Source organism: Pieris brassicae, chromosome Z (genome assembly GCF_905147105.1).
Source record: "Pieris brassicae chromosome Z, ilPieBrab1.1, whole genome shotgun sequence".
Lineage (NCBI taxonomy): Eukaryota > Metazoa > Arthropoda > Insecta > Lepidoptera > Pieridae > Pieris > Pieris brassicae.
In genome coordinates this window covers 1,874,490-2,118,282 of record NC_059680.1, presented here as the reverse complement: position 1 = coordinate 2,118,282, position 243,793 = coordinate 1,874,490, and the positions used below count along the sequence as shown (strand labels likewise).

General features: G+C 36.4%; 13 protein-coding genes and 9 long non-coding RNA genes across 30 annotated transcripts; 12 read left to right on the top strand and 10 right to left on the bottom strand.

Annotated features, from left to right (window-relative positions):
- Positions 1-278: 278 nt before the first annotated feature.
- Positions 279-5,837, bottom strand: LOC123718956 (probable inactive tRNA-specific adenosine deaminase-like protein 3). Its single transcript, XM_045675972.1, has 2 exons — positions 5,651-5,837; positions 279-1,951 (listed from the first exon to the last, which is right to left on the bottom strand). The coding sequence occupies exon 2, from the start codon at positions 1,948-1,950 to the stop codon at positions 961-963; it is 990 nt and encodes a 329-aa protein (XP_045531928.1). The 5' UTR covers position 1,951; positions 5,651-5,837; the 3' UTR covers positions 279-960.
- Positions 5,838-20,559: 14,722 nt separating this feature from the next.
- LOC123718827 (neuropeptide SIFamide) lies at positions 20,560-23,472 on the bottom strand. Its single transcript, XM_045675735.1, has 3 exons — positions 23,307-23,472; positions 21,079-21,197; positions 20,560-20,787 (listed from the first exon to the last, which is right to left on the bottom strand). Exons 2-3 carry the CDS (start codon positions 21,191-21,193, stop codon positions 20,696-20,698), a joined length of 207 nt encoding a protein of 68 aa, XP_045531691.1. The 5' UTR covers positions 21,194-21,197; positions 23,307-23,472; the 3' UTR covers positions 20,560-20,695.
- Positions 23,473-25,204: 1,732 nt separating this feature from the next.
- On the top strand, positions 25,205-28,269 carry LOC123718947. Its single transcript, XM_045675962.1, has 9 exons — positions 25,205-25,275; positions 25,352-25,458; positions 25,532-25,763; positions 26,024-26,086; positions 26,813-26,875; positions 26,974-27,048; positions 27,606-27,668; positions 27,767-27,841; positions 28,046-28,269. The coding sequence occupies exons 1-9, from the start codon at positions 25,228-25,230 to the stop codon at positions 28,247-28,249; spliced, it is 930 nt and encodes a 309-aa protein (XP_045531918.1). The 5' UTR covers positions 25,205-25,227; the 3' UTR covers positions 28,250-28,269.
- Positions 28,270-28,874: 605 nt separating this feature from the next.
- LOC123718948 lies at positions 28,875-30,833 on the top strand. Its single transcript, XR_006755076.1, has 3 exons — positions 28,875-29,140; positions 30,206-30,332; positions 30,818-30,833. It is a non-coding gene; the product is annotated as an uncharacterized LOC123718948 (long non-coding RNA).
- A 910-nt stretch (positions 30,834-31,743) lies between these two features.
- LOC123718984 (unconventional myosin-Va) lies at positions 31,744-83,714 on the top strand. 4 transcript variants are annotated; one of them, XR_006755083.1, is made up of 42 exons: positions 31,744-31,995; positions 39,543-39,665; positions 40,510-40,628; positions 43,400-43,482; positions 43,980-44,102; positions 44,335-44,465; positions 44,858-45,083; positions 45,418-45,525; positions 45,803-45,927; positions 46,855-47,101; positions 47,712-47,848; positions 48,398-48,518; positions 49,893-49,970; positions 50,330-50,556; positions 51,431-51,609; positions 52,132-52,212; positions 53,534-53,672; positions 54,379-54,536; positions 55,145-55,319; positions 55,863-55,952; positions 56,647-56,831; positions 57,165-57,421; positions 60,866-60,992; positions 61,286-61,361; positions 61,806-61,901; positions 62,014-62,122; positions 62,866-63,009; positions 63,414-63,493; positions 66,238-66,267; positions 67,298-67,404; positions 67,884-67,991; positions 72,168-72,267; positions 72,659-72,776; positions 73,582-73,716; positions 74,507-74,711; positions 75,016-75,161; positions 75,867-76,081; positions 76,628-76,777; positions 77,487-77,618; positions 78,052-78,162; positions 78,360-78,542; positions 83,454-83,714. XR_006755083.1 is itself a non-coding variant. In XM_045676016.1 (41 exons), the coding sequence occupies exons 1-41, from the start codon at positions 31,969-31,971 to the stop codon at positions 78,486-78,488; spliced, it is 5,457 nt and encodes a 1,818-aa protein (XP_045531972.1). In that variant the 5' UTR covers positions 31,745-31,968; the 3' UTR covers positions 78,489-81,227. The 4 variants fall into 4 exon arrangements, 3 of the variants coding, with proteins under 3 accessions (XP_045531972.1, XP_045531974.1, XP_045531973.1); XM_045676016.1 differs by lacking the exon at positions 83,454-83,714 and having other exon boundaries at positions 31,745-31,995; positions 78,360-81,227; XM_045676018.1 differs by lacking the exons at positions 66,238-66,267; positions 83,454-83,714 and having other exon boundaries at positions 31,745-31,995; positions 67,313-67,404; positions 78,360-81,227.
- Positions 83,715-84,493: 779 nt separating this feature from the next.
- On the bottom strand, positions 84,494-93,535 carry LOC123718699 (putative ATP-dependent RNA helicase TDRD12). 3 transcript variants are annotated; one of them, XM_045675424.1, is made up of 5 exons: positions 93,439-93,508; positions 91,869-92,152; positions 90,364-90,794; positions 86,139-89,375; positions 84,494-86,027 (listed from the first exon to the last, which is right to left on the bottom strand). In XM_045675424.1, the coding sequence occupies exons 2-5, from the start codon at positions 92,135-92,137 to the stop codon at positions 85,552-85,554; spliced, it is 4,413 nt and encodes a 1,470-aa protein (XP_045531380.1). In that variant the 5' UTR covers positions 92,138-92,152; positions 93,439-93,508; the 3' UTR covers positions 84,494-85,551. The 3 variants fall into 3 exon arrangements, with proteins under 3 accessions (XP_045531380.1, XP_045531379.1, XP_045531378.1); XM_045675423.1 differs by having other exon boundaries at positions 84,494-89,375; positions 91,869-92,143; positions 93,439-93,535; XM_045675422.1 differs by having other exon boundaries at positions 84,494-89,375.
- A 3,806-nt stretch (positions 93,536-97,341) lies between these two features.
- On the top strand, positions 97,342-232,510 carry LOC123719014 (WD repeat-containing protein 7-like). 4 transcript variants are annotated; one of them, XM_045676106.1, is made up of 36 exons: positions 97,342-97,491; positions 97,655-97,893; positions 98,990-99,103; positions 99,562-99,705; positions 100,050-100,115; positions 100,615-100,777; positions 101,387-101,519; positions 103,184-103,210; positions 104,493-104,583; positions 105,576-105,723; positions 106,264-106,365; positions 108,123-108,263; positions 108,887-108,965; positions 109,245-109,386; positions 109,709-109,766; positions 110,336-110,497; positions 111,825-111,945; positions 112,314-112,477; positions 112,776-112,870; positions 113,929-114,013; positions 114,886-114,954; positions 115,314-115,406; positions 221,525-221,694; positions 222,197-222,360; positions 223,638-223,784; positions 224,103-224,245; positions 224,512-224,623; positions 224,702-224,828; positions 225,932-226,073; positions 227,429-227,485; positions 228,733-228,918; positions 229,166-229,292; positions 229,708-229,885; positions 230,117-230,243; positions 230,658-230,828; positions 231,707-232,510. In XM_045676106.1, the coding sequence occupies exons 2-36, from the start codon at positions 97,660-97,662 to the stop codon at positions 231,877-231,879; spliced, it is 4,455 nt and encodes a 1,484-aa protein (XP_045532062.1). In that variant the 5' UTR covers positions 97,342-97,491; positions 97,655-97,659; the 3' UTR covers positions 231,880-232,510. The 4 variants fall into 4 exon arrangements, with proteins under 4 accessions (XP_045532062.1, XP_045532063.1, XP_045532064.1 ...); XM_045676107.1 differs by lacking the exon at positions 103,184-103,210; XM_045676108.1 differs by lacking the exon at positions 114,886-114,954.
- Positions 118,967-121,629, bottom strand: LOC123719030. Its single transcript, XR_006755093.1, has 3 exons — positions 121,288-121,629; positions 120,759-120,942; positions 118,967-120,277 (listed from the first exon to the last, which is right to left on the bottom strand). It is a non-coding gene; the product is annotated as an uncharacterized LOC123719030 (long non-coding RNA).
- Positions 121,401-122,207, top strand: LOC123719023. Its single transcript, XR_006755086.1, has 2 exons — positions 121,401-121,721; positions 121,987-122,207. It is a non-coding gene; the product is annotated as an uncharacterized LOC123719023 (long non-coding RNA).
- LOC123719025 lies at positions 126,119-127,530 on the top strand. The gene is made up of 2 exons (XR_006755088.1): positions 126,119-126,376; positions 127,221-127,530. It is a non-coding gene; the product is annotated as an uncharacterized LOC123719025 (long non-coding RNA).
- On the top strand, positions 129,515-130,878 carry LOC123719019. The gene is made up of 2 exons (XM_045676115.1): positions 129,515-129,637; positions 130,254-130,878. The coding sequence occupies exons 1-2, from the start codon at positions 129,613-129,615 to the stop codon at positions 130,856-130,858; spliced, it is 630 nt and encodes a 209-aa protein (XP_045532071.1). The 5' UTR covers positions 129,515-129,612; the 3' UTR covers positions 130,859-130,878.
- Positions 135,140-136,845, top strand: LOC123719015. The gene is made up of 2 exons (XM_045676111.1): positions 135,140-135,281; positions 136,085-136,845. The coding sequence occupies exons 1-2, from the start codon at positions 135,164-135,166 to the stop codon at positions 136,825-136,827; spliced, it is 861 nt and encodes a 286-aa protein (XP_045532067.1). The 5' UTR covers positions 135,140-135,163; the 3' UTR covers positions 136,828-136,845.
- On the top strand, positions 140,914-142,180 carry LOC123719027. Its single transcript, XR_006755090.1, has 2 exons — positions 140,914-141,034; positions 141,940-142,180. It is a non-coding gene; the product is annotated as an uncharacterized LOC123719027 (long non-coding RNA).
- Positions 144,496-146,047, top strand: LOC123719028. Its single transcript, XR_006755091.1, has 2 exons — positions 144,496-144,760; positions 145,455-146,047. It is a non-coding gene; the product is annotated as an uncharacterized LOC123719028 (long non-coding RNA).
- LOC123719026 lies at positions 148,136-149,319 on the bottom strand. Its single transcript, XR_006755089.1, has 2 exons — positions 148,971-149,319; positions 148,136-148,560 (listed from the first exon to the last, which is right to left on the bottom strand). It is a non-coding gene; the product is annotated as an uncharacterized LOC123719026 (long non-coding RNA).
- LOC123719024 lies at positions 151,500-152,414 on the bottom strand. Its single transcript, XR_006755087.1, has 2 exons — positions 152,319-152,414; positions 151,500-152,093 (listed from the first exon to the last, which is right to left on the bottom strand). It is a non-coding gene; the product is annotated as an uncharacterized LOC123719024 (long non-coding RNA).
- LOC123719017 lies at positions 156,872-158,806 on the top strand. Its single transcript, XM_045676113.1, has 3 exons — positions 156,872-156,975; positions 157,614-158,081; positions 158,647-158,806. The coding sequence occupies exons 1-3, from the start codon at positions 156,954-156,956 to the stop codon at positions 158,787-158,789; spliced, it is 633 nt and encodes a 210-aa protein (XP_045532069.1). The 5' UTR covers positions 156,872-156,953; the 3' UTR covers positions 158,790-158,806.
- On the top strand, positions 159,547-160,466 carry LOC123719029. Its single transcript, XR_006755092.1, has 2 exons — positions 159,547-159,926; positions 160,004-160,466. It is a non-coding gene; the product is annotated as an uncharacterized LOC123719029 (long non-coding RNA).
- On the bottom strand, positions 162,873-164,820 carry LOC123719020 (cuticle protein 1-like). The gene is made up of 2 exons (XM_045676116.1): positions 164,761-164,820; positions 162,873-163,580 (listed from the first exon to the last, which is right to left on the bottom strand). Exons 1-2 carry the CDS (start codon positions 164,770-164,772, stop codon positions 163,143-163,145), a joined length of 450 nt encoding a protein of 149 aa, XP_045532072.1. The 5' UTR covers positions 164,773-164,820; the 3' UTR covers positions 162,873-163,142.
- Positions 172,044-174,429, bottom strand: LOC123719022 (cuticle protein 1-like). Its single transcript, XM_045676117.1, has 2 exons — positions 174,370-174,429; positions 172,044-172,717 (listed from the first exon to the last, which is right to left on the bottom strand). Exons 1-2 carry the CDS (start codon positions 174,379-174,381, stop codon positions 172,280-172,282), a joined length of 450 nt encoding a protein of 149 aa, XP_045532073.1. The 5' UTR covers positions 174,382-174,429; the 3' UTR covers positions 172,044-172,279.
- Positions 187,500-191,226, bottom strand: LOC123719016 (pupal cuticle protein PCP52-like). Its single transcript, XM_045676112.1, has 3 exons — positions 191,184-191,226; positions 188,322-188,459; positions 187,500-188,090 (listed from the first exon to the last, which is right to left on the bottom strand). The coding sequence occupies exons 1-3, from the start codon at positions 191,193-191,195 to the stop codon at positions 187,518-187,520; spliced, it is 723 nt and encodes a 240-aa protein (XP_045532068.1). The 5' UTR covers positions 191,196-191,226; the 3' UTR covers positions 187,500-187,517.
- LOC123719018 (pupal cuticle protein PCP52-like) lies at positions 202,690-203,758 on the bottom strand. The gene is made up of 2 exons (XM_045676114.1): positions 203,667-203,758; positions 202,690-203,407 (listed from the first exon to the last, which is right to left on the bottom strand). Exons 1-2 carry the CDS (start codon positions 203,676-203,678, stop codon positions 202,787-202,789), a joined length of 633 nt encoding a protein of 210 aa, XP_045532070.1. The 5' UTR covers positions 203,679-203,758; the 3' UTR covers positions 202,690-202,786.
- Positions 232,511-243,793: the final 11,283 nt, after the last annotated feature.

Genomic DNA, 243,793 nt, shown 5'->3' with positions numbered 1-243,793 from the left:
AGTAATGGTCACCTTGCCCGGCAGGAGGCGCCTAGGCTTTAAAGCAAATAAAGTACCTTTTAAGGAAAGTTGAGTTTTGACACTCCCCGGCTGACTAACTTCTCGGCCAGATCTGTCTGATCACGTGCCTAATAGGCTACTATGTAGTCCTACATATAAAAGTAAAAACCTATCTACAGCTAACTACAGATGGCGCTGCTTAAGAAAAAAATAAGGATATTTTTGCAATTAACTTTATTGAAGCGCCTAAAATTGTCAATTAAAAGTAGATATTATTTAAAATATTCTTTATTTCTATAAAATGAAAACGAAAAATGACATCTACACTTAAAATGATTTAAAGTTACTTTTATTACAAAGATATTTAGCAAAACACATAACCACTTATAAAAAAATGTTAGGGCAAAAGACAAAACGACTTCTAAGCCTCAACTAAACTAATCTCAAAATAATGATTAGCACAATTACGGGTCACTTCTTCCTTTATAAAGATCTCTTTGTCCTTGTCCGACAGACAGTCCCTGATGCCTCTGTTTCAGCGCAGTCGAATCAGTCACCCACGTAGTTCTGGAATGCGTGGCTGTGGCTTCTCAATGAGCAGGAATCCTCGGAACAGTGAATTCGCTCTGACGCCTGCAAAGTGCGCTTCTGAGCTTTTATTTAGGATATTAAGAGATAGGCTGGATTAATTAGCCGTCCTGGCTACGCAATGAGCGTCGGAGTGTAGAATCTGAATACACTACACAAGTGCAAATGTAATGTAAAATACATATTAACACAATGAAAGAACTATTGCATTGAAAATATTTTCATAGAATCCAGTCCATCTTAGAGCTGGGGCTGTGAGCTTCAGCGTGTGACTCTCATCCCTAACTCCAAACCCAGCTGTGAATAGGTTGTGCACATTTAACTCGCTCGTACGCTGAACCGGCTGTGTGTCAGGCAAAGCCGATCTACTTTTTATAAAAATCCAGTAAAAACTTCAAAACGATGATTCAAAGACTTCACAGTCTGCAACTTGACTCTGGATTTCAATGCTCCATCCTCTTCATTGTCTATAGCAAAGAATATCCGCCTCGCTCTAGCATGAACGAACGCCATAGCGCACATCACACACGGCTCCTTCATCATATACACATCATAGCCTGTACACAAATATGGCCCTGTATCCTCCTCCTGTTTACTCTTGAATCGTCTATGTCCAAATTTGACATTCAAATCTTTTAGAAAGGCCACTAATTTCACGTCGATAAAAGTGTCATCGTCCATTTGGGACTGCCAAGCGCCGCCATTTTGTGTTCTAGCAACATTATCTATAGCCAACATGGCGGCGTGTTGCATTGGATGGCATTTTCGGTTATCTTCTCCTATTGCTACCACACTACTTATCGCTGGATCAACCACCACAGCTACATTTTGAACATCAAACCATTTCGCTGCTAAAAACGCTGCTTCCATATATCTTCTATGTGAATCTAACTCCTGTTCTGTGAAAAACTGCCCACTAAACAGCTTTTCCAAATATTTATCTGGATGAAAATTACACGGCCAAAAAAGTTTTGTATCTTCATACTGTTTCTTGAGCTTCGGTGGTAACTTGGGCACATTTTTCACTTCAAACGCCACAAATATATCTTTAAACCCCTCATCACACTTACATAGATAATCCTCTATTGACATATCATTAACATACTCTATGGGACATATGATTACTTCGTGTTTCCTAACTCTTTTTAAATGTTGAAGTTCCTTTACTGGCACCTTTTGGTTTAACAGCAAGACTGTTTTTGATAAGTCCCTTGGATTTTTTATGTGTCCAACATAAACTGGGGTTAATGGTTGAGATGTCATATCATTCATGACAACATTGAGTGATTTTTTGGAGGTTCTTAAGCTGTTCAAGTGGCAGTCAATAACGTTTGGTTTCCTCTTCAATTGCGGTTCCTCCATACTGAAAATGAAATTGCACTTCACTGCGACAAATAATATTATTACGTAAACCTTCAGTGCTTAATTAATACATTCATTCAGTGTATTAGAACTTGTACCGATATGATATTTATAGAGATTACATTTGTTCTCATTTTGTTTTTTTTTATAGAAAAACGATCAAAAGTGATACCGCCCATGGACACTCGCAATGCCAGAGTGCTCGCAAGTGCCGGGCTTTTAAGAGTTTGTACGCTCATTCTTAAAGGACTCTAAGTAAAGTTATTTAGCGCAGATTTTCCAGAATAAGAAGGGTAGCCTACGCGTCCACCGAATGCTAAATGTTCCGAGGGTGGACGCCCAGAGGGGTTTCTCCACAACGGAAACGTGTGTTAATCTTCGTTGGAACTGCACCTTCACTTTTAGTTACGTTATAGACATTGTATTCAATTTATCGAGTATTTTTCAAGGGATCGGAAAAAAATCAAATTATAGAGAGACGACTGTATTAAATTCCAAGATATATATATAACCCATACTATGACAATAGCGATTCCAATAATAAACTTGGGTCAAGTAAATTCCAGTGTAGTATTTCCGAACTAATTCGATTTATGGTCCTTCTAGAGCGTACCTATTCTTAATTTGCGACTCCATGGGCGACGGTATCACTTAATTTAAGCTGAGCCTTCTGCACATTCGCCCCCTGTTACATTTAAAAAAAATGGTGCATATTGGTTGTGCGCGGCAAAAACTGCCTTAAAAAACGCTCAGTTGTTGAACGACGGACGACGAGGTGATTCTCTCCATCTTCCCCTTACAATACACATTCTGAATACTCTTAAGGTCATTAAAAAATGCAGCGTAAAAATGTCAAAAGAAGACAACAGCAACCTACACAAAAGGCGCTACAACGCCCATCTTGGCTACGTATCTGTATGTTTACTTTATTGTTTGTAAGGTAATACGGAAATCAGCCTTCTGTGCCCGACACAAATTGATTTTTTGGGTGTGACATTTTCAGATCATTCGCATTCAATAACATTAATCGCGCCTAACTGATAGGTTAAGACTTAGGACAAAGGACAAGGATAGAGGATATTACAAAGAGTATTCCAAAGGACACGAGGAGATGGAAAGATGAAACAAAACTGGTAGTAGCGAGGTCTAGGAAGAGTGGGAAGAGAAAGGGCAGAAGTGAAGGATCTGGCGGACTTAAGATTAATTTTATAAAAATATTATAAGGTAATGGAACTTGTTTGAGATAATCGAACAATCCATTGATGAAACAGCTGCTATTTAAATGCACAACCTCAAGTTGGAGAGCTAGCCTATAGGCCAACTGGTCACTAAAGAATCCGTAAACTTATTTTACCTATGACTTTTAACTATGACTAAGAAAATCTGAGGATTATATAATATCCTCTATATTATTGTATAAACAACCAAATTTGGTTTATCTGCGAAGCCTTAGTACAGGATCTGATTCTGCTGTATGTTTCTTTTCAAGAAATTAATGTTGCAGTAAACAGAAAATATAAAACTGATGACTGTAAATAATAAAAATAATCTAGCTGGCACGATTTTCATTAATGTTTTTATATATATTTCATTTAAAATTATATAAAATAATACGAAAAATCATAGTTGCAATTTATAACAGCAAATTAATTACAAGTACATTACATTTATAGGCATCCTCTCACCAATCCATTGCATACTCCTACAAAAATCTATTTCAAAAACATATAGCTGCAACAAGCAATGTGAACCTAGGCCATTAGTACTGTTCTTTTTCTTTTTGAGAGACCTTTAAAAGCAAGGTAAGTAAGTAAGTACATATGCCATTTTCCATACTCATGTCTTATATAATTATTATAATTAAATATGTAAATATATACTCAGATGGTCATTGTATAGATAAATCATTATTATATTCACGATAATTGTTGCTTGCATTTGTTTATATTATATTCGATCAGAATTGATAAGAAATATTCATGTTGTTCCGGTAAATTATATTCTATAAACAAATAAAAATTACATTTTAAATCAAGAATGATTGCACTAATCTACAATTTGTCTTGTTGTAATATGTTCTTGAATACAAATTAAAAAACAAATTTCCATATATTTTAATACTTCTAGCCTATACATTAGGCTTGTATTACAATAGTATATATATACAGTCAACAGAATTGTCTAACTATTTCTTACCCATTAATCATTATGTTTAATTAACATTATTATGCAATGTGTACGGAAAACTGTTGGACTTCTAAAGCCAGCTGTTGGAGTTGGACTACTAGGAAAAGTAGAAGAAAGGAAAATGGAAGACCAGGAAACTGATGGTCTGACTACATCATAAGCCTGGGTTGAAAAAGATGCAGAAAGGAAAGAATAGATTCTCCTAAATTGGATCCAAATTAATGGTACAGGACCTTTACCCAAAAGGGCTCCATACTGCAGAACATGAAGTAATGGAAATAACAATAACTAACATAGAATAAGTGTACATTAAGAAAACTTACACCAATTTGATTTGTAATTTCAATGGTATGGAAGTGGCTTTATTTTTATTATTATATAAATTCAAGATGCTTTGAAAGTCGTGGTAACCTTAATATATTTCTATTGATTTTCATTAGATAAATGCTTATTAAATCCAAACTAGGTGTGTATTTCTTGCAATAAACAATTATTTAAACTTTAATTTTCCATATGGGCTTTTTATTGTAATTTATAGGCAGGTGGGTAATCACTTATTAGTGCCTCAATTTGTTCCTTCAGTAAATGAGATAGCTAAATGCAATACAGAAATACAATTCCAGAGAATTTAATGCATAGTAATCATGGTCACTAAGGTTCCACCATAGTCAGTCAATCATCACATTTATTATACGCTATCTAAGAGTCTCTCGCACATAGCCTGTACATATGCATTTTGTCTTTATTGTTAGTGATTGTTTAAATGAATACCTAATGCGACATATACAATTGTGCAAATGCATACATTAATTATAGTATTTCATCAATCATATTTGTCTATAAGTTTTCGCACAATATTTTTTTCATCATCCAGTTATTAATTCTCTGGAATAGTTTCCAAAATGCATTGTGCATTGCCTACTAGGGGCTACAAAGTCAATAATTATGAAGTGGGAATTAAGAGCTTGCTGATACTGAACTACACAAGTAATACACAGCAAAGAGGTTAGAAAGATTATCTAATATTAATTATTAGAGTTAAAATGCACAAATCATTATAGCATTACTAGGTTTACTTTAATAAAAAGTATTTTTAATAAATTAATGAGCGATTATTTAAATTTTATTAGAATCATGTTTTGCTAAAGGTTATAAATAATTTTACAATATGCTATGAACCATCTTAAATAAAACAGGTATAGATATAATAATATTGACAACAAAAAGTATTGAACACATAATAGTTCAAATTTGAATTTTTATGATATTAAAATTGCACCATCACAATTTAATACAATCTAAAGTATGTGTAGATAGATCGCGGTCTTTCTCATTTAAATAACAAATTTTTATGATCATGCTAATTCTAATTGGTTATGAGTTGGTCATAAGCTTATGATATTATTTAAACTACGTAGCAGAAACACAACACTTATAATATATATCTTAAAGCACGTAATCACATATTTTCAATTCGTCTCATTGATAATATAAATATGTAATGATAATTTACCTTAGAAATGTCCACTGCCTTTATGCTGTTTTCCTTCCACAAGCGCCGTATTGTCACTTGGAACTGGTAAAGCAGCAATAACCATATCAATAATTTGTTTATTATTGAATATCAGAGTCGAATGGTAGTATTAACGCGTAAAAACCAAGAGAACAACATAGGGCAGGCGGCAGCCATTGATATGAAACAGAAATTAGGTGTCAAAGTCTGATAACGTACATCGTTTACAGCAATGTCGAATATGTCACATTCGACAGTTGACATTGATATTGGTAACATTTCGTTACATGCTATATTAAATACTATAGTCAATTTTATTATTAACGGTATTAAATAATATTTCTTATTAGTAATTAATTATTTATGTTCACAATTACGAATTATTATTATTAATAAGATTTATATCGGATATGTTTTGAATAAAAACATAGTTGTTGTAAGTCAACCGTGCTATTCAATAATACTTAAAACGCAAATTCGGCCTGACAGTGGAGTACTGTTGTCACCTATTGGCGGGAGCTCCCCAGTACCAGCTCCTTCCGCTTGACCGTATTCAACGAAGAGCGATTCAAATCGTCAACGACCAATCCCTCTCGGAGAGGCTTGATCCCTTGGCGTTGCGCAGAGATGTGGGGTCTCCCTGCATCTTCTACCGAATTTACCATTGAAAATATTAAGAGTAGTTATTCGGACTAATACCTGCAGTTGAGTTTCATTATCGGACGTCAAGGAAGCATATATACACATCACATCGACGTCCGTCGTTTTACAACTGAGCGTTTGTTGAGGCAGTTGTTACCGCGCACCTTAAATATTTCCGAACCAAATCGACTTAGGGTCCTTCAGGAAAAGAGCGTACCAATTCTTAAAAGGCCGGCAACGCACTTGCAACTCTACTGGCAATATGAGTGTCCCTGGACGGCGAGTAATACTTTACATCATGGAGCCTCCTGCCCGTTTGCCTCCTATTACATGAAAAACAAACTTAGGGTAAAATTCAGAAACGAGACTTAACGCAAACTATGATACGGACTAGTAATTTAATTAAGGACCGTAATTTAACTGAGATTTATCGAGATATAGATATATATATGAATAGATATATAAAGTCCCAAGTTAACACGGTTTTGAAGTTTGTCTTAAACTATAAAGCTCCAAGCAATTACTTAGATAAACATTTTGCCGACTGTACATAAAGCTTTACAAGATCAACACAAAATTCCATTTTCCAGCAATCCTATTACCATATTAAAATTGTTAGACGCTATCTGTTCACAAAATGTCAAAAAGATTTGATATTTGCATTGGATTTTCTCCGCGCTCGTAAATTAGTCAGCTTATTTTTTTTTGCGAGAATTAAAAACTTATAACCAACACGTATATAAAATCTTTGATGTATAATCATATAAATATTTGTAAGGTTTTTTCAAATTCAAAATCATTTTTTCATTTAGGTAACACAATGTACACCTTTGAACGCCAATAAAGAAATACATATTAACTACTTCCATACATACATACATATACATTTCCTGCCTCATATACCGCTCCAGGTTCACAGGTGTCAATCGGCGTCCTCCAAGGCTCGAAGCTCGGGCCTATCTTATTTCTGATTTACATAAACGACCATCGATTCTTTGTCAACGAAGTTCATGAGATGAGATTGTTTGCTAACGACACTACGTTTCTATTTCAAGTGAATAGGAAAAACGTTTTATTGGACGATGCAAACAACTCTCTCGTATAGTTAACTGATTTACTGCAAATAACTTACTACTTAATGACAATTAAACAAAATGATTTACAACTACTAGCATACAGCGAGATAATATAAAGCTGAAAATGAAGGTCAGTTAACTAAACTTTGTTGACAAAACTATATTTTTAGGCATAACAATAGACAATAAACTCCAGTGGGGCCCACATATAGAGACTCTTTCGAATAGGCAGAGCTCTGCAGCATATGCAGTAAAGTAAAAGTTGGTTACCCTTGATGAAACTTTGTAAATTTAAAGAAGAGCGAAGCTTCCCTGTCACAGGTCTCTGACTTCCTAGGGAGGCCTCAATCTGAATTATATTCTACATATAGCTAAACAAATAAAGGCTTGTACTTTAATCGTTGTTGTAATAAATAATAATATGTAAATGTTACAACAGAGGGTCTCATAGTCAGTAGGGACTGAATAAATCAACCACCGACAAGGTATTAAAGTCCTAGGTACTTAAAGTCCTTAAAACAAATAAATAACTAAATACATAATGATTTGTATTTTATTTTACATTTATTTAATTTTAAAAATTACACAAATGTTGTAAATATATTAATTTTGAATTTCGAATCTTGCCGAGTGATTAGATGTAGAGCTTTCAATTTCGAATGTCTATTTGTGCTATATTTTTCGAATTTTGAATTATATTAAAAAGCACTTTGGTATGGCGATTTGAATTTCGAATTAGTTCCATTTGTGCTTTGGTTATACGTATATTATAAGTTTTACTAAGTTAATACTTAATAGATATTATTTATTTATTTCAGGACATTACAAATAACAACGTTTCCGAAGCCAATGATATGCCCAAAGATAATAAAGCCAACCAGGTAATCGTTTCGTTCAACTGTCATGAATGATGCCAATACATTTGCCCGAGAGCATAATGAAGATAGAATTGCGCCACCATTGTAAGTACCGACCTGCTTCGGTCTCTTCTATCAGCACGGCTTCTTACATTTCACGGCACGGAAGTCTTTAACATCCTTGGTAAACTTCCAAGGGAGCAGCCCTTATTACCAATGTGCTCCCTTATAAGAACCTTTTGCTGGGTCGTTTGTCGTTTTGTAGACGTAAGTTAACCCTCCACTGACGCGTAATTGAAACTGTTTTGAAAATGAATTGCGGTATATATATTAATTAATTATTGTTTAGTAAGTACATTTAATTCTCATTGTAGTGCGTTGTGCAGTTGGCTAGAGTTATTAGTGTATGTGCTGCTTTATAACTGACTATTACTATAAAGTTAGAATTTATTTTGTTATTAAAGAACCCACTGGCATCCATCTATGCGATACAGCTATTGTTTCATGATCATTTGTCAATCTAATAGGCCAGTAATCGGCCTCCCGTGCCTGACATACGCAGTCGACTTTTTGGGTCTAAAGCAAGCCGGTTTCCTCAGTACTTCCTTCGTACGATCGAATGTTAAATGCGCACATACACAGAAAGATTATAGGTGCAAAGTCGGGGGTCGAACCTACAACCTTTGAGATAGGAGTCATACGCTGAAGCCACTAGGCCAACACAGCTCACGAAACAAAAAACATTGAACCGATTGCACAACGCACTACAATGAGAATTAATAACGTAAACAGTATTTACGTAAAACATGAAATAAGAAATATATCGAACGTTGATTTGGTTCCCTTTGTAGCAGACTCTTGAGACTTGGTGCAAGTGCACAGCTCATTAAAGATTTAAATTGGCGCCCTGGTGACCTGGTGACCTCACAGCTGGTCTTTTCTCAACGAATAAATATCGCAATACAGCGAGGGAATGCTGCCACCGTTAAAGGTTTAATATAGATACCAAACGTGTTGCATTTGTTTCAATTTTCTACTTCTTCCATTTTTAATCATTATTATAATTACTATGTAGGTTAATAATATTGTAATTACTGTATATTTTTGAGTTGGAAATAAGATTAACTACATTAATTAAGAACTAGATGGCTTATGAACGACCAGCTCCAGTATTGTGGGTCTCCTAATTGTAGCCTGGGAGAGCTATTACGAAATTGTATACAATAAATTCATTAAATCATCCACTTATGCCATTAAAAGTATTTAATAGCTATATCTTTTATTGTTATTGGTTAATTGTTTAACGATTATAATTATTATTTTCCAGAAAATTGTATAAATTTTCTTTTTTCTCAAAAGGAACACGTTTTGTATTATGACAATGTGTTGTGTACATTTGGTACTCGTTCGTTCTTCCCGCACGCAATAATTATTAGTTACGGATTATGTTAAATTTCTCTCCCTCTCGAGACTGCAACGTGCGGTCCGTCTATGGCCAGCGTATGTGACATCAAAATGTACGACAGCTAAACTTATTTCCATTGCATAAAATTTCAAGCCTTGTATGTATGTATGTATGTATGTGTGGACTCTGTTTCCGCACTTAGACGCTCAATAGGTCCATTGTGCGTAAAGTCCTGGCTAACTAAGCCAGCCTAACTCCTTCCAGAAGCACAGAAGTCTCCTGGGCACCTCGCAGGCTTCACGGAGCGACCTCACTGTTCCGAGGATTTCTACACGTTGCTTAGTCACAGCCTCGCATTCCAGGACTACGTGGGTGTCTGATTCCTCTGCGCTGAAACAGCGTCTGCACAGGGGGCTGTCTGTCGCGCCTAGGACATAAAGATGTTTATTAAGGAGGCAATGACCCGTAATTGTCATCTAGCTATCATTGTTTTCAGATTTATTCTATTCAAGTTTAGAAGTTGTTTGGTAAGCTGTCGGTTGACTGCTGGCAGAGCCATTTTGGACTGTCTGCAGCCCGCACCTTGTGACCAACGTTGATGTTGGAGCTCTGTGGATCTCTGGCATACCCAGGCTCGCACCTGCGAGAAGGATAAGGGAAGGAGCGGATACGGACCTGCAGGCCTCATCTCCGAACCTCTTCTCGCAAGCTCATCGGCAGCATCGTTGCCAAGTGATCCACTATGTCCCTTGATCCACTGCAGGGTAACTCTGTTTGTCAGGGTTATTGCCTCCAGTGCATCGTGACACTCCAGTATCAGTCTACTGTTGGCCTTTTTGCTTACCAACGCCATCAGCATAGACGCACTGTCGGATACGAACTTAATACAAAAGTTATTAATTCCTAACCGCTGCACGGCTCTGGCTGCTTCAGTTATAGCGACACATTCGCACTGAAAGATCGAGCTGTATGTGCCCAAGGGTAGGTGCATGTTGATATTGAGATCAAGAGAGAATATGCCAGCTCCAGAGCCACAGCCTGTTTTTGAGCCATCGGTGTATATGCGCAGCTCATTCAAGGGTGATCTATCACATTCCTCTTCTCTCATTTGCAGATGGTATCTTCTGTTAAGTATGTTCTGATTTGCGATCCTATCACATGGAGCGGCTAATAGAGGTTGGTACTCTATCACCCTGTTAAGAATCGCTGTGTGTGTGCTGTAGTGATTTTTGCCCCATAGATCCAGCACCTTCAGCCTGATGGCAGCCAGTGCCGCCTCCTGCTGTATGTGTAGGTCCAGAGGCAAAACTTGTAGGGCTATCTCCAAAGCTGCAGTAGGCGTTGTTTTCATGCAGCCGCTTGCAGCGGACAACGCAAGCCTTTGGAAGCGTCCAAGTTTGATTACTGCCGTTTGGAGCTCTGTTTTCGGCCACCAAACCAGGGCCCCGTAAGCTAGCATTGGCCTGATTACGGCAGTGTATAGCCATAAAGTAATCTTAGGCGATAGACCCCATTTCAAGCATCTTTTTGCATTGGTAAAGCGCAATCGTTGCCTTGCTTACCTTGTATTCCAGGTGTTTATTCCAGAGCAGTTTACTGTCTAGAATTACACCTAAGTACTTCGTGTTTTCTTTTAGTTTTAATTCTGTGTCGAAGAGTTTTGGTAGTCTATGCGGTCCAAGGACTCTTCGGTTAGTAAAAAGGATCAGTTCTGTTTTTGATGGGTTGACAGATAGCTCATGTTGACTGCACCATCTCTCAATCAATCTGAAAGCCTTCCTCATGAGGTCACATAAGGTACTTTCAAAGTTCCCCGATACAAGGATTGCTATGTCATCCGCATACCCCACAGTGTAGAGATTGATAGCGTTTAGTTTTATGATGAGCTCATTTACCACTAGATTCCACAGGAGCGGCGAGAGGACACCACCCTGTGGGCATCCTCTACTGACAATACCGCGTGTGGTGGTATTCACGGTAAATTGTATAGCTCGTTGTCTTAACATGTTTTTGATCCATTCTGTAAGGGTCGATGGTACTCCACATGTCTCGAGTGCTCTGGTAATGCTTGTGAAATTCGTTTTGTCAAAAGCACCCTCTATGTCAATAAATGCGCCTAGGGTTGACTGCTTTAGTTTCAGGGAGTTACGGGAGCCAATACGAGATACAACGCTGTGTAGTGATGATTCAGTTGATTTGCCGGAACTATAGGCATGTTGATTTGGATGAAGGAATGCTGATAAGGTTACCCGACTGCGTATCTCCAGGTCCCCCAACCTCTCTAGCGTTTTAAGAAGGAATGAGGTGAGACTAATGGGTCTGAAGGATTTTGCCTGGGTATAGTCATCTCTTCCTGGTTTCGGGATAAATATTATTTTTACTTCCCTCCATTTCAGAGGCGATATAGCGATGTGCTATGCAGGCTCGGAAGACTGAGACAAGATAGTCTACTATTAAGTTCCCACTCCATCTCAGTAGACCAGGGAAAATGCCGTCCAAGCCGGCCGCTTTAAATAGTAGGAACGAGTTGATTGCCCATGCTACCTTTTCATACGTGATCATTTTGTCTGCTACTTGCCAGTCCGAGCTGACCGTGGCTCTTTCCGAGTAAGGTTGCCATGACTGCTCATTAGCAATTATACAGCCTGGAAAGTGGGTTGCCAGAAGTAGTTCACAAGTTTCTTCATCTGTTTTTGTAAATGTATTGTCAGGTTTTTTGATGCAGCCGATCGAGTGGTTTGTCACTTTAGACAGACATGATTTCACTCTGTTAGCCTGGTTGTTATTTTCGATACTAGTGCAGAAGTGTCTCCAGCACTCCGGCTTCCTAATACGTAGTAGTTTTTTGAATCGCCTTCTCGCGATTGTATATTTTTCCCAGTCGGTTGGCAGCCGTGTGTTCCCTGCTCTGTTGAACAGCCTTCTGACTTTCCGACGGTGTCTCTCCAATTCGGGGCACCACCAGTTCTGTTTGCCACCCTGTCTTGGTATGGTAAGCGGACACGACTGCTCATAGCTTGTCACGAGTAGGGACGTAAGTTTGTTAACATGTGTGTCTATGTCCTGTACATCTATGGTTGTTGGTATTGTTAGTTTGGCTACTTCTGAGCTGAAGTCTGGAAAATTTTACTGAGTCAGTTCTCCGAGGTATTCTTCTTGGTTGTGGTTTTGGTAGATCCCCTTTGATTGCAAAGCGGATCCACCTATGATCTGAGCAGGATAACTCGTTGGACACGTACCAGTCATGTATGTGATCTGACATACCTGCTGATACCATTGTTAGATCTATTATGGTTTGTGCGCGCGCGTTAACAAATGATGGTTCTGAACCGCTGTTGGCTAGGATAAGGTTATTGCTGAGTATAAAATTAAGCATTTCCTCACCTCGTGCGTTGGTTTTGGCATTACCCCATAGCAAGTGATGTGCATTGGTGTCTGCCGCGATGATGAGCTCCAGTTTTTCCCTCTCACAGTATTCGGCCAGGAGGCTTAGTTCTGGAGGGGGCACGTCCTCGTCGCCCGGTAAGTAGGCCGACGCCAGGACGATGTCTGGATACTCGTTCCTGGGTAACCTAACAGCTGTAAGGTCCCTTGAACATAGTTCGCTTATTAGTGTTGCTGGTACATGTTTGGGTATTATAATGCAGGATCTTGGGTTACTTACGGAGGTGTCCAGTAAGGTTTTACCGCCGGTGTTACCCAGTCCCCATATCTTGCCATTCCTGATCCACGGCTCTTGGATCGCAGCAATGGTCTTGGGGTTGGTCTCCAGCAGTCTGCGAAGGGAAGCCGACGCTGTTTGGCTGTGCTGGAGGTTTGCTTGGACAAAGTCAGTCCGGCGTAGGGGAGGAGCGCAGACAGCTGTCGCTGAGTTCACTCCCCCCTGTCTCCTGAAATAACTCATCATCCGAGGTTAGTTGTGCCGTCTCCATGGGGGTCTCGACTACTCGGTTGTCCGCGGTCTTCCCCGTCTCAGACGTGGGAGGCACCGGCCCCGATGTCGCCGTCCCCAATGTACAGGCTGTTGTTTGAGGTTGGGCGGGAGTTACCACTGAGGACTCATCTTTATCTAGAAGTCGGATATATATGTTCCCCAGTAGATAGTATATGCGCCTTTCCTGGGCTTTTATCGCTATTATCTCAGACTCCGGCACACGAAAGAAGAGGGACACGCCAGTTGGGTCCTGTGTTCTGCGTGCATGTGTCAGGGTCCATGATCTTACGTGTGTGGCGGTTCTGCCTCGTGATCAGTCTCATCAGATTCTCCGTAGTGCCAGTGTACTCTGGTACATGTAAGAGACAGGGAACCTTTTTCGGGATTGCCGATTGAGGCCGAACCACCAGCTTGGTGTCTGGTATGGGGTTAGTTATGACATCACAGACTCCGGTCAGCCAGCTCAGTGAGAAAGCGTCCTCGCACCAAATTTTGAGGACACCATCTGAGTGGTGCGCTTTACCCCGGAACCTGATGTCGTTGGGTTCTTTTGTTAGGGAAGCTTCAAAGTCCGCCATGAGCTCATCGTGAAGCTTACCCTGTATTTGTAGGCGGATATTTTCCGCCTGTTCGTGCGTCATGTCTAGGAAGGGCTCAGCCATCACAGCAACACAGAATTCATTATTCCTGTACGATGCTGCGGCCTCCGCATAACTGGCCGAGGTCCCTCCCACCGTTCGGGGTCTATTAGGTTTAATCCTTTTTCGTTGCCCCGTTGGTGTCACGGAATCCTCTGGCCGTTCGCGTTTTTGGCCCTTCGTTTCCTGGTTGACTCTAGTTTTCTTGGGATTGTTGTTGCTGTTAGGGTTTTTGTCGTGCTTAGAGCCGTCTGGCTTTAGCGCGGCATTAGACCCTAGTGGCCTCGGTGCCCCTTTCCTTCCCCCAGATTCCTTTAAGGCTCCAGGGGTGGATTTTGGGGCCTCAAGTAGCCTCTGAGCATCGGTTGCCAGCTTCTGCTGATCCGCCGCTCTTCTGGCTTTCTTGAGCCGTCGCCTCTTTGATGCACTCATAACTGTGGTCATGGTTGGCTCCTGAATTGCGGATTTCAGGGCCGTCATGTCCATAGATGAGGATGGTGCACTGAACGAATCCTCCGTTGAAGCCTGGGTCCTCCGCATCGGTCTTACCGCAGATGCCTCACCTTCGGACGCAGACAGTTCTGTTGCATCGTACGGACTGGCCTTCTTTGGTTCAGCCGGCGCAGTTGACCCGGCCGCAATGGTGGTCGCGTCCCTGTGCGGTGGTGTTATTGATCCAGTCGGAGACGGTACGGTCCTGGGCGCAGCCCGGCTTGGCGTAACCCTAGTCGCTTCCCTCTCCTTTGGAAGCTTAGACGCTGCCCGAATAAGTGCATCTGTGCGAGTTGCAGGGGCATCACAGTGTCGTGCCACTGGTGACTTGCACCGTGGCTCGTCCTGAGACGCAACCCTTAGGTTTTTGTTAGTTGGCGCATTTTTAGGTGCAGCCTTGTGTTCGTTATTTTGTTGAGCCCTTTATCCATGAGGTAAAAGGAGATATTTCACCGCCAGAGCTCTCCACCCGCCACGGAGTCCTCAGTCGGGGACGTCACCTACTCAGCAGGTAGACGCCAGAGCTACTCCTCCGGTATAGAGCCAGGGCGTGGGCAGACAGACGCGTCCGCACGCTGCAAGGAAGTACGGAGCTGTTCGCATCCCGAGACGATGGAGCAAACTCACCCCGAGTCCCGTGCTGCGCCGACGGCCCCCCCCCCCCCACACCCCGACTCTCGCTTGGTAGCCCTCTTACGGGATACCGCAGCCGGTTGACCAAGGGTAGCTAACCCATGGCCTCCCGTGTGAAGAGAAATCCGGACCAAAGAGGTGTGTTGTGTGCAGCGCACAACTATTAACCGGCGCACTGCTACACTCAACCACCAGGACTCCTTCATCCCCCCGTACGGGTCCCCGCGCACGGCACAAACACGCGGGAGGTTATTTACTGTCCACCGTCCTGTTGTTTTGGACGATGAACTTGCAGGGACATGACCTCTCCATCTCTGCCTGTTCGCCTGGTGGTTTTAGTTGCGTCTATTACATAGGGTAATAGACCAAGAACGGGGTCGGCAACCTCGGGAAGGTTAGTCCACCAGACTTGCCTTGGGGATCTCAGCGACTTGCGCTACACCCAAGACCACGCATCTCTACCCATCAGAAGGATGTGGTAGGGTGGGCCTACACCCGTGCTACCATGCAATGCAAGCAAGTCGTACTGGGAACCGTAAAAGCATGAGCCCAAGCCCCCCCAATTTCAAGCCTTACAAAATGCTCCAAAACCATCCACAGCTAAACAGGTTAGGCAGTTTATTGGATTAGCTACATATTTTAGACAATTCATTCCAAATTTTTCAAAATTACTTAAAACCCTGTATCCACTAACTTCAGGCAAAGGCCGTATTGTATGGACCTCTGAACATGAGAAAATTCATGATGAAATAGTTAGACACTTGACAACAGAACCAGTACTCAAAATCTTTGATCCTTCTTTGCCCATCGAGTTACATACCGATGCCAGCAGTGATAGATACGGGGCTGTCTTAATTCAAAAAAACTTGACAAGGGATGGTTATCTGTAAAGCAACAACGAGACTCTGAAATTTCAAATTTGATTTCTAAAATACAAGCGAATCAATTACCCTCTGAAATCGCACACACTTACGATATTAGGCAAGGCATACTGTACCGTAAAATAGAGCGCGCCAAAACTACTAAGTGGTTACCCATTCTCCCAAACTCTTTAATATGGTCGCTTATTAGCCACGTACATAATGACATAAAACATCTGGGTTATGAAAAGATACTAGACAAGTTGTACGATCTCTATTGGTTTAGTAACATGTCCAAATATGTAAAGAAGTTTGTAGATTCCTGTGTGGTTCGCAAGTCTTCAAAGGGTCCATCTGGTGCCCAACAAGTACGCCTGCATCCAATACCCCCAGGGTACGCTCCCATGGCACACTCTCCACTTAGATCTTACAGGAAAACTCAGTGGTAAGAGCGACCGCAAGGAGAACTGTTCCGTCGCTATTGATGCATTTACAAAATATGTCTTACTGAAGCACACATTGACACTGAATTCCGTTGACGCCATTAAAGCAGTGAAAGACTCTGTAAATTTGTTCGGAGCGCCAAGGAGAATAATAGCCGATCGTGGACGCTCTTACGACAATGCAGATTTCAGGAACTTTTGCAAAGATAACAATTTGAGTTACACCTTATCGCTACGGGAGCCTGCAGAGCTAATGGTCAAGTGGAGCGCATCATGCGAACTCTTAAGAGCCTACTTACAATAGCTGAAGGTAATTCCGACAGGTCGTGGCAGGAACAGTTAGGTGAGATCCAACTAGCACTGAATAGTACTCGATGCAGAGTTACTGGCTTCACCCCAATCGAGTTGATGTTTGGAATGCAAGGTAACTCGTTAGGTATTTCCAGAATAGCTGCGAATATTGATAATCCTAGTAGGTTAGATTTGGAAGCGGCACGGTCTAGTGCGTCAGATAATATAAAGAGTCTGGCTCAGTCTGATGTAATGACATGAAAGCGAATGCGCTTTAACCGGGGTAAAGCCAAAATAAGGCCTTTTGCCATTGGAGATTTCGTTTTCGCGAAAAGTGAAGAAAGACATCAAACTAAGTTGGACCCAAAGTATAAAGGCCCCTATAAAATCATTGCTGTCCTAGAAAACGATAGGTATGAATTGAAGCTTGTTAACGGGTCCAATCGAACGTACAAAGTTGCCCATGAAAACCTACGCGAAGTACCCCGTGGTACATTAGGTTTTTTAGAAGTATCCGAAACTTATAATGATCATGCCGTGACAGCGGATGCTAGCCAAAGTAATTTTGTTCATGAAACTGATCGCTATAGTCATAACTTAGCTATAATTCGTGACGCTGAGGATGAATTTTCTGATAGCGACACTATATCTGTTAATAGTAGCACTTTGTCGGCTAGTTCACGTACCTTGAGCGCTAATAGCAATAGTTTAGAGAGTTTATCATCAGAATCACCAGATTCTATCAGCATTGTGACTAATGCCATTGTACATCACGATAACATCTAGTAGTGAAAAAAAATGGGAACTATATTAAAATGATAAAAAAAACGAAAAAAAAAGAGAGAAAAGAAAAAGAAGTACTATATCAAAAAATGTAGGAAAGAGTCATTGCAGGGAGTCCGGTCCAATGACTCGGCTATAGGGGTTGCATTCTGGTCTAGCCTTTTGGCTATAGGGATTGCAATCCGGTCTAGCATTCGCTACAGGGATATCTGGTCTAGCTAACACAGCTATAGAGATTTCCGGTCTAGCGCAATTTAGTCTCCGGTTTTAGAAACTGATGAGAGGGACTTAAGAGTTATTAGAAAAATGTGTCATGATGAACGAATAGTTTTCTTTTTGTCTGTTCCCAGATCCCCAAAAGGCGCTCGAGGACGAGCGTATGTCAGTATGGCCGTGACGGCGCCACTATCAATGTTTTGTAAAACTGATGGCGCCACTATCAATGTTTTGTAAAACAACGTGCAACGGGCGATTAGTCGAACAATCGTACGATGATTCACTCGATCCCCACTACGGAACCAATATAAAGCAGCGCGCGCGCACAACTCAGGGAGTTCCCGATGAGCAGTTTGGCTTCAGGCCGGCCCACTCGTGCATTCACCAAGTCCATCGAATCACGGAGCACATCCTCTCCGGGATGAATAGCTCCCTGAAACCGAGAGCCACGGGTGCGCTCTTCTTCGACATAGCGAAAGCTTTCGACAAGGTCTGGCACAACGGTTTGGTTTACAAGCTCTACCACCTTAATGTGCCACTAAGACTCGTGCGTATCGTACACGACTTCTTGTCCGACCGCTCAATGCGCTATCGCGTAGAAGGAACGTTATCGTCTCCTCGCCCCATCATGGCCGGAGTCCCTCAGGGCTTGGTCCTCTCGACCCTTCTATTCACGCTGTATAACGGCTCCCAATGTGGAGTTAGCCCTCTATGCCGATGACACCGCTCTCTATACCACTCACAAGGATGGAGGTGTCATTGTAGACAGACTCCAGACCGCTACCATGTCGTTAGGCGAATGGTTTCGGAAATAGGGCTTCCAAATAAATCCCGAGAAAAGCGTAGCAGTTCTCTTTGCCAGGGGCAACCCCGGTGCTAACGCTAGGGAAAAATTTCACCTCAAGACAGCAGTAACCCTATACGGGCAAGCCATCCCATGGCAAAAGTCCGTCAAATATCTAGGAGTCACGCTCGATAGCGGCATGTCTTTCCGTAAGCACATAGCCACCGTTCGCAAGAAGGCCTATTTTGTCCTCTCTCGCCTCCATTTCCTCCAAAATAAAAGGAGTCACATGTCTCTCAGACACACGGTGACCTTGTACAAGGCCTGCATCCGACCGTGCATGACATGCGTAGTGTTTGCGCATTGTGCCCCCTCCAATATTCACCGGCTACAGGTGCTTCAATCGCGATTCATGATAATCGCGACCGGTGCGCCCTTCTATGTGAGAAACGTCGATCTCCACCACGACCTGGAGCTCCCTACCATAGCCCAATAGATGAAGTTGGCGTCCACTCGCCACTTTGACAAGGCTAAACACCATCCCAATCCGCTGGTGCGTAATAGCATCAACTATTACCCCTTCCCGACAAAAAAGGCTCGTAGGAGGCCCCGACCCATACTAACGGATCCGGATGATCCAACTACCGTAGCAAACGATAAATTAAAAGCCGCCCGTGCGGCCAAAAATAATAAAAAAAGCCAATCACAGATTAGGGTAAAAAACCGCCTTCACCGGGGAAAGCGGTTTACCTTTACTTCGCACTTCGCTCACTCCAGTGAGCTTCCGTCCTGCCCTTCAGGCGATTGACCACCCCGCGACGGCCCAAGCCGAGGTTCGAGTCTCACAGGAGACGCCCTTGCGCTAGCCGCGGGATAAAACGCCATTCTGGCCGAGCTACGCTCGCCAAAACAGCCCGAGCTGAGCTGTAAAGGCCCTTAAGGCCAACAGCGAGATTCTATTCAAACAAAAAACTCAGGGAGTCGTTCGTCGACCATTGCCCGGTGCACACGTTACGTAAATACCGAGTAGCCTTTGAAATCTTTACCTATTGGATTTGTTTATTAAAATCGTATTGAATTAAAAGACTGAAATTAGAATTGGAATAAATCAAGTGATTGGGAGAAAACTTTGTGTTTGTTATCTTAACAATGTCGGGGCCTGACGCTACAGATACATAAAGGCTTATTATTATTTATTTCGTTACAACGTATTGTATTTTTGAGTTCACACATTTGATTCTGGGAGATATTCGGGCTGTCAATTAATCACGTGATTTTTTTTTAATAATCCCTCCCCCATGGTGAAACGTGGTGAATTTTAAACTACCCCTCCAACCCCCACCAAAAATCACGTGTATTAGTAGTACCTAGTAGTGTGTTCCCTGTAACCTGCAAGAACTGCTGGTAACAGGGATGGTGTCCATTTATAACTAATTAAAAGGTTAGCAATTACAGCTCCACTGTATGGTTTATCAGTTTATAAACTACAAATAGAATTATTACATAAGCACAACAATCAGAAATTAAACAAATATGTTACTATGAGTTTATTGTCATCGAGCAGTATTATTACGTAACACACAATCGTATTTTGCCGTTAGCAATAAGATACATTATGAAGAAAAGTTATTATGATTTAAAGTTTCCAAAAGAAACGTCTTTATCTTTAGTAATATAACTTATATATAAAGTGAATTAAAGAAAAAAAATTATCACTTTATACATAATAATTTGTATTTTTTTTTTTCATTTTTTTATATAATGGCAATTACATTTATTTCCTCCCAAGAATTAAATACTCAAGTTATATCTATATAGCGCGTTTTGAATTGCGAACTCTGGGGTGGCAATTTGAATTTCGAATCATGTCCATATGTGCTTTCGTGTATTTTCGAATATCGAATTATATTGAAAAGTATTATGGTGTGGGGATTTGAATATCGAATCATGTCCATTTGTGCTTAGGTGTTTTTTCGAAATTCGAATGAATACTACTTGTTGTCTAATATCTGGTTGATCCACGCCTCGCACGTCTCAGTTGTGATTTCGCATAATGCAATTAATGCGCGATTCGTATCAATATCTGTAACAAGAATTATGTTATATATATGTCATAGTTAATCAATGTATGGCTCTCATATGTTAAAAACTTATTGGTTGGTAAGTCAGAAGCAGTTTTTAATTATTTTAACACGTTTAAATAAGATTTTACACATTTATTTACGCAGCCTTAATAACTCTAAATTAAAAAAAAGTGCGGGTTTGATTTAGTATTTTTGAATATTGTATTGATTCTTTGGGGGATTCGTTGAGCGTGTTGTGTGGCCACGTGACAAAGCGTGACAATTTCAATAAATAACTCAACTTTACTCACCTGGATTTGTTGTTCTTTTACCAAACATGGAGCCATTAAACGGTATCTTCTTAAAGTTTGCTTCCGTCATGGTTATAATGGCAACAGCGAAGACAAATAGAAGAATATAACGCATCTTACTGAAAGATTACAGTTTTTATAACATACAAACATACAGAGGAGGCTTTCGTTCATTAAAGGGGTTAAGGGGGACATGGCTTTGTGAATTTTTAAAGCTATAACATATTTCAAAATTAAAATCATTGACATTTAATGTATACACATTCCCGGGACAACCATAAACAATTGTAAAAATATTTGAACAGTGTTGACCTAATGGCTTCAGCGTGCGCCTCTCATCCCTGAGGACGTAGGCTGTGCACCAATGGCTTTCTATGTGCGCATTTAACACTCGCTCATATAAAGGAAAACATCGTAATACCGGATTTGACTTACGACACAGATGGCTCAGCACCCACCTCTCTGATAGCAAAAACAAATGATCACGAAACAGGTACAGACATCTGAGACTCAGATATTAAAAGGTTGTAGCGCCACTGGATATTTTAATGTTTGAAATTCGTGAAATACATATTTAGGTACCAGCAAAGGAGGCATTCTTTACGATCTTTATTTATTTAAACTTACGTCTCGAAGTGCTCGTCACAAAAGCAAGAAATGATCTGATGAAAAATCCATTTTTCTTTCAGTATTTATACTGAAAATATCCTTGAAATGAGAGCTTTATTTAATTATTTGGAAAATTGCATCGCATACTATAACTTGACTACGTCAAATCAGGTTATACTACGAAGTAATTGATTTTTATTGGCGTAAAATTTTTCCTAAACAATTTCCTTAAAAGACATCGACTTGCTAGAAAAATTAATTAATAATTTCTTATATTATGTTGATTGGTATTTGAAGAGAATTAAAGGTATTAGGAAAAAGGAAAAAAAAACTTTTTGGATATGTGCCTCAGATATTTGTATTTGTTTCATGATCTATGAATCTAATAGGCAAGTAGGTGATCAGCCTTCTGTGCCACACGCTATCGTCTTGGGTCTAAGGCAAGCCGGTGGTGCACAGCTGGGGTTTGGACCTCAGCGATGAGAGTGAGCGTTGATGCCACTGGGCCAGCACTGCCCTATAGTACTAAGATAGGCTAAGAATATTGTAATACAGTTTTATGTCTGTTTTCGTATCGATGCTATAAATATTTTCAATAAAATTTATTTTATTTTAAGTAAACATAACATAACACAAATGTATAGGCGCTAGTTAATGATATAAGTTGGCGTCTGTTACCGGTGACATCAGAGCTGGTGCTTTCCTCGACGAATAAGTATATCTAATGTGTTTTAATTTTCTATTTATAATGTTTTAATTATTATATTTCAAACATTGTATATTTAATTGAGTATATGGTTGTCGTCTGCTATACACAATAACTTTCTTTTTCAAAAGAGCAGCATGTCAAGCTGAACAGCAGGTTATCTGATGCTGACTTTGATCAGTTTAAGTAAAAATAAACTTGATTCATACTCATATATTTTTTGCTAGAAGGGTTCTGTTCAGATTTCATTTGAACATTAACCACATTTACAGCTTAAGAGTCATTTTCATGATATTTTATACAATATTCATCAACAACAACAAATACAAGCTACTAAAATACTATAAATATGGTATTTATTAATTACTCAGTAGGTAATCAATAATATGTTTTCGATTTGTTTTTTTATATGGTCTACGATAAAGCCAACCAATCAGGGACAGCCTTCGGACAGTTGACAATTTTAAGATTGTAATTTGACAGTTTCACTTCGATAGATTACAATGTGCCGAATAATAATACGTTAAATTGTAAACAGTACCTTGACGTTCACAATCTTTCGATAATCTCGCGAGTTAGATTACAACCTAACGGGATTTACAATTTTACGGTGACACATACACATACAGACATTCAATAAAGAAATTCATACAACTCCTGACATTCAATAGCCAGCTATCGAGCTGTACAGGTTTTAATTAATTCACTTTGACAAAGACAAAACTCCTTACATTTGTTTTAATTTTCTTTTAATTAACATTATTATTAACTGATTCACCATGTGATGAAGATGATGTTGGGGGTGCTTTCAAGCCTTTAAAAAGGCGATTTTAAAGAGTGATGGAGTGGCCCATTTGGTAAGGTAATTGAAACTGGTGTGGGGACTAGGCTAGGATCTAATGGCGCTGTTTACCTTCGTACGAGCGAGTGGTTTAATTGCACATGGACAGTTAGAACCTACGACCTCACTAGGCCATCACAGCTAGGCATCCCATATTTTCTCTTTCCGAAGAAATTTTCACGTTTTGGCCAATACACGCAGATCAGATGTCTGGATAGTTGCTCGCCTTTTTGTTCTTTTTTATCTTCCTGTAAAATACGTTTGCTAATAAGAGCTTGTCATCTTGAATATTATATTTTGTTTTTCTTGTACCAATGTATCAGTGTGCCGAGCGTTGGCAAGTTTTATAAATGAATAAATTATATATAAAACTTACCAACCAATAAAACCGTCAACCAGAGACACCTGGCAGGGCTTAATCGCGAGCCGCGAGCCTACCCACTACCACCGGACTTGACAAGTCGCATCACACCTGACACTACCTCTCTCCTCACGCGCTGCAGTTCGCGTGAAAATTCAGAAACGAGACTTAACGCGAGCTATGGTATGAACTAGTATTTTAATTAAGGACCTTAACTTAACTGAGATTTATCGAGATATAGATATATATATATATGAATAGATATATAAAGTCCTAAGTTAACACGGTTTTGAAGTTTGTCTTAAACTATAAAGCTCCAAGCAATTACTTAGATAAACATTTTGTCGACTGTACATAAAGCTTTACAAGATCAACACAAAATTCCATTTTCCAGCAGTCCTATTACCATCTTAAAATTGTTAGACGCTATCTGTTCACAAAATGTCAAAAAGATTTGATATTTGCATTGGATTTTCTCCGCGCTCGTAAATTAGTCAGCTTATTTTTTTTTGCGAGAATTAAAAACTTATAACCAACACGTATATAAAATCTTTGATGTATAATCATATAAATATTTGTAAGGTTTTTTCAAATTCAAAATCATTTTTTCATTTAGGTAACACAATGTACACCTTTGAACGCCAATAAAGAAATACATATTAACTACTTCCATACATACATACATATACATTTCCTGCCTCATATACCGCTCCAGGTTCACAGGTGTCAATCGGCGTCCTCCAAGGCTCGAAGCTCGGGCCTATCTTATTTCTGATTTACATAAACGACCATCGATTCTTTGTCAACGAAGTTCATGAGATGAGATTGTTTGCTAACGACACTACGTTTCTATTTCAAGTGAATAGGAAAAACGTTTTATTGGACGATGCAAACAACTCTCTCGTATAGTTAACTGATTTACTGCAACTACTGCTGCTTACTACTTAATGACAATTAAACAAAATGATTTACAACTACTAGCATACAGCGAGATAATATAAAGCTGAAAATGAAGGTCAGTTAACTAAACTTTGTTGACAAAACTGTATTTCTAGGCAAAACAATAGACAATGCACTCCAGTGGGGCCCACATATAGAGACTCTTTCGAATAGGCAGAGCTCTGCAGCATATGCAGTAAAGTAAAAGTTGGTTACCCTTGATGAAACTTTGTAAATTTAAAGAAGAGCGAAGCTTCCCTGTCACAGGTCTCTGACTTCCTAGGGAGGCCTCAATCTGAATTATATTCTACATATAGCTAAACAAATAAAGGCTTTTACTTTACTCGTTGTTGTAATAAATAATAATATGTAAATGTTACAACAGAGGGTCTCATAGTCAGTAGGGACTGAATAAATCAACCACCGACAAGGTATTAAAGTCCTAGGTACTTAAAGTCCTTAAAACAAATAAAATAACTAAATACATAATGATTTGTATTTTATTTTACATTTATTTAATTTTAAAAATTACACAAATGTTGTAAATATATTGTTTTTGAATTTCGAATCTTGCCGAGTGATTAGATGTAGAGCTTTCAATTTCGAATGTCTATTTGTGCTATATTTTTCGAATTTTGAATTATATTAAAACTTTGGTGTGGTTATTTGAATTTCTAATCAGGTCCAGGTAAAATGGGAGGTAAAAGGAAACGCTTTATTAGTTGGGCTAAAGAAGAAAAGGTATGTAGAATTGTGAATGTTGAGTAAAACTGAAACATGAGCTATTCATTGCTTTTGCGTATTGTGTTTGTTACAGCAACTTCTTAAAAATATACTACAACCATATTTACCAATAATTGAGAACAAGGATTTAAGCTCGAAGCATAAGGATAAAATTAACGCCTGGAACGATATAACAAAAAAGTAAACATTTTAATAAATACCTGCATCTCAAAAAAATGACCACATTGTTTAATCAAAACATGTAATTTTTCAGATTTAATCAAGCAAATCTCAGGTCAAGAAACAAAACACAATTGGCAAACCACTGGAAGCTCAATAAATTTGATATGAAAAAAGAAAAGTCGTCTTATCGGCGTGAAGAATCAAAAACTGAAGGTGGACCAAAGCCACCATCACCTCCAGATACAATGAATGTGGCAGAATGTGTGATCTTATCACAAGATGAAGAATGCAGTTTTGTTGGATTTTTTTCTGATAGTGACGAGGTAGGAATGTAAATTATAAATATAATGGATGTTCAAGGTTCAACCTCTCAAGCATAAGCATACGCTCAATACTATATTCCCCTACAAGGTAGTCCCCTAGAGATATTCTAATACCTTAGAACATCGTACCGAAACTCTGTCCAGCCAAAAGTGAGCCCATTCCCACTTATAATGGACAGTGGGTATAATACACAATAACACCTGAGTGCAAACTACTCAATATGATACTCAAATTAATAGATATTATTTATTTATTTCAGGACATTACAAATAACATTGTTTCCGAAGCCAATGATATCCCCAAAGATAATGAAGCAAACCAGGTAATCAATCAGTTTGGACATAACCTAAATACTAGAAAAGCCAAACAAAAGTGTGCACAACAGAGACAATATAAGTTAACAATTTCATTATTTTCTAGGATAATCCTATAACACCAGTTAAAAGTCCTTTAACAACTCCAAAGAAGAAAACTCCAACTAGGAGGAAAACACTAATATTATATTAAATTATCTCTATCTTTAAGTTTAATAAAATAAAGTTGCTATCTAGGTCTGTTGCATGCCCAATTAGTTTTAGGTCTGATTTGCACTTATAAATTGACAGTTCTTCCAGGAAGGTCTTATAATATGAATCATCATATGAATTTTTTTAAGTTGTGCATGAACAGAGCTTTAATTAATATTCTCTTATTAGATACAGAAAGCCAGTAGTAGTTTTAGTGGAGAAGCCTCATGTGCAGATATGCATAGGTTTAGGGCTACACAAAATGAGCGCTCCCAAAAAGAACACGAACTTAAACTTAAGAATATGGCCGAAAAGCATGGCCAACTAATGATAAATTTAAAGTTACAATCCCTAATGTTCATAAAGACATTAGAAAAACTTAAAAATACATAGGTTAATGGAGTAAAAATGTTTTGAAAATAGTGTTTTATTTGTTTAAATAACTTAATTGTTAAAACAAACTAAATTAAGAACTTCAAAGTTGAGAGTGCAAACTATTCAACATGATACTCAAATTAATAGATATTATTTATTTATTTCAGGACATTACAAATAACATTGTTTCCGAAGCCAATGATATCCCCAAAGATAATGAAGCCAACCAGGTAATCAATCAGTTTGGACATAACTTAAATACTAGAAAAGCCAAACAAAAGTGTGCACAACAGAGACAATATAAGTTAACAATTTCATTATTTTCTAGAATAATCCTATAACACCAGTTAAAAGTCCTTTAAGAACTCCAAAAAAGAAAACTCCAACTACGAGGAAAACACTGGTATTATATTTAAATTATCTCTATCTTTAAGTTTAATAAAATAAAGTTGCTATCCAGGTCTGTTGCATGCGCAATTAGTTTTAGGTCTGATTTGCACTTATAAATTGACTGTTCTTCCAGGAAGGTCTTCTTATAATATGAATCATCATATGAATTTTTTTAAGTTGTGCATGAACAGAGCTTTAATTAATATTCTCTTATTAGTTACAGAAAGCCAGTAGTAGTTTTAGTGGAGAAGCCTCATGTGCAGATATGTATAGGTTTTGGGCTACACAAAATGAGCGCTCCCAAAAAGAACACGAACTTAAACTTAAGAATATGGCCGAAAAGCATAGCCAACTAATGATAAATTTAAAGTTACAATCCCTAATGTTCATAAAGACATTAGAAAAACTTAAAAATACATAGGTTAATGGAGTAAAAATGTTTTGAAAATAGTGTTTTATTTGTTTAAATAACTTAATTGTTAAAACAAACTAAATTAAGAACTTCAAAGTTGAGAGTGCAAACTATTCAACATGATACTCAAATTAATAGATATTATTTATTTATTTCAGGACATTACAAATAACATTGTTTCCGAAGCCAATGATATCCCCAAAGATAATGAAGCCAACCAGGTAATCAATCAGTTTGGACATAACTTAAATACTAGAAAAGCCAAACAAAAGTGTGCACAACAGAGACAATATAAGTTAACAATTTCATTATTTTCTAGGATAATCCTATAACACCAGTTAAAAGTCCTTTAAGAACTCCAAAAAAGAAAACTCCAACTACGAGGAAAACACTGGTATTATATTTAAATTATCTCTATCTTTAAGTTTAATAAAATAAAGTTGCTATCCAGGTCTGTTGCATGCGCAATTAGTTTTAGGTCTGATTTGCACTTATAAATTGACTGTTCTTCCAGGAAGGTCTTCTTATAATATGAATCATCATATGAATTTTTTTAAGTTGTGCATGAACAGAGCTTTAATTAATATTCTCTTATTAGTTACAGAAAGCCAGTAGTAATTTTAGTGGAGAAGCCTCATGTGCAGATATGTATAGGTTTTGGGCTACACAAAATGAGCGCTCCCAAAAAGAACACGAACTTAAACTTAAGAATATGGCCGAAAAGCATAGCCAACTAATGATAAACTTAAAGTTACAATCCCTAATGTTCATGAAGACATTAGAAAAACTTAAAAATAAATAGGTTAATGGAATAAAAATGTTTTGAAAATAGTGTTTTATTTGTTTAAATAACTTAATTGTTAAAACAAACTAAATTAAGAACTTCAGTTTCAACAATAAAAATGGCTCTTACTGCTGCTCCATGCAGTGTTTTGGGATGAGGGTACTGTTGGTGGTGAAGGCAGGGTCTCATCATCATCAGAGATAGGTTCCTCTTTTAAATCAATGGCTATAATGTGCAATACTGCCTAAGCAGTATATTGTAACAGCTTAGTGTTTGGTAGAGATGATTTGGTAGTGTTTGGAAACACCAAAACATCTCTCTACACTATTGTGAGTTCTGATGTGAGCATAATTGTATGATTCCTCTTTATGATTGGTCGGAATTAATATTGGTATAAATAAATAAGGTGTGCAAGCATAGCCAGAGTCTCTCCAATTTCAAAGTAGTCTGCCATGAACTTGTTCCCCGTTAAAATTTGTTTTAATCGGCTTTCATTAAAAATCCGTGAGTCTTGGGTCTTAGCTAGTTTCAGGGGAACAACCCTCAAATTGAGGTCCCTCAAAGGTGAGAAGGAATATCAAATGTCTCAGGAGATTTGAGAGACCTAAGAATGTGACACTCCATATGTCAAAACCTATTCTGACCCACCTTTTACATTAAATATCGTTGAAAGGTTTCAAATCTTATATAACAAATAGTGAAGCGCCTAACCAATATATTTGTTCCCTAATAGAGTTTTAATCCCCGGGGATAAACTTGATCATAGAGAATATGCGGTGAAAATCCAATAATCCTTTAATTGAGTGGACAGCCGCCATATTGTATTTTGATGCTATAAATTGGCGGGAAGACGTCCCTTTGACATCAGTCGTATTTCAGTGTTACAATCAACAATATACCACAGTTAAGGTAATAGAAATTTATTTTCAATAATTTCAACTATATATAACAATAATTACAATTTTCTTAATTTACATAGTAATAATAATAAGTATTAAAAATTAATAAATAAAAAATAGGTAATAGTTTACTTAGTTTTTGGTGGAACTTTTTTATATTTTGCTTTAATGTAATTATTAATTCCTAATATTTTGTTGTTTTATTATTACCAGCATTAAATTCAAAGTAATTGAATGAAGGGAGACACTGTGTAATAAAATATTAAAATTTTCCACATTTTTGTATACATTAGGAATCTACAAGATTTTTAGCTATATCTATAAAATCATTTCTAAATTCTGTTCGATTAATATTTAGGAAATGTAGGAAATCATTAAATCATGTTATATACAATGTTTTTGTATATAAAATTTCCTTAACCTACAAAGAAATAATAAATAAAAGAAAATTAGAACAAACATTAAAAGTTTGTTCCCTGTGGCAGTGTAAGGTAACGCTGGCAGCATTTCTTCGCTGTATTGCGATACTTATTCCTTGACTCAGGAAAGCTTCCTTGATCTGGGGACTCGGTACTATCTACTAGGCGCCAACTTAAATCTTTAATAAGCGCCTGTGCACTTGAACCCCACGGGCCAAAGGGAACAAAATCGAAATTGGAGGAAAGACTCTTATATTTGTGCCGTTTATAATTTTTCGCCTGCTGTCCAGGCTCGCCATCTTTTTAGCTTGTCTAATTGGCGGTGGTACGGGGCTAACTTGTCCACACAAGAGGCATCCCATATCAAAGCCCGTCCCAATCCCTAAGGGCTCCAAGACATCCGGCTTCTTGCCATAGTCTCTAACGATTCCTGTTGGCACCAAAATGGCTTGAACATTGAGGCAAGAGAGCGGCGTCGTTGTGCATGGCGTGGTAAGAAAAGTGACCCGTCTTCTCTTGGCAATGCAGACCATGGTGTCTAAGGCTACTTACTACTTACTTACTTCAAAGCCACAAGAACACTTAATACTTACTTTTATATTATTTATGTTTTAATCTGAATAAACTTATTTAAACCTAAACTTCTCTATTTTCAGATGTCAGCAATGAAGTATGCATGTGTCGCTGTCATTTTGGCAGTTATCTGCTTAGTTCAAGTTAGCGAAGCAAATTACAAGAACGCTCCAATGAATGGAATTATGTTTGGCAAGAGAGGTCCTTCTGGTGTGTATTTAAAAAAAAACATTTGACATATAAAATCACAAATGACAGGAATATACCATATATAATATATTTTATATACATATATTCGATTTTAAACGGCCTAATTTACGGTTTACAGTTTTAACTGATTTCTCTATAAGAACCTTACAACATACGTGCTTATACGTATACAATTTTACATTACGCTGATTAATTAATTTTATATTACAATAGACGTACAACAGCATGCAAGAAACAGAACACCGATTGGATAAAAATACGGCAACTAATAATAATAATTAAGCCTCATTTATACCTTGAAACATTAAACATCTTAGAACTTAAAAATATACAATCGACGGCGTGTGTCAGGCACAAGAGGCTGATCATCCATTTAATTGACAAATCATGAAACAGACATATAAAACTGACCAGACCTAAAAAGGTTGTAGCGCAACTGATTTTTTGGTTTAACCAATAATATATATTTACAATTTTATTCACAGATTATGAGAACAGAGCCAAGGCATTTACTGCCCTCTGTGAAATCGCTACAGAAGCCTGCCAAACCTGGTTCCCTTCCCCGGAAAATAAGTAGACGACTTGATAATCAGGCCTAATGTTACCAATATATCAAATCGTATTTATGTAAAAGCAAAATAAAATATTAAGGACTGACAACATTTGTTTATTTATTGAAACTTGAAAGCGGACTGTACGAACTTCAGACTATTGTTTATTCTTATTGATTAGTTTCACAGTGATAATAGTTAATTTTTTATTATGTTTTTTCTTGTTCAAATTAAGATATATTTTACATAAGATGTTTAAGAACAAATTTGATTATCATAAAAAACACAGAACACTAAATAATATGGTATAAAAAACAAAATCATATTGAGCCAAATGTTATCCAGATAGTTATCTGTTTGTTTCCAGTGCTTGTTATCTCTTTAAACACGTTATGAAGTAAAACACTTGTAATTGAGCAAAAATACATAATAAAAATATTGATTTTCATATTTGCGGGTTCAGTCGGTAGAGTCGGTTCAAAATGAATATAATATGTTATAAGTAATTTAAAATTTTTAAGATTACTCGTCATTTTTGAATTCACATTTTCAGTGTACTATAGACTTCGTCATAAAATCGTTATATTCGTTTATAATGTTTTAAATAGATGGCAGCCTAATAAAATTAGTTGAACTTTAAAAACTCCTTCCACGTTTGACCCAAATCTTCATTAACTATCTTACATCACTCGTGAGAATGATGAAGAAAGTAAAACTTATCTTTGAACCAACATAATTATGTTATGAGACTCGTTCTTATGAGCATTTGATTGTTGTGGTTGTTAACATTTCCTACTGAGTAAATCCCACGTATTTATTATGTTTTCTTAATTTTCTGTTCACGTAGCTAGCTTCTCATTGGCTCTCTAGTCGCATGTTCTTGAAGTATTGATAAAATTTCAATGACATATGTCAAAGCAGACACTCAACAACGCAGTGACGTTTCGCAATTTACATCGAAAAATTAGCAATTTTTTTTAAATCTACCTTGTATTTTAAAATGAATTTCAAAAGTTTATGCCTCGTGGTGAAATGATGTGATATTTAGCGAATTTATTAAAATAACTAAGTGAAAACACATCACCATGACTACGAAAGAACTTTACACTAAGGTAAGATTTTGATATTTTGTTCTAAAATTAAAAAAATATTACCAAAAAAATATATTTGGTCTATTTCTGGCCAATATAAACTTCATATAAAACCTATTTATACTACTGCATCATCATAAATCATTTTTATGGTCACTGAATAATTATCACTCTCACTATCTATGTCAAAAAGTATGAAATCATTATGTTAGCATAATATTACGAATATGAATAATGCATAAGATTTTATCTTACCGTTCGAGCATAAGTGGCTGTTTACGGAAATTATTACACAATAATACCAGTTTTTTTGTAAATGTATCAGGAATTTTCAAATAAAAAGATTATGAAATAATTACTAAAATTAGGTAATCATTAAATTAATAAATTTTAAAAATAGTGGATGTGTTTTTAACCAAAGTATATATAGTGGAATCTCGATAACTGGAACCTCGTTAAGTCGAAAAAAATTGCCATTATTTTCTGCTGAACCCCTAAATATGCGGTATCTCAAATTATTTAGACTTTGTAACTAAAACAAAATGTTATTTCCCTATGAACTATTGATAATACATGTTTGTACTCTATAACTCAAATTTCAAAAAAGAGACTAAGTCTTAGTAAAATATTAAGATATCATTCTTGGAATTCCCCAAAAGAATAGGAATGAAATCCAAAATGAATGTTCGGGTTCAGAGCTTCTCATTTATTAATTCTGTCTTGTACATGTGCGTTGAATAAATACATTCTTAAGACAAAACTTGAATTGTTATACAAATTCGACTCTACAAATCTTACACTTAGAAATTGTGCCTCCATAATTTCAGCTGTTAAGCCATATATATCTAGGAGTTCTTGTTAAGTTTAAAACTTTACAACTCCAATTTTTTTACCGTTGCATTGTGTTTTGGGTAATCGAGATTCTACTGTATTCGGTCGGTCACATTCCAATATTATCCTTATTCTAATTAGAGAACATTCTTATTAGGATGATATTAGAACCCCCTTCTATGATATAGAATAGGATTTATAAAACAAGAAACTGTTGTTTTGCCTTGCCAACTGTTTAATATATATTTTATAGAATATTTATCACATTATTGATTTTTTAACATTACTGAAACTTAAAGAAATACTCATGTCATTACCCTAACCTAGAGGATTTAGTATATTTACAATATTTTTTTTAGATAGGTTTAATAAGACAAATATTTTTGATATCTTAATATAAAATTAACTATTCTATGTTAAGACTAAATTTGCTTTATTGAATTTAATATAAGAGAAGAGTTATTTAAAAAAAATGTAAAATGTCAAGCTATACACTAAAAATTATTACTATTTATTTACATATCAGAACTTATGAATATCTGTCTAGTGAGTTGATATGTGAAGCTATATAACACATTATGTTTGTATATAACAGTTATATTTACATAAATGTTTCTTCCATACCTTAAAGTCTCAAAACTAAAACATTCCATGAAATTATATTTATGTCAATTCCAATAAGATTAAATTTAAAAATGTTGTCCAATTTCCTTGAGAATTAATTTAAATATTAATTAAAATAATTTCAATGTAAGAGAGCTAGGTGTTGTATCAATTACTTAACCACAATTAGACCTCTGTATCAAAGGTTACAGAACAAATAAATCCAACATTTTGGGTTCTATTTCTGGTGAAACATTAGGTTGTATAGGTACTGGTAAAACCTTTTTTGTCAACATATTAGACATAAATTATGCCTATTATTAACTCAACTGTGATGTCATCGTCACTTTAGTAGTATTATACAAAACATGTGTAATGTTCATAATTTTGAAAAGTTGAAGAAATTATAGATTAGAGAATATTATTACTGAATTTTGTTGAAATTGTGTTTATGTCTGAGATTATAAGTAAAAAACATCAATGCTATTATTTTAGATCTTGGGCTTAGCTTTCTGTATCTGTTTCTGAGTAATTTTCATCTTGATTTTTACTAAGAATAGCCATCTGTGGCTGACACTATTTAAAATCTAGGTTTAGGTTTATGGCTTGCCAGTTTCTCCACTGTTGTCATGGTACAAGCAAGCGTTAGTGGATGTAATTTAAAATATCCTCCACTAACAACTAAACTAAAACATCCTCAAGGGTTGAAAATTGCACTCCGAAGCCAATAATTGCATGCTAAAGCCCCTAGGCCAACAATGCACTCTGCTCTTAATTTTAAGTTGAGGTGAGGAGATTTGGAGAATATAATTATAATATAATGAATTTATTTTTTATACTAACCAAAACAATGCATGGGTAGGTATTTCTGTCAAGTTACTTGTTTTTCATTGATTTTACAGTTTTTTGTTCTTTATTGACTATTAAATAATTCTGCATTCAACTTATATGCATAGATACTAGAATACTAGTCTGGTAATCAAGCGATACCACCTATATTTATATTTTAGTTGACACTAACAAAGAAACACTATGTAGAGGGAAATTACATATATTTTCAGTCTAAAATACATTCCAAAAGAGTATTTGGGAGTGGTTTCTAAAGTATTTTTCTAATTATAAACCAATCATATCATATGCAACTCTATGACCTTATTATGTTGCATATGATATTCATGTCTTGAAGTTAGGAATTTCCGCTGTAATATAATAAATTCGAGAAGTTTGAATGAATACTATTAAACATTGAATATCCCTGACTAAAGAACTAAATAACTATGTCTGTTGGTAATCATATTACCTAATTATCATGTAATTTCTTTAAACCGAGTATTATAATAAATCCAATTAGAAAACTCGAGTTGATGAGTGTGTTGGTTTAATCTAGTTTCATGCCTAGCTCTGTGTGTGTGGGAGTTTCACTTAAGACGTTTTAGATGCGCAGAATTTAACTGTAAGTCAAGGAAAAATTTGTATATTAGTGTCAATGGCCATATGAAAATTCTTTACTCTGCTTTTTTTGTTATAACCTGTGGTAAACAGTGACTGTCGATATTGGTGTTGATTCTTATTGATTTAAAGAATTGCAATGCATTGTTTTATTCATAAACAAACTATACACCTTGATGAGATGAAGAATGTTTTGTTTTTATTGTTTATTTGTCATGACAACACAATATAAGAACATATTAATTTTCTACAGCAAAATGCCAAACAGATTGATGCATACTCAAAGATATTTTCTTCCTGAGTTAGAGTTAGTACTGTAGCCAACATACTTTTAGATATTCTTGTGTACATCACTGATGACATTTTTTCTTTAGTTTCAAGTGCTGTCATAACAATATTTCTGTATGACGTTTAACATATTACACAGCACTCAATATGAGATTGTGTCTTGAGATGCGTATAATAGGGACCTTGGTCATAGTGTCGCCAATTAAAATTTTCCTCAGTTTTGGCTGTACTGTAATAATCTATAATTCACATAATTTTTAATCTATTAAGATACTGAACTGATTTAGTAATTAAAAGATTTCCTCTTGATTGTACTTAATTTGTCAACTCAACTAATCTGTAATAGTGGACGGTATTTTAGCCGATTAGGATAATCTGTGGTGTTGGCGCCAAAAAGTAAATGATTACACTCAACACAGAATGTGGATTAGGATGTTTTTAATGTGTGAAATAATTAATTGTGTTTAATTAAATAAGGAATTGGCTGTGAATAACAATAACTTACATTTGCATTAAATTTATGGTCTACACATTTTTTTTAATATTACTGTTCACTGTTTATATTAGTTTTGATTGCTTTGTTTTGTTCCATTAGTTTTGTCTTTTAACTATACGTCTCATGTTTTGCATTTCTTGCCTACCATATCTATTTTTTTCTCGCAGTGGTTGCCTGGAAGACATCGCTCGAAAGCGATAAGCACCCTCCTTTTTATTTAATTATATTTCTGTAAATGCAACGAAGTGTTAATAAGTAAATAAATAAAATATACTCTATAAAAAAAGGACAAAGGAGGGTTTTTAATTAAACATTTATATTACCAAATAAAATCTTATCAAATACTTAATTGCGTTTCTGTATTTTGACTTAATTAATTGATAAGTAACGGTGATGACATTAATGCATTTTTATCTTAGTTCAAAAATCTATTAATTATTATTTTTGTAATATTACTTTTTAAGTGATTTTAAAACATCCCAAAACAAAACATACTTAATGAAATATTAATTTTCCACGCATATTTATCTTTTTTTTTTTTTTTTTATAAAATAGGGGGCAAACGGGCAGGAGGCTCACCTGATGTTAAGTGATACCGCCGCCCATGGACACTCTCAATGCCAGAGGGCTCGCGAGTGCGTTGCCGGCCTTTTAAGAATTTGTACGCTCTTTTCTTGAAGGACCCTAAGTCGAATTGGTTCGGAAATACTTCAGTGGGCAGCTGGTTCCACATAGCGGTGGTGCGCGGCAAAAATTGCCTTGAGAAACGCTCAGTCGTGGAACGTCGGACGTCGAGGTGATACGGGTGGAATTTTGTATTTTGCCTCGACGTCCGATGCTGAAACTCAGCTGCAGGTATTAATCCGAACAACTCCTCTGAACACTCTCCATGGTAAATGCGGTAGAAGATGCAGAGTGACCCCACATCTCTACGCAACGCCAAAGGATCGAGCCGCTCGGAAAGGGATTGGTCATCGACGATTCGAACCGCTCTTCGTTGGATACGGTCAAGTGGAAGGAGCTGGTACTGGGGAGCCCCCGCCCAGAGGTGACAACAGTATTCCATGTGGGGCCGTATTTGCGCTTTATAGAGTTGCAAGCGGTGGCCCGGAGTGAAGTACCGTCTCGCCTTGCTGAGCACACCAAGCTTTTTGGAGGCTAATTTAGCCTTTCCCTCCAAATGACCGCGAAACTGAACGTCGTTCGATATGTCAACGCCAAGTATTCCGATGCTGGCTGTGGCTTCAAGAAGAGTGTTTTCGAAAAGAGGAGTAGCGACAAAGGGTATTTTTTTCGCGGAAAACGCGCAAACTTGTGTCTTCTTGGGGTTAAATTGGACTAGGTTTAGTCTACCCCAGTCCGAGACTCCGCGTAAAAGAGTTTCGACTTCAGACACAAGTTTGTTCCGGTACTCATCGACAACTGCCCGAGAAATACCTGCCCGGCCAGTGTAAAGAGTATCCCCAGTGCTGTCGTCCGCATAGCAATGAATTTTGCTAAGTTGCAACATATCATTGATATGCTGAAGAAACAGGGTCGGGGACAGAACACAGCCTTGTGGGACCCCAGCATTCACGGGTTTAAGGTCGGAACATGCTCCGTCGACGACGACCTTGATGCTCCGATCGGCTAGAAAGCTGGAGATCCAGTCGCATAATTTCTCAGGAAGCCCGTAGGCTGGAAGCTTCGAGAGCAGTGCTTTGTGCCACACCCGATCGAAGGCTTTCGCTATGTCCAAACTAACCGCTAGTGCCTCCCCCTTGGACTCAATTGCCTCTGCCCATCTATGAGTAAGGTATACTAGAAGGTCACCAGCTGAACGACCACGACGAAAGCCGTACTGATAATCGCTAATCAGCTGGTGGCCCTCTAGATAACTCAAGAGCTGGCCATTAATAATGGATTCCATTATTTTGGAGAACAAGGAGGTTATTGCGATTGGGCGATAGTTGGATGGATCAGAGCGATCGCCTTTTTTAGGGATCGGATGTATCGAAGCGGTCTTCCAGCACTTCGGGACAGTGCCGAGCGAGTACAGGTACCGGAAAAGGCGCGTCAGGACCGGAGCCAACTCAGGAGCACATGTACGCAGCACAATTGGAGGGATACCATCCGGCCCGCTCTACTTATGAATGTCCAAGGAAGATAGTGCTCTGCGAACAGCACGTTGCTGGAATGTGATTTCCGGCATTGTCTCAATTTATTTTTCTTTACGATTTCGTTAATCGAAAAATATTTCCGACTAAAGAAATCACATGAAACATGAAGCAGTGTTGGCTTAGTGGCGTCAGCGTGCGACTCTCATACATTTCTTTCTGCGTGCGCATTTAGCTTCTACGAAGGAAAACGGCTAGCTTTAGAGCTAAAAAGTCGACGGCGTGTGTCAGGCACAGAAGTCTGAAGCCTTTAACACAAATCTGCGGCCCAGACCTTAAAATACTGTCGCGCCACTAATTTATTTAAAAATATATCACATCATGAGAAATAAAGTATAGAGTACAGGTACCTATAATAACGAACAATACTTTATTAGTACGGGTGGCACCCCTAGTGTCAACTGTCAAACGAATTTGCCTCCGAAAATTGGCTTAAAGAAACCCGCTATATTTAGACGAAATCTTATTAGATCGTCAGCCATAGAAAGCCAGCCACACAAAAATAATGAAATATTTCTTTACCACGAACTATGTAACCTGACATAAGTTAAGTTACATACATTAATAATTATAAGCGCAATTAACAATCGTCTTACCAGCCAATGCTGTGTAATACGTCAGTTTAGTGTTAACGAGCCCTTTAGTTTCTTATCGGTACTTCTTCGTATCCGGTACGCTCTTGACAGAGCGGTCATGATCGGTATGTAGTAGTACTATGGATGGGGCAAATGTGATGCGCTTCACGACATTTCGCCATCGTTGCCTATTTTGGTTTGCCTATTGAGGTCAACCTGCTACACTCATTGAGTGCATCTTCTACAGCAGACTTGATCTGGTCCAACGAGTATGTGACCTTCGGCGCGGTCTAGTTTTTTATACACTCATATGTGTAACATTTGCATGTTCGTGACACAATAGGTCGACATCACTTATATCCGTGATTGGTAGTTATTTAGTTTTAAGAATCCATAAGTTGCAGTTTTTTGTTAGTCCAGCATCCTAGTGGGGTTCAAAGTCAAAGTCAAAAATCATTTATTCATTTAACACAATGTACACTTTTGAACGTCATTAAAAATGAAATATACATTAAATGCTTCTAATTTCTTTTTTAAACGATTAAAGACAGTTGACACTTACCTTCAGACAGTGTTTCATTTATTTGAACATCCGTCCAACAACCGTCACCGATCTTAACTCACGCAAAACTGTTAATACTTTAGCGGAAGGGAAGAATTTCCGATCGATCTCGCTGTGTGGCACTACTACTTCCAGAGTGTCATGATCGACGGTCGACATAGAACGTTTCTCGAAATAGAGCTGGAAGCAGATTTCCAATGAAGGTCCAACGGGATATGAGCTCCAAAATAAAAAAAAAGCATACTATTTGAATGAATGTTGAGTTATATGTAGCAGTTAGACTTCTTAAAAAACATTTTTTAAACATACATGTACCATGGAATATTTGTTACCCAGAACACAGAAGGTCCCTAGTTGGGGTTAGGTCCTTACGGTTCCCCTTCACAAATTTATATCCAACAAGGGCAAACAGGCGGGAGGCTCATCATATGTTACGCGATACCGCCGCCTATAGACCCTTACATTGCCAAAGGGCTCGCAAGTGTCTTTCCGGTCTTTTAAGAACTGGTACGCTGTTTTCTTGAAGAAATCCTTCTCCGGGACCACCCCTCTTATGAAAGGTTTAATTGAAAATGGAGGATGACATTAATATGGTTTTTGACTTGCAGGGTGCCCGTGTCTGGGTGGAGCACCCTGTGAAGGTGTGGGAAGGCGCAACCGTCACCAGCGACTACCGTTCAGGGGTGGTCATTGTTCAAATTGATGACTCCAACGAAATACGTCAGATTAAGGTAAGACCGTTTGTTAAGTAGAAGTAGTTTTTTATTGTAACAGAGAGCGAACGGGCAGGAGGCTCACCTGATGTTAAGCGATAACGCCGCCCATGGACACTTACATTGCCAGAAGGCTCGCAATTGCGTTCACGATATCTTTAAGTTGCATTTCAAATGTTTTGTAACTTATTAGCTATGTTATTAGTAATATGTTCGTCACATATGGACCCTTCTTGGCTTTTTTGATGAGATGAAAATCCCCCCCCCCCCCCCGCGTCGAGCTTGACGCGGCAACTTTGGAACTGGTTCTACACTCAAAGCTCCCTGTTATTCAGAGGGTAGCGAACTTCTGCCCACTAAACACACCTCGTATCTCAGGCTCTTACAATGGGTCCTTGGGGTTTCAACATAAGAGACCAGGGAGGTAAAGTCCTTCTCCAACCCTTTCCAGATGTCTCTATTTTTGCCAATGCTATTTTTATCGACTTCTTATTGGCCTGCTCACTCGTCTTTTCCCGGGTAGTCCCTTCTATTTTGTCTTTAATGTCCATTTATCTTACATTATCCCGTATGAACATAGACTACAGAGTATTTTACAATGTTATGGGTGGGAAAACTGTAAATAATGTAACATAAGGTATACCATATGCCGTCCACATATGATGAAGACAATACTACAGTTTTATAGAAGACATCAATATCTACATGTGTACCAAGTTGAGGTAGAACATGACCACCAATATCATCTTCTTCGTGTCCAATATGGTATTTTAAACATCACACCCTTCACATCAATGCAGCATTCTTCTGCTCCACTGGTATCTCAATAAATAAACTAAATGTTTATTATAATGGTCCCCAGATTACAGATGAGTCTCGTATGCCGCCACTTCGCAATCCATCGCTTCTGATTGGTCAGAATGATCTCACTTCCCTGTCGTACTTGCACGAGCCAGCTGTGCTGCATAATTTGAAAGTCCGGTAAGTTTACAGTTAAGGGCGTGTCCAGGGCATAAGGTAAGTGAGTTATTTTATAGAACAGGGGGCTGATGATAAGTGATACCAATCATGGACAATGCCAGGAGGCTAGCAAGTATCTTTTAAAAATTTATACGGATGGACCCAAGGTTCGGAAGAATAACAATTGGTTCGGAAATACCTACCGCCTGTGGAAACTCAATGCAAAAGGGCTCGCGACGGCGTTTCCGGCCTTTCAATAATTTACCATGGAGTGTTCAGAGGAGTTAATCCGATTAAATCCTGCAGTGTGACCAAGCCTTGAGTTCCATCAACAGATGTCGAGGCAGAATACGAAATTCCACCCGCAACGCTTCGACGTTCGTCATTTCTCAACTGAGCGTTATTTACACTTGACTAACCACTATGTGAAACCAACTGCCCACTTAAGTATTTCCGAACCTATTCGGCTAAGGCTTCATCAAGAAAAGAGCGTCTCTGGCATTGAGAGTGGCCATGGGTATCACTTAACATATATAGAGTCCGTTTGTCCCTTTTTCTATAATATAACAAATTAAATAGGATATTAAGATAAAACAATTCAACAGATTCTTTAAGGGTAAGCGGAATGGAGACAATTGGCGCCCTGGGTCTTTGCGAAATGTGAACATAACAGTAATGCAGACTAATTATACAATCAAGATTATTGTCGATCTATAATAATGTTGTAGAAAAAAAAGGAGTGGCTGTGTCATGGACACGATGATGATGATGAACTTTAACATAGGTTTTACAGTGTATAGGGGTTTAATTTTAACCTTACCCGAAACCCGAAACACAACCGTAGTTGTTTTAAATCAATAGATCTGCCAGACCCATGGTGATAAAAATAAATGTCATAATGTTTTGCAAATGTACAAAAAGCAAAACTGCGAACTCAACTTATCAGTGAGAGAACCTGTTACTGTATTGTATAGTGTGCCATTTCTCGTATCACAGAACTGGCTCTCATCTCAAAGCAAAATATCGCTTGCACGACTGCTGGTATCTCAAAAGTCAAAACACTCTAATATTAGGCCACTAGTATCAGTGTAAATCACCTGCTTCCCTGCTTCCCCTTCCACCTCGTCCTTCTGGCTTGCAATTAATTCTTTGATTCTTCAGCTATCCAGTGGTATAATTTTGGATGTAGCGGTTCTTTTTCTATAAACCATATTAATATTTTTAATTAGTCATAGCGAATATATTTTAAAAGATAAATTTGAAACCGGAAATATTGATAAGAGCAATTGCGTAATATGAACTTGTTCCTTTTTTTGAAAAAGTGATAATGTCTGAGTATTTATTTCCAACATAAATATACAGTATTTAAAATATACATAACCTATATAATATAAGTAGTAATAGTTATACGTTTGTGATAATTGAATTTGCGATACCTTAGATATTATATATGTCAGCATTAAAGCTCTTTGTGGGACTAAACATTTTGACTAAAACAAATCTTAGCAATCTGTTTTAATTAATAACTGTGATGGCTGTAAAACGGCGATTTCTATGTCTCAGTTGCTCGTACGAAGGAAAACATCGTAACACCAATTAACAAAGATCAATCTTCGACTTGCCTAATACAACAGATACATAAGAGGCCCAGAACTAAAAGGTTGTGGCAAAAATATTAGCCCCAATCAGGCAAAGGCTGATCACCTATTTGCCTCATGAAACTTGGAACTTGTTATTAAATGTAGGAAAAATTCTAATGAATAATCAAAATTGTCTTTCAATGTTTTGTTTGATCGGGAATAATGGCGACATTCTTTGCGACAATTGTTCAAACAATGTATAATCCGAAAATATTAATATTTGTATCAATATATAACATATTTATTTTCAACACACGAATATACAGTATTTACAATATTCTTAACCTACATAATAAAAATGGTACTTAAAAATGCTCCCTGTCTGCCAAAAGGGCCTGCCCCTTTAATGGTCTCATTTCACCTGTGTATTGCGATTATTCGTTGAGGAAGGCACCAGCTCTATAATATTATAAATTTTAACCTTGATTTATGTTATATAATAATAATATATATCATTACGGTTGCCAAAAAAAAAATATTGTCCCTGAGTTTCAGAGATTTAACGACTTACATATGTCACAAACCTATTTGACAGTAGTCATACTAAGCTTGCCCTGAGTCATAATTGTTTCCATATTAGATATTTGTGTCTGTAAGAAACTCAAAAATTCGTTCACAATTAAATGCTTCAAATTTTATCATTTTTTTTTAAATTGAATCTTAAAACGAAAGCATGTTGCCATGTCTAACGCTTGCTAGACTTGAAAATATATATACATGTAAAAAAGAAAAATCCGAACTTGTCAAAGGGGGTTAAAACAGAGCTAGCTAAAAATTTACAAAATATGACGCATGATAAGAAGCATTACTAAAGATACTGATGCCCTGCACTGACATGGGCAGGTTATGTAGCAAGGGAAGAAGGGACTCTTGGGTCGAATTGGGAAACGATACGTAGAAAGGTTCGCTCACCAGAAGGGCGAATAACATCATCAAAACAGCTGGCTTGAGATGCAGTTTTCCCATGACAAAGACACCTGTAGATCCTTAAAGGAGGCCGCTACCTAAGGAGGGGTTCTTGCAAACTAATTAACTAATATATATATATATATTTTATATATATTAATTTAACAGGAATTAAGTATTACCCAAGAGTGTCCTTGGGCGGTGGTACAAGTGTTAACCACAATTTACTTTAATATTATATTTCAGATTCTGTGACCGCAATGCAATATATACATACTGTGGCATCGTACTTGTTGCCATCAATCCATACTATGACCTACCAATATATGGTAAGTAATACATTTTCCGACACTCGCGAGCCTCCTGCTTGTTTGACTCCTGAAAAAATTACCAAAAATACACATATTGTGTATTATTTTCCCAGAAAAAAAGGAAAAATTGTTACTTCCCGAACGGTGTTCTAAATTTTGTCCTTGAATACATGTTTAAGACATCATCATAATCTTTCTTTCAAAATATTTAATCATAAAGATTTTGGATCCTTTTTTAAAGGCCAAATTTTTACAAATTTCTATAAATCAGTAAATCTCTTGCAGAATATAGATTGTAATAAGTTTTAAATTATAATTAACATCAATTCTTGACTAGTGAGTAACGACGTGGATATTCTCTGAGAGGTAAGATCTCCAATTATTTAAAATAATATACTCCTCCCTCAACGGCCGGCAACGCACCCACTAAAAATGTGTGTCCATTGGCTGCGGTGACTGCCCTTATTGGGCCTAAACCTATTTTAAATATATATTTAGACATTCGAATATTCTAGGCGATGAAACTATCATGGCGTACCGCGGCCAATCCATGGGCGATTTGGACCCACATATATTCGCAGTTTCCGAAGAGGCCTATACTAAGCTGGAGAGGGAGCGGCGAGATCAAAGTATCATTGGTATGTTGGTGCCACAACTGCCTTCGCAATCTGCACTTTTCACTATTAAAAATACAACATTAAGATTTAAGTTTCAGTTTATATTTTTTTTAACTAAAATATAACAAGTGCAACAGTTATAGGAATCTTGGAAATGTATCGAAATTTCTAAAGGCCGAAGAAAAAAATACTATATGAAATACAATCTAGCCTATATATATTAGAATAGATTCCAAAAATAATATATTTTTAGTGAGCGGCGAATCTGGTGCTGGTAAAACAGTATCAGCTAAATACGCGATGCGTTACTTCGCTGCTGTGGGCGGCAACGCCAGCGAAACACAAGTTGAAAGGAAAGTGCTGGCTTCCAGTCCTATAATGGAGGTAAGAATCGTACAGATAGGATTACACAGGTATAAACAAGATATGATACGAAAGGTTGTCACAAAATGGCCAGGAAGTAGATAGGTGAAAATATAATGGGATGTGAAAACCAATCAAATGGACCAAGTGAAAGCCTCATCGTCCTCGAAGCTAAACACTCTCATAAGAGAGGCGCTGGACAGAAACCGGTGGAAACAGATAGTCTCCTCTAAATGCTTCCTTGCTGACCACGACTATGACATGAGCTGCCGATTGAAGAGATAAAACCTATATAAATTTTAATTTTTCATTCTGGAAAATAACATTTCAAAACGCTAGACAAGATGGCGGCGCCTGTGACGCAACATGCTTGTAAATAAACATCAAGTTTTTACGTCATATGTTAATTTCAGGCAATAGGAAATGCGAAAACCACTAGGAATGATAATTCTTCACGTTTCGGAAAATTCATTGAGATCCACTTCGATAGCCAATATAGGATAACTGGGGCAAGTATGAGGACTTATCTGCTGGAGAAGAGTCGTGTCGTGTACCAGAGTGCTGGGGAGAGAAACTACCACATTTTTTACCAACTTTGTGCGGCGGCTGCGCTGGACAAAATGCCGGAGTTACAATTGGGTATGATAATTTAAATATTTTTTATTAGGTATGTCTTATACGTATAAGTGACTTTTTCCTAATTTTTCTTAGGTTCGACTTTAAAAGAATTTTTTAATTAACATTTATTACATGTCATAAAAAAAAAATTTATGACATTAATTCAGTATTCATTCATATTCGAGTTATATTTACAAAGAGAACGATGACGTCATACCTTAAAACTTGCTATGAAAGTATTTCCCCTCGGGCATCTATATATATTCCCGTCTATTGTTAGACTGGTCGAAGATCCACCTCATTGGAGGAGCAGCAGCGCTATTCCCCCACGTCTTTACCGATATGTTTGTTTCAGACCATCAAGACACTTTTCATTACTTGAACCAAGGTGGGAGTCCTGAAATCAATGGAGTTGATGATTATAAAACATTTAGGGAGACGAAAAATGCGCTGACGACTTTAGGTATGTTTATTTTAACTATACAAAAATATTGCCGTACCAAGAGCGTACCAATTTTTAAAAGGCCATCTGATATTTAGAGTGTCCATTGAGGGAATCACTTACCAGCAGGTGAGCTTCCTGCCCGGTTACCCCCTGTAACATTAAAAAAAACCATAAACATATATTGTAGATAGTTTTGTGATCCTTCGATCCGGAACACTTTAAAAGGTTGTCTACGAAATTAAAATAAAGCTGTAATAATATTATACAATAATATTCAGAAATCAATTACTTCTAGGTGTGACAGAGTCGGAACAAAAGAACATGTTCACAGTGTTGGCGGCCATTTTGCATTTGGGTAATGTGGGTTTGACCTCTAACCCTGAAACAACACAGGACAATCAAGATGGAGCGTATATACATGTATGTCTTTTCTTTTAAAAAACTACCGCAAAGATTTTTATACAGTTTATACCAATAAATTGAGTAATTCCTAAGGAAGGTTTGAGGATATTATTAATTATGGTTTTATCTAAATTTACTAATATATGAAGAGAAAAGTCTATACAAATAATTACTTTTGATTATTTAAAATTTCAACAACTGTTATCGCTTCTATAGACAAGATGGCGTCGCGTATGACGTAGAATCCTTGTAAACATGTGCGTGTCATTATTAAAGCTTTATTAATCCAATTATTTTGTTTACATAAGTTTTACTATTGGTATTTGTACGGCTCCTTTAGGGAAAAAGCCTCCTCCATATTTTTGCATTTCCCTTTGTCTTGAGCAACCTTCATCCAATTTTCGCTAGCTACTTTTATTACGTCATGTTCTTTTTGTCGTCCTACACATCTCTTTCCAGTAGCTCCCGTCTATTTTGCGTGTTGTTTCATGTGACAAATCTTTGTTCTTTTAATTTATTTTATTATTATTAATAAAATATCATGTGGAACATGGCGTAATGGTTGCAGTTCCTTACAAACTTTGTGTAAAACGAAACTTGACGATTAAAAAGAGTGGCGGAGAGTTCTTCTCTTACGTTCTATCCTTGATTTGAGAACTGGCAGTAAATGTAAATTTAGAAGTATTTCATATACAATTCTTTTTTTGACGGTCATAAGTGTACATTGTGTTACCTTTATGGATAAATCATTTTGATTGATTGATTTTGTTGTTTTAAATGTCCTTTTAATCTGCGCTATGTATGAGTATTTCAGCCTTCGAGCGCGTTTCCTGTGTTCATTGGGTATTAATTTTTAAATAAAATCCACAAACTGTTTAGGTTCTACAATCAATGAAAATTGTTTACTGGTTTAGACGAACATACTAAAATTTATCAAATTTCCAGCCAAACGATAAACACCTGTCAATAGTGTGTACCTTACTCGGGGTGTCGAAGCCCACACTTTCCCGTTGGCTCACCCACCGTCGCATTGCGTCCGCGCACGAGGTGATCGAGTCGCAAATGGACGTGCAAAGGGCCGTGTTCGCGAAGGATGCGCTCGCGAAGCGAATGTACGGTGAATTGTTCTCTTGGCTGGTCCAGGCCGTCAATAGAGCGCTGGATACTGGAAACGCCAAAAAACACTTTATTGGTAAGTTTTAAAGTTAAAAATTTAATAAAATAAAAAAAATCAATGGCGCTACAGCCTTTTTAGGTCTTGGCCTCAGATTTCTATATCTGTTCCATGATCATTCGTTAATAGTATTGTCTTTTGTTACAATAGATTTTACACATTAAGAAAAACACTGTTTAAACGGATTAAAGCTATTTATTATTTTTAAAACTTATAGTTATTTACATAATTCTAAATTTTAAATTTTTTCCGACATTTCGCGTACCTTTCAGCGTGCGTGGTCACGGTGACTGAAGACGAAAGGTGTTAAATGTCAAAAGTATCACAGCTGCAGAGAAAGTTGTTTTATCTGTATTTATTGCTCCGAAGTTGGTATCTTTTAGTCGATCATTTGTTAAACTAATGGGCAAATACGCACGCCGTCGAATTTCCTCACGATGTTTTCCTTCACCGTTCGAGCTAATGTTAAATGCGCAAATAGAAAGAAAATCCATTGGTGCACAGCCGAGGATGGAACCTACGACCTCAGGGATGAGAGTCGCACGCTGAAGCCAACACTGCTCATCTCTTATATTATGAAACCCAAATCTTAAAAAGTTGGAGTGTAATTTTTTTTAATTAATTACAGGTGTTCTGGATATTTATGGCTTTGAAACCTTCGAGATTAATTCCTTCGAACAGTTTTGTATTAATTACGCGAATGAAAAGTTGCAACAGCAGTTCAATTCCCATGTTTTCAAGTTGGAGCAGGACGAATATATTAAGGTAAGCTATTTGTAATAGTGAGCCAAGGTATGCTTAGGTTTTGATGCCTGCCTGATGAGGAGCGGCATACAAGGCAATTAGATGGTGAGGTCGGGTGGTTTTCATACCTGGATCATATTCCACTAGGAGGTGCTGGGAAAGGCCAAAGTACCCACGAGTATGGTCAATGTAAGGGACATAGTTGAGATCTGTGCTCTCTATACCTATATATCTCTATAAGTGAGATATATATTAATTTTAGATTAAATTCGTTGTAATATAATACATTTATCTAATAACAATTATGTAATTTAATACATTTTTTTTTCTTTACTCACAGTGTTTGCCTGGAAGAGATCGCTCGAAAGCGATAAGGCCGCCAGTTACCCTCCTTTTGATTTAATTATGTTAATTTTTTTATATTGTAATGTAACGAAGTGTTAATAAATAAATAAAAAATAAAATTTTACACACAGTGTCAGAACAGTGACGCTACTGTATTATGAATGACATGACATTTCCACCAAACCCTCACCTGGAGTATTTTAAACACCAAATTTTATATTACAGGAAGAAATTTCATGGAAAATGATAGATTTCTACGACAATCAGCCCTGTATCGACCTGATCGAGGACCGTTTGGGCGTTCTAGCGCTTTTGGATGAAGAGTGTCGAGTGCCTCAAGGTTCAGGTAAATGGTGTTCAAATTCAAAATCTAATATATTTAACTGGCTAAAACACGCAAGAACGCTCATGTGTTGCCGGCCTTTTAGTAAAGCTTACTTATTCACTAAAATACATATCCTTTTGGTACTATGCCAATACGATAATGTCGAAGCATATAATATTAAATACATAAGATACACAATATCGCTACTGAGAACCTTCCGAACATATGAAGATATAGTGTCGGAGATAGCATTTTGAAGCAACGTCTTTGTTGACGGGGATCTGTGCAACAGATTCTGGCCGTTGGCATCACAACCTTCGCCTACGTCGTCGCACGCATCATAAAACGTGGGTTGCTCGCCACCTTAACACTTAAGTATATACTCAGAGGCCAACTGTTGTCTCGTTTCTAATTTATTATATCCTAAGACATTAAGGAATACTAGGAATAGATCTTATTCAGTCTCTAATTAAGGAATCATGTAATCTTTTGTATGCGCTTTAACATAAGAAATTTCATTCAAATTTCATCAGCGGAGATTCATGCGGAGCCCAAACAAACGACTTTGACTTCATGTCCTATACCCCTAGATGGGGCGCTGTCGGTCTTGAGCCTCTAATATCACCTCGTTCGAAGTCATTCCGGCTCTCTTGGGCTCATCTGCAACTGTACGAGAGGTTTGCTTGGGACTTTCCGCTTTCCTTGCGGGTTCTAATCAAGCACCTGCTTTGGAATATCTTCAAACAGACCAGTATCTCGTCAACATTCTAACCAAAGCGTTGTACAAGGTTACGTCTTAATGTTAGTAAATTGCCCTTCGAAACACAAATCCCATTCTTTCGTGTCCATTAATTATGTGATCCCGAAAACTAAGTTGGACTTTTACTCGTACTCCAGGGTACTAGTCTTCCCGGGGAAACCTACTATTGTTTTAAATAGACTCCTCCCTTAATGTCTGCCAGCGTACCCACTAAAATGGATGTCCTTAACTACCCATTTGGGCGCTAGTATTATCATTACCTTGGATTGCATTATAAAAGTTTTCCTATCCATGACATTTTGCAAATTCATCTGGGATTATGTAGGAATTACCATAGTGTAAAGGTGTGAAGATCAATTCCTATATGCTGCGGTAACTATTGAGAATAGAGCAATGTTCTAGTTTTATAAAAGATATCAATATTAATAAAAAAGTCTTGCATTTAAAAGTCCATGTAAAGAAAACTTTAGGCTTTAGATCATCGTGCTGCCGAATGAGGGTGGAACTGCAGAGCACAATCTTTTATTGTATAGATATTATATAAAAATATGAAGCAAGCACATTTAAATTATTGTAAAAATTCTATCTAAAAAGAACTTTCAAGCAATTATCAGTTTTTTTTTTCGATTTTCCAGATATGGGCTTCGTCAGTAAATTACACGACAAATGTTCGAAGTACCCGCATTTTATGAAACCGAGATTTGGTGCCGCTGGTATGTATCTTGTTTATAAAAATATATATTTATACATACTAATAGATAGGTAAAATAATATGTATTTTTGATGGTAATTCACCAAAAAAATTAGTATATTTTATTCCCCTCGATTTTTCTAGGATGCCATCATTCGATCCTTATCTGGTGGTACGATCCTTGGAATTTCTCCTTTATAACAAAAACGCGTATTTTTTAATCTATATTTGAAGTTTCCATTGTATTATATCACGCCGGAAATAAGTTTTACGTAAAAAACTGGAGAATTTTAAGGATTTCCTCTCAATGTTGTCATGCAAGGTTCAATTCTGCATCCGAATTCATTACTCTTAACTTAACTCCTCTATTATATATTCCAGCGTTTATAATAAAACACTTCGCTGATAACGTAGAGTACCAATGCGGTGGGTTTCTAGAGAAGAATAGGGACACAGTATTAGAGGAACAGTTGGAATGTATAAAATCAGCGACAAATTGTCGTCTTATCAGTACCATATTCGCTGAGAACCAAACTGACCATTCTGCGACATTGCCTCCGCCTTCTAGAAGACGCACTACGCCTTCTTTGCCTATGGGTAGTCTAACTGTGAGTATATTTTGAGGATAGTTTTAATTTTTACAGTTTACTTTGAGTGGGTAGTCTTAAATTTTTGAAGTTCACTAAGGTGTTAGTTTGAATTTTTAAAGTTTACTGAAATGTTAAAATGAAACAGCGTTAGAATTAATATTGAATTATACAAAACTGGATAGGTATCTGGTCCCTCCATACCGCCCATAGACAGTACCAAAAGGCAAATTCAGGCCTTTTAAGAATCGGTACGATCTATGAAGGACTAAACGGTTTGGTTAAAACAGTTGCTACTTTTAAAACAGGTCACGTAACCAAGCAAATGTCATTCCCATGGACAATTGGTAATGTAAACAGATCAAGAAAAGAATACCGAACATTGTTCGTTCTCTTTCTCGTCGCTTGATATCTGTTTAAAATCCTTACGGGTAGGAATGCAGATGTATTGGAGAGGTTCTGCGAACTAGTTCACAGCAGGCATGGATAACTGCTGGCTGTTCAGCGAGCACTAACTTGCCCAGAGATGCGCCACTTAAAGGTGCAATTATCTTCTATAGAATCAGTGTTAAGTTCCTGCAACGGTAGATGTTAAATTATATATTATATAAATAAAATAAAGATTATTGTTGACGGACTGGTACGGGAGTATATCACATCCGCCGAACTTTTTAGCGCAAGATATCTGGCAATTTAAGTTGTTAACAACATTTAGCAATAAAATAGTACCAGAAGAAGAAAAAGAAAACTATTGTAACAAGGATCTAGGTTTCTAACGACAGATCTAGTCATAGTGCCAAAAGTTACATGTCCGCTTGAGGAGTTCTGAAAAATCACTTGAAACGTCGAGTCTTGAAATAATATAATAAGGTTTTTAATATTTGAATTCTTTCAGCAACCACCCCGCCGTGCCTCCAGTCAAAAGCAAACTGTAGGTGCCCAGTTTAGGCTGTCCTTGTCGGCGTTGATGGCAACATTATCGGCCACAACCCCCCATTACGTTCGTTGTATCAAACCGAATGACACAAAACAGGCGTTCCAATTCGACGCCGCGAGAGCTGTCAATCAGTTACGGTCAGTTCTTGTTGATTCTGTTTATCATAAATAAAGGTTCGATTCACGGCACCAATCAACTTTCGATGTGACAACACTCGTTCGTACGCTGCATGAAGACATTGTGTCAGTAGAGTTTTAAGACCAACGAGTCAGGCACAGAAGGCCTTATTATATTGATGTTTTCTATAAAACTGTATTATTATATATTATTTCATATTATCTTTCTTGTGATTTTTTTTTAAAAGAAAACACGAAAGGCAAACTCCATTGCGTAAAATGGATTCACAATAGAAAAGTTATTCCCGCCTAAATTGACAGAAGTGTCAAACGTGAACCATTTAATAGACTTTAATTTAAGTTATATTTGCCTATTTTTGTGTCGGATATGTTGATCGCACTTATCTTTATTATGTTTAATTGATCCAAAGCATCAAATACCGTATTCGAATCTAATTAAAAAATGATATTTAGTGAAAAAAAAAAGGTTACATATTATTTGTTGTATTTTTTTTAATTTTGTATTTTGTGTGTGCTTTACAGAGCTTGTGGTGTTTTGGAAACTATTCGTATATCAGCAGCTGGTTTCCCATCAAGGTGGCTGTATCAAGATTTCTTCTACAGGTAATGTATTATTTACGATTAAACTCTTATTGAGACGGTTTCCACGTAGTAGCGATGATGTCTATAGATTCTGTCTCATTCACTTATATCTGAGAATTAAAAAAGAAATCCCGTCTCACATACCTAAACATTCCTCTTGAATCATTCTAGATATTGATGAAACGTAAAAATTTCAGTCCAGTAGTTTTAAGGTTTTTTTCGTGCTTAAAAGATTATTCATGGCTGCATCATGATCACAGCCCACACTCCCTGACTTAACACCTTTTTGTATATTATGCTTTCCATTTTTGGCTATAAGTATAATTTTGTTACGAAATTAATAAATAAATATATGTCGCTGACTTGTTGGCATAATCAAGCTCTACATTTTCTCCTTCATATATCTCTCGTTGAAGCAGTATTTGAAAGTCTGTTTATATGTCGAGTTTAAAATCGGTTCAGTAGATACAAAGATTACCTATAATCTCACAATTTTTACTTCTATTTAATATTAGTAGACTTATAGGATTCCTACGAAATCTTTTTTTCGACTATTCTAGCAAACTTAAAAAAAATTGATTATATCATAACATAATGAAGGACATCTGTACGGCATATTTCAAATAGTTTTTTTTATCAACATATAAATAAAAACAATATTACACCATATTTTGAATTGACTCACGTGCCCTAAACGTTGTCATACATATAGCGGGCAAGCAATGTATAGACGAGGCTACCTACAGGGGGTTTCAACGCTAATTTTCAGACAGAACTTATGGCTTAAATATCTGTTTTATTAGCTACACTAATATTATAACGAGGAAATATTCATCACATTGAATATTCTCCAAAGCTGGTCTGATGAAGTCTTTCATCAGAAGAATCTTAAATCAAAATAGAGCAATGTTCTACAAAGACCAGGACTAGACGGACATGAGCTTTGGAATATTATCATAAAGTTATGAGCAGGGAAGCCATGTAACCCAAGGTGTGGAGACCGGTAAAGATTCCTACATGCTGCGGAAAGTATTGGCAATAGAGCAATGTTCTACAGTTTTATAGAAGACATCAATATCTACAAAGTCCCAGATTATGTCTATAATAAAATCCAGCCGTACAAAGCCTGTTATCGTCATCATCATCAATAGCCCTTTGTGGGTCTTAATCTCCTCAAGTATATTTCCCCATCGCAATCTATTTAGTTCTTCTTGCGTCCAATATCGAACCCATATGGTTCCGAGTACTTTGACAACTCCATCCCACGAATGCCTCGGTCTACCGGGTTTTCTTTTGCCACCAGCCGAAGCTAGAGCTGGTTACATATGTATATTTTTTCCAGATATCGCCTTCTTTGCCGCTCGAAAGAGATAGATAGATCGGATATTAAAAAAACCTGTTCCCGTATCTTACAGAGATATGTTAAAGAGCTGGACAAATACCAGTTCGGTGCTACCAAGATATTCTTCAGGGCTGGTCAGGTAATTTATTTTCTGATAGAATTTTTTAAATAAGAAATTTCTACCATACCAAAATGCATTAAAAATAATGTTTTTTTTTTATATAAAACAATAAATTAAATATATCAATATACCTTAGAAGAAAAGAACGTACGTTCTCAAAAGGCCATTCATGGGTGGTATCACTAAACATCAGGTGAGCCTCCTGCCCGATTGCCTCCAGTTATATTAAATAAAACAGTTTGAATTACATCAAATTCAGTTCATTAGGTGAGGTATTCCACGCCTTTCTGCAATTGGTAAATGTTGACAGTTTATTTAGTCAGCCAAGAGCAGTGTTGGCCTAGTCCTAGCGCATTTAACGCTGACTGGGTGCCAAGGAAAACATCGTGAGGAAACCGTCTTGCTTTAGACCCAACGTGACGGTGTGTCACAGGAGGCTGATCACTGATTTCCAAAATGGAAGACGCTCCCTTATTCGGGATTTTATGATAAAAATAATGATATAACATTCAACATATTGTGTAAATAGAGAAAAAAATATACAGAATGTGTCATAAGTGGTTGTGAAAACCAGGAAATTTAAAATAAATTCTGCAATTAAAAAGTAAATATATTTATGATCTTAATTACATCAATCCGTAATTTTTTTATTTATTAAGTTGGGATTTCATCTCCCAATCATCCAGCCAGCTTGACGTAATCTAAATAACCATACCATTTCTAGGTGGCATATCTAGAAAAAGTACGTGCGGACCTCCAACGGGCGTACTGTGTTCGCGTACAATCTTGCGTACGCGGTTTCTTGGCTCGTAGGAGATATATGCGGGTCATGAAGGCCATAAGGGGCATACAGGCATATGCTAGGGGGCATATCGCTAGAACGTAAGTTTTTATATTTATTTCAAATATCAAGGATGCGCGTGCGACTCTCGTCCCTTCGGCTTTTGCTATTAACACTCGCTCGTACGAAGGATATTTTCCTTTGTGAGGAATTAGAGCCAATCAGGCAAAGGCTGATCACCTACTTGCCTCATGAAACAGATACATGTCCAGTTTATATTTCCACCGGTGTAAACTTATATTTTTCTGATCAATTCAATATCGGACGTCGAGGCATACGAAACTCTACCCGTATCAACTCGACGTCCGTCGTTCCACAACTGAACCTTAAAGGCATTTTCTACAGCCCACCACTACCACCAAGTATTTCCGAATCAAGTTGACTTAGGGTCCTTCAATTAAAGAGCGTACCAATTCTCAAAAGATGCTATCCGAGTCCTCTAGCATTTAATATCCATTGGCGGGTAGGTATTTCCGAACTAATTCGACTTTGAGCCCTTCAAAGAGCGTATCAATTCTTAAAAGATGCTATCCTGGCATTGTCGATGTATCACTTATCATCAGGTAAGCCTCCTGCCCGTGTGCCCCTGTTCTATAAAAAAAAATAACCTGGAGTTCTACTTCTCTGAATTGCCTTGTATACACTTCAGTAAAGCCCAAGAGATCCGCCGTAGACGAGCTGCCATCACAATCCAGAAACATATTCGCGGTTGGCTCTTAAGGAAACGCTATATTAAATTACGAAAACTTGCGATTGGACTCCAAGCCCGCATTAGAGGATATCTAGCGAGAAGGAATTACAAGGAGAAGAGGTTCCTACAAGCGGTGAGTATGATAGGATTGTAAAGGGTGTTTTAAATATTTACACCTGTATTATTCTCAGACTAGAGGAGTATTTCCCTGTTTTGTGATATGCCTCACCTTAGTTAATTGATTAAGAAACTCAATTGATAGGTTTTGCGAAGGTATTTCAAAACATATAATGAAAAAATGCAATTCAAATACCAATTTTAATAAAATTTCGAATAGCCTTTACAATGACCAATGGGGCGTGGGCAATACTTTGGGAGACACTGGGTTAGAGCCTAGCCAGATACAGGCATATTTCAACATTTACAGCTGCATTCGTACAATATATATATAATTTATGATGAAATGCATAAAATGTAGAATCATGAAAGGAAAAATTGTTACCATATTGGGGTGTGCTGTGCGATGATGTGAAAGTGAGTGTATGTGGATACTCCACACACACACACACACACATAGAGTAAAAATTACTCAAATTCGTACATTTCGATCAAAAACAAAAGGAGATAATTATTTTCATATCGTGATGAGGGTAGATGAATATTTTTCATATTTCAGACTATCACAATACAACGCTACGCGCGTGGGTACCTGGCTCGTAAGAGAGTCCGTCATATGAGGAGACAGATTGTCGTCGCTCAGGCTGCTGTAAGTATATTTTAACTCGAATTTGTCATTAGTTTTTCCCTTTCTTTCAAAAAACCTCACTCGAGTTCTAGTTATAGCATTGACCGATTTTTTGAGTTTTTCGTTCATGATTCATGTAAATAGATACAAGTTCTTTAGGAAATTAGTTGAAAATTTGTTTAAAAAAATATAATAATAAGAGTAGTGTTGACCTAGTGGCTTCAGTGCCTCTCGGGGGTCGTAGAACCCCGCACACCAATGGACTGTCTAACACATTTAATACTTGAATGTGTCAATCAAAAATGAGGAAACCGGCTTGACTTAGGTCTACCAACACGACGGCGTGTCACAGGCACATACTTAGATTGTCACATCATGAAACAGATACAGAAATCTGAGGCCCAGACCTAAACAGGTTGTAGCGCCACTGATTTATTATGTATAAATTACTGACGATGACGTCCTGTATTCGTAAATACAATAACCACTCGACACAAAATTTCATTAAAATCGGCTTAGTATTAAAAGTCTGTTCTTTTTATAATTTTACACAAAATCTACATCAAAAAGAGAAGAACAGGGGCAAATGGGCAGGAGGCTCACCTGATAAGTGATACCGCCCACGGACACACACTGCCAGAGTGCTCGCGAGTGCGTTACCGGGCTTTTAAGAACCTTTACACTCTATAAAGAACCCTATTGTTTGTTCTTTTAGATCCGTCGATTCCTAGCCCGTAGACAATATAAGCGTCTTCGCATCGAAGCAAGGTCTATAGATCATGTCAAGACGTTGAACAAAGGTTTGGAGAATAAGATTATTTCGCTGCAGCAGAAGTTGGAACATTATCAGAATAAATCTAAAGTGATTGAGCCGTTGCAGGCTACGATTGTGGAGTTAAGGTATGTTATTTTCTAGTGGAGGTGTTCGTGGCTGCTGATTGGTGCTTTGACCAAACCCTTGCGTGCCCAAAGACCTGCGGCCGAAGGACTTGATTAGTCGAAGGACCATTTTTGCTTTGCCTATTTTAAACAATATAGACAATTCAGAGTAATTTTTTTCTTAAGCAAATATGATTTTAAAAACTATTAAAGAATTAAAAAAAAATATTGTTATCTTAGTAAACTGTTTTAAATAATATTAAAATAAAACTTTTTAGATTTTAAATAATATTTTTCCTTATTCCTAATAAAATATTTTATTGTTATTACCATTAAACACATTTATCCATTTAGGACCAAATTGGATCATTTAAAAACAATAGAAATCGAGACAAAAACTCTAAAAGTGGATATTCAAGATAAGGACAACTTCCTAACATTCCTGAGAGAGGAGCTGGCGAAAGAGAAGGAGAGCAACAAGAAACTAGCAGAGGAGAAGAGGCAGATCGAGTTGCGGTATAAGAGGGAGAAGGAAGAGATGGAGATGGAGAGCGAGAAGTTGGCTAATGAGTTACGAAGCTCCAAGGAACATTTTGAAATGCTTATTGAGGGTGAGTACTTACTTTGAATAGCTGGTGTGCAACCCATGTTCACCAAGAACTGAGTTTCTTTGTGCCTAGGGTTTTTACATTTATAGGACGATATCAGGCAGATCGATGGCCGAGTCTAGGCGACTGGGTAGTGTCAAATCACCATGTCATATTTGCTCAAAAGGCTTGGTCTCTCCCGTCGGGCCTGGGTCATAAGAACTCTGGAAATATCCTAATATGTGCGAGCTTGTCGCCGGGACCTCTTGTGCTTTTATCTTTGACATATTTGACAATTTGATGGCAGAGTTATAACACCTACTCAAGGTTTGCGACAGTGAAGGCCAAGATTGTGATGCCAACGGCCAGAATCTGTTGCACAGAGCCCCGTCAACAAAGACGTTGCTTCAAAATGCTATCTCCGACACTATATCTTCATATGTTCGGAAGGTTCTCAGTAGCGATATTGTGTATCTTATGTATTTAATATTATAAGCTTCGACGTCATCGTATTGGCTTAGTTTAGAAAATATCGCCATTCCACATGGACATCGTCATAGCGGGCTCTGGCTGTGTCTGGGTCAAGTCCAAGCATAATAGACACGACATATACTTTATATATATCCCTTTCGTAAATGAACCTATCTACCGTCTTTGGCTATATCTTTAGTATAGTTTTTAATATATTTTTCGTTAGCTACGAAATATTAAATAAAATAAAGTGCATACAACATTGCATTACGCTCTGAGATTTAAGATTCTTGTTAGTTTGTGTGCGTTTAATTTGTGACTGCCTTGTGTATTTATTTATCAAGGCCACACAACAGTATACGCATACACTGTCGTCCATCTTTTCAAAAGATACACACTTAAAATTTTATATAGAAATAATTTCATGGACCTTTTATAGGCTTAATCTAACTGGCTGCATCTCTATCTTGAGCATTTTGCTCTCAATCCCACCAACTTCTTTAAACTCGTGAGCCCTCTGTGCATGTACACATCTCTTTCTTTTTCCCTTTCACCCTGTTGGTCCATATGACTTTGTTCATCGACTCTCATCCCTGAGGTCGCACAATCCCGGCTGAGCACCATTGCACTTTTGGAGCTGATTTAACAATCGCTGGTACAAAGGAAAACACCGTGAGGAAACCGGCTTGCCTTAGACTCAACATGACGGCGTGTATCACAGGCAGGTTCCTATATTGAAGAATCCAGAACTTTGAGGCCCAGACCTAAAAAGGTATTCTGCATGATAATACTAATCTTTAATAACTTTATATCACACATTGACAACATTCAAAAGCTAGTAAGCGTAATTGAAAAAAAATTTCATTATTATTATTTTTAATATTAACAACATTTTTGTAGGCGTGTTGGTCGTCATTATATCGACGGATCTTCACGCGTTAATCAATATATTGATAACGGAAAATTCTAAATAAATTAAAATCTTATCATTTGATATCAAATTATCAGTAATAAACAATTGCGTGTACACGTTTGTGAACATTTTATTTGTGATTCGACAAGTTTTATTCAATGTGACATAAATATTTATCGGTAATTATTGCACAGAAACTGTGTTATTTGGTGGAAATTTCCATTTAATTAACCAGGAAACCTTACACACAGGAGGCTCACGTGGTGTTAAGTGATACCGCCAATTGATGCTCTCAGTGGCAGAAGCACGCTCGTTACCAGCCTTTTAAGAATCGGTACGCTCTTTGGAGGCAGCCATATTTTCATTTTTGAAATACCTGTCGCCCATGAACACTGTCAATGCCTGAGGGCTCGCGCCGGCTAAGAATTGGAACGCTCTTTTTTTAGAAAAATCAGCAGAATCACCTTGACGTCACTTCCACAACTGAGCTTTAAATAGGGTCATTGAAAGAGCGAACCCATCCTTAAAAGACCGGCTCGAGCCCTCGCATTGAGAGTATCCATGGTTGCCAGGTATATCCGAAGCAATTCGACTTAGGGTCCTTCAAAGTGCGTACCAATTCTTAAAAGGTTCTTGCAAGCCTTCTGGCATTGGCCATGGGTATCACTTAACATCAGGTGAGCCCGTTTCCCCGCTAACCGACGAACATGGTGATTGTGGATGGAGTGAGGTACGTCAGGACCATAGAACGAGATCCGTGATCTCTGCCTGCCCCTGCGAAGGCGTGAATGTGAAAATGAATAAAATATGTTTATTTCTGATCATATATTATTTTTCTCTTTTCTCGTTGTCCGGTAAATATCTATAGCTATTTTCAGATCACTCTCTATCCATCTTTCTCTATTCTCTTCTTGTTCATGTATCTATCCTATCTACCCTTCAAAAATGGAGGTGTCATTCAATAGTATATATTATGTGTGTTAGCGGATGACTTTTTTTTAAAGAATCTATTACGATAATTCTTTGTTGTAAATGAGATATCCCAGGATCTGACGATGGTATTCCAGGAAAATCGAGAGGAAACGTCGAATATCTGTGAAGTGATTCGTTCGAACGTCGTTTTTGTTTTTGTTAGAACTTATCTAGCATGCTCTCTTCTCTCTGGTTCTTTCCTGATGTTATTGATATTTGCCGCCATATACTATAGGCTCCTCCTAGCATCATGGGTCATGGGTCCACGTTGTATTACTATTTGACTTTGTTCCCTGGGGCAAGAGATATATATACTGTATATTTTCATGTGTATTTTTTAATATCTGTGAAGCGTTCAACACTTCTCTTTTTTATATATTATGCTATATGTAAATCCAAGGTATGATTATAAATGATGGTGTCCAATGAGGTAATAGACAATCAAGATGCGGGTGTGTACAAATATGATGTGTGGTCTATGGAATTCGAGCAACGGTCACGCTTTTGGAAAGGTTATTAAACACTTTTTTTATTTTGGCAAGTTGGCAACCGATATATATCAGCCAATTAACATAAAACCATAATTAGTTTTATATTAAAACACTCCACGGGAATTACACTGTCTATTGTGGAAACTGTTTTTCGAATTAATCTCATTCAAACAATTTTATTTTATATTCTCAAGAATAATGTATATATTTCAGCCAATTCACATAAAACTATAGTGAGTATAGTAAGTAAATTATAGTAAGTAATAATATAAATATTAAAATTTTCGTGAGGACTTGTATTACCGTTGTACCGTTTAGTAGCTTTTGAGTTGTTTACGTTTTGATATACGAGGCCATCCATTTTATGTGTAAGGTCTATAAATTTAATACCAATGCATGTCTAGTGGCTTCTGCAACTCTCATCCCTGAGGTCGTAGAACCCCGACTATGTGCCAATGGACGTTCACATTTAACACTCGCTCGTACGAAGGAAAACGTAATACTTGTCTCGTGATATGTAGGACCCAGACCTGAAAGGTCTTTTAGTCTGATTCTTGAGAAAGGTTATTGTTAAGTCTCAACAATCTTGCTAAACGTCTGAAGCGTCGAATCTCCTTATAGAACGAGACAAGAGGCATGAAGCGGAGAAGAAGGCGCTTTGTCTGGAGTTGGAGAATGAGAGGCAGAGTCGGCAGAAGTTGCTCTCCTCCCAATATGATCTACAGGAGAAGATAGACTCTATGCAGCGGTAAGTGCCTTTTGATTTGAATTATGAACCAAGCCTTTTATAAGATAAATGTTAATTTTAAAAATTCATCTTATATCTTAAATTTATATGTGTATTCTTGTAATTCTAAATAATAAGAAATATTGGTCTAGTCGCTTAAACGTATGTCTCTCATCCCTGTGCCTCGCGTAAAAAAAATACTAAAGTCGTATTTAAGGCTAAGTATAGTCTTAGTACAGCCAAGATTTCAAAACATAAACGATCATTGAAATTTACATGAAAATTCTGAAATTTGTCAAAAATATTTTTTTCAGAGTACCCTCAAAGGAACATAGGCGATCATTATCCGATGCTAGTATTAATTCACAACAGGAGACGGCCGTTGAAGATGTATGTATTAAATTTGCATACTACCGTCTTTTTTTTATTTCGTTGACGTTAAGCAACGATCGGGGGCGGTACTTTGTTGGATGACGCCTGGGACGTTGTTGTCTCTTAGATTTGCCAAGTTTGTTTATAGACTGAAACTGAGTCGACAATCAGTAAAGGTAAATTAAAAAATAATAGGTACTCCGAACCAATTCAACAAGGCATTGACTGTCCATAGGCGACGAGTATTTCCGATCCAATTTGACTGAGGGAGCTTTAAGAAGAGAGCGTACCAGCTCTTAAAAGACCGCCTACCCACTCGCGAGCCTTCTGGCAATGTGTGCGTGCATGGGCGGCGGTATCACTTAACATCAAATGATCCTCCTACCTGGTTTCCCCTGTTGTATAAAAAATGTATTCTAAATAAATTATTGTAACAGTTATATATATGTATGTATTTGTCAGGACTTCGGTTATGGATCAGTTCGTTCAGTGGAAACCACCAGACCTGCCTTGGAAGCTGTCAATTGGTCAGCTGGGTCGCATAACGGACCGTCACCGGTAAGTTTGATTGTTCATAAAACATTTAACAGACGCAAAAATACGTTTATAAATAGATAAATACTTTTAAAAATAAAGAAACACTTTTCTAAATGGAAAAATACTTGGATAGATTGCAGATGCAGGGCTTGTACTACGAATGCAAAACCGAATCTCTATCTTGCAAAGTGAATTATCAAGGACTGCTAAGCGAGCTGGTGATTTGGAAGACAGACTGATGAGTGAGTACTTAGGTTTTTTTTTTCATTTCAATAAGATTTAAATTGTAATTAAAGAGAATAAATTAATTATAGGGAATTTTAGAAATAATTATTGCTGTGAGTTACGTTCGGTGGCGGTTGTTGGAGAGATGTGCGTATAACTCTTTGTTTGAAGCTAAGTGTCAACTGTCTTCGTTTAAAACTTGAGCTTATAACTAACATAACATTTGTCGTTAAAGTAAAATCAGGGATGCGAAGCTGGATTAATAAAAAACTGTAACTTATTTAAGGGTTATATTACAATTTGTGTGCGCAGGAAAAAGTACAGCGCTCATTTTGGCTTCAACTGTGCAATGATTGCTAAGTTTTGGTTTTTTTAACTAAAATATATATAAATTATGAAGGAAAAAGTAGGATACAGATAGATAGAGCAGTGTTGGCCTAGTGGCTTCAGCGTGCGACTCTAATCCCTGAGGTCGTAGAACCCTGGGACTGTCCCCTAATGGACTTTTAAAGCGCATTTAACACTCGCTCGTAATGGAAAACTTCGTGAGGAAACCGGCCCAATACCCAAGGCGACGGCGTTTGTCAGGTCAGGCTGATCTCCTACTTGGCTATTATTATTGAATTATTATTGAAACTAATATCTGAGCCTCAGACCTTAAAGTGCCACTTGTGTTTCTTTTATTAAAGTATGATGAACTTGAACTTAAAGCTGCCTTCAACCCAATACAGGACATAATCAAGTCATTTAATTTTTTTAGACCGACTCATGCTTCCACCCTCGAATCCAAATAGCGATAGATTCAAAGTGGAAGAGCTGGAAATTGAGAACAAGAAACTTCGAGAACAAATAGACAGACTCCGAGCTGCTGGAGACAGTATTCTGCTGTCCAAGGAAGTTATAGGTGATTATTTATGAGAGTGTTCCGCACAACGCACAACTTTTGTGACTGTAAATCTTCCATGATCAGCTTTACTTGGCATTTTATTTTGCGAACTGTGGAATTGGTGGAGATGACAGGAAGATACGACCTCCAATTAATAATAATAAATCATTTATTTAGTAATTATTATATATCACTTATTAATAAAAAAATATAATTTATAATTCAAACAAAATAATATGAAGGCGAAACGCAGTTCGCGAGGGCAAATATATATAGAAAAAATAAACAAAAATTGTTTAAGTTTGTTCGGAGAGCTGGGAACGCTGACATAGGTATTTTTTTTAGTTAAAAGTGTTCCCAAATCTTGCAATATGCATTAATAATTAATAAACACATTTTTTATTTCATTATTTCGTACACAGGACAAATAGACGCAATGCAACAGGAACTCGATAGACGTCGCGACGAATGTGTTCAACTGAAGAGCGTGTTAACGCATCAGGTGAGTTTCCATTTAAAACCATTAAATTCCATTAAATAGCGTCAAGTTGCGTTAACTGTTACTGACGGATATCAACGAACATTACTTAATAAAACTTTATTTATTAAATAAAAGCTTTTTTTAATAATGGAAGAAAGGACACTGTGATAATAATCAAAACGCGCAAGTGTGTGCCAAAATAATATCTATACTTTTTCAGGAAAGATTTCGTTGTTTATAAATAGGCTCCAAAACTGGTCGGATTTGATAACCATTAAAACCCTAAATCCCTGATAATCATAGACTATACATTAAGATACTCTTACGGTGTGAAGATCAATAAATATTCCTATCTACATATCTATATATGTCTAACAAAATCTTTTTGTTTTTAATAGTCTATTTACCGAAAGCTTTAGGCCGAACATCGTGCTTCCAAAGTAATGCGTGTCTAACAGTTAGTATACAATATAATTATATTTACTGTTATAAAACGTAAGCATAATAGTCCGTTGATCGTTGAACTTTGCTGCATATGACATAATGATTAAACTGCCTCTACCAACATCATATCTCTTCAATCGGCAGTCCACGTCTGAGCGTCGTGGTCAGCAAGGAGGCACCTGGAGTGGACAATCTGTTTCCACCGGTTTCTGTCCAGTGCCTCTTATGACAGTGTATGATGGAAGATGAGTCTTTCACTTGATCGGTCCATCTGATTTCTGAAAGGCCAATAACGGCCGTAATCGTTTCTTTTTGTGTTACCACTATCAGTTTCTCCAACTTCTCATCGCCTCCGTGCATTGGATGGCCGAAATAAGAACCGAATGAGCAACGAGCACCACGCATGGTCGGTTGAGACATATTGTATTAGGGAAAATGTCTAGATATAAAACTCCGGGGTCACCTGGGATGGCAGATACAAATTGTATGCAATCGGATTATAAAGATTGCTTATTTAACAGCACGATTATTTGGGCTGATCCCTCCTGCCTTCATCACCGTACGAACCTTATTCATTCAAAATTTCACCAGCATCACTTTGATGGCTGCAAGTCTTCCTCGGTCCGCTTTTAGACACTTTCCTCTGCGAACTAGCGAACTGTGGATTCAACTCCCGGTGGAGTTTTCCCTGGGAGATACGACCTCCAATTGTTTTAAAAGAGCATACTACTCAAAGGCCTTTGAGGGAGGACCCACTAAAAATGGGTGTCCATGAGCTGCAATGACTTCGGCGTCCCGTAGGCTTGTTCACCGCCCTATACTATGTAAAAAATTTGATTGTATTTGAACTACAAATTATATCTGATGCTGTGATAAGATATCTCAACAAGATTTGTCTGAATTTATCAGTTATTCACAATTTTTTATACAATCCATATCTGCTATAGTTTTATTAAATTTATAACGAGCGTGTTAAATGTGAATAACTTTCATATAAGACCAGTGATTGTTAATTGTTTCGAAGGTTCAACGCATTTTAAGGTAATATTATCTACGGCTTGACACACTCGACTCGGTCGTAACAATGTCGGTCGTTAAGTAATGATTCTAAGTTCGGAAACAATTAAATAATAACAAAGAAATATCAATTATTAACCAAAGAAGAGATAAAAATAATCGGTCAATTAACTCGATGAGAACATTTCCTATTAATTGTAGCATTCCCTGACATAAACAGTAAATTAAATAAAAAAATAACTTAAAAATTATTTTTCTTTAGAGAGGTGAAGTCTAAATTATAAATGATTTTTGAAATATGGCTCACTGTGTCCTTTCTAACATTGATCTGATGTGGAAACCCAAGACTTCCATTGATAAAGGTAATATTGATAACCAATTCGACTTAGGATTCTTCCTGAAAAGTGCTCAATCTTAAACGGCCGTCAACGCACTTGCGAGCTTTCTGTGTGAGTATCCACTGTCGGCGGTATCACTTAACAACAGGTGAGCCTCCTGCCCGTTCGCCTCCACATAAAACAAAGGCTGAGATTCAGAAACGAGACGGTGAAGCGAAGGTGTCTTCAATCAATTTCGCTTATATGTATTTAGAAACAATCCAAGCTAAAAAGCGATGGTAGTGACAAAATATTTCCCCTAGAACTTCACTTTAGAGATAATTTTAAATATGAATTTAAAACACATTCAAGTAGTGTAAAACAGCAGTTTTTTTTTATTTCTAACATACAAATATACAGTATTTACAATATTCTTAACTTACATAATAATAATGGCACTTAAAAATGTAATGTAACAGACTCTTAAATGCTGGCATTTTCTCGCACTGGTCACTGGCAACACCGAGCGCCAACTTAAATTTTTAAACAATGATTATATTTCTTAAGTTTTCTTTATCTAAATTTAGTTTTTCTTATTGTAAAAAGTACCCCATAAAATTCCCCTAAATAAATCTAATGACACCTGGACATGGCCCCTAAATTTGGAAGGAAAATGTCCAAGTTGGCATCACTGATGGACAAATTTCATCTGACAGCTCCATAACAGAATAAACTAAAATATTTCTCGATAAATAAATAAATGTTTAAAATGTTGATGAATTGAAGTTTCTTATATGATTATATTTATATGTAAAAATATAGAACCAGACAAGATTCTGGCTTAGCCCAGACAATATCGTCACTGAATCTCTGCCTCAGTTGTTTCAAATGATTTTTTTATAAGTCTCGGCTTCATATTAAAGTTATATACCTATATTATGTACGGGGTCATATATATTTGTGTTTAAAATATATTTAATTGTGCAGAAACCATGGTTCCAAGCGTTGAAAACTGTTGTAAGTTTTTAAATGTGTCGAGAGCTTTTTTATTTTGCTTAACAGCTTCTTTGACATAAGCGCCACATGGACGTCCATCAAATATTTTATTTATAGAAAGCTGCATTATCAGAGAAAAGCTCGGCAAACTTTTGCCCACTACTTTAAATAAATGAGATCATCACCAAGATGTCATGTTACTGTTAAGGTCTGGGCCTCTTTGAAACTGCTTCAAGTAGGTCAACTTTTCGCGGTACTTAAACTCGTTATTGTGATTGCTGTCGGTATCGCTATTGGAGCAAAAGATTGCTCTGTTTTATAGAGATAGCGATCTTAGCGTTTCTGTATGCAAATTCGATGTTGTTCTTAACATTCATAGCGCGCCGCAAATTGGGGATCGCAGAATAAAATCTCGTTATTAGTGTCGCTGTCGAAATCACTATAACATATCTATATATAAGATATTATAACAATAATTAGTGTAATTGGTTTCTGTTCCGCTGTAGCCTGAGGTACTGAGGCATAATGTGGCTTTCTACTGGTGCAAACACGATTTTCACCTTTTATTAATTTATTTATCTTTTTTTACGCTTTCTTTCGCTGAATTTGCATGGTTTGTATTTATTTTGTAGTTAGTATATTGTTTTACTATAGGCCTACAGCCTAAACCCTAAAACTGTACTCAAAACCCTCAAAGAGAAGGTAGACTTAGCGCAAATGATTTCCGTATTATATAGGCCATAAATACTCCAAATTTATTAATGCCTGTTAGCAATCTTTTTGTGTATAATGGAAAGATTCTGACAACAGCTCATGATTAAAACGTACACGAACAGCTTTATCGAGTCGAAAGTTATAATTGCAAATCTCACAGCAGAATAAACCCAAAATGGATTTTACCACCACCGCTGTGTCACTGTTCTCGTCTGTAATGAATTCTTTGATCCTTTAGTTACACAGCGGTTCGAAGCAACACCAGACTAATAATAATATCCCTTATAAGGTTTTTTGGACTGCCTCCGGATGTATTTTAATGAGCATTTTTTTGCAGACTGTCAATCTGAAGTCACTAGCATCGAACTATGGGTCGGATGTCGACATCATCAATGAAGATGGAGAATTGGCCTCTGCATATGAAGCTCAAAAGGGAATTAATAGGTATTCAAAATTGTTAAAGCCTTAACTGTGGTAAGCCTTCATGCCTCTCACTTGCTCCAGCTGGATTATTTATTACACTGGACTTAGTAAGGAAATGTTTACCAAAAATACCAGGATATCTCAGAAACTCCTGAATGGATTTTAGGTTGTCCCCAAACTTGTTCTCTACTATGAAAATGGAAAAATGTGCAACGTTGACCTTGGCTTCAGCGTGAGGTCGTAATAGAGTCTGCGATCCAATGGATTTTCTAACCCTTCTCGCTTGAAAGGGAAACCTCGTGAGGAATCCGGTATGCCTTAGGCGTGTGCCAGGCTGACCTTCTATTTGCCTATCCAGAGCTCAAACTCAGACTTAGAAATCATATAAAACTTAGCCTTCTACCTCGACGACACCCCCCCCCCCCCATTTATCGAAAGAAGTAACGTTTGCCCCATCCGTTTATTAAATAAGCCTTGTAAAAATAATTGTTCATATATAGGCAATTACAAGAAGAGCTGACAGCCGAGAAGCAGTTCTACGCTGAACACATCTCCCGTGCAAAGATGGAGATAGAGAAACTGCGAGAAGAGAATGAGAAGTATCAGAAGTGAGTACTACACTACCTGTTGACGATTGACAATATTTAACTTCCGCAAACACTTTCCTGGTAAATTGTGGCACTTTATTATCGTCTAACTTATAAAAATTATACGTTAGACGATGGGGTATTGGACAAATTAAAAACCAATTCGTATTTATTAGTGACCTATACAAATTGTTATTTTTAAGAAACTTCCAAAACAAATATCAAGATTTTCACGTCTTTAGCATTATTAAATCACGAAAATATATCAAAAACAGTCTTCGACGATAAAAACTCGTACATTTATTCATTTCCCATATTTCCAGTAACTTAATACTAATACAAAAAACTAATTATTTACTAAAATATATAAATGTAAATTAACTAATGTTAGGTTACATAGCTCGTGGAGCGCCGTTTCGTTATTATTGTCCTGTATTACATATGCAATGGTGGGTGGTATTCGCCACAGGGACCGGCCGGATTGGGGAGCATTTTGTTAACGTGATAATTGTTATTGTTGTATTTTCCTTGTTTTTCGGTATGCTGTGATTTGTTTTCATTTTTAGAAGCTAGATTCTCCAGGTCCTGACGTTGAATTTCCTTACGATCGAAATATATTATAAGTTTGGTTTATTTTCCTCCATTATCAAATAGCTATCATTAAACCTTATGCAATAGAACTAAAATTATATCTCAGACAAAAAAGTAGTGGCCACAGAGTTATTGTAACCTAATATTACTAACCTAACCTATTTTGTCTGATGAGGTCTTGTTTTAGTAGTTATGTCACCACTGCTTCAGTCACGTGACCATTATGTACACCTGCTTTTGATTAGTTCACTCGCCTCACATATTTAAAAGCAGGTCTTATCAAATCTTGGCTAAGACTGAAAACATCGTGAGGAAACCATTTATTAAATGTCCACTGTCAAGGAGAGTACACTGATTATCTAACAATGCACAGCTGCACACTGAAGTATTTCCAAATCAATTCTACATAGGGTCCTTCAAGAAAAGAACGTACCAATTCTGTAAGAGTCCATGGGCAGCGGTTTTACTTAACATCAGGTGAGCCTCTTGCCCGTTTTCTCATATTAAAAAAAACCTAAAACTTTTTATAGGGTATTGTATTGGCAAGCGTCAAGGCTTCATGGTAGAATTTGATCTGTGTGCGCATGAGTGAATCATTATTTACAGTGAAAAGGAGACGGTAGCATCGAAATTGCGACGTTATTGGGAAAATATTAATAGGTCGAGCTGTACAATGAAAACCATTTTCCACAGGGCATATATTATACAGTTCACTTATACAGTTTTAATAAAATGCATTTTCTAGTCTGATTCTTTATCGAAGGTTTGATAATTTATACAATATGCAGCCATTTCCTCACTGTTTTGCTTACCTCATATCTGATTCTAAACTTAATTTTATGTGTGTTTTTCATTTTTAAATTAAAATAATTGTTAAACTGTCATCTTAGTTGCTTTTGCTGGCTATAATTGCTGAAAAGCTCTTTAAATTTGCATATACGTCCGTTTAAAGTTAATACTTGCGTAGACTTCAAAGGTTAAGAATCAAATCTGGGGTCATTTACCCAAAGTCATCGACCTGCCAATAGTTTTAACCTTTGGTGACATGTTCGTTAATTTTTAATTTCTCTGTTAATCTCTCTGTTTAAATTCTCCGTGAATAAATAATCTGTCTAGTTTAATAATTAAATTTAATGTTACTATAGGCTTTGGTAGTTCAGTAAATTAGTTTTTCTATCTTAAGATATACTATGTAGTTAGTATGTTGCATATTGTATAAATCATTCTAAACTTTCCATTAGGAGTTTTTTTTTGTTTTTTTTTTGTATGTTTTGTGTATTATGTTAATAAAGACTGATAACTGAGACTGTTTGTCATTTATGACAAGGCTTGATGCTGCTGACTGTATAATAAAATAGAATCAAAGTTTTAAATCATCGTGTTTTCGCTTGCCTTTAAAATAAAATAAGAATTGTTTCAATCTCGCATACTGAGCTATTTGACAAGGCTACGGCTTTCACTGCTTTTTCCCGAAGGCAGGCAGTTAACAATTTCCACTCACCGACTCTGGCATACCTCTCTCGCTGACTCTTTCTCTTGCTTTATCCACTTTCATGGCATACACCATACATACCGTCGGTTATAGGTATTTTTAACTTGTACCTCCTCTAGTAGGTACATCCTGGATATTGACAAGGCCTACCCAACCCGAATTCACCGTCCACAGTTGCCTTGAATATCCTACTTAACCGCTTCTGATTCATCCGTTCTACACCACACCACCTAAGCATTCCCTTTCTCATTATTTCTCTCTTTTAACCCACATTGCTTCACGATCTACAGTTGCCTTGAATTAACTAAACTTAACCGCTTCTCATACCTTTCCACATGGCCAAACACTTAACCGTTCCCATTCGTATCCTTGTCTTCTTCTCTTCTAACCCACACTTAAGAACACTCACTATTATTTATACTATAACTCAACGATCCCCCACACATACTTCTTAATGCTCTCATTTCTGCGGCATTTCTAATTTAAATCTTTCTCTATCACAACCAATATTAACCTCCGTATGTTAGCGTGATAAACACTTCCATATGTACGTCTAGTCTATATAAAGGACTCTATTCCCACTCTATTATATATTCAACCCCCATTTAACAGCGTAATATAATATTCTTTATATGGCAAAGCATTCGGCGCGTGATTAATTATAAGTAAAATAGCTAAGACACGAATGATTTGAATCTCTGGTTATATCTTTTGGCAAGTGGTATTTGAAGCAAGGTGCTCAAAGGTATTTTGCTGGCGTGACTGAGAATAAATTAGTATTATAGAAGACATCTTTTTTTATAAAACAGGAGCTGATGCGGACGCTTATATTACGAGATCATGGACACTTGCAATATATATATATATATATACATACATACCGTCGGTTATAGGTACTTTTAACTTGTACCTCCTGTAGTAGGTACATCCTGGGTTTTGACAAGGCCTACCCAACCCGAATTCACCGTCCACAGTTGCCTTCAATATCCTACTTAACCGCTTCTGATTCATCCGTTCTACACCACACCACCTAAGCATTCCCTTTCTCATTCTTTCTCTCTTTTAACCCACATTGCTTCACGATCTACAGTTGCCTTGAATTAACTAAACTTAACCGCTTCTCATACCTTTCCACATGGCCAAACCACTTAACCACCATACTTTGTAATTTCCAATAGCGATACTGACAGCGAACATGATTTTTTGTTCGGATCCCAATGTTGCGTCAGCGTTCCGGATAGCCAAAAAGAACTTGGGCTGTCGCTTCTGGAAGTTACAGAGTAATAGCTCAGCAGGTTATCCTTGCCAGGCATCTGAGGATCCTATTAGGATAAGCGGCAGCGCATGTGGTTCCACATAATTCTCTATCAATAATTATTCCGAATGCTTATTCCCATGTTTATCACATTAGATTTCTACTATATATATTAAATATGTTAGATATAGTTTAGATATTGATGTCTTCTATAAAACTTGTACATTGCTCTATTGTTAATAGTTTCCATCGCTTCCAAGTTTTCATAAAAAGCCTACGTTATTTTAAGAACGAATTATTCAAATCCGTCCAGTAGTCTTCAACCTGATTATCCTGGACTTCTCCAAACATTATCCAAGTCTTGCTTTCCTCATTCATGCCATCCATCTTCCCTTGACGATGTTCACTTCCTTTTGTCCTCTCCATAGCTGTATGTAGATGTATATTAATTTCTGCTAAAGCTAGTCACGCCAGTTCTTTATAAAAGGTAGTAGACAAAGTAGGCAGTACTACTCAATTGCCAAAAGATAGACAAGTTTACTTGACAGCGTCATGGATCTATCATATGGACTTTAGGTGAGTTGACTGTTGACTTTCATATACCTTCTCACTCCCTTAGAAAATCCCGTTGCACGCTTTTCGCCTAAATCTCTTCATGACAATAAAGACGAAAGTGTTTAAGGTAGTTTAACCAATCAACTTTTAAAAGACTTAAATAAAATAAAATTGGAAAATATAAGGCGTAATAATAATGTAAGGCGTGGGTTAGCGCAAAACAATCAAATAGAATTTTAAATACTTTTAAGTAGAGCTACTTGAACTTAACTGAGATGTTAAAACGTTTTTTTAAATTTCACAGATTATTAAGCACAGATCTAAGCATAGAGCCAAAGAATAAGACCCAAGAATATGCGCAAAATGAAATTATTCGTCTCGCTGCAGAAAGTTTAGCCATACAGGTAAGTGAAGATGTTGAATCTTTCTGAAGTTTAAAGTAAAATAAACTTTACACGCTATAACCTTTCTGGGCCTCTTATGTATTAGTTTCATGAGGCAAGGAGGTGGCAGTCTTCTATGCTCTGAACCCCTTTACAACCGGCCGGTGAGCCCTTGACCAGTGGCGCTACAACATCTAATTCAGCGTCTCTTATGTATCTATTTAATGAGGCAAGTAGGTGATCAGCCTTTGCCTGATTGGCACTAATTCCTCACAAAGGAAAATATCCTTCGTACGAGCGAGTTTTAAACGCGTTTTGAAGGACGCACGGGTGCAAGGATTCTAGCGTGATTGGGACATAATAATAAACAAAACAGAAATAAAATTATATATTAATTTTATATTATGTTCAGGAACGTGTCGACAAGTTATCGGAGAGCTGTCGCCGTTATAAAAATCAAATTCGTATGCTGGTCAACAAGTTGAAGGAAGCTGGTATTGAAGATGTTCAGGAGATTTTAGAAGGAAATGGTATGTAAAGTATTTTCATCTTCATTAACAGTAAGATGTGTAAAAGATCGATGGAACGATGTATGATACGAAAGAAAGAAGAACTAACGTAGCAGATGTTACAATAAAAATAAAAACTTAAGTGGAAATGGGTTTGGCGGTCGAACAGAAAAGTGAAGTAAGAAAGTTCTAAACTACAATGATACAATAAACGAAAAAGGGGAAGACAAACATAGAAAGTAGATACACCAAATTATGGAAACAGTAGGTGGTAGGTGGCAGAGAGTGGCAAAGTGCAGACGAATGGCGGTATTTAGAGGAGGCCTTTGGCAAAAATGGCCACAGATTCCTAAGATAGAAATATGTGTTTATGTGTAAAAGTATCTGAAGTAAAATGCTACTACCACAGTGCATTTTGAGATACTTACCGCACAACAACTCTTTGGAACCAGGTGCCAGTAGAGGCAGTAACTAATTGGACTTAGGGTCCTTCAAAAAGCACACCGAATTTTAAAAGACCGGACGCCCTTCTGGTAGTGGGAGTATCCATGGTTGGTATCGCTTAATACCACTATGTGGAACCAGCTGCCGATTTCCGAACCAATTCTACATAGGGACCTTCAAAGAGCGTACTAATTCTGACAAGAATTGAGCGTACCAATGCTGGAAGTGTGATGGTCCATGGGCGGTATCACTTTACACCAGCGCCTCCTGTCCGTTTGCCCACTGTTATAAAAAAAAGGTTTTATCGCCGAAGCGACCTCGATTTTCGGGGTTTTTTTCATTACATGGTTCTAATTCCTGGAATAAATATTTGTATTTTCAGACACAATAATATCTCAGAACACAACACTCCCGTTGGAGATTGCTACTGTAACCAGAAAGAAAGAGAGGGAGTACCTGGGAATGTTCGAATATAAATTGCAGGACGAACACACGATCATCAAGAAGCTTATAATTGGTGAGCATCATCATCCAGTTCAGGAGATTTGAATTCTTTTAAAAGATTTTTACCTGGTACGAACTCATAGATTAAAAATTATACACATGATAGGTAAGTTTTAGGCGGTTTCAGTAGCTGCACGAGGCAAAATAAATCCAGGTCTCATCCATGCTCGATGGCTGGCAATCGTCCTACTTGGCAATTCGATTTACGAACTTATCAAGTGTGTTTGAGGAGTTATGATATCCAAAAAGCATATTTCCTCAAAGACTGACAATGAACCCATTAGTCCTGCCTCTGGGTAGAGCTGTGCTCTGCGGTTTTAAACCTTAAAGCTTACGGTAAATTGACTTAAATGCAGAAATTGTTAGACATATGTAAATATTGATGTCTGGCTGATGGCTTTAGGATTCTAATGCTGGAAGTATTATTCGAATTGTTCCAGTTTTAGAGTCAATATCAATGTGTGTGCTGTGCTGTTCCACCCGCATGAATTCTGTAGCACGATGGTCTATAGTTAAGGCTATATAACATCGGTAAATAGACTTCCGAATGCAAGATTTTTGTTAGACAATATACATAATATTGATGTGTTCTATAAAACTTTAGAGAACTGTTAATTTCCGCATAATATAGGAATCTTTATTGGTCTTCACAACTTAACACTATCGTAATTTTAACCTATGTTCATGGGATTTAGTGTTCTAATGGTGAAAGATTTTCTAAACAGTTCAGTTTAGGAGCCTGCAAACAATAAAATCTTTTATATGTTAGTGTAGGTAAAATAATCGTAAATATATATTTATAGATCTAAAGACCCACGTAGCGACGACACTGCTCCCCGGTCTTCCGGCCTTTATCCTCTTCATGATGCTCCGTCACACAGACCATGTCGACGATGAACCCAAGATGCACTCCTTGATGAAGGGAATCCGAACCGGAGTCAAGAAGACCCTGAAGAAGCGATCTGATAATTCGGAGTACAGCATTCTTTGGCTCGCTAATATGTTGAGGTATGTTCGATCGTACGTGTAGCCAAATCAGTGACTTTTAAGATGCTAATCATGTTCAATTTTTTTATATTGTAATGTAACGAAGTGTTAATAAATAAATAAATAATACCGCCCATGGACTCATGGGGGCTTGGTCGTTGCCATTTCAGAAATGAACTCGTCTACATTAAGAATATTTTATTGAAGGTCTCTAAAAACGCTTTAAGGCACCTTTCGGCTAACCACTATGTTCCTACTGAAGTATTACCGTACCAATTCTCACATGGCCAGCCGCTCAAGTGATATCAAAATAAAATAATTCCAGACTTCTTAACAACATGCGCCAATACAGCGGTGATGAAACTTATCAATCGAGCAATACGCCCAGACAAAACCAACAGAGTTTGCGTATCTTTGACTTGTCAGAATATCGGCAAGTGTTGAGCGACATCGCAATTTGGATATATCAAGGTAATTATTTCTTGACAGGATTTTTAACCAAATTTAAATGCCAGGGGCAATTCCAGCAGCTCGTAGTCTTATCTATTTGTCCTAAAAGTTTCTTGTTCTCAATTTCTAGCTCTTAAACTTTTATCGCTTTTGGGATTCGAGGGTGGAGGCATAAGTCGATCTAAGAATTTAATGACTTTTGACCCCTGGATTGAGTAAAGGGTCTAGTTCAAGTCCATCTTACGTAAAAAAACAAATGAGCGGCGTGTCATGTAACCTAACTTTAGTTAAGTTTCATTTAAATATTTTATGTAGGTAATACATAGAAGCGGAAACCAAATGTATACAAACATAGTACACAAACATGGTAGACTTGTTACAAAAAAAATACTAGAAAAACAGCGGATTGGCTAGACATTTAACCTCAGTTCTACACTAGAAAATTTATCGTCTGACATACCTCTCTTCAATCATCAGCTCATCTCTAAGTGCCATGGTCAGTAAGAAAGCACCTGGCAGACTACCTGTTTCCACTGATTTCTGTCCAGCGCCTCCCTTATGACAGTGTACAGTTTTTAGGACGATGAGTGATTCAATAGATCGTTCCATATGTTTGATTCCCATCGCCTCTGCGCATTGTATGGACGAAATAAGATACAGCGAATCGTATATGGTAGACAGGCGAGTCCGTACAGTGCAACAGAATGTGTAAAAAATTATTTCCAGGTCTCATAACCCACATACAGACCCAATATGAACGCCTTATCGTGCCAGCAATACTAGAATACGAAGAAATAAGTGGACTCTCTGGCCCCAAAGCTATTCCTACACCAGCGCCATCTGCTGGCCCCGCCAGGCTGAAACACGACTTGGCCGCGATGCACGAGCATCTCAAAGTGCATCAGGTTGACACGCCGTTACGTGCTATGATATTTAAACAGGTAATGTTCCATATTCTAAGAAATATAAATTACTTTCAATTTTAAGGTCATCACTCTAATAAAAGGTCAAGTAAGTGAGGTCATTGACATCCCAAAGTTCAAAGGGTCTTTACAATTCAGGTAGGTTGCTCGATCTGAGATCGGCAAAATAACTTAAAAATTAACCGTTTTTTAATGTGTCAAGTGTAAACATATCACAAAAACTACTGAAATATCTTTACCTATCCTCAAATATACGTCTCGATGTCATGTACAAGTTCTATATTCTAAGACATAAAAAATACATTTGTAAAGTCGTTAACCTTATCAAAGGTCAAATGAGTAAGGTCATTGGCCTTTAAAAACGTCCTAAGTTCTTATTAGTTCAGACGAAATCGGTGAAATAAGTAAAAAAATATATACCGTCTTCCATATCTATCAACTGAGAAATATCATATATCACAAATATAACCTCCTTTTTTAAGCGGTTAATAACCGATGATAATTTCGAGTGGGTCAAAATACGACCTGATGATGATGACAAACAAAAAAATTTACTCTTTCCAGCTATTCTACTTCATCTGCGCCTACAGCCTCAATCAGTTGCTCCTGCGTAAGGACTTGTGCTGCTGGGCTAAAGGGCTGCAAATCAGGTACAACATCTCACACCTGGAGACATGGATTAAGGAGAACCTGGCTGAATATGGCCAGAAATGCGTAAGTATATGTTCAGCTAATCAAAGGGTGTCAAAGCATTTATTTATTTACTAAAATATATAGATTTTTAGTACGAAGCCAATATGATAACGTCAAAGCTTATAATATTAAATACATAAGATACACAATATCGCTACTGAGAACCTTCCGAACATATAAAGATATAGTGTCGGAGATAGCATTTTGAAGCAACGTCTTTGTGATCTTTGGGATCTGTGCAACAGATTCTGGCCGTTGGCATCACAAACTTGGCCTTCGCCGTCGCACATACCCCCTAAAGAACACTTGGGTTGATCATAAAGCGTTGTCAGTCACGTAACACAAAACAGCCACAGATAAATCGAATTCCTATCCAATCCTAATACTGTATTGGAGTTTAATAAAAGGAAATAAAGTGTTCCCTAATATCCCTGTCAAAAAGCAGTGTTCACCTAGTGGCTTCAGCGTGTGACTCTCATCGCTGAGGTTCAAATCCCAGCTGTAGTGCACCAATGGTCTTTAAAAAGCGCTTTGAACACTCGCTCGTGCGAAAGAAAACATAGTGGGGAAACCGGCTTGTCTTAGACCCAACACGACAGCCTGTGGCAGGCTAATCACTTACTTGCCTATTAGATTGACAAATCATGAAACAGATACGGAACTCTCAGGCCCTGTCCTAAAAAGGTTTAGCGGCATTGATTTATTATAATTAAGTAAATATTTGTTTAAGGTGGAGGACACGTTGTCCGTCCTGAAGCCGATAACACAGGCGGTTCAACTGCTTCAAGCGAGAAAGTCAATGGCCGATGTCGCAAGTACTGTGGAGATGTGCGCCGATCTGACGGCTATACAAGTTTGCAAGGTGTGTATTGGATTATTTGAATTTCGAACAAAGCTATTATAAGATAGTAATACACAGAATATAAAAATTGAAAATTGATTTGAATTTCGAACAAAGCTATTATAAGATAGTAATACACAGAATATCAAAATTGAAAATTGATTTGAATTTCGAACAAAGCTATTATAAGATAGTAATTCACAGAATATCAAAATTGAAAATTGATTTGAATTTCGAACAAAACGACTAATAAAATAGTTGACAGAATATAAAAATTAAGAAAAAGAAAGTACTAACTAACTAGTATTTGAATTTCGAACAAATATACTGGATTCCACGCAGCTTATCAAATAATAAACAAAGCAAATCTAAACTCATAATAACTTGCACAGAATGTCAAAATTTAACAGATTACATTGAAAATGTATTAAAAAATATTCCTGGACATTTTCAGATTCTCAACATGTACACACCGGCTGAAGAGTACGAGGTGAAAGTAACGAAGGAATTTATACACGAAATACAAAAGCTGATGAAGAGCCGGCCTGGTGCTGACTCGGAGTCTGTAAGTCACTTATGACTTTTAACTTTTTTATATTCACCCGACTTCAGCGTATGTTAAAGATCACCTGTATATGGCTTTATCAGCTAACAATATGAGAAATTACTGAAGACTAACCCATGAACGTGTCTTAAACTACTGAACCGATTTTGATAAGAGTTGCACTGATCCGGTAATAAAATTAATGTTTTTTTTTTCAGAAAAACCTGTTAATGGATTCGAAAGTGATATTCGCAGTACAGTTTCAATACAGCCCTTCGTCAATTCGTCTTGAAGACATCGAAGTACCCAATGTACTGGAACTGGACGGATTACTCACTAAAATCTAGACATATGTGCGAATCGTATGTTGTACACATTTGGGGGGGATGCGTTAGTCACATGTGAGTTACCTTATGTCAGTCTCGTGTGACATACAAAAGATCAGTCACATGCTTAATTTATTGTCAGTCGTATATTGGACACATGTGCGTAACATTCACTGCGTAACATGTGACTGCGAGCGAGTTTATTATGTCAGTCACGTGTGACTGATACAAAGTCAGGCACGTGTGACCTTATCTTGTTTCACGCATTTGGTGTATAGTCTGAGTTTTCTTTGAGATATAACAAATTATGTATCCAGTATTTAACATTTGCAAAGGACAAATATGTGTCTGTCAGTCAGTCTGTCTGAGATTTCTGCATAATCCTATTTAAAAAATATATATATTTTTCATTGCATTTAAATATTCCATATATCAGCCATACAATTGTGTCTTTGGATTGTTAAGTTTAATAGATTATTTAGATTTAAGTATGAAACATTCCGTATTAGTGTTGCTATATTTAGAGAATGTCTCCGCAAATTGCTAATGCGCTGGCACCCACAGTACAGTTAGCAGAAAAGTTAACTGTTAATTTTTAATGCTTATTATTTATAACAAACTTGGTAGATGGACTTCTAAAATTTTCCTTTTGAAGAAGACGTTTCCATGTTTAACACATACGAAGGAAAACATCCTGAGGAAGCCTTTGGGGTTATGTAGGCACAGAAGGCCTACTTGTCTCATGAAACCGTTTTAAACAGATTACGAGCCGTTATGGCGTCCCAATATTTTAAATGGTTAGTTCTTACAAATCTTTAAAGCATTTACTGTTACAACAATGATTGTTAAATAATTATGCACTCCATGAAAACCTTGCTCAGAGTTCAAGGAATAAAAATATACTCGAATTGGTTGAGGTTTCGAGTTCCAAGCATCATACTTTGCTATTTTTATTTAATTATTAGCAATTTGCGAATTGTATTAAGCAATGGTGCCATTTTGATTGCTCACTATTTATATCATTTCGTCCATTATGTACTTAATCTTATATCAAACATAAAAAAATACATATATTATGTTAATTATATTAATACTTGTTAAATTTAACTAACCTCTTTCGTCTCTTTCTGTTGCATTGTTTATATTGTGGTAGATCGAGAAAGATATAGTTCAAACGATGCGACTTGAATTTATTTTATATTAATCTTAGGTAAAATTAAATATTTGGTCTCTTTCTGTCGCATTATATTTACGCTGAGATCGAAAGAGATAGCTATAGTTCGAACGGTGCGATTTGAATTTATTTCATAATAATACTTGTAATAAAGGTTTGAACTAAACCTTTCCTCACTTTCTGCCGCATTGTTTGCGTGCTGTAATAGAAAGAGACAGCTATAGTTTGAACAATGCAAGTGGCATTACTTGAATTAACTTTCCATGAATACTTGTTTAATTCAAAAGTTTTGTCTCTTTCTGTCAGATTGAGTTTACGCTGTAATAGAAAGAGACAGCTGTAGTTAGAACGTTGCGACTTGAATTTATTTTATAATAATATTAGGTAAATATAAATCTGTGGTCTCGGTCTCTATCTGTCGCATTGTGTTAACGCTATGATAGAAAGAGACAGCTATAGTTAGAACGTTGCGACTTGAATTTATTTTATATTAATATTAGGTAAATATAAATCTGTGGTCTCTATCTGTCGCATTGTGTTAACGCTATGATAGAAAGAGACAGTTATAGTTCGGACAATGCGACTTGAATTTACTTCATATTAATTCTAATATTTATCACTTTTTGTCGCATTGTTTACGCTGTGGGAGACCGAGATAGAAATAGTTCAAGCCATGCTACTTGAATTTATTTTATATAATACTAGGTACTCAAATATTTCATCTCTCTCTGTTATATTGTATAACGCTGTTATAGAAAGAGACATATAGTTCAGCAACTTATTTAGAAATAGATGCCACATATATTCTAATGGCTTAAATTAAATTATTCAAATAATATTAAGGCTGAAATTTATGTAGTTTATTCTATTCTATATATTATTTTCTATTATTATTTCTAAAGATCGGTATCGCCACTGATTTGTTTATTTCAAGTTCACTCTGAATACAGGATTGTTTCAAGAAAGAATTTAAGTCTCTGATAAAATTCATACATTTCTATTTATCAATTATATAAATCTCAGCCTTTACTGACTTACTAAAGAAAGCAACACGTTTCTTTCACAAACTTGCCTGACCTGTTCTTGGCCTATCACCAGTTATGAGTTCACTTCCAACTCTTCCCATCATGTTTTATGTTTAATCGTCATACAATTTTGTCCAGCTTTTCAATCTCGTTCTTCGCTCATGGTCTGCGCTCGTTTGTTCCTTTGGGCCAGTCCGTTCGTTCATTTTTGACCAACTTTCATCTGGATATTTAAAAGTACTTAGACCTGTTTTTAATTAGATCGCTGTAGCTCACTCTTATCTATGGGTAACTCATGGTATCGTGCTCAGCTGTATACCACCTGGTGTGAATCATTCCTCCACCAGGTCCTGCCCTTATGACGGCGTAAACGACTTGATCAGTCCGTCGTTGTCCACGCGATCTTCTGCCTTCGGTGTTGCCAGTCACGAGGTGCTTCTCTAGGTTCGTGTCGCCAATTGTGTAACTAAACTACGAACTGATGCGATGATCCTTGATCCCATACCAGGACAGATTCTTTTCCACGATGAAGGAAAGCAAGCAGGCAAAGATCGCCTACTTGCCTCACGAAACAGATAAACCTAAAAGCTTGTATCGCTGGTCACCATTTATAATTCAACAGCTGGACTAATTTGTATAATTTTTGTGTTAAATGTTTTTTCATAATACTTTTTTAGTCATAAGTTTGAACAGGTTAATAGACAATGTTGTAACGAGTGCTGCTTTCTTTAATATGTTGACATAATATACGACCTAATGAACAATGATATAGAGACCAAAATATGGTATATAAATACTATATGTTACCAATAAACAAAATATAGCATTTATATATATGTAGAGTATGAAAAATATAGCTTTAAAAGCGTTAATAAATGTTTAATCGAAATATATACATATATAGATTCTATCTATCTTAAAGTTTAGCCGAATTTGTTTCAAACAGGGGCAAATGCGTATGCATGGACATGGACACAATTCAAAGTCCGCTCGTAACCGGCCCATATGGTATTGGTAGGCTTTAGGACCCTAAGTTGAAGAAGAATTGGTTCGGAAATACTGGTGCTGGTACCACCGAACTGCATTTAAACGCTCAGTTGTGGACGTCTAATGCAGGCTGCAGAATTCTAACAACACTGAACACTCCACAGTAGTTGGAGAGATTTTAAAACCTAATCTAATAAATAAAAACCTGACGTTTTCAAGTCAAATTTTTGTATAACATCCGCCATTTTGTCAAGTTTGTGGAATTTCGTAGTGAGCCTAGACAGATAGAGAAATTTGTGAAGTATTTATCGGAATATGAAATCGTAAATAACTGCTAAGGCAACAAACTTTGGGGGTCCTTCAAAGCCTACTTAGGGTGGCATCGGCTGGTCCTCTGGTATTGAGTGTCCATCATGTAAGCCTCCCGTATATTATAAATACAATAAAGCGAAATGTTGGCGAGGCTTTCGCGCTAAAGGGTCCTGGGAGTAAGGGCTTGGGGGTAATGGGAAGAAAATTAAATATTTTATTGTTATTTTTTGTCAAGTGTTACCAATGCTATTTATTCGTAGGTGTTCAATAAAAAATGATTAATATAAGTGACCGGATTAAACCGGTTTAAACATGTTACAATTCGCGCTTCATATTTTCAGATTTCATTAAATTAATGTACTCTTGTTGAAAAGTATAAATTATTTTCGTATTTAGTATTCACGCTTTAGTATAGTGTTCCATGGTAATCGATATGTCGCAGTAAATTAGTTAAATCAGAGAGTTAATTGAATCTCTAGAGAGTTAATTAAATGTCGATATTCAATCAAGTCGCTAGTATTTTGATTTAATTAAAGCAGCGTCGAAAACGTTTAACTATCTGTCTGACCGAAAGCCAGCGTGTTGATTAATAATGTAAAACAAGACTCCGCCATGATTATTTCATTTGTTATTGTTATTTCGGTTTGATCGTGAAGAACTGAGAGCTTGGAAATTCCGTGTTTTGCTTTATTGTAAATGATTAGGTTAGACTTGTTTCCTAGGAACGTTTAGGAAACTCTTCAAACGTTTCGTTCACTCACTTGTCGGACGGAACTTTAGCGACTTGATTGAATATCGACATTTAATTAACTGTCTAGAGATTCAATTAACTCTGATTTAACTACTTTACTGCGACAGATATATCTTCTTCTGTGTCTCTGCCTCTCCATGAAGGTCTAGGGTAGAAAAAGTAGCATTATATTTATTTAGTTCAAAGAATAACTTAAATACATGAAGATAACTTATATAAACGCCATCTACTAAAATCATCTATAATATATAAAAAACATTATTTAATCATTATTAACGTATATAAATACAATTTACATAACCCATTCGTAGGTCAGTTAAAGCTATAAACGCATTTTCGAGACTTCCGCTATTTTTTCGTTTTCTCTCGGGTTTATCTCGAATTTTTGTTTAGTTACGGTCTTAATATCATTTTTATACAAACATCTGGAGTCTATACAATTGGAGTTATGTAATATCGTATAACTATAACTTCCCTAGTCGCCTTGGTCCTATATAAGTGATATAACATACATATATATTTATATATATAAATCGTTAGAATATAAATAGAAAATTATTTAGTTAATTATTTGTAGCGTGTTATTGCCATTACGTCTCGAAGTCTACCCTCACTTTTGAACAAGAAAAGTGAGGGTAGACTGAAACAAATATTAAATATCGCTAGTTGTTAAACATAGTTTATTTTGAGTGGCCGAAATGTTGAACTAAGTGACGACGGTAAATAATTTTTTTTAGATTAAACGACAACTGTATGCAGCGTTGTATAGAAATTACTGTCGAACCATAATGACTCAGCAGAAAAGTGTAGTGATGTTCGATTAGGACTCCTCCGGAATAGAAAATATCACTTTCGTAACGAAATAACTAAAATATACGACTGTATTCGTATTGATAAAGTTTAGTTCAACGTATTGACCTGTTCATGTACTGCGTGCTGAGTGTTACATTCCATATTTATTATTATAGTTTGTAAAATATGATCAATAAAGCATGTTAGTAAAATTGGTTTTTATTCCATGCCTGGTAACGCTGGTGATACATACGTAATTTTATAACTTTAACTACTAATGCTAAGGACTCACTAACACTGCCGTGGTGGAATGGAGTTTTATTTTTAATCCTCATGAGGCCGGAGCTGTAAAAGGCCTAAAAGGTTCTGGGTGCATCCACTGATCGCGGAAAGAGATCGTTATAGATTATTCGTTACTCTTATTAAAGAGTTAAGAAGGATGAAGAAAAGTTCTGTAATTATTGTCGAATGTCCATAACTAGTTATTTAGAAGTTTTAAGAGAAACTGCTCTTCAAAAACAACGTATCGTCCGCCAACTGTTCGTAGTGAGCGTGGGCGCAACCGGGACCCACGCCTGCAACCAACCACACGCCGCAGGCGTTAAACGCGTCGTGAAATGTGCTTTAATTATTGACATGAATATGGATTCTACAGACTGTGGGCGCGGCATCGCGGCTAAAAACCGTTTCGTGAGTCCTTAGCGTAAGAGGTCGCCCTCTTGCCTGAGAGATATTGGCAGGAAAATGCTCAAGATAGAGAGATATGGAGTCAATTAGGGAAAGCCTATCTCACTTGCCCCCTTGGAACAGTCATAAAGCAATATTACGACTGTTTTAATGTCTTCATTTTGACTTCCTTAGGTGATGGATTAAAACTGTATTTTTTTCAAATCAAAATGCTACTCGCCACTATCTATGAAGAGGATAGTAGAATAAAATTACAAAAAAAAAACAATATGTATTTATTATCTTATAAAATCGCGTTTTCAATATACAAAGTTTCAGTCACGCTTCCAAAAACAAAAAAAAAAATATTATTTTTAATTATTCCCACTAAAATCTTATAACTACGAATAAATACGTTAAAATCAATACGGTAAATGGACAAGACGTGGCACATAACGTCTGTTCAGTAATACCAACTTGGGAGTTTCCTCCACTAGTTTAGGGAGAATCAACATGTAATGGTCCTCGATTGAAAGGTAAAGCTAGATAAAACCAACAGAAAAAATCATAAATTTTGGCATAGCTCACATACTGTTTGACTGTATGTTAATTATTTTATAATAATGTAAAATACATAGTCGCAATATTTGTCACATGTATGTCCATAATTTAATTGTCTGCTGCATCGTTTTTCATATGCCTATTTTCTTCTAGCAGGTACCTAGCTATTACATCAAAGAATGTATAATAAATATTGTTAATATTATGTTAAAAGCAAGTATTGAGTTTCTAATGGGCCTAATTGAAATAAATGATTGACCTTTTTTGACCTAGGGGTTTTAGGGAGGTACAATTATTTAAGGGGATATTTACGTACTTTATATACGTACGTTATTTCATAAAAAACGCACTGGAAACTAAAAATTATTAAATGGCTGTAAAATGTTAAGGAGTTCGTCAGATCGACTCCAGATCTTTATTTAATAGTATTTTAAAAAAGCTCTAAAAACGTGCTAGACGCCATAAATGTTTTCGAAAGTATCCCCTCGATTTCTGATGGATGGATCCTTTCCAACAAAGAAGAATCAGATACGGTCTAAATGAGAAACCTCCATTTAGAAGCCGATTAAAAAACTGAAACAGGTCAAAATAAGGCTTTTTTGAGCTACGAAATTGCCAAGATTTATGATCAATTCTATATAATACTGGTGGAATACACATGCATTTTGTTCGCTGAATCCACTGCTTTAAAACTTAAAACTATAATACCTACATAAAATTAAGTAACCAAGTATAGATTGATATGCTTAAAAAAGCCTGGCCTTTGACTGACCTGGACTATATTACATATAAAAATTTTGACACAGTCCGCAATAATTAATTATATATAAATTCTAAATCACCATCACTATCTGTATCTTCACTCTCGTGCAATTCCTTAGCAATTTCAACTACAGAATCATCCACGGCTTCTTCATCGGACGACGCATGCAGGTGGTCAACATCATAGACAATCCATCGCTTAATGCCCTCGAAATTTCCAAGAGTACTCCAATTTTTATGCAAAACTTTCACCAGCTTCGCCATAATATATTGCCCCTTATTGGAATGTGAACTTTTACACGCGTCAACAACGCCGTAAAGTTCAAAGTCAAACGCGTACATCGTCTCATGCAAAAGTGTCGAGAATTTTAACGATCGTTCATTAATTGTCATTTCGTATTCTTCTACGCCAATTAATTGTATTTTTATGTGCACAAATGCTTTATCCTGACGCCATAGGAGCTTCGGCTGTCGTGTTTCATCAAGGATGGCGCATTGTGGTTTTGTCGAAGACGCGGTGTCGTCTGAAACTAAATCGTTACTTATAGATACTGAAAGATCAATAGAGCTTGTTCTATCAGTTGAAATGAATGTATTGCCATTATCAGCTAAAGGCTTTATTGCTGGAAGATTATGTTCACCTTGCTTTGTCTTTTGAGGTTGCTTTAAGTGGGAAGTAAAGTCTGTCAAGTTGTACATTTCCCAAGGATCTGATTGGTTTGAATCAGAATCGGACGCAATTAAAGGCACTGATCGTATCAGTTTAGGCATAGACGAGGAATCTGGAATATCTGGTGTTGCTATGTCTAGCCTTTCCCAATCTTCAGGTGTTCCCGTGTTTGGCACTACGTCTTTAAGATAATCAATTTCATCTTCCAATGGGCTTGCTATGTTTAAATCCAGCATTACCTGATTAATAATAATATCAGCGCTGGAACTTGTATCTACTAACGCGATGGAATATTTATAGCCACCGGTAGTAATGGCCGGTTGTTTATTAAAAGGTTTAGCGAAGAAGTACTTTGTTCCCTCATCCGCGTAGTTCGATAGCCATGTATTACAGAAATCTGTCCAAACATATCCCGCTGGTTTAACACCTATTAGACGACATTCGATGCTTTGGAAAGACAGTTTATTAATCAATGTGTCTGTTATAGGTATCGCGTATTTCAATGGAACATAAGCCGAGTCGCCTTGATCCACAAAGAAACAATTTATCATGTTCCCATCAATTTTATCGACTCTCGCGCGTTCGTATATATCGTCGTTGGGAAATTTCGCCAGTATTATATCACCCACTTCCGCATCTAACAACGGTTCCGGGTTGCTGTCTATATATGTTTCAATATCTTTTAATAAAGACTGCATGCACGGTTCGAATTTACTAACACGTACCAAGCATTGCTCGGGATTTATTACGGAAGTAATAAAAACTCCCTCCAATTCACCAATATTCAGATGCGCCCAAGTGCCAGTGTTCTTTTCCTTAGTGTTGTTCATTGCTGGGGTTTCCATTGGAAAGTTTGAACCACACAGCTCTTTAATTTTATTAATATGCTCAGGGTATTCTTCTGCATGTATTTGTAGAAGTTCCTGTTTCAAGTCATGCTTCATAATGACTTGGTTTAACGATCTAAGGTATTCACATACTTCTAATGTATCAAGAAAGAGACAGTTTCCAATTACACCAGCAATATGACCTCTTACGTAAGAAGCTTCATCATCAACAAGGCTCTTAATGTTACCTAGAGCCAGTGCTGAAAACGTCACATCATTATCTTTCGGTTGGAGATTTACCAAACGAATTTGGACAATATACGTTTCAATAGAAATTAGACTCTGTGGCAAATGATATAAATATATATCCCTTGTTTCCTCATATTTCTCCTCATCCAATAGCTTTACCAACACTTTGTAGGAACCGCGAGTTCGGCAAATAATTTTTACGACTTGACACCTCGCGAACGAATCCAGTTTCACCGATACAGCGCAGACATCACCAACCTTTGGTACACCGTGGAGTTGTCTATTCGCGACATTACCGTAATACAATCCAATTTTAATGGCAAGTGTGTGCATCGCGGGGAACTTGGTCACTTTATTATTATCAATATGAGTTAACAGGCGAGCGGAGTAATTAACAGCCGTGTGAAGATGAATGATTTTAAAAGTAACAACCCCATGTCGAGGAACCCAGTTAGGTGGATCATCGAAGCCCTTTAATACCGCATGACGATTACGACAGTCATAGAACTCTGGGCAATAACCCAAAGTTAATAGGTTACCGCAAATCGGAACTAATGTTTCAGCCTTCATCAAATCCTTTTCAGCGAGTACCTTATTGCAGATTTCATCCAGAACAGGTGGCATATCCTTAGTGAATCGCTTTACGAAGTTCAAAATCTTCGGTAATTTCTCCGTATTCACTTCATCGAGGATAATTTTAATTTTGACAGATTCGTTGTTCGAATGAAATATCGAGGGGAACTTGTCGTTCAAAACGAAAAATCGTTTTCTAAATAAGAAATATTCTTTGGGTAAAGAGTAATGTACGAGATAATTTGCATCGGTAATATTTAGATGGGACAAATTCTCATCCGTACAAATAAGAATCGGACTTATCGAAGGTGCGCCACAATCATTCCAGCTCGAATTAAGATTGTGAAGATCCGACGGAGTCATTTCATTATTACATGCAAATATGCAATGTTGGCGACCTTTCAACCCCTTCTCCAGAATTTTCACCTCATCATCCAATCTACATACAATCACTACTTTCTTTGATGCATCGATTTCGTCCAGAAACTCTAACACAGACCCAATTTTATCACCTTTCACAAAGCTAACTGTCATTTTCGCTTTCGAATAGATCACGCATTCCGGGAATGCACCAATACTTATAACAGCATCAGGGACTTTCTTTGCTAGCGGTTCCATAAAATCACACCAAATCCTGGACGCAACGACAAATTGAACTTTAAGCTCCTTATTAGACCTGGACCTTTCGAGCTCTTTAATTTTGAAAAGAAAGTATTTAAGTTCTCTTCTATAAACTTCGACCATTCGTTCACAATCATCCAGAACGATGATTTCTAACCTGCGTAAGTCAACACCATAATCTTGCAGCAACCGAACTAAAACCGATGGTGTGGATATAATCAGATCACACCCATTCAGAAGAGTCGTATTAATAAAAAAATCATCTACTCCAGGAAAAACAGCTAGAATCCGTTCTTTTAATCCAAGAAGCATTTTCGCGTTCTCCTCCATTTGAGTCACGGATTCAGCTGTAGCACAGACGATTATACATATAGGACCAAGACAATTGCTCATTTCAGGTGTCCCATCACTAACTAAACGGCAGACACTTGGCAGATACCCGATAGTTTTACCGCAAAACTTAGGGCCTATGATGAAAATACTGTGTCCCCTTAGAATCGTATGCCAAGTGATGGACTGTATCATCATTGGCTGCGCGATAGACATATTTTTTAACACAATATGTATGTGTTCATTGAATGGTATGTCCCGCATTGTAAATATGGGTTTTATGTTTTTTTTTAACTTCGAATGCACCATTACAACTGGCTTAACTACATTTTCGACAAAACTACACATCGAAGAGGTTATAGTGTTTAAATCTATTTTGTCATCTTCTATGTCATTTTTACACATTTTTATATTTCTTTTTGGATATTTTGTATTTATATATTGCATTAAATCATTAATATCATCATCGCCATTATTTTCCATTTTGGAAGCTTTCTCAGATTCTAATAATTTAAATTGATTCTTTCGCGTTGGTCTGACATTTACACTATCCTTCTTAATTTCTTCTTTGATGTTTACATTCAGTTCTTTGTCTTCTTTAGCTGATGCTGTGAAAAAAGTATGGTATTAATATAACGAAAATCACGCCTGACTGTTACGTTTTGTGTCAAAATAATTGTGGTTTAAGTTCCATCATTAGGACTGAGGGTCCTTAAAGAAAAAAACAGTTGCGCTACAATCTTTTAGACTTCTGTTTTGTAGTTAATAGGCATGTAGGTGATCAGCCTGCTGTGCCTGTAAACACCTCTACCTTTTGGGTCTAATGGTTTCCACACGATGTTTTCCTTCACTGTACGAGCGAGAGCAAAAAAAGACTAAAACTTCAACTGCACACCCGGGATCGAATAGCCCTCACAGATCGTAGCAGTTTTTAAAAAGCTGACAACTCACGTGAGTTTCACAAAATCGACAGGAATCACATCATAAGGGCACAACTTGACGATGCGTCCTTCATCATGAGACTTAGAACCCACTGGTTATTTGTAGTATTATATGTGTGTATTTCTAAATTGTATTTCTGTTTAAAATAATACATTAGTGGTTCTGCAACCTTTTGAGATCTGGACCTCAGATTTCTGTATCTGTTTCATAATCATTTGTAAATGAATAGGCAAGAATACACCTTCTGGTGCCTGCCACACGTTGTCGACTTTTTGTCTAAGTCAATCTGGTTTTCTGAAAATGTTTTCCTTCGTACGAGCCAGTATCAAATTCGCACAAATAAAGGAAATCCATTGGTGCACAGGGTTCTACGATCTCAGGGATGAGAGTCGCACGCTGAAGCCACTAGGCCAAAATTGTTTTTCGGGTTTAAGAAACAGGAATACCTTCACTTTATTTAGCAGTAGAAACAATGTAGTTTTTTCTTCAAAATTTGAATTTGGCGTTTAATTTTAGTTTCCAAAGAGACAAGTTAGCAGGCTCACCAGATATTGTGATAAGTCCATGGACACTCTCAAAGCCAGAGGGCTCGCGAGTGTTTTGCCTTTTTAATAAATGTTTGATAAATATTATCAACTATAGAACAATACTTACAAATGTCTGTTTCTGTCACATTCTTTTTTAACATTTTCAACATTTCCAATTTCTTTAACATCCTCATATTCTTCGGTTTTTCGTCCATTTTCCGCAAAAACGTTTTCATAGCATAATCTTTGTCTGTACCTTTCTCTTCGAATTTCCAATTGACCTCTTCCAGCACATCACCTTTATTCAAAGATAAATCCTTTTCGTATAATTGAAATTTGTTCGTTATTTTATTATAATATGCATTAAGATTTCTAATTATATCTATCATGTCTGTATAATTCAGCTTGGTGTACAGCTTCTGTGATAACTTTTCATGAAACACACGCTTATCAATAGTTCCAAATGATGACTGTGTTAGAAATGTTGACAGATTTTGTAGTCCAGATTTAGTTTTGCCGTAAATATCGCCGTATTTGTGCTTTCCGTCGAATATACAACTGGAAATGTTAAAATTTTGTTTAATAATCAATACATGTAAGTGAGATCAGTTTTGACAACATAATGTTCCTAGGACCAACTTCAAATACCCCTAAATATCAATTATGAACACTAAAGTTCTTTTTGTACACTTGGTTTGAGACGTAATTTCAGATATGCATCAAACATACATTCAAAATATGTAAAAAAACAATACTACTACAACCTTTTAAGTTCTGGGCCTCAGACTTCTGTATCTGTTTCATGATCATTTGTTAATCTAATTAGCCAGTCTGATGACTTGATGACGCACACCGTCGACTTTTTGGATCTAAGCCGGTTTCCTCACGATGTTTTCCTTCACCGTTCGAGCGACTGTTAAATGAACACATAGAAAGAAAGCCCATCGGTGCACAGCCGGGGATCGAACCTACGACGTCAGGAATGAGAGTCGCACGTCTTCAATTCAAAATATAAACTTGTATAAAATTTTGATATTTCATTTTTAGCCACGCCTAAATTACCGCCTAACCAGCTGCCCACTGAAGTATTTCCAAACCCGTTCCATTTAGGGTCCATCAAGAAAAGAGCGTACCAATTCTTAAAAGGCCGGCAACGCACTTTCGAGCCTTCTGGCAATTTGAGTGTCCACGGGCGGCGGGTCCATCACTTAACATCAGATGAGCCTCCTGCCCATTTACTTCCTAAAACATTAAAAGAATATTACCTAACCTTCCAAACTATCTTGATTCTCTCTACATTTGGGGGAAAAAAACCCACAAAAATTGAACGGTTGTGGAATTGATGATCGCAATGCTTAAATGTAGTTTTTTGTTGATCTAATAATAACTGAGATTAAAGCAAATAAAAACCGATGTAGTGTCTATGGTAGCTCTTGCTGTGTGATGTCAACATGGGGGTTTTCCTCGAAATGTAGTTGGAATCAAGATGTTCTGGGGAGATTTTTTTAGTTTTATTAAGCCTATAACCAAACCTACAAATAAATCAAATAATTGACTGATTCTCAAATCAGGCACATAGAATGGGAACTGGTAAGAAATTCACAGCTATTGTTTTTATTTATTGGTACTTACCCATCATCCAAATGTATCACCGAAAACCATATCTCTGTTGCCTTTGCAAAGAACTCCTTCATCAGATTCCTTGTAGCTGGCAGCCACTTGTCAACATCAAACTCCAAGAAGCAATATGAATTTGTTTCTAGATTGAACGCTAATGTTTTTGCATTTGGTACAATACCATAGATACCAATTTGCTCTAAAACGTTGTCTTTGTCTGCCCAGATTAAATGAGGATTACAGTAATTTATTATTTTGATTCTATAACTCCCCGGTGGCAGCATATTTACCTAAAAAAACTATTGAATTATAATTAATTTCATTAACATAGAGCTACTATTGGGTGAATGATTATCACAAAATAGATAAGTTCAAGTATATTTAATATAAATGTTATCTTTAATTATTTCTTTAAAAACATACAGCTATTTAACTGTGGGTTAACATAATAAATATTTAACAATGTTATAATTGTACAATTCAATACTTGCACATGATTTTTTTTCATAAATGTGCATAAGATGTATATTACATATTGGCTAATTATTATGCAGAACTTTGATTATATACTTTTTAATAATTTTGTAAAGTAGTTGTAATAATTTTGTTGGCATTTGAAGTTCTTAAGTGATACATATTAATCCTATACATGCTCTGGTAGGTCAAGAACTTATTGTATTGTGTGGTGGGGCAGCCTGAACTCTAAGGACCCTCTGTATGTTACTTTAAATATCTTGGTACAAACACAAGCTACAACTGCATGGATTGGGATATTTATTAGACTCTTCATTCCACTAATAGAATAGTATTAGTGTCATATTGTCACTAACATAATGCATATTTATATAAGGGTTTTAATATAAATTTCTAATGTTACAAACATATGCTGGCATTCAAATGTGTTTTTTTCCTGATACCATGATGTTGATTATATTGTGTGTGGTGTTATGTTGGATCTCTCTAAAATCTTTTGTTCACACAAGTGCTCAACATAAGAGTCTTTAAATTAATAGAAGCATCCTTTTTGAATAATGTGTGCTTTTCTGTTTCCGTTTAAATATCTATTTATAAATTTCTAAGCTTTGTTTTAGTAATATGCGATATGACACTTAAATCATGGATCAAAATTTATGTATATACTTAAGCATAATTTAGACTTTTTTTTTAAAGAAACTATTTGTTAACTAAAATTATAACTATAAAATTATAGGACAGAATTTAGAAACAACAATTACAAAACTAGAATATCTAAGGAAATTTATCAAAATTATTCAATTTTACTAGGAATATTTAAATTGATGATACTGCACTGTTAAATATTTACGACTGATTTTTTCTTGAAAATCAGCATAAAATAATACTAGCATTTTAGCATCTATGAACATAAAGATTCTTGTGAGAATTACGCATTCCATAATATCTTTGATTGGATAATATAATTAAGTATCTATAAGAGTAACCGTAGAATGTATTAGAAGATTTATTTATATTAAGATATCACACGACTTTTAAAACTTAAAGTATGGAAGAAAAATATAACTACATTCTTATACAAAAAACGAATTTTTAATTCATATGTACTCACAGAATATTTGCGAATGCTATAATACTGGACATTATATTTAATATACAAAATTCTAAAACAATACTTTAAAAATTTGCAATAGCCATTATCCGGTAAATACGGTGTGACCAGCTTTCATTTGACGAATCTACTGCTTGTGGAGATTAAAAGCTACTGAATTCCTCCAAAAGAAAATAAAATAATACTCAAAATAATAAAAATAATATATAATATTGTTTTGTTTTCGTACACGTAAAAACATGATTTTTTTCTTGATTAAACTATTAAATAATAAAAATGACAATGAAACCACCATTAATTAAAGAAAATGTTTTTTTTAAATTATATTCTAAAAATAATAATATTAGGCTTAAAGTTAAACTCGTCTTTATGTTGAGTAATATTGTCATAAAGCTAATCATTCTTTTACCATTAACCATTAACTATTTAACTAGATCATAATTCTGTCAGGATCAAACTTTCTCCTTCGAACTGTCATAGCCCCTTTTTTCCATGCATTATTGCAGCAACATGTTTATTTTTAAATCGATATTGATTTTTAATCTTATTAATATCAGAATATATTATTTCTATTTTGGCATTTGACAAAGGTAGTATCGTAATTTGCTTCACAAATCGGGACAAATTGCTATTGCGTACTTTAGTTTTTTGATGGCATCATAGATCAGCTAACTTCACCCCAAGCTTTATCCACCATAAAGTTTCAGACGTCGAATTAGAAGTTGACAATAAATTAGACTCTGGATTATCTCATTTTTATTACCTATATTCATTGTCAACAATCTGCATGTTTTCTGATGCAACTAAGTTAGGATACCTTCGGAGTATTCTTATCAGAGTTAGAAATTCACCATACACCGTTTTTTGGAGATCGATGGAGGACAAATCCTGCAAAAACTCATTCAGCTCGATCAAAAATTATTGACATCTATTAAGGAATTCTTCAACTTTAGGTCTCATTCGAGCATCATCTTTTAATGATTCCAATGTCATTGCTACGTTTGTGCCCAGGTACATGTTTTGTATCTAGGTATATATTTGTATGAAGGAAATGCTTTCTAGAACTTGTGTCTAAGGACCGAGGCGGATACGTTTTCTATATAATTTATCTACATAAAGCAAATCAAAATGGAACTCATCATGCTTTGTAAGTCTGATTCAATGATATGAATAAGTCTGATCATTTTGAAAAATAACGATAAATTTTGTAATTATGCCTAATATAAAATCTAAAAAGTAAACATAAAGTTTTGTCTCATTGCTGTTAAGGTGATCAAAAACATTCGCTATACAGCATCAGTAGTTGTACTTTATCGTTGGCTACTGTGACAGATGTATGAAAAAACATCTTTGACAAACAACTTTATGGAACGAGGTGATTTTATGCATATGTAGCGTCAGGCCGCGACATTGTTAAGATAACAAACACAAAGTTTTCTCCCAATCACCTGATTTATTCCAATTCTAATTTCAGTCTCTTAATTCAATACGATTTCAATAAACAAATTCAATAGCTAAATATTTCGAAGTCTACTCGGTAATTACGTAACGTGTGCACCGGGCAATGGTCGATGAACGACTGCAGGAGTTGTTGGTTTATGCTACACCCTCCCTCGCGAGGGGGATGTTTTATCCTGTTCGGGGCGCACAGGAGTTGGGCGCGCGCGCTGCATTATATTGGTTCTGTAGTGGGGGGGGGGACTAATAGCCCGTTGCACGTCGTTTTACAAAACATTGATAGTGGCGCCGTCACATACATAACTACACAGTACTTTATTGCCGGTGCAAGTTCCTTGGTAGTACTGACATCGATGCTCTCGTCAATAATGAGTGAAAATACTAGGCTTCTCTCAGTTTCATTTTCCAGTCATGGACGTAATTCTGAATTTTTTTTCGAAAACGTTGTAGGCAATTGCGGCAGATTTAGTTCTTCTACAGGAATAAGGTTTTGGGATTTTGGAGTGGTAATATACCCTTGAAATAACGTCAATTACATGATCCATTACGCGAAAAGGAATTGTTTGTAGAATGCCGATATCTGCTTTGTTTACTTATTCCGAATGTTTTCAAAATCGTATCAATCTGTACCCAAAAAAGTTAAAAATAGGAATGCAGGACATTTCATGTATCGCTATTTAGTATCAAAAACTAAGCAATTTTTCATTAATAAACAAACATAGTTGTAGAATAATTATTCTGTAAATGCGAAAGTAATAAACATACATAAAACAGCGAATATTTGCTTTTGAGTGTATATCAATTCATAAATAAAAGTCTTAACAAGAATAATTAACTAAGAATTACATACCACATACTAACGTGAGTAAGATACCTGAGAAACGCCGGAATATCGTTTCATATTTTTATATCTTTTGATGTAGTCATGTGTTCCTTGAAAGACGCCCCTATACTTAATAATTCACAGTTGCATGCTTTACAATGAGCACTCACAGTGTTTACGTTACATTTACACACCCAATTGTTATATGAGGGATCTTGCTACCATAAATCGCGATATCTTAGTGTATATTTACGTTTCATTATAAGCACGATTTTAAAAACTCTCAATAAAGGAATTCCTTATACACTATCAGACTTTATACTCACGGCACGAATGGTAAAAAAATATTGAAAATTAAATAGTTACAATCCTTTCAATGAAAGGGGAAAACCCCGCATTCGGTTCTATATAAATTACTAGAATATCTGTAAAGGGATTTCTACTAAAATATAACAATTAATTTTTACTTATTCAATTATTTTGCTAGTACCTCAAATTTACCAAATACAGAATCTAAAAAGAAGAAGAAATATAGAAATCTACTACATCTGCACGCTATTTATTTAAATACGATGTTGTTGACAGATAAATTGTGTATTTGCGCTTGACGGTTGACAGGTCAATAGTAAAATTTAGATTGATAATAAATTTTAAGAGATCGACTTCAAATCTTTTTTAATTCGAATTGAAAAAATCGCAGTGATAATAAACAATTTATAAATTTTGTGTTAATAAATTTGTTTTATTAATAATCTTATAAAGCGACTTCACGTATTATACAATGTCATAAAATGCGTCAATATACATATCGCAAAAACTTCTAACTAGTTTATGATGCAAACTAAAACATAAATTTAACGTTTAAATAAAAATATCAACCCGATATTGCATTGAGTTTAAAAAAAAATTAGATATATTTTCCATGGAAATTAAAGCTGCATACTTGAAAAACGAAATAGGTTATTATTTATATTCCAATCATGTCACATACACCGTCAAAGGCATTACATCCTTTTTCCGATGTCAATAAAAAGTAATTAAATCTATGTGTTTATTTTACCTTTTAAAATGCTTTAGTTTAACTGGAAGTGGAACACTTAAAAAAAATTCTTTATAGTGATCCAGTTGTTTTCCAATTGAGAAATATTGAAAGAAATTAGTAAGGTGACTCAGATCCTTTAAAGTACACATTTCTCCTTTAAGAATATCCTTTACAGAAAAGTATGCAAAAAAATTCCATTTTAAAAAATAATTTCATTCTGAGTATTTCTTATGTCTTAGTCTGTGGCCGGAAATTGACTTATTAATTTATTACATAAAAGGTTTTTAAGAAACGATAATTATAATGTTATAATGATTCTACCAATAAAAACACTATCATATATTTAAAATACTTTATGTTGATACATAATCAATATTAAATTTTAATTTAATGGATATTTCTTAGTTTGATTTCTAATTCAGAATAATATTTGAACGCTCTTAGATCGACCATTCGAGTTTTACAATTCGAATCAAATGGATAATTATGACATTAATTCTACACTCAATATTGACAACTAAGTTGACAGATCATGTGTTTACTTTTTTAACTATGTTTTTATGTCATGATAAATGATTAGCGATCTCTATTCTCGATATCAGTGATTATCGATCGTAATATATTTTCAGTTCATACAAATAATCACAAAAATATTCTAATTCATCCTGAAATATCTAAGAAACCAATAGTGCATGCGCAAATTATATATTTCACCAAATTATATAATAAGGTGCGGTTTCATTATATTGTCCTTACGGAATGAATTTTATTCAGGTTTTGTTATGCAAACAATCCATTTCAAGCTTCATTAGTCATAATAAATGATTCTTAAAACTGTTAACCCTGTGTAGTAAAACTAATACAGTAATTACCTGATTCATAAATATTTTTAGTGAAGATGCCAGGAACAAATTTAATTGTTCCTGTTGTTTTGTGGGGGAAACATGCACCAACGCATTGCATATCATCCGTTTACCTTTCGAGAGACCAGAAAACACTGGTCACTGGGTGTTATGATGGGCAAATATGTATTTGGCAAGTGAATCCAGATTCACTTAAGATGACACCTCGCTGCTTGCTCGTTGGCCACACAGCACCTGTTACCTGTCTATCTAGGGCATCTATTATACAGGTATGTTTAATTTTACTTGTTAAATGCTACTTTAATTTTCAGACTATACACATCCTTAATATTTCCGTAATATTTTATATCAGTGGTGGTATTTTATAAATGTTTAAGTATTACATAAACAAAATTCAGTATTAAAAGTACCTATCTAACATAATAAGATATATCAAATAGATTTTCTATTAACAAGATTCTTATAAGAATATTTTAGTTTTAATGCATTTGAAAAGATGGAGACACTTCCATCTTTTAAAATCTGATCTAGTATTAATAAGGACCATTTTCAAGGTGATGAATTTATTTCTCATCCTTCTAAGATAAAGATATTTTCTTAAGGTGATCTATCTTTAAAAAATATCTCCTAAGAAATATTTCAAATAGGTTGAGTTGTTATCTTTCATCTCATATTTTTATGTATTATTTAGATAGACTTACCTTTCTAGAAAAAAAAACATATAACGGTCCAACCTAAAATGCTTTAACATAAAACTAACACATATGGGGTGATTGTTACTCTCTTGATCTTTTTTATCTACAAAAAACATCATATACATTAAGGATAGCTGCAACCATACAAGCCGTTCCAATTCAAATAAATAAAATTTTCTTCATATAGGTAACATAAATGAACATCAAAAGCCATTGTCTTGCTCAAAGGATTCTGTGGCAATAGTCTTGTAGTTGCATAGCCTTAACAATTGAAATAACTTTTTATTCGTTTAATTCAGAGATGTCATTGTATTGATTACATCCTCGGATTCTAGGTGTCGCTACTTCCTAAAGATTTACAAAATAATAACTCCACGATTTGATATTTTGACTTTACATTTTATTGTAAGTACATATACAAGATTTAAAATTAGGAGATAAGAATTAAATAACATTATTTAGCCAGACAGCATTATTTAACCAGACAGCATTATTGCTGGAAACAGTTCCAGGTGACCTTTATAAAAGAATATCTATTTAAAAATAATTGTAAAGTGCCAGAGTGTGTATTATAAAAACAACAAATTAATAATGCAGTGAAGAAAAATGTAAAAACATATTTTGAAAGACCAAAACCTATATATTTAATAGTGGTTTATATATTTTTCAGGATAATAACTTTATAGTGAGTTCATCAGAGGCAGGAGAGATGTGTACATGGGATCTTGTTGATGGAAAATGTCGGGAGAGTGTGAAATTAACACAAGTGCACACAAACATACAGGTATAATTATTAATAAGATTTTAAATGCGTGTTGACCTGCTTTGCCATACAAATGATGACGATTATTTGTGCGCTTAATTGTACATAGAGAACGACCAGTATAAGGTCCACATTTAAGATATCTAAAATTGTTGTGTCACTATGTTTGTTTCCATACTCCTCCGAAATGGCTTGACCGATGCTTATGAATTTTTTAATGCATGTTCAGTAAGTCTGAGAATCGGCTACTAAGTGATACAAACCCCTGAGTGATAAGGGGTGTCCACCTCATACATTTTTTTTAGTATTTCACAACATACAAAAATACATACAACCCTTAATTGTTCTACCTCTATGATCAATTACTATTTTTATTATGATATGACTTTTGAAAGATCAAGACATCCAAAAGTCTCAGGGCCGTAAAACCTATTGCCACTGGGTATTATTTTGTTATGTAATAAAAAAATCCTGTCCAGGCATACCACATGTGTAATAGTGAAGATTTGAGACTATTCTGCAATGGGTATTATGCAGAAATTCTCATAATGGACCCGTTTTCATTGGAAATCTTATTTTCTTTGAGCTCCAAAATGAATCCAGATTGGATATCTGCGCTACATGTGAGTAAAGAAATTTTTTATTAGAAAAGTTATATTGCTATTAACTAAGGGGTTGGTGTATATTGTTGGTATGTTATTTTTTGGTTTTGAAGCAAAATTGGGATGAGGATGTAGCAATAGTTTACAACCTATTCCGTGAAACCTGAGAGGTATGTAAGGTAGCAAATGGGCTTCCGTGGTTTGGCCTTTGTGTATTTATATATTGATAAATAGAATCTGAGAAAGGTGTGTTTAGTTTTGTAATTAACAAAGAATCTCAATAGTAAAGCATTATAACGATTCATTTTCTAATTTTTAATTTTGATAAAAATGTGTCACACACTATCATTTTAAAATATTTTTAGGTTTTGCGTCCATCGTCTAGAAAAGATGACGTCGTGTTGGCTATATCTATTACCGGAACTGTCAAAGTGAGTGTTTCTTTTTTTTATATTCTGTGCATGCTACAGTAATCTGTGGTAATGAGTGATCCGTAAATAATTCGTTTATCTTAATTTTAATTTGTAATTAAGTTTATTTGTTAAATAGAATATATGAATTAGTTTTAAATATCATGATATAATACTACGTAAAGTTTGCGTGTTTTTAGTTATGACAGCCCCAGTATTTTTAAATTAAATTTAAAAGTGTACTTGGAGCATTTTTAATTTTTTGAATACCCTTGATTCTATTGTAATGGTTTTTTATAATCTTAGTTAGATATAAAAACACCGCGATAAATTGAAACTCAGGAAAGTGGCTATAGGGTCCTTCATGAAAAGTTTATTAAAAGCCTGGCATCGGCAAAAATCACACAATCCCTACAAGGGGACGTAAGTTGAATAAAAACGCGAATTTATTTACATTCTTTGAAAGGCCGGATGCAGATCTGGAGTGACCGATATACAAAATTGCTAATTTTATTTCAAGGTGTGGTCCCTCCTAGGACACGAGAATAAACAGTCCGAGCCGATATACGAGAACGAGTCAAAACAAATACGGTGTTTGAACGCCCTGTCACTGAATTGTTGTGCGTACAACCAACGCACAGTTCTGATCGTATGCGCGAAGTATTGCCAAATATATGATGCGGGTAAGAATTCAACCAGTGGGACTTAAACCTTTTAGATGGATCTCTTACGTATCTGTATCATGGTCTGTAGGTGATCAGCCTTTGTCTGATTAGGTCTAATGTTGGAATATTCTCGCTTCAACCTTTCATGTCTGGATCCTATGTAAGGGAGGCAAGTACGTGATCAGCCTTTGCCTGGTAATGGTTACGGTATAATGCCGGTGTTACGATGTTTCGTACGAGCGAGTGTTTATAGCAAATTTTTGCCAACCATTGGTGCACGTGGTCGATATTAAAATGAGGGTAGAGTGAATATTATTGACGCAAAAAATTTATCCCAACTACCCTCCAAGTAAAAAAAAAATGTTTTTTCAGATTAATAATGAATGATCACGAAATCTGAGTCCTCAAAGGTCGCCATTTATAACAGAAGACTGTTTTCCATTAATTTCTATCCTGTTTTGTGTCTTTAATATTGTCTATAAAGTCTCTAGTTATTCTTGTATAGACAAGGGATTAGGGATTATCCATAGGGATAATGTAAATTTCAAGTGGTTTTGCTATGAATTATTCCTGAATATGATAAAATATCATTAAATTAGTTGAGTATTGAACAATGTGATTTTGTAGGTGATTTTTCGGTGCTGTGCTCCATACAAGCGCCGTCCGGTGAGAGATGGATGTCCGGTGACTTCCTCGCACCGGACAGAGTCCTAGTATGGTCCACTGAAGGGAAAGGATATCTTTATAAACTACCCGCAAAGTAAGTGAAATTTGAGAAGTTCTTGCCTTTAATTAGTCTGCATAGTCACGGATACAACGCATGGTCAAGGTCTTTATTGCGTACTTAGATTTTTAAAAAAGACAAGTCAGAGGTCTATCATATTTTGAGGCCGTGCATTATATTACATTCCGTGACCATGCAGATGTAACAGGTTATAATTTCAAATCCAAAAAAGACATACATAACACAATTTATATTGGTTTCGGCATTAGATTCTCATCTGTGCACAATAAGCTTTTTAACATGAACGGTTGAAAATACCATTCGTAAATACTACGAGTCGTTTTTGTTGCAATATGTCCTAGACTGACCCGTGGTATCGTCGATATTAAAATTAAAAAAAAATTAACAAAAATCAGAAATTAGTTTCCCCATAGAAGTTAGTTCTGTAAGCAATCTAACCATACTTTGGTTAGATTAGATTAGAACTAACTATATAAAACTATCCTCTTAAAGTGACCAATTCTACACATGCAGTACGACTCGTAGTTATTACGGGTGGTTTTTTATTATAGAAACCGGTATCTAAGGCAATAAGGGATGGCTTGAAGTGAAGCGTTTTGATAATAAACTGACTTCAAAATTTATTAAAAAGACCAGTGCAGCTCGGCCTTTTAGGTCTGGGCCTCTATATAACTGTTTCATGAGGCAAGAGTGTGATCATCATCGACTGATTGGGTCTAAGCCGGTGTTATGATGTTTTCCTTCGTATAAGTAAGGTTCATGGGTGCACAGCTGGTGGATCCTCAAGGATGACACACCCACAGTGATGTCCAATTCGTTGGGCTACTTTCTGTGATTAATTTATATTTATAAAAGATAACGCTGTCGCTGATAAGTCGCTGACTTCTAGTTTTTATCAAGCTCTACAAATTTTCTCTAGAACTCGTATATCTTTTAGTTCTTGCGTTCGTAAGGAACGACTGCAAAGCAGATTACCACGGAAGTGTTTTCAGTTTTCGTACATAGACAGAGTCCCTTACATACACACTATCGTGTCTAACACTAGCAGGAAAACATCGTGCGGAAACCTTAGACCGACGTAGGCACAGAAGGCCTGACAGAACATAAATTACCCGAAACATAAACGAGTGTTGGCCTAGTGGCTTCAGCGTGTGACTCTCATCCCTGAGGTTGTAGAACCCTGACTGTGCACCAGCTCGTAATGGAAAACATCGTGCGGAAACCTTAGACCGACGTAGGCACAGAAGGCCTGACAGAACAGAAATTACCCGAAACATAAGCGAGTGTTGGCCTAGTGGCTTCAGCGTGTGACTCTCATCTCTGAGGTTGTAGAACCCTGACTGTGCACCAGCTCGTAATGGAAAACATCGTGCGGAAACCTTTTACCGACGTAGGCACAGAAGGCCTGACAGAACATAAATTACCCGAAACATAAACGAGTGTTGGCCTAGTGGCTTCAGCGTGTGACTCTCATCCCTGAGGTTGTAGAACCCTGACTGTGCACCAGCTCGTAATGGAAAACTTCGTGAGGAAACTGTGTTGCCTACTTAACTATTAGATTGACAAATCATGAAACATATACAGAAATCCGAGGCCCGGGCTGAAAGTCAAGCCGCTGGTTCTGGATAAATTAAAATTTTATGCTTATGGTGAATTAAAGCTACATGTATTTTTTATAGCAAACTGCGTGGACGGGCTATTAATAGGTCAGCACTTGATATATTTTTAGAATCATTTTTTAGTTTGCTTTTTAGTTGTCAATGTGTATCTGGGGTATTTAGAAACGTGACTTTTCATTCGCGAGCCAAACATGTAATGGATACGGGGGTGTTTTGTGTATGGTTCTGTCTAAGTCTCGTTTCTGAATCTCGCCCTAAGAGTCAAGTTTTAGCGCTAAGTGTGACTTCCGTGTGTCAAAAGAGTGGAGTCTTAGCGTTAAGTGGGACTCCTGTCAGAAATGTAATGGTTTCTAGATACAATAAACTGAGTTGAGTCTCTCTGAAAATGACCTAAGCGTGACTGCGGTGTGTCAGAAACAGAAGTGAATATTGACATACGGAAGTCACGTGACTAATATCATGATTTTAACTCCGTTTTAACATTGAGCTTAAGTCCTCCATAATTATAGATATTCACTGGTTAGAATAATATGTCATTATGCTCATAGTTATAGTTGTTAAACATAGTATCTTTAACACAAACCTATAACATACATTGAGCTATATTCAGAGTTGTCTAGCACTATGACTATGACATCCACCAAATCCGTGTATCATTTGTCAAACTTGAGCTGGCAACACCAAATGGACCATTTTGTTATTAAGAATACAGATTACAAATGAAATTAGTTTTCTCTAATTTATTGCTTTAGAAAACCTTCCGCAGTTAAAATTGTTTTCTCCTCACAGTTCTACCCTCATACATTGATGTGTCTTGCAATGCACTACACTTATGGCTTTAAAATGTTCTAAATACAGTGAAAACTATACTAAACTATATATATTATAGGATGTCAAGTAAAGGTTAAACCTTTAGGGAGTTTGAATGGGCGATTTGCCAAAATGTTTTAGATAGATCGACAAAAAGTTCGTATATTATATGTTAACTATTCGACATTTCGCATAGTTTGCGTTGACTATTCGATTGTTCGTATAGTTTGTGTTAAAGGTAAATTGTCATGTAGTACATTGGTTTTACTTATTTTGCATTTCACATCATTTTTTAACACAACAAAACATGCATTTACACCTTAAGTATTGTAACCATTTTCCGCGAATATATATCTGCCAGAAATGTCCGTCTATTACATTATCATTGTCACCAAGTGAGTTATGCTGACCTTAAACGAACCCAAGATCAATGCTAATTTTTCCTATTGAAAAATCTATAACACGTATTTGACTTGTTTCGCCTTGAAACCCAGGAGTTACCCTCACTCCACAATATATAGGTTTTGCTGCTACCCACATAAATAAAAATTGTTTTTAGTTCCGTTCCCGACCATAAAGGCTTTCACGGACCAACTGTGGAGCATGATAGTCCTGTTTTGTATGGAATTTTGGCGCACCCAGATAATAAGGTACGTAATAATTTTCATTGGTTAAAAAGGAATTATAAGAAATACACTCTGATTCTTTTGCGACCAGTGGTCCCGTAGAAAAAAAAACTTAAAAAATATTGCTATATATTATATGTTTAAATACATAATTAACTCAATTATTAATTATAACGAGATATTAATTAAATTCTATCGGTTATGAAATTTCTCAAGGTATAGGCCATTGAACTACGGTCATTGAACGGCCTTACGTGTCGCATGTGTATGTGAGCCGCTCCGCAAATCGTGAGTCGGGCTTGTGTACAGCTGTTGAACTGGCTCGCTACAGTGTCTTCTAGGAGATATGAACTTAAAAAAAATGCTTGGTGTCCCTAGGTTGCCGTACCATTGAGTTTAAAAAAATAATTAACTGTCTTATTACTAGTGTTTTTGGATTTCTGTTAAATATACTTTTTAGATGGCTAGATTTTAATTTCCACTCATGTCTCCGTTAAGTGACATACATAAATGAGATGGATGGAAAATAATTAATTGATTTCCAACACACATATGTATACAGTATTTAAATATATTATGTTAAAAAGTATTTATAATATGAATAATTAAAAATTCATAAATAGAAAATTAAAACAAATTATAAATGTTTGGTCCCTGCGTCAATCAAATCTGAGTGACGCAATTTCTTTCGCTTTTTCTTTTCTTCGATTACATTACGTCCATGTCATTATGTTTGACATTATTCAAACAGACAGGGCCTCCGATGGAGTAAAGGCCTTCTCCAACTTCTTCCACTTCTCTCTTATTTTCCATACCATCCACCATTTTCCTTACCCCGCTATCCTTTTATTTCCATCTTCCCAGATTTCTGGTGACCGTCCTCACTTTTCTTCCCACTGAGCCATTTTAAGTAACGGTCTTTTTGATTCTAATGAAGTTTTTAAAATCTTGTAGCATCGGGCCCTGTACTGTAATTTAGAAAAAGAACAACTTGATAAACCATCGAAACGTTTCAGCTTCTATCATGTCCTCCGGCCATGAGGTTCATCCTAACATCTGTTGGTGGAAAGCAACGTAGACTCTTACTGAGAGGAGATTCAGCTGGAGTGGTACTTCTGTGGAATGTGGATGATGCAGCCATGCCTGTACCCAATAAGGTTATGTGTGAGTATTAGTAAAATTAATCAAATACTGACAAACAAATAAAATAATTGATAAGATGGTGATGATGATGACTGGAAGTAGCTTCACTGGGCTTTTTCTTCTGCGATCTAGTGAATTGTGCAATCGACTCCTGATAACACTCTGGAAGACTACTATCGACTCCTGGAAGTCTCCTCTCTCAAAGGCACCCACTAAAATAGGTATTCATGGGCTGCGGTGACTGCCATTTGGTTTGAGAGATATATTTTTTAGGTTTATTTTAACCCATTCTGCTCCATAGCTCTCTCTTCGACAGACCAACTGCCCATCGTTTTATTTGACGTCCTCTCTTCCTTGTGTTTATGCTCTCAAGTATGTTAGACTGGTTCGTACGAAGGAAAACATCGTAACACCGGCATTAGCCCCAATCAGGCAAAGGCTGATCACCTACTTGCCTCATGAAACAGATACATAAGAGGGAGATTAATTAACTATTTAGCAGTCGAAGTTTCCGTCAAAGCTTTTTTTAAAATATTAAACCATAATAATACATTGTTTCAGCGCGTGCGCCCATAGTGACAACCAGTTTGGAAATGGCTTGGGCGGAAATGAGTCCCAGCCCAGTGGGTATTCTGGATCAATTAAGCCATCCTGACGAACCGGGTGAGTTATTTAATTTTGACTTCAATAAAGGCAATTAGGCTGGCAACACCTCCGTTGCAGATGTCCACTGGTCATGCAGATGACTAGATTAGCAAACAACCCACTTAGGGCCATTGATTTTGAAGTGATACGTAAGTTAACCGCTTGGTTACGTAACGCGTGACAGCGCCAGTCTGTCTAACTTCTCTCTCTCTAGAGCATACGGCAGCGACAGGCAGGCTTCTTTTCTCTCACTCGCAGCGTTAGCCGCGTTTCGGACATAAGTTTTGTCCTCTCTCTAGTGTGCGTTAGACATTTATTGTTGGCAGTGAGCATATAATCTCAAATATATATATACAAACTATAACTATATATAACAACAAATATATAAAAATATGATGAATGAAGCAGTATATGACACTTGAAACATTACAGAAATTCAACTGTGATTAGTTTAAGTTATTCCTGTTGTTGGGCGTTCCGAGATGCACCAATAATTTTTTATCGTTATCCATCTCTTTGTCCATTCGCTTGATAACGTTTCTATTTCTTCTATCCACCTTTTTCAGGCAACCTCTTCTTCTTCACCTTGGTCCTTTCCAGATTTTTAGATGGCTTTGTTTCTCTATTCCCTTCCTGCTAACACTTCTATTACATCTAATCCCCTAGTATTTCTAGGGCGCCCTTTTCTTCCCCTCGATCCTTTTCGAATACAGTGTAAACTATCACGACACAAAAAGTACTCTGCATATTTTGACGTTGAATTGTTGTTAAATGGAAAGTATATATTATATATTGATTATAGTAATCTGTATATATTCGCCTCACCTTTCACGATCGGCCCCAATCGGTAAGTCTGGCACTGACGTTGAAACCATGACAGTGTAGCTATATCCAAAACTTCGAATATAGTTTTCTTAAATAAAGATTTTCCATCCTTCTCTGGTTGTATCTTTCTTTCTTCTTTCTCTTAATTCGTTATGTTTACCGTTTGAAATTTTGTGAGCAATAAGATTATGATAAAGTATGACCATGACTCACTCTAACATCAGTGTCTACACGTGTAAGAAATTTGTAAACAAACTGACGGATGTCAAGTTCAATACGTATGACGCTGACAGTCGAGTTTATTACGGTCTAGGACAATTAAGCTACAAAAGAACATACATATCTCCGCAGTTTTAACTTATTTCGGCAATTTAAAAGTACTTTTTACTATTACATTGTTGTCGTCATTAATGAGTTATTAGAGTATGACAAAGCCGAGTGAATTCAAACTCAAACTTTATTCATATAGTTAACCAAGCTTATGAACGTCAATAGAAAATATGTTAAATTGATTCTAAATTTACATTTACAACCAGTTCCCAAGTCAAGGGAGTAGAGCGGACAGAAAGAACCATGAAAAAACTGTTCGCCACTCGTTTAAATCGCCAAGTTTTGAGTCTTACAAATTGTTTGTACTGGAGCGAATCAATCCCAAGAATTAGGAGAATTTAAATAATCGTGAAATAAAAAACTTTAGTGATTTATTTTAACCGGAGTTTTGTTCACTTATTTCGCTTGGTAGTCTGTGGTAAAAACGAACACAATTCTACGCTTTGGGGAATTTCTCGTTAAATCGAGTGACGCTGCAGTTTACACGGTAGTTGTCTTTGGAGTTCACCTGTTCCACCACCTTGCTATATGCCCCGCCCATTGCCAATTCTGCTTCAAAGAAGTATAATAAACGTGTATTTTTAATAATAAGGTAATAACTTACAGTTTTTTTTTTGCAGAAATTAAATTGACGGCCTCTATTTATCTATTGGCCGCAAATCGTTTGGTTGTTGGCAGGGAAGATGGTTCAATAATAATAGTTAACGCGACACATACTGTTCAACTTCAACTGTTACATGGGAACCATCAACAGTTAGATGGTAAGTTTGATAAATGCAAATTCGGCTAAGTTTTATTGCAGCCGATTTTTATTATATTAACTAATTTATGAGGTTAATTAATGGATGTAAAAATATAAAGTGTACCTTATGTATAAGTATACCATTGATATAAAGTGTACCATAGGTATAAAGTGTACCATAGGTATAAAGTATTCCTCAAGTATAAGTGTAACTAAGCATAGAGTATAGTATACAGTATACTGCAGGTATAAAGTGTACCATAGGTATAAAGTATTCCTAAAGTATACGTGTAACTAAGCATACAGTATAGTATACAGTATACTGCAGGTATAAAGTGTACCATAGGTATAAAGTATTCCTCAAGTATAAGTGTAACTAAGCATACAGTATAGTATACAGTATACTGCAGGTATAAAGTGTACCATAGGTATAAAGTGTACCATAGGTATACAGTATTCCTAAAGTATAAGTGTAACTAAGCATACAGTATAGTATACAGTATACTGCAGGTATAAAGTGTACCATAGGTATAAAGTGTACCTTAGGTATAATAGTATACGGTATACATATCTGTGAACTATTAAATAAAAAAATCACTAAAGTTTTACCTATGAAACTTAACATTTTAATATTTGTTTTAGATTGGCCACCTCATCAGTTGTTATTGGGACATAATGGACGCGTGAACTGTCTCTTGTACCCGCATCATGTTCATCATAGGTAAACTCTCAATTTTACTAATGAACTGACCCACAAACACACACACACAACTACGAGTAAATGGTATTATTTTATATTTATATATCTTTGTCTGTTATATATGTTCTAGTAAACTATGTTCTAGTAGAACACCGTATATATGAATAGATTTTTTTAATATATTCAAGATAAATTTTAAGTTCACGCTCATGTTGTGTACATTAATATATAAAAAATCACCTTCGAGAAAAGTGTACATTGAATGTTTCTGGTCTGCTAATAAGTGTGTTTGTATTATAGGTATGACAGAGCCTATCTTGTATCTGGTGGAATAGACTTCGCGGTTTGTCTATGGGACCTGTTCAGTGGGGCGCTGCTTCATAGATTTTGCGTTCACGCAGGAGAGATCACCCAATTGATCGTTCCACCTCATAACTGCAGTGTTAGTAAATCAGTTTAAGTATTTAAAGAGTTTACGCAAGTAAATCAGTTTAAGTATTTAAAGAGTTTACGAAAGTAAATCAGTTTAAGTATTTAAACAGTATACGAAAGTAAATTAGTTTAAGTACTTAACACAGTTTAGGTATTTTAATCAATTTACGAATTTTAATCAGTTTAAGTATTTGAATCAGTTTACTAAAGTAAATAAGTTTAAGTAATTAAATCAGTTTACGTAGACAAATAAGTTTAAGTATTTAAAACAGGTTTACCTAAGACCGCGTTAAGAAGTTAGTTCCAAATTTTAATTGATATTTACTTTACAGCCAAGGATTCAGAAATGCATATGCGCTGTCGCATCGGACCATAGCGTCACGCTCTTAAGTAAGTTTTTTTCTACTGCACACTTAAAAATCTAATTGTATTATTGTTAAGGACGTAATGATAAATCTAGTCACATGTTAACAAATCAAATATATATTCATATAGTTCAACTATATATAAGAAATATTGCGAATACCTAGAAACAATGTCAACTGTCAATGCCAGCTGTGACTTGTTGATGTTAGCTGTTAACTGTCAACTGGCAATGTTAGTTATTTATAAAAGGGGGGCAAACGAGCCTGCCCAAAAAAGGACAGTCAACGCCAAAAAAGCTCATATAAATGTCAATTGTCACCGTCATCAGTTTTCATAAGTAAAATTTATATTTTAACGCGAACATGAATAATTGATTTATTGATCTGTCAGTGTCAACTATCAATATACATGTCAGTGTCAACTACAATTGTCAGTGTCTACTGGTAATGTCAGCGTTATCAAGAAGCAAAATATATTTTTTTGCGAAAATGAAATTTGAAGATGTGTGTGTTTATGTCAATGTCAAGATGAAGTTGTACATTTTGAATAATATACGAAATGGTTAAAGATTAAACATGTAAAATAATTCTCAGGTTTAACTGAACGGAAGTGCGTAACACTCGCTTCCCGCCATCTATTTCCGGTTGTGACGATAAAATGGCGTCCGGCTGATGACTTTATGGTGGTCGGATGTAGTGACGGCACTGTGTATGTTTGGCAAATGGAGACCGGGCATTTGGATAGGGTCTTGAATGGTAAGACTTCGTTTATATATGTAGTGTATGTTGGTCCGTAGTTATCTGTCACTAAGTATGATAAAAATAAATACTCGGACATGTTATACAATCACACAGTTAAAGTTACAATAAAACAATTCTGAAGGCTTTATTTAGGTACACTACGGAAGCGTGAATACCTAAATCGTCCTCATTAATAATTCTAGATATTTACTTTTTACTTTTTAGGTCTGGGCCCTATAAATCTCTTTCATGATTTGTCAATCTAATAGGCAAGTAGGTGATCAGCCACCTGTGACACATGCCGTCGTGTTGGGTCTATGGCAAGCCGGTTTCCTCACGATGTTTTCCTTGGTACGACCGAGTGTTAAATGCGCTTTAATAGTCCATTGGTCTGCTGGAGTTTGAATATCAGGAATACGAGTCGCTGAAGCCACTAGGAACAGAGTGCTTTAAAAGTATTTGATTAAACAATTATATTTGATTTTGAGAAAAAAAATGGATTTAATAAGGATTGTAGTTTCGAGGTGTTAAAGAAAATATTTATTTATGAAAGTTCACCTATATCTAGCATATATTACAAGCCACCTAAATACATGACAATTATGGTAAACATAAATGTTGTAAAAAATTAAAAACAGCGGTTATCAGATAGGTAATTAAGATTTTTTTTTTAAATTTATTAAAAAGTTCTGGGAAAGTTACGCGGCCCTTAGTGTACATTGATATATGCTCAAAGCTTCCTCATGTGATTCATGTTATCATTCTATATATTGATGAAAACCGCAATAAATTCCGTTCAGTTTTTGAGGTTTTATATAAGAGACATCTTTTGTAGGCATTATCAAGCTTTAAAAAATGTCTCTCGTTAAGGCAGCGTTCGTAAGAAGTCTGTTTATATGTCGAGTTATATGAGACACAAACCTGGCTTTCTATTGGGCTGAAAATCGGTTCAGTAGATCTAGAGATTATCTACAATATTACAAATTTTACTTCTTTATAATACATACAATTACTTTCATATTTCCTATAACACTTACAACGCCCAAGCCGCCTTTGTCTGTATGAACGCGGTTAACTCAAAAACTATCGCACGGATTTTTATACAGTTTCCACCGTAGATACTGTGATCTTTGGGGAAGGTTTGTATATTTAATTAATCACGGTTTTCCTTAAATTGGCTGAAATATAACAATTATTGTTGAAAAGGAAAATGTGTATTTATTAAGATCGTTAAATATAATATCGAACGGGTTTTTATACAGTTTTCACGATAGATCTCATGACCTATGTGTAAAGTTTAAATATATAATTAATTAAGCTCGTACCACAATTTTATTTCAAGGTATGATAGCTGAAGAGGTTCTAGCGGCCTGTGATGAGACATCGGCTGATGAACTTGGAGGTTCTATATCATCAGGCACAGACCTGCAAGGTCTGGCGAATCCAGCTGTGCATTTCTTTAGGTGAGTCTAGGTCTTGCCGGTGTTACGTTGTTCTCGCTACAACCTGTTAGGTCTCGGCTTCTTATTAACTTTTGATGGAGAACTTTTAAGAGATGCTGGTGACTGATAATCGAGTTAGGTCCGGATATCCATAGCTCTCATCACACGGAAATCAATTTACCTTTTGTTTTTATAATTGTATTTATTATGTTTTTTTTTCATCGTAAAAGAGAAATAAAATTTAGAGAATATCTTTCAAGATGCGTTGGCAAGTTTTTATAAATACATAAATTAATGAATTAACATCATAATGTGGAGTCAATTTGTCAGAAATATAATATATATATATATGTTGGAGTCGAGTTAATGAAGTTTTTATTCGGTGACAGAGGTCTTCGACATCGCAACCTAACAGCAATGCGAGCTGCAACTCAACGCGGTCTGGCTGCCTTGCACGCGTCAGAGCGCGGATCCAATGCCGGCCCGTTAGCTGAACCGGCTCGTGCCAGGCCTCCACCCCTGACCATACAGGGCTTCAGGTCCAATCCCGCTGGTGAGCATTCTGAGAATTTGGACCACCTTCAAGCTCCATTATCAGAGCTGTTTCAAATATTAAGTTTTATGCATAAAAAAAAGGATCTAAAATTGAAGATATGATATAACTTCAGAGGGTGGCTGATTCCACATGGTTACTTCGAGGAGATACGGGTGGAATTTCGTATTCTACGTCGACTTCTGATGATAAAGGTGGGATTGGAGCGATATTTAAAGCGGTTTTTGCACCACCACTATGTGGAACCAGCCACCCGCTGCGAGATGTCTCCGATAAATATAGATGATTGTATTCACAGACCCAGAGAGCCACATACTCTTCTTCGATATCGAGGGTCTGATAGTGGAACTGCTCAGCGAGGAGTATTCAGCCATGAGTCCAGCAAGTTTGGAGGTGAGTCTATACTTGTTTCAAACTACATTTTCTAGACTTTCATGTCTTTCCAGATTTTTTGTACAAACATCAAACAAAGGTTATATTAAATATGTTGGCCTAGTGGCTTCAGCGTGCGACTCTCATCCCTGAGGCCGAAGGTTCAATCCCCAGTGCACCAATGGACTTTCTGTTCATCAATATATAGAATGATGACATGAATCACATGAGGAACCTTTAAGCATCAATGTACACTAAGGGCCGCGTAACTTTCCCAGAACTTTTTAATAAATTTAAAAAAAAAATCTTAATTACCTAATTAACTTTCATAAATAAATATTTTCTTTAACACCTCGAAACTACAATCCTTATTAAATCCATTTTTTTCTCAAAATCAAATATAATTGTTTAATCAAATACTTTTAAAGGACTCTGTTCCTAGTGGCTTCAGCGACTCGTATTCCTGATATTCAAACCCCAGCAGACCAATGGACTATTAAAGCGCATTTAACATTCGGTCGTACCAAGGAAAACATCGTGAGGAAACTGGCTTGCCTTAGACCCAACACGACTGCGTCTGTCAGGTTCAGGAGGCCGATTGTCTGCTGCCTATTAGATGAATAAAAAGAGAAACAGAAATCAGAGGCTTAAAAAGGTTGTGGCGCCACTGATGCTGAAGGAAAAGCAGGAGCTCTTTATCCGTGAAGGGATTCCTATGAATGTTACTGAAGGAAGTTAGAATGACGAGTAATTCAAATATAAACTGTTTATTATTAATTGTAATAATTGGACATATACGGGCATTATAATAATAATAATCCTATAATCCATTCTAAATGTTGTTAGTAGTGTTTACTTATAGATGTTGGTAGTGAAATGTTAGTAGCTTATGGATAGGAATCCCTCGTGGCCTCCTACGACCATTTCCAGATGTCTCCACCTTCGTCAATATTCTGCTGTCTTTATATTCTGTTTGTATTAAGTATTTTTTGTCTACCCACTCTTTTTTATTCTTAACTTGTTGTCACGAAACATTAAGCTTTATCTGAAGTTGAAGTGTTTTTTTTAATTTCCATTAGGCGGCCGGTCTGATCACCAGCGAGTATATGAAGGTGGCAGCACTGACGCAGTCGGCGAGTCCGGACGCGGCGAAGAAAATATCAGGTACTCTATCAGTTTTTGTCGTATACATTGTATATGTTATATATATGTACCATGCGAGGAATGGTTTACAATTTGATAGATGACCAAAGAAACTTAGTTGACACAGTATATGATAGAAATGGAAGGCGTCACGACGAGAAAGGCGAGTTTGTCAATTCGAATGCGAAAGACCAGCTCCGAAGTCGGATTCAGGCGATTGACGATGGCTCAAGTCGAGGTCCGAGTCTCACAGGAGAGGCCCTTGTGGCTTGTGGGAGAAGCCACTTTCGGGCGGGGCGTAGCGCCAATACAGCCCTAGCTGATTTGTCAACATCCTACAGGCCAACAGCGAGTTTTCATTAAACAAGCAACGGTCATTTCTGGCTGAGACTAAGTGGGATGTATCTAAATTTCTTGATACTTAAGTCGATTTAGCGAAACAGTGTTTCTTGGTTATAAAAATCAGTGAGTGTTCTTCTTGGTTATAAAAATCAAGTAGATTCTTCTGTAGTCGTGGTGTGTTGTGTGTTTTATTGAGATTAATCTGTATAAAACATGGCTCTGTAGCGAAGCGATGGTCACGTGACCCGAATCAATCACAGATTAATCAAATCGATAAGGTAGCATGCTTGTTAATATCTTCGCCTGTCTAATCCCAATCAAAATCGATCGTTATATTTGTCCAAAAGAAGTGTAAATACGTGAAAAACTTGACATTTATTGGCGTGTTTACAAGCATGTTACGTCACAGGGTGACGCCATCTTGTCTAAAGAAACGTTGTGGATTCTTAAACTCTAGAATGTTGTATTATAAATAAAATTTTGTATAGGTTTTTTGTCGTATAAGATTGTAAATAAAATTGGTGTTATTTTACGCACGCTATCATGGATAGACTTCTTCGGGCGTGTGAAAGATAAAGCAGGAGATATGGAACGGCTCTTGAAAGAGAAGGACAAGCATGGTTTGTATTATTTTAATGTTACAGAAATGGTTTTTGTTTTAGATGAACCTAAAGGCTACATAAAAACAAATTGCTAAACTTATTGCACTCTCAAAGCCTTTCTTAGAAGAGCTTTGGCCACAATATTGTTCAGCCCCAAATAACAACACCGTCTAAAATATGACGCATATACATATCAATTGACGTTACGTTTCGCGGTCATTTGGAAGGGAAAGCTAAATTAGCCTCTAAGAAGCTTGGTGTGCTAGCCGAAGCCGCAGGCTGGCACGCCAATAGTGCTCTTGTATATCATAAATATTTTGTACTTAAGAGCAATATACAGAGAATGACTTGATATTTATATATTTTTTTTATTTCAGGTATTTTAGCTAAGATGAAAGAAGGTGCCGAGAATATGCAAACTAAAATACAGGCCAAGGCCGATCAACTGAAAAGTCAACTCGATGCGAAAGGTAAGTGGGATGGAAGATAAGTGTGACAGGGATAGCTATAGGTTCGACGGCTTCGTACAGGAATGCATCCAATGAAACGCATTGTTTATTATAGTTTAAATTGAAGATAGTTTATGGGTAATATTAGAAAGGGAAAATTATGCTTTTGATGGCTTCGTACGAGAATGCATCCAATGTATTGTTTGTTTGTTTATAAACCTACAGTTAAAATTGTTGATAGTAATGGATATACTATTGACGAGGTTAAGATATACTTATTAATAATACCTATGTTTTTAAGTTTATTTACTAGATGAATTTTTATATTGACATTTTACATCTGAGTTCCAACTATTTAGACCACATGGCGTCGTACCATTTGACGTACCGTTTTTGTCATTTTTCGTTTTGAAGCAGTCTCCGACAAAATTAAAGTCGGGTACACATTATTATTATTATTACTACATATTATTTACGATAATTTGACTAATATGTGAGCGCTCTGTGCCACACGACTTTAATAAAAAAAAATTGATTATTAACAATTTTAGTCCATAACGCCATGCCATGTTTTTAAACACTCAATAACAGTTTATATACTATAAAATTGTTTTAAAAGAAAACAGTTTTTAACCGGATTAAAGCTATTTGTATTATTATAAACTTATAATTATTTACATAATTTAAAATTTTCGGACGTTTCGCGTGCTTTACAGCGTGCGTGGTCACGGTGATTTTCGCGGATTGTTTAACTTGAACTTTGAATAGAGGACACCGTGAGTCATGTCTGCAAAAACCCGTCATCTTTTAATCGATATCAACTCCGGCGAAATAAATACAGATAATATAACTTTATCTACAGCTGTGATACTTATTGACATTCAACGCCTTTTGTCTTCAGTCACCGTACTAGTAGTTATAAACTTATAAATAAGTAAACGCAGTTTTTACTGTTACACTTTAGTGGTCTCCTTAAAGAAATCGCATGTTAGCGGTAAGTCTGTTGCCTACATTTAAGTTCTTATTACGTTGTAATTGTCCTCACAACAAAAAGTTGATTTGCTCTTACGATTTGACAGGCGAAAACATTTACAAGCATTCGACTAATCTGTGACCGTTTTATGTTACTTGAAATATAAAACTGTATTTGAATGATATATAAATGATTATTTACTTTTAATAAGACTATATATAAATATTCAATACATAATATGGCTGATACAATTTAAAATAATGTTTATTTCGAACTGATTTAGGTACAAGATTTTAGGCTACGTGAAAGGTAAGTGCGGAATGGAAGATCGGTGGAAAGGGATAGATATATGTTTGTATATATTGTACGGTTAGCGTGATTCTTTAATTATATTATTCCGTTTAAATGACCGTGTCTTTGATTTTATTATTTGAAGATTACGTCAACGGTAAATATTTACTTTTTTTACACATATTACTCGCACATATTGTCTATGCTTGAAAACAAAAAAAAATGCATTATCCAGGATTCCTACGAAATTAATACATTTATGTACTAGTATTTTTGAGAGCTTTTCTTACTTTTGCTTACAAGATGAAGGCAGGGTGATAAATTGAAGTAATTATATTTCCAAAATATTAATATGAAATTGGCGTTTTGTATGGAAGCAACAAACAGTATATAATCAAAGTATATAGCATTGCTGTCTATGTACTTTTGTCATCTTGTAGGTAGGTCATTGATTCCTTTACTAAAAAAAACCATTCGGACGGAATTCAATAAGATCTTTGAAGGCGTTATTTGTTAATCGTTATTTAAATTTCGAAAAAAATTGTAGTTTGTTGGAGCAAAGACCGGGAAGTACGGTGGATGTTTTAAACATTCCAATTGAAGCTCTTCCAATGTGGTAGCAGTCTTTTGTGCAGTGTGTGGTCTAGCGTTGTCGTGTAGCAGCGGTGCAGTTTCTGCAGCACTGGTACCACGGTGAAACTTGTACTCGTATAGATCGCGATATATCGTGTTTTCCATTTTATAGATTGAGTAAAATGTCAAGCATCGTATTCCAAAAACAAATGACCAAAGTGGTTTGAGGTCGAAGTCCAGTATGACAAAACGTCAAATTCATATGTAAGGACGTAATATTATTAACAATATAGATTACGTTATTAATAGTGTGTCTGTGTGACTTTCTACAATGCGGAAGTATTTTTAAAGTGGGGTGAACAAGGTGAACTACATTCAATATTTACGGTTGGAATATACGGGCAGATATTACAGTCTTATTAAACGTTAGGTTTTATATAAGAGGGGAAAACGGGCAGACGGCAAAGCTGATGTTGGATGAACCGGCTACCCATGGACCGTCAATGCCAGAGGGCTCGCATATGCGTTGCCTGGCATTTCGAGAAGCTTTTTGAAGGACCCTCAGCCGAATTGGTTCGGAAACTCGGTTCGTTGGCAGCTGGTTCCACATGCTTGGCAAAAACTGTCATAAAAACGCTTAGTTGTGGAACGACGGACGTCGAGGTGATACAGGATGGTATTTTGTATTCTGCGTTGACGTCCGATGATGAAATTCAGCTGCAGATATTAATCTGAAAACCTCCACTGAACACCCTCATAAATGCAGTAGAATATGCAGAGAGTATACATATCTGCGAAACGCCGAGGGATCAGGCCTTAAAGATTTCGATGGAAATACTTCAATCACTTCTTCACATGGAGGTCGGCCGGTTATGATTTACTTACGAGAAGATTACTTCGAATAGTCTTTTCTTACTCGCTTCTAAAGCTTTCATTACCGGATACCTACCGGCAATTAACATTATTATTATTGTCGCCATTACTTCTATAGTATTTCGAGAGCGGAACAGACGTTTGGTGATCCAGGGCTGACTTTACCGTGTAAGGCCTGGGTATACAAACGCAGCCTTGCCGAGGTTGTGGCTGCGTGGCTCATTGAAGGTTCAGCTGCACCTCGGTCAATGGCGATGATGGGTCTTCTCTGTTTAGCTGTTAGCTGCAAATCTGTTCGCTGAACGGTTTTCAATAACTGTAATTGCCTTCTGTGTCTGCACATCGCTCTGCTGATTTCCTCACGATGTTTTCCTTCACCGCACAAGAGTGCACACTGTCTTTTACCAGACCATATAAGGTTAAATTTGAAAGTTGGTGCCGTAAATTGTGCTTCGGTTTGGTCAGTTATTATGTTGATAGGTTGTCACTTAGTTGCCAAAATACTCAGACACATATGAGGAAGCACAGGTATAAGACCCATCCATGCCAAAGCTGGTCTTCTACTTGCCTCATGAAACTGATATATAGGACCTATACCTTAAAGGTTGTAGCGAGAACTTCGTTATACCGGCATTAGACCCAATCAGGCAATGATACCTGATGAGGCCTATTTGCCTCATGAAACAGATACCTATCCTACCTATGGGACCTTAAATTTAAACGAATTTGCTCCCATAAGTTTACAGTCCACGCCCTGTTCAAGGTATTCCAGTGCGTAATTTGTACTATTCACGCAAATGTTAACTTAATTATATATTATTAAAGGCATTTGCAGATCGAATTGTTTAATGATATATAAATTTGACGTTTATTTATTAATATATTTATGATCAAAGTTCACCACATCATATATATTGCTATATGTGTAATATAGGTTACAAGCTTTTCTAAAATACATGACAATTAGGGGTAATCAAAAATATTATATAAATTATTAGCAAAACAGCGGATTAGGTATGAGATAGACACGTAACAATAGTTTTTTTTATAATTGATCACCCCACTATCGACTGTCTCTCTGTCTCACTCTGGTTGAAGAGTCTCTTCTGTTATATTTGCGAAATAATATCGATTGCTTTTTGAAAGAATTAAATGTAATGATAATTTATTTCGTAATGCTACAGCTAACAATATGTTTATATATATATATATATATATATAAACAAACAATTACACTAAAAAATATAACCAAAGATTACATACAGATACATTCTGTTTATTTAAATAAAACCTACACATAACAAAGATGGAATTCATAATATTTATAGGTTGAAAGTTTTATAACGGAATAAACAGTAAAAATTATTAAATTCATTCAACTAAGTAATACCTGATTCGTTTGTGGTGTGTGATGCTGTAAAAGTTAGGATAATTACGTGAAGGTGTGTATGTGGGGTATGCTTATGATGCAGGTGATTTTGCGCTAAAGATAACCTCCTCTTTTTAACCATATTCCGCGATAGCTTAAGCAAGTCAAGGCTTAAATATTGGTCGTTGTATGAGTTTTCTGCATAAATCACGACTGCTAGTCTTGTGCTCGAAACGTGGAATATTCATTAACGCTTTGGTTCATTAATAGTCGCAGCCAACTACTTGAATAAGCCGTTCAATTAATAGCCCAGCCTCTTAACTAAACAGCGAGGTTTAACTAGCGGCCTTAATGATATGCAGTTGATCAGCTAGGCAAGTGACATGGATCTATGATGTTTCATTACTTGCCTAGCCTGTTGACTGTTAATTTAAATTTAGTTCCACTTTCTGCCAATCTCTAACTCGAAACGAAACTCTCTAAGCTGTCAATATGGCGTCGGCTAACCACAACTGGTGTTTCTCAATGTTTAATTAAAATGAAATGTGTTGTGACAATAGTAATGTGAATTTAGCTGTGCGTTATTCAAGCAATTAGATTTTTAAACACATATTTTGTGTCAAATGTTTATTCTTTTTTATGAAACAAGCCTAAACATTAGCCAGATTATTCAATTGTGTTACAAAAGCTACGGCCGAATGACTTTCAGGCCGCTAGTTAAACGGCGCTTAGTTACGAGGCTAGGCTGGTATGGTGGACACATTTTCCGTACTTAGTCTCGTACCCGGTCCGTTGTCCGCAAGACAGGCTAGGCTGTTAATTGAACGGCTTTTTAAGCATGTTGGTTGCGACACATATACAATCCGAAAATATTAATTATATTCAGGCATTGGGCGGACTTTTCCTCTTCCACTATAGGCTATGTGAAGTTAATCCCGGTAATTTCCCAGAAAGTTTTGTTCAATTTTTTTCTTCTAAATATATGTTAATATAGAGTACATCCGTGGCGCTATAACCATTCTATGTCTTGGCTTCAGATTTCTGTATCTATATTATGATCATTTGACAATCTAATCGGCAAGTAGGCGATCAGCCTCCTGTGCCGGACACGCCGTCTTTTTGGGTTTCCTCACGATGTTTTCCTTATACACATCAACAAATGCATATTTAACACTCACTTGTTTACAATGGACTTTCTAGTCCATTGGTGAACAGCTGGGGTTTGAACCGCAGGGATGAGAGTCGTACGCTGAAGCTACTAGGCCAGCACTACTCGGCTGTGTTATGTTCATACCTATAAATTGTTTAGTACTCCTGTTATTGAGGACATGTCTCTTCAGCTGTATTATTGCAAGGACAGGCTGAATTTTGTTTAACTCTAAAGCTGTGAAGATAAGAGAATCCACCGTGACCTGTCAACATCTGTGGTTCATCCCGACGGTTTTATTTCTGACCATGAGTGTTGGCACAGCACATGACTGAAAGAAGTTTAGCAAATGCGTTGCGTGTTAAGAATGGGTACACCCCTGTGTAAATCGGATGCCATCAAAAAAATAACTCGTAAAAAACTAAAGTTTTTCTACCGTAAAAAGTGAGATCCATGTAACCAGTTCAGTCTCTACTTAGTTATTACGTAATTAGGTAACCTAACATCTTATAGTGACCATATCAATATCAAACACGAATTTATCTAAAGCAGCTTCTATTTCTGCCAGAAGTGCCTTAGAATTGTGATGATCGATCAGTGAGTGGTAAAATTAAGAAACTTTCACTAATACTTATTAAACAACTATATTTGAAATTGAATGAAATTTTAAATATACCATGTTTATACAGTCCCGGCTTGTTTCCTGAGTGCTTCTAATTTTATCCACATTATCTTATTTTAAACGAAGTTATGAGAAAATGATAGTACGGCCGGTTTTTTGGCCACACTCCTGCGGCTCCAGATCGCTTCGTAAAGTGTCTTGGATGATCAAAAAGTGGATCTCCCACTTGAAGATTCTTGTAAGTTATGGAGGCCGTTTGTGGAAGGCTAAATTTTTAGTGCTGAAGATATGTGTTGGTTTATGTGTTGGTCGCGACCATTGTATACTTTTTGATAATGTTAATTAGCTGCATGTTTTGATAATATGATTACGAAATTAATTTCAAATTACATGACATTTAATTAACAACACACCATGACTTCTCTATATAAGAAACATCACGGATTATATCTTTGAGAAAATGAAGGCTTTTCTGCTATATGTATTTCGTAAGTAATGTTTCTAATCTTTTGTTTTATGAGCTGTTAATTCATTGTTTTCCGTTTAGTAAACATGTCTGTTACTTAATTCTAATTATATAAATTTATTTCCCAGAATTTTTAATCATTTGTAATTTTGTAAATCCCTCAAATATTTACTAATTTTTTAATAATTACCAGATTCATTAAGATTTTTTTAATTATTCCGCATTTTTAATAAAGCGTCAGTTAATCAATAATTTATATATAAATACATTTTAAATAAAATGTTCAGTTTTAGTGATTGTCCAATCATCAGCATGGAATCACGACCATCACAGAGGCATACACATAACACCGAATTCAGTCGAAATTTACGAGCAACCTGATGATTTTTTGATTTACAAAACCATGAAGAAAACCAATTTGAGATCTGATGATGACATGCGCGTGATTGCGGATCGCGTGATGCAATTAGCCGAAGGGTAGCAAAAATAAAATATGATTTTATTTTTATTAAATGATTTTTATTTGGAGGCAAGTCGAGTTGTGTATGTGAAATTAGCAGGGTAGAACTTACCAGCAGAGCACAAAACAGTAGAGTTATTGCAGCACACTATTTAGTGTTATATTCCCTGATAGTTTTTTGAAAGAGTTCTGGATCTTGGAGCCAGGATTTTTTTAAAGAAAAATGCTATCCCAGCTTGTCATGAAAAAAAGTCAATTTGCATAGACAGAAAAACACGAATTAAATTCCAATTTTTCCAAGCAAATTTTAATCTTAATGATTTGCTCTGATAAAAGAAAAAGAAGAGTTCTGGCCTAGGCTCCAACTGATTTCCCTAGATTTGTAATGTATGTATATTTTGTGCCTTGCTTACTTCACAGACTCAGTCAAGTCAAAGGAAATAAGCGACCCCTTGCATGCTTTTCTCGAACCAGTTAATTTTCGACCTTCTAATTTCTTTGCGGATAAAACGAGAAGACTGAATGTATGATACGTAATGAGCTATCGTAATGTCTAGTTACCATATCAATATTAAAAATCTTATTTACTCATATTATTACGCCTTTTTCTCGAAGGAGCAGCGACCACGGCTTACCACGGTCCTGTATCTCCTTCGCTTCATCAACTTTGATGAAATTCACCATTCCTATTGGTACTTTTGACTTGTCCCCTTCTCTAATCTATCTATCTCCTGGATTTGGTCCAAGACCTCTCCATCTCATCCAGACATCTCCAGTTGCCTGGTATATATCCTATTGGTTAAAGGCTAAAACGTTTGGTACAGCTTCACAGTTCTTGTATTAATTTGTGGCTCCAGGTCCTACCTGACAGCTCAAAACACTGGATATACTAGAATTGGTTGTGATACGCTTTGTTGGATCAGGATCAACCGCTATGTGGCACCAGCTGCCCATTAAAGTATTTGCGAACGAATTCTATTAAAGGCTGGAAACGCACAAACGTTCTGTCATTGAGATCGTCATTGAGCGAGCCTTTTGACCGTTAATCACATGTTCTATATGAATCATTGGTTCGTGCATTATCATGAAACTGTTATTCGTGAGTCAAGTTCTTTATAACTAAAAAAATCAAGTCTTTGTCTGCACTTTACTTGGCAATAGCTACTTGCTCAATGTATTGTTACGAAGACGGGTCGACTGCAATGTTTCTAGATTTTTCCACTAGTTAGAATACTTTTCAGCAGGCTGTAATATGATTTCTGACCGTTTCAGGAGAGGGTTAATCACATATTAGTTAATTGTAATTTCCATAATGTTACCCTAGTTTTCAGGAAGCAGGAAACATTTTTTCAGTCAGTTTCAGAACATGTAGTCGAGTGGTGCAGTTTTCAGGAGACCCGTTTTCAGGCCTGGTTATATCCCTTTGATGAAGGAATATTCTAGACCGAACTTTCTAGGTGTGAGACAAGGACGATATGAGAGAGAGAGAGAAGATCAGAACATCAGAACTTTCTCGAAACTAGACTGAGCACTCTACAACGCCATACGACAAGGACGGAGCAACGTGCGAAAGAGACAAAGAGTGCGGACGTTCTAGAATTGTGCAATCGCTACTCAGTAGCAAGCCCGCCTAGAAAGTTCTCGAATATTGTTTAGAATTATTCCCAGGGATATATAAGCGAGCCGAAACGCGACTAGTCACCTTTAGTTTTGAATGCGATAACAAGAGAGAAACACCGAAGCGATAAAGTGCGAATAAAGTGAATACAAGTGATAAAGTACCGTGTGAAGTGTGCATAAGTGAAGTAATAAGTGATTGTTTTTGTGTGTTATTAGTGCATCTCTGCAATTAATTTGTGCCCATAAATTCCTCATTGATTTATCAAGAAATAAACCCTTGAATAAATTCACGGCATTTTCTATCCGATCCCCTAGCTCGTAACAGTATGTTTATCTATTTGAATAACGCCATATGAAAATTTACTGCTAAAAGTGTTGTGGGATGCTCGAAGCCTGCATTAAAATGTATTAAATAACAATATTTCTATCGATTGCTTTTTAGAATTGAGGAAATAAGGAATTAGAAAGAAATGCGTTTGTGAAAAAAATTGGCGAGGATTTTCTTCTTTTAATTCATTTCATTCATTGCATTCTTTAATGGAGGTTAGCCGTCAGTCTCTTAAAGCGTGTCCCAGTCGCTAACCCGTCCAATTGTTGGAGGAGGTTACGTCCAAACGTTGCGAAGCCATGATGTTTTCCTGCTACTAACATGACGTTTTTACCCATTATATCTACTGAACGAAACATATTTTTACCCATTATATCTACTGAACGAAACATATTTTTACCCATTATATCTACTGAACGAAACATATTTTTACCCATTATATCTACTGAACGAAACATATTTTTACCCATTATATCTACTGAACGAAACATATTTTTACCCATTATATCTACTGAACGAAACATATTTTTACCCATTATATCTACTGAACGAAACATATTTTTACCCATTATATCTACTGAACGAAACATATTCTTACCTGAAAGTAATTCTTTATTTACAATCCACCTGATCTTCTACAGTTGGCACACACACAAAGGATATAACGAATATTATCTACGTACATATATATATACTATTTATAAAAGTTCACCACATCACATATTATGTTATATTTACAGTATATTTTAGATTTTTTTAAATGTTTGACAATTATGGTGAACATAGATTTTACATTTTTTTGTAAAATTATTTATAAAAATATTGAAGTGAAGCTTCTTTAGAGTAATGAGGGTAAAATCGTTACGGATGAAACGTTACGAAGGTGTGCAGCACTTTGTTGAAGAAAAGAGGTAGAGCGATTGAGACCGATTGAAAGATAGAGAGAGAGAGTGAAAAAGTTAGATCGAGAAAAAATACACGCTATTGGTTGATGTATTTGCTTAGTTTTTTTTTAATAAAAATGGGCAAACGGCATGGGCAACGGCAGGAGGGTCACGTAATGTTAAGTGACACCGCCGCCCGTGGACACTCTCAATGCCAGAGGGCTTTGTGTGCGTTGCCGGCCTGTTAAGAATGGGTACGCTCTTTTCTTGAAGGGCCCTAAGTCGAATTCGTTCGGAAATACTTCAGTGGGCAGCTGGTTCCACATGGCGGTGGTGCGCGGTAAAAATTGCCTTGAAAAACGCTCAGTCGTGGAACGTCGGACGTCGAGGTGATACGGGTGGAATTTTGTATTCTGCCTCGACGTACTCCAACTCCTCTGAATAGTCCATGGTAAATGCATGGTTTAGTAGTTACACATTAGAACTTTAGATGGAAATTCTGTCGCATAGCGTCTTGTAGCATCATTAGCACAAATACATGGAGTTATATACTGGTACATGATCATCTATTGAGGCTTTTACCTTAGTAATAACAATTTTACAAATAAGTTTCACTTCTGACATGTGCACTTTGTTCGCAGGCACTTTTCTTTTAATTAGTGGCGCTACAACCTTGTTAGGTCTAGGCTTCAGATTTCTGCTTTATATAATATACCTACCGAACTGAACATAGTATTTCCGAACCAATTCGACAACAATACAATCTTCAAAGAGTGTTCCAACACTTCAAAAGGCCGGCAACGCCTAAGCCTCCTGGCATTAAGTGTCCATGGGCGGTAGGCATTTCCGAACCAACTAGACTTAGGGTCCTTCACATAGCCTACCAATTCCAAACCAGCACTTGCGAGCCTTGGCCATGATCCTTAGATGAGCCTCTATTCTATAAAAAGGTTGTATCGCTATTTTTGACGCGACAACGTCTAAAAAATCAATACCGGCTGCACGCACGAAACAGTATGACTTATTGTCCAGTTACGCTCATTGTACGCTTGCGCCGAATCTATTTTTCTTCCACTCGATTGGGACAGGCTCCTAAATTACTGAGTAATTTGACGCTAAATTTCTTATTATATTTTAATTCGAATGAATCTATGTAAATAAATAGTCTAAACTTTTTATATAGTCTTCTTTAGAAATGGATGTTAATACGAAGTTATTATAAGTTAGTAACTGTAATGTTAACACCACTTAAACTCAACCAATACATGTACTCATTATTTGAACATAAATCAATCTCAAACATTAGTTGCGGTTAAGTATATAAGGAAGTCGATTTTGTTTTCTAAATTGAAAAATGAAGTTGATTGCACCTCTTCTGTTATTGTGTAAGTACTTTTTAATCGACTTGAAAAACCTAATTAAAAAAAAATTGGCGATGCATCTAGGTGTCCCATAATCAAATTCTTTTTCCGTTGACGTGGATTATCGGTGTCCAATAACTCGGATTTGGAGTGAATAACCCCATGTTCATATAAATAAACTCATTAACATCTTAGTAATAAGATGAATGAAAAATTTACACCACGGTGTTTTAACAACTGCAAAACGTTTTAGAAATAATAAGGACAAATCTTTCTATAGCTAAAGCTCTCGTTAATAGACCTTTAAATGCAGACAAATTTTTTTCGAGGTCTTCTATAAAACTGTAGCTCTGCTCTATTGTCGATAGCATATAGGAATATTTTAATTACACATCCTAACTTTTAAAAATATTATATATTATCATAAGGGTTCAAATGGTGAAAGAATTTTAAAGCAGTCCAGTTGTAGAGCTTATTCAATGCAAACGATCAAATCTTTCCTCTTTATAATATTAGTATAGAATATGTCTTAAGACAGATTAGTTCCCAACTCAACAAACAACTCCAAATGTCACCATGATGTGTCCTTCGCTGTATCTACTATATGTACCTCAGCTAACCTTCTTAGGTGTCTCTGTCTCACCTGCGTTCCCTTGCTTCTCTTTTTCTCTTCTTTCTGTTTTCGCATCCTAAAATTTAGTGGTTCTATCATATTTAACAATTCTATTATTAACATAGCCGACATCTTTCCATGCCCAGGCTACTCTATTGCCTCTTCCTTTTTAAGTCTTTATAGTATTTTACATGGTTTGTAGCGTAAAATCTAGCTTTTTAAACGTATTTAATGATTCTATAATTAATTTAACAGCAATATTCCTTATATCGGAAACATTATCCCGGGATGTGTTTGACACCTCACTGGATGATGATACAAATGTTTACAATAACGTGAACATATTGAACGCTTTGCGTCAAAAAAAACGGCTGTTTGAGAAATTGTTTAAAAGACCGAAGACAAAGCCAAAAGAACAGGATGTAGATACATTTAATTGGACAATCATAAGAGCGATACTGCCGAAGTTAAAGAACTTGCCGTGGGACTGGATTCTGAATATGATAAGACGGGCGATCAGTAATCGTGACAGTGAATATTGATGGAAATATAATATTTGAAGTTATTTTATTTTATTTATGCTCTCAAACATCGCACATGTTGATAACGCAACTGCTGGGGAGCAGTAGCCCGCAGTAGTCCGTTAACCTGAATCTATAATATAAAAATGAATCGCAAAATGTGTTGGTAAGCGCATAACTCTACAACGCCTGGAAAAATTGTACCAATTCTTTTTTTTAAACGTTCCTTGAAGTCTAAGGTTGGATTTTACGGCGAAAAATATTCGAATAATTTCCGGGAAAAGCCTAAAACAGCCCTTTTCTTTTTCCCATACAAACGTTTTGTAAATAAAATGTAGAGAAAATTTGAACTTTATTGCTATTCAATAGAATATTAAATTACAAGCACTCACTCAAACAAATCGCGTTAAAAAAAGGATTTAATTTTTGAATTATTAATTTAATATCCCTATCTGAGCAAAATTATTTGAATACATACTAATAGGAAAATATATCAATGAGGCACAGAATTTTTAAATATTTGTCACTTTTAGGTTCCCACTATCCTTTTAGATTATTTTCTAATCAGGTGTAGTGGAAGCCCTCTAGCAGACATCCCAGTCGGGGTTTTTAGTGGATCACAGAAGAGTGGCCAAAGTTCGTGGGAGCGAATATACCTTGGTTACCCGAGCTGAACCTCACACACCGGCCATCAGGGTGATGGTTCTGCCATCACCCTCATGAGAATTTTTTGCGCCGACTATAAATTGGTAGGAACAAAAAACTGCCACATTTCAAATCTTTTTGACAGAACGAAGTCTGTGGAGTCCGCTAGTATATAATGTAAATATAAAATTATGTAGGAATAAAAAAAACAATTAGCATTGCAAAGTTTTTAAGTCCACTCGGCGAAAGGACTCCATGGAGTTGCTGAAAATTTCCACCGAGTCATTTTTCATCACAGTTTTATTGTATATCTGTTAATGGTCGTGACATTAACAGATTCTCAGACTCATTGAACGATGAGCACAAGCTTGAGCAGGCGTGTAAAGGGTTGTTTGTTTCTAGTGAAACCCCTATCCACTAAACGTTTGACGTGACACAAGAAACAAGAAACAAAACCTTAGTAAGCGATTCCGTCTTTCTTTATTTATATCCTTTGGCGTTGCGTAGAGATGTGGGGTCACTCTGCATCTTCTACCGCAATTCCACACTTCTACGTTATTCACAACTGAGTGTTTAAGGGCAGTTTTTGCACCACCTATATATGGAACCAGCTGCCCATTGAAGTATTTTTGAAACAATTAGACATATGGTCGAAAAGAGCGTACCAAGTCCGGCAAAACACTCGCGAGCCCTCTGTCATTGAGTGTCCATGGTATCATTTAACATCGGGTGAGCCTCCTGCCCTTTGACACCCTGTTCTATAGAAGAAAAAAAATTAGTTGGTTGTGGAATTAATCGTATTATGCTTCATTTAAGCATTGCTTAGTGTAATATAAGTTTACATTAAAAGCCGAAGCATAATAAAACAAATAGATGAAATTGGTTCATCATTATTAAATACGCCATTGTTAAGAGGGCCTGGTGTTCGTTATACCCCTAGGGACTGTACCTTTACCCCAAATAGCCGTAACATTTAAATAAGTACCATTAAGCCGTTGCTATAAAAACCGTGCAAATTTATTCTGAATGTGCTCTAGAGCCCAGACTCAGGAATTAAATTCGAGTATCATATCTGATAAACGCAGTATACAAGCTTGAAATAGCTTTGATGACCGTAATTTTTATGTAGCGCGAAGATGTGGCTTCAGTGTGCGACTGTCATACCTAAGGTCAGTTTAAGGTTACTTTTCATGCGTATTTAACAGTTAAGTTGTTTATAAACGTTGTCAAAACCTATGGTCTAAATACTCTCCCTATAAATACACCTTGCCTTTATATAATCGCCTTTCCCTTGAACGGCATTACACGGCAGTGATCTATAACTTCTGGGAAGGTGATCGATTAGTTTTAATTAAATGCAGTAAAAGACAATATTTTTATCTCTGGATCATAAATCAGTTATCAATCCATGGCTAATCCCAATAAACCATGAAATTAAAAAGATAATACTTATAATTGAGTATCATTTGAATCAGCGCAAAATGATTTTTCACGTTGCATTTGTTGGTAAGGCATACATTTTTAATAAAATAAAAATAAATATATCAGCGGTTACAAGCTTTTTTAGGTCTGTTCCTGTGAAGCACAGGCTGCATATCTCCTACTTGCCTATTAAATTGACATATCATGTAACATATACATAAATGTGAGTCTAAGACCTAAAAAGGTTGTAGCGCCAGTGATTTATTTTTTTATAATTTTAGATAATTATTTATTTGAACATGTAACACTTTGAGCAGTGTTGGCTTAGTGGCTTAAGCATGCGACTCTCATCCCTGAGGATGTAGGTTCGATCCCCGGCTGTGCACCAATGGATTTTCTTTCTATGTGCTGTATTTAACATTAGCTCGAATGGTGAAGGAAAACTTTGTCAGGAAACCGGTTTGTCTTAGACCCAAAAAGTCGACGGCGTGCGTCAGGCACAGAAGGCTGATCACCTACTTGTAGGCCCAGACCTAAAAAGGTTGTAGCGCCATTGACTTTTTTGGAACACTTTGAAATTTACTATATAAATATTATTACTAAATTGATTACCTTAATGCTTGAAAATTATGAAACAGTTGTGGAAATGCAGGTCCTGCTGTTTTGACACATCATGAATAAAATATTACATTACTTTCAGTGACAACATTCATACAAATAAATAATATTATATGTGAGTTATCAAACTCGAAAAATGATAATAATATTTGGAATAACTACTATTTAAGAACAAACGCAGACGATAAGGTTGATTTCCAAAATGGTGTAGATTCAAAGGCAAAAATGAAAGACGATGACCATGTAAAATATACATATTTAACTAGATATGAATATCTGGAAGCCAAAAAGAATAAAAGAGACTCAATAAGAGAAGAACCAATAGTTAAACGTTTTGCGATAAAGAATAAAAATGGCGAAATCGAACAGGTGATGATACGTTATTTTAGTGATAAAAGAGATGCTGTTATTAATGATAAAAACCAATTAATTGAAGATAGTCCACTTATAGTTCGTTTCTATAAAGACGTGAATTTTGATAGACTCGAAAAACCGAAATTAAATCAAATTGTGCCAATGAATGGAAATCTGCGTGGTCAAAAGGACAAAATGGCATTTATTTTTCCGGTATTTTTAGCCAAATTTGGTTGGATGGCAATTGAAGGTTTGTTTTATGGTGCTGTCTCTAAGGGCGTTGAAGAAGGAATCAAAGAAGGCATTAAAGTTGCAAAAGATAAATTTGGTTAAAATAAATGTGTAACACAGGCTTTTATTTATTTTAAAGATATGGTGTCTAAGAAAGTATTACATCCAGTCCGATAGGCAAAAAATATTCAAGAAAATATTCAAGAAAATAGCTAGAATATACCAATTGCTTTTTTATTAGGACAACAAGCAGGAGACTAACCTAATGTTATACCTAATGTGATACCGCCGTCCATGCAAACTCACATTGCCAGAAGGTTCGCAAGTGCTTTGCCGGTCTTTATAGAATTGGTACGCTCTTTTTTTAAAGGCTGGTAATGCATTGAGCGCTCTGGCATTGGGAGTGTCCATGTTGGTAGCACATACGTCTGGTGATTTATAAAAGACTGGTTGGGCCCATGGCAGTAAAATGCTAACCGTATCCCTTGGACACCTGCAAAGCCGAAGAGCTTACGTGTCTGTTGCCGTTGTTTTAAGAATAATAAGGTATGCTACATTCTTGGCCTACATAGTGTGTGTTGTGCAATACTAGGTATCTGGATTGCACAACACACACTAATTAAGGACAATGCTGGATTGTCTACCCAATTTATCATGTTCTTCAGAGATCAGATATATAACATTGGAAAAGATCTTTTTTATTTTAATCGGTGGCGGTTGTTGGAGGGATATTATATATATATATATATATATATATAATTCTCGTGTCACAATGTTTGTTCCCATACTCCTCCGAAACGGCTCGACTGATGCTTATGAACTTTTTTATGCATATTCAGTAAGTCTGAGAATCGGCTACTATCTATCTTCCAAACCCTTATGTGATATGGGGTGTCCACCATAAAAATATTTTTTTAGACCATTTCTTTTTATGTTTTTATGATACAGCATACAAAAGTACATACAACCCTTAATGGTCACCCCACTACGATCAACCCCTATTTTTATTATAGTAGATAGATTTTATTAAACTAACAAAAAATCCTGGAAATAATATATATGGTGAAGCGACGTTCTAATAAAGAAACACTTTGTTTAAAGTGTCAACTACTGTGTTGCTAACAAACGCTTGACTAACAAAATAATCTGGTCTAACTTATATAAGGAATAGAAATGATGTTTACCTATTGGACATTATCGAAAACGACAATGATATATTATAGTTTATTAATGTGTAAAGAACTAAAAGGCTCGTTTAATTAGTTTATTAATGTGTAAAGAACTCAAAGGCTCGTTTAATTAGTTTATTAATGTGTAAAGAACTAAAAGGCTCGTTTAATTAGTTTATTAATGTGTAAAGAACTAAAAGGCTCGTTTAATTAGTTTATTAATGTGTAAAGAACTAAAAGGCTCGTTTAATTAGTTTATTAATGTGTAAAGAACTAAAAGGCTCGTTTAATTAGTTTATTAATGTGTAAAGAACTAAAAGGCTCGTTTAATAATAACAAAGCCGACGTTGTAGAATTTATTTGTTTATTTATTAACTTTTCGTTGCATACAGTAAAATAATAACTAACTAATAAATAACCACTGCGAGAAAGAGAAAGAAAATGTATTAGATAAGGTGAGCGCAAGAAGTGCAAAAGTGCATAAGACATACAGTTATTTAATGAAGCAAATCAATTTAAAAATATGTTACAGTAGCCTTGCAAAGAATGGGTATGGAGCCGTTGGTCCCGGTCCCGGTTGGTTATTCCCGACACTTCAAAATCTTGGTATTAGCCGTATGTTGTTCGTATATCGTACTATCAACACATACAACAATACTTCGTCTGTCGAAAGCCAGAAAAAATCTGTTAAAGCCAGAATTAGTCGAAACCCTATTAGGAAGCAAAAAATCGTATCGCGAGTACGCTGGGTCTCTGTCGCTTATTATAAAACAAGACCTGAAGCTCGGTGCCTTTCGTCGATATACAGGTCAAGCCCTAAATCAATCTTTACAATTAAAGAGAGTGGATAAATCAAAACGCCTTCTGTAGCGATACGTGGGTAAAAAGTCTAGCCTTTACCGGTATAAAAATTTCACAATTGAAGAACAACAATTAGCACAGTCATAAAGTTTACGCTGTACGATGTACGCTTGAAATTCTGACCGTAATTTTAGAGGACATGGCCTGCTCTAAACGACACGACGATATTGAGTCTCTTAAAAAAGCTTTGGAGCAAACAGCTTCGAAATATCATTTGGAAATAGTGCGTAAATACATAGAGGCGAGACGGGCTACCGCTTGCAACTTATTAGTTGCGAATAGATTTTCTTTTTATTTTTTGCTGAGACTTTGATAAATATGTGTGCATAAATTTAATAATACATTACTTCATTAAAAATAATCATTTCCATTTATAACAGAACTTATGGCTGGACTAGCTATATATGTAACTTAGGTTGCATAACTCACGATTGATTAAAAAAAATGGCTAATCAATCGCTTAAGTAATTAATGATGACTGGTATGACATAACCGTTTTATAAATGCACGGTTTGTGCGCTTAAATCCTATTTAAATATTTTTCCCAATACGTATCGATCCAGAACCGACTGTCAACTGACTAAAAGATGTCGTCACACAATTGTGAAGAGCTGTAACTGTGTATCTGTGTATGAAGCACAGCATATTATTATGACTGGCATACATAATAATAAAACCAAACAGTTAAAGCAAGGAAAAGCATTGGCCTAGAAATGAACACCTCCAAAACTAAAATTATGACTAACAACAAAGAACGACTAGTTTGTCAATGCCATGTCACTTGAACATGTCCCGAACACGAAGTCATTTTGCGGTATGCAATTAAGTCAAAGTCAAATCATTTATTGCAATTAGGGCTATTAAAAAGGCACTTTTGAAAGACAAAAGATGTTCAAAAATAATACTCTAGTAGGCCATTCCAAAAGTTAATATGGAGAAAGGGCAAAGTCCATACTAACTATTTTTGAATAGTTTTCACAATTCAGCAGATAACTAAATTATAATGTAGATACATGGTGTTCACATTTTGCACAATTGTACAAATATTGCAACTATAGAATTTACATTATTCTCTATACAATAAAAATAATTAACATATAGTTAAACAGTGTGTTACGTCACAGTTCATTTCTTTTTCATAAAATAAGGAACAATAAAAGGAAATATAAACTAGCATGACTAGAATACCATCCAGTTGATTTTGTCTAGTTTGATTGTTCTACGAAACAGGATCAGCATACACACTTAATTATTTCTACAGATTGCGAATTGGTCACAACACTGCACCTTGCAAAACCTTATATAACAAATAGCAATATTTCCACTTTTTGTAAGCGCACATGAATCAAATTTCAAAACCAAATGTTAATTTTTCATAGATTAGTATTGCTATATTGATGAGGCCACAAAATCTTTAAAAATATCGATAATTATGATCATGGATTGACTAGTGACATGAGATCAAGGTCTTCGTCAAATTCATACAAAAATGGTTAGTAATGGCTAGTTTAAAGTTTGATAAACTGGATGTTTTTTTCCAATAAAAATTAAAAACAATATTTAATGTGACAAGCTGCATATTCAAAATTATTTATTTGTTCAGATATATGTACAATAGAATTCAGATTGAGGCCTCCCTAGTAAGTCAGAGACCTGTGACAGGGAAGCTTCGCTCTTCTTTAAATTTACAAAGTTTAATCAACCAACACAATTGGTAAAAAAAAAAATATATATATATATATATATATATGAATATATTATGATGACTATATAATGTGTTTGTGAAAGACGAAAACAAATGTGTGCGCGTGTTGCATGAAAAGATGGATTAAGGAAAAATTATATTAGATGATTTAACAATGCTTCTGTTTTGTTGTAGTTGAGTGTACTGAGCCAATGGTTTAAAGTTGTTTTACATTTGTTGTATGTAAGATTATGAAAGCTAAGGGTTTTATTTAAACTATTATAGAGATAAGCTGAGCGATTGTTGTATTGATTACGTGCAAAGATAGTCTTGCAAATTGTGTAGCTTATTATATTATGTTGGGTCCTTTTTTGAGGTGAAAATGGCATATATATATATATAACAAACACGAAGATTAAAAAAAAATGTTCAATTAAATAATAAAGAGTAAAGTAAAATCGATGTCCACTTTGAAGTATGGTATCCAGACCTATCTCGTTTATCAGAATGCTCAATCAGCATTCTGTCCAGCAAGGTTGTATCTCGTATGCGGAAAGTACAAGATATTTTAAGTCTATAAACCCGGATCTCGAACGCTGGAAGCGTATTCTCTGTCAAGTTTTTTTTAGGATCGAAAATAGGCATAATACAGAACGAATAAAACGCGAAGACATAATTATCTTTTCAGTAGAGATGTTTGTAATAATTGCAATTGATTTGATAAGAGATTTTAATTGCATTTCGATTCGAAATTCTTCATTTAGATTGAAGCCACATTTCAACATGTTTGCTTATCTATTTATCGCATATGGTACGTAATACTTTTGTTTTTCAATATTTGTTTATTCATTGTAAATATTCGTTATCGCCAACATTTATTTTCAATACGGCCTTTGTCGCCCTCGAGAGTATGTTTCGTCTTATAAATCCTTGGTCTCTTGGCCTCAGATGACTGATTCCGACTGATTTTTAAATGCAATAGGGTAGATCATCTGTCAGAATCCCTTTAAGTGTCTTCGAATCGCCAGTTTCCACGCGATGCTCGTACGAACAATTGCGTTAATAGACAGCAAACTCTAATTGTATGACCTTTACTTCGTACTACTAGAGTGAGCTTCCGTCCTGCCCTTCAGGCGATTGACCACCCCGCGATGCCCCAAGCCGAGGTCTGAGTCTCACAGAAGACGGCCTTGCACTAGTTGAGAAGCTCGCTTTGCACTCGCCAAAACAGCCCGAGCTGAGCTGTAAAGGCACAGCAGCTAGATTCACAAAAATAAATAAATGTTACAACCATGATTTGAACGTACGATCTCAGGGCAACGTGGCACGCTGAGTCCGAAACTACAATTAAGATTACATTTGCCTCGATGTTTTGGGTAGTAAGGTTAAACAGTCCAGCATCAGCAAGTTGCCATCCATGATTATTCGTAGGTTAATAGTTTTCTCGACTCTTTTCCGAAGAGTGTTCTACTATGTACCCTATAGCCATCATCAGTAAATTGCCTGTAGAAAGGACCTGCAAAAATGACCTGAATGACATACAAAACTTCTTTAATGCTGCTGGAATTTTTTTTAAAGTTTATTTACTAAGTTACATAACATATACTATTTTAGTTTCATTCATATATCTACAAACAACTGAATGCCTTCCACGAGTTGTTTACTTAGTTAGAAGCGATAACAATGACTTTACGAAAAAAATTCAAGCAGACACATGGAATTTTGATGGTAAAAATGATAAAGATTTAAAAATGCTTGCAAAAAGAGATGATTCCGGAAATGATAGAGACGTCTTGGACGAAATAGACTATCATGTCAAATATTCGGATGTATTTGGTGATGAAAATACATTTCGGACTGAGAAAACATCTAAAAGCGTAAATGTATTTGAAGACGAAAAGTATCTTAACGAAGATAGAGACTTGTTTAAAAACGAAGTAAATGGAGAAAGGAAAGATTTGTTTGTAAGGAAAGATTTGAAATATTCTGACATTTTAGCCAAAGCATTCGATTATAACGGAGGTAATGTAGAAACGAAAAAAGGTAAATTTGAAACCGACAAAGATGGTGCAGATTTGTTTAAGAATGAATACGAATTCGATAACTATATTGGTGACGTAATAAGAGTAAGGAATAATAAAAATTATAAAAACAAGAACCAGGGTCTCGTTATAGATATTAATGATAAAGAAAAGTTATTTCTTGGAAAGAATTTATTCAAAATTATACGTGATGTCGGTACTAAACTGGGCAAACAAATCGCCAAAGGTATAGAATATGCTGTAAATTCGATAACACAGGCCTCATTTCAGGCAACACCAGGTATTATTTATGAAGAAGTTAAGGGCCGAAGTTGAATAAAGCTTACACATTAACTTTTGTTTTAATTTAAATTATCCTTACATTAATAATAAATATGTTTAAGTCGAATCTCGATAATTTGAAACTCAAGGAACCAGAAGTTCAATGTACCAAGAGTTCAAAATAACAAGTTTATAAATTTAAATAACCACGATTTGTCAAGTAATAATAATAAAAATAATAAAATATGTGTTTATTAATTTTAATTATAATTGCATTACAATGTGTAAGATTTGGGAACCCTTTTAAGTAAAAAATACCCGTGTCAGGGTTTCCAGCTCTTTCATAACAAACTTAATTATACATTCCTTAAAATATTTAATTTAGTTACATCTTTAATTAATTTTTTTTGTTATTGATTTTTAACTGTTATCAACAGTCAGTGCATAAGTGAGTGTGTGAGTGAGTCAGTGAGTGAATGAATAAAGTCTGTAACTACATACTAGGCCTCAGAAGAAGCTCTATCTCTGCGCGTATGTTCCTGAGCCAGTCCTTTAGTCGTATTTTTAGATTGTAGACGGTGCGCAAAGCAGCCTATATAATTTATTATAGATGTAAATAAGAATTTAATAAAAATTCTAGATTTTTTTTAATGTAACTGGTGTAACTGGTGAATGGTGTATTCATTCCATTGGCAATGCGAGAAGGCTCTCTCGTTACTGACCTTTTAGAATTGTCACACTCTCTTCTCAAAGGACTTTAGTTTGAATTGGTTTGGAAATACTTAAGTGGCAGGTTCCGCATAGGGGTGGTGCGCGGCAAAAAAAAATTATATTTATTGTTACTAGCTAGGGGATCCGATAGAAGGGCCTCATAGCCTAGCGGTCTTTAGCGGTCGGCAGTGACGAGGTTTGGAATGCAGTGGTATCCTTCTGTGAGCATGTTATGCTACAGAAGGAGACAGCAGAACGAGAGAGGGAGCCCTTTAGGACGAATCCTACGGGTATAAGACGAGGAGAAAATAGGAGAAGATATGCCCGTCTCCTACCTCCTATGTAGTGTGTACTGCACCGGAGGTTTGTAAGGGTATCATGCCGTTGAGGTCCCGGTAGAATGCGACAGCGACCCCGAAGCCTCTGTAACGCGGCTTTGTAGGAACTACCCGAGGTGGTTTTAGTGGGTATTGTTCACTCAGTCTCTGAATAGCAGAGATTTTGGCGTGGGTCGAGTCCCACATACCCCTGCAACCTTAGGGCAGGGGATGCGCAAATGCATTTCCACCTCGGATATCAAAAAAAAAAAAAAAGGGGGATCCGATAGAAAATGCCGTAGATTTCTTCAACGGTTTATTTCTTTATAAATCAATGAGGAATTTATGAACACAAATTATCACAGAAATGCACTAAATACACACACAAAATACAGTCACTAATTACTTAATTAGGCGCACTTCACACAGTACTTTATCACTTCGCTTTATTCGCACTTATCGCTTCGCTGTAACTGGTCGCGTTTCGGCTCGCTTAAATATCCCTTGGAATAATCTTGTACAATATTCGAGAACTCTCTAGGCGGGATAGCTACTGAGTAGCGATTGTACAATTAAAGAATGTCCGCACTCTCTGTCTCTTTCGCACATTGCCACCTTGTCGTACGGCGTTCTAGAGTGCTTCTAGTCAAGCTTCGAGAAGGTTCCGATCTTCTCTCTCTCTCTCTCTCGTATTATTTTGTCCTTGTCGGTTCGGTCTAGAATATTCCTCCATCAAAGGGGTATAACCAGGCCTGAAAACCCCTGAAAACGAGTATCTTGAAAACTGCATCACTCGACTACTCATCTTCTGAAACTGACTGAAAAAATGTTTCAGCTTCCTGAAAACTAGGGTAACATTATGGAAATTACAATTTTCTACTATGTGATTGACCCTCTCCTGAAACGGTCAGAAATCATATTTCAGCCTGCTGAAAAGTTCTCTAAGTAGTGGAAAAATCTAGAAACATTGCACTCGACCCGTCTTCGTAACACTATATTACTGTTATTACGAAAAAAAGTCAGTAATACTTTTTGAGACGTTATTTTTCAGTCTAAAAAATTTAAAGAAAACAATTGGTAAAATCACTTCAACCTATAGAGAGTGGGGAAGCACACAGTTCAAATTATCCTATTCTTTCAACTTATAAATACCGAGGGATCAATTAAGATTATTATTCAATTTATCCAGTATATTTCATGGGAAAAGTTCAAGTTATTGAGAGTCCACTGTAATACATAATGATAAATTCTAATGGTTTCATTTCTGTAAACGGTCCCTGTACAGCTTGCCAGCCAGTGGACTGTGGAATGTGTGTTTAAATTTATCTATATATATAAAAATGAATTCCTATTTCCCTTGGTCACGGCATCACGCGTGAACGGCTGGACCGATTTCGCTAATTCTTTATTTGTTGTGTTTGTTATTGTCAGGAGAAAGTTCTTATGAAAGACGAAAATAAGAAAATTGCGCGGAAAATTGTAAAATTTAAGAATACTTTTGTTACGATAGGAAATTTATTTTCCGGTGCATAGTGCCTTTACAATTTAAACTTTTTTTATGTAACCTTTATGGCATTTGACATAACATTGACAGAACGCGTGCTACAAATATCGTCAAAGAGGATGTAAGACAAATTAATATCGTTTAAAACAAATGCTTCGATCGATGTTATTATATTGATAAAAGAACAGTTACAGTCGCTAATTGTTTGTGGCATTAATCTTGAAGATCCATGTTTTTCACATAGTTTTCATATAGCCAGTTATATGTCGGAATACCAACAAAACTATTTATATACACCACAAAAACATAAAAGAATGTTGTTTGTCATAAATCATTTTTAGTTAGTTATACAGATTCGAAATCAATATAAAATTAAAGCGCCGGTAACACAGTCGCGAGCCCTCTGACATTGAGAGAGTCCATGGGCGGGGATGCCCGTTTGCCCCCTGTTCAATAAAAAAAAAATCATAGTTGACAGGATAACGTCTGTCGGATCCGAATAAATACGTCTCTGCACTACGTAAATTAAATCTATGAGAGAGTGACTCAAGAACCTAAAAACCCAACCCTAAGACCTACGTACACCAACATATAAATAAGTACGGGATGTCTACACCAACACACCTAAACAGACCGAACCCTAATAGGATTAGAGGTTCAAGGTGGTGGGATTATCTCAGACCTATCGAGTACATCAGGATAAGGGCTGGAATCTTCGCCACTTTGATAGGGCTGTTAACATTATAATCTGATTGAATGTACATTAATTACACATGCATAATATTATTCTTGTGAGCTGTCGGTAATCACTATCCCTTAAAAAGGTTAAATGCCATCAAAATAACTTGTACAACAACCAAGTCTCGCAGCGCAGTTCTTCTACCGTAAAAAAGTATGATCTTTGTAACCAGTTCAGTCTCTACTTGAGGGACCTTCTGACTTAAGTTATTACGTAATTAGCTAACCTAACATATTACAGTGACCATATCAATATTAAACACTAGTTTTATTCTAATTGAACCTTCTGTGTGTTCCGGAAATGCCTCAGAGTTATGATGATTGGTCAGAGACTGACAAAATAGAGAAACTGACTAGTTATATTTCTTAAACTACTGAAATTATATAGTAAATTTAGTAAATAGATTTATTTATAAACACTTCGGTACATTAAAATATAAATATTGAACATAGTTAAATGAAAAGAACTGGCGGCCTTATCGCTTTCGAGCGATCTCTTCCAGGCAACCACTGAGTAAAGAGAAAAAAAACGTATTAAATTACATAAGGCAGGCAAGAAGTGCAAAAATACATATTAAATATAGTTATAAAGAAGAAACTAAACAGGAACAAAAAATAAACTAAACTGATACTGGATGACATGAAAAACAAAATGTAAAAAGTGCACATGAATCACGAATGCTTCACACATCTTATCCACAACGAAGTTATAGGGGGTCGAATATAGCTTGAACTGCGAGAGTCGCACGCTGAAGCCACTAGGAGAACAATGCTCAGGAGAGTAATGACTCATTACTAATGGGCATAAAAATAAAACAATTGTTCGATAAAACTGCACAAATTGATTATTTTTTAATTTCTATTGTGTATAATTAATTTGTTGACTTCACACTTGTTTAATAAGCTCAATTAAAATTGCTGATAAAACACAATTGTTCGAAAATTTGTGGTCAATACAAAATGTTTTTTATTTGGTTGATTTTGGCTCTGGGTAAGTTTGTTAGCTAAAGACTGAGTCTTATAGAGATATGGTTGTCCATGTTAAACATCGTTTGGATCGTAGTTCCACCATTATGTGGAACCAGCTGCACACTGAAGTATTTCCGAACCAATTTGACTTACGATCAGTGAGGGTACCAATTCCTAATAGGCCTTCTGGCACCCAAAACTTGAAAGGCTGGTAGCGCATTCGTGAGCCTTTTGGCATTGACAGTGTCCATGATATCACTTAACATCAGATGATCCTCCTGCCTGTTTGCCCCCTAAAATTAAAATGTATCTAATTTATTACGCCTGTATTCTCGAATACAATGTTCAAAGCTAATAGAGGAGTGAAAAAGCAAGAGAAGGATGTAACGACCCGTTCCTTTTGATACTTTTTGCTCAACAGCATCTCTACAAATACCCACCCCTGTCATGATAATATTTTCTAGTAACTCAAACGCATTCTTAAGTTTATTAGTTAGAATGTTGTTTGTTTTTCATTTCGTTTCACCATGTATATGTCGCAGCCAACTAGCATTATTAGTCGATTACTTAACAGTCTAGCCTTTTAACTAAACAGCGCCGTTTAACTATCGGCCTGAAAGATATTCAGCTAGTTGAACAAAAAGATAGGCAAATGACACGGATCGATACAGCTTTATTACCTGCCTAACCTGTCAACTGTTAATTTAAATTTAGTTCCACTTTCTGCCACCCTGCCCCTTAACGGGTAAAGCTTCTTCCACCTTTTTTCTAATATCTCAGTCCATGGCTTTCTTTCTCCATTCGCTTCCCCGCTACCTTTTTTGGGACCCCCTCTTCTTCTTTTTTCCCTTCGTCCTTTCCATATAGTCTTTAAAGTCCTGTATCTGTGCTTGCTATAAGTAGAGATTAACTTTTGGAATATTCCAGCCATTTACGATACAACAGCGGAAATACCCAAAGATCTAGAAGTTTTAATTGATTTGAGCGATCAGGTCAGATCAACCCTGAGAAACAGTGGTCCAATGATGCTGGTACCAAATAACCTCAGGAAACGGAGTAAGGGAAGAATGAATGGAGATGGTTTATTTCGTTCAAGACCTCCCATACCACTGATCCACAAGGAATTATTAGAGGATTTGGGTGATTTAATATAATTAATGTGTGGATATATATGTTATTTCATTATTAAAACAGGCGTCTTTTTCCGAATCAGTTTAGGCCTTTCTCCACTCGATCATAATTTAGAGCTGGTTAAAATTATATGAGTATCGCAATAATCTATCGATTATCAATATAATCACGTCAATACGTAGCGCCATTGCGTTACGCCTCAGATTTCTGAATATGTTTCATAATTTGTCCATCTAATAGGCATGTAGGTGATCGGCCTCCTGTGCCTGACACACGCCTTTGTTGGTCTAAGGCAAGACGGGGTCCTCACGACGTTTTTCCTTCGAGCGAGTATTAAAAAGAAAGTCCATTGCAACGGACACACCATTGCACGTTGGAGCCTCTAAACCTCCAAGCTGTTGCAATAAACAATCTTAATTAATATAATATGAGAGTAAACACTCTCATATTATATTAATCGACTTGGACATTCAAACGAATGTCCAAGTCGATTTATTTCAAAATTTGTAATATTGATATGGTCACTGTAAGATGTTAGGTTAGCTAATTACGTAATAACTTAAGACAGAAGGTCGCTTAAGTAGAGACTGAACTGACTGGTATTAGTAAAATTTTCACAACAATTAAAATATTAAAAATACACATATATAGATTGCTTATCACAGATTGATGCTTTACATTAGTACACATAAATTACACATATATTGAGTGTTAATGAGTTTATTTATATAAAAAGCGAAACTTTTTTTGAAAGACGACATTTTCTATTGGACCTATTCCTGATCGTTCCACGGGCAAAGGATGAAGAAAAAAGAAGAGGAGATGCCTAAACACACATCGAATTGAATCTCCCCCGTTTTTTAACTGATGCTTACACCTTATGTTTACTACAATCAACCTGGTTCAAATACCTAAAATGATGTTAGGATTGTGGACATTTTGCAAATCCCTTTTTTTATGTCGTTTTTTATAGAACAAGGTGCATTTGGGCAGGACCCTCACCTGATGATAAGTTATTGCCCTTGTACAATGCCAGAGGGCTCGCGAGAGTGTTCCTCCTTCAAGTCGGTTTAGACTCAAGACACTTCTCCATTGTGGTATATAGAAGACTCACCTTTTATGATTCCTATAAGCGTGCGATCGCTCGAACTGATCCACAATCGTATTCGCGACATAAAACTCTTACTTATATTTTAGTAGACTAGGAGTGTACTGGCTTCACATGACTGGAAATTTCAAATATTTTGCGAATTTCTTTCAGTATATTTATTTATTAAGAAGGAACAAATACACATTGTTAGTAACATTCTAATGTTGAGATAATTTTCATGGAGTACTCCCGTGGAGGATTCGAAACGTTCGAAAACACCAGTCACGCTTTAATCGCCTTGATTAGGCGTTGCGTAAAGATGTGGGGTTTCTCTGCATCTTCTACCGCATTTACCAACGCGCGAGCTGGGCCGCCGACACCGTCATCGACTACTACTTCCTATTTTGGATTATGGCGTAGTAAAATTGCTCTCACGGTACAGTAAGAGCAATTTACTAAAAATTAACGCCAATATCGAATGGCTCTCAAAACCAGCGGACAATTCCCAAGACGACTAGAAACCTCAATACTATGGGATATGCTAGATTGGGATCCATGGCATCTCCGTGCACAAGACCTTAACGAGGATATGCTACGTCGACTCCGCGAGATGCACATCGAGGATCTAGAGACCCCTGTTGAAGCCTACCTCGGATACATACAGCACAACCCCCTCCTAACTAATACTACACTAGGTGAAATCGATTATGTATCAAAAAAAGACAGGAGTCGGCTGCTCAGCAAGCGAACGACCGCTCTATGTCCCCATAAATTATAATTTTACGGCTGTAAATAGGCAATATAGAACATTATGAACTTATATAAATTTATTTTGTATCTACACGACCAATACAGATCTCTCTAGGACAAACATAGGTAGACCGTAAGTAGCTGACACACCCACAGGCCGAATACACCATCGACCTGTGGAAATAATGTAACATAGGAACTAGGGAAATAAACATCTTTCTATTCTATTAACATGGAGAGTCATTGGACGTTGAGGAAGATTACAAAATTCCACCCGTGTATCCTCGACGTCCGTCTTTCCACAGCTGAGCGATTGTAAGGCAATTTTGGCTGCGCACCACTAATGAGGAACCAGCTACCCACTGAAGTATTTACAAACCAATTGGACTTAGAGCCTCCAAGAAAAGAAAGTACCAATTCTTCAAAAGCCGTCAAGGCACTCGCGAGCCTTCTGGCATTGAGAATGTCCATGAGCTGCGGTATCACTTACTATAAGTGAGCGGTGAGCTTCCTGTCAAAGTCAAAAGTAATCTTAAATTTATTGGTTACAAAATATATAATCTTTTCTCATTATAATTAAGTGTTAATTAGACAAATCGCTTTTTCGCGACTTGAATGGAAAAATAATATGTCAAAGCATCATAATAAAGTGAATTTTCCTGATCGGAAATAATTGATTTTTTGTAAATTAAATTTTCACTTTTACTCATTGCTAATATGTTAACTGCATAATTCTAAGAACTCGGAACATGTTTTCGTTGATATTATTAGCCTCTGGTAAGCCTGAGTTTAGTAAAAAATTTAGTGACTGCAAAAATGGTATAACATCTCGTCTAATATATATTTAATATTGTCTTGGGCGCTACAAACATTAAGTCTGGGCTTCAGATTTCTGTATCGGGCTCATATGTTTATTATATAGACAAGTAGAGGATAAGCATCATTTTTTTAGATCTAAGGCCTGCCGATTTCGGTGTGTTAAATTCATTAGAAAGTTTATTGGCGGACAGGTGAGGTTCTACCCTCAGAAATTAGAGACGCACGCTGAAGCCACTAGTCCAATACGAGTAGTCCTAATACAGAAATTAACGTATTGAAAAGCCTTTGTGGTTCCAGGGTTAGTTAGGGATTTTTTTTAAAAGACCGGTGATTACATTTCTTACAAAATTTTATCCTTCACGTATTCATTTACTTTTAGGTAAAACACATTAAATGTCTTCTAAAACGTGTTTTGTAAACGTCAACATTGGGTTAAGTGGCATCTTCCTTGGATTTGCTGTAAAAGTCATACAAAAAGTTGTTAATAGAAATAGATAGTAGTGTTTATTTATCTGGGTTACCAATACCATTAACGTAAGCTATTTAATACCTCCGACGACTAACATAGTCGGGGAATTATCTAGAATTATAATTAATAAAAAAAACGTCAACATTTTGCTTGAAATTAAACATATCTTTAATATTTTTACAGCTTTACTACTAAATCATACCAACTGCTTCATCATCGATATTTTAACAGCTAAAAAAAATAAGGAAATCAATCTTAATGTAATTGATCCTTCAAAGGTCCCACTTGCTGAAAGCCATAGAAATAGACCAAATGATGTCTTAACGGTGTTACTAAAAATACAACGAAATAGTTGTAGTAAATATAAAGAACTTAAACCTCCTCAAGAAGATTTAAATATAGCAAAAGCTCTAAAAGATATAAGTAATATACCAGAGATAGATTCACTGTTCATCAAACGTGATGTTTTGGATATTGTGACACTACCAATACTTATTGAAGTAAAAAAAACACTTAAACATCCACTTAACATTACAAATGTGGATAATAAAGTTAGCCTGAAAGATTTCAATCTTCAAGATTCAAGAAAGAATTTTGATTTAATAGATTTTATAAAGTCTCGGAATGTTCGAACTAAAGCTCATTCAAAAAAACTAACGAAAATACCAGATAAATTATTGGAGAATAAACTGGGTGGGTTTAATAATTTTGCACCAATACTGCTGTCTGGCGATGTTTTTGATTTTTAATAGATAAATTTGTTTATAGAACTTTGATTCATTTCTTATTCTTTAAAAATACTGCATTGGCAATAAGACTGCTCTGTACATCTTTATGACTGTGGCACTCACATTTTGACCATCTTCTCCTTATTCCAAATGAAGGTCTTGCCCTTACCGATACGTTGACGTGCTGCCTCCACACCACTCCATCCTCAGCTTGTCTTCGTGCGTGAGGGATGTTGAGACCCATAATTGTCTTTGTACCAACGGGTAGGGTATCGACTCCGACTTCTCCTGCTCTCCTACCTACCATCTCCTGGCAATATGACCTAGCACTCGTTCATAAATGTTATCGACTCGAAACGGCGAAACAGCTGCAATAACTAAGCTATTCTTTCCAAATGTTGTTTCGGCCTTTTCGATAATTAAACCAATTAAACCAACGGAATGAATTACCCAGATGTTGACAGGTCACGGTGGATTCTTGTCGTATCTTTACAGGTTCAGGGTTAGACAAAGTGCTGCCTATCCTTGTAGCAAAACAGCTGAAGAGACGGTGTTACATGTCCTGAGCGACTGTCCAATGTATGGATGCGACAGGTATAACACTGAACAATTTATGGGCATAAAAGTATCAGAAACGAATTTAAGGGAAATAATATTCAACATTAGGTTAAGAGTCATATTTCTGGGATTTGCTGTAAAAGTCTTAATTTATCCGGGTTACCAATACCATTTACGTAAGCTATTTAATACCTCCGACGACTAACATAGTCGGGGAATTGTCTAGAAAAGATTTTAAAAAAATGATATCGACAATCTTTTGAAGATTTTTATTTGGTTGAAAATGTTGCGTTGAATGCGTTGTTGGAACATGTTTTAATGTACATAAGTACTATTGGATTTTTTTACCTCGATTTTTACAGCATCGTTATATTGTAACATATATTATATATGTTTTAATAAAAAGAGGCGTTTAGTTATTTTTGTGGTGATTTTTTCTCGTTTTCAAGTTTCTCTATTGTTTTCATGATTTCTGTATTTGAGAGTAAAGCTGCGTAGACTCTATAGGAATAAAAAGGGATTGTTTTCTATGTTGTTCAGTTGATCTATTACACTGAGAGTCGAGAATATTGTGTTTCCAAGGTGACATTTAAATTAGTTATCCAGAACTGCATCGCATTTATGTTTTAGGCCTAAGTTTTGATTTTGTTTTAAATGCCTTTTGGAAGTGTTTGGTCTATGAGCTTCTTTGTGTACAGTAGTACAAAGTATTGTCGTCTTGTGGTACACATATGAATTTGTTATACCTTAAAAGCACTTCTTCCTTTTAGTCTTCCGAGGTTGTTTTTCCAGGTCTTATCTTTCTTCGAGGTGTCTTTTATTTATTTACAGGTTGTAACCAAAAAATAAAATCAAAGTAACATGAAATTTAGTATTTTTTTAATAAAATTTACCTAAATTAACAGAAAACCTTCTAGCTGTTAATTAATCTTTTCTAACTACATTTGTTAATCATTAATACGACCATACGCTTCATAAAAAGTGAAGCTCTCCGGCGAAAATTGATCAAGCTATTAAGCTGGACAGTGCGAGTCGGCTCAGCAAAATGTTTATGTTTTCGGCAGCGATGGTAATTGTCCGAAACGTACAGTCATCTATTCCAGCACGTATGCGCTTTCCATTTCGTTAATAATTATGCTTAAATCAAATTTAAGCAAAGCTAAATTCCTACGAAGTTGTAGTTGAATCATTACTATTACATGACTACTGGTTTTTTTGAATTATGAAGGATATAAAAATTTGGTTGTCGGTAAAGTCGGTTCGCAAACGTTAATGTCTTGATAACGTCATTAAAAATCATTGATGAATAATTGATTACTTTTATGAATTGAATTGAATTATTATCACTGAGTTATCATTCATTTAAAATTAAATTTCTTTGATAAATTAACATCTATTTGCTCTCGGTAATTCAAGTATTTTTTTTACTTAAATTATACAGATTAATTATAAGTAACAAAGTGCTATTAACAACTTAAGATAACCTTAAGACATGAATGTGACGTTATATAAGACGTTATCAGGTCAAAAAATTGATTTTTTTATAAGGAAAATATCATTTTGATAATAGAAACAACAGCCTTTAGATGAAGTTTAATTCTAGTTGATTTAAAAGATGAAACGCTGGGTGTATTGTAATAATTCGTTCAGTTCCATAAATTCATCTTCTACTACATTTTTGTTATGGTTCAATTTTTTAACGGGAAAGAACTTCTTTAGTTTTTTGTTCTTTATGTTACCTTTTGTTCTTTCAACCATTTTGTTACGACTTTCGCGTTGTTGGCGACATATGTAGTTTGCCACGGCTAATTCGATTCTACGAAATGTTTTGTCTTGCGGCTCGTGCTCATTTGAATCGCTACCAATTTGCTTTAATTCATTAGCTTTGTACTTGTCTATAGCAAGCATATCTTGACTATCCTTAACTTCTGGTTCAAAGTGAAAGGGGTCTTCCACGTCTAAAGTAATGTATTCTGTTTGGTGGCTTTCTGCTATTATTAATACTGAAAGATTTTATAAAAATTGATTATTTTTACCTTTTGTCTTCAGAAAAAAATATTTAATTTACATCACATTAGTATGGCCGAGAGCTGTTACTTGCGATCATATTAAGTATTATAAATTTAACGACTATTTAAATAAAAAGCATTTGGCGTTTACTTCATTTCTGTTCCATAATGAAACAAATTTCATTAATCAATCAAAACAACATGAAAGAAGAAAGAAATAATGGCACTAAAAAGAAGAAGAATACATAAAATAGAAGGCGAAAAACTAAGACTAAAAACATTAGTTATAAATGGCATTATGTATTTAAACAGAATTGGCAATGGACGGATACATCATTTCTTATAAACAGTTGAGTATCTTTTCATAAATTAAAAAAAGTAGATTTTTTTTATAAAACTCTTACCGATTAGACAAATGAAACGACCCATTCCAAATATCAAATGCGATAAATTGGCCAATTTAAAGCTCGAGAAACTGCTTTAGTGTGAAATTAAGTGTATAATTAAATAGTCTGAATTAATTTCTAGGCATATGTTCAATTTATGAATAGTAAAAGGCGTTTTTTTTTAACAATAAAAATTACAAATCTGACGAATGTAAAATAACTGTGATGAAAAATGACTCGGTGGACATTTTCAGCAACTCCATGGAGACCTTTCGCGCAGTGGTTTTAGAAACTTTGCAGTGTTCATTATTTGCTATTATTGTTATTTTCTTTATTCTGAGATAATTATCTATTTACATACTTATGTTCGCGGATTCTTACCGGACCCATGCGACGTCAATAAAAAGTTCTCCCAGCGTGTGTTGTCTTCTGCGATATCGCGAGATACTGCTGAGGATGTTGCATGGGTCCAGTTTGCGTCTTCTTAAGTTGTCATCTCGTTTTCACACGTGTATATCGTTTCTATATCATAAGTGATTGGTTTTGATTTTACATGGGAGACGACTAAAATTAAATAAATATTCCAGTTGATATTATAATATTTAATATCTTTGTCTGATCTTTGTTTGTAGAAAAGGTTTTATGTCTATCAGTTCCACATATTAAAGTTTAACAATTAGACCAGTGTAATGGTCTAACTGTTAAAAATTTAGATATATATATTTTAAATTTGCTAAAAACGTAGCTGGTTAATGTTCTGGTTCATCTGATTTGAGTCAACAACAAGAGTCTCGGACTGGGGCAGACTAAACCTAGTCAAATTTAACCCCAAGAAGAGTTTGCGCATTTTCCGCCAAAAAGAACACCCTTTGTCGCTACTCCTCTTTTCGAAGGCACTCTTCTTAAAGCCACAACCAGCATCGGAATACTTGGCGTTGACATATCGAGCGACGTTCAGTTTCTCGGTCATTTGGAGGGAAAGGCTAAATTAGCCTCCAAAAAGCTTGGTGAGCTCAGCAAGGCGAGACGATTCTTTACTCCGGGCTACCGCTTGCAACTCTATAAAGCGCAAATTCGACCCCACATGGAGTACTAATCCCACCTCTGGGTGGGAGCTCCCCAGTATCAGCTCCCGATTCGAATCGTCAACGACCAGTCACTTTCCGTGCCGCTTGATCCCTTGGTGTTGCGTAGAAATGTGGGGTCTCTGCTTCTTCTACCGCATTTACCATGGAGAGTGTTCAAAAGAGTTGTTCGGACGAATACCTGCACCTGAGTTTCATCCCATCATTTTATCTCTCTCTCTCTATATTACCTCGACGTCCGTCATTCCACAACTGAGAGTTTATTTAGGCAATTTCCGCCGCGCACCACCACTATGTGGAACCAGCTGCCCGCTGAAGTATTCTGAACCTTCTGTGAATGTCTGTATCACTTAAAATTAGGTGAGCCACCTGCCCGTTTGCCTCCTATTACATAAAAATATTTAAACGTGGACATTTATCAAATATAATTATTAATTTATAATACTTTTTGTAAATAAATGGAATCATTGTCATCTATTTGTTTTAACATCACTTTGTGCCTCTCCAATTACGTTTTAAGAATCAAGATCCGAGAATTGACACCCGTCTACTTGAATATTCCTTAGTCTACCAGGTTTCGTTTTACCCACAATTTTGCTAATTATGGTCTGCAATACTGCTGGTTAAGGAAGATCTGTTGTCTCTGTTTGATGGTTCGGACAAGTTCTACTTTTTAGCTTATGCGCTTTTGGAATAGGTTTGCGAGGTTGAAATGGAAGTCAACGTAGATAATTATGATCCAGAGACTCGGGACTCAGGACTTAAGAGAAAAATAACTATCCGCAGCCGCGGAATAATCCCGTAAAGACAGGGGCCTATCTTGGCATGACTCTGTGGTTCCAAAAATTAACACTGACACTCTCAGCTTTACTCTCAATTACATGCGCACACACACACTCACACATTCACGCATTCACGCATACTTAATGTCTTATAAGACCTGTGTTTGACCAGTTGTTTGTTTTAAACATGTACCATGTATCACGGACTAATTGTTATCTAATTACCCACAATTCAGGAATTCCCTAGTGTGTGAACTAGCGATAAGTGAGTTCTGTCACGACCTATTTGTCATTAATGAAGTTTTTATTAACTTTTAACTGTCATTATTGCAGCGCATCCTCGCCTGTATTATAAATAAACTATACTAAATAATCTAAGGGTGCTACATGGGCGTTAGATTGAATTCGTTTTTTTTTATCAATTTTATTTCATAGACGAAAGTAGACAATAGACGTAGATAGTCTGACACATTATGTCGATTTTTGGAATTGAGACACGTCGCCTATGATTGTAATCGTAAATTGCATTATTTTTTTTAAAGCCCCTCTGCCTGTCACGACTCTAGCCAGAGTTAGAATATAGCGTGATGATACGTGTGAATGAGGCGATACATGCAACGCTACTAAAAAAACAGCTATAATCAATGATAGAGTAACTGTAAAGGTACTAAAGGAGAATACATTTTCAAAAGCAATTTATTTAATACAATTTTTTTATTATTTGGATGGAAATTTAAAGTGAGTAACATTTTTACGGTATGTTTGGAGCTAGAAGATAAATTTCTGGGTGAGTTGTAACAAACCATTCAGTTGCCTCAATTCTTCGTCTCTTGAAACTTTCGAACCTTTCGACGAAAGGCGATCCTGGCGAACCCGATAAATTACACTAAACCATAATTTTTGTTTTTTGTTGGGTTTTGCAGGCGGTTTTCTTTTACGTAGTATGCCATATTTCATTTTGTCACTGATGGCTTTTTGTTTGCCCATTACATTAGTGTGTTGGCTTGTGCGTAGTTCATTATTTTGGAATTGTTTGTCATGTATTAGACTTTTGATGTCTGATTCGATTTTACGCAACGCTGTTTTGTCAACATCGTCGTTTGGATAGGGATCGTCATATGATCTCAATTCTTTTGCAAGACTATACGAGTCTATACCAAGCATATGTCTGAGAATTTCATTTCGAAGGCTCTCTTTGGATATTTCTTTGACAAATAAAACGGGAGTTGTCTCGGATTCACGTGATGCTTCTTGAGTTTCTGCTTTTATAAATACTGAAAGAATGATTAAGTTAAACTTAATAATACTAACTGTAGATAATGACATATTGATCTTGACGATTGACAACAAAACAACGGAAATGACTTAAGTGTTTTGTGTAAAGAATTCGCGGATAATAGGATTGAAAATGAAACGTGTTTTGTAAAGGAACCAGAACAGACCAACCCACAGATAACAAAAGGGGAAAAAAACGAATTAATAATGACATTCTATCTTACCTAGTAGGCAAAGCAAGAAATACATGTTTGTGCTGATCTAACAACGGTGTGATATTTATGAACACGAGATTAATTGATTTCAACACTTCATTAACAGGTACAATTGTGTGAAATTAATCTAATTAATATTGAATGTTACGATTACACAGAGAATTCAATCCATGTGATTCGCAAAAAAAAAACAATTCATATAATTTTTGAAGTGAAACTTTTTTAGGCGCATGAGAGTAAAATGTTTACACACAAACGCAATAATAATAATTTTAGCGTCACCAAGATGTGCAGCGTTTTTGTCTAAGAAAAGGGAGGGAGCCATTGAGACCGATTGAAAGAGAGAGAGAGAGAGAGAGAGAGTGAAAAAGGGAGATCGAGAAAAATACACGCTATTGGTTGATGTATTTGCTTAGTAGTTACATATTAGATCTTTAGATGGCAATTCTGTTGCATAACGTCTTGTTCAGCATCATTATCACGTATACAGTGTGTAAACAGTGTAAATATAGATATACAAATACATGGAGTGATAATATACTGGTACATGGTCCTCTATTGGGGTTTTTACCTTTGTAATCATTAATTTACGAAGAAGTTTCACTTCAGACATGTGTACTTTATACGCACGCAATCTTTGTTTTGCAAAGTTAATATATTTTTGTAGTGTATAGTTGTATGCAACATTTACTTATTTATACGTTATCTTACAGCTAACAACCATATTATAAAACAAAACACTTAGACAACAAAGCCAAAATAGATTATATTGAACAAAATATACCATAAAGAATAGTTGAAATTTAACAAGTTTAGAAAAACTAAATTTTTACTGCTAAACAAAGTCAAAGTTACGTCCTCTTTGGTGAGGTGGTAAATATCAACTTTCTCATAATTAGGGTTATAGTGAGCTAAAACCCGAAACTTCCCGGTAACCCGGTCTTTTGTGAACATAGGTTTATTGAAAAATGATCTACTATATGCAACTTTACAGAAATTGGTTAAATAATGATAAATTAGATAAAGTTTAGCAAAAGGCTTTTATATATCATGGACATGAATACAAATAATACAATTATATCATTTTGCCTTATTAGTACTATTATTATTAGAGAATGTTATTAATTGGAATATAATTATTACTGACATTGTTATCGTTGTTATATATTTTTGTTAGTAATGGCTTCGAATCCCTTCGAATCAACCGTGGTAGGGTAAAGAAAACGATGGCTTGCAATAGAACAATTTCAAAATGATGTTTTATATACATTTTCGTCATAAAATGAATTTGAAGTGTTAAATTTGGCTATGTTTGGATTTGTTTCTATCGAGCGAAGTTATTTAAAATATAAGTTCTATGTTCAAATTAATCTGAACAACACCTGCTTCCTGCAATGCCTGCAAAACAGAGTGCCTTTGTATAAATTAATAATTTCATAATAGTAAAACAAACGCATTTCTCCCGTACATATGGGAGTGCTTATTACGTTAACATACGGTAGTGCATGTTGTGTGTGGTAGAGTATCAATTATATAAAATATAAGTTCTATGTTCAAATTAATCTGAACACCACCTGCTTCCTGCAATGCCTGCAAAACAGAGTGCCTTTGTATAAATTAATAATTTCATAATAGTAAAACAAACGCATTTCTCCCGTACATATGGGAGTGCTTATTACGTTAACATACGGTAGTGCATGTTGTGTGTGGTAGAGTATCAATAAAAGTAAAATATAAGTTCTATGTTCAAATTAATCTGAACACCACCTGCTTCCTGCAATGCCTGCAAAACAGAGTGCCTTTGTATAAATTAATAATTTCATAATAGTAAAACAAACGCATTTCTCCCGTACATATGGGAGTGCTTATTACGTTAATATACGGTAGTGCATGTTGTGTGTGGTAGAGTATCAATTATTTAAAATATAAGTTCTATGTTCAAATTAATCTGAACACCACCTGCTTCCTGCAATGCCTGCAAAACAGAGTGCCTTTGTATAAATTAATAATTTCATAATAGTAAAACAAACGCATTTCTCCCGTACATATGGGAGTGCTTATTACGTTAATATACGGTAGTGCATGTTGTGTGTGGTAGAGTATCAATTATTTAAAATATAAGTTCTATGTTCAAATTAATCTGAACAACACCTGCTTCCTGCAATGCCTGCAAAACAGAGTGCCTTTGTATAAATTAATAATTTCATAATAGTAAAACAAACGCATTTCTCCCGTACATATGGGAGTGCTTATTACGTTAACATACGGTAGTGCATGTTGTGTGTGGTAGAGTATCAATTATTTAAAATATAAGTTCTATGTTCAAATTAATCTGAACAACACCTGCTTCCTGCAATGCCTGCAAAACAGAGTGCCTTTGTATAAATTAATAATTTCATACAAACGCATTTCTCCCGTACATATGGGAGTGCTTATTACGTTAACATACGGTAGTGCATGTTGTGTGTGGTAGAGTATCAATAAAAGTAAAATTAAAATAAATGCTGCGAAAATGACAGTGATCGCCATCTATTCGGGAGTAATGTTGTAACTTTTTTGTATATTATGTATTACATTTTTAGCTTTATCTTTCGTATAATTGCTTAATATATAATTTATGTTAGCTGTTTATGATATAGTTCAGAGAATTTTCACTGTTTAAATGCAATACTCTCGTTAAACGTAACTTATTCAATAAAGCTTTTTATTTGACGATTATTTAAATGATTCTAATCTTTGGTTGATTGAATTGATTTGCTCCAGTTCAAACAATTTGAATGACTCAAAACTTGGCGATTAAAAAAAGTGGCGGAGAGTTTCGTTCCAGGTCTTCTTATAGGCTGTACGCCCTTGACTTGCAAACTGATAGTAATTTAGAATCAATTTATCATATTTTCTGTTGACATTCATAAATGAACTTAGTTACCCATATTAATAAAGTTATTTAAAAAAAGTAATGTAACGATGTATTTGTTGGAAAGTGTCAAGGACCTCTACGAATGATGTTTCAATTGTCAAAACATTTTCACACACCATAGTTTAATATAATAATTTGTATAATTATATAAATTAGCGCCTTTTAGCGGAAACTTTTTAAATTTATGGTTCTAGCAATTTTTACAACAGATTTATGAATGCAGAATGATTTGATTCACAGGAATCATGATAATTTCGTCTAGAACATGCAATCCTCAGAGCTGAGAGTCAGTTTACCAATAAATCTGAATATTAAAAGCAGCAATGAAGTTCTCCAAAGCTCGAGTAAAGTCTTCAAAAGCTGTTTTTCTTATAAATGTTAATGTATAATAGGCAAGTAGGTAGGTGATCGGCCGTCTGTGCCCGATACGCCATCGAATTTTTGAGTCTAAGGAAACCCGGTTTCCTCTCCATGTTTTCGTTCACCGTTCGAGCGAATGTTATATGCGAACATAGAAAGTCTATTATTTCACATCCGGGTATCGAATCCTTAAAGTTAAGAGTGGCACGCTGAAGCCACTAGTCCAACACTGCTCTTAGGTGTCTAATTAACAACCACACAATAGAACAAGTTAACGAATTTTCATTACTAGGTATAACAATAGACACAAACATAACTGGAAATCACACATACAAAAAATAAAATCAAAACTATCAAAATTTTTATATGCTTTCCGGGAAATTAGAAAGACTACGGACCTGAAAACCGCTCTAACCACCTACTACGCCTATGCGCATGCATGGCTAAACTACGGTGTAATAATGTGGGGCAATAGCACCGACGCACCAGCACTATTCACAACTCAAAAAAAGTTGATTCGGATCATAGTTAACATAGAACAAACAGACAGCTGCAAACCACATATCATAAAACTAAACATTATCACTCTACCCTCATTATACATATTGGAAATCTGTCAATTTGCCCATACACACAAAGAATTTTACACCAAACGCGAAGACATCCAGACAAGATATACACTTCGACACAGAAAACGCCTAAACCTACCATCTTCCCGATTACAAATACATGCATCAAGCCCACTAGTCATGTCAATCAAAATTTATAATAAACTACCCGAGACGCTAAGAAATGAAAAAAAGATACATATATTTACAAACAAACTAAAAAAACTTCTTATACGTAAATGTTATTATAGCGTTAATGAGTACCTAGAAGATAAAAATATAGCTTAATTTCATGATTATTAATCCCTAAATATTCAAAATTAAATAAAAAAAAAGTTATTCTATGTAATTGGTACTAGCCTGGAGTGTGAAGTTTTATGTGCTATTTTTTATTGTGTTGCTATTAGCTATGTTTTATAGGTTTTGTAATGCCTTCTTTTGCTGTGCCCTAACAGGGTCCATAATATTGTACCTAGCTTTAAGCCTCATAAACATCTTTTGTAACAGTATGGAATGCAAATAAATACATGAATACATGAATAATTATTGGATAATAAAATACAACACAAAAGTATGTTTGGTAGGTTAAACCAAAGCCCTAAAATGATCGTTCCTTTCATAAATATGTCCTAATTTTATTTTATTACAAGAATAACCCATGACAAATTATTTGATTAATTACTCCACTTAACACATTAACATGGTTGGTTGATTGAGATCAAATCAATTTTTCCGCATTTTAATCGCATTCATTTACAGATGCTGCCTGTTTTATTGCTTGGTGAGGTTTATTTCGCAATTATTTACTTTATATGTCCTTTTCTTCGACTAAGTGTATTAATAATTATAAGGCTTTTTAAACACTTTACGGTTGTGGTTAATTAAAATAAAATCATCAATTCTCTGGTTAGGTAGGAAAAAGGAAGACTAGGAATACTAAAAGTAATCGTACTTAAATAAAATATAAATAAATCAGTGGCGCTACATCATTCATATGATTTGTATGAATGTAATAGACAAGTAGGTGATCAGCCTCCTGTGCCTAACACACGCCGTCGGTTTGTTGGGTATAAGTTAAGCCAGATTCCTCACGATGTTTTCCTTCGTACGAGCGAGTGTTGAATGTGCACATAAAGTCCATTGGTGCACAGCCGGGTTTCTATGACTTCAGGAATGAGAGTAGCACGCTGTTGTTTATGAAAAATGTGCATGTACCACATAATAATTGTGATTGAACTCTGAACACAGTGGCTCGGTAGTGTCGAAATTGATGATGTCAATATTTCTGGCATGATTAAAGTTTTTATTATTATATGACTTAAATTTTGACATTGACACAGCAAATACGATCTAAAGAACGATGTTGTGACAGTGAAGTTAAATCTAGAAATAATCTTATAAATTGGCCCAATGTTTCAGTATTAGTAGTAAAATGTCAACACATAAAAAGCTCAAATGAAGGTGTAAAGAATGTACCATGTAAAGGAATATTACCAGGATATCAGGAACGACACACAGATTCGGAACGGAAGTATATTGACGACGTGGTACTGGTTAGACCAGATATATTACGACTTAACATTGAAGATAAAGATAATGCTATAAATGTTTATGATAAAGATGAAAGTATTATTTCCTCAGTAGAATCTTATAAAGATGGACTAAACAATCATGATAATCGAAAGAGCATTAATGAAGCAAATAGATTTTTGAGTTTAAACGCCGCACTAAATGAGTTTCCATTTTCTGATCCTCTAAAGGGATTTAAATCGGTACATCTATCTAAACGCAAGAGAAGGGGACGAAAGCTAAAGCCGCCAAAGCCAACAAAGCCAGCTACCACCAAAAAGAATAAACTAAAAACAACAACGGAGGAGACACGATACGGTAAAAGCTTTTTCTATAGTAACTGAAATTAGGCACAACCAGCACGCGAACTTACGCACGCGCCTCTATATGATATACCTACCTTTTCAGTAACAAGCAACATATGAAATACTTTTGCTAGGCTATAAGTGTAATATATATAATATCATCTATTAAATCGTTCTAATGAATGAATTCATTTAAAACCAAACACTGTCACTTTGTGTCTAGTTTAAACGGTCATACTGATATTTCAATGATGAAGGGTTTTATTGAAGAGACTCCAAAACTACAGGACTGATTAGAAAGATTCATTCACTATTGAAATCGTACCATATCTCTGATGAACATAGGCCATAGACTATAAAAAAGTTTGAAGTGTGAAATAATGATTCAGTACTTTTTTACATACAGATACAGTAATTTTATAGTAATCATCAAAATCTTCACGTCTTACAAAATGTTCTTAATTTAAAAATCTATTTACTGAAAGCTTAGCGCTATAGAACATGGTGTTTACAGAGTTAATGGTGGAACAGCTGAGTACAGCAAATATTTTAATATTTTATTTGCTTTTCGCTTTTAGTTTATAAAGTAACGGTAGAAATCAATCATCAACAAGAACCCGCTAATACACCACCTCCCAAGGATGAAGATGGTTCTGAGGAAGTTCCATTGCTTAAAAGGTTATTGGATCTTGGGATATTTAGTGTTTTTAACTTTAAATAAATCATGATTTTACCAAACATTTTATTTTTGTATATATTATAAAAAATTGTTCACCTATTGTATAGTTTTACACATACACCTTCGGATAAACCATAGAAAGAAAGAATGAAGCTACCAAGGTATTGTAGTGCTTCGATCCTGTTTCCCTGGACAACGTGGTATTATTTGGATTTCGTCTTCTCTGTGATTTTAAAACAAACCACAATTCCAAAAACCACCTCTGATTACTTGAACAGCTTTTTTATCTGGCGCTACAACCATTTTAGGTCTGGGTCTCAGGTCAATTGCTTTTTTTTTACAATAAGCTGATAGTTTCAGCAGACTTTTTGTGGCCAGGGTATACATGGTTCCCTTAACTGAATTTAAATGCGCGTATTAAATGCCCATAGAACGCCTTGTCGTCCAGGGGAAGGTGGAAGGCACTAGAGCGCGCGGAAGGTCACCTACGCGTTGGGCTGACCAGATCAAGTCTGCCGTAGGAGGTTCACTCAATGAGTGTAGCAGGATGAGGTTATCTCATTCAGCTGGTTGCGATCGGGCTGCGTGAAGTTTCATTTTCTGCCATAGATTTATGAGCGTTTACAACTTAAAATGGCAATGGAGGTTCAGAAATGAGTCCTAGAGCTAATGTCCCATCTTTCATAGGGTGTAGAATGGTAACTGGTAGGAACCACGCCAGGCCCATTAACTGCACATCACCTAGTGTTTATCTAGCGCCTTGAATGTAAGCCATCAACCCAGAGGTTCGAACGGCGGTGCGTCAAAAGGTTATTTCCTATATGCGAAACTAACCGTCGTACTGTAGAGGAAAACATCTGGAGGGACACAAAAAGTGGACGGTGTTTTAGGCTCGGCAGGCTGATCACCTATTACTTGGGGGAAATCGTCTACCCTCTTGCGTGTAGCGCCACTGGTTAATTTTATTTTTAAATAGACGGGAGCGGTGGAAATTAATTGTACTTTCAGAGATTTTCAATCAATCATCACTTTTCTATATTAGATTTTTCGTTTTGTTCGTTGTTGTTTTTTTAATCGATTTCTCTAATCAATTACCACTTTGAATGATTATTTTTAAGGCTGTTCTAGCAATAGAGCGTTGATAATAACTAACTAACATGAATATCCTTTTTTTATTTGGTAAGTTCAAGTGTTCAAATTTAAAATAATAACGTTGATTTAACGAGTATTTATGAAAGGAAAATTTATTTTTGTAGCCATGTTTATACCTATACCAACGCTATATTCACTAACAAATATATTATCCGAAGAAATAGATTATGTCCGACCATACGAAGTTGCAGCGAGGGACGAATTTACAAAAATATTTGGTAATCATCTTTTAAAAGGAAACGGAAATAAAAGTAAAAAACCAAAGATAAAAAAGAAACAAAAGAAAAAACCGAGACCTAAAGGCAACAGATTTGAAATTAGAATAGGTAACACACAGATTAATGTCTCCCAGGGATCCATTGTAAAATTTGAAACGCGGAACGGGACGTTTACAACGAATTTCGATGTGTACAAGGAGGATTGTAAAAATTGTGGGAAGCCGTTCCAAAATTGGCCTTTTGACAGACCGTTTCCTTGGAATTGATGTTTTGAAATTAATAAAATCAGCCAATCAATGTCGTGTTAGCTGAACTTGCTGTGAAAGTAATAAATACATGAGTGGCGTTACATCTTTTTTGACTGTGAGCCTTAGATTTCTGTTTCATGATTTGTCAATCTAATAGGCAAATAGGTGATCTGTCTCCTGTGTCACTCCGTCGTGTTGGGTCTAAGGCAAGCCGATTTCCTCACGATCTTTTCCTTCGTACGAGCGAGTTTTAAATGTGCACAGACAGTCCATTGGTGGCTGGGGTTCTACGATCTCAGGGATGAGAGTCGCACGCTGAACTAGGCCAACTCGGATTGTCTCAGTGCACTTGAATGAAAGTAATACAATAATAAATAAATATTTATTTACAAGAGCAATACTTATTTTTTTATATAGAAAAGTTTGTAAGGAGGCTAATATGATCTTATGGATGCCGCCGCCCATGAACATTCTTATTGCTAGAGGGCTCGCGAGTGCGTTATAGGCCTTAAAATAATTGGTACGCTCTTTGAAGCACTTTTATTGGTTGGGAAAAACTGGGAAGCTAATTTTCACATAACTGCAATCTGCCTTGATTTGTTTCTTTTCATAAATTTCTTCGCGTAAATATTTGTCGATACTGACAGACTGAATATTGTGGATATTTTGTCGAAATCTTCAAATACGTTATTTGTCAAACTTTAATTACAGTTGAAGAGATTAACATTTTGGATTGAATTTTTCTTTCCATTATTTTTAATAGTTCACCTTGGAAGACATGTATCTCCAACTGAACAAACATAAAACAACTTGAGAGAAAAGAAAGAGAGTACCATTCCCTGGAAGGTCAGCAACACACGCGTTAGCCCCCGACGTTGCAGGTGTCAACAGGCAGTTGTCACTATATTCAAAGGCCCGCCTGCTCGATAACCTCCTGTTCATAAATATGCTATGTGTTCGAAGAAACCAGACTTGGTTTAATAAGATTTTAGCTACGAAACAGTAAATCCAGCAAATATCTGATTTTAATTAATTAAAATAACTGTCTTACTAACCTAGCTGTTCACAATGCGTTCAAATGCTAAAAAAATATAATATTATATCAAAAAGTAATTAAAACGTCCAGTTATGTAAATAATCGCTATCCGTTTTTTTATTAAAGCTATTACGTATGAGCTCGTTCTACTTCGTAGTCTTTACTGAAGTGCCTTGTAAAACCCAAACCGATACATTGGTTTGCTGCCTCCACACCACTTTATCATCTTATCAGGGCATTAGGCATGAGACCCATAATTGTCTGAATTTGGTCAGACCAGCGGGTAGGCGATCGATCCCCTTCTTCGGCCATCAGAGATCCCGCTGAAGTATTGCAGAACCAATTCGATTTAGGGGTCCTTCAAGAAAAGAGCATACTAAATCTTTAAAGGCCGACAACGCCTGCTCGATCCTGGATCACAGGAGGAGTTGTTCAGATTAAGACCTGAGTCCAGCTCAGCCTGAGCTGAGTTCTAGCAGACATGGACGCGAAATACGAAGTTCCACCCGTATCACCTCGCCCTTCCACAACTAATCGTTTGAAGGCAGTTTTTGTACCACTACTATGTGGAACCAGCTGTACTGAAGTATTTCCGATACAAGTCGACTAAGGGGACTTCAAAGACTTGCGTACCAATTCTTAAAAGGCTGATGGCACTTGCTTCTCAAGTGAGTATCTATAGGCGGTGGTATCACTTAACAGCAGGTGAGCCCTGCCCCCTGTTATAAAAAAGGTGTATGGTTTCAGCAAGATGGGGACTCAGCCCACACAGCTAGGATCGTGGGCATATACACTAAAAGCCGGAAAACGGCCTATGATGTTGGGAGACGCTTGGGAGACATATTGTGGCCACCCATATCTCCCGACTCAGCCCTAATTAACTTTTTTATGGGGTTTTCTCAAATCAAGAGTTAATTGTACTCCTTTTACAAATTTTGGGCCTAGAATAAGGAAAAACGTGAGACCCATATCAGTTGACATCCTGCGGCGTGTAAGCAAATTCGCTTTGAAGAATGCTTTCACCATGATGGAAGACATCTTGACGGTGTAATATTCTAAAATCTGAGGCCCAGACCTAAGAAGGTTGTAGCACCACTGATTTATTATTTATTTAATGTACACTTATATATTTCTATATATTATCATTCTTATATAGAGAATTGCATTAGAATGGTGAACATAGGTTTTATATAATTACGATGGTATTCAGGTGTTAATAATAGATTCCTATATGCTCAGGAAACTTGCCTTCAGAGCAGTGAACTACAGTTTTATAGCAGACATCAATATCTGCAAAGGTGATAGTGTCAATATTAATATATTTTAAATTATATTCTGTTACTTAGAATCGAATTTCTTTTTAAACCAGGTGAACCAAATTAATATAATTCCATGTAATAATTAACACTAAATGAGAGATAGAGTTAAGAGCAGTCGCATTGTTAAAGGAATTAAGTAAAAGAAAATGACATATGTTTTTAGTGTGTTTATTTACACTTTGGCAGTGATGGCGCACTTATTTACAAAGAGAGTTACGTTTGAGACCTTTGTTGAGCAAATCCGGGGAAATTTGAAAAACCATTAAAGCTTTGGACGCGTAATGCTACCATAAAAACGCCAACATGATTCCGTAATAACACTAGCGTGAAAACGGTAATGTCCAAACGCTGGCATCAAAACGGTAATATTAAAACGCTAGCATCAAAATGGTAATGCGATTACGCTAGCATGGGATCGGTGATTACCAGGCGTGGAGGCCGAGACCGTACGCGCCGTAGGCGGTGTATGGAGCAGCAATTCCGTAGGGGGAAATTCCGTAAGCACCAACAATTGGGGCTCCGGCATGGGCAGCGCGGACAGCAGCGGCAGCGCCGTCAATGGCGGCGACCTGGGATTGAGCGGCGGCGACGTAGTTCTGGGAAGCGGCGAGGTTGCCCCAGTAAGCGTTCTCGTGGAGGTTGCGGTTGGTTTCGGCGACCTGGCGGACGGCCTCGGTGTTGTGTTGGACGACGGCTTCAGCTGCTCTGGCCTGTCCTTCGCCGATGGCGCGGACCGTGTCCTGAGCGGCCACAGTGGCGTCGATGGCTGCGGCCTGGACGTCACCGGCGTTGGCGCCGTAGACCAATGGAGCTAGGATGGCGCTAGCTGAGGCATAGCCGATGAGGGCGACGAAAGCGATCTGAAATCGAGTTGGTTATGTGAGAAATCATATGGCTGTGTGTTCTTTTTTTTTCAATTCATCCATTATAAAAAGCCAAAAAGATTTCAATGAAAACTGTCTTTTAAAGGATTTTGTACGAGTATATAGGCATTTATGCATTGTGATATTTCTTTGTTGCGCGTGACAAGTAAATCATTTAGACACTAAAGTATTGAAGGTCGATATGAAGTACACACACATACAAGAATGTTATAATTGACTGGCAATCGCTGGCTTCCCAAGGCTTTTATTAATAATAATACTAGCTGTGCTCTGTGTTACCCGCAATTCGGTAGCACGATGTCTGTAAAAGGCGAGATTGTTTTAAAAGAAGGTCGCAGTCCGTGAAAATAATAAATACAATCTACATATAGGTACAAAAGATTTCTATTTTTAACGCGCTATGTACATTGTACAAATTATTATAATTTTACATTGATGGAGTCGCAACATAAAAACGATACTCCAAGTAAATTTTGTATTCCCACAAAGGGAGTGTAATGTTACTCCTTTAAAAAGTCCATTGGTGCACAGCCGGGGATCGAACCTACGACCTCAGGGATGAGTGTCCCACGCTGAAGCCACTAGGCCAACACTGCTCTTATTAATCTTTAAGCATATTACTTTCATGGTCTAAAATTTCGCGATCAGTCCCAGAACCTTGGCCACGCATTGGTATTCCAAGCAAGTTACATTGAACGAGTACTTGCGCAATGTGTTATAACATTAGTACATATATATGTCAGTAAGACAATTGTCTATATGGCTTTGCGGATTTTTGTTACCGAACCGATTAATGTTTCACCTAGATAATCGCGGTATGATTTCCAGCTGTTAGGAGCGGGGATTGGGACATAATGATTTTATTTATGGTTTTCCACCCAAACCATTACGCATCTCGATTATTACACGAGAAGTCATTCACAGCTATTAAAATGTTCACCATGTACTGTACATCGAGCGTGCAAATGTCAATATTTAACTAAGCCTCTCTCAGCTATTAAATTAAAACAATATTATCGCATTTTGAATGAAAAAAAAAATGATAAAGATAGTATTATACCTATATATATATATATGTGTATATATATATACTAATCAAAAGGATGTGTATGTTATTTGAAGACGGTTTTGATAACAACTGATAAGGTGGTCTTACCAGGAATCTCATGTTGCACTTCTATTGACTGCTACTGAGCTACTGAATGCAAACAGAATGCCTACACGGCCTTTTATACGCGAAGGAAAGTTGCTGAGTTGGGAAGTTTGCGGAAATCAAGTTTAAAGGCTCTATTTACAAGTTTTAAAAAGGGCAGGGTTTTTGAATGACATTATGTGGAGCGACCGTAAAAAAATATGTTTATAATCTATGTGTGATTAATGTATCGTATTTCTTCTGTAAGCTTGGTAACAGCAAGTAGTTTTGATGTTCGGTTTTTAAATTGTGAATTGGCAGTGAATTTTGTAATATGAGTAGAAATGTTCTATTTTTAAATTTAAAGCAAGAATTAAGGGAAAATGGGTTGAAATTCGATTTTTAAATTTAACTGAGTATGTGTGTGTGTGGGTGTGGAGAGGTTTTTTATTAGTTTTAATAAGATTCGATTTTTAAATTTTAAATTATGAAATATATTGAGCGAGAATTACGAAAAAATATTCCAGTATTAAATTTAAATTTGTAAAGCGGGCGTGGCAAGGTCTTTGTGCTATATTTAACAAAACATTCGATTTATTAATTTTGTTGGTAACTGACATTAAATAGTATAGACAATATAAACATATTCTAACCCCATTGTAATTATAGAATATGTAAAGAGATATAACAAAAATATAATTACACATAGGAATTTCTCTACCAATCAAAGATGTATGTATATTTATGAATTAGAATCGGTTACAAAACCGTGCGTTTGAACGCTGGCGATGCAACAACGGATAGTCCGTTATAGTATGCAATATTAACACTCATAGGTGCAATGTGTAGTGTAGAACAAAATTAATTTTAAGGTACAACAATGAATTATTATATTATTACTGAAAGAACCTAATTGATATTTTAAATTTTTGACTTCTTTAAGCGGGTCATGCCACATGCCAAACATTCTTATATTATGCAAATACAGATTTTTAATAAAGTTTGTTTACTCTACAGCATCTTGTAAAGCTATATACAGATAAGTCTTAGTAAAACCTTTTTTCACCTATCAACTCAGTAAATAATGCACAGAACACATATAGTTCCATTAAACTCGATACTAAACTGATTCCAGTTTTGAATATATCATATTTAAATATGGAAAAAGAGTGCTTCAAGTCCCTATGGACTGTTTAAAGGGTGACTTTAGAAATTGGGCGTTGGTTGTGACTCTGTTTTTAAATTGGTTAAAATGTTTTAAGTATATTAAAGAGTTTCTATTGTCACGTGACCTCGTTTTGAATTGTGAATATTTTTTTGTCGGGAATTGTCGAGGTCGTCCAACTTCCCGTGCTTCCAATATCTACACTATGGCTGACTTTTTTGTTACCTTTCGATATTGTTCCATCAATATCTGCAGAGCAGACGCAACCTTGGAATATAATCTCATTATGTTGACTATAAGTATAATTAAAATATTGTAATGCAAATAGTTGTACTATTAATTTGAGTAACATAATATATTCAAGGTGTTCTACATTATTTAAATATTCTTATCAGTTAACGATTACGTACACAAGAGCAGTGTTGACCTAGTGGCTTCAGCGCTCTGGGGTAGTGTACCTTGGCGAACCCCGAGCGTCCCCGAGAGGCCGTGAAGAGCTAACGTGCTTTTAATGGGCCTACCCATTGCCTACCATGGTCTTGCTACCTCTTTGAATAGCAGCTGGCTTTGTTTTAACCTAGCCCACAGCCCGACATACGAGGCGCGGGGCTGCGTAAGCACATTTTCACCTAATTAAAAAAAAAGCGGTTTCAGCGTGCGACTCTCATCCCTGTTGTCGTAGAAGTTGTTGTGCTCCAATGGACTTTTAATGCGCAATTAACACTCGCTCGTACGAAGGAAAACATCGTGAGGAATCTGGCTTAACTTAGAACCTAAAAATGGACTGCTTGTGCCTACTTATATATTACATTCATACAAATCATGAAACAGATACAAAAATCTGAGGCCATGACCTAAGAAGGTTGTAGCGCTGGTTTATTATTTATTTAATCTTAACTTATATCTTTGTATATATAATCATTCTTTATTATAAAGAGGAAATATTTGATTATTTGCTTTCCAAAACTACAGCATAATTCTTCCACTATTAGAATGATGAACATAGGCTTATATATAATTACGATGGTGTTCAGGTGTTAATAATAGATTCCTATATGCTGAGGAAACTTGCCTTCAGAGCAGTGAACTACAGTTTTATAGAAGACATCAATATCTGCAAAGGTGCAATATTAATATATTTTAAATTATATTTTGTTACTTAAAATCTAATTTCTTTTTAAACTGTTTATCCCGCGGGACATAAACCCGCTATAAAAGTAGGAAGGAGTCGTAGGAATTCTGGATTGTTAAATTCAAGGTAATACATTTTGCTGATTAAGTCTTTCTTAGTTTGAAAGGCGTCCCCGTTAACGAAGACGATACTAATCATTGCTGTCTTCGACACTATATCGTTATATGTTTGCAGAGTGAATTCGCAGTAGCAATATTGTGTTTTTTTTATAAAATAGGGGGCAAACGGGCAGGAGGCTCACCTGGTGTTAAGTGATACCGCCGCCCATGGACACTCTCAATGCCAGAGGGCTCGCGAGTGCGTTGCCGGCCTTTTAAGAATTTGTACGCTCTTTTCTTGAAGGACCCTAAGTTGAATTGGTTCGGAAATACTTCAGTGGGCATCTGGTTCCACATAGCGGTGGTGCGCGGCAAAAATTGTCTTGAAAAACGCTCAGTCGTGGAACGGCGGACGTCGAGGTGATACGGGTGGAATTTTGTATTCTGCCTCGACGTCCGATGATGAAACTCAGCTGCAGGTATTAATCCGAACAACTCCTCTGAACACTCTCCATGGTAGATGCGGTAGAAGATGCAGAGTGACCCCACATCTCTACGCAACGCCAAAGGATCGAGCCGCTCGGAGAGGGATTGGTCATCGACGATTCGAACCGCTCTTCGTTGGATACGGTCAAGTGGAAGGAGCTGGTACTGGGGAGCCCCCGCCCAGAGGTGAGAACAGTATTCCATGTGGGGCCGTATTTGCGCTTTATAGAGTTGCAAGCGGTGGCCCGGAGTGAAGTACCGTCTCGCCTTGCTGAGCACACCAAGCTTTTTGGAGGCTAATTTAGCCTTTCCCTCCAAATGACCGCGAAACTGAACGTCGTTCGATATGTCAATGCCAAGTATTCCGATGCTGGCTGTGGCTTCAAGAAGAGTGTTTTCGAAAAGAGGAGTAGCGACAAAGCGGTAGCGTTATTTTTTTCGCGGAAAACGCTCAAACTTGTGTCTTCTTGGGGTTAAATTGGACTAGGTTTAGTCTACCCCAGTCCGAGACTCCACGTAGTAGAGTTTCGAATTCAGACACAAGTTTGTTCCGGTACTCATCGACAACTGCCCGAGAAATACCTGCCCGGCCAGTGTAAAGAGTATCCCCAGTGCTGTCGTATGCAATGAATGTTGCTAAGTTGCAACATGTCATTGATATGCAGAAGAAACAGGGTCGGGGATAGAACACAGCCTTGTGGGACCCCAGCATTCACGGGTTTAAGGTCGGAACATGCTCCGTCGACAACGACCTTGATGCTCCGATCGGCCAGAAAGCTGGAGATCCAGTCGCATAATTTCTCGGGAAGCCCGTAGGCTGAAAGCTTCGAGAGCAGTGCTTTGTGCCACACCCGATCGAAGGCTTTCGCTATGTCCAAACTAACCGCTAGCGCCTCCCCCTTGGACTCAATTGCCTCTGCCCATCTATGTGTAAGGTATACTAGAAGGTCACCAGCCGAACGACCACGACGAAAGCCGTACTGATAATCGCTAATCAGCTGGTGGCCCTCTAGATACCTCAAGAGCTGGCCATTAATAATGGATTCCATTATTTTGGAGAACAAGGAGGTTATAGCTATTGGACGATAGTTGGACGGATCAGAGCGATCGCCTTTTTTAGGGATCGGATGTATCGAAGCGGTCTTCCAGCACTTCGGGACAGTGCCAAGCGAGTACAGGTACCGGAATAGGCGCGTCAGGACCGGAGCCAACTCAGGAGCTCAAGTACGCAGCACAATTAGAGGGATACCATCCGGCCCGCTCGACTTATGAATGTCTAAGGAAGATAGTGCCTTGCGAACAGCACGTTGCCGGAATGTGATTTCCGGCATTGAATAGTCACACCGCGAAATCGTCGGTGGTGATCCCCCTCGGTCATCCAAAGTCGAGTTGGACGCGAAGAGACAGCCCAAGAGGTCGGCCTTCTCCTTCGCAGTGTGGGCGAGCGAGTCATCCTCCCTGTGCAGCGGTGGAATGGATGGCTGACAAAAATTCCCTTGTACAGCTTTGGCGAGAGACCAGAAGGTTCGAGTCCCCGAAGGGAGTTGGGCCAATCTCTCGCCAAATCTGGCGATGTGCTCTGACTTTGCTTTAGCGATTTCCCGTTTGAAGGACCTGGAGGCTGAGTTATATGCTTTTTTATGTTCGCTGGTATTGGCATCACGAGATATCGCCGCTTCCACCCATGCATTAAAGCATTCTCGCTTTCGACGCGATGTTGCCTTGCAAGAACGCTTAAACCAGGGCTGTGACTTGCCACCGATCGGCGCCGCAGAAAATGGAATAAAGAGTTCCATGCCCTGCAGAACCACTTCGGCGACAGAGGCAGCGACGGAATCTGGAGCTTCCGACGAAAAGCACATAGGCCCCCAAGGGTAGGACGCAAAGAAAGACCGCATCCCATCCCAATCTGCTGACCGATAGTGCCAAATACGGCGACGACCCGAAAAACGGGGCCGTAGTAGGCACAGTACTCCGAACCACACAATGATCCGATGAACCCAATGGCGAGTCAACAGAGACTTGATAGGTCTCCGGATGTGAGGTCAGCAGAAGGTCCAACAAAGAGGGTTTATGACCATCCACATCTGGTATTCGCGTAATCGCAGGGACCATTTGTGACAGATCGTAAGCTAAAGCAAAGTCGTGAAAGGATCTTCCCGCGTGATCGGTGGTTTCCGAGCCGAGCCAATCGGCATGGTGAGCGTTAAAATCGCCAAGTATCACGATTTCAGCGGTAGGAACCCCTTCGAGCAGGGAATCTGTAGCCATTTGGATGTGCTCAATGAGTCGGTCAGTTTCGGTATTTCCGCTATGGGACCTATACAGGCATGCGTAGAATCGCGGATGGTCATCGCAGTCTACGCGCAGCCAGAGGTTAGATAGGTCCCTTCCTTCAAGCGACCCGAGGCGACGAGAATAGATATCCTCTCTGACGTACACGCAAACTCCCGCCCGCGGCACAAATGAAGGTTCCAATTTATACCCCGGGTAGGAGAGGTAGGATGTATCAGCCGGGGAGGCTATCTGAGTCTCAGTAAGGAAGAATAAGGCCGGCTTCGCAGTTTCGAGGTGAAAGTGAACCGCGTTAAGATTAGAGTTGAGCCCCCTAACATTGGTTAAGTCCACTGAGAGCGTGGAAGGGGATGCCTTCGGTAAATTCTTCCGTTTGCCCCGAGATTGAAACCTAAAGTTAAAGTTTTTTGTGCAGTTTTTGCCCACCCCAGAATACGAAGGGCAGCCTGTGCATCCACCACCGAATACTGATTGTTCCGATGATGGACGCTTAGAGGGGGATTCTCCACAGCGGAAACGTGTGGTACCCCCTGGGGTAATCTCTGTTTAAACTGCATCTTCATATTCTGGGGGGGGAATTGATGGGCTCCGAGAGTCTCACTCACCGCATGAAACGCGAGTACAATAAGATGAACCTATTGCATCACTTCACGCCGGTTTTCTGTGAGACAGTGGTACTGCCCCGGTCGTACCTGCCCGTTTGGCTGAAGCCCGAAAGCAACAGCATGGCACCCCCACTAGGTCTGTGTCTAATATATCTTTTAAATAAATTAATATTATAAATTTATATCTTGAAAATATATCTTTTCTTGACATTATCGTATTAGCATAGTCTGTAAGTACAAAGTATGTATTTCTGTAAAAAAAATAAACAATCCTTTCGCTTCACAGCAATTATCATTTCATTATAGTGCATATTCAATTTCGTACGCGAAGCATTTAAGTGTGTAATGTCAGGTTAATTATAGAGTAAAAATAAAATCCTCTATTATTAAGCAGCCCGATGAGCCAGGAACGGTACACTTACAAATAGTTGATTAAAATAAAGCTTAAAGAGTCTTTCAGAAGCCTCTTTCTCCAAATCGAGTATACAATTCATTGGATTAGCGTATCCCGGTTCGATAAACAGTAAACTGTATACCATCAAAAATATAACTTGTGAAAAAAACTTCTCGCAACGTAGTTCTTCTTGTAATACCTAGTCAGTTCAGTCTCTACTGAGACCTTCTGTCTTAAGTTATTACGTAATAAGCTAACTTAACATCGTATACTGACAATGTCAATATTAAATACTAATTGTATTCTTGAAGCTTTTGTGTCTGCTCGAAGTGCCTCAGAGTTTTGATGTTCGGACAGCGAGTGAGTGACAAAGAAACCTTGACTAGTTATAATACATTATAGTTTTGTCTTTTGTTAAAATATCTTTTACACATAAAGAAAAACATTATTTGAACAGATTAAAGCTATGTATTATTACTAAAACTTATAGTTATTTACATAATTCTAAATTTTTAATTTTTTCCGACGTTTCGCGTACCTTTCAGCGTGCGTGGTCACGGTGACTGATGACGAAAGGTGTTAAATGTCAAAAGTATCACAGCTGCAGAAACAATTGTTTTATCTGTATCTAATGCCCCGAAGTTGGTATCGACTAAAAGATGACGGGTTTTTTGCAAAAATGACTCACGGTTACCTCTGTTTTCGCGGATTGTTTGCCTTCGGGTTTTAATTATGGATTAATTTAACTTATAGTTATTTACATAATTCTAAATTATTAAGTTTTAATAATAATACATAGCTTTAATCCGTTCAAAAAGTGTTTTTCTTACATTATAGTTGCTTAAACTACTGGTTTTAATTGAATAAAATTTCAAATATATTGTGTCTACAATGTCTCCTTACTCATTGAAGATTCAGGCGTCTACTTTTATTCACAACGATGTTATAGGGGACTGAAAGTGCCCTGAGCTGCTTTGAGAAAACTTGGCGATACTTAATGGACTTCGCATTTTCTGATTTTACAGTTATCGTTCGATTAGGTGAACCAAATTGTCTATTCATGTAATAATGATTACTATATGAAAGTGCAGTCGCATTGTTAAAGGAATTAAGTAAAAGAAAATGACATATGTTTAGTGTGTTTATTTACACTTTGGCAATGATGGCGCACTTATTTACAAAGAGAGTTACGTTTGAGACCTTTGTTGAGCAAATCCGGGGAAATTTGAAAAAACATTAAAGCTTTGGACGCGTAATGCTACCAAAAAAACGCCAACATGATTCCGTAATAACACTAGCGTGAAAACGGTAATATTAAAACGCTAGCATCAAAATGGTAATGCGATTACGCTAGCATGGGATCGGTGATTACCAGGCGTGGAGGCCGAGACCGTACGCGCCGTAGGCGGTGTATGGAGCAGCAATTCCGTAGGGGGAAATTCCGTAAGCACCAACAATTGGGGCTCCGGCATGGGCAGCGCGGACAGCAGCGGCAGCGCCGTCAATGGCGGCGACCTGGGATTGAGCGGCGGCGACGTAGTTCTGGGAAGCGGCGAGGTTGCCCCAGTAAGCGTTCTCGTGGAGGTTGCGGTTGGTTTCGGCGACCTGGCGGACGGCCTCGGTGTTGTGTTGGACGACGGCTTCAGCTGCTCTGGCCTGTCCTTCGCCGATGGCGCGGACCGTGTCCTGAGCGGCCACAGTGGCGTCGATGGCTGCGGCCTGGACGTCACCGGCGTTGGCGCCGTAGACCAATGGAGCTAGGATGGCGCTAGCTGAGGCATAGCCGATGAGGGCGACGAAAGCGATCTGAAATCGAGTTGGTTATGTGAGAAATCATATGGCTGTGTGTTCTTTTTTTTCAATTCATCCATTATAAAAAGCCAAAAAGATTTCAATGAAAACTGTATTTAAAAGGATTTTGGAGGAGTATATAGGCATTTATGCATTGTGATATTTCTTTGTTGCGCGTGATAAGTAAATCATTTAGACATTAAAGTATTGAAGGTCGATATGAAGTACACACACATACAAGAATGTTATAATTGACTGGCAATCGCTGGCTTCCCAAGGCTTTTATTAATAATAATACTAGCTGCTAGCTGTGCTCTGCGTTTCCACCCGCAATACGGTAGCACGTTGTTGCCTTTAAATGTTACTTGAGCGGGGGATCGAATTTGTTTTAAAAGAAGGTCGCAGTCCGTTGAAAAATAATAAATTCCAGCTACAAAAGAATCGTTAAAAATTTCTTTTTTTAACGCGCTATGTACATATTATTATAATATTACAGTGATGGGGTCGCGACATAAAAATGATTGAAATGAACGATGGTATAGATATATTTGTGTGTTGGATTTAACTTAGCACGTTAACCCTTCGAGATTAAATGTCTTTTTTTTACATTTTCTCGTATTAAGGATAACAATGCATGGGAACTGGACTTTAAGACGAAACTCGAAGTGTACAATCATTGTTTTAATTGATTCTCCTAGTAAAATGTGCATTTCCACAACATTAGTGTAATGTTTGTTCCTGAATCGTTAACGAGAAATCGACTACAATTATTTGAAGGATTTGAAAATTGGAATGGATGTTTTAATTATATATACAGGCCGTGTATACCCACTAATAAAGTTATTGCTAGCTGATTGTTAAGGACGCTACAACCATTTTAGGTCTGGACCTCATATTTCTTATCTGTTTCATGATTTGTCAACTAATAGGGAAGTAGGTGACTTGCTTCCGGTACACTCGCCTAGGGCATGGTATGTTTTCCTTTGTACGAGCGAGTGTTAAATGCGCACATAGACAGTCGATTAGTGCACAGCCGGTCATCGAACCTACGACCTCAGGGATGAGTGTCCCACGCTGAAGCCACTAGGCCAACACTGCTCTTATTAATCTTTAAGCATATTACTTTCATGGTCTAAAATTTCGCGATCAGTCCCAGAACCTTGGCCACGCATTGGTATTCCAAGCAAGTTACATTGAACGAGTACTTGCGCAATGTGTTATAACATTAGTACATATATATGTCAGTAAGACAATTGTCTATATGGCTTTGCGGATTTTTGTTACCGAACCGATTAATGTTTCACCTAGATAATCGCGGTATGATTTCCAGCTGTTAGGAGCGGGGATTGGGACATAATGATTTTATTTATGGTTTTCCACCCAAACCATTCATCTCGATTATTACACGAGAAGTCATTTACATTCACAGCTATTAAAATGTTCACCATGTACTGTACATCGAGCGTGCAAATGTCAATATTTAATTAAGTACCCACTATAAACACAATTTAACTAAGCCTCTCTCAGCTAATAAATTAAACAATATTATCGCATTTTGAATGAAAAAAAAATGATAAAGATAGTATTATACCTATATATATACTAATCAAAAGGATGTGTATGTTATTTGAAGACGGTTATGATAACAACTGATAAGGTGGTCTTACCAGGAATCTCATGTTGCACTTCTATTGACTGCTACTGAGCTACTGAATGCAAACAGAATGCCTACACGGCCTTTTATACGCGAAGGAAAGTTGCTGAGTTGGGAAGTTTGCGGAAATCAAGTTTAAAGGCTCTATTTACAAGTTTTAAAAAGGGCAGGGTTTTTTGAACGACATTATGTGGAGCGACCGTAAAAAAATATGTTTATAATCTATGTGTGATTAATGTATCGTATTTCTTCTGTAAGCTTGGTAACAGCAAGTAGTTTTGATGTTCGATTTTTAAATTGTGAATTGGCAGTGAGTTTTCTAATATGAGTAGACATGTTCTATTTTTAAATGTAGAGCAAGAATGAAGGGAAAATGGGTTGAAATTCGATTTTTAAATTTAAATGAGTATGTGTGTGTGGGTGTGGAGAGGTTTTTTTATTAGTTTTAATAAGATTCGATTTTTAAATTTTAAATTATGAAATTTATATAATTACGAAAAAATTATAATATATAATAATAATTATATAATGTGTAAAGTGATATAACAAAAAAATATTACACATAGGGGTTTCTCTATCAATCAAAGACGTATATTTGTGAATTAGAAACGGTTATAAAACTGTGCGTTTGAACGCTGGCGATGCAACAACGGAATTATGATATTAACACTCATAGGTGCAGTGTGTAGTGTAGGACAAAATTAATCCTAAGATACAAAAATGAATTATTATATTATAACTGAAAGAACCTAATTGATATTTTTAATTTTTGACTTTAAGCGCGTCATTGGACGCTAGGTCCTATGACATGCCAATCATTCTTATGTTATACAAATGCAGATTTCTAATAGAGTTTGTTTATTTACAGTACCTTGTTAAGCTATATACAGATCAGTCTTAGTAAAACCTTTTTTGTCCTATCTATTCAGTAAGTTACTTTTCATTTTAAATTGGATACTGAGCTGTTTCCATTTTTGAATTTTTCATATTTATTTAATAGAAGCCGGGGGGTATAGGGGCTTCAAATCTCTATGGGTTGTTTAAAGGTGAATATAGAATTCGGCGTGGATTTTAAATTGGCTAAAACTATTTTAATTATAAAGAGTTCCTATTGACTGTGACCCTTTTTCTATTTGGAAATAATAATAATTTTAATTTAAAAATAGAATTTCGTGGATTTCAAATCTCTCGTAGAATAAAACAAACCACAATTTAACTAATCGAAGTTTATAGTACGTTACTATCTTATTCAATTGTTAAAATAGTCGGTAGATTTTTTAAATACACTCATTACACATCAAGTATAAGTTTGATCCTATATCATATCCTATGTAGAGATTTCATTAAAAAGTTGCAAATCCAGGGTTCCTAAGACTAAGTTCTCAGACTAACGTTCAGAGCAAGCATGCTCTAATAATTTGGCCAACACTGTTCAGTGTTTGAAAGCCATCTCTCAAAACTGAATCGATTTTGATTACATCAACTTAAGAGATTCAACTCATCATCAAGAAGTCAAGACTGAATGCAGAATTCCATCTTGACGTCTGGCGTTCCACATTGGCCCTACGACGCTTCTTTCGTACCACTTTATGGAGCCAGCTGCCAATCTAAGTATCCTCGGGGCCTTCAAGAGAAGAGTGTACCTTAGGAATCATGAACAGCTGTACCCCCGAAGCAGCCCGTAGAACAACGTGGATTGGCTGTGGTATACCTCCCTGGCCGTCACCGCCTCTTTATGGCGGATGACGGCTTCGCAGAATCTTTGGTATATTCCCCACGCTATACATGTGCTACTTTCGTAAGAGAAAAGTGTACCACTTGAGGTAGAAACACCCGTTAGTTTAGGCGACCCGTCTGGAAGCACACGAATAAATTTAAATAATCAATTCAGTGAAAAAATTATAAATGAAGTTTTTATTTGCAAGTGATGAAACAATACATTGTATGTTAACCTTGATTGTAAAGGTTAAAGAAAATAAAAAAATGAGACCTTTCACTTACGTAAAGTATACGAAATAGCGTAACTTAGCGAGCATTTAATGTATATTTAGCTTTTTAGTATTTTTGGTTAAAATTATTTATTTCAGAATGTATCCATGTAGAACGTACAATATTCTTAACCTATATATAATAATAATCAAAATTTATAATTATTTGTTATTTAATTAACAAATTTAAAAAGTTTGATTTCTGTGCTGCATTGCGATTCGTTAAGCAAAACACCAGCTCTGGTGTCACCGGTACCACCAGACGCTAACTTTAATCTTTAAATAGCTGTGCACTTGAACCCTACGCCCCAAGAGTCTCTCCTCCAAAGATATGGAGATCGATGCCTGCTCGTTCCAAAATTGCTTTAACTTTGACGGAGGTAAGAGAGCGGCGCTGTGTGGTGAGAAAAACCATCTGCGCTCTTTTGGCAATAGAGGCACTGGTATCCAATACTTCCGAACCTAAGCCTTAGGTTAAAATGCATTTAAGCAGGATCAATTTATTTAGATGTCAATAAAGTTCTAATTCTCAGTTCTCAGGGGTGGATCGAAAAATAGTTAAAAAAATAGAAATGCTCTGCTGGGATCAGGAAACTGGCAGAACTTACGCTTTTACGCTTCAAAAATAAAAACTTTCCAAAAAACAAGCAGGAAATATAGGACTATTGTGTTTGCTCTGCTATGCTCTAACTACGCACTCCTTTTTTTCGTGGGGAAAGGCCTCACGCAAGCCCTTGTGGTGAAAGGTTTCGAGACAGAAAATCATGCCGGCCTTGTTGGCACCCCGTCATGCGTTCAGTTGAAGTCACGGCCCCCTGTGGCCATGAATGATGTGGAATGGCCCTTGGCACAGCTAGGGTCATACTCACATTCGCCCATTGTAGAGCTGTGGGTCGGGTGCAATGATTGGAAGGATGCGTCACGAACAGACACCCTTACTCACATAGGTGAGCTGAGAGTGAGGTTGTTATAGACCAATTCCGAGTTTCTGTTCCACTTCAAGTTTAGTCTACGATTGAGAGAACTATTGAACTACGGAGGCTTCACCTGCCTATGACTTTTCATACATTTTAAATGTCTCTTAGAATATTTATAAAACATACATATTATCTAATATTTAGTTACCTATAAGAGGACACTGTCTTTATTAATAAAATTGTTTTTTATTCCAGGTAATTATTCAAATAAGGTGAAGTATTCTGATGGATTCTCAGTGTGTTTATGAGTTAACATTACGGTAAGGTTATTTTTAATTCTAAGTGGCGTTTGTGATCAGGTTAGGTTAGATCAACGTTCAAAAACGTTCGTTCTTTTATTCACTCCACAAATCACGATTTTTAATTAATTTCTATGGTGTTAAAGAACATTATTGCATGGCCATTGCCAAGTGATGTCAATATGTAGTAAACAATTTGACTGTTTTAAGGTTTACAATTTACCTTAATTTTTAATATATATCCAGGGAGTGGTCAAATCTTCGAAGATATAAGAGGAATGGTTTGTCAACACTTAAAGATGTGTTTCTTCAAAACTACTGGGGCGAATAGATGAAATCTTTCGCCATTAGAAACCTACACTATCCCTGAAGATAAAGACTATATAATTGATATATACCAGTTATATATATATTATTTATTTGAATTTGGATGAGGGTGATCTATAATTATGTTACTCGGGCAATCGTCACATTTTGATGAGATGATTTGATTTTTCTTTCGCTCGAATTCTGATAGTCGCTTTTTTGTCAATTATATTTATTAGTTACGTCTTCTATTGAATAATCTTTTAGTGAGTATTGTGTGTGTAAAGGCAGAGTGTTAAAAAAATAAATCAATGGCGCTACAACCTTTTTAGGTCTGGGCCTCAGATTTCTGTATCTGTTTCATGATCATTTGTTAATCTAATAGACAAGTAGGTGATCAGCCTTCTGTGCCTGACGCACGCCGTCGACTTTTTGGGTCTAACTCAAGCCGGTTACCTCACGATGTTTTCCGTCACCGTTCGAGCTAATGTAAAATGCGCACATGGAAAGAAAATCTATTGGTGCACAGCCAGGGATCGAACTTACGACCTCAGGGATAAGAGTCGCACGCTGAAGGCACTAGGCTTACACGGCTCTAAAGGCAGACTGTTAGAAGTATATTATCAGTCTTACCTCACTTTTTCTTCCCTATCTCTTCTCCATATTCTTTTTACGACTGAAAATTGCCTTTGATGTTAAGAGTATATGGAAATGAGGTATGAACTCGGGGTTGACTAATTTAATATAAAATTGTGTATCAACCACCGAACAGTGCTTTGCGAAATTATTAGACAAAAAAGACCAAACTCACAAATGATGCAACGGGACATGGGGCTCTTTATATGTAGTAGGAGGCAAACTGGGAGGAGGCTCACCTGATGTTAAGTGATACCTCCTATGGACATTCAAATTGCCAGAAGGCTCGAAAGTACGTTGCCGGCCTTTCAAGAATTGATACTCTGTTCTTAAAGAACCCTAAGTCGAATTGCTTTTGCTGAATACCTGTACAGATTAGGCTTTAAATTAGATCGGTCATGTACGTGCGATCTACAACCAAGTCAGCATCTCTATTTGGAGCCTCCAGGTAGCCAGGGAGAATGAATATAGAATAGTAATATATATATTTTAGGAAATTTTAATGGATATATATATATACTACAAGAGGCGGTGATACTGGGAAATTGATATATGAAAAAAACCGTTTCTCGTGATACAATAACAATAATAATCCCTATATGCTGCGGAAACTGTTGAGAATAAAGAAATGTACAACATATAGATGCCATTAATATTTATTTGTATATGTATGGATAAATATCCAACACAGTTAGTTTAGTTAGGATCATATACATTTCTACTATAGCTTCAATAATTTAGAAATTGAAAGAAGAAAATGCCTGGTTTATGTAATATACGTTATATATGTACATAATAAGAATGAGAGTCGCGTAGTCATTGTATGAATAGGACCCCTAATAGCCTACTAATTACATGATTAGCGGATTTGTGGCCGAGAATCTGTCTAAAAAGGCTGCCTCAGCTATGTCTGGTGGGAATGGTGGTTCCCGCAGGACGATAACGACGACTTCTCCGACTTCCTTATGATATTTAAGGACTGTCACCGCCGTCACCTCTTGGGAACACGGCCGTACCATTCCTTTCTCGGAGCAGTGTAGGCCATTTTTAACCCTCTATAACTTCGTTGTGGATGTATTTAGAAGCTGCTTGTTCAATAACCAGGCATTATATATTTCAAATCAACGTTTCATAATTTTGTCACTCACTTACTTATTAAAAACTACACTTCTAGCACACACAGAAGCTTCATTGAGAATATAATTAGTTTTTAGTCAAGGAATAAATTTCGGTCCGGCTTTCTAGATTTAGAGATATACAAAATCATTTATTTTTCAAGTGAATCAAAATTAATGTAATTTTACCTTCATGTTTCCGTTACTTTGTGTAGAGATAGCGGCTCAACCCGTTCGCAATTGTTGGTATTATTTCATCAGTTACTGGACGACCTTGGGGGCTACGAATTTTGCGTATGCATGAGAGGGTTAAACGAAACGCTATAGGCGATTATATCAGTATTGTGTGTTTCAATTAAACAAGTGTTAAACGTTACGATCTTTTTTTACACACACTAATACATTGGTATAAGAAAAACAAAATATTATATTTAATGTTACAAGCGCTTATTGGCAAACGTAACTTACAGAGAAAAAAATAATTATAGGAAAATTGATTTCAAAGTCTGTGAGCTATGGATTCAGGTCTTTTGACGTGTTCTTCAGAAAGGAGGTACAAATGGGATGCTTGGGAAATTTTAACATAAGAAAGTGTCCAATTACGCTACTTACAGCTTTTTAAAAAGAAAAGACACTCTTGTATTGTATTTCTTCACTTACACTAATTCAAATGGTATTGTTCTTTACAACCTTGAGAAGATTAGTGCCGTGATGTGAAGTTGATTAGCCTCGACTCACGTGATGGTGGCCTTCGTGGGCTCCAGCTTTTTGATTATTGTGGTTTGGTCTATACCAAAGTGCTTTTAATTTCCTTACAAAGGGTCCCCTTTGTAAGCTATGATTCGAGAAATATTACGAGAGCCTTTGATTTGACTTACTGGAAATGGAAATAGACGTTTTTCGCTGGAGTGTCAAGCAATCCTTGAGCTGTGTTGGTCTAGTGGCTGCAATGGGCGACTCTTATCCCTGAGGTCATATAACCCCAGCTATGCACCAACCTTTTAATGCGCGTTTAATACTCGATCGTACAATGCAAAACATCGTCAGGAATCTGGCTTTCCTTAGACCCAATACGACGCTGTGTGTCAGATACAGGAGGCTGATTACTTGCTTTTTATATTGACAAACGAGTCTGAGGCCCAGACCGAAAAAGATTTTAGCGCCACTGATGAATTTTTAATCAGCCATTTTACAAGCAGATCAGCAGAATCAGACATTCAGCGAAGCTAATCATAGCACTGTTTTAGTGGCCGCACGTCCTTTTCTATATTAATAGTTTATTAATTAAAAACTTGACTGTTTATTAATATTATTATGTATTTGGATCAATATCTCGTTGGTATTGACTCGACATATAAGGATGTATTTAGCTGAGGTTCTTTGTTTGAGTCTCGGCGTTTTTTTCTTTGTTATTTATGGTTAGATATTCATTTTTTTTATTAACATAGATATTACATGATGTATGTGATTCCTGCAATATTTCCATATATTTCTATTATACAACAGTGTTGAAGCCTAGCTCATTCCAGAAGTTAAGAAGTTTCCTGATAGACTTCATAGAGCGATGCTACTGCTCCGAAGGTTTCTACTGGGAAGCCACAGCTACGTATTTCAGGACTACGTGGGTGACTGATCCCTCTGCGCTGAAACAGCGTCTGCACATGGGATTGTCCGTCGCGCCCTGGGGCAAAGAGATGTTAATTTAGGAGACAGTGGTCTGTAATTGTCCCTATCATAATCTTTGTGACATACTTGTGTATGTATTTATACAGTGTGTACACAGTTTCCGTACTTAGACGCCTATTTGGTCTAAGTCCTGGCTTATTTAGCTAGCCTACCTCCTTCCGGGAGCTTAGAAGTTTCCTGAGCATTTCGTAGCGCGACCTCACTGCTCCGACGATTTCTGCTCGTTCTAATGCCACAGCCACGCATTCCAGGTCTACTAGGGTGGCCTTACTTTATATATATATATATATATACCTCGTGTCCATGCTTTAAGTGTCCAGGATACCAAAAGTACCTAGAGCCTCCATTTGCAGATTTCCCTACGAGTTTCGTGGTTTTTGATAGATTTGCGATTTCGTTAACAAAGTCGATCTTTCTGGCATGAAAGGTCGGCAACACGCCATCAGCCCTCGGCGGCATGCTGCAGGTGTCCATGTCTATTTATCATTTGCTCTAAAGTGTCCGCTCATTGTCCTGTCTTTTTTATATGGGAATAGGATCTCGCTGTTAGCCTAAAGGGCGATTACAGCTTAGCTCGGACTGTTTAGCTCAGAGTAGCTTGGCCGGTAGAACTTATTCCCGCGACCACCGCAAGGATTTCTCTTTCGGGAATCGGACCTCGGCTGGGGCCGTCGCAGGGTGGTGGCAATGGACGGAGGCTCACTGAAGTGAGCGAAGCACGTAGCCCATAAAAAGACGTCTCATAAAATATGTATATACTCAGAAATACTTCGATAGCGCGTTTAAGGGTATGAATTTATCGCAGTGATAGTAGGTGTCTACAACTACATTGAAATAACGTTTAAATCAACCTTCCAATAGCTGATCGATTACAAATTGTTCATTGAAAACTAGTTATGAGCAATTGAAATTCCTGGCGTAGTCGTAATATTGTTAGAGAATTTATGAATTGTCTTTAAGAGGCTTTAGCGATGTCTTGCTTGTATTAATTATATTTTACACGATTGTACATTTATGATGATGGCTAGCGGACGGGATGTCTTTTATCTATTGGAGTATGGGAGGGGCTTTGGTATGGTGTGGGAGACGTTGGCACCGTTTCGCCGCCCTCGAAGAGAGTCTTTCTTCCAACTTTGATTTTATTCTCTTCGAAGTAGACTTTTGGTGAGGTTCGAGTGTAAAGCTAATTAAAGATTTAAGTTGGCGCCTGGTAGATGGTACCGGTGATACCAGAGCTGGTGCTTTTTGCAACGAATCGCAATACAGCGAGGCAATGCCAACATTAAAGGGTCTGTCACAGGGAACATTTATTAGGTTACGTCTATTTCTAATACTGTATATTTATGTGTCGGAAATAAATACTATCTTTTGTGACATTATTTAATAGGCTATTTGATACTAACACGTGTATAATTTATTGATCATTTAAGACAAATAAAAATGCAAAATAACCGGTCGCCGTCGTTCCACAACCGAGCGTTTATTTACGTAGTTTTTGCTTCACACCACCACTATGTGGAACCAGCTACCCACTGAATTTTTTCCGAACCAATTCGACTTAGGGTCCTTCAAGAAAAGAGTATCAATTCTTAAAAGGCCGGCATCGCACTCGCGAGCTCTCTGCCATAGTGTCCGTGGTTGACGGTATCACTTAACATCAGATCAGCCTCCTGCCCGTTTCCCGCATTTTCTATAAAAAAACTCCCATTTCCGAAATAGGGATTTTATTTCCTTAAAAGGCTTGACGTCTCCCGCCGGCCCGTTCGACAACTACTCCAGAAATATCAGCATGATATTTATGGGCGAGTCGGAGACCGCTGGCCGGCTGGACCTGCGTTACCACTTGTGTCATGATCTTACTGACATCAACATTTTTCCAGCTGCGATCTGTGATCAAGAAACATGTCGGATAGCGCATCCCGGGATACCCTCATGTACCTCCAGTCTCGAGCTCATAATCGCATCTGGCTCTTTCTATGCCGGAATCTCTGTTTAGAATCATTATTCATTCAATTGAGTAATATTTGAACCGTTCACCGTTCTTCGGATTGCTTGATAAAACTTGGCAAATCTTGGGTCATTTAATTTCAAATCATGTATATTACAGCACTCGGTCACCAGGTTTCGGGCGTGGCTTGAATGACAATGTCACTTTTACTTTTCAACCGATTTTAAAACCAAAGGATTTAAAGTTTTTTTGAGTTTCATCAGACATATGCATATAGTCTCGACGTCTCTTCCACAAGCAAATGTGTATAGGCAGTGGGCACCACCGCTATTTGGAACCAGCTGCCCACTGACGTATTTTCGAACCAATTCGTCTTGGGGTGTTAAAGAGCAGACCAATTCTTAACACCGGCAACGCAGTCACAGATATTTTTTTTAAGATTCTAGAAAAACAAGTTATTTATTAGCAACAGTAATTTATTAATACATATTTATTACGAAAGGAATGTGTCCTTTACCGGTTATGGTTCGGCAAATCTACAATGCCTGCGCGTGCGCAGGTTAATTCCACTTGGGTCTAAAACAAATGCTATTAACACAAAATGTTTTAAATCAATGTCCTAGTATATTTTGGAAATATTATATATACAAATGTAAATAATATACAAGCAAAATTATTTAAAAGTTTTTTTTTATAGAACAGGCGGGAAACGGGCAGGAGCCTCGCCTGATATTGCCCGGCATTTTGGTGATACTGGTGATACTGTACATATTGGTGATACTGGCCGGCATTGTGTGAAGTCAAGTGCCTTTTAAAATTTGGTACGCACTTTAAAGGACATAGTTCGTAAATGCTTTAGTTGGCAGCTGGTTCCACATAGTGGTGGTGCAAAAGCTGCCTTACATACCGCTCAGTAAAGACGACGAGGTACGAGGACGACACAAGTAGAATTTCGAATTATGCGTTGACGTCTGATAAAGCTCAGCTACCGGTATTAATCCGAACCTCTGACATGTTTAAAAGGAAGTCTTTTGCGCTGGGTCCGGCAAGTTTAAGGCCAAACATTCGCTCGTCTAAAGGTTCAAAGTGGAATCAGACCACAAATTAATAAGTAGGTGTTATTTACAATGTATTGAATTTATGGAACTCGAAACTCCGATATTATTTTACACTAAATTTTAGATTTAATAATTAGTACCTACGTAAATATTTACCGTTTTCCCTAAATATTTTTCGTTGATTTTAATTTATTTTAACAGAAACAGATCTACACTAATATTATTAAGAGGAAATATTTGTTTTTTAATGGGGTGAAAATGAGCTTACGCAAGCCCGAGCCATGGGGACTGTGGGACTGGGTCCACACTCAAAGCCCTCTGTTATTCAGAGGAGTAGTGAGAACTTTCCCACTAGGAACACCACAAACACACGCCATTAAGATGGGCCCTCGGGTTTCTCTAAGTCATTTAATCCATGGGAACCGGCATTTCTTCCGACCTCAATCAAGACCTTTGCACCATTAGCACCCTTCGTTATCCCTCATAAACATAGCCTTTATATACCTAGTTCAGCCATAAAAAAAATAATTAAATATTATGAAAGTTTATACCTACTTTCTTATTAAAGTCTCAGGTAAAAATATAAGAAAATATTCTATTCGAAATGGCGACCGCTGGGTTTTATACAGGCCTTTAATCTGTTTGGCCACGAATCTATGGATTAATCCACTATTTCCAAGGGAAAATTCGCCACTGCTTGCTCCAAAGATTTTTTAAGAGACTCAATGTCGCCGCGTCGTTTAGAGTCCTCTAAAACTGACCATACTTACAACATGATCCAAGACTATATGTTGATACAGTTTGGCTGAAGTTTTTACTTCTTTCGTCTAAGATTTAGTTTTCTGATTTTGTTTGATGAGACCATCAAAGAGTCAGAACCACCAAACCATTGCTGAGGCAGGATGATGACCACGTTTCTACCTTTCCGACCACTTTAGCAGCTTTTTTAGAACTGTGAGCGTACACTTTGTCATTCTGCTTATTGTAGTGTTCTTCAATTGTGAATTTTTTCCATCGGTAAAGACGATATTTCTGTGCTTTTCACCTGCGTATCGCAAGAGAATGCGTTTTGATCGATGCACTCTCTTGTGGGTCATGTCCTGTATATCCTCGATAAGCACCTAGTTTTAGGTCTTGTTTTATAATGCGCGACAGAGTCCTGGCGGCAATCTTCATTTCTGACGATAGGATTTTTAGCTTCCTAATCGGGTTTCGACGAATTCTGGCTTTAACAGCATTAACAGCCTTTGTAGTTATAACAGCTCGCGGCCTCTCCGATCTTTTCTGGTCTTTGACAGACGAAGTGTTGTTGTATCTGTTACAGCTGATACCAAGCATTTGAAGTATCTGGAATATGACCGAAGGCTCCACTGTTTTCTTTAACATACCATTCCATATTGTAATGTTATAATGAATACGAAAAAATATGTGAAATGGCGCAAAATCGAAATAAGTTAAATTAAATAGTTGAAAAAAATGAATAGTTTTTATGTAACAGTCTTCAGCGCCGGTCTAGTTACTTACGATACTGTTAAGGCGTGAAGACTAATACTACAATAAGTATTATACAGTGTTATAGAAGTAATCAATGTCTACAAAGACCAGGACCTGATGGACATAGGCCATAGAATATTATCAAAAAGTTATGAGCAGGAAAGCTTTCTAACCAAGGCGTGAAGACCAATAAAGACTCCCATATGATGCGGAAACAATTGACAATAGAGCAGTGTACAACAGTTTTATAGAAGACATCAATATCTAGATATGTCTAACAAAATGTTTCTGCATTTAAAGGGTTATTTATCGCAAAGCTCGAGTCTATAGAACACCGTGCACTTGCGTGGAACCGAGGAGCACAGCTATATATTAATGAAGTCTAAAATGTTAGCATTTAGCTATTATAAATGGTCCCCTGGATACTAAGAACTGGATCTGGAACTGGATCGTATCAAAAATAAAGTTTTAAACATCACGTGATACAAAACGATCACAGATTAGTCAAATTCTCGTATATATGTCTTCGTCTCTCTATTCCTAATACTGTCTTGGAATTTAATTCGTCAGAGACCGTTTTTAAACGAAAAATAATGACAATTAACACGTAAAAACATCTGTGCGTCAACTGGTGCTACGCCTTCTTGTTTAGATACCATTATGGCGTTTGAAATTTTGAATGTTGAAATAAAAATAACAGTTTGTTAAGGTTTCAGTCACTAATATTTTATAGAGGAAATATTTATTTGTATTGAATATCCAAAACTGGACTGGTTAGAATTTTCCCTTGACCCTGTTGAAAAAAAATATGTTCATTAATATAATAATCCATAAGATTTGGGCACCCTTTTATGTAAAGAATTTTTTTGTCAGGGTTTCCAAACAAAACCAAACAAACTTCATAGTTAATTCCATAACTTTTATTTTTGCAATTTAACTGTTTAAAACACGCGTTAGTTAATGTGCATGTGAATGAGTGTATTTGGAGGTAGATGATGGAGGAGCATGTCCTCTGTGTGTAAGGTGTCATAAGCCGTTTTTTTTAATTTTTGACAGTGAGCGGGTAGATATAAAAAACATATCATTAGCGCTACCACCAGAACCGTTTTAGGTCAGATTTCTCCTCTTCAGATTCACTGCTGCTCTTCACACACTGCTCTTAGATCGGGTAGATAACCAGCCTGTCTAATTTATTATGGCTGTATTCGGCATGCATATTGCGTCTGGAATTTAAATGCTACTTAAAGACCTTGAGATTTTTGACGTCGATGATAGGGAACGGTACACCGCCATATTGCCGAGAGAAACGTTTTGGAATTGGCAGAGGAAGATGTTCTTGAATACGAAATAAAGATCGTACCAATTCTTAAAAAGTCTGGCAACGCACACGCGAGAGTCTACTGATATTGATGTCCATGGGCGACAGGTATTTCCATACCCATTCGACTTAGGGTCCTTCAAAAAGCGTAACAATTTTTAAAAGGCTGGCCGAGTGTCGAGTCTAGTTTTAAATCCAAGGATACATCAAACTTCCAAGCCTTTGGAATCGGTATTGGAGGAGTGCCTTTGTCCAAATGAAGTTTGGACGAAAAGAGCTTTCTAGTTCCTTCTTAGATTCAGGGGTTGCGTTGAATTGCCTATTAACTTTTGAAGTTCATGTCAACTTAATTTAGTTGGCTAACAATAAAACAAGACAAACCTAAAAATTGTTTATTTAATAGAGAGTGTTGAAAACTGGATTGTAGTAGGGGCTCACTGGGATGGGGAAAGGAAGAGCCCTTAGACCTATTTGCGCATACCCTACTGGGTTAATAGCTTGGTAACTGATTGGTGCTAGACCAACTGGAATTGGGTGAACGACTGGCTGGACAGCGTCTTTAGCAGTCTCTTTCTTAGGACTTTCTGCTACTTCAGCGGCCTTGGCTTCTACCTTAACTTCTGTTTCTTCAGGTTTGATTTCCGATTTTGCTTCAGCGACTTCTTCCTTTGCGGCCACTTCGACAGGAGCTGCCACAACTTCAGCGACATTGGCTACGTTGCCCTCAATGGCAGATTTGGCAATGTTTTCAGCGTTACTGGATAAAGTTCCATCCAAAGCAGCTTCAGCGGTTTGGGTGGCTTCTAAAGCTTGCCATTTCTTCTCTTCAGCGGACCAGAATAGTTCTTCGCTCTTTTCCTTTGCTAGATCGTTGGCTTCAATGACTCCTTCGTTGCGGTTTTCAATTACTTGTTCTTGAAGCTCGCGAGCTTGGTCGGCCATAGCGCGGGCTTCGTCTGTTAGTCTGACCTGGAATGTAATTAAAATGCAGATGTGTGTGAGGTATTCTATGATGGAGATTTTACACTTCTCTCGATATTTTCTATTGCGGACTTGTGGCTCCCAGTGTAGCTCTTCGGAGTTCTCTGTTCAAGTATTGCAGAAAAGCACACTCCCTCCTCAAAGGCAAGAAATGGGAATCCGCAGCCTTTTATGGCTTACCACTGCCTGGTTCATTAAAAAAATCTGGAGATATTTTACCTGAGCATTGATGACGGCTGCTTGTACATCTCCAGCTGGAACTGTGAGTGGTGCAGCAAATGCGACGACAGGCCCCACAATTGGTAGGGTTAGGTGAGATGGCGCTGCTGCTGCGCAGGCGAATAAAGCAGAGAGAACCTGGATAAACAATATATGTGATAGTTTTGGGTACCATTGTATTCCCTAGATTAACATTTATGGCTTTTGTGAGCTTGGACTCCGAGTCTGACCTTCGTGTTCGTACTTGGGTCCAATCGGCGGTGGTTCTAGACTATTCCACTAGAAGATGCCACTATCTACAAAATATATATTATAAAATCCAGTTAAGCTTTTTTAATAGAACAGGGTGCAAACCGGCAGGAGCCTCACCCGATGTTAAGTGATACCGCCCACACTTCCTCGTTGAAGGACCCGAAGTGGAATTGGTTAATAATTCAGTGGGCTGGTTCCACTTAGTGGTGGCACATGAGACAAAAACTCCAGTTGTGAAACTGGTGATGCTTCCGAATAAGTAATCAAAGTGTGTGAGATACACACATATACACATTGAATAAAATGTAATTCACGTCTAAAAATACGAATAAAAATATTTGTTTGTATTTTTTACCGTTTTTACGATATTTTTAAAGCATTTCCATATGACTAAACTCGTCAAATTCATTACCTTTTATTTTTACATCGCTTAAAACTATTGCATTTGATATTTTTGTATCAATAGAGTGATTCAAAAAGGTTTAATAAATCAATTATACTCTAAGAAAGTCTACAAGACTCTTGTCTCTTTTAGTCATATAGTTTTTACGATGTGATGAAAAGAGACATAATCAACGCTCATTTTGAATAAATATTGGAAAGGGTTTAATCATGTTATAAATTTCCACAGATCACATATTAATTAAAAACCTCACTATTTGATGTTCGGCGATATTTCAACGGTAATAGAATATTGAATGTCAATATTGCTTCGTGGATATTTATTTGTTAAAAACTTAACCAATTTTATATTATACTACTGACCCGGTAAACGTCGTCTTGCCATGTATATTATTTATTTTCTACTATAATTAAAAATAGGAGTTGATCATAAAAAAATAGAAATTAAAAATTTTGTCTAAAAAATAAAAAATAAAAATTTAGGGGTGGACTACCCCTAACATTTAGGGGGATGAAAAATAGATGTTGGCCGATTCTCATAGATACCGGATAAGCACAAAAATTTTCATCAAAATCGGTCAAGCCGTTTCGGAGGAGTATGGCAACGAAAACTGTGACACGACAATTTTTTATACATAGATTTATCCAATTTAATATTGTATTTTTAGTAAGGTTAGTGATAAATTCGTGATTCCTTTTCTAATAATAATAAGGTTCTGTTGAAGAATGTATGTCTGTGTGTGCAAAGCACGTTAAAAATGGTCGCAATTGCTAGCAGAAGCGCGAGAGCGTACATTACTTTTAGTTTTTAATTATACAATTAACGCTCATTAACAGAATGATATAATAATAATCTAATATCTTGTTTGCAAATTAAAATTTATTTATATAAAAAAAACATCGTAAAATATGTTGCTAATCGCAAATTCGAAGGCCATTTCGAGAAGTTCTCTGAACTCTGAGGAAGGTTTTTATAAGAACAATTGGGAAACACCTTAAATCCGGATCAGGGATCAACTTTGGGGTAGCATAGCAAAATTCGTAAGTTGATGTATACTAAAAACGTAGACGTAGTAATAATTTTAAGGGAAACGAAGTTCGCTGGGCAAGTGCATATAAAACCGGTAATATTTCTTTTAAATCAGGTTTTTACACATAACAAAGATGACAAACAAATAATAATTAAATGATAGGGCAACTGGGTTAACGCTTCGATATATTCCAACACAAAAAAAGACAAAATGGCAAGCATAAACCAGTGCTACAACATGTTTACTTCTGGGCCTTAGATTTATGTATCTGTTCCAATTGTCAATCTAATAGGCAAGTAGGTGACTTCACACGACGTGGGGTCTAAGGCGAGCCAGTTTCCACGCGATGTTTTCGTTCGAGCGAGTGTTAAATGCGCTTCAAAAGTCCATTGATGCACTGCCGGGATACTACGACCTCGGGGATTAGTCGCTGAAGCCGGTATTTGCCGAAATTTGCCTATACCAATATTGTAAGCAAAGTTTGTGGGCTTGTAGAGCGCTGTTGAAGCGATTTTGAAGATTCTTTTGGCAATAGAAAGCCAATGCAATCATTAGTGATTTATGCTATATAATCCTAACCTAACAGACTTCTTACGAACCCTGCCTTAACGAGAGATATATGAGAGAGAGAAAAGTCGTAAAGCTTGGCAGTGCCTACAAGTGGTAGTGTCTATTATATATAAATTCAAAAGCTGAACAGAATTTATAGCGGTTTTTATCAATATCTAGAATGATAACATGAATCACACGGGGAAGTTTTAAGAATATATTTTAAGGTACACTAAAAGGCCGCTAGTACACGTAACTTTCCCAGAATTTTTTAAATCAATTTAAAAAAGAATTCTTAATTGCATATATCCGCTGTTTTTAATTTTTTACAACATTTATGTTATGTATTTTAGAAAAGATTGTCAGATATACTATTGTGTATGTTCTGGTGAACTTTAATAATTTTTTTTTTGTAACACCTCTAAACTATAATCTTTATTCAATCAGTTTAGTTGTTTAATTTGTTGTGTGTGACAGGAGTCACCTACTTGCCTATTACATTGACAATTGAAACAGATACATAAATCTGAGGCCCTGAACTAAAAATGTTGTAGTGCCTCTGGTTTATTTATTTAATAAATATACCAATAAATATAATAAAAGTTAATAATAAAATTGAAGTACTGACCAGAACTCGCATTTTGTATCACTTGATGGCTACTGACTGTCTCATCAGACGCCTGGTGGCTTTTATATGGATATTGAGATGTGATACAGGAATGCAGGAAGTCGTTCGGCTTGTCGCCATTTTGGTGCTTAAATTGACGTGCTCTGCAGTGTGGGTTTACTTTTCATTTTGTCGAAATTATTGTTTTTACTTTGAACAATTTACTACCTTGTATGGAAAGGAAACATCTTGAGAATACCGCATCGGATCAGACACAAAGCTCTATAAATTTGAGGTCCATATTGAGGTTTTAGCTTGGGACAATTATGCTTGAACTTTGACTTTTTTGTGTCTAACAGTCGTTGATTAACAATCGCTGATGAAGGAGAACTATTCGGAAACAGATATCTAAGGCCCACACGTAAAAGGTAGCGCAACATCGTAATACCAGCATTAATCATCAGCTGTCGATCTATGTTTATATAAATGCATTCACGTACAGCACACAGCCACGCCCCTTTATGTGGTAGCATCTAGTTGGTTCCAAACTGTGGTATTGCAGAAAACGATTTGGAATTTATTAAATTTCTCTTCGACTAATATTTTGCCATGATATTCTTGTTTTGTCCCACATATGATTTCCGGGGTTTTTTTTGTACGATAGCCCTAAGTTTGGAAATCTTGGCCATACTCATGGTGCTCTTGGTCAACAAATTACCATGTTTTATAAAAAAAGCCTTTATTTGGGTCAAGTGCCTTTGTTTACACACAAGCAATCAAACGTATGTCAGTCTACGATCCCAACCAAGGGCTCCTCCAGAATCTTCCATACTGTTCTCTCGCCCCAATCTGGATCAAACCTTGGCTGCAACCAGTTTTATTTCATCATCCCACCTCGTAGAACTTGCATAAAAACGTCGTGATCGCAATTGCTATCGCTATTGGAAGTTACAGGGCGCAGTGAACAAAGGTTAGATTATTAAAATTATAGACAAATACTCGAAATTAAATCGCTATATATGTGTATATATATATATATATATATATATATATATATATATATATATATATATATATAGGTCGTTCATCCTTTTTATTACATTTGAAATAATATCTATATATTTGGAATAAATTAGTAATTTAATATATAAATCGTATCCTTAACTTTTGTACTAACTGGTATTTATATATGTTTTAATTGTTTTGTTTTGTTTTATACATCTAAACAATTGTATATCTTTCCGCGAGCTTTGTTTCGCCTTAATATGACATTGACATAGCTTTATATACCAACATACGTGTGGATTCCCAATGAGCAGAAATCCTCAGGGCAGTGAGATCACTCCGTGAATCCTGCGAAGTGCCCATGCACCTGGAAGAAGGTAGGCTGGCTTACTTAGCCAGGACTTAACGCAGAACAGATGCTTTTCCGGAATAAACTTTACTATGCCAATTTTCCTCTCCATTAAAACCTTCCTCATAGTCCAAGAAATGGATAAATGTTGCTGGAGCTGGTAACTGTAATTGGTGGTGGAGTTACTAGCAACATATTTTGAGAATCATTTTTTATTTATATTGAACAGGGGCCAGGGGCATGAGGATCACCTTATGTTAAATGCCCGACGATAATGCCAACAGACGAGTGACGCTTCGACGCTTCTGACGAATCGGTACACTCTTTGGAGCCTAAGTCAAACTGGTTTGGAAATAATTAAAAGATTGCTTGAAAGCTATAAGGCCGCCATATTGTACTGACTTCTTGCAAAGAAGAGAATTAAAATAAACTTCCTTACTTAGCCTAGATCTAGGCTTCAGATGTATCTGTTTCATGATTAATAGGCAAGTAGGTGACCAGACATTTGTTTCTATACCGCCAATACCTCATTACGATGATTTTAATAGCTAGTATTAAACATATATACAGTTTATCTAAATTATTGTTCTTCGATGAGTTTATTTCGTCTCGTTTTAGACGTTTTTAAGTTTTTTATAAACATACATACGTAATATATGTACGGACATGATAAACATTTATTACAAGTAAATGTCAGAGGTTTTAACTGGGTATTGCTTTTCGAAAATGTCTTAAGGCTGTGTACATAGTGGATTAAGTTTAAAATATTACTAAATTTATTTTAATTTTATAATTATTTTGTATGCATTATTTCGACAGCACGATGTTAGCCTAAAGCTGAATCGGTAAATAGACTTTTAAATGCAGAAATTGTTAGACATGTGCAGATATTTATGTCTTCTATAAAACTGTATTACACTGCTCTATTGTCAATTGTTTCCGCAGCATATGGGAGTCTTTATTGGTCTTCACGCCTTGGTTAGAAAACTTTCCTACTCATAACTTTTTGATAATATTCTATGGCCTATGTCCATCAGATGCTGGTCTTTGTAGGTATTGATTACTTCTATAACACTGTATAATACTTATTGTAAATAGTTTCAGAAGCATATAGGAAGCTTTATTGGTCTCCACACCTTAGGCTACATGGCTTCCCTGCTCATAACTCTATGGTAATATTCTATAGCTGATGTCCATCAGGTCCTGGTCTTTGTAGATATTGATGTCTTCTATAAAACTGTAGAATACTGCTCTATTGTCAATAGTTTTCCAGCGGCACTTTTGACAAGACTATATGTATAGTAAATCTTCGTTGTTAACCTGTTTGCTAGGTCTGGTCGGTCTGGAGCGTTATTCCAATTATATTTTATACCTTTTAAAGTACCCTGTACAGTAGCTAGTTAGTGAACAGTACAGTATTCTGTGAGTGCCATGTGTAGGACCTAATGTAATCCAATTAACAATCATTAATAGCGATAGGCATGACGGATTACAGAGGTGGTGGAATACAAAGGCCCTATTATAAACGCATGTTTATAAAATTGACAGTCTTATAGTTCAAAACAGTAACAATGCGGAACGTATGTCTTTGTATAAGTGCACGTGATAAATGGACACATAACGTGTTATAAACGAGTGAGCTGATTTGCGTGATTTTGGAAAAATGAAAGATGACATAGATGTCGATAGCGTCTCCATCCGTGGACCGAACTGGATTATTGTGGTGTCAAATAAAACGTATGTTCAATATTCAGGTCCTGGTCAGGCAATAGTTATTAGGATATTCACTGAAATATCTTATCAAAAAGGCGCACTAATTAGTGTATACCAACATTATTAAGAGAAAAGATTTAATTGTTTGAATTAAACAGGCTCCAAAACTGAACTGATTTGACATCTACTCACTAGAACCATCCCTGATGAATATATGCTATAAGTTACGATAGTGTTAAGGTGTGAAAAGACCAATAAATACTCCTATATGGTATAGACAATAGAGCAATGTTTTACAGTTTTATAGAATCAATATCTATGTCTAAAAATTTCTGCATTTTAAAGGTCTGTTTAACGAAAGTTTTAGGCCTTAAAACCGCAGAGCAAAGCTTGCAGCAGTCGATGGTTTTAGTGCCTATGTAACTGTCGATTAATACATCTTGAAAGACAATAACTTTAATCATTATTTTTCCCACACTAATTTCAAACATAAACAAATTACAGTTATTTATTATTATAAATAAATAAACTAAATCTCCTATTAAGGGGAAATGCTTGTTTGTGTGAGACTGATGCCTGCTAAGGGTAAAAGAACTTGTGAAACTGGTCATCAAGCCTTCACCAGTTCAGATCGGCAGGAGGTCTTAAAACATGCATTTTGGTATCCGTTATATCCGATAGATTTTGACAACAGCTCATGATTAAAACTTAAGCGAACTCAGTTTCCCCGAGCCAAAACTTGTAATTGCAAATATCTCAGAAAAATAATCCCAAAAAGGCAGTGCCACCGCTGCATCAGAGTTCTCCTCAAATTAATTTTTTGATCATTCAGTGGTAAATTTGGTCGTAGATAATACGTTCGAAGCAACGCCCGACTATACCTCCCGATGTTATAAGGCAGTTTTGACTGAACCCGTGTGGTAGTAAATTTAGACAAAGTTACGTCATAAGACTTATCCCTACTTGCGTCGTTAAACAGATAAATACAACCCAGGGCTGTAGCGTCACTGACTTATACGAGCCCCGATTAAATTATCTCTGAGATTTTTTCTAACTTCATTATTTTTGTATATCTATATAAAATATTAAGCTGTTCTACTATCACATTTCGCGTTACTTATGCCATTTTTTTTAACTCTGAACCAATGAACTATATTACCTTTTTTAATTTATACATATTCTGTTTTAATTTCGAAGAAGTTTTAAGCAAAATAGTTCGTCTATCGGTTAAAAGTAATTCTGTGTCATTTGTCAAGTCAGACAGTATAAATTCTGAAAATTTCAGTTTTCAAATACAATGGGTCGTGGCAAACCCGTGTGAAGAAAGCTCTCTCGCTTTGAAAGCGAATAGTTTGTGAGTCGTTGCTCGCAAATCAAGTTATCAAATATCTAAAGACTTGATACTCCCCAGGTCTACAGTCCAATCTATCATTCAGCACTATTAAAAGAATAGAACGACTTCTTGTTTGAAAGAAACCACGCATCACAAGTGTAGTAGCTGCTCGAGCTAGAGAACTCACGGTGCAATGGAAGGACACGATTCACTGCTGTACAAAAGAAAAAGAGGTTGAAGTTTGCTTGTGATCATTTCAATTGGACGGGTCTTAATTTGAAGTGACAGTTGGCGATGAAAGGAAAAAGTGATTCGGAACAAAATGAGGCATTTCATATTGATTGTCTCAAACGCAATGTGAAGTTTCCGACGTCTCTTATCATATGGGGCTGCATGTCTGCACAAGGTGTTGGTGGTATGCAGTTTGTGGATGGTTTTGTCAATGCTGCAAGGTTTCAAAACCTCTTGGAAGAGAATTTACTGCCCTCTAATCCGTCACTTAAGCGTCAAGATTCCTTAATTTTTCAACAGGATGGTGCGTCCTGCCATACTGCTGGACAGCCTGCCAGAAAGGACAAGAAAGACGTGGCTACTGGCGAAAAGCATCCCTACAATCGAATGGCCATATAACAGCCAGGACTTGTCGACGATTCAAACCCTATGGTGGAAAATGAAAAAAGTTCTCCGTAAGATCGCAAAGCGACTTGTAGCCAAACTCTTGGCTGTCAGGGAATCAATTACGCCTGACGAGTGTGCAGCATTGCTTTCAACCATGCCTCTTCGCATTAAAGCTGTCATTGAGAGCAAAGGCGAGAAAACTAAGTGGTAGACGAACTATTAGGCGTGAGTGACAAGGGTAGAGAATACTTTTGCGTTATGATTTTTAGAATATTCTTTAAAAAAAATTATGTTATGTAAAGTCATGAAAGAATTTCAGTAATGTTAACTTTAGAATGTTCTTCAAATTGTGGTTTACTTCAATTATTTTACCAATATTTACTTAATATATACGCTTTGCACTACATTCCATACTAGATAAACTATTGTGCATTGGGGCTCGTAAATTGTAAAATAACGCTATATTTATATATCTATATTTTTAATGAAATAGGCCGCCTACAGTCCGATGTGTATTTAAATAATAAGCTGTAAGTGCATGTGATTGGAACACCTTTCCGTGGCGACTTTAGTATTGGAATGTAACAAATATTTGACATTTAATAACTAGTTTACGTAGGTATTAAAAGAATTTAATTAGTAAACAACCCTCTAGACAGGCATATAAATCAATTCAGAAGGCAGTTCCAGTCCACCTAAATGTTGGAATTTAAGATATTTCTTCACTTTTGATCGAGTCTAATGCCGATGTTACGATGTTCTCGCTATAAACTTTTAGTTCTGGGTCCTATGTATCGGTTTCACGAGACAAGTAGGTGATCAGCCATTGATTGGATGTGCTGGTATTACGATGTTTACAACAACAATCTTTGAAAATGGAGCAGCCTTATATGTGGGAAGGAGGTTCTTTTAAGTCTAAATTAATTTACAAAGTACTTTGAGTTTGAATTCATATACAAAGTACTTTGCATATTTAAATTTATAAATCTTTAATAGCAAGGTTGTTCAACGACCTTTTATTATCGCAATTACTCTAAATCAAGTTTATCGAGTTTTAAGTAAATTGTACAAGTTATTTTATTACATTAAAGGTGACCTACAACCTACAACTGAACTGAATCGCTACGACGAATATTTCAGCCAGTTTAGGTTTCCACGTGACCCACCAGTAATCAGATGACAATATTTTAGAAATGTCCTCATTAGAAAAACAAATATTTTTAAATCAAAGGGAATGGGCCACTGTCGATGTAGACACGAGAAGAAATTGGCTGGGCCTAAAATTAATCTGGAATTGTATAGGAAAATCACCTTTACGGCAATCAAGGTTTATAATAATTTATCAAAAACAGGAAAAAAACTAGGAAAAGTTTTTAAAAATTGACTCAATTTAATACTTTTGTAAGAAACATTATAATGAATTTTAATTTAATAACTTAATAATATAGTATTATCTTTTGTTAACATAGCTTTTACACATTGAAAGAAAACACTTTTTAACCGTATTGAAGCTATGTATTATTATAAACTTATAATTATTTTACATTAAGTCACCGTGACACCGAACGCAAACGTCAGAAAAATTTAAAATTATGTAAAATAATTATAGGTTTATAATAATATATAGCTTCAATCCGGTTAAAAAGTGTTTTCTTTCAAGTTAATAATATTTTTCAGTTTATCACTACAAATAATAACTATAATGTATGTAAATTCTATGTAAAATTCCTTTTGAGACAAATTCGCACGCCTTAACATTTTTGTACCATATTCTTGCAAATAAATTATTATTATTATTAAAGTACCATGCGCTCGTGACCGAACAAAATTGAATTTTTAGCTGTTAAAATAATACAATAGTTAAATTTAAAATTACTTTGAGTTTAGTAAGTATGTATGAAGAAATTATTAAGAAACAAGATGATATTTTCTACTTCAATAATAGGCTAAAGCAATCAGGATTTCAACTGGACCGTCTAAAGCTTTATACGATCCAGTGGTGGCTTTCATGACACAGCCCTGAGACAAAGTGTGAAAAGCTATGCGAGAGGCACAGAAGGTATCAAGGAACATATATAAGAGTCCCAGACCTAAAAGGTTGTAGGGAGAACATCGTAATAACAACACAGGTATTAGACTCAATCAGGCAAAGGCTGATCACCTACTTGCCTCGTGAAACAGATACATAGCACCCAGACTTAAAAGGTTGTAGCGAGAACATCGTCATACCTGAATACGCACGAAGGAAGACATCGTGAGGAAACCTTGGACCCTTAGAAGGCTGACCACCTACGTGTCTATTATGAAACAGATACATAGGACCAGACGTAAAAGGTTGTAGCGAGAACATTGTAATACCGACCTCATCTTCATGGATGGAAGTTTTCCACGGCCCGCTTTACTAGACATTTTCTTTTGCGAACTCGCGAACTGAGGTATTGACTCCCGGTGGTGTTAGGTGGAAGTTAGCGCTTATGTAGAAATGCTCTGTTAGCGAGTTTCAGGGATTCTTCGCAATTATATGTAAACATAGATTGTAAATGTTTTCGCCTGTCAGATCCTAAGAGCAAAGCAACTCTTCGTTGGAAATTATCGCTAACAAGCGATTTATTTAAGGGGGATATTAAAGGGAAACAGCAAATGCGTTCATGTAATTTACCCGTAACTATATAAAACTATTTTATAGTATATAACGTGTCATTGAGTATTTCAAAACACGGCTATATATTAATAAAACATTTTTATTTATCACATGACACAAAACGGTCATACATTGGTCGTATTAACATAAATATCTACGCCTGTCAAATCCTAATACTGTCTTTCAGTTTAATTCCGTAGAAGATTTAGATCGAATTATATCATTTGAGAATGACAATTGACACGTAAAAAGCTGTACGTCAACTGGTGCGCCGCCATCTTGTTAAGACAGGGTTTTGGCGGATTCTTGAAATTAATTTGTTGAATAACCAATAACATTTTGTTATAGTTTTATAGTCTTCATTAAATAGGCACCAAAACTGGATTGATTTGATTAGAATTCTAAATCCCTCATGAGTATTGTCTAAATTATGATAGTGTTAAGGTGTGAAGATCAATAAAGATTCCTATATGCTGCGGAAACTATAGACATTAGAGAAGCGTACTACAGTTTCATAGAAGATATCAATATCATGACAATATTCCATTCTAAGTCTATTTACCGAAAGCTTTAGACAATAGAACATCGTTTTACCAAATCTACGCGGGTGCAACCGCAGAAAACAGCTAGTCACCAATACGTCTGACATTGTTTCTAAAATCTTCTAAAATTAGGTCATAATACAATTATTATTTGTGTGTTGGATACACACGGTATATATCGTAATACGCCATATAAACTAGCGTTTAAACTCAAAGCACAACTTAAATTTTATAACGCCTGATGAATTATTCAGTTCAATTAATATACAATGAAAATTTGCTAGTTGCAGACTGTAGGCGGACTTATTCTTTAAATTTCAGTTAATTGCCTGACAGTGTGTATATTTATTATCATGCAAATTAATACGCGTGAACTGCCTTCTATCAATCTTTAATTAGTTTTTCTTTAAAACAACTGTACATGGTCGAATAAGAAGTGGTAAGAAACAAAGATAAGAACTTTTTTTGTGTTAAATAGTGTTACAAATGTAAAAACCTATTTTCTCTAAATTAAGTTATAAATAGGCAAGTAGGCGATCAGGCAATGCTTGATTGGGTCTATAGGTGTTATGTTGTCTTCCTTCATAACAGTTTATTTTTTTCTTTAAATAAATTCAAATTAAATGCGTTATTCATTCATGAAGGACCAGACACTTGAGTAGGCACACTGTTGATTGAATTTCACTTTCACAATTCACACATATATGTTTGTGTAATATATACCTAGTCCAGCCATAAGTTATGTTACAAATGAAAATGCATGTTTTAAGTAGTAGAAGTAATGTAATTTTATGAAAAATTTATACATACATATTTATTAAAGTATTTACATAAAATACAGCAAAATATTTAAAAAAATCTATTGGAAATAGCCTCTTTTGGCTTTTATACAGACCTTTTATCTGTTTGTCCACTAATCTATGGATTAACGAACTGTTTCCGAGGTTATATTCGCCACTGCTTGCTTCAAAGATTTTTAGAGCAGGCCATGTCATCTGACATCAAACTGTCCATAATTTGAAGTCTGGGCTAGATTAGAGGCTTCAGCTGTTATAAAGTCCGGTAGCTTCAAGCCTGGCTTGGGTAGTTCGTGCCTTGTGATCAGGTGCCGAATCCTGCTGGAAAGTCCTAGGTATATAAGTGTATCGCTGAGAGGTTTCACACCAGGATCCAAGACTGTATATTAATACACTTTGGGTGAAGTTTTCACTCCTTTTTCACAAAAATGTAGTTTTGGACTCCTTGATAAGATACGCCCCACCGCGTCACTGACGCAGGATGATGACCACGTTGTACCTCTGCGACCACTTGAGCAGCTTCTTTAAAACTTTGAGCGTACACTTTATCATTTTGCCTAGTGTAGAGTTCAAACCAAACTAGTTACATCCTCTATATTATTATATCTATGTGAATTTTAGGCCTTGCAACTCAGCCTCTTTATAAATGATTTAACGGAAATTAGATTTTTCGTAGTATAAATTATAGCTGTGACCAATTCTTCAGAATAGAAGACTTTTTTAATAAACTTGCAGTTTTTGTCTTTCACTTATCTTATGAATTATGTTTAAGTTAATTTTAACACCTCTATTCGCACCCCTACCTACTTTTACTTCACACACACACACACCCAAATTAGATTCGTCTTAAAACGCTTCCTCTCTTGTTCGGCTGTCTCCTGTAGCATTACTTACACACATGATACCACTATCACTGTCGACCATTTTCTGGATAACACAATTCAGAACAATTTTACCCACCACATTTTCTACTGGCACCCACCTTGACATACTAGTCTACTTCAAGTTCAGAAGGCTTTAAAGTCGCTTGAGTAAACAAAGGAACGTATGTAATCGAATCATTTTTTGTCGAGCTTTTTGCATCGTTCAAGGTAATACAACTTCCGCTTAATGGTTAGATTATAAATGTCAGTCTGACATTAAAACGTTTTGCAATGTATGCTGTTAGAATTCTATGCAGTGGTCTAGTGATTTCTTCTGTCATCCCTGAGGTAGCTTCGAATTCCGGGAACCGATATACTTGTTTAACACTCGCTCCTAGGAACGGCTGGTCAAGGCTGGTAAAGGCTGATCACTAATTGTCTCATGAAACAGATACATAAGACCCAGACCTTAAAGGGTTGCAGCGAAACGATCGTAAAACATTATATCAGGCAAAGGCTTATCAACTACATGACTCGTGAAACATATATATATATATAGGACCCAAAAGGTTAAATAAAATTACTTTGAAGTAGCAGAGTAAGGACGCAGTTTCCTTCGCTCTATAATGAATGTATATTTGTATGAACCTCTAGAATCAAAGGTCATTCCTGACCTTTCAAAATAGTGTACTTTTGCAGTGTTCTAGTTACGTATAGTAACTGTGCAAATTAAATATGGATAGCGGTTATTATATAAATAAATTAATAGTTATGACAAAGTTTACTGCCGAAGATTGGCTCTTCCTGCTAACCTTTTTTAATATTTTTTAAGGGTGTCCTCTTCTTCATCCTCTTGTTCCTCTCCATATTTTTGTCTTAGTCCAAAGACTATTTTTTGTGCATCTTATGATAATGATTAAAATTGACAACATGCATGGTTATTTTTTGTCACAGGATATCTTTTGTGTAATCATTTAAGTTATTTAATTGCACTCCACAAGTGACCTCAAAAACTGACGTTTGACAGAGTTGTTTTTTTTTCTTGATTTTAAAAGGCAAGTGGCATAAAACAAAGTATGAAGTTCCTTTTATATAATTGAATTATGACCAAAATTACAATCGTACCAAAGAAATGGTACATTCAGATTGATTAATTAAACCAGCCAATCAGTCATATAAAAATAGGAATGCAAATGTCATTAATTGTCATGATGGTTACATTAATTAAGTTATTTATAAATGTTGTGAAAACTTATGGTCTCAATACTCTCCCTGTAAGAGCACCTTCGCCTTAAAAATCTTATCATCTTCCCCTAATCCGTTCAACATTACACGGCAGTGATCTATAACTTCTAGGAAAGTGATTAAATAGTTTGATATTGCGTATTTTTTTTTAATACGTCATGGTGCATGTATGCACCCACAGCATGTATCTATATAGTTTTAATTTTTTAATAGTTTTTGATACCTTTTACATAACTGCTTTCAGGATATTTAAACTTGATATCAATTAAATAATAAATATCTATATATGGAATGTTAAATAATTATTGGAGTTCGGAACCAAGTATTATGTGGCAATGGACTGGTATATGCGATGTCCAAGTTATAGAAAAATTATTAAAGGGCTTGGGAAGTTGTAAGATTGGCCAATAATACAATCAAATAGACTATTACATTTATTCACACATCCTCGCCTGTTTGTACAAAATTTACATAAATATCTGAAGTGAGTATTTTTTTGGCTAAAGAGTTATCACAAATTACCATGCGTGCGCGAGACCGTGGATTCCGTGGGAGTACACGGGAGCGTGTACGTAGGGAGCTGGGTGAGTTTGGGAGAGGGATGAAGTGGCGACAGACTGAGCGCCGGCGTAACCGTGACCGTAAGCCAAGGGTCCAGCAACCACTGGTGCAGCGACCACGGGGGCGGAGTGAACCAATGGAGCGGCGTGGACAAGAGCGGAGTGACCGACAAGTTGACGGGCTACGTTAGGTGCGACACCGGCGGCGGCACCGTCGATCTGAGCTTGAGCTGTCTGGGCAGCGTCGACCGCTTGCCAGGCGTGGTCTTCGGCGGCGTTGATAGCGCGACCTTGAACTTCGGAGGCCTGGTCGTGGTATTCGCGGGCGGCGTCAGCGGAGGCACGGACGTGGTCGGAAACTTCGACGTGGGCGTCGATGGCAGCGCCCTGGATGTCACCCGGTGGGATGGTCGGGGCTACGGCGACGGGGCCGTGCGCTAGGGCTACCGGGGCGTGGGCCAAAGGTGCCAGTCCGTGGGCCAAAGGCGACAGCCCGTGGGCGTAGGGCCCGGCGAGACCGGAGTATGCCAGCAGACCGCTGGGGGCGGCTGCGGCGCAGGCGAGGACGGCGGCGGCAATCTGGGGACAGAAAATTCCAAACGTTACACAACACTTCACTGGTATCCAGGCGCTACAATTATGGGCCTTGGTCATTCCTAGGCAAGTAGGTGATCAGCCTTTTGCCGCACAATGAACAAGTTTTAATTGCACACATAGAACAATCCGGACACGAGACCTCAGGGCATAGAATGGCTTTACTAGGCTAACTTTCACATAGCTGCTGTTAATGCGTAAGCGACCTATATCACTAGGTATTAAATAACCACTGTGAACTGACCAGAAATCTCATCGTGCACTTCGGTTGACTGCTCGAGAGCTACTGTATGCCCTAGTTGTGTTTTGTCGCGTATTTATACACGCGGCCGGCGTGGTGTGCGCGAAAAAAGTAAGCGGCGCATTTTTCAAGGGCGCGGAGGGTGGAAGGAAGTTCGAATTTTAAATTTGACCTATGCGTTCTGTGTTTGAAATTTCATTCGACTTTATTAGGTTTTAACCTTAGTAAATGTAGGATTCTTCCGCGGTGTATTTTTAAAAGCGCGGAGGGAGAAAGTTCGAATTTTAAAATTGACCCATGCGTTTATTTGAAATATGTTTTTCACTGTAGTCAAGTAGATTGTTGTCGCGTATTTTAAGACGTAAATAATAAATTTCAATTTCTACGTATACATCTACGAGTCATGTTTTTGATACCTTGAAATGTTTTATGACAATTAGTCTACTTAGCCAGTTAATCCGTTATGTTAACTGTGTCTTGGAAATATCATGTTTCTTGTAATAATAAAAAAAACAGAGGCGCTACAACCATTTTAGGTCGGGGTTTTTTGTGTATCTCTTTCATATGTCAATCTAATAGGAAAATAGGTGATAAGCCTACTGGGACGGACGCCGTAGTGTTGGGTCTAAGGCAAGTCGTTTTCCTCACGGTGTTTCTGTGTTCCTTCACTGTGTTCCTTCGTACGAGCAAATGCGCTTTAAAAGTCCATTGTTGCACATCCGGGGCTCGAACCTACGACGTCTGGGATGCGAGTCCCCTGCTGAAGACACTAGGCCAAGACGTCTTAGACCAATATCCACACTTTCTTTATAAAACAGGGTCTCTGATGTTAAGTGATAACGCCCATGACCACTCTTAACCTGAAGACCTGCAAGTGCATTGCCGGCCTTTTAAGAATTGGATCGCTTTTTGAAGGATGAAAATCAGCTAGAGAATTAGAGCAACCGCCTGCGTTCCGTGATGACTTCTTATAGGCAAAGTGATAGTTTTTGGTCCTTCGATATTTTCGAGTGAGCGTTGGGTGCGCACATCCATTGGCATAACTCGAATCTGGACCCCAGGGATGTTGTTGATGCTTGCACACAGCTTCTTACTCTTAATTAAAACAAACGTTTTAACACAGAAATGTTCAACACAAGTTAATAGCAGCCATAGTCCGAGGCGGAAATCGAAGGGTATAATTAAACATGTTACTCCCACTAAGTTTGATTTTAATAATCCAATAAACTATTTACATATATATTTATATACTCAATGGCCTTTACTAATACGATTGAAAAGTCCCTGGTTTAATAGTGAAGTCAAAATATTGAGTTGTATGTAAAATGTATTAAGTATGATCCAATCATACACGCTCTATAGTTACATAAGAAATTATTTACATATACTTTATGTAATATTTTTCAAATAGCAAAAAGGTTAGTCGAAATCACAGGAGATCGAAGAACTGGCAGGTACCTCTGACAAAGAATTAGTCCTATTCAACGGGACGATGCCAGTATCTTCGGAAATTTGCCTAAAGGGAATCCTTTTAATAATATATTTTAGTTATTTATTTTTTAAGATTCGTTGTTGTGTTATATTAATTTGTTTTTTGTCATTTAAGCTGTCAGATTACTTTATATGCGTTAAATATGTTATAATTAGTATTTTATTCATGTAGGTAATTAGGCAAAAGTTAGAGGCGACTTTGTGTTTTATTTTTGAGTCGTGGTCGTCGTTTGAATTTATACGGTAGTGTGTTTTTTATTGAAACCATTGAAATTTGAACTATATATATATATCAAGGAATTTGAACCTTTTTGATAGATGCGGTGTATGTTTAGAAGTCCCTAAAAGTAAAATAAAGTGTGATTGGTCAATCATACAAGCTCTAAAGCTATACGTTGTACAAATCAAAGAATGATACACTTTAAAACACTAAAACTACATTATTCTCAACCTACATAGTAATAATAATAATTAAAAATTGATAAATAGAAAAAAATAAGAAATTAAAAAAGATTCGTCCCTGCGGTAGGCCTTTATTGCTGGCATATCCTCGCATTGTTGCGATACTTATCTGATTAACTACATTATATTATATTAGTTAACAATATAAACAGTATATTTAAAGAAACAGAAAACTATATAGCTTCTCAAGTCAGCGATTATTTTTAATTTGTCGAACAAAGTGCATTTTTAAACACGTTTTAAATTTGATGACCTTAAAGATAGCTTGACTTATAAACTTACCAAAAGATGGCGTTAGTTGCCTTGGTATTAAACTTTGTGATTTTTAATAGGTGGTTAGCTTGATTGGGTATAATTCCGGTATTACGATGTTCTTGCTAAAACCTTTCAGGTCTGGGTCCTATATATCATTTTCATGAGGCAAGTAGGTGATCAGCCTTTGCCTGAATGGATCTAATGCCGGTATTACGTTTCGTACGAGCGAGTGTTTTCACGAGCAAATAAGTATACAGGATATATCAGGGATAATAGTCTAGTCAAATAGAGTTGAAGAAGACAGTCGAAAAATGATAGCCAGGGAGCTGGCGAGCGTTTAAGTAGCCGATTTGCTCGTATTTAATATTAATAAAGGTTCGGACCAATACGACACAATTTTCTTAATGAATTAAGCTGCGTTTTTAGGCTACAGGGATTTAAATCTGTAAAAAATCGATACTAAACAGCTCTTCTCACTAATCCTCTTCCTACCAGGTCATAGTTGGGGGACTTGGGGTTGGGTTACCATTCTACCAAGGGACAGAGGAATGTTGAATTGCCAACCACTTCATCAGCATCAGCTATCCTCGCGCTACGACGTAATTTACTAAAGCATATTACTCTTAAGAAAATATGCAATAACACTACTTACAGCCACTATTAAATATTTTACTGTTGGCCTGGGGTTACACTCAAATCTCTATGCTATTCAGAGGTGTAACGAGACCCGACCCACTAAAAACATTAAGATGGGCCCTCGGGGTTCGACAAGCATTCTACCCAACGGACCATTAGAAAACTGCATCTTCACTGACTTACTGAAAAAAAAAATAGGGATTCCTAATAAAAATGCAATAATATAACCTATAACTAATAAATATGCAAATATATAAAGTGTGTAAAAATTATTCATAAAAAATATTTCAAGCGTGCGCTGCGGAAACTATTGGTGATAGAACAAAACAATGTTGTACAGTATTATAAAACGTATATCTACAAAAATAATGCTTTACCCATGGGCAATTGTGTGCTGGCCTATCCCGAGTCAGAACTCTAAGACATGAAATTATTTTGCCGCCACAAGACTACGTCAAATGTTGTTAATAGGGAAGTTCTTTAACCTCTAAATATTATAGAATAAAGTTTTTCATTTTTAACAAATTATCAAGCTAATAATTACTACTAACTACTTTTTTCAATACCTCAGCATTTTTAAATTTCCTAATGTCGTATTCTATGTAAATGATGTTATGTTATAAAATCTATTGTATATATATTCGATGTAAAGTAAAATCTTTTTATTGATTAGATAATAAACGTAATTGTCTAATATTCTGGATGGAAGTAATTAAAAACTAAATAAACTTTAATGATAACAAAAATATACCTATAGACTGACTTAGTAGACTTTTCACTACCTCGACATTGGTATCTACGTGAGCGAAACCATTGCATTGCTAGTAAATTCAATAAAACAGCGCATTTAATTGATATCGCCACACCCAACGCACACAACTAACAAGAAACAATAGCCCATAAAATCACGTATAATTTTTTTCCACCGCCGGAATCCCAAAACAGTTGCACGTAATCAAAATGTTAGACCTCCCGAAATTCATTTATTACCTTCAAACAGCCGTTATATAAATATACAAATTCTAACACGAACCCATAAACACTGAGCTCACTTGGCTTAGGCCCGCAAGATAAAACAAAGTTATCAAACATAATAATAATTTTTTTTTTTCAAAAATATGGTCCAAAAGTATCATTTTGGTGGTATTTTGCGTAATCTGCCACACATAGCGTACGAATTTGTTTTAAAAGGTAGAATTTTACATAGAAGTTACACACGTTATGAATGATATTCTTATAGTATTACTTTAAAGGTTGTAGTGCCTTGTAGTGTATTTATTACTTTCATAATAAGATCAGCTAATCTAACACGATATTGGCACTTACTAATTTATTTATAAAAGCTGGCCAACGCTCGGCACACCGATACAAGAATATTACAAAATTTAAAGTCACAACACTTATAGTTACGAGAAGAGAAAAATAATTAAAGGCAAAAGGAAAATCGGTTTTGGTCAAAACGTGTTCGTCTGAAAGAGGCAAATGGAATGATGGTACGAAATTCTGTAGAATAACCTTCTTGTGTCGTGCTTCCAAGGCCTCGCCTGCCTTCTTCCCTTGCTTCTTTTTCCATCCCTAGACTACTGGTTCTTTGTCCTTCTTTTTCTTTTACTCAGGCCAAATATTAGACACTGATAGTTACCCTAAGATATTTTGAGAGTTGTAGACACCTGATGCCTCCCCATCACTGTAGGTTGGCCGTCAGTCTCATGAAGCGTGTCCTGCTAACTCTTCCGCAGTCGCAATACTCGTCTACTACATAACATGTTTTCTATTACCAGCGCTATACCCTGGATTTTATTAATTATAGAAGTTGGATGCGGTCATGTTGCAACGGGTATAGACACCTTAAAGCATTTGTAACCTCACGTTATTATACTCACAATCTACAGCAGCTACGCCCCAGATATAACTGGTTATTGCAAAACATTTGGGTCATACAACCACTTTTGATTCTCTTTGTCTTTCTTAGGCTCGTTTGTCGTGTATTTTGACTGAATCGAAAAAAATGCGATAATATCAATTTATACTAGACGAGACGTGTTTTAAATGGTTTTTTTGTTGTAATGTATTTTTATTGGGAAAACTGGAGTGATACCGTTGACAGGAGGCTCAACGGGAGTGATACCGACTCCTATGGACAGTCTCAATACCAGAGGGCGGGTGCGTTGCTGGCCTTTTAAGAATCGGTACGTTTTTTGAGAGACACTAAGTCGAATTGGTTCGGAAATACCTTCCGCTTCCTTAGCCCACGCCTTACAGCTGAAATGGAGAGGCAGGCCGTATTGAGAGTTGTACAGATAAAAGATGGACCGCCGAAGCCTCCACAGACAGGAAAAAAAAGTGGAAAGACCACAAAAGCGATGGTCTGACCACATCGAAAAGGTTTCTGGAAAGAAATGGATGTAGCAAGCAAAGAACAGATCCACATGGAAAGTTCAGGAGGATGCCCTTACCCAAAACAGGTCCATACTGAACACAAATGGAAATAACAAAAACTAACACCCATTTAATTTGTAATTTTTATTGTATGGAATTAAATTGGCCCTATTATTATCATTCAGAGCAGTGGCCTCAGCGTGGTCGATCCCCGGCTGTTTGCCTATGGACTTTTTTCTGTGTGTGCATTTAACATGAAGGAAAACATCGTGAGGAAATCGGCTTTCCCGAGACCCATAAAGGCGACGGCGTGTGTCAATTACGAGGAGGCTGATGCGAGGCCTATTAGATTGACAAATCATGAAACAGATACGGAATCAAAGACCCAGGCTACATTGGCTGTAGGTATTGACTTTCTTTATATTTATTATTATTATCTCCCCCTGAGAAGTAGGTTCTACACTGATGATAACAAAGTATATTTTTTTATCTGTGGTACGCTTCGCACTTCTTTATTTAACGATGTTTTAATGAAACGCTACTCCATTGTTAATTAAGTTATAGTATTGATTTTGAATATAATTATATGATAAACTTAACATTAGAGACTTAGTTAATTAATGTAGAAATATAAATATTATATTATAATCACAAGTATTGTAAACTATCACTTATGTAACATAATATAATTTGTGTGTTATCTTTGTACTATTTAGTCACCTTAACTATTTATAGTCAGAAAAGTGTATCAATAATTCAATAAATCTGGAAGCCTTGTTGTGTGTACAAAAAATATAAAGGATTTTAAAATAAAATCGCATATAATTCTCGAAACAGAACTAAAGTATGCGTGCGACCAACCAGGCTCCAGAACAACCACTCCTTTATATGGAAATTGTATTTACAACAAACTCTCAAGCGATTAGACAATTATCACTGAATAAATTCAAAACTCTCGTTAAACGTAAATGAATCAATAAAGCTTTTTATAAATTTGACGATTATTTAAATGATCCTAATCTTTGGGATTGATTTGCTCCAGTTCAAACAATTTGTGTGACTCAAAACTTGGCGATTTAAACGAGTGGCGGCGAGTTTCTTGCCAGTTCTTCTTACCCGCTTTATGTGATTATGAGTGACAATGACGAACACACCTAAGTGAACGTGTGTAGGAAAATTCTTATATGCCTTTTGTAACGACAATACAACTTTCGTCCTGAGGAAAATAATAGGCGCTATATTCTGACCTTCGAAGTAACCTACATAACACTGTTTATTATAATGCAATAGTAACGAGAATTGCGTAAATCTACTTACCGACGTAATGGGTAGAAACTGTAGAACACTGCTCTATTGTCAATAGTTTCCGCAGCATATGGGAGTCTTTATTGGTCTTCACACCTTGGGTTACATGGCTTTCCTGCTCATAAGTTTTTGATAATATTCTATAGCCTATGTCCATCAGGTCCTGGTCTTTGTAGATATTGACATCTTCTATAACACTGTAGAATACTTAATGTCAATAGTTTCCGAAGCATGTAGGAATCTTTATTGGTCTTCACACCTTGGGTTACATAGGTTTCCTGCTCATAACTGTATGATAATATTCTATAGACTATGTAAATCAGGGATAATATAGGATTCTAATATATATATATTAGATAACTCTATTATAAGATCAATTTTGGTTTAGTGGCTTCATAGTGCCCTCATCCCCGAAGTCGTAGGTTCTATCCCCGGCTGTGTACCAATTGACTGTTAATGCGCATTTAATACTCGCTCGTACAAAGCAAAACATCGTGAGGAAGTCTTGCTTTAGACCTATAAAGACGGTTCTGTCAGGCACAGGAGGCTGATCTACTTGCCTATTACACTAACAAATGATTTTTATATTATTATCAGGGATAATACAGGATTTTCATGTTGAAAGAATTTATCAAATATTAAGTGGTTTTGAAGAAACAAATGGTATAGTGTAGATGAATGTTAATTAATAAAAGCAAGGTCTAAAACTAAGTGTTCACAAGGGCGTAGTTGAATTGGCAAATCACACAATCAAATTTTTAATTAAAAGGAAATTGCTTTGTGATTGTATAGAAAAAATAATCGAAAATTTGCATAATTAGTTTCTGAGCCACCTCTATGTGGAACGAGAAATCAATTTTAAAAGGCCATGCGTTCAGTGTTCATGGGCGGCAGGTATTTCCGAACTAATTCAACTCTGGGTCCTTCACTCTTTGAAGGTATTCGGAATAGCTATTCTTAAAAGGCCGACAACGCACTCGTGAGCCTTCTGGCATCAAGTGTCCACGGTCACTAGCTATTTTCGAACCAATTCGACTTAGGGTCTTTAGGTCCGTAAAGGGCGTATCAATTCTGCAATGGCTGGCAACGCCCAAGCCCTCTGGCATTGAGAGTCTTTGGGTCCTTCAAAGGGAGAACCAATGCCTACAAGGCCGGTAATTCACTCGGTTCTGGCATTTAAAGTGTCCACGGGCGACAGGTATTTCGGAACCAATTTGACTTGGGTTTTTCAAAAAGAGTACCTATTCTTAAAAGGCCGGCAAAGCACTTGCAAGCTTTATCTTTGTGACTGTCCAATGTCCATGGCGTCCATGGTATTTCCGAGTCAATTTGAGTTAGGTATTTCGCTATTATATATCACTGAACATCAGATGAGCCTGCCTCCTGCCCGTATTAAGTACTTCTCGTATTTATTAATGAATGTTAAATTTGACTCAAACATACTCTAATACGACCTTCAATTGTGCTAGATCTAATTATAATGCCATTTGTACAAATTGCGTAATTCGTGTGGGACTAGCAGTTTTAAATTTATTATATGTAAACTGTTACAAAGAAATAAAGTTTTATATTTTTTGACGGGACAGGAGGCAAATAGGGAATGGTATATCTTGTGTATGTTACGCAAGCTGCACTAGATAACCAAATATATGAGACCTCTATCAAATATTATCGTTGAAATTACGAGAATTAATAAATTACCACTGTAGTCTATTTCGTGTGATAATCGGCTCCAATGTCGTAATGAGATTCGTGAGAACAACGCGACTGGATCTAGATTTCAAGTTTCGACATATGTTCATGGTCTATATGTTTAGCTGTTAATGAGTATTATATTATGGGATAAAATCCAAGGATTTTTTGTCTTCTTTCCGATTGAACAATTAAACAAAAGTATATAAATGAAATATATTTAATTTGTTACGAGGTGGCAGGGAGTGGTCACGCCGCAGACTAGTAAACGCCTTTATTCGGCTTGTCTAATTTGTCTGTCCAGAGTGTAGTCGCTAGAGTAATATGCTCGGGGGGGGGGGGGGGAATTGGGGAGAATGGGAATTAGGGAGGGAATGGGAAACCCGCTCCGAGTTCTTTAAGATCGCCATGGTGAAACCCTAACAGTATGATGATGATGTTGCATTCTCTTTGCTCCCTACCGGATTGGCAAGTCACCGTCTGCCAATACCATAGTTCCGCATCCCAGTCCACCAAACCCCCCACAACGATAGATCTAGGCCTGTATCCACACAGTCTAGAAACTGTTTCAGAGTGTTGGACCTGATGGCCCGCACTGCCTTCGGCAATGACCCAAAGATTCCTAAATGAGATAATAATAATAAAGCCCGTTTATTTTCATTCTTTACAATTAACAATATACAGTTTTAAATTTGTATTTTACTTCTTGCTACTCGTTATACTCACTTCCTACTCCTTCACGGGTTCTCCTCCAGCTTTATCTGTGGTTTGCTTTCTTCATTAGCTTCCTGCTAACGCTTTTATATCTTTTATCCAAATTTTTCTGGGATGCCTTTTTTTCCTTCCCCTTGGTCCTTTCCATATAGTCTTTAAATTCTTCTATTTGTGCATCAATCATAACTAAATTACGAAAGAGTTAAATCACTGTTTCGAAGTGTTGAAGATTGGGGATAGTAGGGATATCTTTGTCTAAATTACTCGGAAAGGCGATTCAGTAAAGGAGTTCTACTCTATTGTGGGACGTAATACTAATCAATCAAATCAAAGTTTATTTCCAATTTTTACAAATGTAAAATTAGATTATAATAGTAGTAGGCTTGGATTTGCTGTCAGTGCCAGTGATCGGAACCCTTCACGGGTCCTCCAGCTTCTTCCAAATATTTCTATCCATGACTTTCTTTCTCCATTCGTTTCCTGCTGAAGCTTTTATTTCATCTGTCCATCTTTTTAGGGCACCCTATTCACCTTCTTCCCCTTAGTTCTTTTCCATATACTTGTTTCTGTGCTCTCTAATCTGTACATCTTGCTGACTAATGACATTCTGGGACATAATATAGGTTTATATTATAATTGTTATTCAAACATTGATATTGTAATAAAATGCGTATTCACCTTCAAATCGAAATTTTAATTGTCTGTGAAATGCGTGTTTTACAATTCGTTAAGGTAACTATTGTTAAATCGTTAATTTACCTTTTTTGTTTTATACAAGTGAAATGCATCATTTTTGTAAATATATGATATTAGTATAAGTTCGTAGGCTAACATAGAAAGCCCCAGTAGAGCGGGATCAACCCTGGAGCCTCTGTAACGTGGCCTTGTAGAAACTTCACTGATCCTGGTGAGGTTTGAGTCCCACATACCACTGCAACTTTCGGGAGTATAGGATGCGGAAATGCATTACCAACTCAAAAAAAGGCTAGCATAGATTTTTTTTTTAATTTGATTTTATTATTCAAACACCTTCGAGAGCGATGCAACGATAGCCGTCATACAATTTTTCGATACCATTTATAAGTACTATTTGTCAAAGCATGCCTCAAAGCATGCTTCAGTATTGGCGATTTCCTCTCCATCAGCGCTATCTCTTTTATAATTATAAACATCGTTATTGACTTTAGATAATTCTATCATTTACATCTGCTCCATTTGGACGCCTTGCATTCTACAACACAGTTCTCTTAAGGCACTTTCCAGCACAGCAATTCCAGTCAATTCTGACACGACTTACTTCATGAAAATAGCGTTCCATTCCCTGAAAGATGGGCAACTAGCTAGCCGGCGTTGCAAGTGTCCATGGTCGGTTGTCACTTTCTTCAAAGTGACCCTGTGGCTCCGCATGACCCCGCCTGCGCATTTGCCTCCTGTCTCTTAACCGTACACTATTTTTAGAGAGATTATATCGAAAGAAAATTATATATCATAGTATATTCAATATCGCTACTGTGCGAACTCTGCGAACATATAAAGTATGTAATGTCGATAGTGTCAGAGATAGCGTAAGCGACACGTCTTTGTTACCGGGGAACTGTGCAACAGTGATAATTTAGGATTTTAATGGTGAAATGTTTTTTCTCGTTCAGTACTTTTGGAGCGATCCCAACGAAATATTATTGTGTCTCAAAATTCCACCCGACACGATGGACGCTTTTCACGACACTTCTTGCGTACCAACACTATACACATCAGCTGCTTTAAGAGAAAAGCGTTAACTTTATGGGACAGCTGACACTTCCCCCTCATAGACCACGGAATCGAAGCTGAAAATCAGCGGAAATTAACACATATTACACCTATAACTATTTCGTATATGAATCAATTATAAGGAAACAGTACTTCCGTGTTTATTGAGGGTCAAATACACGGAATAATTTTGACCTTGAGAGATTGTGATTGGTGTTTGTATTATATCAAAAACACTTTTATGATGAATATCGGTCATGAATGAAAAAGATTTCTTAATACGCGTTGGTGTAAATAATAAATTTAACGATTATTCTATGTGTAACCGATAATTTTAAAGTGTCTGTGTAGTAAAAATAATAATAATATTTCACCTTAATCTTCGGTTTTGCTGATATTTTGTTTGTTTAACAATAAGCAATAAATTACTAGTATATTATTGTAACATTTATGTTAACAAAAAAAAATCTATATTACAGAAAAGATTGCTATTAACATATACTAAATATATCGCATTATATATGACGTTATCACGTACTGCAATAAATAAATAAATGTTATCAAAGTTTTCTCTATATATTTTTAATTAAAAAGGTTTTTGAAACAAACTTTCGATGGATACTATATGGTTTATATGTGTTAAAGAATATATTAATAAATAATATTTTACATAGACAAAATAATCGAATGTATGATGTCTAAGGGGTAGACAACTTTTTATTTTGATAGCAACATAAATTACCTAACACTTAAGTTATTTTTAGCCTATCAGGAATTTAGGGTTCTAACGGTGAAAGAATTTTTCAAAACAGTTCAGTTTTTGAGACTATTCAATGCAAACAATTAAATCTTTAGTTTTTATAATATCGGTGTAACTATTTCTCAAATCTAGCAATGATGACCTTAGCTTCAGCGTGCGACTCTCATCCCTGAGGTCGTGGGAACGTCTATGCACCAATTAACTGTACGCACTTGTTACTGTGAAGACATCGTGAGGAAACTGTTGTTTTAAAAACAGTGGCGCTACAAAGTAAATCTGGGTAACTGATTCATGAGGCAAGTTGGTGATCAGCCTTTGTCTGATTGGGTTTTATGGCATTACAGGGTTGTCCCTTGTACGAGCAGGTGTCAAATGAGCATTGAGTCCATTAGTCCACAGCCGCAGCTCGGACCTACGACATTAGGGTTGAGAGTCGTTTGCAACTTTGAGTCGGAGTCGGTCCCATTCCTTCGTTGTGCGTAAAGACCTAGCTAATTAAGTGAGCCTACCTCCGTCCAGACGCTCAAAAGCCTACCTCGAGCGATTTCTGCAGCCTTAGCCATGCATTCCAGGACTATGTGAGTAACTGATTCCTCTGCGCTGAAACAGCACAAGGGAATGTCTCTCGCGCCAAGGACGATGATGTTTACTAAAAAGACAGTGATCCGTAATTGTGCCAATCATTATTTTTTGACATACTTCTGTATGATTTCGTGTGTACTCAGTTTCCGCACTTAGACGCCCACTTGGTCTAAGTGCTGGGTTTTACAGCCAGTCTAGCTCCATGTAGAAGTTCAGATGTTTCTTAGGCACTTCGCTTCACGGAGCAACCTCACTGCTTCGAGGATTTCTGAACTTTACAAAGCCATTCCAGGAGCATTCCAAAGCCTACGTGGTTTACTGATCACGCTGAAACAGCCTCTGCACGAGGGACTGTCTATTATTTGTTGATAAAATATGTTTTTCATCATCAACAAATATCCCACTGAAGTATTTCCGAACCAATTCGACTGAGGGTCCTTCAAGAAAAGAGCAAACCAATTCTAAGTCGAATTGGTTCGGAAATACCTATCATCCATGGACACTCTCAAAGTCTCAATTGGTAAGCTCTTTGAAGTGGCATTGGTTCAGAAATAAATGTACGATTATTTTACACCATAACGCTTGTCCCAATAACACCTTTCCCTCTTCTGTCTTTGCCCTTCAAAACAGTCACAAATATGTGTCTTTATTTCCTATGTATCAAGGTGACCGGATTTGGACAATTTGAATTCTTAGATATATACGGCAACAACTGGCGGATATCCGTTAGTATTGCATATTTAACGACAGCATATAATTCAAGATAAATCCAACGTGATTGTACAATGGGCTTTTGACATTCGCTCGTAAGAAGGAAGTACCACCGGCTTTAGACTAAATCAGACAAAGGCTAATCACCGGCTTGCCTCATGAAACAGATACATAAGAGGCCCAGACCTAAAAGGTTGTAGCGCCATTATTGTTTTACTTTATTTGTATTATTATTTTTCATAGTCACTAATAAATCTAAAATGATTTTGGTTTATCAAATAGTCTATTGTATTGCGCATTACATAACAATGTTATATATGAATTAATATAGATCTATGCGTCACGCCTTGCGCCATTCACTTGTCCTGCCCAGCTAGTGGTTTAAATCATACGCGGAAGCGGCAATTCATTTAAAATAGGATACGACACAATTACAAATATATTGTCTTCGTCCAATCCATACCAATATCCAAAAGTTAGATTAGTTTATTAGCTCTCAAACATCACACATTTTAAACACACACAATATGGACAATCGCTTATACAAATATGTACACTAAATACCATGAGAACTTTACAAGCGAGTCACCACTAGAATCCTAAATCCCTGATGACAATATGTTATAAATGGTGTAACCCGAGGTGTGAACCAATAAAGAGCTATATGCTGCGGAAACTATTGACAATAGAGTAATGTTTTAGTTTTATAGAAGACGTCAATATCTACAAAGACCAAGACTATAGAATATTATCATAAAATTATGAGCAGGAAAATCATGTATCCCAAGGTGTGAACACCAATACAAATCCCTATATACTATCATCAATATCTACATATGTCTAACAAAATGTTTATGCATTTAAACAGTTATTTACCGCAAAGCTTTAGGCTTACTGAATTAATTGAAACGCAGAGCACAGTAATACAATCGCTGATATCAAATCGCTTCCGCTGCAGTTTACAACTTAAATCGCCTTTCACTTACATTCCTTAATTCACGGTCAGCGCAATGTTAACGTGGCGGGGCAAACGCGTTTGGTAATATGGACTTTATTTCACTGTAATTAAATAAATAAAATGTTCCTAGTTCCGCATCAACTTGTGGATTAATTTTGGTTGAACGCTTTTTTGACCTTTAGCTTTAATATGGAGTGTTTAACCACGCCCTTGAATTGGGTTAATTGGACCTTGCTTTTTGAAGTTATACTTCTTTTGGCGCGTTAGGGAACAATTATGAGAGTAACCGTCACAGAAAACCGACACTCGCACACCGTCACAAAAAACCGACACCCGCACACCGTCACGACAAACCGACACCCTGAAGTTAGCTTGGTCAACATTTTAAAATAAAAAACTCAATTTCTTTATTTACGTAGAAATATTTTTTTTATATTTAAATAATCTTTATTTAAGTAGATAATGCGTAAAAAAACTTTCAATACGTATCGATATCAATATATTTTGTACGATATCTTGTTACGCCAAAAAAGTGTAGCTCCTAACGCGTGCAGTGTTGGCCTAGTGGCTTTAGCGTGTGACTCTCATCGCTGAGGTCGGCAGCCAGGTGCACCAATAGTCTTTTAATGCGCATTTAACATTCGCTCGTACGAAGGAAAATATCGTGAGCAAACCTGAGGCTTGCCTTAGAGCCAAGTGAACGGTGAGTTGAGCACAGAAGGCTTATCTTACTTCTCTATTAGATTGACACATACAGAAATCTGAGGCCCAGATCTATGAGGTTGTGGCGCCACAGATTTTTTTTTAGTAAAGATAATTTTGGTTCACGTTTTTTTTTCTATATGGAGCGTTTCACCACGCCCTATATTTGGGTAAAAATTAAGGTTGCGTTTTCACAGTTACCAAAATTATGAAAAAGAAATCCTTCTGAATTTTACATCTTGGTAACGGCGCTGTATGTTTCGTATATATAAATCACAAAATATGTTGCTATGCCCAAACTCGAAGTATTTTTTTATTCCTTAAACTCTGAGGAAGGTTTTTATGGAGAATTGGACAAACTTTAGTTTTTATTCCGACTCTATAGGGTAGCATAGCAATACCTATATGTTGATATATAAAGGTACGTTAAAAAAATCATATTAAGGCGAAATGAATTTAGTAATAAAGATAATAACTTTTTTTTGATATCCGAGGTAGAAATGCATTTGCGCATCCCCTACACCTAAAAGCAGGGGTATATGGTACTCGACCCACACCGGAATCTGGTATTCAGGGACTGGGTGAGCAATACCCACTAAAACCATCACCATCACTTAACATCAGGTGAGCCTCCGGCCCGTTTGCCCCCTATTTTATAAAAAAAACAGGAGGTAGAAGATGGTACATCTTCTCCTCTTTCTCTTTCTGCTATCATCTTCTGTAGAATCACTTGCTCACAGAAGCACTGCATTCCATACCTTGAACAAAGATTCTCTGCTCATGTGGTGCATGAAGTGCGTAAGAGTGTGAAGAAGAGAAATTAGATCAAACCGTGCAATTGTATAAGTTCCCACGATTATAAAAGGTTATATGATTCAACCCACGACAGCCTGTCTCTAGTGTCGCGTGAGATCAATTTTGTCACCATATTTTGGTCATGAATAAAGTTTTCTTATTATTGAATTATTATCGCTGCAAGGTTTCTTAAATTACTCGGTGAAATGTCTCCAAGGAGTTGCTGAGTCCATAGAGTCATTTTTCATTTCATCATACGTTTTATTGCCGCCACAATTTGATAACAGGACCTATAAACGATCAGCATAAATGTAATTTTTCTAATAAATATTTCTTCTGTGTTCCCTCTGGGTCAAAGCTCATGTCTGATTAATCAAGGTCAACGATATAGTGAGATCTGACGCGAATAATTCCACCACCAATTTTTTCCTGCGCTTTTACGAGTCTTTGACTTGATAAGTTCATCGTTGTCCACGCGATCTTTTGCCTTCGGTGTTGCCAATCACGAGGTGCTTCTCTAGGTTCGTGTCGCCAATTGTGTGACCAAAGTTCGATTGATTCGAACATTCGACATTGATGCCATGTCGGCGTATAGTTGATAAATGCGTTTTAGTATAGGTAAGCATCGACGCGTTGGTTTAACAGTACCTGTTAGTGAAGAGGTGTTACAGAAAAATCTGATATGCCAAAATTTACATTGAGCAGTTGGCCCTTCAGACCAACAGCGAGATTCCATAATAAAATACAGGCCTTCATATTGACCGCCTCACTACGGCCAAGCCCAGGACAGAGTCGCAGCTGACAACACTGTACTGGTCGGGGAAAACGGCCAATTTCCGGCAGAGCTCGCCGAAACAACCCGAGCTGAGCCATCTAGACCCTTCAAGCCAACAGCAAGAATCCATTGAAAAAGCTACAGGCCTTCAGATTGACCATACTATGATGGGCTAAGCCGAGGTCTGAGTTTCGCATTAAAAAATAACAGTAAAATAATTTCGACGATTACTTTGTTAGTGTTAATTTTGTAATAATGTTAAAATTATTTACAATTATAATTAACTTTTGTTTTATCTAAATTGTTGAAATCGCCACTAGGTCGAGTCTCACAATTGTTACGTAATCTGTGAACCTCTCTTAATTATCATAATTCATAGTTAATATTTATTCAACACCAAATATTATAATTACTTTATAAAAATATAACAAAATCTTTAAAAGGTCTAATAACAATATTCTATTGTTCCTATAATGATAACCAGTGGGTCTAACCTTTTAGGTCTGGGCCTCTTTTGTATCTGTCTCCTGAGGCAAGTCGGTGATCAGTCTTTGCCTGATCGTGTCTAATGTCGGTGTTACGATGTTCTCTGTTTCATGATTTGTCAATCTAATAGTCAAGTAGGTAAATACTGACACACACTCCGACGACCTAGGTCTAAGGCAAGCCGGTTTCCTTACGACGTTTTCGTTGGAGCGAGTGTTAAATTCGCTTTATAATTCGTTCGTTCGAAAAAAATTGTTTTGTTATTAAATAATATTGCAATCGAAATAATAACTTAAAAAACACAAGTTTCGAGTTATTAACCTAACATTAGTTAATTTACATATACATTAATAATTAGAAGAGCAAATATTAACAACCATCTTACACTTGTAGCCAATGAAGTAAAACGTCAGTTTAGTATTAACGAGTACTTTAGTTTTTTATACACTCGTGTGTGTAACATTCTTATTTTTGAGATACAGTATTATCGCTTATATTCGTGATAAACAGAAGTGACACATAGTTTTAGGAACCCATAAATTACAGTTTTTTGTTAGTCCAGCATCAACCTCCCAAATTTTATTTTTTTAACATTTAAAGACAGGTGACACTTAGCTTCAAACAGTGTTTCATTTATTTCCAACAAGCACCACCGAACGCAGTTCTTTTACCGTAAATCGTGAGGCAACGAACAGTCGGTTCAATTCCTCCTTAAGGGATCTTTTGTCTTATTATTATACTTTTATTAGGTAATTAGCTTACCTAACATGTTATAGTGACTATATCAATATTTTAAAAAATTGAAATAAATATCATCAGGCTTTTAATTTTATCCACAACGAAGTTATAGAGTCTCGAAAATTCCATTAACTGCTTCGTAAAAAGCAAGGTCGTGCCGCTTTATTGCTCGACTTGGCTGGCTCAGTGCCGTGCCCAGGTGATGTAAGCACGGAACAAGAAGACATAGCATTCTGTAATCTGTGTATATCGTTACTAGCTGTACCCGCTTTAATCCTGACGTAACACGGTGTTGGCCTAAAGCTTTCGGTAAATAGACATTTAAATTCTGAAATTGTGAGACATATATAGATATTGATGTCTTCTATAACACTGTAGTACACTGCGCTATTGTCAATAGTTTCCGCAGCATATAGAAATCTTTATTGGTCTTCACATCTTAACACTATCGTAATTATTAGTCTATATTCATCAGGGATGTAGGATTCTAATGTTGAAAGAATTTATTTGAAATGCAAACAAACTTTCCTATTTATAATGTTAGTGTGGATATCGAAAAAGTAACAAATAGCACATGAGCCATATAGAACTGCTACCCTGGTATACTGGTATAGGCCTGGAGGTCTGACAATATCCCTTATATTCATTTTATGATTAACTTTCTCTTACAGAAGAGCAAAATGAGCAGAAAAAACGTCAGCGTCCAAGAGACATGTCCTTGGCGGAGCCACCACACACCATGGAGATAGCCCAGATTCTCATGTCGCTGCTGCACGCCTGGGGACTGGATCCAGACCTCGATAGAGTCTGCGAATCAAAACTTGGACTGCTGAGGCCCATGGTAAGTTTTTTGGAGACTTATTGACACTGGCCGAGATGGATGGTAGGGGTCTCTTACGTCAAAAGACAGCGTGACGAAGCTGCTTAGTCATGGAAATTTTCAGCAAAAGGTGGTTCGCAAATGTGCAGGCAATCATTACTATGCTCTGATGTGTGGGATGGTGGACACCACGGACGGTTCTTTGCATCATCCGAAGTTCTGGCTCACCATCTTTATCTCCACCATTTTGGCAACCATCTATCTCCATCTTCAGAGCACCATCGACCTTATATTTTATTCATACAAAAATCGCATCATGAATGGTCCATTCGTTGAGCAGCTGGCCAAACCCTTTGGGCCAGAAGAAAAACAATGCGTATTTGACCCCACCCGGGTTCCTGGTTCAGTGGTTAGTATGCGACTATAGGCCGTTTGTTTGATATTTCTTCAGCTCCACTTTTGAATAGACAGTTTAGTGAATACAACTTGAGTACTTACTCTGATTTTGACATCAACATTTCAGGTGCCGGTATGTTTCGGTGTAGTCTCCCGTCATGGACACATGGCTGTTCAGCTACCAAGTTGTCTTGGAGCCTGGATTGACTCCTGTGCTCATATGCCAGTGGACCATATGCTGTTGAGTTCAAACCTTCCGCCGGAGCTGGTTGCGCAGGAGAAGTTGACTAGGTAGAAGAAACTTAATTATGATAGAATATATTAAAACATTGTATCTGTTGCAAGATGATTTTTCTTTTTTTATATATAACAGGAGGCATACGCGTAGGAGGTTCATCTCATGTTCAATGATACCGCCGCCCATGGACACTCAAACTGCCATAAGGCATGCAAGTCCGTTGCCAGCCTTTTAGGAATTGGTGTCCTCTTTTTCTGAAGGAGAATAAGTCGTGTGTTGGCAGCTGGTTCTACAAAGTAGTGGTGCCCAGCAAAAACTACCTTAAACCTCAGTTGTGGAGCGACGGACGTCGAGGTGATGCGGTTGGGATTTCATATGCCTCGACTTCCAATTATGAAACTCAGCTGCAGGTGTTAATCCGAACAACTCCTCTGAACACTCCATGGTTAATGCGGTAGATTGTTATTAAAGATATTCTCCCATTAACATTTTCTTGAAAGATGATTCAGATGTACTGTCTCATTAATACAGTGTTAACAAAAAATCTTTAGATTATTTACGCCTGGATTTTCTGGAGGAACCTGCTTTTACCAGTAAGACTACCTTACTCCTTATTTTCTCCTGTTTTGTGGTTTTCTTAGTTTCCTTTAATAGGATATGGAATTGAAATTGTGCGCTACACTATAGATATCGTATCTAGGGAATTTAGTGTATATTATCTGAAGATCTTTTGTGGGGTCGTAGGTTCGATTCACTTGCTTGTGCGAAGGCAAACATCGTGGAGAAACCGGTATTGAACACCTCCTTGTCTAAAAAGAGATCACAGAAACAGTTGAAATTTCAGGGTTAGATACGGGCTTGTAGCGCACGTTTATTAATCGAAAGCCAACGCGGTAAAAGGTAGACATTTTATGATTCTCTTGGCACGTGAGGTGGTAAGCCTATAGGCAATTAAGATAATATAGGCTTCTTCCGAAAACTATATCCATGAAATCCCATCTCGTAACACTTCCTTTCTTGGCCAATCTTTTGAAGTCTCTGAAGTGGAATTCACATTCCGTCCCTATCCGCTTTGCTCCTTTAAATCTCTACCGTACAGTTGTACGGATAGTTATCCGTACTAACGGATCTGAAACTAATCTAAAATTATCGTGATTCATATGCACTTTTTCCCTGTTTCCACTGATGCCTGGAAGAGATCGCTCGAAAGCGTTATGGCCGCCAGTCAGGAAGGAGTCAATCAAAAAGGAGGGCAACCTTTTTATTTAATTATGTTAATTGTACTATATTTATGTATACGAAGTGTTAAAAAATACATATATATTTTCAGGCTTTTCAGCTCAAAGCTGCACTGGGAACTGAGCACAACATTGACGACGAATCATCTTTTGTCTATTGTCGCGTTGGCGAACACCCTCATGTCTATGAGTAATGCCAGCTTTGTGCCGGAACAGGAAGTCGCTAGACGAATGCACAGGTAGAATATGAACTTAAATTGAGCAACCTGTATAAAAGCGTTATGTAAATAATAATAAAAATCTATGCGTATACTAGTGTACACACGTACGAAGTGAAACTTCTTTATGACCTTATTTTTCGAAAAATGATATACTATATGCAACTTTATAGAAATTGGTTAAATAAAGTTAAATTAGATAAAGTTCAAAAAGCTTTAATATAGACATGAAAGCCCGTGCGTTTAAATTTATGTTCCGACTCGACCATCCCCCTTTGGGCGGATGTTGGAAATTTCTTTTTTCACCAATTTTAGTCATCACGACTGCTGTTATTCCAGACCAACAACCCGTACGTCATCGTGGGGTGGTGATGAGGAGCGAGAGGAACAGATCGCAGCCCAACAAGCTCACATCAAGCAGGGCTGGTCTCTGTTGGCCACGCTGCACTGTGTGCTTTTGCCGGACAAGGTGGTGGCTGCAGGTGAGTAGATGATGATGGAAGATAACTACGTCCTGTGTTTCTCTTTATGACAAAGCCATAGAATTGATAATTTATTTTTGAAAGTCATTTGTTTCCCCGAGGCTTCCAGATTCCTTACACTGACTGACACAGGTTATCCACAAATTTCTCTGCTATTAGCTATGACCCAAGGTAGGTTTCATCAAACATTTCAGATATTGTTGGGATATGTGTCGGTACATTTTCAGTGTTTTTTCAGTATTTCAAATCAATTTTTTTCTTCTAAGGTGCAAAGAACTTCAAGAGGCCTCAAGTGGAGATGCTAGCGCGCAGGTGGCAGCACCACTGCCTGGAAGTTCGTGATGCTGCTCAGGCGCTACTTCTCGCCGAACTTGCCAGGTTTAAAATAGAATTAAAGATTTATTTTTACCCAATTTTGTAATGAGAAAAAAATAATTTTGCCTTCACTCCTTTAAGGTTGGGACCGAAAGGTCGTAAAGCGTTGGTCGACAATTGGGCCCAATATTTACCCCTATACACACATACGGAAAGCATAAATCCACAGGCAGCCCAGAAGGAACCGGCCGAGAAGATTGTTAAAGACGTGAGTATTAAAAAAAAATATAATAACAGTGTTGGCCTAGTGGCTTTAGCTTGAGGTCGTAGGTTCGATCCCCAGTAGTGCACCAATGGACTTTCTATCTATGTCCGCATTTAACACTTGCTCGTACGAAGCAAAACATCGTGAGGAGACCGGCTTGTCTTAGAACCAAGGCGGCAGCGTGTGTCAGGCATAGAAAGCCGACCAGCTATTTCGCCTATAAAATTCACAAATAATCATGAATCAGACACAGAACTCTGAGGCCCAGACCTAAAAAAAACACTTCAAAAAATTCCAATAGTATCAAGTATGTTTGTTGTACAAAAATGTGTTTTGTTTAATATCTAATGTTTAAATTTTTATCTAGTATTTTTGTCATAACAAAAGCGTTCTATAAAGTTATACATATCCAGCTTCACACGGGCCACTGTCGCCCGTAAACTGAAATGTTTCATGAGGAAGATATTCTACATAACTAAACCTTCCTCATGAATCATTCTAAAACCGCAATTGATTCCGTAAAGTATTTTCGGGTTTCACTTGTTCTCATAATAGACCTCATATTTTGTAGGCAAGAACATATATTAATGCAGCTTTCGTAAGCTATGTTCATCAATAATTTTTCTTCGACGAAATATTATTTTCATCTGATTAATATACGTGTATCTATTATACAAATAACGTTGATTTCTTTGGTGAAAGATTTAACGTAATCGCTTCAGTAGATCATCCTCTACAACTCCACAAACTTCACTTACAATAGATAGGATGGTGTAGAGGGTGTACCATACAACGCCATGTTGAAACTGGGCAGGACTTAAAAACAAACTTTTTTTAAATAAATTGCCACGATTAGAATAAATTTATAAACCCTGTGAAGTTCCATTATTTCATCCAACTTTTTGACCGTGTTGAAAAAATATTCAATGGCTTGTAGCATACAAATATGGCGCTTTTAGGCCGAATGGAAAATGGTACTTCATTTTTTGTGCAAACTTCGACTTGACTTTGTTTTATAAAAGGGGCCGTTCAAGTATTACGTAATCACATTTAAAGCAAACACCCTGTATAACACATTCTCCAAAAAATGGATTAATATTTTACAGCCAGAAGAGGAGTTTGAAGAGGAAGAAGAAGAGATTGTGCGTAAGCCATCTTCTATCGCAGAACTGAAAAGGAAGCAGACAACCGCAGTTGTCCTTTTGGGAGTTATCGGTGCTGAGTTTGGACAAGATATAACCAGCGAAGGTAGTTCATATAAAACATTACACGTCTTACATTAAAACAATAATATCTGATAATGTAAAAAAAATCATCAAAATCTGTCCAGTCGTTCAGTTGTTTAATGTTTACACATGCACGAAGGATTTATATATTCTTGTTTATTTGCTGTATAGATAAATAACCTAGATACCGACTGCACTTATTTGTCGGAATCTAAACAAAAAATCATTCAATTCGATCCAACTGTTTAAGAGGAGTTCAGTGACATACACACGCACAGTTATTATTAGCGGGTTTAGTGAGCGTTATATAGGTATAATGTGAACACAAAAGACATGATTATAGATAGAAATTTTCGTTTTAACACTTCAAACGACACTAGCCTAGTAAATATCTCTTAGAACCAACTCGAACAACTCTTAGAACCACTTGGCTACCATATTTTACCGAATCCTCAAAAATAACTATCGCGTTTCCCCGAACCTGCTCTGATTGGTACGAACAATAGTCGTACTTTTATTCGTTAAGTCTCTTGTTTAAACTAGGAATTAATTCAATAATAATAAATCAAATTAAATAATTAATTTTAAAAGTAATACTATTTGTTTGTTTTCAATTATTAGCAAAAGTAAGAATAAAATAGAACGAACGAATTGACTGGATCAGAACACTTCCTGGTAATCGGATCATTCCCTAACATATATATAAACATATGAAAAATTTATTATCTGTGTTAAACGTGACTTTAAGACGAGTTATAGTTCAATATAATAATTAATTTAACTCAACTCTTTGTTGGGAGGACAATTAATGTAATCAGAATGTAGTCTAACAAAGCGGGTTTATCGCTAACAAGCGATTTCCTTAATAGTTTAGTTAATTTACAAGTAAAACTATTTGATATTATATAAAGTGTTTTTGAGGGAATTACGAATTCGACAGCACGGACTCCAAAAAAAAAACAATAATTATATTACTACTTTATTAATAAAATTATAATCAAATTACAAAAACTACATCCGTAATCGATGCTAGATACGAATATATTGCAAACATATTTTATTGTATTAAAATTTATAAAACGCGTTAAATGCTGAAGCCGGCAAGTTGACCAGACACGTGCTGCGACATCAGCGATCTTCCTTAGGATATGTAATTAGGGTTTAAAAATATGTCTTTAAGCGTTATGGAGTTAAATTGTAAATAATAAATACATTTTTATTACAGTCACATGACACAAAACGGTCTCAAATTAGTTTAATAAGTTATAACTTCTTGGAGTTTAGGTCGGAAATATGTGTCATTTAAATATGACAATTAACACACCGAGATATTCAAGGTGTTGGTCGGAAAATGTATTAAATTCTCCCGTATTTTAGGTGCAGGCAACAAGAGACGCAAAGATGCTGACAGCAGAAAGAGTTCCATCGTGGAAGGTAAAGATTGATATTGATAGAAACCGAAATGGAATCGTAGATATTGATAAATACAAATTTAAAAAGTTTGGTCTCTATGCTGGCCTCACTTCGCTGTATTGCGATACTTATTTGGCTATATTAGCATTGGTATATTGTCTATGCCATTTACATAATCCCTGGTAACATACATTGTTTTTCTTAAAAATATTCCACTTTAATAACAAAATATTTCGGATACATTTGTTTGTACTAAACTGTTTGTAACACATAACTTGTAATAAATAAATTATATAATTTTAATTATATCTATGTATATGAAGTTTTGTTAGAGTTATTAGCAATTTCGTCTTAGTTGTTAGTATTGGTTAGTAAACAAACCAAAAAGACTCGTATAGTGCATGGACAGCATACCATTTCGGTCTTAGTTGTTAGTATTGGTTAGTAAACAAACCAAAAAGACTCGTATAGTGCATGGACATCATACCATTTCGGTCTCAGTTGTTAGTATTGGTTAGTAAACAAACCAAAATGACTCGTATAGCGCATGGACATCATACCATTTCGGTCTCAGTTGTTAGTATTGGTTAGTAAACAAACCAAAATGACTCGTATAGCGCATGGACAGCACAACAACGTTTTAAGATATCCGTGCTCTTGTGAACACGATCAAGATACCATTGGTACTTAACACGATACATAAAGGATGCCATTTCTGGATGATGGCATTAAACCCATTATCTCGGATCTGTGGCAAGCCCAATAGCAACCTGATGTAGTTATACTGAATAGTCAAAGCCTTCTGGGTACAACGGGCCCGGCAGGAGTGAAATAACTGCACGATTTATGAATTCAGTACCTATGCAAATTCTACAAATTAAATATATTAAGATTTGGTGACTCTTTAGTCTATACCTTCAGCTCGTGTTAGAATACACGAGAATCTTGACTAATGGATTGTTTCTATATATACCAATGGCGCTACAACGATTTAGGTCTAGGCCTCAGATATCTGTTTCTGTTTCGTGATCGTTTCTAATTGGAAAAAAGGTGATCAACCTTATGTGCCTGACACACGCCGTCTACTTATTGAGTCTTAAGCATGCTGTTTTCAGGCCATTGGTGCGCCGGAGATCAAACCTATGACCTCAGGGAAGAGAGTCTCACGTGGAAAACGCTAGAACAACGCTGGACACTGTTGATATTATCTATTACATAAATGATGTAGTCTATAAATTGTTATTTATTTATATTTTTTTGGTGGTCAGGCTTCACATTAAGCGCTTCGAATAACCTGGCGCGCTTGACAGCGTTGGCATTGACGCACCTGCTCCTTGCGCCCGGATCCGCTCGTCTCCCCGCTCATACGCCCTTGCGACGCGCAGCCGTCGACCTCTTGGGGCGGGGCTTCGCTGTATGGGAGCCGTATTTGGACGTTAGCCATGTGCTATTGGGTGAGTTAAGCGCCATTTGTTGTGGTCTAAATTTGGATGGGTGTTTTTAAAGTTAAGCTACAGTTGTTGTGGTATGGAATACGATGGGTAAGTTTGTTAAGATGATTTTGTGGTATGGAATTGGATAGGTGTTTTTAATGTTAACGTATATTTGGTGTGGTCTAAAAATGGATGGGGTTTTAAAGGTATTAGGCGACAAATCTACTAATGAAAATCTCTTTTGAAGTTAGTCCTGTTATAAATGCAGGGCTTCTGGAAATGTGCTCGGACGCCGATAAACTGGTCCCGTCCATGACGTATGGCCTTCCGTTGACAGCTCAGGCCGACTCTTGCCGCACTGCAAGGCACGCCCTTACTCTCATCGCTACTGCTCGGTATGTTCCATATATATGAAATGTATTTAGAAAATCATACTTGAAACTTCGACTAACAAGAGGAGAATATCATCAAAGTTTCCCCTGTGTTCAACTTTGCTTCAAAGTCAAGTCAAAGTCAAAAATCATTTATTCATATAGGTAACACTATGCACACTTATGAACGTCAAAAACAGAAATGTATATAAAATGCTTCTAATTTTACTTTTACTGCCAGCTCTCAAATCAAGGGTATACAGCGGAAGAAAAGAACTGACAATAAACTCTCCGCCACTCTTTTTAATCGCCAAGTTTTTGTTTGTATTACACAACCTTTGTACTTCTGGACGAAACCACTTATTTTATTTTAATTATTCATTAATTGAATAATGAAAATGATTTAATGATTGATTGATTAATGTTGAATAATGGACAGCCCCGCAGCCTTCATAACTACGATGGCTCGCGAGGTTGCCCGCTGCGCCTCCGCTCCCTCCGGTGCTCCCCCTCCGGCTGCAGCCCTGGCGCTGCAGAGGGGCAGGGCCGAGGTGCTCAGGGGTATTGAACTGCTCATTGACCGGATGCATCATGAGGTGGCACCGCTCTTGGTCGAGGTGGGTTAAATTCTTGAAAAGTTTGCTTTATTTTAAAATAATTTTATAAGTAAAGTTTGTGGGGATGTAGAGGGTGATCTACTGAAGCGATTTTGAAAATTCTTTTAGCCACGTTATTTTTGAATTACATCATATATTAAAAAAACCATTTCCATAGGATTTCTACTTGATATTCTCTCACTAATACCGATTGTAATAAACATAACATATTGCTTTCAAATTATGTTCCAGGTAATGGATATAATCTTACACTGTGTGGACCAATCTCATTTGAAGAGCAAAGGGCTCAACGAGGTGTTCCCAGCCATTTGTCGATACAACCAGGTCTCGCACTGCCCTGCTACCAGGCGGATTGCAGGTAATTGTCATTATTTGCTTTCATCGTTCATAGTCGCGTCAGTTTCCGATAGATGGCGCTGATTCAGTTCCGTAATCCTCTTTTCAACAACGTTCTTCTAAAATCACCCTGGATATTCGCCGTTGTTTATAGCAATAGAGTGGAACTGCTAGCCCCTTAAATATGCTTTAATAGGCCGCATCTTACTTAACATCAAGTGGGATTATGGCCCTATGGCCATACCGAGTAGGTCAAGAACTAGAACATCGCAATACATTAGACCCAATCAGGCAAAGGCTGATCACCTACTTGCCGCATGAAACAGTTTAAAAGAGATCCAGACCTAAGAGGTTGTTGCGTCTTAGTTTTTTTTATTAATTATTTACTTATATACATATATAAAATCCGTAAAAAAAATATTTTTGTCTTCCACAGTGGGTAGCCATACAGGTCAACTCGCGATATACGAGTTGCGGGCGGGAAGATGCCAGTCTCTGGCAGCTCACACTGGCCCTGTCACGGCCTGTGCCTTTAGCCCAGACGGGAGGTATCTGGTCTCCTATGCCACGTCCGACAACAGGCTGTCTTTCTGGCAGACCAGCGCTGGTAAGTTTTAGATTTAAGCGCTAGTTTGTAATAAAATTTACGTAATTATAATTCACGACTAAAAATGCTGTCTAAGTCACATATTATAATTATATTAATATAAAAACAGTTTGTTGTATTAGGTATTTAAACATCTAGCTATCAAAACACCCAAAAAGTATATTTATGTTTTATTAGAAATTGTATAAATGAGAAAAAACTCCAGTGCACCTCTCATCCCTGGGGTTCAAACCCAAGCACGAACGTATTTTTAATGTGCATTTAAAACTCGCTAGCACGAAAAACACATCGCGAGGAAACCGGCTTAATAATCCAGGTTAAACGTAGAAAAACCTCTAGAAACAGTACAGTCTCAACACGACAGCGTGTGGCAAAGGAGGCTGAACAGTTACTCGCCTATATGAGGCACAAACCTAAAAAGGTTCTAGCGCCGCTGTTATAAATTAAATTAATATGTCTTAATATTAAACACTCCAATATCTTGGAGACTTGGTTAACTAAAATTCACTTCATGGACTTTAACTTCAAAGTGTTTAACAAAGGAATGAGCGGAATTATGGATTATATTGACTTCGTCTCCACCATCCCACTTCGGGCAATGTTTGAAGTCAATTCGTAAACAACCGAACGAGTCAAATGAACAATATGCGCACTTGTACCAAAGAATATGTTTGACAAAAATGTTCTAAATTGAATTAAATAAATACCTATATGGAAATTCTGGAAATTTCTTACCTATATCAAGCTATAAATACATTAAACTTGCCTATATACGGACGCAAATGTCAGTTTTATTAATCCAGGTTAAACGTAGAAAAACCTCTAGAAACAGTACACTTAAATTAATTCAATCAAACAAACTCGACTGGATGTTTCAGGTATGTTTGGTTTGGGGGCTGCTCAAACGCGTTGCGTAAAATGTTATAGTACAGCGCCAATGGCGGACGTGACTCGGCTGAATCCAGCAAGATTGGCTCGTCTCGTTTGGAGCTCATCACGATCTGTTACACTGATGCTGGCTGACGGATCCGAAACACGATTCAATATTTAATTCCACGTAAATGATTCATTAATAACTATTCGTGATGTAACTATAATGATTGTCTTATTAAAATTGTAATGATTCGTGTTTTAATGATAATAATTATTTTATTAAATTTGTAATTATTCATGCTTGAATGGTTGTTTTATAAAATTTCTAATGATTCGTGCTTTAATGATAACGATTGTTTGTTTTTATTAAATTATTCCTTCAGTATTAACTGTCATGTTATTATTGTGTAATTTATGAATTCATAATTTAATTATTCAAAGTTACCTATAGTAATTGTTAACGTGTTAGTATGTTATTCTTAATATAAGCTTAAATAGCTTAAAATACTTTTGATGGCCATTAAAATATAATCAATAAATAAAATTGTTTATTAAACGTTTTTTAATACGGTTATTTAAGATTGGCCTAGTGACATGAGCGTGCTATCCTATCCCTAAGGTTCGACCGACTTTTGCTATTAACAGTCGCTCGTTAAAGAAAATATCGCGAGGAATTGGAGCCAATAAGGCAAAGATTGCTCATTACTTGCCTCATGAAACAGATACATAGGACTCTGCATTGTTTATTTATATTAATCTCTATACTTGTAATGTTCTTGTTTAATGTTTAGAAATGTTTAATAAAGTGTATCTTAGTTAATTTGAGTTTTATTTCGACTGAGCGTGACCCTGACAGGTAAGTATGAAAGAAGCGTTTTGGCATTTATATAACAAATACAGATAACAAGTGGGCTGAAAAATTCGTAGACTAACATAGAAAAAATACATTTCCCGATAGAATTTGATTTTTGTAACGCCTTCGCGAGCGATACCATTTTAACTACGATTGTTATACCTCAAAATAGGCTTCAATTTCGGCGATCACCTCTTCGCCAGCGCAAAATTTCTGCACAGCGAGCATTCTCTTGAGGTCTGAGCAGGAAGTAGATGAGGGCCAAGTCTGTCGAATAACATTGTACAGCTTGCTAGCTAGGGGGCTGTGAAATGTGTGTTTAATCTTTATATGTATTGAATGTCAGGAGTATCTGTATTGTACATGTAATGTGTGTATGTATTAGCTGAACTAGATAACTAAATATATGATAGGGTGAGATGTAAGAACCTAACAACCCTTCGGATCCCTAAGCCCTTCAGATTTACCCTAACACATAAATAGTGAATATATAAATGAGTACGGGATGTCTGCACCAAGAGACCTAAGGTGACGGTGGTGACCCTGGTGGGATCAGAGGTTCAAGGCAGTGGGAGGGTGGTGAAGGGCTTCTCTACTTAGAGAGGAAGCGAGAAATGAATACGCATAGCATTATTCAAATTTGATTTATTATTCAAACACATTATCTTAATTAATAATTACACATATCTACATGATATTATTCTAGTGAGCTGTTCGTGTATTGCGCATCTTCAGCTGTTAAGATTTGGAACACGTGATCTGTGTAAATAGTTGGTTGATGTTGAAACTGAAATCTGAACAAAGATCAAGATGTTATTAACTTGATTGGAAGGTCAAATCGTTGGGGTTTGGTACTTATAATGGGTGTTTTCTCTTTCGTCTATACGAGGTTATAGAATCTCAAAGACTTCAGGGATGTTTTAGATATGAGGTATCCCGGATGTACAAAGCGTCCCAGTAGTTATTAGATTATATGAATACACAGATTATATCTACAAATTTTGATTCACCTTTGTAAATGCTACATTATGAATTTTTACAGGTATTTCCCGTGGATTACACAAAAAACATATAGCCAAAAATGGAATACATCTTCTTCATTCGCACTCATTTCTGAATATCTGATTAGTGGCGCTGTACAACTTCCTCCCGTCTTCGTCAAGCCTCTGCGTCAGGGTGACGGTAAAAACTATAAGAGCCTTTACTTGATTGATCCAGCGGGTTAGGGATTGGCGTCGAGGTCTCGTTCTCCACTCTGGCAGTCAAGATTAGCCTTTCTTAACTATCTGGATATCTGCATGTCCAAAAAAAACTCAGGACGCGTTGATAAAAGTCTCAAAACACGTTTTTTTTGCCTGTATACACTTACACATCAATTACATTAGAATATAAATTTCGAACTATCAAGGATAAAATAACGATACGCTTATAACAATTCTCAAATATAGAGTGAATGATACGCACACACACATCTATATACTCATACATTCACGGTATACCATCGTATCCTGGGGACCTGTTCTTCAGCCGTTGGTAAGAATTCGTGATCTCTCCGCTTAGTGTCAAGTGTCGAGTCATCTTGGACAGGTGTAATATTTGCATTGGTAGTAGTTCCATTTAGCAGTTCACAGAAGTGCTCGGCCCATCTTTTCAGTACACCATTGAGGTCATTTACAATTTCACCGTCTTTGTTATGGCACGCAGTTGTCCTAGGTTTGAATTCTATTATCCCAAAGTACTTTATTGTAGAAAAGTCGACTACGATTATGCGGTACGCAAAAAGGGGACACAGAAAATCTATGTTTACGGATGAGATATTTTTACAATTGAGCAAGATTTTAACGAACAAAATGACCGTGTTTATGATCATAGCTCTAAGAAAGCTTCCCGATTAGTTGACAGAGTGCAATGTGCATTATCCGACTTCAGTGATTGTTTGGTGGGGTTGATGGTATGAAGGACTGACGGAGCCATATTTTTGTGAAAAAGGGATACAACAACAACTGTATCAAGATAGGTTTAGGTTTTAGAATGACTTTATTTCTCATAAGAATTGCATACATAACTCTCTTACTGAGAGACAATACGTAAAACTAAGATTTATAATTACAGCGCACAGATGTACGTATGATAACAAAACAATACAGGACGCAAAACAGATGTTCGAATGGCTTAGTCTGATATAGGATGTTTATATTTATTATAAGACTACAGTAAAACCCGCTTAAGACAATTTCTCAGCGACCCTACCAAAAACGCGTCTTAAGCGAGAAAGCGTATTATGCGGGATTTGGAAAATAATACGTACTACATATTATTATGTATTATGTTCTAATTATGTTATATATAGGTATTAAAATATACATTTATAAAGAACATTAAATACGTAGTGTAATTATATTTACATTATTTAGAATATTCACTTATTTTGGTTTGACAGAAAGATTTTAATGCATTAGCAATTAAAATAATTTCAAAATAAGTCAACTTTTGTAGTGCGATTTCTGGGAGCCCTCGGTTAGACCTCTCGATGACGAATCGTATTAAGCGTTAGGAAATGTATGAAAATAAGTCTGAAGTTCCAGAAACTGGCGTATTACGCGAAAATCGTATTAAGCGTTAAGAAATGTATGAAAATAAGTCTGAAGTTCCAGAAACTGGCGTATAACGCGAAAATCGTATTAAGCGTTAAGAAATGTATGAAAATAAGTCTGAAGTTCCAGAAACTGGCGCATAACGCGAAAATCGTATTAAGCGTTAAGAAATGTATAAAAATAAGTCTGAAGTTCCAGAAACTGGCGTATAACGCGAAAATCGTATTAAGCGTTAAGAAATGTATGAAAATAAGTCTGAAGTTCCAGAAACTGGCGTATAACGCGAAAATCGTATTAAGCGTTAAGAAATGTATGAAAATATGACTGAAGTTCCAGAAACTGGCGTATAACGCGAAAATCGTATTAAGCGTTAAGAAATGTATGAAAATAAGTCTGAAGTTCCAGAAACTGGCGTATTACGCGAAAATCGTATTAAGCGTTAAGAAATGTATGAAAATAAGTCTGAAGTTCCAGAAACTGGCATAAAGTGGCGTATTTTACGAGAAATCGTATTAAGCGTTAAGAAATGTATGAAAATAAGTCTGAAGTTCCAGAAACTGGCGTATAACGCGAAAATCGTATTAAGCGTTAAGAAATGTATGAAAATAAGTCTGAAGTTCCAGAAACTGGCATAAAGTGGCGTATTTTACGAGAAATCGTATTAAGCGTTAAGAAATGTATGAAAATAAGTCTGAAGTTCCAGAAACTGGCATAAAGTGGCGTATTTTACGAGAAATCGTATTAAGCGTTAAGAAATGTATGAAAATAAGTCTGAAGTTCCAGAAACTGGCGTATTACGCGAAAATCGTATTAAGCGTTAAGAAATGTATGAAAATAAGTCTGAAGTTCCAGAAACTGGCGTATTACGCGAAAATCGTATTAAGCGTTAAGAAATGTATGAAAATAAGTCTGAAGTTCCAGAAACTGGCATAAAGTGGCGTATTTTACGAGAAATCGTATTAAGCGTTAAGAAATGTATGAAAATAAGTCTGAAGTTCCAGAAACTGGCATAAAGTGGCGTATTTTACGAGAAATCGTATTAAGCGTTAAGAAATGTATGAAAATAAGTCTGAAGTTCCAGAAACTGGCGTATAACGCGAAAATCGTATTAAGCGTGATCGTCTTAAACGGGTTCTACTGTATTTATTTTTAGTTTATTATTCTCTTTATATATTTTGGGTATAAACATGTGTTATAAAACATTTTATGTATTGGGTTTTATTTGCTTTTGTTATACTTAATAATATAATACAGAGGGTGTATTATATTATTTTTGTTAATAAATATATATGTGTGTATTTAATGACTTATTTGTTTGTATGTATGAATTGTGTGAATTTTTTGTAGCTTTTTAAACCGGGCATAACTTTGGTCTCCTTTTATAACTGGTGGTAACTTATTATAAATTGTAACACCCTCAAACTCCAAATTTCTTCTTCATTCTAGAAGGGCGGGTCACCAAGTAACTACCACCTCTTAAGTTAATCTTTCGTGTTTGTTGTTTTGTAAATGTTATATTGAAATTAATTGTCTTATTTAATATTTTACGTATCCTAATACACGCGTATGTATATGTAGGGACGTTTGTTATGTATACATTATTTTTGTTTCTTCGTATATCTTTACAGCTGGTGTCCGAAATTTATAGTTAAATAAATGTTTTCCTAATCTATTCTAAACTCTTTGAATTGGATCTGTATTAGTATTCGCTGCGGTATCCCACATTTCAATGAGGTAATCGATATGAGGCTTAACCAGGGAGACAATTTGTTATATTTCGTAGAGCCCTTGTGAGTGGGTGGTACCACCGGGACGAAACCTGGGACCTGGTGGTTTATTTTAAGTTCTTTTTTTTCTACTTGTGGCTTCCAAGTTAGTTTACTATACAAAATAGGTCCGCGATATTATTCTTTAGGTTTTCGTTCAAGTAGTTTTCCGTCTAACTTATGTTCGAATTTATTATTTTTTGCTGCAAAATTAACATAATTTGTTTTTGTAATGTAAACAGTTAAAAGATTTGACTGAAACCAATCATTTAACAGATTAAGATCATTTTGAGTGAGTTTACAAAGTAAAAGAGACAGAGAGGATTACCATTCTTGAGAAGGTTGTGAAGTTCCTTAACAGCATGTTGAATAACCAAGAATGGTCCTTCCAGCAACACTTGACGCCGAGTCATAAAGCTCGGTCTACGCAGTCTTGGTTGAAAACGAACGTTTCGGACTTCATCAGAGTTGAAGACTGGCTATCGTCTAGTCCCGATGTTATTCCGCTGGATTATATTTTATGCTCGGTTTTACAGAGTACGGCTTGCTCTAAACGACATGATAATTAAGAGTCCCTAACACATTGCGTACGATTGGCAGTGAAGAATTTTCCCAAGGAAAGAGTGCGAGCGTCTACGTGCTCCAACGTTTAGAGGACTATATTGTATGGAGACCACTTCGAATAAGATTTTTTTTTTATTGTTTTATATTTATTCATTAAACTCTTATAATGTAAAACTAATAAAAGTTATTTGCAATAGCTTTTTTTTACTTTGTTTATTACCTGGAAATAGTCCAAACGAGCAAGTGTAGATGATTACAAACCTTTCTAAGGTAACGCGTTTGGATTGTTTCAATGGTATTGTATATATTTGAATGCCTGCCTGTTAAAGGATTTATGATTTTACGAAAAAATTGATTTAATAAATCACTTTTACGCTATTGATTTTTTATAGAACAGGGGCGTGAAGGAGGCTCATCTGATGTTAAGCGAGGCTGCCGCTCATAGACACTCTAAATGCTGCCAAATGGCTCGCCAGCCGGCATTTTATGAATAGGTACAGCACAGAGTTGCCCCCTCTCAGAATACGATGAGCAGCCTGTGCGTCCATACCCGGGTGCCGGAGCGTCCCGGTGGTACCACACCTGCTCGCGTGGTAGTTTGTTTATTCTGCACTTTGACATTTTTTTAGGGAGGGAAGGCGACATGAGCTGCCTGAGGTCGTAGGGTAAATAAAACAAATATCACAAACCACACATTTATTGTAGTTCAAATCTTAACACATTTCCTTCGAGTTGCGAGATCGTTATGGAAACCATATTGCACATAGACAATAGACATTTAACTAAAGACACGCAATCTTAATGTAAACAACGATTTTAAACTATCACAATTAAGACATTTGGGCCTGACCACTGAACATAAAACAATTCATATGACGTCATGTAGCAATACTGTGGTCACCGCAAGCGGACCGCAAAAGTGCAGTGCAACGATTCTCCATAAGATTTATAAACGCTGTTTACTTTTTAACCGACTCAAAGAAAACCGATGCCCGTAAGTTAATTACGATAGTGATCAGGCGCCACACACCAACTTAAAAATGACCTCACAACTGCTATACAATATCCATCATTTAGCACCATTCCCTGATATTATCACGTTTTTGACGGTAGTTTCAAAAATGTTACAACTGTCAAAATGAGGGTCCCTTTTTCATCTTTAATTTTTCACTTAGGCGATTTTGAAGTCTGACGTCGCGCGTTACAATAGGATGGAGGCGTTCACACCCAAGGCACGGGGTGTTAGAACACCGTTTGAGACGTACAATATAATAAAATTGTCAAATCAAAGGGTCAGGCACAGAAGGCCGATCCCCATTCCTATAAATAATGTGTATGTACCTTCCAGCAGAGACAATAAAACAGAAACGCAAGTCTACCCTCATTACACTTTTCAAACCACCGTCACAATCCAATACAAACCAACATTATTATAATCTTAAAACATTTCCAAAATAACATCTCTTCTTAACTCTTACTCTTACTCTATTTCTTGCCTATTGCAAGAGATTGGGCAAAGACCTCTGGTACAAGGCTTAACTTCTAGAAAATTAGCTCAATCAATTCGAATCAATCGGTTTAAAACCAATAAATTTCAAAGGTCGATGCCCAATCCTCTCCGTATCTACATATACAAGTACTAAGAGTGACTAAATATGTTTTAAGGAATAATCCTGTAAAAAAAACTAAATAATAACTTACGTAATATGGTATTTCGTCAACATTCAACAAAAACGTGTGCAACGTCAAAAATAACATTTCTTCACAAATTCCAAACTTTACATTACAAACTTTCTCTCAAATGCTGAAACATTTCAAATTCTAAACGCTCTATTCAATTTTAGAACAAAAATCAATTCGAAATTCGAATCCAGATTTACTCTGACTCGCTTAAATAAAGTTCCATTTTCAAATTTGTCACAAATACTCCAAACTGAAAATGATATTTTGAATATGGAACAGTGAAGCTTAAAACTTACAATGTTTCATATGACTTAACGAATTCAATTAAATCCGAAAAGGATGACGTCATCATATTGTTCCAAATTTCGAAATAGGCATTCCATACACAATTCGAAATTCAACTTCTCGCAATGAATATAATAACTTCATAAACAAAAAGGGTTTATAAAAACGCCTCTTAGACTATTTAAAAATAAAACGGACAGCCATAGAAAATCTACAATATCTAATTTACACACGATTTGAGAGCATTTTTAAACATTTGACAGTTATCTAATTTTATTGGCACAAGGTAATAAAAGATCCCACAATTTGTTGAAAAGTTGCCGCCCCTTATAAAGATGTCGAATAGGTACGGTAATAAAAGAACCCCATTTTTGACATTTCTGCCTCTTTAGAGGGTTTCGAACAAAGTACATTTTTAGAATAACTTTCCAAACTATCAATCAAATCATTACAAAATGTAATTAATACTTTCTACACAAAACCATACTGTATAGTTAAACTGTCATAAACATTTAAAAACTCTCGACCTTATTTAATGAGTGATAATGATATTGACAAATTCATAAAGTGGAAAAGCTAAAAAAATACAGCTCTTTACATTGACTCTTTGATCCGCCCCTGAATAGAAATAATAAACAATGATTTTAACGTCTGTGGTCAGTTCACGCTATCCAAAGATAGAAGCACAGTTCTTATGGGCGCTCTAAAGACAAACTTTCTGTCTCTCTTACGCATTGCAAAAGTGAGAGAGACGGAAACCACGAACTGACTGAGGTCAGACTCCATATTTTCGCGGAACAATGTGATCGATGTTGGTGTTGTTAATGGGAGTTATACATGCGTACTTATTAGGAATATAAATAATTTAATTATGTTTATTTTCTTTGTACAACTACCGAATTTTAAACCCATGTAAAACAGGGACTAGGTCACATGAACACCTAGTACAAGTGATAACCTTTTTTCGATGAATAAAACACAATGGTATATAATTTGACTCAAATCACACACGTACATAAGATTCTTAAGGTATTTTGGTACATTTAACGAATTTTAAACCCACGTAAAGCAGGGACTAGGTCACATGAACACCTAGTACAATAGTGATAACCTTTTTTTCGATGAATAAAACGCAATGATATATAATTTTACTCAAATCACTCACATACATTATATAATTTATAAAAATATTTAAAAAATATTTATATCGTGACGAATTCACCCTTATTACGGCACTGTCTGACGTTCCACAGTTGTTTTTTAATTCACCACCTCGTACGAAAAGTTTGATTGTATAGTTGCGAAACGTTACGACTCACCGTGTTGCGTAATTGGGAGATGATTGACAAGTCAAAACCGTAGTATTTAGATAAAATTTGTTTTTTTTCTAAACAATGTAAATCATAAACGCTTCCTAAAGAAAAATATACTCCGTAGAAATTACGAGCAATCTTATAAATACCTCCAACTGCCTATAGTAGAAGTTAAGGTGTAAATAATCATGAAACATTCAATCATAATTATATATACATAACCATTTTTTTTGTATTTTTTTTTGGTATTTTCTGTAAGTTTATCTACAATATTAAATACAAATATTTTAACCTAATATATAAATTATATCATATTAATTAAATTCTAAAATCACAATTATTATATTTACAAGTAACCTTATGCACCTTCTCATGAACTCAATATAAACAGCTCATGAAAAGGTTTAAGAAGCTCCGTCCCCGCTTCCTAACGTGGGCTTCAACCCTAGAAAAAGCCCCCCGGCAGTATTGGCCACTCTTAGGTGCAATAATATATACAGACAGACAGTCCGTCACTTCTTCGAAGTATATTAAACCGTAAACCGTTAAAAACACATTTCGATCATATGAATGTTTTGCACATATCTATTCAACGAACTGTTTACCAAATAAAGTAAAGGATTAGCTCATTTGTAGCGGTTGGCGAGGACCGATATTTTTCTGCGCTTACACTTTTAAAATATTAGTCGTAAGACAAAGCTAGTATATTAGGATTAATAGAATTTGTTGAAAGTATAGGCCCTTTCATATCAATGAATTAAATTATAAATAATCATCTCGATATGAATATTAGTTTCTGACAAATTTGCTGAACAAACATACGTATATACGCTTACGAGATTGGTTCGTGCTTAACGCCAGGAGAGCAATTATGAGCATCCTACATAATTACAGACAGGTGAAACTAATCGACTAATAGTCTAAAATATAATATTTTAAATTATCGCGGTACAAAAGTCAAAATCGAAGTTGGTATTGTTATTGGGAGTTATACTGGCGTAGTTATTAGGCATATTATGTATTTAATTATGTTTTTGTTAGATTCTTAAACTTTTTATTCCACAACTATCGAATTTTAAACCCATGTAAATCAAACAATTGTAATGACAATGCAAGAGGAACGATTTGAAAGTCTTCAGTCCTTCGGTCAGGTCAGGTCAGGTCGCAAGCCAAATTTGAAGTTAATTAAAATTAGATTCAAATAAGAAATATTTCAGTTTCGTTTAGGTTAGCTAAGTATATTTCTACCATTTAAAAGGGAAAAAGTTTCTGATTCTTATTCAAGCATACATCAGTTAAACTAAATCAATTGAATTATCTTAAGACTTTCCCTTTTACCTAATTCTTCTACATAATATATGTAGTGCATAATAAATACAACCTATTTGTAACTACAACTTATGGGTTGAGTATGTACTTTCTATCTAGGCATAGACCAAAAGGTCTAAAAAATTAAATGCTTATTCTCGCGAAACAAATTTGTTTCGCGTAGCAGTTTTTTTTCGTTTTTTAATTACATAATGATAAGCGAGAATGCTATTATTCTATTTTCTTTACATTTAATTACAGGAACGTTTTATGCACTTTTTACCACAAGTTTTTAATACACTTTCTGTCTATTCATTAACCTATTCCTATCTATTAGCAATTTTAATGAGAATTAGATATACGTTAAGTAATATATAGTCACATATAAATATATTTATTTATTAAAAACAAAAACATGCATTTGAGGATATGCACGATATATCGCGTTGAAAACCTTGAATATTTATTTTGCGATATATATCGTAATAAAATAATTGTGCGTTTATGTCTCATTAAACTTGGTAGAGAACCCCAACCCTGCCCCCCATAGTGAACCCCTTCCATAAACACTACGAAGAGTCCTCCTCAATCCTAACTTAATCTACTCCCCTACAAATGCTTATTTTCGCGAAGCGAGTTTTTTTTTGCGAAGCAAGCTTTTTTATTTTTTTTTCATTTTTCAAATTGGATAGCGGCAAGAGAGACTGCTATTTTTATTTTTTTTAAACATTTCATTATAAGTTAGTTTTTTGCAGAAGCTTTTTATGTACAATTGTTAGAATGGGCGTCAAAATATTATAAATTAATTGAACTATACTTAAATTAGGTGAAACTTAATAGGGGCCAAAATTACTATAATTTACAATCGCTAAATTTACAGTAACGGATTAAAATAGCATATCACAGTTTTTGAAACTTTAGATAAATTCTAAAGCGATGCTATATCCCTATTATGTACATATAAGCATGATTGAAAGATAGTTATATGTAATTATTTTTGTAAATGTTTGAATGATTTTTTTTTATCTTTGGTATATTTGTAGTTTGTCAAATATAATTCATACGTACGAAATAAATTATAAAGATCTTTACTAAACTGGTTAAGTTCGTTTATGTATAATGAATGATACTGACATTGGCAGTTGTAAAGAATTACATACACCGCAACCCGTACTTCAGTTTATCGAGTGGTGCTTGGTAATATTTTTTTAACATTTTCGGTGATTCTTTGGTGATAATCTCATATTTAACTAGTATTGAGTATTTTATTCTTCTTACAAATCTATTGTAACTTACAGTGTCTGAATGATGTTATTATAAGATTTGAATTTTTATTTACGTTTACAATATTAATTAATGTCAAAATAACATTACTATACATAATATTTTTAAAATGTAACGTAAATCAATTCCTTTCATTGAAGTGGTATGTTATTGTAGCTCGTAGTTTTTCTCTTGGCACACAGCTATTGCGCAAACGCAGATTTAACGCGGTTACTTTAAAAAAAAGGAATCTTTGAACATTACTCGATTGTGACTTGTCGATCATCTCCCATTTACGCAACACGGTGAGTGGTAACGTTTCGCAACTATGCAATCAAACTTTTCGTGCGTGGTGGTGAATTAAGAAACAAGTGTGGAACGTCAGACAGTGACTTAACAAGGGTGACTTAGTCACGATAGAAATCTTTTGTATTTATTTTATAAATTATACAATGTATGTGAT

Excerpts from the sequence above, each read along its gene's own strand:
- LOC123718956 (XM_045675972.1), bottom strand. The coding sequence starts at position 1,950 with ATGGAGGAACCGCAATTGAAGAGGAAACCAAACGTTATTGACTGCCAC.
- LOC123718827 (XM_045675735.1), bottom strand. The coding sequence starts at position 21,193 with ATGCGTTATATTCTTCTATTTGTCTTCGCTGTTGCCATTATAACCATG. Across the intron at positions 20,788-21,078 it reads TAAAAGAACAACAAATCCAG|ATATTGATACGAATCGCGCA; the intron begins GTGAGTAAAGTT and ends TTCTTGTTACAG.
- LOC123718947 (XM_045675962.1), top strand. The coding sequence starts at position 25,228 with ATGGGAGGTAAAAGGAAACGCTTTATTAGTTGGGCTAAAGAAGAAAAG. Across the intron at positions 26,876-26,973 it reads AAGATAATGAAGCCAACCAG|AATAATCCTATAACACCAGT; the intron begins GTAATCAATCAG and ends ATTATTTTCTAG. Across the intron at positions 27,049-27,605 it reads CAACTACGAGGAAAACACTG|GACATTACAAATAACATTGT; the intron begins GTATTATATTTA and ends TATTTATTTCAG.
- LOC123718984 (XM_045676016.1), top strand. The coding sequence starts at position 31,969 with ATGACTACGAAAGAACTTTACACTAAG. Across the intron at positions 52,213-53,533 it reads TATCAAGATTTCTTCTACAG|ATATCGCCTTCTTTGCCGCT; the intron begins GTAATGTATTAT and ends TATTTTTTCCAG. Across the intron at positions 57,422-60,865 it reads TTTTGAAATGCTTATTGAGG|AACGAGACAAGAGGCATGAA; the intron begins GTGAGTACTTAC and ends ATCTCCTTATAG.
- LOC123718699 (XM_045675423.1), bottom strand. The coding sequence starts at position 92,137 with ATGCTGCCACCGGGGAGTTATAGAATCAAAATAATAAATTACTGTAAT. Across the intron at positions 90,795-91,868 it reads GTGATACATTTGGATGATGG|TTGTATATTCGACGGAAAGC; the intron begins GTAAGTACCAAT and ends TAACATTTCCAG. Across the intron at positions 89,376-90,363 it reads TGTGACAGAAACAGACATTT|CATCAGCTAAAGAAGACAAA; the intron begins GTAAGTATTGTT and ends CTTTTTTCACAG.
- LOC123719014 (XM_045676106.1), top strand. The coding sequence starts at position 97,660 with ATGCCAGGAACAAATTTAATTGTTCCTGTTGTTTTGTGGGGGAAACAT. Across the intron at positions 99,706-100,049 it reads ATTGGATATCTGCGCTACAT|GTTTTGCGTCCATCGTCTAG; the intron begins GTGAGTAAAGAA and ends AAATATTTTTAG. Across the intron at positions 114,014-114,885 it reads CGCGGCGAAGAAAATATCAG|ACTTCTTCGGGCGTGTGAAA; the intron begins GTACTCTATCAG and ends TATCATGGATAG.
- LOC123719019 (XM_045676115.1), top strand. The coding sequence starts at position 129,613 with ATGATTTTTCACGTTGCATTTGTTG. Across the intron at positions 129,638-130,253 it reads TTTTCACGTTGCATTTGTTG|TGACAACATTCATACAAATA; the intron begins GTAAGGCATACA and ends CATTACTTTCAG.
- LOC123719015 (XM_045676111.1), top strand. The coding sequence starts at position 135,164 with ATGTTTGTAATAATTGCAATTGATTTGATAAGAGATTTTAATTGCATT. Across the intron at positions 135,282-136,084 it reads TTATCTATTTATCGCATATG|TTTCATTCATATATCTACAA; the intron begins GTACGTAATACT and ends ATACTATTTTAG.
- LOC123719017 (XM_045676113.1), top strand. The coding sequence starts at position 156,954 with ATGCTGCCTGTTTTATTGCTTG. Across the intron at positions 156,976-157,613 it reads GCTGCCTGTTTTATTGCTTG|TATTAGTAGTAAAATGTCAA; the intron begins GTGAGGTTTATT and ends CCAATGTTTCAG. Across the intron at positions 158,082-158,646 it reads AACGGAGGAGACACGATACG|TTTATAAAGTAACGGTAGAA; the intron begins GTAAAAGCTTTT and ends TTTCGCTTTTAG.
- LOC123719016 (XM_045676112.1), bottom strand. Across the intron at positions 188,091-188,321 it reads CAGCCGTCATCAATGCTCAG|GTCAGACTAACAGACGAAGC; the intron begins GTAAAATATCTC and ends ATTACATTCCAG.